This window comes from Centroberyx gerrardi, chromosome 2, assembly GCF_048128805.1.
Source record: "Centroberyx gerrardi isolate f3 chromosome 2, fCenGer3.hap1.cur.20231027, whole genome shotgun sequence".
NCBI classification, from domain to species: domain Eukaryota; kingdom Metazoa; phylum Chordata; class Actinopteri; order Beryciformes; family Berycidae; genus Centroberyx; species Centroberyx gerrardi.
Window position 1 is genome coordinate 25,275,842 of NC_135998.1, and position 284,880 is coordinate 25,560,721.

Below are 284,880 nucleotides of genomic sequence, written 5' to 3' on the forward strand. Positions count from 1 at the left end.
TCAGTAGACATGTTTTAAGATTTGCAACCCGGTTGGCTCTCTCATCTCCCTGGTATTTTGCATACTCCTCAGCATGTCTAGTTGTGTAATGACGTTTCAAATTGTATTCCTTGTGCACCGCAACTTTCTCTGTGCAAATAAGACACGTCGGGGTGCCCCTGTGCTCAACAAAGAAATATTGCATCTCCCACTTTTCCTGGAATTGTCTGTGCTCATCACCAACCTTTCTCTTCACTGCAGGCTTTGAAAAAGACATGTTTGGGGCTGTGGAATATATTTTAATTCCACTTGGTGTCACTGTTGTGTTTAGCCGACGCACGGAGAACGTCTCGATGCACAGAGAACGTCATTTCCGCTTCTTTTTCCTGTGACAGCAGCACGGCGGTCGGCGGATAATAGCCCGGTAGCAGTCTCCTTTGTTTTTGCGCTCGATGTTCATGTCTTTCATGATGACATGAACACCATGGCATTTGTAGATGGTAGAAAGTACCGGGATAGCGAGCGCAAAAAGGCGACTGCTCCCGGAGTGTTATCCGCCGTGCTGTTGTTACAGGAAAAAGAAGCGGAAATGACACCGTGCTGTTGTTGTTGTTGTAAACGTAGTCATAGAAACAAAAAAAACAAATGACATCATACAGAAATATATGTAGTGTTCATCGTGTGAGGCAATGCAAATAGCGTGATGCAAATAAAAAATAATGACCCACAAATAACGGTGCGACCCTAGTATAATTGGTCCGGGTTACCGGGGACTGTTATCGCCGACGGACAGGTGTCGCTATGTGACTGCAGACTACATTAGGCTACATTGAGTTCCTTACTTTTCTTTTATCCCGCCGCGTACGCATCACTTTGATTTATTTTGTCAGAGAGAGACATATATACGTATAATGTCCCGCTGGGCAGCAACTTAAAAAACTTTTTTTTGGAAGTGTTGTGAACGCAGCGCGCTGGGACGAATGTCCGCGTGTGCCCAATAGAAACGAGGCAGCCAGCCAGGCACGGAAGAAAACTCTCCATGGCAACGCTGCTGTAACTTTCACTCATTGAGAAATGTTTCTGTGCTTGCATCAAGCCCAGTCGATGTCCCACCCCCGAGATTGATTGGTAGGTTCGTTCAGCTCCGCACACAATACTGTAAAGTGCCATCCATATAAAACTCGCGGGCCGCACTAACATTAAACTTTCATATTAAGGTGGGGGCCACAAAATATCGTCTCGCGGGCCGCAATTGGCCCGCGGGCCACGAGTTTGAGACCCATGCTCTAGGGCATGGGTGTCAAACTCTGGCCCGCGGGCCAAATTTGGCCCGCAGTGTAATTATATTTGGCCCGCGAGGCAATACCAAATGACTACTAGAGCTGGCCCGCCGGTATTACACAGCGCATTCACTGCTAATACTACAAATCCCATAATGCTCTGCTGTTGTTTTAGCGCGCCAATCAGGACAGTACCCAGAAACACCCTCTCCTCTGTGACATTAGTCATAGCGACCTCACGCTACAACTGTCACCGTGCTACCCCTTCCGAAAAATGGCGAAAAGAAAGGCAGAAAACAGGAGCTTTCTGGACAGGTGGGAGGCAGAATATCTGTTTACATATGTAAAAGACAGACCTGTTTGTCTTGTCTGTGGAGTCAACGTGGCTATAACTAAGGAGTACAACATTAGACGACACTATGAAAGCTACTCCAAGGCATGGGCTTGAATGGTTGATTGATTTATTATTGTTATTTTATTTTTAAAATTATTAGCCTGTGGAAAAAGTTTATTTTGATATTTAAATCAGATGGCTGCAAATGGAAAAGGGGCATACGATTTTTATTTACATTTTATTTAATAAATTAATGCCATTGATGTGTTTTTTTTATTTGAAATTCGATTTTGCATGTCTGCACTATTAAGTTATATATTGTATGGTAATAAGTGTTGCTTGTTCCATATTCAATGTTAAAGCAAAACTTGTTTGGGTCCATATTAAAAGGTTCATTTGTTCAATGTTGGCCCGCGACTTTGTTCAAGTTTTAAATTTTGGCCCACTGTGTATTTGAGTTTGACACCCCTGCTCTAGGGGGAGGTAGATCTGTGTATCATCCGCATAACAGTGAAAAGAAATGTTGTGTTTTTGAATAATGTGGCCTAGCGGAAGCAAATAGATGGAGAAGAGGATTGGACCAAGTATGGAACCTTGGGGGACACCACAGGACATGGGGGCAGAGGAAGAAGATGAGTCGCTAATAGAGACACTGAAAGATCTGTTAGATAAATATGAAGAAAACCAATTTAAGGCAGAACCGGAGACCCCCACCCAATGGTTTAACCTGTGAATGAGAATGGAATGATCTACTGTATCAAAGGCTGCAGTTAGATCTAGGAGCAAGAGGAGCAGTTACCTGAGTCAGCAGCTATAAGGAGGTCATTAGTTATTCTTAGTAATGCAGATTCAGTACTGTGAAGAGCTCTGAAACCAGATTGGACATCTGCGACTAGATAGCTGTCTACTAGCTAGCCGGCTAGCTATCTAGCTAGCTCACTACCTATGTTGTTGAGAGTCTCACCCCAGCAAGTTTCTGATTAATTATTACTATATGCCTACATAATCATGTTGTCGTTTTATTTTCACCAGTATTGAACAGTGACAGGCTGACTGGCAAAATCATTATCAGGGCAGCCTGTCACAGGTCTATGAAGAAAAACAACGTGATCTCACACAAATATGTGAAATGAACACGATCTCTAAAACAGCGATTTACGTGCTGTGGACACATATTATGGGAAAATAACATTTCTCCACCACAAAATGAATTACGTTCCCCTGCAACGAATTGAAATACGTTCCTCCACCACGAATTTAAAAACTTTTCTCCGCCATGAATTGACGTCCCAAAGGTTGGTTAACGGTTAAATTTAGGCAAGTAAAACAAGTTTGGTTAAGGTTATGGTAAAGTTTAGGCAAGTAAACCAACTTGGTTAAGGTTTGGATTAAGGTTATGGTTAGGCAACTAAAACAACTTGGTTAAGGTTAGAGAAATGGTTTGGTCATGGTTAAATAAGAAAAACGTTCATTAAAAATTAAAATGTGACTTACGGTTGAAATGTACTTTGAAAATGCTGGGAATCGAACGCCGGTCGCCAGCGTCGATGGCAAACGTATACGCCCATCCACCACCCCAAGCACAACACCCTTACTGGCCACTGTGCTATTTTAATGTCACACTACTTCCTGTTTATAGTCGTGTCTCCTTCACGTAACCGTTTCGTGCTGGGAAAATGTATAGTTAACACTTTATGTTCCACCAACACGTAATTTGCTGTTAACATGCCATTTTCTGTGAGATCAGTCTGAAGAAAAACGAGAAGCCACACAGTTTGAGAGTACGGATTGCTAGTCTGTTCACATTCAATTTCAGTTCCAATTCCAGTTCAGGGATCTTATTAACCAGATAAATATAATATGATATTTATCAAGCCTCTCAGAATAGGAGTAGGCTAATCAGGGATCATGACCAGGTCCCCCTGTGACAGGCTACTGCCCTGATTCGTCAGTCAGCCTGTCTCTGTTTGATACTGGTGAAAATAAAACAACAATGTGATTATGTAGGCATATAGCAATCATTAATCAGAAACTTGCTGGTGTGAGACTCTCTTAACAAGGTAGGTTAGGTAGTGAGCTAGCTAGATAGCTAGCCGTCTAGCTAGTAGACTACCCTCATAGTCGCAGATGTATGAAGAAGCGTATAGCTTAAACCCTTTATCCAGTTTGGTCGTGGGAGTCTTGGAGGTCAACCAGCATATACGATGTACATTGGAAATGCTCATCTTTGGCAGCTCCTGAAGGCACCATGAATAAAACAACGTCATATTCACACGTAGCTGGTACAACAACAAGCTTTTAAAGCGAAACTGAACCGGAAACTAAATCCGTTTTAACAGAATGCGGAAGCAAGTTGGGCATAACCCCTATTCCGTTGCTACTGTAGCTCAGTTGCTGTATTACTGTGGGAATGGATACCATGTTTGCATGCTGATTTTACTTGAATCTGTCTTTGTAGCAGTGGCGAACCTCGGGCCTTCAAGGTATTCTCTGAAGGCCCTAGAATCCTAAAATGCTAAAATGGAAAAAGAAAAACATTGTGTCCAATAAATCTGTTTTGTGATATGTTGTTATTCATTATATTATGTGAATCATCTTATATTTGTGTGAGTGTCTGTGCGTGGCGAGAAATGTTGTTTTTTGGCAATGTGTGTTGGAAAAATTCAACCAATCAGAATTTTTCTCTGGTGTTGCTGGGTGGAATTTCTACATCGGCTTCTCCCTTCAGAACCCTAACCCTAACCCTATTAATTTGAATGAGAGCTTAATGTGGGATAGACATTTTGATCAACCAATCAAATTTGGATTTGTAGCCTCTGGGTGTATTCTTTCAGATTTTCCCACGGCCTCGGGGTATTCTCAAATGCCGCAATCATCTTTCTGCAGGTGAACCTTTAGTGAAAAGAGAGATAAAAAGGACGTCCAATACCCGAAAATCTGGATCTTATCCAACCTTCAAAAGGGTTTGTTAGGCATTTTAGCAACTGAGAACGATAAGGAAAAGGAAATCCTTTTGGATTTGAAAGCAAAGAATCAACTTTATGAACATTGAACAATTTATCCAAAAGGACAGGAGGATGGATAAATATATTTTTTTACTGCTGGTTTTATGACATTGTTGCATCAAACATTTAACTGATGTGTATGCTTATGGACAGACGTGCTCAAATTGGTTAAATTTTGTTATGGCTTTGTAATGGCGTTCATGTTTGGTAGTTGTACTTTGGATTGTGAGCAAATGGTATACAATGGTAAAGGCAAAGGTGTGATAGTGTGGCAGATTTTACATGCAACTGTGGTAGAGCTTGGTTTTTAAAGAAATAATTCGGGCTCGGGTCAGACTCTGCTGTGTTTTTTCATGTGTGGAAAAAAGCACAATGTTTTATGCTCCTCGCTTTCTCCTGAATTTGGGTCGGCCTAAATTCGGGTTGGGCCTGAATGTCATGGGCTCGGGCTTTATTTCCAGGCCCTCTAAACTGTGCAAACCTCAAAACTGTGGTGATAGCCTATGTGGTTGTAACCATCGTCTATGGTAGGTTTTTTGTTCGTGATTTTGAAAAGATTATTTTGTGGGAGGTACCGAGTGAAGGCCCAGGTCCAGAACCCATGGTTCGCCATTGCTTTGTAGTCATTCTTTAGCTGAATCGCACACAGAAGTCCCTGTCTATGTGACTCTCACTATACAGGCAGTCCAGTTAACATATTACGGCTAATCAATTAACTGTTGCATTGAAGAATTGAGGTCTAAGTTATAACTAGCAAACCACTAGCGGATTTTAGAGCCCTACTCCCATGATTCTGTGAGCTGTTATTGATTGTATGAGGGTCAGCTAACCTCTTGTGGAAACGTAATGTGTCACTGTGCTTATTTTGAAGTGCATTATTGACTACCTGTCCATCTTTACAGTGCTCTAGTAGAAAGATATCCAACACAGAGCACTGGCACAGGCAGGGAGCAGATGGTGTCATTTTTTATTAATGACTAACATCAACATTTTGCTGTGTACACATCAAAACAAAATGCCCATAACACAGCAGTGGGTGGATGCATACAGTTCAGCCACTAATCACAGATGAATATACATGCATCACCGTACATGCAACACACACTGTTTTTTTTAAGTCAGTCTCTACACACTAAACTTTACTGGACTTAGGAGTGTAATACACTGACTTTGAAATACACGCTGAATAATACTGGTTAAGTCCCTTTATCCTCTTAAGTGTTTACAGAATCCTCCAGTAGCTTTGCAACTTCAAAGCACAAATTTGTACTTCCTTTATAGTTTGTCTGCTGAAGATGGCAAAATACTGAATCTGTACAGCCTGTGCCTCCTTGGATGAGTGAAAAGTTTTGTTTTTTTTGCCATCTACAGTGTTCAGTACCAATCAATCAATTAACTCCGTGTGAACCTTAACCCAAGAGTAGGATCTCGGCTTTTGTGTTTGTGTGTGTGCATGGAAATTACTAAAAAAAAATAAATAAATAAATAAATTTGTAGAGGTACAAGCAAGAATTTTGTGGGCTCTTTGAGTTTCTCATTATCCGCTCACTGTCTATCCCATCTACTGATACAAAACAATTCATGCACAATTGGATTCAATCACTTTGTTCTTGGATTTGGTCTGGTCATCCTGCGTTCTCTTTCAGCAGCCACTTGGCAAACTCCAACACATATGAGGGAACAGTTGTTCATTGGCCACTAGCACGGCCGGATTAACCATATGGGCAACTGGGCGAGTGCCCAGGGGCACCAAGACTCCCGTGGCACCAAGCAACCGATTTTTTTTTTTTTTTTTTTTTTCATAATTCAAAAAATAAAATAAATTTAATTGCAATAATACAGTAGGCCTGCATAAGTTTGGGACAACAGTGACCAAAAAATCACTCACGTTAACTTCTTGTCCCACAATGTGTCTCGCTGTTTTGTCCTCTCTTCCGCACCCACGGGCCGCATTGATCCTCCCGATCCAAGCCCCGATCGCCTTGGTACCCATCAGTGCCGAAAACGGCGTTCGCCGGGCACCCGGTGATGCGTCGGCGTCGGGACCCCCGCCGAAATCTCGGCCGGATCAGCTATCGGCACTGGCCGGCACCGTGCCCCCGGGAAACTCCGGAAAGCGCCAAAACCACCATGCTCTGTGTGTCTCTCTCTCTCCGCCGACAGAACAGACGGCTGTCAGGTGGACAGAGCTCGCGCATATGCATGGAAATAAACGACTTACCGCGGTCCCTCTGTCCCAAATGCATCAAGCCAGCCAGTACCAAAAGTAAAAGTATAAACTTTCTTATGATTTAGACGAATAATATACCTGTTGAGATTAGTAATGATATTTCATTAAGGTCAACAAAAGATAAAACAATAGTTCTGCACTGTATTAAGTTATGATTTCTAATAACATAATTTCACATTAAACATAAGTTATAAACTGAAAATGTAGTGGAGTAGTAGTAAGCAAAAAGTATGTATAAAAAACAATCACGTAAAGTACAGATACTAGAAATAATACTTGAGTACAGTAAGAAAGTATTTCTACTCAAGGACCAATACACCCCTGTGGATAGGTATGGTTTGTGTGCTGCGGGGTGGGGGTGGGTGGGCACTTGAGTCGCTGGTGCCCAGGGGCACCATGAAGTCTTAATGCGGGCATGGCCACTAGTGAGAAGACTGTCCATTATTAAACTTGGTCACTGGGGAACGTGGGGATAGGCTTTGAAAGGGTTTGTTAGTGATAGGATCGATAAATAGAAAAATCCCCTGAGGCGGATGCTAAGCTCTGACTCTGAGAACTAACATACTGCTATGCCGCCCTATGTGATAATAAGTCAAAACGAATCGAGACAGTCACAGATTAGTGTTTATTTTGAATTGATAGAGAGGGGAGCACTAGAATAATTTTGTTTGGTTCTTTTTTCCTCCCAGAGAGCTGTTCATGAATTTCATGGCAGATTACTGTCTGTCTAACTTAATGTTACTGATGTGTCTTCAGCTATTCAGTGTAGCAATAGAAGTTATTTTTGTGCCAACAACTATATCTACTATTGTTAGTAATATGTCATACAACTCTATATTGTACAGCAAAACAAAAATCCCATCTCAATATCAGTTGCATTTTTCAGATTTAATTGATAATATTGATAAGAAAAGAACACATTTCATACTGGCTTATGGCATTAATTACATTGTGATTAAAATTTACCCACAGACTAGACTTCCGATTTTGTGACCTTTATCTCAATTAGGCAATTGCAGACATAAGTGCACACACTTTATTACAATACTATTTTAAAAAGTATTGAGCTACATGATTTGCTAAAAAAAAAAAAAAAAAAAAGTTGTTGATTAATCATCTGTTTAAAAATCTCTAGCCATTTGGTCTCAATAAACATTGCACCCATCATTACTTGCCAATTCCACGATCTTCCCGGGAGAGCGCTGATTTTCATGCTGCTCTCGTGTGGTTTCACTCCTACAATGTTCTCCCTCAAAAATCTGTTCATTTACTATATTTGTTAAAATAGTAACACACAACGTCTAGGCCCTATAGTATCACTTTCCAAATGATCAACAAAATAAGTAGACTTTATGGGAATGTGACGTGGTGGTAAGGAAGTGGGAAGCTAACAATGCCACCTTGGGAATTTCACGCAAGGAGATAACACATTAAGCACTGGACTGAATACTAGGGATGCACATTTTCAAAAAAAAATCTTGATCAATTTGCACTGTTAGTTAACGATCAAATATCGATGTTTGTTAGTCGTCCCCCCCCCCCCCCAAAAAAAAAACAAAACACAGACACACGCACCACTACACACACTTGGAACCCAAGCATTATTCAGACAAACAACGTAAATCACACTGACAAGCATATTGAAGCTGAATGAAGAATATTACTATAGTATTAGCCTATGTAGGCGATGCAGTTATGGCTCGTAAAATCATGCCGCATTTTCATCTGGCATTCTCATATTCCAATATTAATCCGACTAAAATAACGTTTCCAAACTCCAAAGGAAATAAAAAAAACTATCGTTGACCAAATCGTCTGGGGTTAACTGTTTTAGGCCTGTTGCCTAAACATTTTAATTTATACAGATCAGCATGTCCAAACGCTCCAGAGTTACACACCACATACTGTCTGTTCACCGTCTGCCCAGCGGCAGAGAAGACGCGCTCTGACGGGACAGAGGTCCCGGGGTACAGAGATACCGCTGCGTTAGTGATGTCAGCCTGGGAATCCTACTTGATTGGCTTTCCACCAGTCCAGTGGATTTGTATCAAGTGGTGGAGGCATTTCTTGCAAGTAGCTCTCCACTTTGGTCCAATCAGTCTCGAAAAGCAGGAGACCAATTCTACGGCTGGTGAAATAATATGTGCGGCATGGTACATTTATAAAAAGTGACCAGTGGAGAGTGGATATATGCATGCTTTAACAGACAGTGGCTACAATAAACTATAGTATATCATGTTGATGATGTCACTGGGGTCCATACACAAAATATAAAGTGAGCTTGGGCCATTTACAAAGGTCAAGTTTGGCAGCTTAGAGGGAATCACACAGAGACTCTCCTCAAGGAGCATCTGAAGCAAACAGTGGAGTTACTGGTTGCGGGGAACAGAGGCACCTAGGCAGACTTTTCAAGGACATAAATAGATAAAGTATCTTGTGTCCACTTTAAGTAAGTAAAGACTTATTTATACCTAGCACTTTTTAAAACACACTGTTACAAAGTGCTTCACATAGAAAAGTGGCAGAGGATACAAAAACAGTAAAAGCAAGATCAAAACAAACATTTAAACAAAATGGGCAAACAAAGATAAAAACTTTGGAGAGGCTAGCCTATAAAAATGCAAAGCAAACACAACGAACAAACATAAACAAAATGAACATAAAAACATAATATAAAACATAAAAAGGCTAACCTGTAGAGATGCATTTTCAGGTGCTGCTTAAATCAATCAACAGATTCGGCAGAAAAAATAAATAAATAAAAGCACAAGATTTTAAACATGTAGAAATACTGTTTTAAACCAATTACTTTGTATTTCATTGTCAAATTCAATTAGTGAGCACCCATAATGTTTGATGTCCACTTTAGTCTCTGTTCTGTATGTATTCAGCGTTGTATGCAGCGTTTATAGTTAAAAATGTCACATATTATGGCATTTTTCATTTTTATTATGACATCAAACAACAGGCCACACCGCCTACCTCTACCTGTGTGTGACGGCTACCTCGCTGAACTGCTGCGGCTCGCACGCCTGTGGTGTCCAAACAGACAGCACTGCTGCTGCGGCGCTGCCTTCCAGCCTTTGATAATGTTTGCCTTTGATAATGGCCATAGAATGTTTCATTTCAACTCATTATAAATGTCATTTATATTTATTTTAGACAGAAAAAGGTTAAGAAGCGTGTGCTCAGTTGTAAATAATAAATAATAATAATAAAAATAAATAAATAAAAAATATACAGCAGTCCCTCTTCACTTGGCCTGGCTCAGTTTAAAAGCCATTTCCGGGGGGGGGGGGGGTTCGGGTTTCTGTTCTACAGGTTTCCAGGGGTAGGCTTATCGAAAACTATCTAATGTACATCAGGAGCGGGACCTTAATTTACATTATAGGCGCCAAACCAACTGTATAAGCAGATGTTCTGGGTTCAGTCTCTGCTGAATCAGAAGTGCTGTGCGTTTGCCACTATATCTTGCTTCAAGTTCGAGATTTTTTTCCCCTTACAAATGGGTAAGTCTCCTCTGTTTTTTGTTTAATTGAAAAATATTTAGTAAAACTGCATGTTGATCATGATCTTTATTTTATATGTAATGTTACTTTACTTTAAATAGTTTTGATTAGCCTACCTGTCTTGCAAATGGCACTGGCGTTGTCAGCCCTTGGTCTTTTGGTTGTGGCTTGTGACTTCGTCGTTTGCTTTTGCTTTTGTCACTTCCGCTTCTCTTCTCGTGCCAATCAGAGTGATCTCTCTCACCGACGGGCTCCGCTGCCGATTCAACACGCTCAACCGGCCGAAAAGCCGCCGACGGGGGTCCGACTAGTGCCGACGGTGCGGGACACACCGCAAAAACTAGGGACACAGACGTTTACCGACGGCCCGACATTGGCCAACGGCCGACCGTCGGGCTGGTGTGTCAGGGCCTGTAGACAGAAGGAAAGCCATAGCGCTTTATCTTTTGCTCCGAATGCTCCGGAGAAGAAACCGCCGAAGAATGTGGGTTCACCCAATAAACCAGAGAAGGAGGCAACTTGGAGCTTTTCACCATCTTGCTGGTGAACTGAGTCTTGATAAGGACAAACACCTGAAGTATTTCAGAATGAGCGCTGAGCAAATGGATCATCTTCTTTCCTTGGTTGGAGCCGACCTGACCAGGCAGACAACAAATTACCGGGCTGCCATCGAACCTATAACTATTTCACTATTATTGGACATGCATTAACAAAGATCAGAAGAAACTAACGTAATAACTGTTTTTATTGGAAAACAAAACAAAATAAACCGAACAGTTATTTATATCCATTTAGAAAATAAAAATAAACAAATAAATGAAATAACATAGGCTATATAATTTTTTTTTTTAAATAACAAAGTTACAGTGATACGTCTTTTAGTAAACATTACTAGCCTACAAACACCCAAACATGAATTATTAATACTAAATATAGCCTATAAATAAAATGTGAAAATATAAATAACTATTTACAACATGGCAACGAAAATATCAGTTGAGGGGTGGGATTGGATGGGAGTTTATTCAAACTCATGATACATTGGTATCGAGGGGTCTTGCAGATCTTCCAAAAACTGTCTTTGGGATCCCTGTTTTTGGTTGGCTCTTGGGGGAGGTGCTGGAGGTTGAGTGGTCTGGCCTTGCTGGTAGAAGGGTGTGGAGTGGTATGTGTGAAATGCTGTAGGGGTATGTGGCAGCTGTGGGCTTGGTGTTGGGACAACCGGTGGGGCTGGTGTGGAAAACTGTCCCTGGTCTTGACCTTCTAACCCTGCCAGATAGGTCAAGATGTGAATTTGGGCCTGGGCCTGGGTTTCACGGGACAGCCTGTTCAATCTGGGCACTAAACTGAGGGCGAAATAATACATTTCCTCACCTGGTGTGGGGACATGTGGTGGAGCAGTAGTTGTGGGTTGTGTTATAATGTCCAATATCTGTTGCTCTGCTGTTGTGGGAGAAATGGATGCCCTTCTCCTCTCCCGTGTTGGTCTCTGGTGCTGTGCAGATGACTCTGTTATCAGAGCTTGCACTCGGGGGTGGGGGTGGGGGTGGTAGACCTTTGTGATGTTAATGACGGGGTGGGAGTAGTAGCCCTCTGTAGAGAAGGGAGTGGAGTTGCAGGTCTTGAGATCTGTCCTGATGTTCCTGCCTCCACATCCTCTTCCATGGCGCTCAAATCCAGTGCCTCCTCCAAACTCTCCTGAGGCTGCAGTGTGCTTCTTGAGCTAAAATAATTAATAGTAGATGTCAGTATAATAACCAGGTACCAAGTCTATTAAAAACATGAATCCCTATAGGTAGAACACACATTTTGACTAACTTTACATATAATTCAATAACAGTAATGGTTTGGTTTCAGAACTATGCTTATTCAATATTTCTAGCTTATAAATGAAGCAATAAAGCATACTAACCTTCTGGGTTGCACATGAGGTAGCAGGAAAGACATAACTTTGTCATATTTCCATTCCTTGATGGTGCCACCAGCAGAGCCACTTGGCAGGTTTTTTTGTTTTTTGTTTTTAACAAATGCGTCCCGGAGCACCTTCCACCTCCGCTTGCATTCATCAACTGTGGGGGAAAAAAAATTAAATGTATTATAATAACATAATGAAAATTACACTTTTTTGGTCTTTCTTACACAGGTTCCTAGGAACAGGGGAAAGCTTCACAAGCCTGGATGGTGGTTGTGATATATATATATGATAGATGGTATGTTGTGATAAAACTGTTGCTACATCAGAAAGAACAGCAGTAAAGAAATAACCGACACAGGTCCATCTTTTAAAAACGTAAGCCCATGTTAGAGTGCTGGATTCGGTGTTTTGCGCATGTCAGAAACCTTTATTCTGATTACATACTGTGGAGCATGTTAGTGCTCATGTAAACACTTGCATGACAATCTTCCTTCCGAAAGATTTTATTCAGAATGAAAAAAAAATGTGGCTCTGTCGGCTCTTCTCCACTTCTCATTAAAAAAATCGCCTTTTAACTTTTGGTTCGTGAGTTGTTGTCTCCTCTTGCGTAGGTGTACTTACATCAGCCGCTTTCTTTACACCCGCAATGTAACGCCACATTGTTGTTTAAATAACGTTAGTCCGTCAGATTTCTTTCTTCTTCTTCTGATGCAATTTGCGGCAGACTAGACGCAGCTTTGAATTTGAATTTCACGTCCAATCAAATTGGCGGTCAGTGGAGATGCAGGAGGAGACGTAGCTAACCGGCCACCGTGGCTGGTAGGTTGATCAAAGTCCAACCCTGATTATAGCCTACGTGGGGTTTCTGCTATGACTACCGTATTTCCACAATTACTCCACTAATTTAGCCGTGCAAGTTACTGAATTTTCTACAACACAGTCCTACAAATATTTAACAATAGAAGCCTTGTGTTAACAAATGAAGGGATTCTGTCCACAGAAACGCTAGAGGGCTTTTAATTTGAAACAGAAACAGAATGTGTTGAGTAAAAAAAAATATTTATATTTTTTCATGTCTGTGACATATTCTACAGATATAGACATTGAAACTGTATTGAAAGGTGTAATGTTGCTGGTATGATGTCAATATGACTATCAACAGATCATTTTCACTGTCTATTTTTGCTGAGAACCGCGCGCGTCACGCTGAAAAAATAGGCGACACGTCAAATCTCTAGATGAGCCGCAGCAGAGCTGCAGCCGCGGCGCGCCTGCAGCTGCTCACGCAGCTGCTCACGCGGGCTGTGTGGCTACTCTAACCTGTTGACATGGGCGACAAAATGAAAAGCAACAGGTTCCGCGACGCACACGCATTGCTCAGGTAGGCAGTGTGGCCCGGGCGATATGGGTGCTCATTTATTGAATTTGACAATAAAATACAAAGTAATTGGTGCACAATTGAACAATGGAAGGTGTTGGGGAATTGGAAGGCATTGTCTTTCTCCAAAACCTCCACCAAGCCTTCGATTGTGCGGGCTCCAACTAATTTCCCTGGGCTGTTGTTTGCCCTCAGGGACATTACTGGGAGCCTGTCATTGTGGCCAAATAGATCCCCCAGGAACACCATCACCAGGGATTGGCCCACAACCCCTGGTGCAGCTTGAAGCACATCGGTCAGAAGGAACAGCCGCTGAATCCTTGCCTTTTGTTTTGGGTCGGCTGTCCAGTTTGAGAGAGGAGGAGGGGTAATCCCAACACTGGCACTGTTTACTGGAGCCAGGCCAAGGAAGCCCTTCCGCCTTGTGACACTGTGTTCTGAGAGGTTGGAGGTTCACAGGCTGACTGAGTAGTTGTGGTCAGTGGTCGACATTGGATGTCCCCAAAAAAACTCCAACGCCAGCTCAGCCTGGAAAATCTTCCAGGATGCCTCATACCCACCAACATGTACATTAGTTTTGTACAAGGTGCGGAGTGTGGTTGTCAGGTGGGTCACAACTTCCTGCACCACTGTCAAGGTTCCCCTGTCTGCTCTCATTATCCTTAAAAGGGATGAGCATGGGATAGTTTTTCAGTAGGTGGCACAGGTTGTCCGTGTCAAACATGTCAGCAGCATCAATTATCATTGGGATTGCTTCTGTCTCTCTGTTGAACAGAGCAACCTGCTCCAACCGTAGCTTGAGAGGGGGCACACTTTTTTCCAGCAAGTCCTCCATGTGGCACATGTAATTGTGTGCCCTTTGCATCTGCACTTTGATGACCTCAGGGTGCTGGAGACCACAGGTTGCAATGACCCTGCTGACGGGGTGCTTATACATTTTGTCCATCACCCCGATGGACAAAATGTACAAGCACCCCATCAGCAGGGTCATTGCAGTGCTGAGTCCACATAGCACTGGACAAAGGTCAAGTATGGGGAGGTGAAGAGAGACCTCAAGTTGTGGGTAACGTCCATCGGGCGGTGGTCCAAGTTTGATTGAAAATTGACTGCCTCAATCATAGACAGCACTGGGTAGAAGTTTCCCCTCTGTCCAGCCACTTTCTCCATGCCCACACGTGACCATAGGATGTGGCAACTTGGGTCCTTGCACCTCACAGTAAGGGCAGCATGAATGGAGACCCTTGTAACTCCCTCCATGTCCACCAGGCTTTCCAGGTTCAGTGGGTCCTCTTCTCGCTGACCAAACAGAGCCAGTGTAAACAGGACCCTCAGGTTAGTGTCCACACAAGCTTCGGAGAAAGCGCTGTCCAAGATATCCAAAAATAACACCTGGTCCATGCTAAGGAGATGAAACTTTGCCAGGGAGGAGAGGGAGTTCTTTTGAAATGTTGGCCGCGCTTTGTCCGTCGCAGGCAAGTCATGCAGCTTAGCCATGAAAATGCTGGCTGCTTCATTGAAGATGTCACAGGCCTTTTCCTTGGCAACATGAAGAGCCAGATGAAGTGAGTGAGTCATTTCCTTTTTGCTGGATGGAATGAGGGTCACATTCAAATGGAATAGTCCATTGACATACCCCAAGGTCCATCCATACAGGTGACTCAGTTCAGAGTGGATACTTTTGTTCCAGTTACAGAGATCAAGATGTTTCTTCATGAACTGAGAGTGGGACTTCAACTGTGGTGGGTATAATTTTGGCAAAGAGATAGGGTAGGTGACCCACGATCCTCTTCCAGGAGTCCAGCTCAATTACAGCTCCATCAATATCAAAGTTGAAGTCACCTTCAACTTAAATAAGACATTTCCTTACCTTAAATGGTGCACAATCCAAGAACGAACAAAATCCAACAGGAACGAGGCTTCCAAACAAAGAAAAAATTCATCAAGAATCGTTTTCAGAAGAAATCAAGCATGTCTGAGGCGTTTTACAGTCAGTTATTACAGCAATTTGTAAATGGCGGACCCAACGGCGCTTGTCACGTACGTTACAGCGTCATCGCTACGAGGTCTGCAATTGGTCAGTTTTCAATTCAAACTCCGTGACATATAAACCACATAAATAAAATAACTTCAAAATTTCCTTTCAAATTCTACATTAATGAGTGTAATGTTAGTACAAAAACGGAATTAATCAATCAAAATAAATAAATCATGTATGTTGTTATATTGGAATTCAGGTAAATCATGTTTAGAAATGTAATCTGTCCCAGTTACATTTGCACTAACATTCTAACATGTCAACAAAGTACATAATACGTTGTATTAACAACGTTGCACAGAAGTCGTGAAATGACCTACAATACACATGAAATTAATAATGTTGCAACAACGTTGCAACAACGTCCTATTGTAAAGTGCAGGATATGCCATGTTGACGTTGCAAAACAACGTAAAACTTCCACTGTATTCTGACATATCAACAGTGTTGCAGATATTGTAAAGGATAGGTTCGCTGGTTTATTTTTTCAACAAAGTTGCACAGATTTTGTACAACCACCTGGAATACCCGGTAAATTGTAACGTTTTAGCAACATTGTAGCAACGTTATTATATAAAGTCCAGGAAACGTCATGCAGACAAACGCCGAACAGACGTTGTAAAACTACCTTAAAGTACCTGTTGCGTTGTTACATTTCAACGACGTTGCAGCAACGTAGCTGATAGTAACGTTGTAAGTGTAATGTTGCAGTAACATCGTTCCAATGTCATAAATTAAACGTCACAATCACGACGTTGCAGGGACATACTGTGTTTGTAGGGTAAGGTTTGCAGGACAGAAGAGGTAGATGTCTGTAAATTGACGGCGATGAGTGTGGCTCTGTGTGAGATCCAATATGACATTATCAGTGTATGAGACTGAATGTGGCATTTAGCCCATCGGCGAGAGGCCATCTCTTAGTCAAAGACGCCCTCTAGAGGCCATCTCACGAAGCGTTTCCTGACTGACTGACTGAATTTGCAGTGTGATGGCCTCGGCTGCACCGTGGGAAAAATATACTTCTAGCTGCAAATTTTAATTCTGCTGTCCTCTACTAATAGCTTGAAAAAAGTAAAACTAGTTCAATCAGGAGAGACTAGGTTGAATACTAAAATAAAAACTTTATTCAGAAGCCAAACATGTTGGAAACTTTGGTGTTGGCTCCGTTCTTTGTAACTAGTGGAGGTTCACAGAATACCTCAAGTGAATCTCTGTTTCAACACATTAATATCAGCTTCCCCCTAGAACTGCTCTTTGTATGATTTAAGCAGCTACAGACAAGACTGTGAGATTTGATCATCATCATTGATATTTTCTGACCCTTTCTATTTTTTATACAAAGGGCCATTTTCACAATCACTGTATTCAATTGCATACAATAAATAACATAATGGAAACTACAACTACCTTCAAATTCTTTGAGAAACTTACCAGGCTAAAATTGCTCTACCATATCCTTACTTCTTTTTCTTTAATGAGTGCTTTTCATTTTGACAAACTAACCCTTGTTCAGTGTGATACTTCAGTAATCCAGTGTGTGTATATTTATCCTTTTTCATCATTGTTCTCTTTTTATCCAGTACCCGGTCTACTAAATTTTGGATGTGCACATGGTTTTCTGTGTTCTACACAAAAACCTGGAAATAATGACATGACCTAGGGGATATTAGCTTGTTAGTTAGTATAATATAGTAACAAATGAATATGATTATATCTCATGCATACCGGGCACAACAATTTCCTTGTCATACATTACCAGTTAACTCTTACACAGGATGGTAAATGTAAAACAAATATTAATCAATAGTATTAATTTATATAGTATAACAAAATAAATAAGTAATAATGATAATATTTATTTCTACAAAACAAATACAACAATAGCGTTTTATCACTACATCTTCATATGTACTGATAACTCTTCACCTAATAATATTACAGATAACCATAACAGGGAAGGTGCTGGCCAAGAAAACAACAGGCTCCAACAGAGTGTCTTCAGGCAGTTTACTACCATACACAGTATTCTTGCTGGTTGATGCAACAAACATGATTGACCTAACTATCTGGGGTAAGGCAACTGTAGATATTGATAATTGGTTCATGTTTTGTGAGTTATCAGTGTGTGAATTTGGAGGAACAAAATCATTGAGCACCACAAGAGACACAACAGTGTCACAAGTTGCTGCACCTGGATCTTGCATCAGTGCAGCAGAAGAGATACCCCAAATAATCTGTGGAGAAGGTGTTGCAAAGGTCAACAAACAATTTCTGTGCATCGCAGAGTGCTAGTAAAGTCAACTGTGCACCACTAAGCTACAAGTGCACAAAATGTCATCAACGGCGCAAGTGCAAAACACTGACCACTGTGACCTCTGTACAAATTAGTTTGCTGTGATAATGCTACAGAGACCTCACACAAGTTAAACAACACTTTACTGAGAGGTGTGCTTACAAGTGAATATGAGCATATGTCAGCAGACGAGTTAGAAGAAGCACTGCTGATGGTGAACAACATTAAACCGGAGTTGTATCGCAGACAGGTGACATCCGTCACTCAAGTCATTGACACTCAAAGTGAACACAATCCAAGACATCTACACAGCATGAACAAGTAGAACACCTTGGTACATCAACAGAGTGTGTCACCACTCTTCCAAGATGGGGAAACAACAACACTTCTCAGGGATGGACTGGACTACCGGGAGAATTCCCAGTGGGCTGCTCTGTGGGCTGGTCAGTCGGCGACTTGGCCCACAAACTGGCCAACTGGAGAGAGCGAGAGTGTACATTTGGGTGTAATTGTTTGAGTAAGTGTGTGTGCCGCAGAAAAGGGCAAGGAACAAGACAAACTTGTCAGGAGAGATGGCCTACCACGACAGAATAGCAGATGCAGAGAAAGCTTATGAGGTCGCTGTCCGCAATCTAATTATGGACACAGTTATTGAGACCATCCACAGAAGATTTCTCACTCATGGCACTCTGTATGCAGATCTAGCTCTTCTTGATCCTAGAAACTTCTCCCAGGTCATATATACTGCTCTTTCGCAGTCAGCCTTACAAGGACTCAGCGTTTACTGAAGTTTGACAACAGGGGTTAGTTTGAACAACAGTTGAAAATGTATATGAGCTGAAAAGTCTAGCTGTGCAATGGAGCAGATTGAAAATGTCATGACTGGATGAGTATAAGTCCAGAACAGTGGAGGAAGGCTCTGGACATGAAGAGGAAGAGGTTGAAATTGTCAATAGAAGCTGCTCTTCCTGCAAAGATTGTCCACTGTGCTGCTACCAAGTTCTCAGGAGGTTCAACCTGCTTACAGATGCATACCATGTTCTTGGCCTGGCATACAAATTTTTACTCAGTGTTTCAACGCTGAAATTAATCAAAAACAGATTCAGGAGCAAGCTTTCACAGGACCACCTGGAGGCTTTTATGCTGATGGACTCTGAGAAAGACATCCTGATGTTCTTAGAAACAGACACTGTGATTGATAGAGTTGCAGAGAAGAGTGACCTGCTGAGAAAGCCCCTCCTATAATAAGGTACACTATATTTTGGTGGTACTTATTTTTTCATTCTTGGTTTACTGTCTTAGTACTTCCTACAATTATAGTGTGTGACTTAGAACAGCCAGACAGACATTTATGTCTGTGAGTATACTGTCTATTCAACCATCTCTACCTTATTCTAGAATTAACATAATGTGATTTGTCTAAGTTTCAGTTATGAATCATCAAGTGTGGTTGCCTTCAGGTTTGTTTTCCTTCATCTCTTGTTTGAGTCTTCATTGAAGAAGTGAGCCAGTTAATACACAGCCAGGCGGCCTTTTATGTCTGTGACTACATTGTCTATTCAACCATCTCTACTTATTTCAAACATCTCTACAGCGACTTACGTCCGGAGGCTGGAGATTCAGAAATCACCAACAAGGATGGTTGTCCGGCCAATTGGTGGGCTGGTCTGGCCAATTTTGGATCCCAGTCCATCCCTGACACCCCCCTATCAGCTTCAGAAAACAGAGCTGACAGTCACATTTCTGGCCAGCAATCCTCAATTCAACTAAAAAGACCACTCATAAAGCACCCAAACCTGCCTTTTAAATGTAAAGCTAAAGCAAAAATAACATAAGCACTTTCATAAAACTCAAGGGTGGACAAAAACCAAGATATTGCTGAGAACATCATGGGTAATGCTTTCCCTGAAGACTGGCAAGATATGTTTTTTTCAACGGGTCACACTGGTGCAACATTTTAACAAGTAGCCTACTTCATCCCCCCAGGATTTGGTCAACCGGTACTGTGTGTGCATTATCCCATTATAAAAACCTCTTCTTTTAGACTCTTGCACAAGCTGCTATGATTAGTGTGTGTGTGTTGTGAGCATCACAATCCTCTATCTCCCTGTCTCTCTCACTCACTTGCTCTTGCTAGCTGATCATGGTGTACAGTGAAGGCGCTTTCAAAATACAGTATTCTATCGAGTATGGACAACAAAATAGTTCCTCATTGTAACATCACCTGTGTTTCCCTGGTCGCTGATCCTTAATTTTTTTTTTTTTCATCATATCCGCTGATTTGAAACTCTGATGTGACATTTCTTCACATTTTTACAATATTTTTGGCTACAGGATCACAGGGCTGTTAATTTATAATACTATACACCGTAAGAAAAAATACATATACAATGAATGTGTAAGGGCTGTTCACCTGACAGTTGAGGGAATATGTTAACACTGTAACTACTACAGTTACTGCTACTTATTAGCTTAATATTACTTATTGCACTAGATTTATGACTGTTTTCCTGTTTATTTTCTTAAATTACTTTTATACAAACAAGTTAACATGTTTCACACTTTAAGAGGCAAATACTCTTAATGATGCTGCCTGAAAAATAATGTAAGATATTGTACAAGTCCTCATGACTGGCACTTAAACAACAAACAACAGTTGATATAGAGCAGAGATGTAAAAAAAAAACAAAAAAAAAAAAACCCCATTGTTTAAATATCTTCTTTTTCTACTAAAATTGCACTGAAGAGTTTGACGTTTGAAGTTGTTGATGTTTTACACTTGAAAAAATTGCAAATACACCTGCATCACCTGTTGTAGTTGCATTTTAGCCAATGGTGTGTTAAGATATTGCCTCTAGTTTGCTTTGTGCACTATTTTACCAAATTCATGTCTAGTGACCTTCCTTTGGGTTAGGCCAATTACTATAATAATAATTAGCTCTAACCCTAACCCTAACCTTCTGTTGGAAGGAACTCAACCTGATTTCAGGTAGCTATCTGCAGCTCTACTCACACACAATTCTTACAAAACACCAGGTGAGGCATGGATTATACAAAAAATAATGTCGTTTTTAATTTCAAATACAAAAATTGAATCTCATTAAAATTTAATTACTTAAAAAACAAAAACATCACTCCTGTTTGGCCAGCCACCAGCTACTGCATCTGCCCTGAGAACCTCGGAGTGCCTGAGCATGCTCCCACACTCTGCCACAGCTCCAGCAGAGTCACCAGGTAAGAGTAAAGAGAGAGAGAGAACAGACAGCACTGCAAGCCAGCATGCAAGGCCAAACCACTACAAATGGGAAGCATGCAATCACTGCATCCTTTATCACTACAAACCAAACAATGTGGACAATTACGAATCTCCCCTTCTCCACCAGCACCCAATGGCAACAGCTGCGACGGAGGCGGAAACACCACCCGGCAACATACCCAGGGCCAGGACACGCTAGCCCAGCTGCGAGTCGGTAGCCAGCTAAAGACGAAAACACTGACCAGAGGATTAATACCAAAACAGCGCCAAGAACAGCATTGCTAAACACAGCGGTAGCACTATGACACACTTGCCAACAATGGCCGGTTACTCAACAGTGAATAACAAAAAGGTAAGACATCTCTACAAAATTCAGAAACCCTACAGGAACAGTAGAACAGTCGCTTATAGGCCCATACACTCCTATTCATCTGCAAGTCTTGACTGAAAAGAAAAAGAGAACATTAGAATTAACATGCTTAAAATCATGTAACCAATAAATAAATATTGCCGCAAAAGGCCAATAAAGGGTTTCAAACCTTTACTGACTGGTAAAAATATGGAAAAGATTTTTAGTTATTTTGAGGCACACTTGTGGCTTTATTTGGTAAAATAATCACAGAAAGTCATTTTGATTTGCCATGTACCTGCATGCAATATACTCTGCTTGATGCACTAAATGCTTGGCCCCCGGAATTTTTTATTTTTTTTTCTAAGATGCCTGCCGTCAGACTCATCCTGAAGGTAATGGAGCATGTGTTTGAGAACATCATTGGGGAAACCCTCAAATATGCACCCCACAGAGGGACTCCGGTGAGTGTAAAGGATTCGTGAAAGAGCTTCTGTGATGTTCTCATGTCTTCCTTTGAGCCCAAAATATCTGATTTTTAAATAAATATTTTTATGATTATGCAGGTGGATAACCAGAATCCAATAGTGCCGCCTAGTTGTCCAGGGGACTCGCCTTGACAGAGCATTCACACAACCGCTGCCAACACACACACACACACACACACACACACACACATATCCTACCCCATCCCACGCCACTACCACCACCACCACACAAACACACGCACAAACCCAACCCAACACACACACACTCCGGCACACAGACACATCCCACCCCATCCTGCCGCCACACAAAAACACACACCCGCACACACTCACTCACACATCCCACCCCATCCTCACATAACATTGAAGAAATCCTAAAAGAAATGATTTGTTGAGCTGAGTTGTTTTGACAAACACACATTTGTTATATTTGTTAAATGTGGAAAACCTTTTCACCCAGTTGTTAAATATAGTAAATTAATTGAACATTTGTTGAACCTGCAATAAGCGTTATCAGGCCATATAACCAATCCTGAAACTAATGTGTGCTATGCACGATTCTATGGTAAGCTTTCTGCCAGGGTGCTCCTAAATTGAAAAAAATAGGAGCAACAGCAAAATCTAGGAGCACAAACTAGTGATGAATGTCTGTGTCCCCGTCTGTCTGCTGTTCAAACTCTAGGAGCCAGGTTACTTTTAATGGAGTCTGCAGTCTGCGCAAAATCACGGTTTCATGGTTATTATGTGCTTCAATGAGCATTTTATAATTACAAGATTTATTTAATTTTTCACAACATTTCTTCTGGTTTTGCAAAAAAAAAATAAAAAGCGTACTCTATATTAAATTAATTACTCTAATTTAAATACAGTGGCTAAAAAGTATGTAGCCTAGTATGTAGCCCATTTGAAAGTGAAATAATATTACAGTAACTGCCTTTTGAAGACAAAAAAAACAAAAACAGATTAGACTCAAGCCTTTGAAAATGGCGTTTTCATGTCATTTGCATTTCTGTCCACGCTACCGTTTCCAGGCCGTTTTCTAAAAGTTTCCCGTCCACACTGATATGCAAAAAAGTTAGGGAAACAGTGAAATCTACCCTGGGCATGGGCAAGCCTCTGACCCATGACATTTATGTCTTTACCACTGTTACGGAAGTGTTGTCATGGCTGCAACAGCAGAGTGCCTTAAGCGTCAACAAGATGTCCTAATTTGACTTGAGTGAGATCACATGACAATCCCACGTCAGCGTTTTGGAAAAGCTGACGTTTTGGAAAAGCTCTGTCCACACTACAACACGAAACCGGCATTTTCAAATGTATCCACTTTGGAGAGCGTTTTCAGAAAGCGCAGTTTTTGGTGGTCGAAAAAAACGCTGTCCTAGTGTGGATGGAAGGCCAAAATGGAGAAATAAAGATGCGTTTTCAAATTTACCTGGATTAGTGTGGACAAGGCCTTAGTGCAATAGGTTAGTCTTCTACACCTAGCCTGATACAGATGCAAACAGGAATTAAATAATGGCACCAAACGAGCTGATTCAGCCCCGCGAATGGAAGACACTGCTGAGAAGAAACGCTGGAATATTTCTACTAATACTAATTCTAATACTACTACAGCCATTTTGGTGAGTTTTTATAAAATGTAAAGTAATGTATGTTATATAATGATGGGCGCTACAATACTCCCATTTCTGCTTTACTGACATTGGCTTACGTTGCACTGAAAGTCCAACTCTTAACGTTGGTCGTTGAGTGACAGTTTTATATTTAATCCCCTACCAGATTTACGTTTCTGTAAGAAACTTGCCGCCAAATTAAACGCGTTTCAATTTAATTTTATTACCTTGTCTTGATCATGCAAGGATGGATGGTGATCTGGAAGATGTCTTTGCAAGTTAGATGTGTTTGAGCCATTGGCAGCCGCGTTTCATCGGCAGCTTTGCAAATTGGATATCAGTCTTCTTCAACAAACCAAGTGTTAAACACTGGTGGATAAAAAGCTAGGATGTTGTCTCCTCTCTGTTAGCTAATGTAGCCTCCACACAAACAGAAACAGTGATTTGCTCTCGTAAGGTTTGACAGGCGCAGTCTTGTGCGAACGTGAGGCTTCATTCAAGAGCACAGAATCTCAGACGGAGATATCGCAGCTTCTAAAATGCTTAGATGCGACTAATAGTGACATCGGTTAAACATCTCGCACCGGTGCCCCTAAATTCAACCCCTCATTCGCATTTTTTAAAAAAGTAGGAGCAAATGCATTTGCTTGCATTTATTTATCTAAATGGATAACCCTGAATATTCCTTACACACACACACACACACACATTTAGAATATTGTGTCAATAATAAGTGTTGCATTTCTGTGTAGTTGTAGTTAAACTTCATTTAACTAAGATGTCAAGACGTGTCTTAGCATTGGTTTTACAGAGGGAACCAATAATACCAGGGCACCCACTGCTGCCTGTAGTATGTCTTGTGCAAACTTACAAACTTCATTTTCAGAAAATGGTTAACGATTTAAATGCTCGTCTAACCTAATACATTTTTCAAGTTTCAAGTTTTCTTAGAAGATGATGATTTTATTTACCCACTTACTGAAGTCCAAGTAGGATGTGAATGTTTTGAAACCAAATCATCTAACCCTCTTATCATTTCCACTGTATTTTTCTTGACAATATAAGGAATATAAGAATTGCAAATAGACAGACTTGGAGTTTCCGTCTAAGTTATTTTTTTTCATACAAGCACTGTTCTATCTTCTACAGTATTTAGAGTTCTGGTTGGGAATGTAAAGCACATTTGGCTGTCACTTACAGTGTGTCAGCTGTCTTCTGTCTCTCTTTTCAACTCAATTTTTCAAACCCTTATCATCACACACCTTGTCATGCCAGGACTAATGAAGCAGAGCTCTAGTTGAGGCGCACACACTTACTCAAACAATTACACCCAAATGTACACACTCACTCTCTCTCTCTCTCTCTCTCTCTCTCTCTCTCTCTCTCTCTCTCTCATACACCATATATGCTGGAGCATATGGTGGACACAGCAGCAGGAGGAGCAGAGCCCATTTTTAAGGTTGTTTGACAGTCAGTGTGAGGGGATCCATCATTGTTTGTCTTCCACTGAGATACTGAGATGATGGATGGATGTAATGGATTGATTTAAGCCTCAGCTCCTCACTGACTGACTGAATAACTGAGTAAGTGAGTGCTAGAGCAAATAACGAGCTTGCGGGAATGCATTTATACTTTGCAGGTCCTCCAGAGTAAAGTTCATCCATCACCCCAGCTGAGTGTCATGTTCGTCTCTCTCTAAAGGTTATCAGATACCCTTTATTTTCATAATAAATTAATAAGGAAAGGGACCTTTTTAATTTCTTGAAATTTATTTGATATCGTGGTCCTGCAAATACCTGGACCACTTCTATCTTTGGCTTATGAGAGTTTACATGTAATTTCACGAAACCTATTAGAACGGAGCTGCCCAGAAGGGATGTACCCGCATCTGAATACGTTATTCGGGAAAGCACAAATAATGCGATGGAAACAGATATTTCTTCTACCCGAAGTTGCTCGTTATAATTCGGGAAAAAAAAAAAGCCATGATTGACATGTCTGTGCGTCAGCCATTATGTTTCTTCAAATCGATTCATATCATTGTGGATGGCCACAAGATAAAAATGCCCATTCTGTTTGCAACATAGGACTTTGATTTCACTAACTAGTCGTTTCATTTACTACACATTAGAGGTCTGCAACCCGACCCGAACCCGACGGGACCCGAGACTGTATGTCGGGTATTGGCCGGGTCGGGCTTGGTTTTTAAATAAATAATTTGAGGTCGGGTCGGGTCGGGCTCGGATGTTTTTTTTTTCATGCGTGGAAAAAAGCACGATGTTATGCTCCTCGCTTTCTCCTGAAGCTGTCTGGGCACACACAGCCCCCCTCCCTCTGCTGAGCGCTTCTCTCCCCCCCCCCCCCCCCCCCCCCCCTCTCTCTCTCTCTCTCTCTCTCTCTCTCTCTGTCTCTGGTGCTGTCTCTGGTGCTACAGTAGGCCTAGGGGGAAAAAAAACACCTAATAAATAAAACAGGCAAAAAAAAGTTCATGTATTACTGTTATGTAATTACTGTTGTAAAGTAGTAATTCACGTTTCCCTAGCGAACTGCAGTAACGTTAACACATCAAGAAACGCGAACGCAGCATCATTGGAATTTAAGATTATTCCCTTCAACTGAAGGATATTTTTCTATATATCTTTACTGTAAATAGTTTCTATTTCTAATGCAAAACAGAATCTTTCGATTTATAAAACATTTTTTTCAGTTTCTGATTGTTCAATGTCCCCCAGTTAAAGGGGGGTGGTGGTGGGGTTCAGAAAGTTCATAAAACTTAGTTTAGTTAAAAATAAAAATAAAATAAAAAAGAGAGAGAGAGAGATGAAAAGTACAGTATGAGGATGTGGAAATATATTTCATAATTAATTATATGCCAATATTAAATCAATTTGATGCTCTGAAGTCACAAAAATTGCATTGCCAATGAATATTAGGTTAGAAAATACAACATTTGCCTGATTTAACGTGACTTCCGGCATAAACCACGCCCACTTCCGGTCTTCTATCCGAATACAGATACAGAGACAGATAATTTTGTTGGTTGAACAGATACAGATACAGATAATGACGTCTCTGTACACCTCTACTTCCCAGTCTATTAGTTGAAGCAAGGAACAATTGGGTATGACAACACGTCCGGCACCAACATTACCTGATTACTGGCTTTGTTCACGTTTACTTCAATAGATTAAAGATTTTTTCACTCTCCATTTGATTGACTCAGCACAAACAGCCATACATACTGTATGTTTCAAATACATTTTGAAGCTGCTGTTGATTTGCATTGTTTGACAGAATAATGTAAATTTCATGTAGGTCGTAAGCTTTTACCATTGCAACTCAAAAATAACCTTGGTTTCAAAGACAGAGATCTGGCGATTAATAATATATAATTTTCACATTAGTCAATTTATGCAACTAGCTGGACACTACCCAAAACAAAGTTCTTTCTACATGCTTTGTCATTTACCCTCTAGACCTATCATAATGAAACATGTATGAAGCTGTCCCTTACTGTACTACCCCAACACCCCACACCCCCCGTTTGACCAAAGAGTTTTAGCAACTTCCATCAGAGAACACCTTGATTAATTGAACAGTTAATCCCAGTGGATGGTGCTGTAGTGAAGTCTACCTTTTCTGCAGGCTTGAGGCTCTTCTGCTTCCACAAGCCTGGAAGATCCATAAATTCAGCATGATACCTTTTTTTGCTAATTAAATATAAGTTCCCAATGTCAGATTTTTGTGGTGTAAGGTAATTTTCTTCTGCAAGTGTGATTAATCAGGGATTCATTTATGGTAGAAGGGTTGGATCATTGTAGTCATCACAAAAACAACAATTGTCAGTAACAGGTACAGTTTTACCCTAAGAACTAGGTATTTACCAGATAAATACTAGGTAATGCACAGTAAGAATAAATAGTTAGCAAATAATTCCAAGTAGTTCAGTTATTTGTTTTTACCCAAAATGCTGCTACAGATCTGATGAATAAAAGTGTCATGCTTTTCTGCCTAGTTCATTGCATCACGAGCGGATGAAGAGTGGAACCCCCCTCAATGACGTCAACAAAGTCTCAAATATCTAATGTGGCATTCAACAGCCACCACGGGGTGCAGTGATGGCTCTCAGCTCTTATAATGTCACCATCTGCTGGTGCTTTTTCCCAGCGCAGCCAAGGGCATTCACGGGCCAAAATCAGGTCAGGCAGGCAGGCAGGCAGTCAGTCAGTCAGGTAACGCTTAGTGAGATGATGCACTTTGTCAGATGGCCTCTCGAGGGTGTTTTTGACTGTGAGATGCAGTGCTTCCCATACAGAGGCACAAAATCAAAAGTTGGTCAGTGTGTAGAAATGGATCTAAATCGATCTCTAATGCACCTGATATGCGCATCATGTCATGTCTGTAATTTGGAGATGTACAGACACCAGAGCAGCAGCACTGAACTCAATCCACAGAGTCTCCCGGTGTGAAAACAAAAGTGAAACGTGACGTCATCTTGTGGTATTTAAGTAACATTAGTGGAATTAGGTAATTTAACCGTGTCACAGTGCTTCAGTGCATAGAATTGAACACACGCGCCATGGGTCTGTACAGGATCTGTGCTTGTTTTCACTGCACAGCTACTTCGCCTTACACTCACGAGGTGTAGTGCAGGTAGTAGCTACACTGCAGAGCTGGACCTGTCGGTCTGTCATCCTAAAGAATCTTGTCGAAATTAGTTTTCATCACTTGACCAAAGACCCCTTCATTCGCCGTAATTGGATTCACCTTAAGAAGAGATATTGGTCAGCATGTTACTAATGTTATTAAGTTTAATAGAAGCCTAATTTTTGCTGTCACGTTAACAGGCTAGGCTAACTTGCTAGTGTTCCCTATCGCCACATAAGATCAGTTAAGCACCACAATCCTTTTTCTTATAAAATAGGTATTTGTATATTTATATTTTTTTTATTATTATTGGTTTCCAGTGAGTTGAGGTAGCCTTCCAGCTGCCTGCAGCTTTATTTCTTCAGAATTGCATAAATTACCTGTAATGCAAATCATTTCAGTCCATCACAAGTGGTCTGATTCATCCAATCCCTGCAGCACTGAGTTATCAAAATTAGAAGTAATGGGGAAATCTGCTAAGATTTTACATTTCGTTTGTTTAGAACAGGAACATGATCAGTTAAAGTTGGATTGATATCTCAGACTATGGCCTTTTTTTGTTTTTCACCCCAACCATGTACTCATTCAGCCTCAGAATAATTTAGAGCCAAGTGTAGTCAAGGCAAAATTATCAGATCCAAAGTCTTGGGAGGCCTGTAGTTCATTAACTGTTAATCCAATATGGATGAAAATACCCTAAATCCCTAAACCTAAATCTGACAATCTGCATTTAAAACTCATATCTATTGTGCCATTCCACATTGTAAGTTATAACAGTATGGAGACAAAACATTAAACTGTCGCTATCTCAAAGCCTGGGGAGCACACTGTATGATGCTGAACACATGTTGGAAAGAAAATTGTGCCCTTTAAAAAGCTTAGTATTCTCTTTTTTACCTTGTACTTGCAGTGAAGAGACAGACATGATCAAGAAGAATAAATGATAAATGACACGGCTTTAAGACTAGCACTTCCTCCTTTCATGATTCCAGGGGGATGAGAAGAACATAATGCTTTTCACAAGCTTTCCAGAGTAAAAAACACTCAATGCTGTTTATGAACAAGCCCTTGCTATTACATATTATGTGTCACTTTACCTTCTACAAGAGTTGTATTAGACTGTACAGAAATACTCTAAATGGGCAAAAGTATGCGGACACCCCTTCTCATGAGTGGATTTGGCTATTTCAGCCACACCCACTGTTGACATGTATATAAAATCAAGCACAGAGCCGTGCAATCTGCATAGATCGTTGGCAGTAGAATGGACCGTACTGAAGAGCGCAGTGACTATCAACGTAGCACCTTTCGAACAAGTCTGTTTGGCTGTTAAGTGCAGTTACTGTGAAGTGGAAAAGTCTAGGAGCAACAACAACTCAGGCGGCGAAGTGGTGGACCACACAAGCTCACAGAACGGGAAAGCCCAGTGCTGAAGTGCGTAGCACATTCAAAACATCTGTCCTCAGTTGCAACAGTCACTACTGACTTCCAAACTGCCTCTGGATATGAGGTGCAGAAGTGGACAAAAGGGATTCAAAACCTTGCGCGAGAGGGAATTAAGTTTTGTACTATGGATTGTAGAATGAAAACCTACTTTGCACAGCACTGGTCCAATGGTCGCGCAGAGCCAAACGAAATATCAAGCCCTGCGCAGAGCCAGTTCAAATAAGCACATGAGAGGCAACATACAGATGCTTGCGCAGTGCCTGTTCAGTTGTTAGTGCAGGGCCCGTCCAAATAAGTGCGTGAGAGATTTTATGCAACTGCTCATGCAGGACCTGTCAAATTGTTCACAAAAAAACGTGCGGAAAAGATTATACAAAAACTAATGAATATATTCATTCCAAACTGTTTTCATAGATCATAGCTCATTAAGTGAATCCAATACATCCTGCTCCTCCATAAAGTTGAAAAGATTAACAAAGTGGCACGGTATGCTTGATTACGTTCTGCCCATAATCTTTCAATTCTTTGATTATACAGTGACCTGCCAGTAATAACACTACGCCTGTTTAATCCTCACCTATCAAGCATGAAACGGGCAACACCTTTGTTTTCCAATCCATGATCACATCTGACCCTTGAAGGTAATCCAAAGTTCTGAACACCAAGAGTGAACAGTGATAGAACTCTAGAGGCTCTGTTGTTGTTCAGTCCAAGTAAGACATATGATGGTCCGACTGAAGCCATCAACACAGGCATGGAACACCATTCTCCACCTCACAAGCTTGTGGTTTCCATCTATGTGCCTGAGAGAAATTGAGATGAATGTTGTTATGTGTAGGACAGGGATAATCGGTTTCAAATACAGGGGTTGAACAAAATAATGGAAACACCTTACAATATAATACAATATAATAGTCCTGCAGTTACACACTTGATTCTACTAATCAATCAGCAGAGTCTTTGCTAAGGACTTTGATTGGTAGAATCAGATGTGCTACTGCTTGGTTGGAACCAAAGTCTGCACCCACATTAGCCCTTTCTGGATAAGGTGGCCATCCCTCTGCTCCACACCTGTGTGATAAAGCTTTTACACCAACAATCCAGAATTGAGAAAATAGAGACTTGTCACCACTTATGTCATTCCATAGGTGTGGTTGCTCAGCTTTTTCATGCTTTGTGGCATATGAAATTCCATATGGTGCCAGCGCAAGAGAGTGTGGCAAACTGAAGATCAACATTTGCTTGCCAAGCTAACAGATCTAGTGAATATTGGTGTGCTATAGCTCTGATATTCAACTCCAAAAGTAGTGCTCCACTTCTGCAGGAGGATTTTGCTTGTTACAAATAAACTTCAACATTGAAAGAAAAATTTGATGGAAATTACATAAAACAGTTACAGGGTCCATTGCACAAAATTCACCTGGGGTCATAGCATTGACCCCTGGCACATCAGAATTTTGCAGTTTCAGGAGTGACAAAAGCTCTGCCCAGCTGTAATCAGCACAACTTGAAGTGACAAACCAAGTAGGGAGACCAAAATGCAAAAGCATGTACATCACCTCAGAATGCTGGCGGTACCAATATTCCTTAGTTTCTATATACTCTGAAGATTGACTTGTAGAGAGATGTGATTCTGCTCAAGAGGTTGCTTGCCGACATACTATTGAAATGGGCACCACTTCTTAAAGTATGTGTGATGCTTGAGGATAAAGCACCCTGTTCATTCTCCCACAGTAGGTGGATAAGGTACTCAGAGTTTCTGTGGAACCTGGAATCAGCAGAAAGCAGCCACAAACTTCTATACTCAGAGGGTGATATCTTGGTCTCTCTGTCAGCAAGCCTCCCACCTCTACCTTGGAGGAAAAGATCAGGAAAACACCAAGCCTCAAAGGTTTTTTCCCCAGATGTTCAATGGCTTTTCTTCCACTCTATGTATCTGGTAAAGATCAATGTTGTCTCCCACAGGGTCCTTTCCACCTTTCCATGCACGAGGTGTGCAGTGTAGTGCTCATAGATGTTTGGAGCATCTTTGAAAGACACCTTCCAAGTATACTCTTTAGTATATAGGTAGAATCTGAATCTTTTCCACAAGGTAGTACAACTGGGTCTACCTTGTCACGAAAAGCGATTCCTTTCGGTTGTCTTTCTTTGACCTTTCTTAGGCAATAGTTTGATCAGGATCCTTTCGAACATGTTCAAGTCCTCAAACTCACTGGACATTACATTGGTCTCCACATGGCTGTTTACTTTATTGTGGAGATCATCACTACCTGTGTCTGACTATATGATGATGACCCTCCATTCCCAAGGACTGATGACTCATGAAGGTGATAAGCCTCTTCCCAAAGGAGGTTTTTGTGTGTTGCCACTTACCCCCAGATAAGTCACAGAAATTTTCATGGATCTGCTCTCACTATCAACATCAACTATCAACATCAACATAACATAAAGAATCTTTTTCATTCAACCTGGCCTACAAAGCCATGCTGATGTTGTGGTCCAGCTGTGCTGCACTGTGGTTAAACTTGTAGAATCCTCTCATCAAAGAGATTTCTGTTCATTTGAATGGGTGATTGGATTCTTCCCCATTATCATCAGTCTTGGACACTCATAGGCCAAAGAAACAGAAACATGGCATGAGGCTTTCTCAGTAATTGTTGACAGCCCTGAGGCTTTTTCATCTAATCAGTTATTGTTGACAGCTCTGAGGAACTGGCCAGGGACAATTTTTCTGTTTGTAGCAATTCTTGTAAAGAATGTTTGCTCCCTGAGGCATCTAATCAGTTAGTGACATCCCTGGGCTTCTTTATTTTTACCTTTTCAATGATTCATTTGTTCAACCATAAGGATGGGAATACCCAACTCTTCCTGCACAAGTTGAAACAATTATTTTCTAACCGAATTTAATTCCATTGTAGGCCAATACGGTTGTAGCTAGCAAGCTGGTTTAATTCTCCCTTTGTAAACCAGCCCGCTTGCAAGATACCCCAGGTTAGCAATAGCAACTAGCAGTAGCGCCGCTAGCAACAAGCCAAAGCAAGCATTGTATTCGTCAAACTCGTTGAAGTATAATGTTGGCAATATTCCAGCTTACCTTGCATTCTTTGTACTGTGACGGGTAGTGGTCACGGAGATGGGTGAATAAATTAGTGGTGTTGCTTCCTTTGGCTGCCACTTTCTTTTGGCACTTCCTGCAGACCGGGAAATCATCCTCCCTTACATTCCAGACATGGCTCCGGTGATGACGCTCTCAGTGGTGCTATGGTAAAAGTTTGTGAGTGTGTTTGCTCATGCCGCATTTCTTGAGGCTGTGTAGAAAGTAGAGCCGCTGCTGTGCTTTCTTTAGCACTGCCTCAGTGTTGATGGTCCAGGTGAGGTCATTTGAAATCCGGATCCCGAGGAACCTGAAGCAATCGACGATTTCAACTGTTGCCGTCAATGCTGATGTGGGTGTCAGACTCGCTGTGTCTCCGGAAATCAATGATGAGCTCCTTGTTTTTTTATTGTATGTTAGTCTTAGCTTTCTGTTGAGACCACAAGAGACATGTAAGATTGAGGGAAGAAAAAAGAAAAATCACTGAATATTGTCCAATTGATGTAAAAACTGCTTCTTTCTTTTAGTTCATTCTTTTTAGTATAGCTTACACATACTGTAAATGGTTTATTATTATTTTATTGCTGTTGCTATTATTACTATTATTAGTACTATTTAATATATTTTATATATTCCTGTGTTTAAATGTATTTCTCTATTTGTTATTCTTTGAACTGCATTTGTATTAAAATGTGCTATAGGCCTACAATTAAACTTGACTTGACATAGATACTTGAAAGCTGCTTTCAGTAACAGTGTATTGGCACAGAACTGGTCTCCACTTACTGAATTGTCACCAGTTGAAACCATTCGATGCCACTGACATTACTGGCATTCTTGATCAATAAATTGGCACAGCATTCCACACCTACATGCCTGGTTTATGAATGGTATATGACTACCTTATGTGTTCTTATACCTTTTAAGGACCAGGACCAATTTCACAATTACTTTCGTGCACATGGGGTCATGTGGGGACCCACCAAAAGAATGGAAAATTATCTATTTTGGGTCCCAATGCATAGTTTAAAGCTGCCTTTTGACACAGCAGTTAAATGAGCAATCATGCAAGCAAGCCCATACTATATAGGAATTGTACATTTCAGCTATAATCTTTTATGGTGAATCATTCATGAAAATGTTAACTGCTTCGGCAGGGTGTCAGTGAGTGCATGTATGGGGGGGGGGGGGGGGGGATGCGAGTCAGAATGCATTAAAAGCAGCAGCACAGTCATTGTTTGTGCATGGACTTAATTATGATAATTTGCTTTGATCTGCAATTATCTGTGTCTGCTTGAGGACTCAAGCTGTGGATTAATCCATTTGAAATTTGCTGTGAATGTCATTTGTCATCTTTCTACTTTTTCTTTATTTCTGTTAAAGGCAAAGTGACAGGGTGAAATCATAAATACAATATGTCACCAGCATTGTTCAGCTACTAATTTGGTTTTGTGGGTCCATTGCTTGAGGACTTTTTGATGAAGCTATCATATGTGTAGACAGCCTTTTGTTTTGCATGTTTCCAGTCTGCTGAGAAGATGTGGCATCATTGTCTCTGTAAAACCAGCTGTATGCTAAAATACTTTTGAGTGATCCAGAAGACTGCATGAATTAAACATGCAGGTGTGAGGCTGGAAGCATGTGGATGAGACCAACAATGCCCATGTGCTGAAATTTCAGTTGATCACATTGACAAGATTAAATGAAACGGTTAGTTCAGGGATAATAAAAGAACTCCAAAAATAAACACAGTAACTTACTCCAGGCACTTCTATTCACTTTAATTCTTTCCTTATTTCCTTTCCTTCCTTCTTTAAAAACTGCAGATATTCTCCTCCAAATTTGTCTATGATATTTTGCCTTCTCGTTAACTGAAGGCAAAGATTACAATAACAGATCTTAGTTGCGGCAGCTCATTGACAATGTGTTCATTTCAATCAATAGAAAACACCCATCTTTTAATAGATACTAAGAGTATATACTGTAGCTGCATCACAGTTATTAGCACCTTCGTAGCATGTCATATGCAAACAAGCACAGATCCTGTACAGACCCATGGTGCGTGTGTTCAATTCTATGCACTGAAGCAATGCAACACAGTTAAATGACCTAATTCCACTAACGTTAGCTTAAATACCACAAGATGACGCCACCTACCGTTAAAGTTTTTAGGGCAGCGAAGACGAGTTACTGTCTGCAAATCCCCGTTACTGACTGTGGAATGTTAAGTTTCACTTCTGTTTTCACACCGGGAGACTGTGGATTGAGTTCAATGCTGCTGCTCTGGCGTCTGTACATCTCCAAATTACAGACATGACATGATGCGCACATCAGGTGCATTAGAGATCGATTTAGATCAATTTCTATACACTGACCAACTTTGGATTTTGTGCCTCTGTATGGGAAACACTGCATCTCACAGTCAAAAACGCCCTCGAGAGGCCATCTGACGAAGTGCATCATCTCACTAAGAGTTACCTGACTGACTGACTGACTGCCTGACCTGAATTCGCCTTATGATGCCCTCGGCTGAGCAGTGGGAAAAAAAGCAGAGTCTTACTATGTTTAGTGGTGATAATAATCACACTATTTCATAGCATCAAACGATCTGGTATTACTGTCATTGATAATTTGTGTTGTGTTTGAGTAGTGTATCCTGTGCTCATTGTGGAACCACTATCCTCTGATGATAGACACTCAATCTCTGCATTACCAAAGACTTCTTTCTCACACTTACCACCCACTGCCAATGAAGTCCAACACCAACCATAGCTTCATCTCCCACTCTGGGGTCCTGATGAAGACCTGTGTTCAGAACCCAACACCCTGACATTTGTTGCCCTGAGGATGGTGCATCCTTGGGGCCTTAACCCCTGGGGTCTTCAGCAAGATAGGCTTCTCATTTGTTTGCAACGACACCTGTGTTTTCCCCTGTATGGTTATTTTTTCCCTCTCTCTATCCTTTGCCCTTGTTTGAAGAAAGAGAGGTTGACTGATTAGGGAGGACAGATGACTGTTCAAGTTTGGGTTGGAGCCAATCCCAACCTCCTCTGTTTTCCCCACTGAAGGTTGATGGTGGAGGGAGGGTAAAGGGTGTCACTCCTTCTCCCAGAGGTATAATTCACTCTGACAGACAAGCAAAACACCTGAGCTTTCCAACATTGATTTAAGACCTCACAATGTGCTTGCCTTAATATTCCCTCTTATTAGTCTCTTATTAGAGATTTATATTTTTTAATGTGTACTTTTTTTAACTGCTAATGTCAATATAATTACAGTTAACAGCACAGGTTACACATTAACATACATGGCAAATTGACTTCTCAGGCTGTCTTTCAGTTGGTCTGCTGATGTCTCTTTTTTCCACTTGAACACAAATCATCGAAGAAGCAGTACATAGAATTATTGAGCCAGCAGGGTTACTCATGCTCTTTGCAAAGGGTTAGGGTCCTGGACTTTCTTCATCAATAATAACATGTTCAGGGATGTCTGACAGAAGAGAGCAACACACCATCCACCTTCAAGATGATGATGAGTGTTTTATTTATTACAACCACTTTTTTTTATTGAAACTATTTTGCAATGTCGCTAAGTATGTTCATTCAACTTCTAATAACAGTAAAACTAATGAAATCTACAAATAATATACCACTTAAATATTGCTCTCATATTCTCTGATATCATTTATCATTGGTTAGGGTTAGGGTTAGAAAAGAACCCTAAAAGATTAAATGCAGTTGTGTCCCAAATCTACTGTCAACCCTGTTACTCTAATGAAACTCCCCTATAAAATAAAGAAGTCATATGATTTTCAGTAAATGACATAATTTTCATGGAAAATAACAGTGAGAAGGCAAGTAAGTTTCCCAACTCTATTTTGTTTGTTTCTGAATGTTTTAAAATGTTTAACTGATGGTAACAATAGTTACGCATGGAAATTCTAGTTCTGTGATTACAAGCTGAGCCCTGTAATGGGTTTCTATTTACTTAGCTACCCATTTAATTGCATAAGCACATTGAAATTTGCATGTACGTGCTCAGCCAATCAGGATGAGCCTACAAAACCCTATGGCTCCTCGCCCTATATAAGGCGAGCGTACCTCTACTCCGCATTAGTGATGAAAGGTTCGGCTCTTTTATGAGAGTCGGTTTTTTATGAGTGACTCGGTGAAAAGATTTGATCAGCTGACTCGTTCATTCAATTGATTCATTAATTGAAAACCCGCCTATGCAAATTTCTCCAAGCCGCTCTCATTCACACAGCTCTCGTTTGCGACTCCCGAGTCTCAATTCTTGAATGGCTGTGTGTGGCGCTGTGGAGCCGTGAACGAATGACTCATTTGGCAGAGAGTCATCACTCTCTCCCAGTTACGATTAACGTTTCACACCAATTGGCCAAAGGGGGTGTGGCAGTGGCCATGACTTCTCATAAAAAGGCATATAGCTTCCAAACTGATTCATGTAACACCATCAAACTTTGTGGCCTGTCAGCAGACATAAGAAGAGGCAAACCCTCCATTATTGGCCCAACCAAACAACATGGGGAACAAAAAAATGGTGATTTCTAGAAATTTGATATCAAAATTAACAGACCGTCTCTTTCCAGTAAACAGCATGTTTCTGTTGATGACTCATCCTGATCTTGGGGGCAGATACAAAAAATTCATCCAAAGAAATTTTGATAACCGTTTCCCCCCCATCCCCTGATATTTTTTTCTAGCATGTCCTAAAATAACAGTAAAATTCTTTCAATAATGGCATTTTTTTAACGACTTTACTGAAGTAAAAAAGCATTTTATTAAATAACTTATTTTACATTTTGATATAGTACAATACTGTAAGTCGAGTGACGGTAACAGGGTTGTTGATATGTTATGGTTTGTGCGTCAAAAATGTGGTCAAAATCCACAGGATTTAGGTGCTTGAGTTGGACCAATATGTTTCTCTGCAAGTCAAATGTGTCTAGTTTATACAGTCTAGTTTATGGGACTGATCAGCTGCTATTCAAAAGAACAGCAAAGGACTACTTTAAGCATAATATAGTGCGTGTTACTGTTTTTATATTCACCATCAACACTATTTGACTATTACATTTCAAAAGAGTGTTCACCTTACCTGCTCAACATAATAGTCCAATATACTTCTCACACAATGCATTGTGTTCTGGTTTGAAATGAGGGGAAATTGAGAGTTGTGTGGTTAAGAAGGAAAAGGATAATTGGTCTCAGAGGATGTGATATATGATATGAACTTTGTTCTGAGTTATCTTTCAGCTTTTTCTACCACGCACATTGCCAGTGGCTCAGTTGGCAACTAGCCCAGCTTATATTTCAGTGAGTGTGCTTTTTTGCAACAATGCATGAATATTATTGTGTTTATTTTTGAGGTTTTGCCCAGTACAATTTTACCACACTCCACTCACATTCCCAAATACACACCATGCTTTAAGAAAAATAAGCTTTTTGACAGAACAGGTTTTTGGTCTCGATAATCTTGCTATGGACTTTTTCATCATAGTTTTGCTCTTGCAAATCATTCTGACCCTGGCTTACCCCATATCTGTCACATGAAAGCGTTTGAATACATAGTGCTCTTCCTTCCTGTCGTTTGCAGAAGTGAAACACAACAAGAGGGCATATTTTCTCCTCATAATGAAGCTTTCGGAAGTATCGTATTCATATCTCCCCATCTTTCTGAGTACCTCCCCTTCTTCCAGAGTAGAGATCCAAAACAAAAGCTCCCCAGAGAGGTGACCGAATGCCAAATAGAGGTCCTACACACATTATGCATATCATTGATCTTTAGTGTGTGTGTGTGTGTGGGTGTGGGTGTGGGTGTGGGTGTGGGTGTGTGAATCTCTGGACTCATTTTTGTTCATGCAATATGTGTTAAGAACATTTTAAATAGTGATTCCCATTTTGCATTATGATATCCCAAACATTATAGATTATGAGATCCCAGACCAGGAACCAGACCGGACCTGGGAATTTGGAATAATATTTCAATAGCTTGGGTTTCTTGGGTGCAGGGAGCACAGTAAATACACACTTTATACACGTTTTTAATCTCAGCTCTATTTTACTTTAGTGCCACAAGCAAGGAAACACATACACCATGCAGCAATTCCTTAAAAATAAATTACTCACCTGGGCCTCGGTATTATCTGTCAGTCACTGCATTTATTATTGACCTGTATCATTAACCTCACATCTTTGGGCATGTACCGCAGCATTGTTTAATTTGCACTCATATAATATGATGAGACATATAATATCATTATGAAAACAGAGAAAATATAAAATAGGCTGTAATTTGGCCCATAATATGAGTTCATTCCTATTCTGGATTTACCCTCTTGCTTTTTCCCCATAGCACATAGCAGACTTGACAGAAAAAATTAGATCAGAATCCTTGCTGTATTGCAAGACCCTCGATTGGCTGTTGCTCTAAACCCTAGAGCAACATTTCACCAATCACCAAAGACAGTTTGTCTTCATCTAGGCGTGAATGTCAGAAGCTTTAGGGCAAGATCACTGGAGTGGCTTTGGGGGATTCTAGTTAGTCAATTTTGACATTTGATTTCCATAAAACACAAGAAGTGGTATACGTCTGTAGACTGACTGAGTGGGAATGTTTCCAATTCGATTCTGCTCTTGGTACCATTATTGTACAGAAGGGACCTGGTAGGCTTTTCTCTGACCTTGGCAGCATGACTATTCAACTGTGTGCAAAGGCCCTCACTATAATGGATGTGTATAATGTATGTGTATTTTATCTATTGTAGTTAAGACAAAAACAAATGACATATTTCTCTCGCTCTAATATCAATTATCCTGAATTAAATTAATTAAAGTGATTTGAAGGCCACCAGTTAGTGCTATGGCCCTCAGCATTCCATATAATAACTACCTTGTGTAATTAAATTCATTATATTACATATTACATTACAGAGAGTGGTGCGTAATGATACAAATGTGTAGGTATTAATTCAGATTATGGATGTGTAATATCTTCAGTAAGACATATTACTGTAAGTGCTACTGCTTTGTATAATTATCATTAGTGCATGATAGGAAGTAATGACAAAAGAACAATATTGCAATATTGCTGTATTATTGCTGTAGCTAGTGGTGTAAACATTAGATAATTACCCAGTTATTATTTGATCATTTGGAAACACTGTTCTGTAGCTGAACCTGCACTCTGACCTCCCTATGGAGGAGGGCAATTAAAAAGAGAATTTCTCTATGTGGATCAATAGTATCAGATTATTATTAACATTGTTGTCATCATCATTACCACATATCAATTATGAGAGTAATATTAAGGGAGCAGGATTGCTGTCTGCTAGAGTATATAGTGATTATGTTGTTACATTATTGTCCGATTCCTACCATCAAGGTACTAGATAACAATACTTGATACCCCCAATATTACATTATTTCCAGGTTGTAATTTGTTTATTTGTTTAATTGTTTATTACAGTGATATTGCCCTTAATTAGTGTGTTGTACTATTAAGTGCTAGCACGGTGAAGGTCACAAGGTTACAGCGTGATTTAGGCTTTTGGTGTAAACTCTAAGCCCTAAGTGGCATAAATGATGGAGTGGATAGGTCAGTGCATATATTGCTTCAGTGGACATATGGGGGTTGTGGTTCAAGCCAAGCCAAGGGCAAGTGCTCCTTCCAAAATGCCCACTTGTGGACAGTAACCAGTGATTTCATGTGTACATATTCTGTGCATTTTTTTTTTTATGTTGTATGTGATGACAGTCCAGAGTTGATCATTTCAGAGAACCGAGGGTATACTGACAATTAACTGTAAGAATAAGTGGTCTAACTCACACACTCACACATACCAATACATGAATTCAGCCATGCCCTGCAGTCCGCACCCTGCCAAAGGTGGTCGATAAGGAGGGGAGAGAAAGACCTTCAGACTGATTGTATCCCTTGGTGTCCTTGTGTGTAGAGAATCCCAAGTATCGACAATAGAAAGTGCTGCCTGAGAGCATGTCCCAGGGGTCTGATTACCACCATGGACCCGGGCCCTGTCACTGGGATGGCTCTGTAAGGCTTAAGCCCACTGCTGAAGAGCAATAGCTCTTTGTCTTGTACCTATGTCCTGACTCACCCATTAACCCGCACACACAGGCACATGCACACATAAGGCACTTTTTTGCTACGAATGCACGTGCATCTGCACAATCACACATATACATTCAGATGAACACACACGTACACAACAAGGGAGGTTGGAGAGGGTAGGGGGATACAACAAGAGAGAACCTGTACAGAAAGTCAGTCAAAGTTTTGGGGAAAAATTCAAAATGTCTTGGTGATGCTGACTTACAGCCATCATGGAGAGATTCAGAAGGAGCTGTACTGGCGACAAGACAAGACAAGACAGACAAGACAGAAGCCCTGCAGGTGAGACAAAGATGTACGTGTGACAGGTTTCTAAAAAGGAAGTGCAGTGCTGTCTCACTCAGCATTTCACCCATTACAGTGTGTGTTTCCCTGCTTCACTGACCTGAGGTCACGTATTTGTGATAGGTGTGTGTAGCAGTTCAGCTGAGAGCCATTAGTGGCAGATAAGGAGGGGGAGAGCATTTCAGACCCTTCTCTATCTCCCCCCACCAATTTGCTTTACTCTGCTCCCTCCTCCACATATACGATTCACTGCTCTCTGGCAGTTCTTCACAAGTAATTTATACTGTGGTGCGTTTACCCCACTTGCACGCACACAAACACTGATGCAAAAAGACAATTGCGCACACTTGTGTGCACACATAACATACTATAGTCAGTGCCATGAAGTATAAATAATGAAGTGGAGAGTCACTGGCTCTCCAACATACCAGAGCCATGGACAGACATGGACACATGGACAGATTTTATTGTCAGCCATGCTCAGTTAGCTCTATAATCCTGATCCATGGTGATTGTAATTGTGGCAGCCCTCCCACTCTGTTGCTTTCTTCCTGCTGTTTGTGTTTCCATTATAGGTGACTGACAGGCAGAGTCGGGAGGGTCATCGGTGTCGATGCAGGGCACCTGGGCTGTGAGGATCCCAAGTTATTTTAGATGGCTTCTATCTCCCTCGCTCTCTCTCTCCACTCCAGACTGGATGCTTTGAGCTCATGCTCCCCTTTTGTTCTTTTTTCCCACCATAGGACACCCTCACATCATACTTTATACTCATCCCTGCAATGCATTCACTACTGACTTTACAGACTTTTTTCTTTTAGGGTAATATTGTTATTTAGTTTACAATAAATTATTTGTGGTATTACTTTGAAACTTGTGGTCTCCCTTTTCGTCAAGTCTATTGCGCCTGGGCTGTGACAGTAATGGACATAAAATTGGAATTATATGCCATCTGAATCTATACATTTCAGGACTGATCCAGATGTATGCATTATTGCCATTTTCAATTGAATTGATGGGGACATTGCAAAACATTTATATGGTGATATACCAGGAGGGCAGCAAAATGTTTTCCTATTCAATTATATATCCAATGTGAGATGTTTGTTTACAAGCAAGTTGTCACAAGCAGTGATAACTTGCTGATTCTGTTGGCCATTTTATTATTGATGATGTTTCTGTACCTAGGGTTCTAGATTGAAGTATACAAACTGTACAATCTCTGTGGATAAATCCATTGGTTTTTGTCTGGGAGTTATCTGTTCACAGCCATCATGCTGTAATCAAGTTATGGAGCAAGGGATGGGGGGAAAGGGAGTGATGAAGAAGGAGATAGGTCACAAAACGTAATAATCTTCCCTCAAAGAGAATAAACTGCATCTTATTTACAGAACCTTGGTCTTTGATTCAGCCCTGTCTCAATGCAATATGATGTGGTGTGATACAATTCAATATAGTGCAAACACCCACTGTGAGTCCATGGCATCTCATAGAATGGGTCGCAAGTTAGTTGCACTACCTCTTTATTTCATTACTGCTCAGTAATATTATTGCCACACTTCAGTCAAGTTTTCCATCTTTCTTATGAAGCCCAATGTGGGTCCATACTTGTGATTCATAGGTATTTGGTGCGTCGTACTTGCTCTCTATCTATTCTTGACAAAACAATGGACAGAGGAGCATGAAAGGGAGGTGCACATTTTAGATGGAGGGAAACACACAAGGAGTAAATGATATTAGGTGCTAAAATTAAAAAAAAAGATAGAAGATTCCGATAGAGCCTGCATCGATTTAGCTGCAATTCCCTCCCAACTTTTGCCTGATATAAAGTTGTTTGAATCAATGCAGTCGTATCTTAGACGTTAACCTGGCTGCATTCATTTGCATCAGTGAATTTTTACATCCCTACTTTCCAGGCTTTCATCCCTCCTGAGTCTGATCACCTTATGGCAGAAATTTTCAGAGTTTAAATTGAGACCCAAATGTGGATCATGAGGAGATATGAAAGAATCCCCAAAGGAGAAATTGGTGTCAAGATGTGTCTAAGGGAACATCCACCCTAAAACTAACATGTTATTCCTATATTCTTGAACACTTCAAGTCTAGATTTGCCAACATAAACAAGTAGTGGCAGGTTTTCTCCTAAACCTTCTCCCTGTATGGTCAGATATGGAACAGAAATGATCAGAACAACCCTCACTAACTGAACTGAGTGCACCTTTGGCAAAACAAAATAACATGAAGGCAGACCAGTGGGCACCCACAAAATCATTTCAGTCATTTCAACAAGCCTATTCAACCACTACATAAGTTACCTACCTGAGACCAGACCCCATAAATTGATATCTTATACATCTTATATTATTGGATACTGGTCATTATCATCAGTTAATCTAGGATGCCTCCTTCTCTCTTGCAGCGCTGTGCTATGTCAGTGGCACCTAGTGGCAAACACACTTCCTTTCCTCCTGGCAGTGTGCCCTGACTCTACCATACAGGGGACTGTGGTCATTGTAGTCATAATTACCTCATATTTTGACTTTAATGTGTTGAATAATTGTCCTTTACACACTTTAACTTTCAGCAAATCAAAACAATTGAAAACCAAACTTATAATTCAATATGTATAGAAAGAAAATTCCTCCAATGTGAGGCAAGGTGAATACACCACCTTCACACAGTCTCACTGAGGAGCTCCAACTAGCCTGTTTCTTGTAAATGTAATTACAGTTTATTTACCATCTGCCTTGTGTTTTCCTGTAAGCATTGCCTTACAATTTAATGTGAGCTGTTCATATCCTCCTAGTCTATGCAGTGGTTTTATAACTGTAATGTGATAACTAATATGTACATAAATGTTCCTTTTCTAAAATTTGCAATGGTCTTTCTTTCTTGTTTATATGTGATTGTTGTAAGTGATGTATTTGTATTATTGGTATTTGTGATCATGTGATACGGGTCATGTGACATCTGCCAGGTAATCAATGTCCTTCCAAACATAGCCCTCATACACAAAAACATATTTGACCCATGTACTGCCTACCCCACCCAATGACACAAAAATCATTTTCAGAAGTCTGAGGATTGGCTCTGGTGCTTGCTGAGGCCAGACATCACTTTTGAGGCAGCACGAGGTTCAGACACTGGGACACATGACTGAAGACTCCCCTATCTAAAGATGAAGAGGAGGACTAACGACCATCCATATATAAGACCAGGGGGCAACTGCCTGGCTTAAGTAGTTTGCATTCACTAAGGACCTAATTCAGACCTTGACCTGCTGTGCAGTATTGCAAGATGTGCACCTGAGGTGATGAAATCAAGGTGTGTCCATTTTCTCATTACACTCTGACTGTGACTTAACCTTAAACACCCAAACCCTGCAATATGTCTAGAGTTCCCATCGGTTTCATGTTGTACAACAGGAAATCTGCATACTAATAAATGCCAAAGACATCAAATAGGATATTAATTGTTCAGTCACAAGCAATGACGAGTATCACTACAATCAACTAAATGTAAAAATGTAACAAGTACAGATGCTGTCCAGTCCCATGGTGCCTAGCGAGGTGTGCAGCATCAACTGTTGCTGCAGTTGAAGTTACTGCAGTCCTGGAATAATCAGCGTAACCACATCATTCACCAGTGTATTGTCAAGAAGAATAGATCCGCTCTACTATATTGCTACTCTCCGTAGGTTAGCGTTCTTTCAGTATCAAAAATGTTTTGTTAGCATTGCCCAAACTTAATTAATTCTACACCTGTTGTGCAAAACTGCTTTGCTAGCTCAAACTAGTTGTAACTAAAATATTCGCCAGCAAAAAATATGTATTTTTAACACATAGATTACCCACTGCAGTTGCAAAGCTTACACACATTAGTGAGAGTATAACACCGGGCGAGCAAGCGTCACTTAATATGGAGTGAGAGAGCGCAGATCGGTGTTACCTCGGAACAAACTGTTTAGGGACAACTGGCACTGACTAGCAGTGAGGAGGTACTGTAACCCATAGAATGCATCATTTCAATGGGTGATTGGACTGTTAAACTTGTTAGTCAAAGATTGAACATTCAACATTGCCAACTGAAATCTGGAAGAATCATCTTGTTAAATACAAAGGTGGACTGTGTGGGTTTGACAAAAATTCCAGTAAGGTTGTTTGAAAATTCATAACTATGTTAAACGTTAACAATAATTGAACTTTTACTTACTATTCTCTTAATTAGAAACTACCCAATAAACCAAAGAAAACAAAACAATATATACAATTATTTTCTCAAGTACCACAAATCAATTTGATAGTGCATTGGTATATAGGGGCTGAGTGTCTGATGACTGATTGACCTGTCCTGTGGGGGAAAAAAAAAAGTCAATCATAACAGTTTCAGCCCACTAAATCCTTCAGACAATGCATGGAATGCGCTTTTACGCATGGACTGTCTCCTCTCTGGCCTTATTCCTCCGTCCCACACTCATACACATACACAGCTTCATCTCACACACAAGCTACATTTTTAAGGGCTCAACAAAGGGTGCGCAGAGGGTGCCGAAAAAGTTTTTAAATGGGCTGAATTTAACAGATGCCCATTGCATCTGCCATAGCATTTACACAGGGCCTCAATCACTGAGCTGTGCCGTCTTTTGAACAATGATTTGAGGAGCCAGATCCCCTGTGTCACTCCATGTAACATGTGCCCTATCCATCCTCACAATTGGGTCAGCCAGACCGGGCATCTGGGGATGTTGTGGGGCTATCTCCCCACTGTAGGTGATGAGTTTGCATCAAGCTGCAGCTGCGTTCTCTGGGCATGTTGACTAGTGGTAGAAAATAGGAGGCAGTAGGTGTCTGACCCCAAAATTTTGATATTCAATGTTTCAATGTAGGTAAACTAGGGAAAGAGGGGTCAAGCAATTTGAGAAATCACAACACCTATAATTATTTTGTCCTTAAAAGACATGCTTGGGCAGCTAACGTTTGAAAGCTGCTAGAATTATTGCACAATCAATGTCATCTTCTTTGGCCAAATTGAATGGTTCTTGCATGGCGAACACTGTTTGCAATGGCATAAAGTCAACTGAATTTAAATTTTTGCCTCACCCTTTTCCTTGTGTGGCGTACTTGGTTTGTACCCCAAGCTATCCCGGCATGCACTGCACAGTGAATGGCTCAGTTCTCATGGAAAATGAATGGAGGCAGAATTGGTCGCTTGCTTTTGGCAGGGCTTCACCGTCAGGCCTCTGCCTCCTGCTCCTGGGCAGTTCTTAATGTACACATGTGATCACTGGAACACAGCAGACACACATTTATGGGAACATCAATAAACAACATTTAATGAACATTCCAGTGGTAGGCCTATATGATGTTGACGTGGCTATAAAAAAAAATTTCTGAAAAGTGTCAATGCAGTCCCCGATGCAATCAAAGTAATTTTGGCAAAAATGTATAATAGCGATAGAGATTTTGTATTATTTTATTATGTTTTTATTCAATTTATGTCCCTTAGATATTTTTCCAGATCAGATCCTAGTGCACTGTTGTCTCTAAAACTGAATCAAAGGCGCACAGTAATAGCCCGGTTGTCCATCATAATGATAGGAAGGACAAAGAAGCCAAAACTTTGAATAACCCTGTCTGAGCAAAGTCATGCCCAAAATCCAAAAGTGTGAATAGGAACAGCTCCAACATGTGTTCATATTTAATTGCATATGTGTAAAAGAAGACTTGTTTAAACACAGCCCAGTATGCAGAGTGCAGAGTCCTGCTGTTTGTTAGATTGCTGATAACGGGTGTTACATTAGCACTTTGCTGGGCATTAAAGGGAGAAATTTTGAAGTCTTGATAATGAATGATGTTTTAATATTGTCATAATTATAACAAAAACAGAGCAAGAGGGCTTGTGATCTTAGTACTTTTACAGTATATATATACATATCCTAAAATCCCTTCTCTATAGTACGGATATTTCAGGGGACAAGCTAGTATTACAGTCTCTTCTCTTAGCTTTCCACTCTCAGCTTACTACACAACAAAAACAATATTGCTATACACTGAAACCTCCCAGACTATTCCCCTGCCTTTCAGTGTAATTTTCTGTCTGTTATTTTGTTCAACCACTTTTGCCCTAAGGCTAGCAGAGCACAACAGAGAGAAGCAAGGACATGTTGGTTAAATGTTTCTATCACGTCTTCAGCATAATCGCTTTGTGTTTACAAGGACAGAGCGGTCACAGATAACCTGCTGTGCTCTGTGTGTGCGTTTGCTGCCTCATCGAAAAAAGGTCTGGTCTCTCTCTCCTTTACTCACTCTTTAAAGGGCCTTTAGCATAGAGAGAAATGTGAGAGCTGTGTTAAAGGTACAGAATATTTAAGCTGGCTTTGGTAATACCTGTTCAAAAAATGTGACTATAACATCTCTTGATCTGCGAGACAGTATCTTCATCGGAAATAAACAAATACGTCCCTCCCTTTCTACAGCCTTTTAGTTGTAGTTTTTATTTCTATTCCATCACACAGTCTGGTCGGGCATCGAATCGCTTCTGTTGTTTACAGATAATTTATTGATTAAGCCTTTTTTGCCTTGCATTGCAGTAATGGAAAACGCCATGCCAGCTGAATGATGGGATGAGTGCTTTTTAATGGAGTCTTAAATGGTGTAATAGATACACGCATAAATTGTGGTCATAAATATACCAAAAGGACACAAAGATCAGTAATTATAGGTCATATAGTATTGTGTAATTAAACAGGAGGAAAAGTGATGTTAGTTGCAGACTTGGGTCAAGTAGTAGTTGCAAATCCAGATGGATGGGGTTTACTCAGGGGCATCAGGACAATACAGGCAATGTGAGGTAAGAGAGGGGGAGAAGAGAGAGGAAGATATTTATTTTTTTGGGTTTTTTTTTAATCATAACAGGTAAAGAAACTTTGTCATAAGCCAATAACAAAAACATATCTGAGCTCTGCAGAGGCCAGACACTCCAACAGATCAAATCAAACATCGCAAAGTGACTTTGAGGCCATATGTTCCTCTTCAGAGATGTTTCCTTTGAGTTCCTCCAACACTCGCACAAATTTGGAAAAATATGGGAGAACATATTCATGATGTATGCCCAATATTGAGCCAAATTAAAAATGGAACATGAGTAGGGGCCATTCAGCAAGATTCAAATAATGACATACAAAATATCCTTGGGGTAATCACACACTACATGAGAGCAAACTGCTATGTTTATGTCTCGGCTTTTCCATTATTGATTTCAGTGATTGATATGTGAATGGTGAGCACCATACAATTGAATTAGATGGACAAAACATATCAATACATTGATTAAGTTATTGTCTCTTGTAATGTAATTGCACCTTTTGGGTATTCACATCCTGTTAGTCACCTAAACAACAAAGAACAGTGATGAATTGAAGAGTCAATCACATTATTTAGGTCTTGGCCCATAGATGGCTTTTGTTCATTAAGGATTAAGGACATCGTAAATGCTTTGGTGGGAACATTGCCCTATGCACCTTAAAGGCCCTTTGGGTGGGTATAATTTTTACAAGGATCAATTGCTAATCTGTCAGTATATTTCTAAACTAAAGCTACAATTAATTCAATCAAAAGGATAGTTCTTTAATTTGGCACTATATGACTTCTATAGTTTGTGAATTTATTTGGAAATTGGACAAATTTTAGTCAAATTTTTTAGTCAATTTCAAGCAGTCCACCTGTTCATAACCATGCCTAGATATCACTTTCAGTGTTTAAACACTTTTGGGTAAAGCACACAATTTAAACAATGATTATACCTTATACTGTATATATAACATATTTTCTTATTTTTATTTCTTATTACTTTGTGACATATAATCCATCATCAGCCACCCATCAGACAAGATCACATCACTCCAATTTTAGCATCTTTACAGTGGCTACTTGTTAGTTTCAGAATTGGTTTTAAGATTTAATGATCACATTTAAGGCATGGATGGGTCGGGCACCAAGCTATATCACAGATCTTTTAACCCCGTGAGCTGGATAGGAGCCTGGGATCCTCAGGCAGGTCCCTATTGGCTGTTCCAAAATGTAGATAAAAAAAGGGTGATCTTTGCCATCAGGGTTCTTAGACTGGAATGACCTGAGGAGCTCAGGCAGCTAAATATTTATCATCTTTTCAATCACTTTGACTTGACTTGCTTTGGTTTGGGTTTTTGACCTCCCTTTTATGACTCTTGTTTTGCTTTTATATCTCTCACCTTGTTTTTATCACTTTTGCTGTTAATTTTGTTTTTTCTTATCCTTTGCAAAGCACTTTAACTATGTATTACAAAGCGCTATTGAGGCAGCCGGGTGTGGTTTAGCATGGTCTGCAAGGGGAGAGTAGGAGCGGTTCACTGATCGACAGGCACACCTGTAGAGAGTTAAGCTTAATCATTCACTTGTTTATGCTCGTCTCTACAGTGAAGCTGGGACCACGCCACCAGCCACAGAAAGACTCGATGAGCCACAGAGACGCACCAGGCTGCCAGACGGCAGAGCAAGGCCAACGGGCCGGGAAATCCTAATCCTTTTGAGTTAATATTTGGACTAAGCTGTACGAACAGTTGTTTGAGATATCCACTGTTGACGGGTTGTTTCTGTGTGTGGGTGTGAGAATAAACCTGTTGGCAACAGTTACCATGGTCCGTCCGTCCTAGCCAGAGTCTGAACTCTGAAGGAAAATACAATTATTCAATGGGCAGACAAACATTTTGCCATCAAAGATTGACATTTTAACTTTCACACTGAAGTCATGTTGCCCCTCCAAAATTCAGATATCGTCACGATAGATGGATAGTGTTGCCAACTCTTTTCCAAGGAAAGTAGCTATAATTGGCTGCTGTCATACGCTAATTTGCATAATCAATATATTGCGCTGTATATCAGCCGTGGCATCAGCCGTGCCAAGGTTTTGCCAAATGCTTTGGGATTCAACACATTGACATTGTTCCCCATTGTAAGAAAAAGTCGCTTGATTTGTCACTTTTGAGAAATAAAGTCACAACTTTATTGCCGAGTTGGGGGTTTCAGCTTGGACCAACTTGGCTATCCATCCACTGTTGCCGGATGGATGGATGGATGGATGGATGGATCTCAAAGAGTATGTCTTGTAAAGTGGGGGCTTTAATGCTATTTACTATATAGAACATATTTTGTGTCCATCTTGCCCATCTGTACTCTAACAACATTGTCTGACAGCATATTGGTGGATATGAGATTAGATTTTGGCATACTGCCTTCATGAAGGCATACAAATATTTTGTGTCATTGTGTATATTTGTGTGTGTGTGTGCGTGCATGCATGTGCATATGTGAATGCACGAATGTTTGTGTGTGCAATGTGTGCATGTGTGTGATTTGTGGTGTGGGGTGGTGTTGGTGGGAGACAAATAGATGGAGGGAAAAGGGATGTGGTGTTCATTCCTGGACGTTCAGACTGGACAATGAATTTTGCTTATGAGAGGGAAAATCCATTCTTCAACCTAACAGCACTTGGTGCAGCATCCCTTTTAGAAACCAGGGAAACAACTCCACTTTCAGCCTGAGAGAGTTCAGCCAAATTACTTTTTGTCATCCTGATGTTGTTCACCTGAAAAGTGACTTTCTTGGAGGGAAAAGCTGCGTTGAGAGAACGGAGATTGCCCTACAGACTCAATTCTGTAGCAATTAGAATGACGTGGTTTTTTTGGTCATCTCGGGGAGTTTCTTCTCAAGTAACCAGAATACTTTAAAGTATCAAGAAACTAGAATAAAATTGAAATGCAGAAAAAATAGCATTTCCCAGATTTCCCCAATACCTTGAAAGACAATCAGCATCGGTCTTTGTATCAGCAGTTATGAAACTATAGCTAAAGTTTAGATGTCCCAGCTCCACCCCACCCTCCACCACTGTCAAAGTGTGAAAAATCAGACATTTGACCTGGTAACGGTTGACGGCTTCACTTGACCAAATGTTTCTGTTGCTTGTCATGCCGTATGAGACTTAAAAAAAAGCTCCAACAATCAATCAGTCAGATGAGTGAGTTTCAGTCAACACAACAGCCACCGCAACCCGAGTCCCTCCCGTGGGCATGCAATTCATTTTGACCAATGATTCTCATCAAGTGCACCTCATCAAGTGCATGGTGAATCCATGACTGAACTCATTTCTTTTTAATTCAGAAAACACTAATCTAATTTTGTTCAAGCAATTGTGGTTGGTTTAAAAAAAAAAAAAAAGAGTCTCATCTCATTTTCAGAAGAATGCAAAGCAAAACATGGGTGCATATGGACAAATGTACTCACTGAGGTGCAGGAATCTTATATAACCCACATGCACTCTGAACACCTCTCCACTTGCAGGGCATGGGCTTATTTTCTTTTTAATCTCCTCAGATGAAGAATTTCTACAGTTTGTGGACTGTGCAGTTTGTACAGACAGTTTGTTTTTGCATTCACTTTATTTGAGAGATTGCAATACATACTGTCTTTATTTCTTCCCATACTTTTTCTCTAGAGGAAAGAAAAAATATTTTAGGGCAGACAGAGATACGTTGGTTTTTTATGCAGCCTATCAAATCTAATTATAATCTGTTTGTTAGTGAAATGTCAGCTTTTGTTATGCTACCATCAATTATTAATACATGAGTTGAATTGTTTCTCCTAAGTACTGCTTCTTTTTTGAATTACTGTATTCACACACATCCAGGGTAGGCTACATCCTATTGAAAATCTCCCAAGATCGGCATGCACAGACTCAGTACACATATGAGCCAGGATGGCAGATATTAATTTATTTTCTTACCCCACTACTCTTATTCCTGTTCAGGGTCATGGGGGGCTGGAGCCAATCCCACTGTACTTTGGGCGAAAGGTAAGGATACACCTCAACACCTAAGGATACAAGTCCATCACCAAGCTAACACAGATAGATGGACATTCACATTCATACTTATGGGTGATTTTGTGGCAGCCGTGGTGATATTGTGGTGGTGCGCCACAGCGAGCCTATGTATGGGAAAGTCGGCCCCGCTTGGTGCTCAGGCAAAAATAGAGAAGCACAAAGAACTGTTATTGCACAGCTTTATACTGGTTTTGTCCTCTCTCCTCTATGACCCAGTATCCGCAATGGTCCTCATGCTGAGAAAGATGAACCCTTGCTGGGAAGGCCATGTCAAGATTGTGGTTTGCAGCCTGTCTCCTGTTCCAGCTCTGTGCTCTCCCCCCAAGGTGTATACCACACGGCCTTCTGAGCAGCAACAATAGTTCCACACTCTACTCTGAAGGCTTTGAACCACTGCTTTTCAGCTGCATTTTAATGCTATTTGCAACTTAATGTGATGTCAGTTCAGAAATCTGTGGTTAAATGCAAATGTAAATAATTACAAGTTAATGTAAATGTTAAATGTAAATGTTTAATGAGATGGAAGATGCTAATTTGTTTTTCATGCTGATAAGTATGTTGCATCATGTTCACTTACACTGACATGTTCTGTATATGTAGGATATTTTTCTGCATCAAGACTCAGCAAGCTTGCAAACCTTGTATGATTATTTGACGCTGCAGAGCATGCTTGTTTCCTTACTCCCGTCAAATAAGAAGAGCATACCAATGTTTTCAAAAGCAATGCTGAAACCTTATTACTGCACATAGTACACTTACATCCATATAATGGGAGAATTCATGTTTCTGACTGAATTTGGAAATCTTCCTGTATTCAAGATTACTAACACATTTTCACAGACAGTTTACTTGCACAGCTACCATAATTAAGACCAAAATGCTGTGCACTACTGCATTAAATAGAGACAGGAACAGTCTGGATACAGTCTGGATGCAAATAAATTGCTTCATGAGTAAATTAACTGGAAAGGATTTAGCAGTTACCAAAACCTGCTACAGAAAACTATGATTGTTTGGACCTGCCTAGTTTGAACTTGAAAAGTTCAACTGCCACTGGATGGAGGGAGCACTCTTTAAAAGACATTGAGCACTCTTTCATCTTCTCTCCATGGAAAACTAATTATTTTACCTCAGACCCCCATCCTATCCAGTTGCCAATGAGCCGTCATTGACTAACCAAACAGGCCACAGTGCAGGATGTTCCATTATAAGCCTTTTATATGTTGGACATTAGTGACACTTCTCTGAATCATACAAGGAAGGACTATCCTATTCCATGTGCCAAATCCTTTGGTCCCATGCGCTGGTCAAAGGACAAAACTGTCATGCTGATATAATAAACTCTCACCTGTATGTTCCCCAGACATTATTCCCATGACTGAGCCCTTGACTTATTCCCATGAGCAATTTAGGGCCAAAATTCTACGCCTAATTATCACAGCGGTGTGCATGCATCGAGAACTGCTGAAGAGCATTTCATGACTCAATGTCATTCAACAACCTATGCTTCTTGTTTCACATACACACTCTCTCACTCACACACACACACACACACACACACACACACACACACTTTTCTGCAGTCAAAGGTTAGAGTTTACAATGTACTAACATGTTGAATAAAGGTGCCATGTTCCAAACTCTGACCTTTTCAAAATAATAACGTAGGCACAATTACTCAACAAAAGAGGAGTATACTTTCAGTGTCCTGTCATTGTTCATGGTCTGTCAGGTGACTCAAGAGCATCAAGGCCATGCCAAATATTTAACACACAGTTATGGCTCCCTTTAGCAATAATATCAAGTACTTAACCTCACCTAGCAGGCTGACCCAGGGAAATGAACCGCTGAATCTCTGGTCAATGGGCCAATTGTGTCAGAGAAGGTCAAATTGCAGTGATTTACATAGAAAACCAATATAGATAGATACAATCTGAATGGTATCCAGGCTTTTACTGCTTGTGCTGATAAGCAAAGTCAAAGGGTGAATATGATTCTGGGGAAGTGGATATCTTAAATTGAGGTACATTACATTAGTATTAGTGCATTATTTCAATACATTTTAATAACAGCTGATAACGGAGGCTGACATTGGTGTTTAATATAACCATGTTCTCATAGACATATATTCCCATTAACTGAATACAGTAGTTTGTGCATTCTCTCCTTTCTCTCTTGTGCAATCACATCAATATTAACCCAAGAAATTTAAAGTAAATGTTCTGAACATTATGGTCTGTATAGACAAAAGGGTATAATGTAAGTTACATTACAGCACACAAAAATACTCTGTTTATTTGACAAAAGGGCAGGTTTGTTTGGAAAACAAGGTTCAGGAGCCAGTTGCTGACAGGCTGGACCAGACTGCTGGCACGCCTGATTTATTGGCATAGATAGTGAATACGTTTTACCAGCTGGATCTCAACAACATCGCAGTAAGAACTGGTGGCATCTATTTTACACTCTTGCTCAAAATCCAATAGGGTTCGAGGCAGGTAAAAATACTAATTTAAATATATTTTCTCTCAATTATAATTTACAGCTCAGATGATCAAATGATTATCTGGTTAACACACACACACACACACACACACACACACACACACACACACACACACGCACCTTTGTAATTTCTCAACAAGTCCGCAGGGGTTTGGACAAGATGAGCATCTCTCTCTCTCTCTCTCTCTCTCTCTCTCTCTCTCTCTCTCTCTCTCTCTCTCTCTCTCTCTCTCTCTCTCTCTCTCTCTCTCTCTCCTCCCTAAAGCCGAAAGCTGTTGGCTTGCGCCGTCTAATTATTTCACTCTCGCACAGCGTGCCGGCTGCCGAAAGCCCCGCACCGCACTTCCCATCTCTTCTCTCCGCACTGCGATTCGAGACGTGGCGGCTCTCTTACCGTGGCTGAGGCGGACACAAACAGCCGTCCAGAGTGCACAGAAACGTGTTGGGGGGAGCCTCGAGCGGACGACAAATGTTTGAGACTCGTGGCTGGTACCCCCAGATCCGACGGGGAGGGAGACAAGCAGAGCAGTGATGGGACAGTTTTCGGGAGGATGCTACTTGAGTTGTGGCATCCTCCTGTTTCTCGGTCTGCAGGTCCCGGCCACGCTGGCAAGAGGTAAGCGCAGCACAGATACATTACTACTCGACTGAGTTCTTTATTCCATAAGCACGGAGTACTATTTTCCCTATGATAGCTGCCAGTCCTTTTTGTCTTAAACACAAGAAGGAGGACGCGGCTTGAACTTAATGCATGTTGTGTGTATGTGTATGGTTTGGATTGTTAAAACTGATGGCTGATCAAAACGACGGCAACACTTTTTGGTGCGCGTGTGTGTGGTGGGGACACCAATTGTGGGACATTTTTCTATTTGCATATTGATCATCACAAGTTTTACGGTGTTGGCATGGTTCACAGAAAGGCGCAATATGGTGATTTTATCATATGAGTTTATAACAACTGAGTTTCGGTTTCTCTCTCTAATGCACCGTAATTAAGCTGATCAGAAATGTGTTTGGAACCCAGTGTTGCACACAGACCCATCTGAACCAAACTTAAATCTGGTCAGCAACAGGCATAGGCGTCTGAGATTGTCGGCGTTAACCACACCACTTTGACACTTGGCAGGTCATTTCCTTAACCTTATGAATTATTTAATTTAATTTAATTTTATCCTACTGAGGAAATATCCGTAAAATTGGACATTGGACAGATGCTTGTTGGTTCTCACTTGTGTATTGTCTCACACAGCGCACATTGAACTCCGACTTCTGTTGACGAGCTTGGTGAGAGACAGTGTTGATGACAATATGCTTTAGGGCTGAGTTCTCTTTTGCAAGTGCTTATTGAGTTCGGCTGCTTTGGAAATTGTGATTGCTTTCTATTTGCAAGAAATTTGATGCTAATGGTTACAGTAGTACAGTAGTAGCTGACCATTCCTATGTATCCCAGTGGGAAATAGGCCTACATGTCAAAAAATGAGAATACTGTAACCTGTACCCTTGACTACCCATTCGCTATAGGTCTGCTTGACTACAACTTGTGGTGTAAGTCTAGGAGAGTTCTGAGATGTTATGGCATCTTCTGAAAATGTCTTCACTTGGTTATTAAATGGACCATCATAAATTCCATTCTTTTATTCCTGTTGAATCTGTCCTGACCCATTGACATCCATTTAGCTCATGAGACAGTGTTACAAAGATGCATTTGCAAGTCAATTAGCAAATTAGCCCCAAGGTTTTCATTTTTGCATCTCAAGTTTTGAAATTAGCTTCAACTTGGAAATTTGCATTACATAAATATTAGATTAAGCTTAGCTTCAGGGCAACTTTGCATGCAGGGATCAGGAGGGATTTTTTTTGTCATCCTTTCAAAGTTATTCTAAAAGGCATGGAATCTATCCTTTCAAATTCAGCAGTAGCCTACACTTTATTTGCATGACCAGCATTTCCTCAAATTTTTTCGCCATGTAAAATGTGTTGCATGATATCTGATAACAATTGTTGATATGGCTAGTTGTTGTAATGCCTTGGGTGATTATGATTTGCCCAATGCCTTTTCCGTGTTCTACACAGCTATTTAATGATAAATGCAATGGATATACAGCCTAAAGGTGTAGAGAACGAGAGTGACCTAAATGCTTGTCAGAAAAGACAACACAGCAGCAGTTCTGACAGGTTTGATGTTTTCTTTTTCGACTCAACATATGATGGAGAGAAAGAGAGAGAGAATAAGCGAAATAATGATAATGAGGAGAGAGAGAGAGAGAGAGAGAGAGAGAGAGAGAGAGAGAGAGAGAGAGAGAGAGAGAGAGAGAGAGAGAGAGATAGATAAAGGGCAATGGAGTCATCGAAGCCATGTTTTATTTATTCCAAATATGGCTACCCGACTATTTCTCAAGCCCCAGCTTTGATGTAACTGACATTTCACATGAGACAAATTCATGAGCACAGTTAGGCTGGTATCCACTGTTGTTTCTGTTTCATAGGCGATCGCATGGTGGTCATATTGCCCAGTTTCACTATTGCATTATTCAAAGGGAACCCATTTCTCGAGCCAACTATCCCCCCCTCCACTCCCATGCCTTCTTCTCCACTTTCAGAGGGAACTGAGCTAATAGACCATCAAGGGTAGGATGTGTTGTCTATATTGAAATAAAAAGTACATCTGCCTTGAAATATGAGGAAGTGATTGGGAATAAGTTTAATGTAGTGATTTTGCCAATTAGGTAAATATCCATTATGAAGTTGAGTGTAATAAAATGTGAAGTGAGTCTGGGTTTGACAAAGGTAATAATCAAATATCTATTGTTTATTTCTTAATGAGGTGTTGTGGCTTATGGAACAGGATTTGATCAATACATGGGTTATTGTATGTGATATTCTCTGGAGAATTAAGATTGATGGGAACAGAATCATTCTGTAGGTTACGATAACAACAGTACTTTCATTATAATTCTGTTGATGTGACTTCATATTTCTGTATTATCCCATTGTGAATGTGCAAAGATTTATGGATTCATTTCTGTCCTCTTGGCCATCACATGTTCTCTTTGTTCATTTCCACAATATATTTTTAACATTTTAGCTCATTATAAGCATCCATCAGGTATTTATTACAGGTATTATGCTCTTTGGAGTGTGTATTTATACATGTTTGTGTGTGTACAGAATGTAAATGTATGTTCTGTATGCCCAAATGCATGTTTTACATGGTGATGGTGATGGTGGTATGTGTGTGTGTGTGTGTGTGTGTGTGTGTGTGTGGGTGGGTGGGTGAGGAGGGGGGTGGAAGGGGTACTGGGGGGGCGGCATATGTTGTCACTTCAGTAACCTCCTGCAGATTTGCTCCTCAGCCTTGTCTCTGCAGCCTTGGAGCTTTCCGTTCGATAAGAGCTTGCATTGCTGTCAAGCGTTTTCTAACAGCATTGAAAGGGAAGCCTTGGAGATAACTGCCCATCCACAATTCACCATTCACTGCCTCACTGGCTGACTCAAGGGCATTGCCACAAAGGCAAGATTCACGCCATTAATGATCACTTCAATGCCAAACGTTCACAATTCCTCTCTCTCTCTCTCTCTCTCTCTCTCTCTCTCTCTCTCCCACTCTGTACCTATGGGAAAACACTTATGTTTCCTCCAAAGTACTTTTATTTCATAAATATCCCCTCCCCTCTTGTGTTTTCCACTCCTCCCTTGCAATTCCTTTCAGTGTAATTTAGTTTCAGTGGATTGTTGCTGTGACAAATGTTTTGGTTCTGGTGTCATTTCTCAACTCACCTGACTGAAGGAGAAAGGAGAGAGAGCAGAGCTTAGAGAGAGAGCGAGAGAGAGAGAGAGAGAGAGAGAGAGAGGTTACAGTGCAGAACGCTGTAGTATCTCATGTTATCAGTCACTGCCACAGCAGTGTTCGTCAGTAACAGCAAGCACCTGTCACCTCTGTCTCTGATGAATGAATTTCAAGAGTAATCAAAAGCAAATACATATTTAATGACATTGGGTAAAAGTTGAGAAAGGGTGTGGTGTGTATCTGTATGTGTTTGGTGTGGGTGCGCACGTGCATGTAGGAGTAAGCATGTGCATGCACCTGTCTTGGTGTTAGGTGAGAAAAGATCATATAGAGATCAAAGCTACACTTTGACAACATGGAAAACTTTTTTTTATATTTCCCACAAGGGACCTATAATTTTGTAAACAGCAACATCACAGTTAAGCAATAACCTTCACTACAGTATATCACTATATTGATGTGAAACACATAATTGGCAACAAGTAATGGCGAATGAAAGGATTCCATAGTGGACATTAGATTCATTTCCTTGTTAGTGTGCTTCAGAACCAATATATCCAAGATATTGAGGACTAGTAATTGAAGATATGAGCCAATATTGACTTCATGATAAATATGCTGTCAGGGCTACATATTCATCAACCATTTTAGCTTTGACATTGACCTACTGTAATGGCATGACACGAGTAGCATGTGATGGTAAATGCTTGACTGATTGATGCGTAGTGCAAAATTGAGAGTGCACACACACACACACACACACACACACACATGCATGCAGTTTGTTTGATTGCAGGCCCTTTCCAAGTTGTTGGCATTCAAGAAAAGCTGCAATCCCATTAAATCTATTGGCTTTAATTTTAAAGTTTGCTTCGGTCTCATGAACACAGTGCCGGTGAAGGGTTGGTCGGGGGTAGAGGGGTTGTGTGGGTGGTCCATCCATATTCCTTATATCCAGTCCTCATTTTCTCAATTCCAGTGAGGCGCACTCTTCCTCTGGTGTGTAAGTGTGGAGGAAGAAATTCTGACGACACCCAAAGCTATAGAAAAGGACTATGTCTATCCATATTTCACGCTGCCTGTCTGTCCTCAATTGCCAGTCGGTGCTTTTGTGAGTATCAGTGGTGCAGGGTGGGATTTAAGGGCCCCTTTTGGCATATGAAGCCTACATAATGCCCCTCTGTGGTCAGGTGCATATGTTGTAAAACCAACAAAGCACTGTCATACGTAAAGTAAAATGGGAAGTGAATTTCCAAGGGCCTTTGAAGATGCCTTCTGCATTTTTCAGCTGTATCAGAAATGCTCAGCCTTGCAGAAAATGGGGGAGGATAGTGCACTTCAAAAACAATTGTCTTCAGTGAGGAATGCTTAGCTGAAAAACATTAAATCCAAAGTAGTACTCAAAGAAGAAAAGATGGAACATCCCACAATTGGGAAAAAAATTATGACTTACTTACTTTGTATTACGGTGAAGTTAAGGCACACACTACGCAAAACACGTTTTGGTTAATCCAGCCTTCATCTGAGCCTATGAAAGCAAGTCTTCAAGGTCAGAACTTATATTCACATTGACAAAAGTAACAAGCAAGTGCAGCTGTTTCTATTTGTATCTATACGTGTCTATCTGTATCTGCTCAATAATTATGATGATATGTATCTAACAAATCTATCTATGGAAGTAGCCATAGTCTCAACCGGAATTGACTATTAAACAAATAATGACTCTATGACTCTATTCTACATTATCTTCTACCTAGCTGCCTCTGATTGGAGCCAGTCGTACAGCCGTGATCCAGGGTTCTCAGTTTGAACACGAGCAAATCTCATTGGCAACGTTTACATGCATGGAGTAACTTGGCTATTGGCCATAGTCCTGTTGAACCTGATGATATCCTGTGATTGAGTATCCCTGTTGCTGTGATTAACAGAATATTCCCCTCCACCTGTTGTGTCCTGCTCATACAATGGCTGGCCTGCAAAAAAGTATGAAACTGTGGAGCTGCCAGCTTTCCACTCTTTGACTGAGCAATAGTAGGTTTCTACAACATGGGAAAAAATAATGACTCAATAGTAATAGCAGCAGGAATAAGTAATAATAATAATAGTAAGTACTGTTTGACATCAAAATGTACCCATAACGCTGTGCGAATTTGCGCAGAAGGCAAAAACCTAAAGTGAAAGGTATAAGATGATTACATGCTACAGTTTACATGTTTAATATCAGATTATACTATATCTTACAATGTTTAATTTGCCTAACATAGAGTCATTATATACTTGATTAATACCTAGAGTCGAAATGTTGGAAGATGAATAAATATATGGGAGCACTGGCAGTAGTGTGCGGCGTTCTCTTTCTTAAACACACTTACAGTAAAGCACCTGCTAAAAGGTTTATGGGATGTGCGCATGGTCGTCTTCTCCTTTTTGTATCTTTATCAGGTTTTGTCATAATCAGAGTGGCTATTCTAACTGAATTATGAAGCTTACATGTGTCGACCTGAAACCAGGTTACTTGGAATTGGAATTCTCTGTGCATGTAAACAGAACCGGTGTTAAATGTAACTCAGCATTCAATGGTATAGGCAACTGACAGGCGGTAAAGACAACTGACCTTTCATTCTCCCCCTTTGCTGTATGGAGCACACTTATTCCCATGCGTCTCGCTCTCTCGCTCCCATGTCAGAGACTCCACACATCAACTGTGGCATTTTTCTAACAAACCATATAAATTATGTTCATGTCATACTGACATAGAGTAACTGAGTTAACACACTGGGAATACTTTTTAAATACTACTTTTCAAAGATGTAAGTACATTATGTGTTAGTTTTTCATAGTCAAGTATTATACTTTCATCAAGTATTAACACAATATTATGATTTTCTTACATAAGCTTTCCATTGGGTTAACACACAGATGAATACAGCTGAATAAAGACAGTGAATAAACCTGTGTATTAACCCAGTTGTTAACGATTCACCTAATAGTCCAATAATGTATCATTTATTCTGCGTCAAAACATATTTATAGTAATGTGCCTAGCATATTGCCTGGAATACATTATTTCACCGTGCTGTAGGCATTGTGCCTGCAGTTTTTCCTTGGAGAGGCTTTTGCTTTTGTAAGAACATTTTAGTGGTTGGGTGTAGAACAGCAAGCTCCCTGCTGAGCAGAAAGACTGAACTCCACGGGACAAGAGACACACCTGTGTCTGCAGTAGCTGTTTAAAATAACACTGTGACTCACTGCACCTATTCTCTCTCTTTACCTCCTTACCCCTGTCTACTTTCTCTGTCTACTTTCTCTTCATCTTTCTTTCTTTTTTGTCTGGGACGGAAACGCATGATTTGTCTAAGGGCACAGCCGTAAAAGAACATAATAACCAATGACCACAAGCTTAAATAAACTGGTGTGAGTCATTACAAATTGTCCACCTTCCTCTGGGCATTCTCTGAGTAGGGTAACCAGTGCTCTTTGCTTGCTGGTTGGTCACATTAGTTACATTTGGATTTGAGTGTGAACTTCTGTAATTCTATTTGCTTCACTGATTTACATTTAAATGAAAACAAATTACTATGCATTTTGAAGTGAAATGTGAGTGAACATAGCAATGCAAAATCTGCTGTTTTATTCATATTCTTCTGGGGGGTATGTTGAATTTCTTTCTTCTCGCGTATAGGCAACTGGATAATGGGCTGAACAGCTGAATCTAAATGTTTATCCGCACAGAAGGTTGTGTGTCTTCTTCTGCTCTTTGTGCACCATTGCTACTGCAAGGTTATGCATGTGTAACTTTGATGAGGTTCCCCTTCAGCCAAGGACTCCCGTTTGTCATTAAGACAGATAACATCTATCCTGTGCATCGATGTGGCTACATTCATCTAAGACTACTTTTGTTTCACATCACAGACAGCAGAATCAATAAAAAGCTGTGCCTATCTCTGCTTCATTTCATCTTAGGTGTTTTAGACCGGCTCACCCTCAGAGCAGAGGACGAAAAAGCCTCCAGCCACAGAGGCAGGACTCCTATACTGTATATGCATATTATTTAGGCAAAGAGTAAAAATTGATGCCTTTGGGGCCTTTAGGTTTAGATTTCATCCTTACATCTCTCTGTGAGTAGAATAAGTCTTTAACGTCCCTGTAGGGCAATTTGCCTCGCAGCCAGTAGTCCAGCAAACAAACAAACAAAAAAACAAAAACAAAACACATTCATATACACATACAGCAGTAAACACACAACAAATGAACATATACAGCAACAACATCACCTAATGAAGGTTGAATTAGTGTGGATTCCATGAGCTAACATATGGCCTCTTGTACAAATTTATTTAAAAACTCAACAACTGCCGGGACAAAAGATTTCCAGCACCTATTGGTGCCACACTTGGGGAAACTGAACCTGCGGCCAGATGAAACTCACCATAAAGAGGGTGGTGCTATAACAAAAAAAAAACAATTAACACTTTCAAATGTTCTGTTCTGTCACTTGACCTTGTGATCCAGTTACTTGAATGGTGTGCCCTCATATTTAATAAACATGCTCTGAGTGATGTGATTACCAGCAGTATCAATTTGTCATAAATGACTGTTGGAATAGCACCACTTTACAGGCAAAGGTTATGCTGTAAATGGGTGCAAAACACTGCGTATTATGAGGGAAAGGGATCTAGTTCTGCTGCATGATTCTTGCCAGTGTCAGTTTGTATTGGCCTCCAAACAGAGCTTGTACACATGTACTGACAAGACCCATATTCAAAGCAGTGAATTGCAAAAGCACCTCAAATTGAAATGTCAGGTTGAAACGAACATGCCTTGAATTGGAATGTGGAAATGCAAAACACCGGCTTTCATGCAGTAGCATCTCATGTGTGGACATTTGTGTATGCATTCTGTTGCTTGACTGACTGCGCTGAATACCTTGATACCAGATTTGGTTACAGTGAAAAGGAATGCATTTTCCACATAAAATGATTAGGCTTCGCTTCTTTGGTGCAGCATAATGATGAGACTGCAACAACAGTCTTATTCCTCCACTCCTAATCAGTTATCTTGAGATCTCCTAATGTCCAGGTATCCTTGCCTTCTCCTTTGTGTGTGTGTGTTGGATAGCTGTAATCCAAAACAAGGCCCTGATAATACGAGAGGATAAAACCCAATTACCCAGTAGGCAGTCCTGAGTCATCTCCCATTTGTTCGAGCCATTTTCTCCTCTGTCTCCTCTCTTTATCTCCACCTGTGTGGTTTATTCAAAGACCACCCCAGCTGATTGTAATCTTTAGGTGAAAAAAAAATGAAACAAAAAAATGAAACTGAAGTAATAGAGTGAGCTAATCGATGCCAAGCAGCTTGGGCAGGGGACACCGGGGGGTTCTCTCTTCTCTTCAGTGTAATCTTCCAATGTGATCGTGAAGTTTGTGTGCGTCAGGCTACTGGGGGGACTAATTAAGGAATGGCAGGGCAGCGGCCTGAACTGCTGGCTCTCCTAACAGCATACAAGTTAGAGTGGACCTGATCCATAGCCAGTCGATAGCTTAGGCTTCCCTGGTCTAAGCCAGTGAATACAAACAAACTTAAAAAGGCAAAGGAAAAAATTACCCCTGAATGGTAGAAATTAGTGTTTTTTGTGTTTTTGTCGTCACATTAACACGTTATTGATAATACATTTTAGATACCACAATGCCTATGGAGGCAGAAGAAAAGCGTTCTGTATCCAACTCATTTCAGCCCACCACAGTTTAGTGTGATGTAGACCACAGCAAGGCTCTCCACCTTTGCAAAAGAAGAGGGGATTTGTCATCCGTTTGAGCTTACAGTACACTGTCTGTACAGTGCAGTACACTGCGAGTGCATGTTTGCTTATGACTGTGTTTGTGTGTACATCTGTCTTAGGTTTTTGTGTGTCTGCTTTATGTCCTTGTTGTCAGGTGATTACAGGGTTTATTATAGCCCTTACATTACTGAGGGAACCGATTGTTGACATTTGGCCCTCTCTCTGCTGACCTGCGTATCCCAAGGTGTATAATAACCTAACAGCAGGCTTGTTTTTAAAGGCCAGTGGAGAATTCTCTCTAGACAGGAGATAAAACACTGATGCTACGACCTATCTCAAAGGGATTCTGTTCACTGTTTTGCTTTAACATTGGCCCTGGGATGCCCTTTTCAATATGAGTAGGGTCAGGTAGTCCCCCGTGAAATGGGAGTGTTGTTATTTTCATCAACCACCATCAGCTTGATTGTCCAGGTTCTCAAGACATGCAAGAACAGTGAGGTCTTTAGGTTCAGTGAGGCTGGTTTGAATATGTTCCTTCAGTGGGTGTGCTATACTATACTGTGCTATACATGTATGTAGGCTCAAAGTCGCGATATTAAAATACTGTATAACATTCTTCCAGATGACTGCAGGAGAATAACTTCAGCATTTGTTCCCTCTTCTCGCCCAATCCAGAATTTATGTCTTGATCTGAGTCCACCATAAATGCAAATTAATCCTGCTGCTGATGTACGATTGCTTTTCCATGACTCAGAACGAGGAATGAGGCATGAGAAGGCCTAAGGCCAAACCGCTTCTCCACACTCTCCTTAATTTTACATTAGGCTAATAGGCAACCATCTCTGCTTGCCTTCCTTCTCTGCCACACAAGGGTGAAAACAACAAGGAGGTGTCCCTTTAATAAAAAGGCATTGGTATGGAAGACAATTATTTAAAAAAATTATTCTGCCATATGGAGAGAGGATCCCATATTTTTTTGTTTATGATGTTTGATGGTCAAGAGATATTTCCCCCCTTTATATCAAAGCATTGGTTTGACATCTTTGCCTTGCTTCACATAATTTGCACCTGTCTCTTTTTACCATGAGAAATAGTAGGCCGCATTTTTGCAAGTCCATCGTTCTTGCTCCTCTGTCATTTCATTACAGCAGCCCATTAGCTCCTTCTGGGAAATATAGCCTACATTACTATGCTGTTTTGATAACTGGCAGGAAAAGCTGTCTACCTTGCTCTTACCTACACATTGTGTAACAAGCAGCTCCTTTGTGAGATCCTGCACAAATCTGAGACAGAGATTTAGGAGGGAGTGAGAGAAAGGCGCTTTGCACAAGGCTGCCTTGTCCTCAGCTTTGAGGCAGAGCTGGATAAAAATATGAATAGGTGCACAGGTTTTCTCTGGTTTGTCTCTTATGTTAAAACAAATGAATTAATATTGAAACAAAACGTTAAACTAGGATTACATTGAATGGAACAGAATATGAATTTGCATCTATATGTGGATTAAATTTTGGTAAATTTGTAGTAGGCTTTTAGTCTGTTTCTGTAGAACTGCCATGTTACATGTTCATTGCAAGTGTGGTATTTAGTATTGGCTACATGTGTGTGTTTCTGAGTGAGTGTGTGTGTGTGTGTGTGTGTGTGTGTGTGTGTGTGTGTAGGTGCGTGTGTGTGTGTGTGTGTATGTGTGTTCGGGGGAGAGAGAGACAGAGAGAGATTTGGTGAAGCTCTGAAGTGACTCTATTGAGGCCAAAAAATCTCTTGTGGTCTAATTATGGTTATAGGTGCTATTGATTTCTCTACCTCTTCTGGTTTTTGTTTTTTTTCATCCTTTATCATCAGCCATTCATCTTAATTCATCTCTCCTCATTTTATTCATCTCTTCATTCAAACTTTATCTATTCATTTATCTATTTTTTTGTGTTTCTCTCACATTATTATATTTTAGAAGCTGTAGCTTTTTGATCCCTGCTCACTGCATGTCTTCATACTCTGCATCCGCTTGCCTAAATCCCACATTGTAGACAATGGACCAATGTTTACTAGCATCAAGCAAACAGAAGACTTGCCAAATATTGGTGTTTATCAGGCATCAGTGCACCAAATGTTAATTTTCTGGATCAGCAAGCTCTCATAGTGCATACACATAGTGGACATGTGCGTATTCAGTTGTCAATTGAACACCAGACAGTATTTATTCACTATCGCACTAGATATCCTTTCACTCTTCAACTTCGTATTTATTTCTGTCCTCTATTTGCTCTCTTCCTGTCTCACTCATTCATACATTCACTCATTCTGACGTGAAGTTATGTTTAATGTGTTGTCCGATCCAAAGTGCTGAAGGTTTTACTATGCAATAGTGCATCAGAGATGTCAACGAAGACCTGCGTCTGTGCCAAGCTGACTCCATTATGCACACTAATTACATGATTAAAGTGGTGATGGCCTGAGCAGGGTGCCTGGGTTGTAAAGTAGCAGGAGGCCTGATACACATGCTTTACGGTTCACTGCCTCCTCTCTGCTTCAAATCTCAGTTGCTCCAGACAAAGCATCCAAGACATATTCTATATACCCCATATAGGGTCATTTAATTGTGTGTGTGTGTGTGCGTGCGTGCGTGTGTGTGCACCCTCTCTCTGGGTTTCATATTTCACTGTATGCTGCTCATATTCAGATAGCCGTATTCATAAATGCCTGTTGAGATAGCCTGGAATAGCTGTCAGATGTGATGCACGCAAGGTCATCACCAAGAACTGCTGCAAGTCTGAAAATAGTAACACTAAGGGTTATTCAACCTATAGAGCCTCTGAATCCTTTTGTTAGGTTGAGCCCTAATAAGATTGGAGCACTTGGATACAGGCACAGGATCTATAACAGCCACAGGCTCAGCTCAGTCAATCCTCACTACTGTGACTTGGTGATTCAAATCTAAGTCAATTTATCGAGTGCAACCAACTGTCCCTATAATGTAATTTTGATAGAATATGTCGTACTGTGGCTGCATGCTGTTTACCCAACAGTTCTCACACATTTTGAAACAGCTGCTGCATCTATTAATCTTTTACAATGTGGTTCTATTACTCTATTTGGCTGTGGTGTGTTCGAAAGCGAGCCTGGATTACCGACTGGGCAAACTGGGTAAATGCCCTGGGACCCCAGACTACCAGGGGCCCCGGAGGCCCCAGGTTCATGTGTTCACGTGTTCATAATTTATCACTAGTTTTGTTTGGTATGTGCACAAATTTAACCGAAAAGGCAGAGTAACAAACATAGGGGGCCTCACAAGGGTCTTTACAAGTTAGTTTTGCCCTTGTAGTTCAGTTTGCTGTTGTTTAGTGTTTCTCTTTATCTACTGTGCCTTGTCTGTGTATGTGATGTTGTAGTGTGACACCCTTTGGTGCCACACTACCCTCAGCATGTTGTATTTGGAGATCACAGCCGTGTATGCATCTCAATGAAATACTTAAAGCTTATGCATGTCGCTATGCATAGAATGTGTTTTGCCCAGGGGCCCCTAGGGGACGTAATCCAGGCATGTTCAGAAGCCTCCTGTCTACTACACCATAGGATATTTATATATTAAGTATATATTTAAATGAAAATATATACTCGCATAAGGATACCAAAAGGTGGCATGGGTCCTGTTATATTTCTTTTTATCTGGAGAGCACCTCTTAGAATCATGGATTTAGTTGGCAGGCATGAAAATCTGAAGAAAAAAAAAAAAAAAAAAGCCCAACACCTAAAATGCCAAGGAAGTGATTAAATTAATAAAAGCTTAAGGCACAGTTAGTTCTTAATTCAAATGTAGCTAAAAATGTAGCCCCACTACAAATAGCCAAATCATTAGATTGGAAACATTTTTCATTCTGAGCTCTTGACACACGGGCTGTCATTGTCAAAAATAATTGTCCTTTGTAAAAACAAATTTCCAGAACATTAAATTGGAAACAGTAGAGTAAAATAGATATATATTTTATAGTAAAAAAAAAAAAAATTCTGCAACCCTTTGAGAATCAAACTCCAGCAATACTAAAACGAGGCCCCAGTGGCCGTCACTCTGAATAAATGATGAACTGAGGCCACTGAATAACAAGACCACACATTCTGTCTGTTACACCGGTGAGGGAAATCTGACAAGGGGCTGAACATCTTGCAGTCTAAGGAGACAATCAGTCTGAAAGCGTGAAAAATGTCAGGTGCACCATTTTAGCTAGCTCCTTGCCACTTTTGCTGACCTGGGGATTTCTGGGCCTGCACTCTCATTGTTTGCCTCCTACCTGTTGGACTGCACTAATCAGGTATTGTGGAGGAGAACTCTTTCTTCACTGCACACCCTCTCCACTGCGGTCCTAGGCCTTAGTCATCACATCCCACAGCCTCTCCTACCATCGCTAGGCGGATAACATTTAACTGCACTTTTCTTTTTGCCCTTTGAGACTTTCATTGAGTCATACCTCTCTAAATTGCTCTCATCAAATTTGCCCACCGTGTTCTCTCTCCTTAGCTCTTATTTATATTTCTTTTGCAAGGTCTTCTCTCATGCAATCACTCTAGGGTCCCATCAACATTGTCATGTGGCCCTGACCCTTGCACTCCTTACTACAGATTGCTTATAATATTAGTGACTTTAAGGAGGCCTTTAAGCTTATTCTAATGATGCACTCATGGAAAGTTGTTCTGGGTAAGAGCATCAGCTAAAATGCCTAAAATGTAAATGGAAAAAAATAATCTAAACAAAGAAGTGAAAAAGGAAGGATTTGGACTTGTCTATGCAGGTGATCTTGACTTTGCCTTGTTGTCATAATTTTCATCTTTAGCTACCACTGCAGTGTGAAGCTTTTGATAGGCTATGTAGGCTAGCTGTGAAATTTTAAATTGTGGTGAACCATGGTGGTTCCGATATAGCGTATAGACAATAAAATTATGACCCAACGTTCATCAAGTCTCCTCCTCAAAATCGTCCTTCGGCACTTCAGCTACCGTATTGATGGCTATAGACATGAATGTATTGATTTCGAGTTACCATAATGATGGTAATAGGTACGAACAGTGAGAGCATGATGGATCAGGTTGCAAGTTAGCTAACTGCAATGATTATATTTTCACGTTTAAGTGGAGGAAATACAAATGAGCATACAAAAAGAATGGAAGAGTTGGTCTAATGTGCAACCTTGGATTGCACCTGTTCCATGATGACGATTCTATGTCCTGCCGCGAAATCGCACCACATAAAGTACAAGCAGTTATCTGGGAAAGACATCCATTTATTAGGTAGTTAACCTGGTTTGCAGTGTTTGTATATTGTTCTCTTGAATTAATTAATGCTCTTCAACTTCAAAAGAATCCAGTGAGTATGTGAAAATGTAAGGAGGGATTTATATTTGCCCATTTCCAATCCCGGGAGTGTAAGATTTCTTTCTGTATTCCCAGTAATCCCATTAAAAATGTTGTGTAGGAGCACAATAGCCATAAGCACCCATTTTCCTCTCCGTGCCACGTACACATGGCTGCCCAGAGCAGCTTGAAGCCTTGTGCACAACAAATGTTTTGCACATTGTACATGTATATCCAATAGACATACTGTATACAGTAGTGGTGTATATACCTATTTGTATATTCATGAGCTAGGGGAATGTGACCATCGTCGTTTTTTAATGTGCAGGTGGAAATTCTATTAACATCCGCTTAACTCTGAGGCAGTGGCTGTCTTGGCAGAGAGTGCATTATGGTGTGTTGGAAACTGACTGCTTTCACAAGCTGGCAGAAATATTCACACTTCCAATGAACAACATGTTTATTGATTGTCAGACTATGAACCTCATATTGACAAATACCTCACAGTAAATTGGCCAGTCCGCTGTTTCCCAATCCAGTCCTAAAGAACACCCTGTCCTGCAAGTCTTTGTTCCAGCTCTCCTCTCCAATTAAGGGCTTAATGCTGATTGGGTGAGCAGTAGAAACAGATCTGCTTGAATAGGGCTAGCATAAAAGTGTGTAGCCCTTAATTGGATCAGGTGCGCAAGAGTAGAGCTGAAACAAAAATTTGCAGCACAGGAGGTACTTGAGGACTGAGTTGGGAAACACTGGGGTAGTCTGATGTTGACAGGATGCTGTTGGAGTTCTGGCGACTGGCATAACTCCAACATACTTTTAAGATATAAACTCCATTCAAACATTAAATTGTCAGCTACTTGTGGATACTGCTATGTGCACATGAATTATGAGAGCAATATTCTGGATGGTGGCGCTGTAACCACAGCCACCATGGCTTTTTTGAGTATAAATATGGATGGATATTGTACATACATATAGCCTACTAAATGTTCTTCCTACATTTGCAAATTGTTGATAACAATTCCTTACTTTATTTAGACAGCTCATAAGTTACACATGAATAATCAGATTTTATTGGACAACCAAATAAGGTAAGTAGGGCCACTATAGAAAGCAAATATGAATTGCAATATATGCAATATATAAATATGAATGCAGTGCATGTAGCACAATGGCAAGCTATTTGCTGATAGATATGGACATTTCATATGGGCAAAGGTAAGGGGAACAAATGGGAACACATGGTAGGTGACTAAAGAAAAACAACAACAGCAAATGTATTGCTGTAAAACATACTCTATTCTTTGCAGAGCCAAATTTCATTTATGTTTTCTGCATTGCCTCTAGCCTAACAAGGAAAATTCAACATCACCACTGAGGCTGAAGGGGCTTTTAAATAATAATAAATAATGTAGGACTACAGCCTTGTTTGTGTTTGTTTGTGGCCTATATGGCTTGTTCCATTTTATGTAATGGAAAGGCAGGCTAATCTCATATCATATGAAAGAAACATTGCTGACATCATCATGCTTATAATACAATGCAGATATACAGATTAATAGTCTAATTTTTATTATTTATGTATTTCCGATCATCACATTAATTTCAGTGATCTGTTTCAGGCTGCACACATTTTGACTTTATTTAATTAATGATTATTTAATTGTAGCTCATCTATTCTAGATCCTTGACCAAGCTAATGATACATAGGGCTGCAACAATTACTGCATTAGCACTATTCTATAGTATTTGAAGGTTTACTGCGAGGTAACTACTATTACCACCATAACAGATGTTTTTTTCTGGTTTATTTTTTTCCCCCTTTTTGCAGATAAACATTATCACAACCGATCACAATGTTGTGTACATTTTGACTTTTAGTGGGGATCCATATTTTAAATATTTTTGTAAACTGACATTTACTCTAATTAAAATGATGTTTGTTAGGTGTAATATGTTAAAGCTACTACCAGTAATATTTGAAACTTGATGACTTTGGCGACCCTTTAGTGTCCCTTAGTGGCAGTATTTTAGGTCACTGTCGCAAGACAACTCGCCACTTGTCTAGTATGCTGTTAAAGGCCAAACCAGCAAACCAGGATCAAACCAGGAGTTTGTCCATTTAACAGGCCAGAAATAATGGAAGTGACATGTTGATATATTCATCCAGGACGGACAGACTTCGGTAACCTTTCATTTTACAGGTCCCTAACAACGCATGAACTATTCCTAATTAGACATTAACAAAAAAATGTATTACACAGTAACGTGGCTGCGTTATTTGATCTTAAATGATGTTATTGTCTAACTGGACTAACTTACCATTTAGTTATTGCACTGTTAATTACTAACAATGTATGAAAATGTGAAAATATGTAAAATTAATTATACAACAACATATTTGCATTCACATGTATTTACATAGTACCGGACCTGTAATATGAAGCGGGTCTATTTTCTACAGTTCAATAGTAATTCATATGTATTTACATGGTACCGGACCTGTAATGTGAAGGGGGTGTAAGTGGATGATAATTCATACAATGTGACCATGTTTATTTTTTTTATTGGCATTTAAATGGTACATTTAAATGGGACAGCAGCTTGGATATTGCCTTGATATGATTGTCAAATAAATCTTATCCAAGATCTTATCCAAAATCTTTTGACAGAATCCCTTTGGGTACCTGCACAGCCATTCAAATTATGAGAAAACTATCTGCAATGAGGAAAAGAAAGCTGTCATCTGTCTTTTGGTTTCTAAAATGCAGGATTAAATTGTATTTAGCTGTGTTGTAGCACAGGATTTTATTGCCATGTAAAGTTGTGTATCATCTGCATAAGAGTGAAGAGAATGCTGTAATTACTTCACAGAGAGGGGGCATGTAGAGTTAGAATAAGAGAGGACATAGAACTAAACCCTGAGAAATGTTACTATCTTGGACAACAAATCCGTCAACAACTGGTAAAATTGTGTTGAGGATGCCAGCAGGTTTTTCTTGATGGTCCAGGAGGATGCCATGACAAACAGCATCAAAGTCTGCACTTAAGTCAAGGAGAACAAGGACTGATAAGGAGCCGGTCTGTGGCTAATAGCAGGTCATTTGTTACTTTGATTAGTTGTCTCAGTCCTGTACTGAGGTTTGAAGCCAGATTGGCGAAAGTCATTGTTTGAATTGAGAAAGTGAGCGAGCTGCTGGGCTATAGGTTTTCTCTTATTTTTGAGAGGAAGGTGGGAAGATTGGAAATTGGGCTATAATATTTCAGATCTTCAGGGTTGAGGCCAAGCATTTTTAAAAGTGCCTTGACAATGGTAACTTTGAAGTCAGGAACAATGCCAGAGGAGAGTAGAGCTGGGCCTAAAGAAGTTGTTCTTTCAGTCATTTTTTGGGGATGGAGTCTAGAAGGCAGGTACACCATTTAGTTACCATAACCAGCTTGGAGTAAAAGGAGAGACTATGAAGATGCAGAGACTACAGAGTCAAGATGCGTCAGAATGTTATCACCTGCAGATGGTGCAACACTGGATATCTGAAATATATTTGCTATTTCATCATTAAAATTTCTCATGAAATCATCACAGCTGAGGGGAGGGGTACTGAAGGAAATAGCAGAATGTGATTTGGTGAGATTTGGAGTGGTAAAGGAATCTAGGCAACATAAAATATAAAAATTTGTGAAATGAGCACAAAGTCAAACGCAGATTTATGTGGACAAGAATTATGTGAAAATGACATTCCTCCACCACAAATTGGATTCTGTGACAACAGTATGAATTGGACATGGCATTTTCACCTTTTTACAGTCTGTGGTCTAGACGTGTAAAACCTACTGAGTCATGGGGGAATTTGTCAGATTCATTAAAGTGTTTAACAAATCCCTGTCTCAAGATTCTGCAAAATCTGTCGCCAAATATGTAAGAAAAATCAGAAAATTCTTGAAGAAAAGAGGTGTGGGCCAGGCATTCTGTGTATGCATTCTGAAATAATTAGGGCAAAGTAGAATTAGTCAGAGATTGCCTGTTGCTTGTCATAGGGGGAGCTCCAACGCTTTAAGTGTGCTGAAGATTTCATTGCCTCTGCATGCAAGATACCCTGAGAGGATGACTGCTGTAGATGACATGTACACAATCCAAAAATCTTGTCCTTGGAAATTTCAGATTGTCTTTGTCTAACATAACCTGTCCTAATAAGAATAACTATGTGACTGTATTTCTTGTTGCCGTGGGCAAGTTAGGCTAGCGGCGACATGCTACAGATGGCCCTCTCCCCTGGTAGGCAGTGTATGTTGGCAGGCTGATCCAGTCTGACATTTTGAGTGATAGAGTCAACAATTACCAGGGGCGTCAGATGTCAGTATGGTGGAATCAGAATGATGGCCTATGTAGGCTCTGTTGGTTATTTAAATGATAACCGATCCGAGAACCGATGATAATAGATAGAGCAAATCCTTACTACAACAATAATTCAGTGTAGCCTAAGTAACACTAAAAACACCACTGGGTATTACGATTTTTAATTAAAAATTTCCCAACATTGTAAATGCAATGGTTTTATCCTTCATGGCCTTTGCTGAATATTTTGGCTTTAAAAGCCTGCATTTTTAGAATTCTAAAAAATCAACTTTGATAGTAAATACTGGCTATTTATTTTATTTACAAAATACTGAATGTCTCCCTCTTGTCCTCTAGGGCGCTTTTCAACACTTACATGGCCAACACATTTTATCCATTATTCAAGTGAGCACCATCCAGGCCTTTGTCTCCCGACATTTTGTGAAATAAGCACAATGTCCTAAAAAGCGAATTCGTGCTCTGTGCATGAAAAGTGAGAGTGTGTTTTCCCACCACAAAAGGATTACGTGAAGGAGACATGACTAGAAACAGGCAGTAGTTTGACATTCAAATGGTGGAAAATAAGGGTGTTGTGGTCAAGGTGGTGGATGGGTGTTTACATTTGCCTTCAACTCCAACAACCCCGGTTCAATTCCCAACTCATGCAAAGAAGTTTTCTACCAAGTGAAGTTTTAATTTGTAGTGAAGTCATATTTATTTAACCCCTAACCCTAACCCTAACCATGACCAAACCTTACCCTAACCTTAGCCAAACTGTTTTAGCTGCCTAATCTTAACCGTAACAGTAACCTTAACCAATGTTGTTTTACTTACCTAAACTTAACCGTCAGCTAAACTTTTCACATGACAAACAAGAGAAAATTCTTGTTATTGTCACAGAATCCAATTCATGGTGGTAATTTGTATTTCAGAGTTTGTGTTCATTTCACAAAATTTTATGAGACTGTGTTGGATATTCAGTGTAGAAATTGTCATTCTAGCTAACAGTAGCCCAATAGGATAAAATAGTAGTTTGTGTGTGTGTGTGTGTGTGTGTGTGTGTGTGTGTGTGTGTGTGTGTGTGTGTATGTGTGTGTGTATGCGTGTGTGTGTGTGTGTGTGTGTGTGTGTGTGTGTGTGTGTGTAAATGTGTTTGTTGAGGTGGGGATGGTCAATGATGGTGGCAGGTATGGCCTGGCAGCGTAGAGGCTGGGGAGCATGTTGTACTGCCACACAACTTTAGGGGCTCGCTGAAAAAAAAACGCAAAAAAAAAAAAACATTCTTGGGGAAACCCTGGTGAGTTGGGTTAGAAAGAAAGAAAGAAAGTTGTTAGTCAGCCTCAACGTACATTATGTTTACAGCCCCAGCCTCCCACCACCCTATGTTACATGCATTTGTCTGTCACACTGTACTGTAATTATGTATTTTGTATTTATTGTTCCTTATTTTCACATACCGGTAGTATCTTTTCCAATGCAAGCAAATAGTTTCCACTGTTGTAAAATGATTAATGTGATGAATCTTTGTTAGTGCAGTTGAATCACCTGGGTAAACTCATACTGCAATTATGAGAAAGATGCCTGGCTTATACCCATATTAAACAGGTTACTGTGGCATGAAAATATCTTACTGCTTTCACTTTTGGGTTTCACCGTTTTGGTTTTCACCGATATTCAACTGTGTGCCATAGAGGGCCGAGTGTATGCAGGTTTTCATTCCAACCAACGACTAATCCAGGTGATTTCACTGATTGTCAAAACCTGCATATACTCGGCCCCCTATGGCACATGGTTGAATAACCCAGCCCTCGATCATTATTTATTTTCCCTGCATTAGAAGTAACCTACTGTTGTTCAGTCAGAGGCAGGAGGTAGCTGTTGACCGCAGCTTTTCATACTTGTTTGCGGGTGGATTGTTCCATCTGTGGGTGGGACTCAACAGGTGGACAGGAATATTCTGGTATTCATAGCAACAGGGAGATTCAATCGCAGGGTATCAAAGATTCACATAAACAGCTTAACCTGAATAAGACCTTAACCGGAGGCCAATAGCCAGGTTACTCTGTTCACAGTGTAGCCATCAAATGCTTCCTTTCCATGGTGCTGAGGTTCTTAGAACCATCAGAATTCTAGTGTTGATTAGGCCTTTGTGCTTTCTGCTGCTTGTAACTTCTGCATATGCCAGACAGTCTTGTCTACCTCACCCTCAAGCATCAGTACCGCTGGATTATTTTGGTGGTCATCATTCCATTGGTTGCTCCATTAATTGGTTAGTTGTCCCATCATGTAAGCCTACATTGCCAGGCTAATTCACAAAAAGAAATATCTTCCTTTACCTTTCTATTTTAAGGTTGAAGGTAGGCTGATATTTGTTGTGGACACTTCTATGCGCAGACAGCTATTGCAGCATGCAGAGTTTAATGGGCTAGCGAGCTAACTTTGGGCTTTTCGGTCTCACAGCAGTGGCTCACTTTCTAGTGAGGTACATGACCATGGTAACTTAAACTGCACAGCTAACCTGCTCCAGAGCAGGTTATGTTCAGGCTATGGGATCCAAATGTATCCAAATCTATCTGCAAAAATGAGATCAGCACTCCTAGAGGACCCCGTGTGGACTTTATTAAAATAACCTTTATTGCAACAGAAGTGCTAAAAAGAACTGTACAGGGGGAAACTATTTAATTAACACATAGTAAGAAGGGCTTTAACCATGGTGAATTATTATATCAGAGATAGAATATTTATAATAAGTGTTTGTAATGTTTCCAGGCCATTTTCCCACTCTGGCTATAGCCTAAATAGGGCCTGTATTAAAAAGCAGATATGTTTCATTAGCTGACTGTAGTTAACAATACTAAATGAAATTTACTGTTGCATATTAAGTGCGCTGAAATTATTTCATAATGATTCCCGAGATTGATTGATGCAATAGATTGCACCCATATTCCCATATTCCCCATCCATGGGGAACATAAGGCCGACTTTTTGTGTTGCTCATATTTATTCATTATAATAGTTTGTTATGCTTGAGAGAACAAAAGTCTTAGTAATTCATTTCTTTCCCATATTAACCACTTTTACAGTCTACTTCACGTGTTGAAATTGTCAGCAGCATATGTTTACTTAATCCCACAATTATTCATAGTCTGTAGCTTTTATTGTTTGATTGTTTTCTACTATTTTATTGCTTCTTTTTATATTGTAGTTGTGTGCTTATATTCTATTTCATTTTCCCTGCTGAATCATGTTATTTTTGCCGCTGCAACGACCTAATTTCCCCACCGGGATCAATAGTTTCATTTTTTCTCATTAAATATGCTGCTCTTAATCTGGCCATCTTGCATGTGATTGGCTATTTGTTGCAAACCTGTGCTCATAGCTGGATTGGAAAATCCTGGGTTAACAGAGCCAGTTGATAACCACCTTCATGAAACCAGTTATCCAGGATCACCCATGTTAGGTTTTGTGAAGCCAGCTCTCACAAAGATACCCTGACCATGTTGAACTTGCTTTGTGAGACAGGCCCCCGCTTTTTATGCAATATGTAAAGCGGGCAAAAGGTGTTGCACCATTGTAGTATTGTAACAGTTGGCAGAAGATATTCAAATGCACATTTGTGTTATGAGTTTGAGAGAGAATGAGGGAGGAAGAGAGAGAAGAAAAGAAGGAGAGAGAGTGCACACACTGCAAACGGCAGACTAACGGTACGTCAAACACATTTATTTATTAAGCAATTTTAAAATTCAAATTAATGGATCACTCCAAATGCGCTCCTGCACAGTGAGACCCCTCGTCTGTGCCTGGTCTGAAGGTCTGCATGAATAATGAACTATTCAAATGTATGAATACATTTGTAAAGACATATTTAATCTATCCTTAAATATTACTAAACCCAAATACATTGCTCTTTAGAACCTAAGATAAGTCAATGACTTCCACTTCTCTTCCACTTCAGTCGCACTCCTCTTCGGATGGTCATGTCATGTACTATAACCATTCTATTCTAAGAGTTTTAGTTGAAGCTAGATGATTTCACATATCTCTTATGGATGATACACTTCAAAGAAATAAAAGTACTACAATAGACTTTTAGACTTTAACAGTGTGGAGTCAAAAACTGAGTCAAAAAATTATTCATTTTGGTTGAGCTTGAAATGTAACTGTTGCATGTTTCATAAGTTAAATCTCTTGTGTTTGATATGTAAATAGACATTTTTGTTGGAGTTTGTATTGTGTATTTGCAATTTTATTGAAAACATATTTCATGCTGAGCAGCACCTTGGGGAAATTCACCTCAATTTTACAAATTTACATTTGTTATTTATATGGCCTATGCAGCACACAAAGCAGTATTTGTGAAAATGATTACCTATTCCCTGAATGTAAAAAACAGTGGACCAATGCAATCTCTCATATCCTGCTGATCATCCCAGAGCTGCTCAGTTCACAACAAATGGGACTTTGTGTGAATTTTACATTAAAATTAACTCTGTATTGTGTTAGTGCTTTCCAATCTAAACTAGGAAATATACTTTACAGTATGTATCTTTTCCCAATTCATTCTCTGTGGAGTTGTTTGTTGATGTGACAAAGCAGATTATGAGGCAGGGCAAATTGCTTTTGGTACCACTTTATTGGATAGGCCAATGTTGATACTCAACTATCAGGTGACAAAAAATAGATGCTCAACAAAATGCCACTTGTCTATTTGCTGCATCTCTACCCCATTTTTTAAACCTAACCCAGACACTGAATATCTATTGACTGCTCTTCACACTATTGCGAGGATCACCTGAACTCAGTAGACTTTTTAATGACACATTACAGTCACTTGATAGTAAGTTGAGTATCAGCACTGGACTATCCAATTAAAGTGGGACCAACTCCTCTCATTTTTGTGTTCAGGAGAGAGCAGTGCATGTTCACTAATCCATTAGAAACCTGTATAAGGATAAAAGCATTACATGAATGTTGAGTGTTTTCAATGGTGAAGTGAATTCAGTGGTGTTCACCTCAATGCTTCTTTTTGTCGGATCCAGTCCTCTTGGATCACTTTTCATTTTCCAGACATATCAGAAATGCATCCCTAAAAGCTTTGATGCCCCCTCTCCAGTTTCCTCTCCCTCCCTCTCCTCCACAGGTAGCAGAGCATTAACCTTTAGCCAGTGCCTCTGAAATGAGGGCTGGGTACCCATACATCCCCGAACCCCCAGCCTCTCCGGTTCTTGCCCCTGCGAACCTTGCTCATGTGCTCGGAAAGGAGGGCTCAGTAAAGGAGGTAGCCTTTGATCTGGAAGGCCCTCTACCCAGTAGCTCTTGATGGCTGTTCAGGAGTGTATGAAGGATTTACGGGCACGCTACAGAAAGTGGGACCTGGCTGCAGTCTTGATACACAGTGAGCAGGGAATTCAACTGATGAGGAGTTTCTGTGCTGACCCATGGCACTCAAAATCAAAGTGGCTCAGATATGAATACAATGTCCAGAATGCAGGTCGGCTGAATTAGTATACTTTCAGCTGAAACATTTTGAACTTAAAACATTTATAGTACACTGCATAATCTGTCTGTTTTACGGAGCCATGGGGACATGGGGGAGGAAAAATAAATAGATACTTTTGCATTCTCTCGCAAAACTTTTGCGTTCTCCCAAGAAACAAAAAAAACAAAATGTGTGGACAAAAAAAAATGAGGATTGTTAATACATTTTTTGCAGTTTTCTCCCTGCAACACAACACACCCACAAAACCAGTACAATGGGCTACAGGGCGTTGATAGGCAGGTGTGAAAGTCTCTCTATCTCCTTCTCCTCCTTCTTTTTCCATTGAAGTGAGTCCATGTGAAGTATTTTCACACATATGATTATGTTTAGAACAACAGTGTGATGAGGCGCACAGAGCTCCTGGACATGAAATGTAGGACAGCCCGTCTGTGGATGAACTGAAAGATTCATTGCACAACACAACATTTAGCAAATGATATTCATACTGGTTATATACAGTGTTATATAAAATAATACGAAATAACCAGTTGATGAAGTTTGAGGTTTCTACCCGACGGCGATAATATACTGTAGCAAGCACTGCCAGCTACAAAATGTTGTTCATACTCCCAAGAGAGAAGATATTCACGCCGCCACTGCAGCGTGAATATCTTAGTGGTTTCATAGCACTGTATTTTACAGGCCACAGGAGAGATGCTATTTAATGAAAAGTATCATGACTCAGATTTGGGATGAGTGTCCCATTGCTGGGTAATTGCCTCTGAAATCCTGATGAACCACCATAGAAATAAACGCTGCTATAAAGTCTCATTTGGAATGAAACTGAAGGAAAGTGGGATCTTAACTATGCCATGTGTGGACAACAGCCCAATAATACTGTATCAGAGATGAAAAGAGAATGATGAAATTATGGCTGTAGCCCATCCGCCATCTGCTCTCTCTTATTTCATGTTGGGCTTATGTTACTCTCTGACACACATTAGAAAGCTGATGGGTATTGAGTGTGAGAGCTCAGTCTAACCTTTGAGGAAAGGCTAAGAATAAACACTTCAATAAACAGTTTTTGATGGCTGGTAGCTGTTGCTGCCTGGACATTCAGACAGTGCACCAGCATGGAAAGGTCACTTGTCCCAAACATATGGGTAATTGGGCCTAAAATACCACATGGCATGTTTTCCTCTCACAAGGTGTACTGGATCCTGCCAACCTTTAAAGACATCCTATTACATCTTGTACCATATAGAAAGCCAATTACGTTGTCCAGTGTCAATCCAATTGTTTATGTATGCCTGTTTTCATGCCCGTCTCCCTACTAGTATTTTTTTTATAAACTATAGCAGATGTTTGCAGAGTGCTGTCTATCTTTAGACAAAATACAAATCTTCCAATTACTCACTGTGATAAGGCCTATACTTACATTTCATTTATGTCAGTCTTTTTTTTCTTGGCTGTTGTGTTTCTTAATAAATTTATCAGCATAGGACTTAATGAATAGACTTTGCGGAGTAAGTAGCGATAATCCTCGTTAACTATGCAGATTGTTATGAACAACTGTTCCTCTGCTGTAATTATCCACAGACATCTACAATATGAATTCCAGTAGCTTTTTATAAGTTGTAGGACAGGCATGCATAATGAGAGAGGGTGGAGTGAACTGTCATCAGGTAGAGAAGAAATTAAAGTCGCTATTCTTAGGGCTTTCTTAATGAATACTTTGACACATGGTGTAGTGTTACTGTATGTGTTCGCCATTCTACTAATTCTCAAAAACTTAATATTGATTTCAGCCGTGTTGCCTCAATGTCAGGACATTGGTGGGAGGTTGCTGTGTTTGTGTGGTGAATGAATGTTTCCTTTTGTCACTGGTGAGAGCAAGGCCATCAATATGTGAGTCATATCAGTCTCTAATGTAAGAACAGATGTGGCCTTGACAGTGAGGATAGTGAGGGAGGATTCTGCCCCTCCCTCTCCTTTGTGTGTTCCTTCATTCTCTGTTATTACAACAAATGTGCTCGGGCTGACAGTGTCTCGATGAGCTGAGCTACCATATAAACTGAAGGCGCCTTGATTACACCAAAATACATTTTCAAGTTAATCACAGGTTTTAAAACGTAGATACACCGCCGTGCAGCACTGCTATCAGTGAACAGATTACTATTGATTGTTTATATGTTGTTTGACCTCCAGCATCGCACTGCCATATAAAGAAATAAAGGAGGCGATAAGATGTAATGTTGAGTTGAATTGAATTTTTAGTGTGCGAGACGGTGCACTGCATACATTAATTCTCTATGGATATTAAATTATAAAAGTCTTTAAAGGCGCCATAATAAGCAGAAATGAAACAAAACTGCATGACCTTTGAGAGCGTGTTTTTAAAAAGATGTTACTACTGTATCATCACTGTGATTTTACTACTGTATCATCACTGCATCCTTTATTACCCATCATATCTCACCCACTAAATCCCCAAAGCACAGTTTAAGAGCTTTCTTAACTTTTCTTAGATTAATTAAGTATGTCTTCAGATCCTCCTTTGCAGTAGGTTTCACTCCTTATTCTAGTTTCAGGCCTTCTGATGTTATTTACTTGTGTGGAGGTGGGAAATTGCTGTTCAGTCAGAAATGCCAACACCATGGGGAGTTGTCAAGCTCTGATCTGCGTTAGGGGCATTCATCGATCCGACCATGCGCTTGAATCTCCCCCTGGACCGACCACACGCACTCCCGCCTCTCACTGCTAGCTGATGGGTGTGGGAGGCCAGGAGGTGCCCTCTCCTCAACTCTCCGTTCTGGTTTTCCAGCTCCTTGTTTTTGTTGTCTTTCTGTTTCAAGGATGAGTAAGGGCTCTGTCCTGAAGGCATTTCACTCGCGGCCTCCTGCGCCCCTCTGCCTCTCTACTCGCTCTCTCTGCCTGCTTTTCCGGAGCTGTTCCTTTTTTTAAAACTCAGGTGTCAAGAGTTCTCTGCTCTCTGCTCTCTGGATGGTTTGCGCTTTGTTTTAATTTGAGTGGTGCTGTTTTCATCCAGCCTTTTGAGGTACCACAAAGAGCAAAGAGCAGCTTTGTAGATTTCTCTACCATACACCTACACCACAGAGCAACTAATTCTCGTTGTTTGAAGTCCCGTTTATTGGTTACATTCTCTACAGGAACTTGTGGAGAAAGAGAGAGGGGATGAAGTGTGGCAGGTTAAGTTTTCAAATGTCTTTGTCAGCAGCCCAGTGGAAATTAAAAACTGGGGGATTCAAGCAGTTGCTGAATGGAACACTGCAATTTTGGCCACTGTATCAGAATAGTGAATTCTCATTCATATTTATATCCATTAATATGCTGGCTATATCAGTAGTCTCATGGCATTTAAAATGTACTGAATGAAAAAGAGTTCAATTATGTTTCTCATCATAAAGTTGGATAGGATAAGGCCTGCATAGCTTACTCTCTGTGAACCCAAGCAATAGATAGAGTAAGGCCAAAGCACAGTCAGTAGCTGTACCATAGACTGTCAAAAGATCATAAACTTACCTCTCCCACTGGTGTCACAGGTACTTTCACAACGGTTGGACTCATAACTGTGAGTTTTTCTTTTACATCTACAAACTATCTCACCTGTGACTTTGACATGGTAGAAACATGGCAGAATGTTGCTGTATTTTCTGTAATACATTATTTGCAGTCATGTTCGGACTTATTAAACATTAGTACATAACATCAAATTAAGACAAATGAATTCCCCATTATGGCACAACACTGCATGATTGTATCCTATGCAAACCCTTGAATAGGTTCATGGGTCAGAGCAACGCACACAGAGGGCACAATGATGTGATCTGTTGTGACAGAGAACATCAGCCTCAGTTTGATCATCATCGTTACTCATTGCCTCGCTGCTATGACAAAATCAAGTACCTGTCGGCTTTGTATGACTTGTCAGCTTGCCCTCTGCTGCCCGGGCTGCACTGTGTGGGGCTACAGTGACCCGCAGTCACCCTTTAACTAAGACTCACTGACTCAAGCTGCTGGGTCAGGGTGAGCCAATTTCACTCTTGGCTCCATTCCTCAATGTCACCCTCTACTCTGCCCGCTGCAGATGGTGATGATAGCCTCTATGTTCCATAACATCTCAGATGGATTAAGTGGCTATTAATAGAAAGGAAGTTGCAATGGCATAGCCACTGTTTTCTTCTTTTATTTTTTATGCCTGAAATGGAAGAAATTAAACAGCTCATTAGAAATAACTCATTTAGAAATAACTCCAAACAGATTGCTTTAATAGAGACAATTACTCAGAATAACAATTAGCTGGTGATTAGATGTCAAACACAAAATGCTGTTTTTCCAAAAGAATGCTTGACACATTTACAGCATAATTATTTTTTAAGTCACTATCTCTGGGAGCACTGAGTTCCACAACCGGGGTAATTATTTTAAACTCATTAAATGCAAAGCAGTGTGATGGGTTTACAATCTTGTCCCCCAGATATTCCCACTAAATTACTCAAACAGTTTATGGGGGCCATAATCTCCAGCTTGTTCTGTATTATCTGTATGTCTTTTCACAGGTATGCAGATGATGCTCAGCTGTTATCTATCAGTTAAACAAAGCAACAGGTGGGGAGTCGAGTCAGACTCGAGTCACAGTTTTATTTGCTTGAGACTTAGCTTGATGCATGAAAAGAATACTTGACACTTGACTTGGGTTCTGGTGACTTGTGAATTGCGCTGAAAAGTCCTAGATATTCAGTTTTCTTTAAGATACTAAATTGATACTGGACTCTTGATTTTTTCTGACTTGACTTGGTGTTCTACATTTAGACTTGAGACTTGACGGAGCACTGGAGCAACCGATAACAGATAACCACCAGTTTTTTTGGTTATATCATGCCCAGGAAGCTACACAACCCAAGGTACCACTAAAGTTCAATATCCCTTTAAAATGCCAGTGGGTGCGGAGCTTTTGTTCCAAAATGGAGTGCAGGCTGGGAAGTGAGTTTGAAAGCCTGAAATCTCTGCACCCGGTGAAGTAATCGTTGAGTCATTGGTACCGATCAACAACCATATCAGCTCCCCGCAAATATATTATGGTCATTTTGTGCTATAGGGCTGTAAATATCCAACTTATTGCCCTTTGAAAACATCTCGCCTTGCCCTATTCACTTGTCTCAATTGACAAGGCATGGCATGACTACAGAATGTGCAGAGCTCTGCTGCCAGGTTATTGATGAAGACCAAACACAGCATCCTCTATAAAAGTTTCATAAAGGCAATTTAAATCTGTAGCCGCAAATAGTTTGATCAGGTTTGATTAATCTTTATCAAACTAAAGACAAATGATGTCTGTACTCTCAAGAAAATGTCTGTAAAGACATCAATTAATTGATGGGGGTCAGTAATACAGTTATTATATTCTTTCTGAGGCTTTCAACATAAGTGGGACTTTCACCTATGACCTGTCACTTGTCCCTTTGTATTATTTCCCCACTCTGGAACACCAAAGTGGAAGTTGTTGGTGTGGTTAAGCTCAGGTCTTTGGAGCACAAGATTTTGAATTCAAGTCCCTGAAGTACTGTGATCATTTTGAAGTTTCATGAAAAGTAAATCAACACTGAATCACATAACAGGTGTTTGACATGGTCTGTCACCACTGATGTGTGGCCAGAAGTACAACATGCTTTAAAGTTTCCACCCACAGAGAGCAGTGCAGCAGCAATTTTCTACCCCATGTGATTTAGTATTGACATATTTGTTAATGGATAGCACTCTTAAGTTGTACATGGTTAAGTGGTTAGCACTGTCAATCATAGGCTACAGTATCACAATACTTCTCCCTTTACGGCCCTGCTCCACTACAGCTATCGGGCGCCGTCAGCCATCGAAGGAATGATTCCTTTACCAGCACTGAAAGATGCTCCACTGCTCGTGTTGTGTCCGCGTTGCGTTGTGTCCGCGTTGCGTCCGCGTTGCGTTGCGTCCGATGGCTGCGTCCAAGCAAAAAAATCGCCGGGGTTTAATTCTCGATGGCTGACGCACGCGTTCTCCCTCATTGAAATAAAGTTGAATTGATTGTTTTCTGGTGAATCCATTCAAAAGTCAACGCGCTCTGTGGAGCAGGGAGAACGTCACGTTGGTGCAACGCTGATGGCAACGCGACGCAACGCTGGTAGTGGAGCTCTAACGTAACGTTAGTTAGTTTCTCCTGAGGAAAGCTGTAACAGGAGTTTGGCTCAGTAGGTAAAGCATCAGCCTCTTATGTGGATGGTGAGTTCAAATGCAGGCCTGTCTTCAAAGTACTTCCAAAGTCATAACCTGTCAAGAACAAGGGTAGGTCCACTTCTCCAGTACATGTAAGATTTACCCCTTTTGAGGCAGAGTGCAGTCAGAGAGCCTTCTAGTCATTCAAAGACCTTCGCCTTTTGGGTGAGCTCAGAAGTCCTGAAGATGGAGGTCTGAAACATCTAAATATGTATTTTGATGCCATTTTTGTCCTTGTGACTCCTTCTTTGACCCCAACAAAAAAATATGATACAAGTGGATTGTGTGTGTGTGTGTGTGTGTGTGTGTGTGTGTGTGTGTGTACGTACATGTGACACACCTCCACATGACATGAAAAAGTCCCATGCGGATGACATTGATTCATTTACCAATTAAATATTACTTCTTTTTTCTCCACTCGATCCTTTGCCATCTTTTACACAGAGGAAGGAACATACACAGGAACAATATATAATTTGCAAGTGAATGTGAAGGAGAATTGCCTAAAAACCTGAAAGCTTGAAAAGTGGCATTCTCCAGGCAGCATATTACAAAAAATAATTACAGCCATGTAAAATACACAATTTGAATGTATCTATAAATAAGTTTAGACATAGTAAAAAACGGAGACATAGTTCAGCATAGTTGACAACAATGCATCCCGTAACACCCATCTATTACACAAGTATAAAGAATCAGACATAGTCATAAGACACACACACACACACACACACACACACACACACCAAGAATACTCATTCATAATACATGCAAGTATACACAAACACTATCATTAACAGACTAACAGTAGACACTCATGTGATATGGCTTAGAGTTTTCATAAGACAAGAAAGATAAAGAAGAATATACACACAAATAATGACAAAAAAACAAAAAAACAAGCCATATTCATAATAGGCCTTTGGAGTTGTATGACAAGGAAAATATTGGTTGGACCCAGCTTATATAGGCAGCCCATATGGAAAATATTGGTTAGTTAGGAGAAGTGATTTCAGGGCTCTTTTGAACTGCTGTGAAGACAAATTCAAAAAATGTAATGGCAGAGAATTCCATATTTTGGACCCTCGGTAGAATATACTAAACTGAGATTGGGAAGTACGGGAATGGGGGGGTCTAAGGAGACAAGAGCTACGTGTGGAATAATTATGGAATTGATAATTGTATGCAAATATGTCATGAAAAAAAGGGGGAAGGGTTCTTTTTAAGGAAAGCTGTGTGCACCCTCCACCAAAATCAATGCGTATTTTGATGCTCAGATATATTTCTGTCACACTCAATAACCCTTAATATCATTCTAATGCCCCATCTCCTTCCCTCTTTTATCTCAATGTCCTTCAGTCACCCAGCCCCTTCTTCCCACTTAGTTCTGCTGCTTTTCTCTATACAGAAATCAGATTCTCTGAAGCACATACCTATCCACTCTTCTTCCATCTCTGCCGCGCTTCCCCCCCTACCTTCCTTCCTCCTCCATATCTCTTTCAAGGTTTCCTTCCTATGCCTATCTCGACCTCTTATCTTATGTTTCTTCAATCCAGTCCTAGCCTTCGAGGTTTCCTCCACTCTCCTTCTTCTCTTCTCCCCTCCCCTCCCTCCCCTCTGTCCCTATCAGTGAGGGTCTATGTTTGGTGTTGCATGCTCACGGCATTATATTCCCCGTCTCATGAATGTAGCTGAGGTGGCCATGGTGGGGAGGCAGTGCTGGAGCCATAATGTAATGGGTTTTCATGTTCTTAGAACTTACAGGCCAGAGCTGTAGTTGCCTGTCGCAGCATTTGTTTTTTAACCACACCACCTCTACCACGTTCAATCAACTCTTCTTTTCCAGGGACTACAAAAAATGCCCATGAACAGCCTTTCTTTGTGTCCCTTACAGGGTGTAACAGAGCCCTTGAAATAAGAAAGCTTTTAAACCTTTTATTTTGTCTTTCTCACTTTAACTTTTACCCCCTCTCTTCTTTCTTACTTCAACACATCTCCCTCTCTTTTTGTCCGTTTACCATGTACTTTTTCCATGTTCCCTTTGTGTGTCTCTCTCATTGAAAATAATACTTTTTCCTCTCTCTGTCCTCTTCTGTCTTTCTTTCCTCTCTTATCCTGTCTTGGGCCCTCTCCTTGGTTTGGGAGTTCATGAGCTCATCATTGTATTCATGTATCATCTGGAGCATCAAATCACACATGATTAATTGACTGTGCAATAGGTTGCACAAGTATATCAATATGAACAGCCACACCGATTAGTCAGAAACAAATGGTCACATAGAGCCATGTTGATCATTGTAACCACATACACTTCCATAACAACATTTTTTCAGATTGTATTTCTGAAGCCAAACCTTGCATAGAGACATATGCAAGACATTTATGGTAATGAAACATGCAGTGTGTCTACAAGCAGATGTTTTAGAAAAACTGCAGTTGTACTAGGACCTGTTGTAGCAGTTTGTGGCTTGCTGGAGTAAATACATTATTTTGGTGAAGAAGGTGGTGATGGTACAGTATAGTGCTTTGAATACACAGAGATTTTCCAACCCAATCATGGATCATAGTCAAGGGAACGAGCTGTGCACACAGCAGCCTGGCCACTGCTGAATTTATCATCTAGCCTACCATGTCAAGAAAAAGGACAATGAATTAGTGCAAGTGAGGAAAAGACAGAGGCTGTGAGACCTTACAATGAAGGAGGGGCATGACTCAAAAAGTATAGGTGTCCTACATAAAAACATTAAATATACCATAATTGGTTTTGATATTTTTATACTAGCACAAAACTGTTGCTATTAGCAAGAATAGCCTCATCTATTTGAATTTGGTCCAGTTCATGAGTTTTAGGTCCCTGTTCACAGTTCCATGCAAAATTTAAAGATTTTTTGCAGACTGGTAATCAAAACAATCGGAAGGGGAAGCAATGAAATATACCAACAGAAAACAATTGACACAAGTGCTATAGAACACAGCCAGAGGAAATCCTACACAGGCTATATTCAAATACTATAAGGTCACAAGCTGTCCATAAGCAGCAGGTGTTCAGCCCATGTCTGAGGAGATGAACCTGCTTTTCATGTTTTTGTCCTTTTTGAATCTTTGCTTCTTTTTCCTAATCTCATTCTAGAGGACTGGACTTGGTGTTCTTCCAACTGATTATAACAAATACTTTAAATACTTCTTGATTTGATTTTAATAGTTATTTTAAAGTGTCGTTTAGTTGCACTGTGTGTGTGTGTGTGTGTGTGTGTGTGTGTGTGTGTGTGTGTGTGTGTGTGAGAAAGAGAGACTGACTTGGTTGGTGTGTTTGTGCATGTGTGTTCAAATTAAGGGAGAAAGAGAATGCGTGAGAGATAATTTGTGTGTTTAGTTACTAAGGAAAATCTTCAGTGTTGCAAGTAGGAACTTGTGAGTTTGGTTTAAAGAAAACTTGAAGGGACAGGGAAGGGATTTAGAAATAAATAGCTTTTAAATGTATTTATGTATATTGAGAACAGAATATTTAGTTGTTAACTCTGACTGCTCCAGGTGGCAAATTTAACAAATCGCCAGATCTTTTATCCGTACAGCCTACATTATAAGCCTGCTTATGAAGAAAGATTTGGTTTTAGAGGAAGCTGGAGACTACCTGTAAGCAGTGATGGATTAAGTGTGCACTGTAATGTTTAAAAAACTCTTTTTAAAGTCTATGTTTGCTGACAGAGCCCACAAAACAACCCACAATAACAGCCAATTTCAAAAGCTGAACAGTATTTCCAGATTTTCATCTCAGTGACGTGTGTGGCCGCTGTTCTCGGCCATCCTGCCACATCATCTTAGATTCTGTTACTGTTTACACACACAGTGGCCTGTGTCCTGTCTGATTTTGATGCAATACCAGCCTAGTTTAAGGCAATGCTCTACCAGAAAGTGACTATGTACACTGGTTACAACACTCTTTGTGGATTAGGGTTTCCATGCTAGGATTATAATAAACAACTTGACAAGATTTCTTTAGTTGGATCCAATTTATGGTAGATCTCAACCTTTACCTTCTTACAATGATGTAGAATAAGGCTATCCTGCTTTTTATTCGTTTGTTTGTTTGTTTTTAGCACTATCATTCCAGTTGCATTTTTTTCCAGTGTGGATATTCTTTGAGCCAAAGGAGATAACAGTGTCTGTGATATGTGAGGCACTGGCAGAGATGAAGGGAGCGACACTTTGTTATTTTGAGATTCACTATGGAAACAGTCATTTCCATGTGACCGACAGGGGACCCAGTCAACTTTTTAAAAGAGGCCTCATGACTTATTCACATTCTGATTAAGTTTGTCTGTCATTTATCCATGCAGCAGGAGAGAAGACAGGAAAGCATGAGGTTCACTCGCTGACAAAATAAAATAAAGAAAACCATTTTGCACTCATTTCTTTTTCGCTTTCTTTCACACTCTTTCTGCTTTTTGTTTTGCCTCTTTTGGTTTGCCTGTCGGAATTTATGTTGCGCTCTGCCATTTTATATCCCCATTATGTCAACTTAAACTTGCAAAATTTAAACCGATAAGGGGGCTTGAACATTTTTTTTTTAAAGATATACAAGAGTTTGAATCTCTATATTCATAGTATTCTGTTACATCACCACACAGCCATCTTGGTAGGAAAATAACAGGTGATTGTAATAAATGAACAGGTGATTACAATCAAATCACAAATACAGCCAATGAGCTGTGTGTATTGTAAAGCGCCATATTGGTAGGAAATGCATGTGATATCATACGAATAATATGAATACTTCTGCCTTTTTCTTATCATCACTGTGGACAATGACTTCATGTGAAAAATATAGTTATACATTTTTCAGCTGGTAAAAATGTATTGAAAATGTATACAGAATTTGCATGGAAAAATGTATGCATAGTACCAACTGCTATACATAGATAACCTGGCAGCCTTTCTTCCCAAACAAGAAGAAATATACATGTCCTATGCTCCACCGAAGCTGTTCCATATCTGACAGCAATTCACATGCACTAACAATATGTCATGTTTTTGTATGTAATAAATGTAGTATTTTTCCATTCTCACTTTCCACTGAATATTTTGTCAATAAAATGCACCATTCTAAATGTGGCATGCAATCCATCCACAGACAAAAACATGCAAAGACCAATGAACAGTAAGACAATACAATACAAATACTTAAAATACTGCATGGTAATTACACATGAAATGTCATCCTCAGGTAATTATAGCAAATTAAATGCACCTGTAAAATGTTTACTGTAGCTATAAAATTTTAGATACATTTAACAAGCAAAAGTGGTGTACAAAATTGACCACCAAACATATCTTATTCTTTCAAATGTGTACAGATAATGTAAATAGTACAGACATGTCATACCTCATTTGAAAAGCATCCACAGTGGTCAGACATCGACCGACAGTATATTGCACACAATATTGTTTTTTACCTTTGAACTTAATTAGTGCAAGATGTAAGGCAAAAAGCAAAGCAAAACAAAACACAGTAAAAATCTATGAGCTGTGGACCCTACACCTAAAGTGATAGTCCGTAAGATTTTTTATATTTTTTTTATTTTGGGGACATCATTGGTGATAAGTGGCCATTGCTGCAGTGGTTCGCTATAATAATTTGCTTTTTAAAGCTGTTCTTACCAACCAACAACCTAGATGTTATGTAACCATAAACATAGGTTTTTATAATCACAGCCATAAACAATTATAAACAGGAAAAAAATAGCCATTGTACCATTGAACTTATTGTATAGTATGCTAGTATGAACTGCATAAATACTGCGGGGGACTACACAGTGAGTTAAAAACTGAGAGACACTGAACAGTCAATTATAAACATTTTCATGAACTGCACAACCTGCCCAACCCCCCGCCTCTCACTGGGGGACAATGAACACTGGAAAAAAAATCTTAGAGATGAAAAATCATACTTTTTTAGTATTTATATTATGCTATTACATCAGCCCATTTTTAGAAACTCTTTTTCATTTTACCTCAACTTTTTGTTTCATTTGCATATACTGGTATAAATAAAAATGAAGAAAAATTGAAAGCTTCCATGGAAGGAATAGCATATTTTGGCTGCTGTTCCCATACTAAACTCTCTTCAAGTTGTATTTTGTGTGGAGCGATAGGAGAAAAACAAACAAACCCTGCCCCCTTCTCTTCTGAGTTCAGTGAGAAAAGACAGTCAAGTTGTTTTCAGTTGAATGTGTTTTCTGTGTGATTATAGGCATATTATTAAAACATGCAAATTATATTGAAAACATTTGGAAGGAACAAATATTTGTGTCAAACGCATTATTCATGTTTTGCTGAATATGGTTTTCAAAGGATGCAATCTTGTCTATATTGATTTAAGATAAGGCAATCGGACAAGTGCAATAAGGCAAGTGCTCACCATCCTGTCACTGGCTAATTTCCAGATATCAAAAATGAGTGGTCCCCTAGCAACCAGCTAGTATCACCCTGGCAACCATTAATAATAACCTTGCAACTACCTAGTAACGCCCTAGCAACTACTGCTACTACTACTGCTACTGTTACTGCTGATACTGTGTCTTATCCAGTACTGTATAGACAGCCCACACATTTCCTCCAGGAAATATAGCTTTGTAGTTATTCTTTTTCTTTTTTTTTTCTTTTTCTCAAGTGCTCTTTAAAGCAATATTCCACTTAGTTTTAATATAGGGGTTATTTAGCGCTTGTCATGAAAGCCATAATATAAACTACTCACCAAGATTGGATGCAGGACGAGTTTCAAATTCATATCTATCATATGGATTGGGTTTTAAAAAATATTTTTTATTTATTTTTCCAAAATTTAGTCTGGGGAATGAAAAAGTGAGAATAAAATCACACATCATTTGTTCATTATCTGATTTTGGATTGGATATGGACTGAATGGAAGATCACTATTGGTTGCTAGAGTGTTACTAGGTGATTGCTAGCTTATTATGGTTGATAGGATTTTACTAGGTTGTTAGGTGATTAAAAGCGGTTGCTAGGGTGTTACTAGGTGGCTGCTAAGGTGTTACTAGGTGGTTGCTAGCTGAATGGAAGATACACAGATTTTTATTACACAACCATCACCTTTAAATTAAAAGGAAAACAGATTTAATATCGCAGCATTTCACTTGAGACAGTATGAGCTCACGTCTCTAGCAGCTGCAGCTGTGAGTCAGACACGCCCATGGCTTCAAACAGAGCAGGTTGACCCAATAATTCAGAAACTCTTGACTTCTTCTGAATCACCACCGCAAATGATGCCAGAAAAGCAGCATTTGAATATGGTTACCTGCGGGTATTCCCTTTGTTATTTTGTTGCTTTTCTGCTGGATTGACTAGATTGGGCTATATACAGTTTATCCAAGTTGGGGAAAATGGCAAATCTTAAAATGGGATGAAAATTCAATAACCCTGTTGTGCAACTATTAGTTCTGCTCCAAAAAATTGCTCAGAGTTCATTTAAGTGATTAATTACGACAACAAGTGAGCGCTCAGCCTTGGAAAACACTGGCGCGCACTAATTATTTTGCATTCACTCAACAAAAACTCAGTCGGTCAAAGCTGTTTTTCTTTTACAATACACTCTTAATGATACACTAAAATCATGGTCTCTCTGTGGCTCCATAGCAAGCATGCACAGAGTAACCTTCATGTTTTAAGTCTGATGAAATGCTGATCATAGCAGACACACTTTATGATGAGGAAATACTGCCTTCCTTTCATATTTCAGTAATCTTGTCCGTATTAGCCCACGGTGTTCCCAATAAAACCCAGACCATGGATTTTGCTGACAGCACTTTTCTGCAAACGCTTGAGGAAATGCCAACAGGATCATCCCACTCTTAAGTCCTCTGATCTTCAACCTGTTGAATTTGATTTTGTCCCATCATGTCTCAATTTTTCCATCATGCTTGCAAGCATTCTTCTGCTGCATTCTTTAGTTTCTTTTTCTACCTGTTGCCTTGCTGTGCATGAGGATCTTCTAGAATATTTACTGTCAGACCTATCTGAGGACACATGGATGAATGGTTGTATCTTACTCCTGTTTGTAACCTGAACTGAAAAGTGACTCAGTACTTTACCACCACTTTTATCTAGTGGACAAATATTAAAATGAGCCACAAAACTCTACTAACTTCTGTTATATGCTGTCACCCATATCTTGGATGTGAAGTTAATTATGCTGTTTTGTAGTTACATAACAAGTTAGCCCTTCTTGCCCTTAACCTTAGAGGATCAACCATATATATCACTTTATATAGACTTTTTTTTTTTTACATTGTTTGCATGACTACGTCTTAATGCTGCCTTATTATCCCCATGCCTGTGGGAGTGTCATGGCCTTTCATCATCATGGCCACCCACTCCCTACCAGCTACCAGTATTCTTATACTTATCAACACAAAACCTAGTTTTAAATAAATTAAATCGCCCACATTGGTCACACCTCTGAGCCGGTGCAGACCTTATCCCAATACAAATTGTTGCATTGCAGCATCTCAGTTTATCTAAGTTTATTAAATTATTTTCTTCAGTTAGGCTTCAATTCAGAGTTGAGTCAGGTCTGAGCAGTGCAGATTTAAAGCTACATTATATAACCTTTTGATGATAAAATATTGCCTTATTTCCAGCTCCTGTGGTTGGGCACCACCAGTGAAAATTTTCTCAGTGCACAGGGAGTGATGCATTTTACATATACAAACAAGGAGGAGAATGCCATGATCTGTGGCCTGTTTGGATGGTAGTAGGTGCAGTGTAGCATGGCAGGAGCAGCTCTCCAGCTTTGGCTTTACCGCCTCCACCTTCAGCCATCCAGAAAAAAAAGAATTTGATCTTTGGAAAGTCTCCAAACAAAAAAGAAGAGTGACACGCAGCGCAATGAAACAAGAATAGATACTGGCACTGCCTTTACTCAATGGAACGACCTCAAGGAGGTAACCCTAACCCTAAGGCTGGCTTTACACGGTGAAACTTTCACGCATCTAGTTGCAGGTTGCAAATTGCATGAAACATAATTTCCATGCAACTTGACTGTTACACGAAGCAATTAAAAAATAATCAGTCTCATGCAACACAATTTAATAGTTTATTTCACTAAAATTAGCTAGCTAGATTGGTAATTTTTCATCTGTCGTATTGTTTTCTCACTAGATTATATCAAGTGGGAAGTGTCATTGTAACTACATTTGCATTTTTGTATCATATTTCGTATCGTTTTCTTGCTGGATAATATCAATTCGGACGTGTTGTATCGCTTTTTCTTTTGGCACTGGCTGGCTACTTTGTTTCATAATGGCTGTCCCGGAGAATAGGAAGAGAGCTATCGGTGCATTAATGCTTATTGATATGCTGGAGGAAAAAACACGACCTAAAAAGGCTAAACGTCTGTGGGTGAAGGACTGGCTACTCAAAAGAGAGACCAATGGATCATTTCACACTCTATTCAAGGAGCTCGATCCAATGAGCCTCCGGTCAGTGCGTTCTCCCTTTTGATTCAAGGAAAATAAATAAATAAATAGCTCTTTGTTGCCACCTTGTGACATCAGTATGAAATTGTAGCTTGATATGTGATTGTATTTTATATAACAGCTCTGATTCTCATCAAAACTTTAGAAAAACTTTAGCATTACCAACCTTGCATGAAGTCTATGAGGATAATCTCCTTCTGAAGCGTCCAAGAGACCATACTCTGTTTTATTATTTTGTTCATTTTGGTGATAAGCCGTTGTCGAGTTGAAATCAATCAGTTGAAATCGGTTGAAATGATACCGCATCAACGGTAGTTTGCCTAGCTCACGTTTGTTTGTTGACATGGCTCAGCTGTTTGACATCATCATCTGACACATTATCAGCGTTTTGATTGGCTGTTGCGTGAAACTAGTTTCACAAAGTTGAGAGTTTTGCAACTGTTGCAGCTGAGTTTCAGACAAGTTTCAAGTGCGTTGCAGAGGGCTTTACACCATGCAACTCAATTGCAACTAAAGTTGCGTGAAAGTTTCACCGTGTAAAGCCAGCCTAACCCTCCATACATTTTCAGTGCCAGCCACTCTAGTTTCTAGTTATAGGGGGTGATCAGACTGATCCTAATTGTTATAGGCCTATTTCTATCTTGCCCTGTATATCTAAGATTTAAACTCATAAATAGGCAACTAACATCATATCTTGACACTTACAGTATTATCTCTGGTATGCAATCTGGTTTCCGGTCTGGGCATGGCTGTGTCACTGCAACTCTTAAGGTCCTCAATGACATTATTACCACTCTTGATTCCAAACAACACTGTGCAGCAATTTTTATTGATCTAGCAAAAGCTTTTGACACAGTAGACCACTCGATTGTCAGAGACAGACTTGGTAACATTGGTGTCAACTACCATTCCTTAGCCTGGTTCTCCTGCTATTTGTCTGGTAGAACCCAGTGCGTTAAATCAGAACACCACCTGTCGCAGCCCTTGCCTGTCACTAAAGGTGTACCTCAAGGCTCCATCCTTGGCCCCACTCTGTTCTCCTTATACATAAATAACATTGTCAGTGTAGTAGGAAATTCAAAGACTCATTTGTATGCAGATGATACAGTTTTATATTCAGTTGGACCTTCCCCTGATGCTTCAATAGTATACAGGTGGCTTTCTCTAGTCTTAACCTTGTTTTAAACACATCTAAAACAAAAGTTATGTGGTTTGGTAGGAAGTCTGTTATCCCGCCTGGAAGCATCACAACAACTAATGGCTCAGTTCTGGACACAGTCACCTCTTATAAATACAGTCCAATAATAAATAAAGTCCAAATGATCCATTCTCCCCTTGTTTGACTATGGCGATGTCATTTACAGGCATGCAAGCAAGAGTGTCCTTGAACGCCTTAGTGTTTTGTACCACTCAGCAATTAGGTTTGCCACAAATGCCCCCTATACAACACATCATTGTGACTTACTTACACTTCTGTTAATTGGCCATCGTTACACATTCGACGAGAGATTTGTTGGCTTACACTCGTTTACAAAACCCTCCTTGGTCTGACTCCTCCTTATTTGATACACTTGTTAAAATTGTCATTCACTCCCTATAACACCAGAGCTGCCCACCATATCTCGCTAGAAGTTCCCCGTGTAAATACTTCTTTTGGCCAGTCCACCTTCCAACTTGCTGCTCCCAGCAGTTGGAATGAGCTGCAAAAGACTTTGAAACTGGACAAATTGATCTCCCTCACTACTTTTAAGGACTCTATTGCAGAGTTGTTCACACACACCTGCAACTGTCACCCAGCCTTTTAACTGACAAAGAAATTTGTCTGTTCTGCTTCATGACTTGCATGACTTGTAATTTTATTTGGTTGTTTGTTTGGTGTGTGTTGATTATTTCCCCGTTCCCATACTGTGTTGGGTTTCTCTGCCTCTGCGATGTATGTAACATTTGTGTCTGATAGTCTTATCTGGATTGTTCTTTGTTTAGTTTCTTTTGCATGTTTTTTTTTTTTTTTGTCCCCTTTTCCCTTTACCCTTCGAGAGGTCCTTTTGTCCTCTTGCTAGGCCGTCATTGTAAATAAGAATTTGTTCTTAATTGACCTGCCTGGTTAAATAAAGGTTAAATAAAATAAAAAAAATAGTAAGATAGGTATTTTGACTTTTTGTGGCCACATTATTATTAAATGATCATAAATGTTACACAAAGTTATCTGGCGTTTCTCTGACTGTAGATTGGTCACTTTAAAGCGTCGAGGAAGGTTCATGGGAATTGGAGTCATAAACCACTGAACAGTTACCACTCGCGGCCACAGGTGCCACTAACATGCAAAGTTAGAGACTGTAGCTTTGATATTAAAAAAAAGGATGTGTCTGTACTCAGCAGTTCTTTAAGGCTGCACAATATCTGCTCTCAAGAAGCGATTGAATACATTTACTGCTGTAGGGTTCTTATTGCCATTGATTTTTTCACTTTGACTAAGAAGCACCAGCTGCCACTAGATGGTTGGATGATTACAGCTACAGTAGGTAACTTGCATAACATTTTCCACTTAAGTTCTTTTGTTTTAGTTTGGTGGCACCAATATTTGAATCCAGAGACTGCTTTACACTCAATAAATAATATGTTGTTTATTAAAATATATTGCCTGTTGAAATTAATATTATTAGGCCTAGAATGGGTCTGCATCAGTTGGATGTGCCACAGTAGGTAATGAAGTAGGCTATATACTGTAAGGCAACTCCGTCCATGTCCTCTTAACAGATTTTGTTTTGGTATTAGTACAGAAGAGTCTAAATCTATCTCATGAAGTGAATACTCATTTGGTTTTAAGCAAAAATGTATTTGAGACTCATGACAGGTATGAAAAATGTATTTCACATTAAACCAAACCAGTTGACACTAGCTAATAGTAGGCCAAATCTCTGCAATAGTGTGATTAATGGAGAAGCAAGGTAGACAATAGGCCAATTTTAAGTTTGAGTAATTAGCCTATCTGTTTCGTAAATCAACAATATGCGCATACACTGAATCACACATTGATTCAAAAATACTTCAGTGCCATACAAAACAACATGCTACTGGACATAAATGCCTACAGTTGAGAGCTGTTTCAGTTTAAGGAAATCTTCCACCATAAATCCAAAAGAAAAGTATCCACATAATGTCTGGCTGATTATACCACTTGTTAAAGTGTTTTCGAGCCTCAAGTCTTAGCCACAATAGATTATTTACCTACCACAGTGTTTTACTGTGTGTATATTACGTTGGGCCACATTGTGTATAGACTATTGTACGAACCACAACAAAGTGAAACAGTTTTAATTAAATAGTTTCTTCTTTGGGTTGTGTAGGCTAATACATCAGGTTACTGCACTTTTAACTAGCAAATAATAGCTTGACACCAGATGCAAATTTGTACCACCTACAGTAATCGTCATAATAATAATAATTATATAATAATTGCCTAAGCTTATCCAAAGGAGTGGTAGCCAGGAGCAGATCATTGAAAATAGAATCTGATGGTAGGAAATAATTATAACTAGCAATTAGGATGTTAGTCTGCATATCAGTGTGTGTGTGTGTGTGTGTGTGTGTGTGTGTGTGTGTGTGTGTGTGTGTGTGTGTGCGGCTTTGTGACTTCACCCCTGTAGACACAGTTCTGTGTTAGAGACACTGCAAAGAAAAACACCTATCTGGCACTTTTCCTGAGCTAAAGTGCAATGAGGAGTTATCGCAGTTTCAGTCACATCTTAACTTTAAGAGAGGTGTTAGATATCAAAGATTTTTAGGGGGAAGCAGCAAAAAAGAAAAAGTCACTACTGTAAGAGAGGAAATTAGAACTCAGGTGTTTGAGGTTTTATTTAAAGTTTCTTGGTAATTGGAGTGTCAGTACTGAAGGAATACACATGAAACACACATCTGAGTCTGTTTCTCTCACATCCTTCAGCGAGGAAGGAGGGAGGCAGGGCTTCAAACGGTAATTACATTTCAGTATCAAAGAGCAGGCAGCAGTTAGAGCTCAAGGCCCAAAAATACAGTCCAGCCAATTCCTCATTACTTCAGAAGACAGGGGTGTAAGGTTTTGTGTGTGTGTGTGTGTGTGTGTGTGTGTGTGTGTGTGTGCGTGCATGCGCATGCACATGTGGCTCGGGAAGCTATGTATTTGTGTTTGCATATTGTTTGTTGACTTGTCTTCAGCGACAGCCTTTATAGGCTTGAGAGAACAAAGGCAATGTTTCCAATTACAGTGGATTTCATTTGGTTGATGCATTGTCATGGCTGCAGAGTTGGACAGGTGTTGTTAGTTATAGAATTTGTGTGTTAGATCCCAGTCAATCTTCACTTGGAGACGGCGGTGGTGGAGAGCGGGGTGGCGGTGGAGATTGTTACATTGGACAGGGTTTTACTGGCCTGTGGGACAACTATAGCGCTCTCTGTTTTTTATTCATCACACAGTAGAAAAACCATCAGCGCCGTGTCCTCGGGGAGTGTTTTGTTCAGGGCTGCTAAGGCCTTCACTGTATGTCTGGCCTGCCTGTTTGAATAGTAAAGCAGTGAGGGGGAAACCGATGCGGCAGGAATAGTGTCTTGCCCCAACAGCTTTGTGCACCGCTGCTTCAGAGGAGCAAGGTGATGGATTTCAAATTGAAATTGGCTTTCAGGGCTTGGGATGGTGATGAAGACGATGATGAGGATGATGATGATGATGATGATGATGATCAAAGATGATGATGACCCTGATGATAATGATGATGTTGGTTTTGATGGTGATGATGGGGCTGATGATGAAGGGCATAGGGTCTCATTCAGACATGAATCCCTGCGTATAGCTGCTCTTAATGAAAGCCTTATCACTTCAGAGGTAAGACAAAGACTTTAAAACTAGATCATAATTGTGTCCTTCTATATTTGACCACTCGTGTATAGAGGCCCAATAACCTTCATTGGCAGGAGCGCAGTTAGAGTGGTGTCAGGGGTAATCAAGCGTTCTATTTTCCTACCCTCATCAGTTACTGAAAGTGGGTCACCATCTCCCTGACTGGACTGAGCAGACACACACACACGCGCGCGCGCACGCACGCACACACACACACACACACACACACTTTAGCCTATACAATTAACATAATCACCGCACTAGGTCAGACCTGCAATAACTGGTTCTTGTCATGGAAAGTAAAGTTTATGACACCTCCACCCCCCACCCCATTAATGTAAGAGTCATCGTACCCTCATCATGAAGAATGTAGTTCTCAAAGAGAGGCCAAATGAGTCAGCTACTAATAGCTGTTATTCTGTTATATACTATTTAGGTTTTTCTAGCATATTTTCAAATTATTATCATTATCAAATTATGAAAATGGAAGGGCTTATCTAACCTGTTGTGCTTTTATCATAACAAATCAAGTGCAATAGAACAATTTTTGTACATGAGTAGTGCTGTTATGTATTTTGGATATCTAGGTTTGATGAGGTCCAATTTAGCATTGAATATTCAATACAGTAGACCAGAGTACTTTGCTTTCAGTGAGGTGTATTGAGAAGACTCAGAAGAGCAATATAAGAGAATAAAGTCAAATTTTTTGAGAGTACACCTAAAGAGGACACGACTAAAGTCTTTTCTAGACGTCATTTGAGTTTTAGCTCTCTTCTCTCTTCCATCTGTTTTCCCCGCTCTGTTCTGTTCCCTTGCATTCTTTTTTTGTCCTCAACAAAGCTGAAACGGCTTCCCGCATTCCTTGAGGCTTCGTATCCCTGTCTTGTGAAAGGGAACGTGTTCAATAATTAGATAAATAAAAGCCGCCTTAATGTTTTATGAATGGTGTACCCGTTTCGTCTTAGCAGCGATGCATATGCATTCTCACTGGAAAGGCCTTGTTGAAATGTGACGACGGTGGCATACTTATCAGGTGAACTGATTAGTCGTTATGACAACACAGAGAGCATGATTTGAAGCCTTATAGGGTAATGTGCAGTCAACATGTGCATGTTTGGACTTTAGTTTTTTTGTACATCATTGACATCATCAGTACATCCTGTATTCTTCATCAACTTACACTCAGTGTCAGTCTGTATTTGGTTGCCTTTGTATTTAATTTTTTTCTATATTATACTATTCCCTCCCTCCTTTTCCAGCCCTATAATTTTATTTCCACCACTCTCTCACATGCATTCCACGTTTCCCCCACACTGCTATACCCTTACAGTCTGAGTCAGCCTAGGATCTCCAATACTTAGGACTGCATTGCTTGCCAATCCCTATCTATCAGCCCTGCATTGTGACCTTGGAAGGGGAGAATTGCTAGTCAATCAATGCTATTAATTAATCAAGTCTCCTACTGAGGTGCTACAGCACAGTTGCAGGAGATAGGTAGTGGGCAGACACACATACTGCATATGTGGACAGCTGAGCCTGAGGTCTCGGACTCCGAGCTGGAGACAGGGCCCCAGTACATCAGCCAGCCAGTCATTAATGTCTTTGCCTGCCCGTCGTTGCACTCTCCTCTCGCTCCTGTTGGTCTGCCACTTCTTTCTGATGAGGAAATATTGAGTGGAGCATGGTAAACCCCAAGGTGGTGTTTCAGCAGCCTGCTGATGTGCTTGGATTGTGAAAACGAGAGAGGAGGAGGAGGTGGTGTTGTGGTAAAGGTGGGAGAGGGGGCAGGGAGTTCTCAGGCAGGTGGAATTGTTTTCTATCTGCTGGACTGGAAAACATTTCAGAGAAAATGTGTGGGAGGTTATGTAGAGGAATGTCAAACCACTGCGCTGAACAGTAAAGCTTCATAATGCACCACTGAAATGACTTTGGTGAACTGTGCATTAGCAGTGGAATTTATACATGTTTTATCACAATCATTATGTGTAAAGTGAAAATATACCGCACCCATCTGGATACTGAGCCAGTGAAAGTCCAGTGCCTTCAATAGTGCAGTAATAATTGCATTGTAGTTGAGAGGTAGGTTTAATGTTTTCTGTAAGTTTCTCAATATTAATCTATATTGTGTTTTGTATTCTCAACATCCCTCTGACTATAACATTTGACAGTAGGTATGGAGAATCTCACAGAGACACAAAGGCATTCCCTGTGACTGTGGCTGCTGATTCCCTTGTCTCAACTACAGGATTTTTGCTTTGAAGCAATCATGACGTATTATGTGCATTTCATATTGAACATTATGCTCAATCGTCCATGTCAATATGTAGCCCCACACAAGCCAATTTCATTCACGATCCAGATGAGATGACTAAACCATATGCATTTCACAACTTGATTTGATCTCTACCACCTACTTAATGGTGGTCAAATAGTTGCATCATATATTGTATGTTAAACAAAATTGCTGGACTCAATTCCATTATAGAAATACTGTATATGACTTATTGATAGTTGAAAATGATTTGTTCAATGTAGCATTAAAGGAAGAATCAGTAATATGGACTCTTTAGTAACATTTAACGGCAGCCATAGGACAGAAAGTATGAAAACTGGCGTTTACACAACAGACATCACCTAGCCAAGTAGTGTTACATTTCAGAAATGTCAAGTGAAGAGGTAACATATCCCATTGCAAACTGTTAAAAATGTTACACAGAGTTACAGAACTATATGAATTCAAGTAAAAGGGGGAATCAACAGCTAGTGATGCCATGCTATCGGCTAACCCAGAGGTCTAGCAGTGCAAACTGTAGCTAACGCTAACCAACTTTACCCAATACCGTTTAGCCGCTTACTGGCAACAGGTTGTTTGTTAGCATGTTGCTTGACAGATATTTACTTATGCACAGTGAAGCTGTGGCGAGCTAACGTGTTTCCCTTACACATTGTAGGCTACTGTGGTGGCCGCCATAGCAAAATCATGACCCGCCATGCCAAAATAGTTTCTATAGTGTTTTCTATCGTGTTTCACAGTCATTCAGTAGTGGTGCCACTGCTAATTCTTGTATTATATTGTAATGTATTTCTGCTGAGATGCAACTTCATGATTGAAGTGACAAATAGCGACGTGTGGTCACAGGTATGAAAAAACTATAGGGGAAACACTGGAGCTAACATTTGCTGTGTAGCTTGTGTCGCTAATGTTAGCTACATCATAGGTTGCTTACCTGTCCAACAAATGTAAGGCCACCTCCGCATCTGTCTTGAACTTGAACTTGATATAGGCTATAAGCTACCCCCCACCTTTCAAATGCTGCAGCAATGTTCACTCGGGTTTTGGAGTGGCCTTTGTCATTGCAGGCTTTGACAGGCTTTTTCAGGCTTCGTTGCAGTACGTTCTTCCATGGTTGCGCAAATGAAACTGAAAGAAGTTCGGGCCGGACTGCTTGTTTAGAAAGCTTGAAATCTCAGCAGCCACTGAGGTAACAGTGACTGGCACTGATCAACAACACTTGCGAACCCCCGCTGATATATTATGGTTACTTTGTGCGAGCCAGTAAAATATTACTGACTGTTCCTTTAACGAATAGGCTAACCTTGCACGCACGCACACACACACACACACAAACTCTGTCTCTCTCCCTCTCTGCAACACACACACACACCACACGCACATATGCGCATAGGATGCTGTAATATGCATGGAACTGTAAGAAAGCCATGAATAAGGCAGAACGCTGGCTCGCTTAAAGAAGTATCACATGGCAGCTGAGTATATCTGTGGGCAGTGAAATCTTGAACATTACTCTGCAATGGATGGCCCTGAAATGCCTAGGACAGCCGAACGCACACACACACACACACACACACACACACCCAGAATGAGATGTTTAAACGCTCAAACTCTGAAACAAAGCATAACATCATCAATAGGTATTATGGCCATGTTTACCAGGGCAACATTTATCAGAGGAAAAGCACTGAACTGTAACTGTAATAGACACCGCATGAAAAATGTAATGAAAAAAAACAAAAACAATAGCCAGCTTGTGTAATGCACCATTTGCTGACTGAAAATATATATTAAATTCTCTCACATCCTGCACACAGACATGGGAAATTGGGTTAATAGGGGAAAGTTTCTCATTCCATGTTTTCACATCAGTGGCTACTTGTAGACTGTTTTCAGGTGTGTTGCTCTGCTCACCACAATTTCGAGACACTGCTAGGAAGATGTTTGTCTAGTGGAAGTGGGACTTTGACAGCACAGCTACTGAAACTAAAGTGACTTGTTTGCTCATGTTGTCTCTTTATATTCTCCTTTCTTTCTTTGTCACTTTCACTTTCCCTCTGTTGATCTCTTTTCTCCCCCGTCTCTTTTGTGTGTCTTGTAGATTTATGTTCTGTTTGTCTCTTTTCAAATTATTTTGGGGTTGGGTAATGCAACATGTCTGTCTGTGTAATTAGGTTTCAACATGCAAGGACTGAGGTGACTTTAATCTGCACAAAGGAGAGCAACAAAGTCTTAAAATTGGGTCACAAAGATTACATTTTCCATTGGTAAAGGACGTCTTTTTCTGAAATTTTGCTTTGAATTTGCTTTGATTTTAGTGGAAATGAATCACAAACTAAGGAAATGGGATCTTAAAGCTTGAAACTAACTATTAGCCTGTTATGTAAAATAAAAGGACCCGCTCTAATATAAATCACAACAATAATTTTCATGGCGCTGAGTACAGGGCTGTCAATACGAGAATCTTTGACTAGAAATTTTAAGTATGTTCATGTGTGTGTGTGTGTGTTTCTCTGTGTTTGTGTGAAGGCTATCAGAGCTGTTTTGTGCTTACTTCTTGAAGGCTGTTCGAATTGAGTCACAGGGACACAGGTGTCAAAGCGGCTGAGACAGTGATTTAGGTGAAGGCGTCTTGAAAAGCAGAAACACAGAGAGGTCAGGAGTAGTTCCCCGGGGCAATTTATAGGCTTCTGTTATGGTTGGGAAATGAGGATAGAGAAGTAAATTGCCAGCCAGTGGGCCTGAGGATAAGAAAGAGGCTCAGTCTCTGTTTATGCTTAGAAGAAAGCACATAACCCATAAAGCCTGCTCCTCTGGTTGGGTAAACAGAGGCTGAGATGCTGGGTAGATTGAGACGGGTTGGACAAAGATGATCACTGAGCAGGCCAGCTGAATGCCCTGCTTTCTCATATATAGAGTATGCTGGTGGCTTTGATATTCATGAGGTGGTTTAGAGAAGGCCTGGGAGTTAGATGGAATCTGTGGTATATGGCAGAGATGTGATGCAAGGTTGGCAGATGGCCTGACACTGACATTTTGATAGCTGCAAAAGATGAAGAAGAGAGAAAGGGCAAAGATACGGAAACAATAGTGTTGAATTTATAGTGTTACATGCACACAACACACACGCACACACTCTGACTCACACGTGACAAGAACTCGCACTGGTCAGTGTAGTGGCCATCCTATAGACAATCTCAGGTGAACTGGGCTGGAAAACTCAGGCTTCCCACACCAAGCTGTCAGGTAACATCCTCATTGGATCCTACCTACTGAGTATGCTCATATTTGTGTGTGCAAGGGTTATGTTTATAGGATGGAATGAGTCAGAGATATAGAAAAATAGAACAACAGAAGAAAAAAAAACAGGACCTGAGAAAAAGAAAGAGAGTGAGTAAAAGAAAAAGAGACTCCCAAGGTTCCCGCCCGACAGAGGTTTTCACATAATATGACCAAACATGGACTCAAAGTCAGAGAGAAACTTTGATCAGAAATATTCTCACCAGTCCATTTGTAGCTCAAAGTCTTCTCTCTCTGTGTGTGTGTGTGTGTGTGTGTGTGTGTGTGTGTGTGCGTGCATTCCTCTGTAATGTGATGTGCAGGACATAAGCAGGTCACACAGACACATGCCTCATTCCACTTGCAGCAGACCCAAAGGATTAATTTAACGAGCTGTCGGACGCTTGTCCTATGCGGCCCTCGTTAAGACCACCATGCAGAATCTCCATTTGACTGCTGCCTGCCGTGACTAATTGACTTATTTTGCAGGCCTAAGCAGTACTGAAAGCTCTCATATTTCATATTTATCTCTTTTTGGAGTAACGTCAGAAAACTTCAGCGTGAGCAGAGTGATGCATCCTCCTTTGAATACCAGAGAGCCGAAGGGACGGATACTTCATAAACCCCTCCGATCACATAGCAAACAAACCACATTTTGTCTTCATTTACCTCTATCTTAATGTTTAACAACTCTCACCAGTTTAATAGTTTGAGGCAGATCATATGTGGTATTCAGCCACCCGTCATAATCCATCCAGACTTTTGTCTCTGTATCTTCTTCTAAGTGCATTGTCTTAATATTAAAGGACAATTCCCGCATGATTTGAGTTTTGAATGTCTTTAATCTGTAATGTTAATTTGGACTGTTTTCACATGCATGCACCGCGATTGAAGATATTTTTAGATCAGTTTTGCTATACCTCTGGGTCTCATTCACTCTCATTCAATTCCAAATGTCATAGAAATCTTCCAAGACTCGTAATTCATCTATTCATCTGTCACTGTGAATGAGAAGCCAACAATTGCGTTTTGCAAAGTTGCACCGAAATGCAAATATCAGTCTATAAACTATTACATTTTGAAAGAAGTTCAGTTCATCGTTTAATATTAATGCGCACATTCGCGAACACCTTGAGAGTGTAGACAAGACCTTCTGCTTGTAAACAAAGCAAGCCAAAGCTAAAGTTTCCGGGTCAGTACGTTTCCGATTTCCGCTTTTTTCTGTCCAAAGTAAATCTTTCAACCAATAGGTAACGTTCTCTTTGGTTACATTTGGACCCGTCTTCTGTCAATCACAACCAAGCAAGATGCCTCTGCTAACACTAACAACTGCATCAATCTGGTTTTACCCTGTACTCAACTAATACCCAAACAAATTGTTTTTTGTTTGTTGTTTTTTGACTGTCAACTTCTCACCAATATCAGCATCTTCATTCCCTTCTTTCCTCACTCCCTCCTCATAACTGCCTGGCAGGGTTTATACACTCAGGCTGGGAGTGTCAAACCACACAAAGCTCCCCAAGGCATACAGTCAGGCTTTTAAAAGCTTATCTTATTGACTTAAGTGCAATTTCATTTTGTCTGCACTGGAGAAGGCTAGTATTAACAAAGGAGTGAAGTGCTGCACTCTCACATCTAACTTCATTTGGACATGAAACTTTACCAACTTATCTTTGTTAGCTGGGGAAGGTAGTCATTCACCACCCCCACCCACACACCATCTCTCTCTCTCTCTCTCTCTCTCTCCCTCTCTCTCTCTCTCTCTCTCTCTCTCTCAAGACGCCCTAGGCTGATTGTTGTACCTCACACTGATGCACTGCTCTGTAGGGTGGACAGGGATGGGCCAATACATTTGTGTTAGCTGGTGGCGAGTGGCAAGAATGGATCTAAGACTGTCTTTTATTAGATCAGCATTGTGTCTGAGAACATAAAATCTGACAAGTAAATGGAAAAACATGGATCATATCTAGAGGAAAATCAATAATAGCGACTAGGATGTAGCGGCCAGTGTTGTGTGCATGCAGTGGGTTTTGTGTCTTGTTTCTGCTGGCGGATTATCACCACACATTTCTTATTGCTTTAATAGAGCCATGATGCAAGATTTATAAAATACACTACACTACACTCACACACACACACACACACACACACACACACACCTTCTCTCTACTGTAGCATATATTTGACTGTTAGGGAAGGAGTGATGGATTGACAGGCTAATTGGATGTAAGCCATACTGTGCTCCCTGTGGAAGAGATAGAGCTGATGCAGATGCAAGGCAACCAAGTAGAATAGTGTGAGTAGAGGGCAAAAGGGCTGGCCACACACCCACACACACGGTGAACTGGCCTGTGGAGGAGAGGAAGAGGAAGAGGATGAAGAAAAGGAGTGGGATGGATAGGTGATGAAGGGGTCCGAGGTGGATTACGGGGGTTGGAGAATGGAGGAAATGTAGATGAAGACAGGAGAGACAGATGAGACGAGATAGGCGAAAGAGTGATAGCTCTAGAGAGGGAGCAAGGGGAGAGGGGGAACAGATTGAGATGAGTGGAGATTGATATGGTGGGGGGAGGCAAGTGATAATGGAAGAATGAAAAGAGAGAGGGAGGGGAGGGGAGAATATGTGGTCCATAGCATGAAGTAGCTCCGTTCCTCATGGTCATTCACTCCAATGTCAAGCTATACACAATTGTGGAGATCCTGGAGTTTTCTTTCGCTGCCTGAAAGACTTGAAAGAAGGTGTTTTGCCAAACGCACTATGGATCAAACAAAGTGGATCAAAACAAAAAGGCAGAGCATATAGCGAATCCTACCATGATCCCATTTTCCTGCACCTGTAATCCAAGGCTCTAGTCAGCCCAATAGTGAACCTTGCTGTGATGTAAATTAAAGCCACCCCTCATCCATCCCTTTCATTCCTCTCAGCCCACTTTCATACATCACTTTGGTTTACGTGTCCAGTTTGGAAGCAGGGTTTTCTGTATGGTAAAGGTCCTAGCTCTGTCTGTTTGGACTGCTAATCCCACAGGACCAGGTCTACTGTCATGGTCTACTCAATATATATGGACAATGACACAAACACAACATGATTAGCCATTCATGCCCGAGGTTAACCAATAGACCTGTTATTGGCCTAGTGTTTCTTATTAAATTGTACTGAATTGAATCAATGGTGGTTTTTGTGGCTACATTGCCAGTGTCCATATCTGCTTAGATAAGGACTTTGTTTAAATTCTAGGCTACAGAAGTCCTGAAAGGCAAAAAATAAAAAAAATGCTGCCAATTTTATCTCATGTGGATGAGTTTTTTCATTTGGACAACCTTCTAAGTTGTTTGGACGAGATAAAGTGGCAGCACAATTTTTTTCTTACATTGCCTTTCATGGCTTCTGCCTGTAAGTCATTAGAATGACTTCACACTGGCATGAAGTCGGCTTTCCATAGCCTAAAACAGATGCACAAAACAACCCAAATCCTTTTCATTTACTGATAAAAATCTAAGACTAGCATAATCAAAAGGGTTCTTTATATATTTGCCTCATTATACCAACTCTAACGCAAATCTAACTCATGAAGGATATCTGAGGCCTGCTTATTAATGCATATATACTGGAAACGGGTGCTCACACCAGCACAAAATGCACTAGCCATATCCAAGCTACTATAATGGGTCTCAAGAATAGTCTCAAGACTAAAAATAAAGTACCCCGGGTATTAATTGCATCCACATGTCCCCTTAGTAAGAGCAGGCACAATTAAAAGAACTATTGGAAAAACCCACTGCGCACAGGAGATCATATCACAGGCTGATGGAAAGCATGGGAGTGCAGATACAAAGGGCACTGAAAGCTTGACCAAATTCTAAAATGTTGCAGTAATAAAGGGGGTCTTTATATACCACCCTACCACCCCGATGAAGGCTGGTTGAAGCCGCAATGCATAGGTGGAAGCAGTTTATACCATGTTTTAGCCCTTTTAATAAAGGCTTTTTAACTATTGGTGAGTGCCTTGGAATTCCTTTTTCTGTGAGTACTTTGTTACCTCTGTTTCCACCACTATATGTATGTTTTAACACCATTGAAGTGCACCTTGTACTCATTTGCTCAAGCTACATAAAGAACCCTTTTGATCATGTCAGTATGAGATTTTGGTCAAACCTTAAGTTTCCATCAGTATATGAAACAGATTTGGGCCGTTTCATGCACCTGTTTTAGGCTATGGAAAGCTGACTCCATCCCAGTGCGAAGTCATTCGAACAACTTTCAGGTGGAAGCTCTGAAGGGCAATGTAAGAAAAAAATTGCGCAGACAATTTCTAAGTTTATCTCATCTGAATGACGTAATAAGTTAGTAACTCCTCCAAATGACTTAAGCCATCAGAATGACTTAGTAACTCATTCAGACAATTTAGTAACTTGTTCAAATTAGTTACTAAGCCGTCCGAACAAGTTACTAAATCATCTGAACAAGATGAACTTAGAAATTGGCCTCAAAAATAAATCAATAAATCACCTTGCCTTTCAGGGCTTCTGTACTGGCCAGACTATGGATTCAGGAGGACTTCTCTTTGCTTTATTTTCTTCCACACTAAGAACTCCTGAATGTTTGAGAAGTTACTGTCATTGTCCTCACAGCCACATAGAGCAGTAGCGTATAGAAAGTTGTCTTTCAAGTCCCTCTTTGACAATGGGATAGCCACGGCTCTGGCTTGTACCTGTTTGAATAAGTTTCACTATGTGACTCATTTCACTGTCTGCCCTTGTCATGATCTCATACTGGCTCAGTTGTATAGGCCCCCCTTCACTTGCACTCCTCTTTGCTGCAAGTGTTTTTCTCCTTCTGTTTGTGAGTGAAGCTGTCAACCCAATGGGAGCCACTCTCTCTGTCACTCTCTGCTCTCTCCCTCTCTCTTTCAGCCCTCTTTTCCTCTCCTCTGTCTCTGTCTGTGAGCCCGTGGAGTGTGACTGGTAGCTGCTGTGATTGCGGTGTGGGTCCCCTTGGACAGGGGCGGACGGTGCCTTTGCTGCAGGGGGGGAGCTCATTAAGGCTCTTCACTCATGAGGGAACAGTGGTGTATCCCATTTGTGTGTGTGTGTGTGTTGGTGCGAGAGCATGCGAGCATGTGATAGATGAGCCGCATGCACAGACAGTTAAAGGCAAGAAAACATTAATGCAGACAGATTATATGCAGGTGGCATACTAGTCATTTTCATTCATGTTGGCATCCTGCATGAGAGGAAGAGGATGTGTCAGTTTGAAGACTTGGTCCGTGTGAGTGAGAAATGTAGAGAGAGAGGGAGAGATGAGAGAGAGAGACGAGAGAGAGAGAAAGAGAGAGAGAGAGAGAGACTAGCAAAGGCTGGTAAAGGATTGTACTCCCCAGCATGTTGACAGTGAGCCTGACAGTTCATTAATCCAACCAAATCCCTCCAAAGTTACTCAAGTGTGGATTCTATTTTCAAATTTCCTATTAGTTCCTCTTTGTGGATTAAGCACTGCAGTTCACGAATGAGTGCCCAGCTCCAGCCCTGGCCCAGCACATATAATTGGCTTGTAATGGATTTGGGGTCGTCTTTGCATCAGTGATATGGATAGATCTGAAGGGAAAAGGCTGCTTTCCAGTCTCTTTTCTCGTCCAGCACATGTTGTGGCCTCTGGTTTTGTATAATTCCTCTCCTCACTACGCATTGTCATTTTTATTCCTGCATGTAGCTGCGGCATCCATAGCTCCAGGACTGTGGCAGGGGAACGTGACACGGCTGGAGATGAAACATGTCAGGTGTCAGGCAGCCTTAGGGCCCCTGTCACCACAGCCCCGTCAAGACCCCTGATTCACATTCTGAAACCGTCCTCCTATCTCTAACTCTGTGCTTCTCTTTTACCCCCCCCCCCCCATCTCTGTCTCTCTCTCTCTCTCTCTTTGTTTCATTCTCCATATCCCTTTTTTGATAATCTGACTCGTTCCATCCTTCAAATACAATCCTCCAAATATACCAAGACAAAATACACAAACACAAAACACAGTACTACATGAATAGGCCCTTTCTTTTTCATGCACCTTTACATTTCTCTACACACTCTGTCCTTCCTAGGAATTTACTGTGCAGCAACAAATATGCATGCTTTTGCACTGATTTTTCTCTTCATGAGATTATATTACAAGGGAAAATATAATAATACTTAAAAAATAATTACCTTAAATGCGTTGGGTATTTTAACTGAATACGTTGTGCAAGAAGGCAGTTATATTCCTAGTTTACTCTATAATTTACATCTTACCAGTTCATTATTCTGAAACCTTACTGTATGGAGACGTAAATGATTGATTATTTAGTGGTATATTGTAAGTTATTCAGATATTTACAGATCAGTATTGGCATATTTGTCTATAAGGAAACAGCAAGGTGATATTAAGTATTGAATAATTTAGGTTAAATAAATGTACCAATAATTGACATGTAAGTAGATGTGTAACTAGCAATAATTAATGTAGGATAATGATACTGAAATGTACAATATTTATAATGCATGTACGGCAAAATTACGTTCTTATGAAAATGTAATTTATAGGATTCCGTACGGATTTTGGAACTCTGATAACAATTTTTGGATTGAAGTTGCCAATAGACGATATTTTTTTTTACCAAAATGCAATATCATTTAAATTGTCCATTTTCATGCCAAAAAATAATGATAATAAACACATTGATGCATACTTGTGTGGAATACCATCAAAATGTTGCAGCAGAATGAATACAGATTAAGGCTGCCCCTTAGACAATCAGTGTCGTATCGATCAATTGTACAATAAATATGTAATCAAACAAACTGCATCATATCCATCATATCAGAGGTGGATGACATGATTGGCCAATGTTGGACATGTTGGATATCAGTTTAACCCTAGTTCTTACTAATAAAACGGTTTGTACATCTTGTAATGCACTATAATACACTGTGATGCAACCAGGGGTCATTGGGTGTTTTAGGTCTTTTAACATCCGACCTTATTGCCCAAAGTGACCCAGCTGGGGGTGATCCGTCCCCAGCTTGCGTCCATGTAGCATGTGTAGCACAAGGCTGGCTTCTCTTGATCCACGGCCGTCTGGAGGCCCTCTCTGCAGCCTCTGTGTGGTTTTGATGGCCCTCCTCTTGTGCACATCCTGCCTCCAGACCCTCTGCAGCCTCCATGGGCACAAACTGCACACCAGCCCTGCTGCAGCACTCGTCTGCCATCTTTTTCTTTTTGGCCTCCTGCATCCGATCCTCCAGAGAACAGTCAGGCCAAGCATGACCACTTGTCTTCACTTTTCAGACAGCAGTACATGTTTGGTATTAGAATGGTCATTGTGATAGTCATAGCTATGGGAATTAGCGCTGTCTCCCTAGGTCAACCGTCAGCTGCTAGTCTTGCGCAGAGGAATCCAACTGACATTCTTGACTTAGGCTATGGCTTCACCCTACCTTTGAAAGCAATGGCTGGCCTTGATGCTAATGCAGATGCTGTTGATGGCACTGGTTTTTGTGGGCAGTCCACTCACTTTTAGTATTTTTATTCTATAATTTAGACAGTATAGGAAGGTATACGAGGATACAGAGAAGAGGAGACACAGGACAGAAAGCTCTGGCAGGATTCGATCGTAGCCAATGAGGGCACATATGTGGTTCCAGCAGCAGGAGACAAAGCCATCTCTGGGCTCTGGAATTGATCTTTGGCTCAGCCTTGACTTAACGAGCTGTTGGAGCCCTAACAGGCAGCATGCTACATCTAATGACTTCCTTGGCCTATTCAGCGGTAATCTGCTACAGCTATGACCCAGCTTCTTTAACCCCTATCACTCATTAGCCACTAAACATAGTTGGATGGATTATTTTCGCAGGACCTTTCCTTCACATGACCCCACCGTTACGGGTAGATGTAAATATTTTGACCAATTCCAGTTTCCTACTGTAGCTCAAACACAAGGGATGTTTCTTTGAAAGTTTAAATGGTACTTGTCATGTTTTGGTAACAAGACATGTGAAAGGCTGCGAAAACCATATGTTTGGCCCCTGTAATTTTATAATTGAATTTTATCATTAGTGAAATGTTCTGTTGGGTTGGTCTATTTACTGACTAGAACAGATGAACACAGTGGCACACACACACACACACACACACACACACACACACACACCTTATTCTATATCAAACTCACACACATGCACACCAGTCTAATGGCGGCGCAATTCAACTAACAAGACTGGAGTCTGCCACCTCGTTTACATCTGTGAGCCTGATGGTCCATAGCCAATTATCACCTCATAATGAGCTGGTCAGTTAAGGATGCTCGCTTACATTCATTTAGGATTCACTGCCACAGTAGGTACATGCCTTCTGTGCTCAGAGGGACTCACTATAGTCTCTGTGGCAGATTTGGTGTGTGTGTGTGTGTGTGTGTGTGTGTGTGTGTGTGTGTGTGTGTGTGTGTGTGTGGGAGAGAGAGAGAGTGTGTGTGTGAGAGTCACTCAGAGGTGAAGCTGCTACTAAACTTGTTGTTTGTTGTTATTTTATGTTTGTGTGTGCACATGCAATCCATTTATGGCACAATTCAGTCTTAAGCACCATCCGACAATGCTTAATTCATTTTTTAATGTATACTTTTTATGCATGCCAGCCTTTAAAGGTGCAATGTGTAGCATTTTTAAACATCAATATATCATTATGCCCAATTAATTGTGATACCTTGGTATAATTACCGTAAACAAATGAGAGAATGTTCGAGACGATTGGTGGCCTGTATCACGCCAGTAGTGTTGTTAGTGCTAGTGTTTCTCAACATTAAGACCACATTTCCCATAAACCCTGTTGCTTCCCGTCATAAAGAGGATGTTACTACTTGTCCCCCTTCCCTCTCCCTGGTGTTGGTCAATGTGCATTTGTTTTTTCTTTTCCTTTACTGAAAATGATAAACATGTTGGTGACATGAAGTTCTGAAGTTTCTCCATAGACCTTTCACTTGTTCCACCATCTGTCATTGCAAGAAACTCTGAAAGCTTTTGCTCCATTTACACTGGAATGCCCTGTTCCTATTTGTGCAATAAAGCAATATCCTTTTGTGCTGTAAAGCAATCCGGCAGATTATGTGAAATCTGAGCTGGTAACACACCATGTAAAATGCAGTGTAGAGGCCTGTAAGAGGCTGCCTATCTTCTTGGCAATGGTCTTGTTTATTTACGGTCATTATGCTTATGTCTCAAAATTTAAGTCGCTGTAGGTAGGTTTTAGGTAGGTTTTATAAGATCGTTTGTGTGAATTCCCATATTGGATGAACATGAATGAACAGGGTTAATAGGTCTCAGCAATGTAAATAGTGCCATAGCTCTGCTGTTTGCTTTCAAAGTGATTTTTGCATCTGACCAATTGAGACTAACTCTGGAGCAGCAGAGCTTTGTTCTCTGTTGTCAGTCAGCTGTTGCTCATTGCCACTGGTTCGGTGGGTAGTGGAGGGAGGAAATAAGGGGGATAAGTGCGGTCGTCTTCCAGTTTTTCTTCAAGCTTACCTTCTGTGGCTTTAATGTGGTAATGATTTATTGATGTTAGAACGCTACACGTAGCACCTTTAAGATATGCATGGGGAAAAGCATCCTTCAGCGAGATGCACACTTGTGATAGAGATCTATGCAAATTAAAAGTATGTCTAACAAAATACAGATAAGCAAATTCCAACTAAAGTCAGTGAAGAATTTGGCAGCAACCCTAGAACAAGTCTACCGCACCGGTTTTATGGAAGAAATGATCTTCTGCCCTACGCATCGAGTTTGGATTTTGTTTGTGTATTAGTTAGATAAAAGAATAGATTGAAAGGTAGTGGGGATACTGGATAAAGCGCCCAAGAGTTGTGATCTGGGAAGAATTCATTTATTATTCATTCATTATTCTGCATTTTTGTGTGGATATAATCTATCATAATCTATGGCATATAAATGGAAAATAGATGTTGCAATGTTGCAGTTGGATTACACCGATCACATTCACAAGCAGTCTGGCATTATGGCTGAATTTGGAGATTCACTCTGCAACATCAAACCAATGGTGTACAACTTCTTATCTTGATATAATAAATGCGGTAAGTAGGACTACAGGACTAAGATGTGAACAAGACCAGACAGTACAAAGACAAAAAAAACAAAAAAAGAAGTAAACTCCTTACCAGATTATTTTAGCTCTGCCTGCTCCTATCTTCGAGCGTCTTTGTGGGGATGTAGTTTCTTTTAGTTATGGTTACACATACAAAAAACATATAAAAAACAGTATTTATGGTCATAGTAATTTTAGTAGATATAAATGCATATTGACAAATGTTTGTCTCATTACCATGGAAGAGGCGTGTAACTTAGTACAGACTGAATCAAGCTGATATCCTGCAGGTCTTTCTCTACAATATCTATGGACAGCTCTATGTACTTGTGTTTCTTGTGGTTGTTTATTTTTGTAAGTATGTATTTATGTGTTTATTTATTTATTTATTGAGTGTCAGAGGGTGGCCTGGATTTACCCGGCAATGAGCCGTCTCTATTTGCTGTTGTTAGCCTCCCCAGTGCCAGTCTGTCACGGTCCAGCGGTCCAGCGTGTGTATATTTATTTGTCTGTGAGTGTATGCGTATGTGTGAGTTTGTGCTTATGAGGCTAGTGTTACCAGCGCCAACCCAGGCAGCACTGTGCGTTTTGTTTATCCTGGCTCATCTCTACTTTCTCTTATTGACCCATCACTGAGCCCGTGCGGACTGGCCCTCACTCCCTGACACTACACAGATAATGGCTTTTCTGGAAACTCCGAGCATTCAGCATCTCCACTGGGCTGTAATTATACAACTAATGTGCCAATTTCGACCACATCCCTCAAAGGCATTCATTTTTACTGTTTCAGCTGAATTGTGTTATGGCCAGAAAAGGGAGAAAGGTATTGAGGAAATAATGCTGTTTGTAGACGCTTTCGCATTTTTTCTCTGTAATCTTAACCTTGGTGGAGTAGAATAGAACAAAACATGGAAGACATTACAGTGATGTCTCCTCTGTTGTAAACCAGTCACATGGTCAGTCCTTGTGACCATGGAGACGGAATAATAACACACCTTGGAGATCCTTGTCCTTGATATTTCAAATTTTTCAAACATTAATGAAATTCAGTCTTTGACTGAATAATAATCATTACTCTTCCCATCAGAGTAGCTCAAGTGATGCAATGTTTCTATGCCTTTGGTCTACCTTTGAAGAAGGAAGGGCCTTACGGCTGTTTAAGGCAGGTCCAAAAAATATAATCTTACACCTATAGTACAACTACTTTTGCCATTTTCCAATGACTTTCTATAATACTGAAATTGGTACAAATTTACTCCTCTATAGTCCCCACAGAGCGAGCCTTTAATGATAAGTACTGTAGCTCTCTGTCTCCCTGTGACTCCCTAATTATTGCACACACTGTGATTTTGGATGACATCAATTTAGATTCCATTACATTTTCCAGCTTGCCAGCCCCAGATTGGGGCAACAGTGGTGGCGCTAATGCAGTCCTTCCAACCTGCTGCGCTGGTGTAAATGAAGAGGGAGCATCGTGATGAATGATCCATTTGTTAGCAGCTACATTAAACCTGCATTAGCTTACACTGGCCACCCTGCCAAACATCACACACACACACACACACATACACACATCATTTATTTATGCTGGCATTTATTATTTTTCATTCAGACTTTTTCATCATTAATCACTTCTAAAATGCGTGGGGTTGTCACCTCTCACTCTGTGGCTCTGTTTTCTTTCTTCCATTTATCGTCCCCAACCTTGCTCTATTTCATTCCATATCTGTGTTTTCCTACTTTTAAACCTTTATTTCCTCTTACTCCTCTTTTCTTCATTTGTGCCCACTTCTGCCATTTTCCCTTTTATCACCTGCCTTCTCTCTTTCTCTCATCTTTTTCCCTGTTGAAGAAGAGAGTGGACTTAAAAGAGTAAATGAGTGTAGCTCTATTCCTCTGTGCAGGTTTTTGCAGTGGTTATTACCATATGATTATTAGTGATGGACAATTGGCCTCCAAGATGTTTCATTATGAAGGAGCTCGCTGGGATCTCATTAGCACTCTCGGTCTGAGGGCTGCTGCTCAAGCCTCCTCTGCTCAGGGGAATTACATTTCAATCACTAGGGCTTGAGTTAACAAGGTAGCATTAAAGGAATGTAAAGGTGCAACAACCAAAAAAAGATGAATTAGTAACCTCCAAGTGTTTCAAAGGTGCTCTATCCATATAAATAAATAATAAGGACTGTGTTGGATCCAAAGGCGACAGCATTAACATACCTGCACAATCGCTGTTTGGGAAGGATTGCAACCCCTGATATTGTAGGCCTTTGTTTTTCTTTTTGTCTGACAGGTGCATCCATCAAAAAATGTAATTTCATTTCTTTCCAGCTGTTGATAAAGTTGCTGACTTGTGCCAGTCCTCCAGGTGGGATCAATAGCTGTTTATTCTAATAACAGCAGAGAGCACAATACACACGTCGCCTTGCTGGAGGTGACTCTCTCCAAGGAGAGCTGCAGCAATTCGCACAGAGGGCCTTTTAGTAGCTGTTTTCATGCTGTACTGTGGAAACTCTTACATTAACAACATAAAATTGTCAACTTGAGGCCATGTAAACTCTTAGGAAACACACACAAGAGGCTATATGGGCAGAGAGCAGAGTTTTGTTGGATAGATTGACTCACTAATTGAATGCACTAATTGTTTGCACTTTAGCCCTATAGAATTACATAACTTATAGGTCGCAGCCCTAACAATCAATTATAGCATTACACGCCATACACCCTGCCTGAGGAAGTTAGATTAGCTAATTGACTATCATCTTTTTAATCACTTTGAAAATGTACTTGCATTGTTTGTGTTTATATTTTAAATGTCTCCCAATATTTATATCCTTTGTTATATATTCTGTTTTTCCTTGTTGATGCCTTTTTTGTTTTAGAGTGCTATATAGATAAAGTGTATCATTATATACAGTATATATATATCCATATAAAGATATATAGATATAACTAAAGCTGGAAATTGCACTAATGAATCAGGGTATTATTTTAAAAAAAATAACATTTTAAACACACTATAGAAGGTTGCAAACATGCAACAGTCTATGCAGTATATAGATCACATATTCTACTTTTGATCAGCTTATGAAGGCAGATCTCTGAGGATGCCAGTATGCTTTACAACAAAGAGAGAGTGTGGCTCCACAGTAAATGAACAGGATGAAGATGTGAGACAGGCTATTGAAGCTTGCTCGCAAGCGTCATTTGTTTTTCCCGGGTGGAGAGATTATCTGGATGAGTGATGGAGGTGGCCTTGATCGGCCCTCTGCCTGCATACAGCCGTATATCAGATGTCACGCTGCCGCAGAACCATCAACCCTTCACCGGCCCGGGACGCGCATATTTACCCTGGTAAATGGTACCCTTTCTCAGTAAACACTCCTGTTTTTCACTGAACGTCAGCATGCAGGAACGGATGACGCATCGCTTGCCGTACATTCCCTGTAATTGCTCACTGGATGATATCTGGGAGCCATTCCATGGCCTAAAAACGACAAGGAGTAGTTCCTTGGGAGAGATGGTTAGAAGGCGAGGATGGGGGTGAAAAGTTGCTGCTTTTGCCTTTTTCTTCCCTTTTTGATTATGGCTCGCCCTCATTAAGCTGCCAGCATTTGAATTGTAGAAATCTATCAAGTCAATTGGAATTAGCTGCAGGTCTTATTTAGAAAAAAGGAGGAAAGGCTTGTCATGATAGAGAGAGTGAATCAGTTCACTGAGCAGAGAATGGACCTAGAAAGCTGATTGCAAGGATGGAGGGGAGAGGGAAATATGTTCACCCATTAATTAATCTAATAGTCTTCATGGGACAAAGAGCGCATATCTCTGCTGCCTGTATAATGAGGACCTGGAATAAAGTCATTCGGTACATCCCATTTGAAATTGTGCGAGCACGGGGCAGAGAAGACGAGAACAAGCAGAATATAAAGCTAAGAAATCCAAATGGCTTCCTCTCTTGATGATACTGTTTATTACTCTGGAATGTTGATTGGATAGTTTCCATGCTGAATCCCTGAAAATATGCTGTTTTGGCAGCAGAAATGAAAACATAATTGATCTTTCAGAAAAAAAACATGTGGTCTCACAGTATTAGAATGTGTTCTACTGAGTTCAGATCATTAATCAGTCATGAGTACTTCACATTGGCAAACATCAAATTCATTTTCAGCCTTTTTGATTGGTTGAAATTGCAGTGAGAGAATGATACCAGGATTTGATTGGAGAGTAGGATTGATATCACAGCTCAGTGGTGCAAAACGGTTTGGGAAACAGGCTAGATATTATTGAATTTTAATTCAATGGATCTGCGATGCGTATGATGCAGGAGGAATAGGGTAGAAGGCCTTCTGGGCATCATAATGTGCTCTTCCTGTTCTGTGAGAGATTTCGTGTTATATTATCAGTTTTATCTCAGGTATTTTATTGGGGTATTCACATATGTGCGTTCACGAGTACACTCATACAGACAGACACATGCACACACACACACACACAGCTCTGTTGTTTTCCCTCTCTGGGGACCATTTCTAGGAATCTCCTATGGAATTGAATAGAAATGTATACAAATGGCTGCAAACGGCCTTAAATTTGAACATTATACTAGACTCAGCTTGTTTTACATATATATATATACTTGTTCTTTATAGCTAATCATTCAAATGGATATTACATATTTTTCTAGGCTGTTGCACTGAGAGGGATAATTGTTTGACCCACACTTAATTCTGTGTTTTGCATAAGTGGACTCATTTAAATATTACTTTGATGGTTAGAATTGCAGCACAGACACTGAAAAGTATCCGACTAATTAAGCTATTAAATATGTTGACTTTTACTGTTTAGAGTTAACCTTTTTTTTAAATCCAAGTTGCTGACTGAACAAATTAATTGTCTTTAGAACTTAAAGTGCACAGTTCCTAATTCTCTTTACGAGACAGTACATCCCTGTGAATGTTAATCGCACAACAACAGAACTGCAGCTTATAATGTTGATGAGCCCGGTCTCACGAAATACGTTTTCCAACCGCAAAAGGATTATATGAAGGAGGAACAGGAAATAGTCTGACATAGAAACAGAGTGGTGGAAAGTATGGGTGTTGTGGTTGCGGTGGTGGATGGGTGTGTATACTCAACTCTGACAACCCGGATTCAATTCCCAACTCATGCCAAGACGTTTTTCTACTGTGAGTGAAGCTTTAATTTTTTTTGAAAGTTTTTCTTATTTAACAATGACCAAAACCGTCCCCTAACCTTTTAACCAAAGTTTTCATTGCCTGACCTTAATCTTAACCTTAACCCCCACCTTAACCAAAGTTGGGTTGATACATTGAAAGTTAAACTGTAGCTACAATAATTGCTTTGCTTCCATACGCTCTTCAACAATATAGAATGCTCCATATTTGCTTGGGATGTTTATAGTCTGGGAACATCCACTCAATCTTTATACCTCCATCAGATGTGATTTATAAAGTTAAAACAGTAGCAAAAGGCAAATAGTTTTGAAAGAAGTTTAGTGTTTTGGAACATTTTTATTCAATGGAGACTAAACAAACAGGAATCACGGGGAAACTAAAGAGAAAAAAAAAGTGTTCAGCCTAGACATGCTCGGTTTAATTTTCCCCCTCAACCCTCATATGACTCTGGCAACAGTATACCAGTTATTCAATCACATTTTCAAGGCTCAGTGAGTTGAAATTATCCTAGCTTTTGATTAGTGTTGCCTTTTGTGGATTGCTTTTTAACGATGAGAAAATTGAATTCCTGAGTACGTCATATTCCATAGAGTATAATTCAGTTAAGCTCTCCCCACAAAAAGCCAAATAGGCCCACATGCACCCCCCCCACCCCCACCCCACCCCCACCCCCAAACCATCACCACCGAAACCTTTGTCAGTCACAAATATTGATCTCCGAAAAATAGCTGATATACGATCCAAACAGATGGAAGTGATATTCATTCACAACAAGGAGGGCTTTGCTATTCCTTTTCTGACTTCAATAACTGTCTAAATTATATGTAAGCATGCTTGAAATCTATGCTCAGAGGAAGCACTGAAATATCATAGTCTAACAATATAAAAATTGATGTGAAGTATATTGAAAATAGGTACTTTAATAATGCTGTTTTCATTGTTCTGTGTTACTAAATCATGTTGGATGTAGTCCTTTATTGATCTGTTGGGCTGTTAAATTTTGTTTATTAATGTAGAGTTTGAAGACAGTTAAGACATGCTGTTACCCAAGAGGAACAATGATGGACTTCTATGTTAAGTACATAGTGAGAAATTCATGCTGATCTGTGCTGTGTTATTAAAAGTTAGAGCTTGTATTTAGAACTAATGCTTGAGCACTGGCAGTTTTAAGTAATTCCCACACCCACACGCCCCCTCCACACACACACACCCCCACACACACATACACACATCTCATCCCACTGGTTCGTCTAAGCCTGTGTCACAGTCAGGAGCATTTGAAAGAAACTTAAAAATAATTGGTTGCTACCACATGCTCAGTTTCAACCCCAGCAAATGTGAACTCAGAGATTTATCTATTTTCTAACTAATAGCTGTGTGATAGTCTACACTTCGGTTTTCCATGTGGGCTTGGTTATATGGCCTGGGTTCTATTTTGGAAATAGTGTTGAAATCCTAGGCAATAGGAAGCTTACTGTTTCTGCCTCGGCTATACTTCTTCTCTGCCTGGTTGTTGCCTAAATGCTGCTGTATTCATAGTATTCTGTTACATCTTGGTAGGAAATTATCAGCTGACTGTGATAAATTAACAGGTGATTATAATCAAATGACAGCCACAGCCAATAACCTGTGTATATAGTAAAGCACCATATTGGTAGGAAATGCATGTGACATCATGGGAACACTATGAATACTGTTTGCTCTCGGTGACTAGAGCTTAGATATGTTGTTGTTTACAGCCTCGTCATCACAACCCTAAACGCACAATGCATTCCCTTCTGAAAATGTTCCAACATCGGCCCTGACAAAACCCCCTATTTCAGTTTGAAAGTGGGGGGAGGAAATAGTCGGAGACATTTATTGCGACTCTGCCTGCGCCTCCATCCGTTTAGAGGCAGCTCCGTACGGACACATGGTGCAGAGGCTCTCAGACGGTGCTCAAGGGGACTTGGGCCCCGAGGCTTTTCCAGGAGAGGGATGATAAACCTAGGGTGGCAAGTTTAAAGTCAGGCCATCAGTCTGGATGAAGCTCCAGTAGCACTTATGTGGACAGGGGTTTGAGATGAAATAGAAAAAAAAAAAAAAAATTGCATTATTGTGGCACTGTAGTGAGGGCGGTCAGGAGGAGCACTGCACATCCAAGCATTAGGCTTCAGCATAGCAGGATTTCTTGTCAACAGGAGTGCATCACCAGACCCTATTTAGGAAATCTTCAACCCCCATTACCTTTTGTGCCTCCTCTGGTTCTCAGAGTGCACAGGCAAACCATTTTTCTAAGCTATACAATAAACACCATAATGCTAGAATGGCATTACTTGACTATATGAATTCATGTTAGATAGGCTTTTTGGGACCTTGAAATCCCTGAAGACCAATTTCAAAGAATGTATTCAACATACTTTCGCAAAACCTGCTACTGCCATATTCCCTCTTAGATTTCAGGTAGGACAATATTTTCCAAGGTGTCTTGAAGGTTTTGATGATTTTATGTTTACATTTTGACATTAGTTATTTACCTACCCTAGAAAAGAAGTACAGACTTTCCAGGGAGCTGGCAAATGTTGTATACCTTTGTCAGTTTTCAATTCTCATTGTTAGTTGGTTGTAAGAAGCTCAAGTCTTAAATATGTGATAGCCGGAATACTCTAAGTTTGTAAAGTTCCCTGAATATTGACGTACGGTGCATGTATCTAATGGTTAGGAGCTACTATATGTATATTCCAATTATGAATTCAAGATTGTTTTCACAGATGGCGGCACAACACTATAAGCTAAAGCTTTCTTTTCATATCAATGTGTCAAAGACGCAGAATGCAATATCTCAGGTTTTAGATACAGGTTGAATCTGTGTTGGGTTACCTTTGAATTTTGAATTCACTCCACGGATTTTGTTAAGCAAAAATCCTTACTTAATTGAAGATGTCACACAAGTATTCAGAGCAATAAACGGCTTGCAATTCTGTAACATCCCCTCCAGTCTCACATTTTCTATCATCAGGTCCTATTCTTCAAAAATGCTTTTGCATTTACTCCGGAATTTATTTGCCTCAAATAATTCCTCATTTGGCATTTTAATTGAACAAAACTGGCTCTCAAAAATGTCTTTGAGAGTGGGTATACAATGCAGTATATATGTATATCACCGGAATCAAGGGTGTATGTGGGTTTGCTTGCTTACTTGCCACAAATCTTCTTTGTCTATTCAGTTTCCCATTAGTGATTGCTACTAATCACCAAATTACTTTTATGAATTTTGTGCCCCCAAAAGACCTAAATAATACAATTTCAGATTAACTAGGAAAACTGTGATATTGCTCAGATCTTTGCAGATCCTGAGAAATGTATTTTTTTGCTGTGATACAGCTTCCAAAATATAAGATCAAAAGAAAAACAAAATAAATTAAAGAGAAGGCTCATGTTCTTGGGCTGTTGCTTTTGTTCTATTAGAGAAAATAAAAAATCTAACCTTTCATTCAGCAAAGTATCAGATGTATCAGTGATGACTGGAAATGATTGTCCTTAATTACCTTGGCAGGGAAACAGCTATGGTCTTCATAAGATTTTACCCCACAGCCATTCGAGGTAACACCATGTGTCGCCAGTCAAGCAGTGAGGAAGGAGCATTGTTTGTTGTTTATCTATGTATGCTCTTCTTTTATTCATTTGTGGCTTTGTTGCATCATTTCCTCTGTCACATATATTCAAGACCTGTCTGAGGGCTTGCGGATGCCAAACACAGCCTTCCAGGCAGGTGTGTGTTAATCCTTCGGTAAACCAGGCAGTAACTAGACTATTTGCTGTATCGGCAGACTTACCAGCAGTGATCTCACACACAGTCCTGGAAAAACGGAGAAAGCCACATAATATCCTGGCCTAGCCATGGGAGTCTCCAAGGGGGGATCAACAGAGAAAGAGGGGAAAGAGGAGGGGCACGGTAAGAAGAGAGTTAGAAAGAAGAGGAACTTTGAGTGTGGCACAGTGAAGCGGTGGGAAAGGAGGAGTGTGGAAGAAAGGGTGTGAGTGAGTGAGAGGTAATGAATAGCAAATCAGCTCCTTTATAAAACTCCTGCCTTCAGTGTTCAATCAGAGTAGCCCAGATTGGCAATTTTCCTCAGGCACAATAGAGCAGGCCCTGGAGGACCCTGGCCTCAGTTCAGAGAGAGAGAGAGAGAGAGAGAAAGAGAGAGAGAGAGACCCTGCCAGTACCTAACCTTACCGGCCCAGCGGTCTGTCAAGTTTGGCAGAAACAGTACATACAACATGAGGTACGCAGCAGTGACTTGCTCTTTGACTCCTCTTTGTTTCCCCTATATTACCTCTTTTTTTCTGATGTAATGAGAAAGCCTGTCAAAGAGCAGTGGCTGGTCTCCTGACTAATCTCATTTGCATAGGGGAACTCCCTTTTTCCTGCCATGATAGGAAGCGGCCTCGGGGGCGGGCAGGATGGGGAGGAAGAGGGAGGCAGGAGAGCAAGGATGACTGACAGTTGGTTCACATTGTGTACCCGCTTGGGTCAATGGCACACTGTTATTTGCATTATTAACCGCACAGATGACCTTCCTCTGCATGTGCACACTCTTTCCTATTCCCATACATCTGCTGTCTTTACCTTTCTGCCTGAACAGTGTCTACATTAGTTCATGCACAATATCCAGATGTCTGGCAAGATGATGATGATGATGATGATGATGATGATGATGATGACGATGATAATGGTGGGTAGTGGTGATGGTGGTGGTGGAAGTGGCAGTGATGTGTGTGAGTTTAATTTGTTTCCCCCCAGAAATAAATATATTTAGGCTACCCTGCACCGTAATGTTATCCGGTAAAATCTCTAGATTGATCGATCCATTGAGACAGCTGCTGTCTTTTTTCTGATATTGTATGACATGTCAGCTGAAATTGAAATAGAAAATTGCCCATTAAAAGTGAACTGAGCGTGAGAGAAAAACAGTCATACATAACTAATTTAGCCCAGCCTAATAAGACACTTGATCACAGCCGCTTGAGCATTTATGCTATTAATTTTGCCGGGCACAATTTCCACCCCTTCAGACTGTGGTGGTTACATAAAAGAAGGGAAACAAAAAGGCCCTAATTGCCTCTATAAATTGAGATGAAGTGCTGCACAGCGGGCCAAACAGTTGAATGGCTTTGTTCACTCACCACAACCAGAAATCAAAAACAAACAATCAGACACACACACACACACACACACACACACACACACACACACACACACACACACACACGCACACACACCAGACTGCAGCTTACATCCAAATACATAATCTTACCTACATACAGCCATTTTCACACATACATCTGGGCGCGCCACACACTTTGTGTGACAAGCGTTAGGGGCGACTCTCAGGAGACGTAATTACTCTGGACAGTACTGGGGCTGAATCCAGATGGACTTGGCAGGGCCGTGCGGAAACCTGCTGCCAGTGTACACAACTCATACCTACCTCACAATACTCCTGCTGGGCCACCCAGCCCCAAAAACAGCAACACTTCCCCTTGCATTAGGTCTCGTCGAGCTAGCCAGCAATCTGGAGAGATGGCTCAGAGCACAATAGCTGACGCTGTCATGGGCCTAGCATGGGAAGAAAGAGAATTAGTAGAAAATAGGTCAAGATGAAATAGGGGAAGGGAGGAATGCAACAGAGGCAATCAAGGATAATAATTGTTATTGCAGTTGTTATGGATGTCGGTTTACAATTTATTCCCTCCACTATATTAGATTTTGGTGCTGATGTAAAATTGAAACAGTGTGTATTTATTCTTACTCTCACTCTACATAATGTGGGATAAAAAATGTACCTCTGCTTTTAGCTCCTCTCGAGATTTTCTCTTGGAATCCTATCAAAGTAATGCTGGTTGTGAGTGTCTTCATTATCATGAATGGCTTTTATTTCATGTTGCATACTGTATAAGACGAGGCTTTTATTCCATAACTGAGCACTCAAAGACAGAAGAAGCATTTCTGAGATTGATGTCTGGTATGTTTTTTCATGTTTGGTTCCTTGGAGATGCCTAATTTTTCTACTCTGATGCATTGTAGGTAAGAGAAGCTTTTTCCCTCTAAAAGAGAGAGAGAGAGGAGAGAGAGAGAGCAAGAGTGAGTGAGGGATAGACAGTTTATTAAGGTTCACTGTGTTTGTTTGGCTTTATTAGTGCACTAATCTGGGTGGCTCAGTTTTCTAATGTACTTGTTCTAGGATTACCATATACTACCATATGATTCCTATTGCACTTCAACTTGTGCGTCCACATTTCTCCTAATAAATACGCACCACGTTATCACACTAAACATCTTGATTATTATTTCATTTAAATTCAGGTAGGGCCAACACAGTATTCAGATATGTTCTTTATATGTTCAGGCAAAAATACAGGAATACAGTACCTTAATATAGAAATATACAGTATAATATAAAATACTCACATGAACAAAGGAACAAATTCAAATCAGGTCAATCCAATTAAACTTTTTTGTCATTGCTTCTTACATAACACAGTGAAATTAGAAACCTTGGGGTCATGGCACATTCCAAAGAGAAGGGACCTAAATCAAGGATTTGGACTGACGGCAGCATGGACAATACAAAACAAACCGGTGGAAATACAGACAATAAAAGACAAAACAAGCAGTGCAATGCAGTAAAAGTGGTATAAATGATTGATGCGAGGTGTTTGAAGTATTCCAGCATCAGCAGAATCAGTGTACAGGTATTAATCAGAAGGGATTATGAGGTGCATGGGATTACAGGATGTACGTATAAAATGATAGCGTAAAATTCAAGTATTACAGTATTAACAGAGTCACAGTTAATAAATTGACTGATACATAGTAAGGTTTAAAGTGACTGGTGCATCGGATAGAAATGATGTTATATGCAGTAAAGGGGTAATGTTCAGTAATTTTCTGTAAAGTTCACTGGGATGTCAGAGTCCTTCTCGGGGGGGGGGGGGGGGGGGGGCAGTGGGGGTGGGGGGCAGCTGGGGTCCAGTACCTGTACCAAGCTGCAATGCAACAAGAGGGTATGCTATCTATTGTACACTAACTTGAGGATTTTGGAGGACAGCTTGACTTCTTTCACACTTTCCAGGTACTGATTGAGAATTGATACATAGATAGTTGCTTTTCTTGTGTTTTGAGTTTTGTCCAGTTCAGCCATCTTTCTGTAAAGAGTTCTTTCCATAAGGTGTGTGAAGAAAACTGTCGTAAAATCAGTAGAGCAAGAGTCCTAAAGTGTGTATAGTCAACACTATTGCACTGTGTCATACCTATCAACCTAACACCGACCTGCCATTTTTGTAAAAACCTACATAGCAAGAGACCTAATTGGAGATGGAGAAATTGTCTCTCTTTTTTTTTAAGAAGTTTAAATGTTAAAGAAGAATGTTAACATGCAACAAAGTACTTTTAAGGTCACTTTTCGCAGCCTTTTTAGCCTCCAATGTATAAATTAATTAAATGCAACGAGTGCAACAATGGCTTTGTCTCTCTCTCTTGTCTGTCTCCCATCGTAGCTCACAACTATTTCTAGGTAATCTCACGTAGCCGCACCTCCGTCTCAAACAAACGGAGGTCTGGAGGAATTCAGGCAGAGCAGTTGGTTAGAAAAGGGCGGAGACACTGGGTGCTGGCGCTGGTGCTCACCTGTGTATTGTCCTACTGGGAACTAGTCCCAAAGACAGGAACTTTCCGCACTCGTTATTTTCTAGTCATCCTCTGAACTTTGACCATCATTATGCAGTGTCAGTCCCTTTGGCCTTTAGAATGGCTGCCTGTTCCACCATTACTGACGTGAGAGGACAGACTACTAAAACTACACATTTCTCTGTCCCATGTAAGGCATCACAGGCTGTCAGCCAGGTTTGATAAATCAAACATTACTGTAGCCTGTTGGTAAACACGCCATTACATCCCCGTTTTAGAGCAGAGTCTTCAAGCTACGAAGCTGTCAAGGCTTGATATCGAGAGGATCCTTCTGACAAAACAGAAGCAAGTCAAAGTTTTCATCCATTTTTATTGTTAGTTTAGCTACACTTACAAAGGAAACTTGTTTCTACCCGGACAGAAAAACAAGAGGTTCAGCGCCAATCGAACTGCTGCCTCTGGCTCCGCAAGTTCTCATAATCAACATTTTCTGACAGAAGTTCTCCGACCTCCGTCAGCTTGAGGCAGAGGTCAATCTTCTAAAAAGCGCACAAACCATTATCATGGGAAAAAAAACATGTGCTTGCAGCTATCTTCAATTCTGCACCCAGTTTACCAACACCCACCATGCAAATCATGTCTGACCCTGTGCCATGATATCATATAGCTAGGGCGCAGTATCAGGTATTTTGAACTAGACGGTTTTCAAGTGACCGATATTTTTAATGACTTTGAATGTCTAGCATATGAAGAGCTAAACTGTATAATTTGAGTAATAAGTCACATGGATATTCAGAGCATGAAATGCCTCCAAGATAGATTGGACTATACCAGAGGAATCCTCTGCATGGTGGTGTGTATCCTTGTGAAAATTGTGTATATTTTTCTCTCAAATCTAAACTCAGTTGAAACTATAGCACACCTTTATTGTTTTCATATGTCTTATGTTGTACTTCTCACTGCACCCCCTGTCATTCACCCCCACCAGGAGCACCACTCCGCCTTGGTTTCATTCTTCACAACAACTTCACTTTTCTCCCTGGCCCTGAGACCTTGTTCACTGGTTTTTGTTGATCATGTGCAGTGCATCCTCATTTATGTATTGACCGCATGTTGTGGCCACATGCAGTTGTCCTCTTTCCGCTATCAGTGGGCCCCATATGGCCCCCTGGAGGACGGACACACAGATGGACACAGTGGGGATCCGCAGCCAGCCTGGCTGACACACCAGCCTCCTCTCCCATCAAGCCCCTCACAGGATGGAAGCACATCACAGAATTGCATCATGAGGATTTTTCGATTTATCCACTACCGATGAAGTGATTTAAATGCTAATTTGCCGCGGCCTCATATTTGTTCGGGATGTGTGTTTTTCATAGAGTAATGAACATCCGGGGTTGATAGAGTCACTTCCCATTCACCCCCAGAAGAGGACACAAGTAATGTTTTTAGAGTGGCACATCAATAATTGAAGATGGAACCTAATGATGGGCAACCCGTAATATTATGTTCTCTGACCTCCAGTGGTAAACACTAAACTTGCCCTATGCCTCTTATTTGTTGAGTTACTTTGCATTATTCAAAATGTATTAATTTTACAACAAGGATTTTTTTTTCCCTCCAATGAGGTTTGTGTAGTGAATTATTAAGCTCTCAGGGTTTGTTTTTTTTTATATAACACTGAGGAACTGAAAAATTAAAAAGATAAAGGATTAGGGAAGTAGAAAATATATGAAACTCCCAACTCTTGTGTGGTGATAAAAACCAATGGATCCGGTTCCATCTCTAGCAGCCCGTTTGAAGATCAAAGCTGTGACTTTATCTCCAAACTAAGTTGAAAACATCAGGAAAGAGGGCAAGGAAAGGCGAGGCTCTTTCCACACTGTCCCTGCTTTGACATGGGGACAGATTGATGGCAGAAATATGTATTTTCCAGCCCTACTGTAGCTATGAGTTGAATTCAGCTGAATATTTGCAGTGTTGAAATTAAACATAAAATGTTGGCGTCCCCTGTAGAATAAGTGCCTTAAAAGAATGATCTACCATTCTGCTAACACAGAGATTATGAGCAGAGTTCATCACATTTATTTGATATTTATTGTTATGGATTATAGCAAAATGGTAAATCACAGCAGTGGATTTCATTTGGTGGTGTCTTCTAATGGACTGCCAACCAAGTCAATGGGTTTGTGGGGTAAATGTCCTCCACTGCTCTCTGCTGCAGCGAGTTTGTTTTTAAGTGTCATTCAACATAGAAGTATATTACTGTGTACAAAACCATAGTGGGAAAGCTATGCATAAACTTTCTAGGCACAGATGCAGCAGTGAATATTAACTGATTATGGAAGGGGGAAATGACACTGTAATTTCCTTTTTTATGGGCGTCTGAAATGACAGGGTGGAATCAAGAGCATAGCAGAAGTACAGTCATCAAGATCTCAACTGAAATTGTCAACTGTTAGATGAAAGGGAGACAGGTTAATTAATGTAATCACACTGGTAATAGAGTTTGAGAGTTGATTTTGCATCTGTCTCACTTAATTGCTCTACAAATTGCTCTGCAAAAAAAATGAAACAGTCACCTTGGAGTTGGGCATTTAGAAGTTTACTTACAGTATGTGAGCAATAGCTGCAACATGAAGGTTGTAACATTATGTCTTCATTATGTCTGCTGGGTTTAAACGTCACGAAGAAGAGGAAGTCAGTAGATATCAATCAGTCCTGCAGAATAACTGGGAGTTTAGCACATTGATGCAGAAAGAAACTGCTGGCATTGGGACTTGTTCTTCCTCCAAATGGTTAAGTTATATGCTAGATGTTGTTATACTATGACCATTCTTCAAGGATAAAAACAGACATCTCAACATTCTGAAACAAAATGGTTGATAATGACTTAAAACTGATTTTATGGAAATCTTTGAATCGCCTAAGCTGTAAGGGTACAAGCTGTAAGTGGAGAAGTAATGCGTCCAGCAATACTAGATTAGAAATTAATGATTAGAAAAAATGCTCATCTTGCCAATGAATTCAGTGCTCACTCCACTAACATAGCCAGCGACTCCATTAATATGTTGCCTCCTATTTCATTAGAGAATGGAGAAGAGGTTTTTTTATATATATATATATATTTATGAGGAGACCAATGGGAATCTATTGGAAATTTATATCATTATAGACATGGCGCAGCAGTTCAGGCACAACATGCAGACACTGGGGCTGTCAGCTGATGCAAGACACACATCATTCGCATTCAAACACACACACAAGTCAATAAGACCGCCTATCGATGCTTACCTGTTCCTCACTTGTTGCTCCTGTGAACTCATGCTGCTGTTGCTTGGTGTTGGTGAAGCTGCTCTCCACCACCCACACATCCACCTGCACTGGTTCAATTCATTTTATCTTATCATGCCTGGTGACAGTTACATCAACAGTACCATATCATCAGGAGAGTATATTGTTCTGTACGCACCCATGTTGGGTTTATTGTTTGCACCTGCCCTAAAATCTTTAGCGTGCTTGCTTGGATTTATGCAAGGAGCACCCTGAATAAGTGTAAATATATAACCATTTGTTGCAATAAAGGGTTTAAACTTAATAACAAGAGTGTCTCCTGCAATGGCTGAAATTGATTTTTCATATTGTGTGTGCATTCTGCTTTTCTTCCAACCTATGTCTGTATCATGATTAAACACCCTCTTTGGTGCTTCATTAGGAGTGCAATTTATTGCACGTTTTAAGTGAAAAAGCACTCTTGAGATTAATTTCCTGAAGTGTTGTGAAACCTTAATCATTTATTTATTTTCCATGCCTGAGGCTTAGAATATTCATTAGTGTTTTGATGTATAGGTGTATTAATTTACCTCCATTTTCATTGTTGGGAGGCCAGACGTTTATGAATATTTTGTGTGCAATTAACACTCCGTGCAGTGTTGATGGAAGATTTCACTACATTACAGGGGATGGATAATGTTTTAATTATCTCTTAATTTATCCTAACAATGCAGAGATAAACAGAATCTCTTCTAAGCTGACGGCTTACCCGTTCCATCATTCAGGGAACCTTTCCCACAATGGGTGAACTAGTGACTGCTCTATTTGTCCCTCTTCCAGTCTACAACACCCTGGGCCCGTATTGGGGGGGTGGCCGACCCTCACATTCACCATCCACTTCCACAGCCCCCTTGATCTCTGCTCTTGTGGGTATGCAGAAACTGCAGCTCTGTAACTAAAAAGTGATTATGTCTGGTTGGGACCACTGTCCCTGTGTCTCTGCCTGGTGAATCCTGCAACAAAACCAGCGCTTGGCATCGGAGCTGAGCTCTTCCCCAGTGGGGAGGAGAGAGGGACCAGACCTCTGGCTGTCAGGATAATTGGCAAAGGCACCTGGATCATACAACGGGAAAGAGACTGACATTCATTACCTTTAATAGTGTTTCCTCCATCTCTCTCTCTCTCGCTCTCTCTCTCTCTCTCGCTCTCTCTCTCACACACATGTACACACCTCTCTCATTTTGTTTCTCTCTCTGCCGCTCTCTCCCCCTCATCAGCCCTCCCACCATCACACTTCTCTGTGGGTCATCATCCAATGTCTCCCTGGCGTTGTTATCCTTGGCACCTGAGAGATAAAGTCACTCCTGATGACTGATGACCATTGGTCCATGCAGAGATGAGCCGCAATTTGTAATGATACAGATATGCTGTGTGCCTTTTATATGGTCCTCAAGGCTGTGTCTGTAGAGCCGTGTCAGGCCACAGGCTGGATCAGCAATAGCATTATGAACTACATCATAAATGTCCTTGTAAATAAAGCAAATGTTCTTTCAACCAGCACCCACACCATAGACCTTGGAACAGCCAAGTCCTTAAGATGAATAAATGGTGGTTTTATTAACCCTCGGCTCGGACGGAGCAGAGGAATCCCTGCCTGAGGCTTGAGGGCCTTTTTAAAGAGCTGTTTATGATTCTGCAGCGACTGGTGAAGATAATGACCAGCTGTGGGCACCGCTCACCGAGGATCTCAGGGACCTCATTGGCACACTAAAAGATCTCATTATGACACATTCCAGATGTCACCTCTGACACTTGTGAGGCTTGCCTGTTGCTGGACCTGCCAGTCCAGGCCTCCCAGGTTACACCGGCCCTGACAGTCTGGTAGTCCATGGTCAGGCTACAGTCGGGGCCTTCTGGGCCGCTGGGCCGGACGGTGAGCTAGACAGCCAGGCTGACTGCGTGAACAGTGAGCAGTGAACTGCTGCTTGATTCATGGTAGCTCTCATTTACTTTTCTCGCCGTATCATTCTGCAGCTCTGCTTTTAGCGTTTTGTTCCCTCAGGTTGTGTGGGAAGCATTGATGAAGTGCGATGTGAAATTCTCTCATAAATAGAATTTAAAATGAAACACAAAAAAGCTGGAGAGAGTTTAAGAAGAAACAAAATGCTGGCTTGTTTTTATAGGAAGTGCCTCTTTGCTTTTGAGAGGATGGGAATCCATTAATGAAAAGCCATTCAGTGCTTTGGATCCAGAAAACACTGTTTGATTCCATTATTGTGTTTTTGAATTGTGACTGGTGATTTCTACCAATTCCACCTTTAGAGTATTTGTCATCTGTGGTACAACAGATTTATTGTATGTTTTATAATTCTACACACAGCAAAAATCAGCCGGAATAAGTATACTGCATTGTATGCCTTATATTTTGAATTTAGGTTGAGAAGACATAGTAGAGTAAGTAGAAAAAGGTTTCTTTTGCAGTTGCCTAACCACTCATGTAAAATAGGATATAATGTTTGGTTTAGTTAGTGTCACTTTTCTTTGATATTAATGAAAACATGTGCAAGCCACAATAGGTATACATTTTTTCCTCAGATATTTTTAAGTAAATGATCATATACTATTCTGCTAAGTTAAATGCCTCTGGCACATTGTTGAACTAATTATATAATCACACTGAAAATGATTGAAGGTTTGCAGGTTGTAACCTTGCAATCTGCAAAGATTATACTTTTAGCAGAGATACAGTCTGATTCGATAGAGCAATTTCCTTTGACATTTACACGCAATCAAACTGTTACCCATCTTCTTGACAAACTGCAATGACACATATAGCACCATCAAGCATTTACTTTGTGGAGAAACTAGAAATTGTGCATAAATTTGCATAAATGTTTCCTTAAAATCCTTTTGTTTTGTACTTTCCCTCCAGTGAATGATGGCCTATATTCCTCTACTGATTGCAATCTGGACAATCTGCTACAGTGAGAATGTTAATAGGTAGGCTTTAATTCACTGTCCTAATTCAGTTAGGGCTTGATTTGTAAATGCTTGATGTGGTCAAACACTAATAAGCACATTGAATGACACTGTTATTCAAATGTCAATATGGTAGAAATAGCAGTATATTAACTTTAACCACTTTTCTATCAAACACTACTCTGGTGAGCGGCAGACGTCGGCTCTTCTGCTACCAGAGTCAGATAGGAGTGGTTTCATAATTGATTTCTGATTAACATACCATAGGAGACTTTAGCTCAATATTTAATTCTTATCCTTTGTGCTGTGTTTCAAGCACCTCTTTCATAAGACCAATAAAATACATTATATTCTTTATGTTGTATTGATCTGGATCTAACATAATTGATCATTGGGGAGGCACTTAAGACTCCATTTTCTTTCTACTTCTGCAGTCAATTCAACTGCATCTTCCTTATTTTTATTTGTTGCACACAAGGTTTACCCTCCAGAGAGAGCAGTCGGCATCAATTTCCATGATCTAGAAACAGTGATGGAAGAATCTGTGCTCAAATGATTGACTACATGAAACTGTTGAAAAATCTAATGCAGTGAAAATCAAAAGATGAAAGAATGTATATGGTATAAGGCTAGATGAAGGAAGATGGGCATGGTCCTTCCCTCTCCTAATGTACCTCGGAGTTGAAAAAAAGTAGAAATCAGTGTGTGTGTGTGTGTGTGTGTGTGTGTGGTGACGGCGGTTTCCCAATGTTTATTGTTTCATTCGTTTTAGTAATCTATTAAATTATGTTGGTGCTGTACAATGCTCACACAATGCTGTTTTTGTCTGCCATGCACATAATTTAATACAAAGCTCTGTGTCTTTGTCTCTAGCATACATTGCTCCGTTGCAGATCAGATATAGCATAGTCATGTTTTCTGCATCTGTGCTGAGTGTGTGTGTGTGCGTGTGTGTGTGTGTGTTAAAATATATGGGTATATTACTCTCCCAGCTCAGCTGTGAACTGGTAAGACCTTTTACACTACTGCATCTCTAAGGACTTCTGTCTGCATACAGAGAAACATTCTGAAATCAGCACACTAAATTCCACCAATTAGCCCCACAAACAGCCATAGCTGGTTTGGAGGGTTAGTACTGCTGCTACTCAATGGCTACGTCTTCCTTATCGTGAGAAATGTTCATGTGCACAAATACTGATTTGCTGTAAATTCCTGTAATGTGAACCCTCCCCATCCCCCAAACACACACACAAAAGGAAGTTAGTATGAAAAGGCCTTAAAGGATAATTATTTTTGACCTGGGTCTGATTTTCATAGTTGACAATTGATTGTTGATCGCTGTAGGGCTTGACGTATCGCCAGTTTGCTGGTGCTGGTCTCCAATACACACTCATAGGCTAGTTAAAATAACATATCTAATACTGAAATATACGCAAGTTTCAGCCAATGAACAATCAGAAATCTGATGTAGGCAAGTCCTTGTGAGTGTGAGTGTTGTTGTGTTGAACGGACGTGTTTTAATTGCTTCTTGGGTTCGACTGTTGGAGATTTAATTGGCCCTCTGAGTGTGTATATTGGAGAACAGTGCTGTTTGCGAGGTACATAAAGCTCTACAATGAAGTGATGAAATTTTGAACACAATCAATTGTCATGATGGCAAAAACTAGGAAAATAAGGCCCAGGCCAAAAATAAGTGGAATTGTCCTTTAATGGGCAGAGTTCTGGCATTGTTGATCCTTGCATGGAAAAATGCAAAGTTGCCTGTGACAGGAGAGCAGCAGGCCAGTGACACAGGCTCAAAGGAGAATCATGATGTAGGGAAGCTGATGGACTTGAATTGTTTTTCTTCTAGAGGTTTGTAATTACAGCACAGAGAGAGCCAGGGAATAATTACGTGAGCGCCATCGGTGACTGACAGAGGGGAAGGTGGAGAAAATGAAGATCAGAGATATCGTCCTCTCCCACAGGAGAGGAGTGGAACATTGCTGTATTTTTCCTGTGTTGGAAATGAAAAGGGAAACAGTCTTTTTCTTTTTCCTCTATCTCTTTGCTTTTCTAATATTTACCTGTTCCTTTGTCGATTTCACCTGCTTTTTCACTACGACTCTTTGACTCCCCTATCACTCTCTCCTGCCTGGTCTGTCTGCCTCCTCCCTCCTTCTCCCTCGCTGACAGTGTTCCAGGCTTAGCGGGGACGGACTCCGGGGCGATTACAATTTGAAATGACAAAATGAAGATCATCACCATGTCACAAGATCAAGTGAAATGAAATGGCCCATGAAAAAAGCCTACGTATGCTAGTGTGCAGCTGTGTGTGTGTGTGTATGCCTGTGTGTGTGTGTGTGCTTGTTGTGTTCGTTCTGGCGTACACATAACAGCATATGACATCTGCCCACCTCAGTGTGTCCTGTATGAGAGATTCAGAGTGAATCGCCCCCAGGTGGAGTCATTGGTAATGTAGTATAACGGAAGGAGGGTCGCCCTGGTCTGCTCATTTTCCCTTTGCCATTACATCCAGGATTCACCCACAGTCCTGATGGCAGTCTCCATTTCTCTTTCGCTGATGTCAGCACTTTTGGACAGTAAAATATACCTACGTCCTACACATACTGCTCCCCGGTAATCATGACCCCTAAGTGGTATTTTACATTCTGGTTTGACTCTCCTTACATCACAGGCTTCTGAGGTGAACAGAGAATTGAAACTGGTAATGCAAACCCCACACCCCAGTGGCTTCAACCTGGTTCTCTGGGCTGCCGAATTAAGTTCTCTCTCTCTCTCTCTCTCTCTCTCTCTCTCTCTCTCTCTCTCTCTCTCTCTTCTATCTCTCTCTCTCTCTCTCTCTCTTTCTCTGTGTGCTGTCCTGAAACAGATGGTCTTGTAAACTTTAACATGAGTGTTGGAAAGCAGAAGCCGCCTGCTGGGAGGGCACCAAATGCAATTCTGTAATTATTTAAAGCCCATTTTGTATTGCACAGCTTAACAATGTTGTTTAATGCTCCATGAATTATATTTCAAAAAGTCTTTTCCTTAACTTGTTAGTACGTGATATTAAATGTGCCATCAAACTGAATGCTGCTGAGGTCAAGTTTCTGCTTGCACACCCAATGCCCCGCTCTGATCATGTTGAATTGTAGCATTTCCTCAAATGGTTTTCTGTGAGCAGGGCAGCCAGCGTTGACAGTGCAACACATCCTTTGCCTCAGCTTTAATTACACTATAGTCAGACAAGCCATACAGACAGCCACCCCTTCCAGTCGCCATGCTGATCAATAAGTGGACAGCCTCCAGAGCCATTGCTGCCGTGTAAGGAATACGATCAGGAAGAGAGGAAGGAACTGAGAGGAGAAAAGAAAAGTAGTAAAGTAAGAGAAAACGGGGCTGATGCTTTGTTGCACTGCACAGAAATCCACAAGCAAGTCCCTCTGAACCGCTAGAGGAATCACAGCTTTTATTTTGATTAATAGCACATGCATGTCGTTTCCCCACCTCTCCTCGTCTTCCTGCCTTTCATCAGTTCAAGAAACGAGACCCTTCTCTTTGTCTCATCCCCTGTAAAGCAAGGGAGGATGCCGCTTCTTGCATGCTCATTTTAAGGAGGAATATGTCTTTTACATAGTGGTCACTGCAAATTGTCAAATTTCTCCTTTGTTTTGCCTGTGTGTGCATTAGTACGCACAGCACCTCTCTCTGTAAATGTATACGCTGTGTGTCCAGTTGGAATACGCAGACAGAAAGGATGAGTAGAACCACACTCCCCATGAAAATCATAGCATTTTTTATACAGCCTTTTCCAAAAATGTATTCTGATATTCAGATATAAACAGAGCCACTCTGGGGATGGTGCTGAAATGAACATGGTGGCAGAGTGCACCATTAGCGAGTGCTCAGAGGGAAGAGAGAGAGTCGGGGGATTGGAGTGGGGGAGAGGGAGAGAGGGGAAAGGGAGATGAAGTGAGGGAGACAGGGGGACGAAGGAGTGCTTGGCTGGGTAGAGAGGAAGATTTGTGGGGATAGAGAGCAATATGGAAGAAGATGATTGAGAAAGATGGATAGGAAAAGATGAGAGACAGAAAAAAGGGGGTGATTTAGAGAGAGAGCAGGAGAGTGAGAAAGAAATAGAGCCGAGGAGCGGTGAAAGGGAGAGAGAGCTAAGGAGCCGGGCGACAGGAATAGTATAGAAGAGGTGTCACCGTCAAGGGTGTCTCAATGAGACGCCATAAAACACTCTCTTATTCTGCCTACTGTCACAGCACTGAGGCAGGGGCCCACAAATAGAGGTGTGACATGCACACACACACACACACACAGACACACGCGCATGGACACACACACAAACACACACAGGTACATTAACTCCTCACTTGGGTTAGGTTGTGTTTATTTACCAACATCTCTATTATGGGTTTATATTCCAGTAACACTGGTTTCTCTCTGTTCCAATTTGTTGCTTTCTATCCTCATACACTTATAACCTCATGTTGATTTCTGTGTCAAGCCTTTTTCCATGTGTGTCTAACGCAGCACTCCGCCACTACGCTCATTTCCCGTTTCTTATCGAATAATTTGCCTGTCTGACCTTTTTATTCATCCGCTCCCATTCCCGTGTGAAGCTGCTAATGGCCTCCTGCCAGGTCATTCGTTTACACTAGATTTACCCATCCTGGCAGAGGGGAAATCTCCATCAGAGGCTTGGTCGGGTATCGATGGTCAGCCAAGATGATCCGGTAGTGAGATGACGGATTCGCTCTTAACCACGCAGATCGACTTGCGGACTGATCTGAGCCGCCGCGATCATATCAGACACGTTTGATATTCATGACTCGACATCGGTAGGGATCCTGAACAAGTCCTGAGGTGTGTGGGGATCACAGATTCATTCCAAGAGTGGAGAAAGGCAATAGCCAATGAGAGACGAGTTTACAATGCAAGTGGAATCCGGTTGTCCGTCTTTGATTGGTGTCAAGTTGGAGTTCAGAGGTCCTGATGTCAGTGACGTATCAGGACTCTAGCAGGATAATCTCAGTTACACCATTATGTGTGATACCCCATCCTTGTTTAATCATCTAAGCATATTTATGACTGAAAGACAAACATTCTGGTGTGATGCGTGTGATGCAATGCGTTTTGAAAATCAGTTAGGGTTTTAAACGCCTTCTAGTGTGTCCCCAGCATAAACCAAATAGAAAAGATGTCTGAAACAATGGAACATTGGAGCCGGACAAGGAGGCTGGCTAGGGGGACTAGGAGTTAAAACTGGATTAGGTCTCGATGTCCCACAGATGTCACACAGTTATATGCCACAGAGCAGCTGAGCTGTGCAACAGGACAGCGAAGCCCTCCTCAGGCACACGTACACACCGTGGTCAGGTTGTTTTAATGAAGATGTGGCGGAGCAGTGTGAGGCGGCAGACCAGCAGAGCCAGGGAAAGGTCAATGAGCCAGCTGAAGTGACACACTCAACTCAATACTCCTAATTGCTGTGTTTGAGGAAAGAATGGCGACGTAGGCATCTGACAGTCTCGCTCGGTTGCTTTAGTGAAGGGGCCCCGATAATGACAGCTGTGTGTGTGTGTGGGTGTGTGTACTGCTGGGCCTGGGCTCTTCACAGTGTATTTTGAAAATAAGCTTATGGGGCTTATGGAGTCTAAAGACTGCCACAGGTTTCAAAGATTTCACGTTTCTTAAAATTGTTTCGGGAGTCCTCAGGCTCCGACTCTCTTAAAAGTCAGCAGTGTTTATTTGCTGATATTACGATTCCAGGAAGAACATACCATCTAGCAGCTGTTAAATTGATTTCCATTAGAAAGGAATGGCCAACAGCAAAACAAAAGCAATTTTCTTAACCATTTGTCCACAGCTTTGACTATTATTCTGCTCCTGCAACAAGGACATGGTGTTCCTGGTCATGTTAGGTAGTTTAACACCTTGTATATGAGTCACAGTCGCCTTTATGTTGAAGCTCTGTATCCTTTCGGTGGCTTTATTAGGACATCGATGTATAGAGAACGCGCTGTTTAGGGGAATGCAGGTTGCTGACACCTGTAAGCTTAAAGCAGTAGCTAACTTTTCACTTTTGAAACTAATCAATCAATCAAACTACACTTTCAAACTCATATATATGGTTTCAAATCCCCTCAGGCCTGTCACATGCATCTATCCATACTAGCATATCGTTTACTTTCATATTTTAAGGGTTTGCACTTCAAGAGGATCAGGGAAGAATTTGTCTATATCTTGTCCATTTTCAACCACCGCACAATTTAGTCACTCAACTGGCATGGCAGCAGGCACAAGGTAGAATTTGTGAGTGGATTGCCGGCGACCTAAAGCCGATTTGTCTGATTGATGTTTGGACCGGGCCCGGTGGACTGACCTCTGGGGCAAACTGTAAATTAGATTTTTTTTTTTTTCAGCAGTGTGTTGGCTGTGTCACCTCCGTCTGTCTTCCCTTCCTCTGCCTCCACCAACCACGCGTTTAGTAAATGAATCAGTTGGAACGGATATGAACTCACATGGTGTGGTGTCTCATCGTCGGAAGCTCTAGGCAGAAGAAAAGAGGGGAGACGAGAGAGGAGGGCTGCTTGAGCTGGGAGTGATAGATGGCACGGCAAAGGAAATGGTTTGGAAGAGAATGCTGCGTCAAGCAGTCAACTGGCCAGGCATCGATTTAATCTTGTGCACTCTCCTGATTTGACCGTGTCACTGTGAGATTGAAACGCCTAAGTGGTTGCGGGGGTGTGTTCACTCACCTGAGCAAACTACATTGATAAGCCCACAATGAAGCCAAGATTGTGCTGAAACACTGGAAGAAATGGAATGGGTAGAACATCACAAGACACAAGGTAAGACAGCTGTTTCAGGGCCGCTAACAAGCAGCTGAATCCACTAGAGGGGCCGGTCTATCGATTTGTATCGGGGCTGGAAAAGTCACGAGCCTCATGCAACTGGATCCTTTGTATCCAATGGATTTTGACTCCGATATCTATGGAGATCCCTCTGGCTCAAAGACCATCGATTGAGCTAAGGAGATTTTCGTCTGATGAATATTCTAATTGCTGTCATATGAACCAGAGGTGGTTAACTGTGTGAAGAATTTGTGTTTGATTAGGTTTGATAGATTCTAATAAAGCATGAGGATTAAGCTGTGGTCTGATGTTTATGTATAGCAGAGGGAAATTGCTATCGATCCTGGGGGCATCCTGGTTGCCGTGTTACATGTCGTCCCCTGTGTCTCATCTTTCCCCGCTCCTCTCCACTGTACGCTACTACAGAAGAAATGCCATGGAGTAATCTTTAATTAAAGGAGATTTTGGCCATGAATTAAATTTTATTTAAATTCGAATTTTTTGACATTTAGCCCTCTCACATTGCATTGTGGGATCAGTCGATGTCCGGGATTAACCATAATCCTGGGTATTTGGTGAATACATTCATTAATGGAGAAACATGTACAGACAACCAGGCACACTTTTGCTGACTAACACACTTTGTGATACACACACACACACACACACACACACGCACACACACACACACACACACGCACACACACACATATTTTAACTCTACCTTATTCACTATACCCACACACTGGGAGTTGAATAAAGCAGGTTACAGCCACTCTCCATCTCGCCTGCCTACACTCACATGCGCATGCACACACACACACACACACACACACACACACACACACACTTGACAAGCTGCATAAACAGGAACCACACAGGTCAAAATAGTTCACCATGGACTTCTCTCTCATGTTTTTAAGATTAAGTGGCGGCCTCACCTTGACCTCCTGTAACTTTGCTGTTATTTTGTATGCCACCATTGTACTCTGGGTTCCCATTAGATAGATTGTCTGGGACAATCAAAACAATATTAATTTACTGCTTTCTTGTGATTATAGCAGACTTCCCATTTCCCATAGATAGCCACTGCCACATGTAATCATGCTCATTTATAGATCTGCTGAGCTCCCACCCAAACCATTTCTCATCAAGTCCAAATTCCCGACTGCTCAATAGTCTTACACTATAGCACCAAACTCTGTGTCTGCACAGTGCTCATTGTGGTTCATTGGCATTAGGTAAAGCAGCCAATTTGATCCACAATTATGCAGCGGTTTGGATAGAAAAACCAGTCAAGGAATAATAGCTTGCGGTGCTGTATAACTTGTTTCTCTGCTAAATCCTCTGGTAAAAGTAAGCAGAAAGGTAGCATCTGATTCTTTTAGTAGTCAGAGTAAAGCCCCTCTAGTAAGGTGCAAGTTGGGAGTTCATACACCTCACAGACATAACAGCACAATGGATGTGTGTTCTGTGTGTGTGTGTGTGTGTGTGTGTGTGTGTGTGTGTGTGTGTGTGTGTGTGTGTCTGTGTCTGTGTCTGTGTCTGTGTCTGTGTCTGTGTGGTACTAGCGTAAACTAAATGCCTACCATATCATGTATGTTTGTCAAACACAAATGCAGAAAGAGCTAATGAGAATGTGTCTTGTTATGTTTCATATCTAACTAGGCAATAATAGCACAGGGGAGCCACTCAGTAACTGCTATATATATGAAGTGTGAAAGAGAAAGAGAGCGATAGAGGAGAGAAGAGAGAGAGAGAGAGAGAGAGAGAATGAGAGAGAGAGAGAGAGAGAGAGAGATGGTGGTTGTGGCTGAGGGATTCAAGCTGCAGTCAATCAAGGCCATGTAATTGAGGCTTTATTGCCTCTGATGGTGGGGTCTAGCAGCAGGTTTATAGTGGTCCTAACCTCTTAATTAAAGTCCAATAGGATCCGTAATGAGGGGAGAGAAGGGCTTCTGTCAGGGGCTGTGTGGTAGCCATTACTCACGTAATACCTAGATGGGCAGCTGATGACGCAACCTCCTCCCTGGGCCTGCTGTAGTCTCTCTGCTAGCTTTACTCAGCATTCCGCTCCTTGACTTCACACATCCTTATGCTGAGACAAGCATACTTTTACAACACATAGGCCCTCCTCAATGGAGCAGCATGCAGTACCTGAGACACTGAGCAATGAATGTGCCTCTTTATTTTTGTTTGTCATGGGTATTTGTGCGGTGCGCACAAATAATCAGGTTATATAAGGTGGAATCTGGGACGCTGTGTGCAGAGGAGGTGCCACAAGGTGCCGAGCATGGCCCCGCTCGCTGGCTCACTCGCTCATTTGCTTGGTTATTTGAAGTGAAGCATCACTTGTGTGACAACAGCAAAGAGGTTTTGTTGACATACTTGTGCTGTGTCCATCTAAGCTTGACAAATGAGTGTATCCAGCCTTGAAAGATCGCAATTCTTGTTGTTTTATTACTTTTTTTCTCTTTCTTTAAAGATTCATTAGGCATCCTTGGCGCAGTACACAGGCACTCTTAAGTTATTAAGAAGTAAAATGGGTAATTGTTCATTAGTAATGTACTGCACAGTGAAGTGGAGAATTTGATCCGCTGCGCTTGGCAGAAATGAGATATATCCTTCAGTTTCTTGTGGGACTGGATGAACACGACAGATACTTTTTTACGGTTAAATATTTTCTCATCCCATAAAAAAATCAGTGCATGACACGGCCAGCAGACTTCGTAAGTCTGATTTCAATATAGCCCCTATCTCAACCTTGTTCTCTTCTTTATTATTCATGTTACCTTGATCACATTCCCGTTTACTGCAGTGCTTTTTGGCTGGATCACACACTCGCCATCCACTTAGATTGCATTACTAGGGCAGTTAAAAGTAACGTTTGAAGGCCTCCACTGGGACCTGAAATGGAGGACAGGCGCCTATGCCTCGCTTTGAACCATACTGTGTGTCCACAACTGGCCCGACTCACGACATACATCCAGAGCGCGGGTGAGAGAATAGAGTGGTGGTGAGAGTATAGGTGCAGGATAAAGTTACTCACTTTCTTGCATTTTTCAGGGGGCCATTAGAGACCGTTCCTTTCTGATATATGCGGGGATGCTCGGAGACATGGAAAAGCACTGCACACGTGTATGACAGTCATGAATTCTAAATGTCAAGGGACCATTGACTGCTCTCCTGATGGCTTGTTTTGGTTGACCTCCCTTTTGTGATGGTAGCTCCAACCTTTTAGAGCTTCAACAACCACCGTGACGTTCCAGAGTTTATTTCTTTTGCCACATTCAATGATAATGTTATGAGTAAGTCATTACAAGGCACCGGAGACTATGTGGACCATCTCTCTCCATCATGTCGACTTAAATCTCCGGGGGGGGGGGGGGGAAGGAAAGTGAAGCTGATGCAGCCGGATGAATCGGACTGATAAAGACAGAAGTTAACACCAGTATCGCCTTCCTGCATAGTAGAAAGAGCCCTTTGAAATAATAGATATGGCTTTGAACATGTTTAAGACTTTCATGATGCCTTAAAGCTGAAACCTCTGAAGCCTCTTAATCTCCACTGTAAGGCTGAAAGTTGGGGCTGTGGAATATAATGTAGCGTAATCAGAGGGGGTCACAGGTGGAACGATGATCTATTCTCATATCACACAAACTCCTTTTGAATTACGTTTTGACTCCAGCTCTTATGGAAAACATCATATTCTGTAGAGCCTATACGACAGGACATGGCTATTCAGCGCTAGACAATATGGACATTTCTATTAAACTAATGGTGAGCTATGCAAAATGAAATAGATGACATACAGTCAAGAAGAAAAAAAGATAAGCTCCAAGAATGACATCCACCTTGTGCATAATGACAGATGAGTAATGATATTAATAAATTTGCTCGAAGGCCTGCTTTTATTCATTTGCAGGATATTAACTTTTTTATTGAGTCTCATTCTATTTCCCTGCCACACATTTAATAAAATGACAAAACAACATCGTTTCAAATAAATTTTACTCGTTCAGTGTTCTAAACCTTTCACGTCGTCTATGGCCGCAATAGTAATTTATTCATACCATAAATTTGTTTAATAATGGAATCCCTCTCCCATTTGCGGTCTCTGGTAAAACTATCTCAGGGAGAAAGAGACTAAAAAAAAAGAGTGAGAGAGAGAGAGAGAGAGAGAGGATTGTTTTCTAGGGTTTTACTTATTCATTGAGCCCCTGTGCAGAGTACACTTGCATTAGAGTGAGCTGTCAGGTTGGCAGTGTGATTGCAGCACAGATTGTATACTGCACACAATGCCTTTAATTATGTCGCTGTCAGAAAAGACATAATGGATCAAAGGCTATATGGAAAAGAGTGAGTAAGTAATTATATTCTTTTGTCTGCTATCACTGTCAGTCAATAGAGGCTTGATTTCCAGACAACACCAGAGCAAATGCAGAAAATGAACATTGATAGATTAGGTAATAATGGTGTTAGATATGAAACGCTTATAATGGCACTCCATATCTGCATATTATTACTCCAAAGCGAGTTGATTGGTCACGTGATAAAGCTGAACCAAACCAAGTGAATAAAATCCAGTCATCTCATACAATCATGTTAAGTATAGAAATACACCATATGAAAGGCTTGGATAAGCTCCATCAGTTATATGATTAAACTTTACGTCAAAAGAATGATATGAGGAGGAAAGTGGAAATTTGTCTTAGTGAGTGTTTGTTAATGAGTGAACTCGGCAGACATGTTGTCTCCCAGGGTTTCTGTTGTCATCAAATCATTGCCAGCTGTAGAAACCGTCCTCTGGAGGCCGCCTCTGCCCAGCTGTTACCCTCAAAAAAACACTATGTATCGATGTGGTGGGATATATTCATAGAATAATTATGTGTCAGTGTAATTTTAATGTCAGTAATAGTCTGCCATCAGGACCGTTTCTAGCTTGTTGGGGGTTAGGGTTATTTCAAGCACTCATGAATACACATCAAATCTGCATCGACACAAATTCCATATGCATATAAATCAGACCGAATGCTGCATTTTTCACATAAAAAACTTATTTTATTTTCAGGAACTTATTGCATTGTTAAGACATCAAAATCAAAACAAACATGCAAATTGTAAATACTGAACAAATAAAATGTTTTTTTTCAAAAACAGAATGCTTTGAATAAATTATAAACTTATGAACAAGAATAAACATTAAATTAAGTACTATAAAATTACACTAGCATCGGGATAAAAGTGCAAATGACAAATAACAAATCAATAATATATAGCCTATATTATGCAAAATAATTTCACAAATCAGACAAGAGGTACTTGCATCTGGTGTTTGTGGGTCTGCTGAGGAAGACGATGATGGACCTGGTGTCCCCTCACCAGCAGAGAGGTCTGGCTGTGCTGAGGCTGGCCCTCCAAAGTATTTCAGAAGTGCTCCTGCAGACACATAAAGTTTCTAGGTGAATTTTATCATAATTATTACTCATATTGTAATACTGTTGTTCACACTGGAATCTGATATTGGCCACATTTAAAAAATAATGTGAACAGCCAAACAAAAAAATCGGATCTGAGCAATAAATCCGAATTGAGCACTAAGACTTGCAGTGTGAACGTAGCCTTAGTGCTCAATTCGGATTTATTGCTCCACATGCACAAAAGAACAATAACAAAGACGTCACACGCAGCACGCTGTCGTACGGAAGTAAACATGGAGGCCACTGAAGTCAGCGTTTACGGTTTCATTTATAAGTTGATGTTCTTCTGTGGCAACGTTCGGCTATTTGTTTCGATATGCTTTCAAACACAGACCGGTTACGATACGACCTCTCAAGTTTTGCTTGTACAGAATTACAGAAATACTTATGAGGTCTAACACCTCACTGTCCCTCCACTGACTACCTCCATCGCAGCTGTCTTCCATGTTTGTATTCACCGAGTGACTCCTGCCAGCGCAGAATTGTGACGAATGTCGATCTAGAGTGACGTAAAAGTCGCATGAATTCCGATATGACTGTTCAGACTGAGGTCGCGTTGCAAAAAATCAGACCTGTATCTGATTTAGGACCACATATGAAAGTGGCCCAAATCAGAATTGAAAAGATCAGATTCCATGTGATTTGTGCTGTTCACACTGTTATGAAAAAAACAGATCTGAGTCACATATGAGCAAAAAAATCAGATTTGGGCCACTTTTGCCTGCAGTCTGAACGTAGCCTTAGGATGCCATATCGGTGAGATACTGGAATAGTAATCTGTCCGAAGGCCATCAACAACGTAGTACGTCAATACGTGAGAATCTGATGCTGACTTTGAAATTGGTTTGCTTGTAAGGCAAAGAGCTCTCGAAAGAATAGCTGCTTTTTGATCTATCTAGCATACAATAAGTTCATTTTATTTTCGCCATTATGTGCTTATAATGTATGTGTTTTTGAACAACACATGAGGACGCTTGGTTACCAAAAGTGGCCATTTATATTCGAGGACAAAAATACAGTGGCGCAACGGGGCCCCCTAGCGGTCGTGGGGGCCCTACGCAGCTGCGTAGTCCGCGTATAGCAAGAAACGGCTCTGTCTGCCATTATTAGGTCTATTTGGCTGCAGAGCTGCCAGACTACTGCTCTTAGAGATCAATGGTTGAGACAAAGAATTTACACAACTCTCAAGTACTCCGACGATCAGTTCTGCTATGTGACATTCATGTAATGTAAACTACTACGCATCAAGCACTTCCATGCTTTTTTTGACTACTAACTACCAGCATAAGTTTACACTAGAGCAGAAATTGTGTTGGGGGGTGGAAACAAAGGTTTTCAATGGGAAATGGCACCGGATTAGCCTGATATTCAGACTTAACGGCCATTTCGTTTCCACTCCATTATTCAGTCTGACATTGCTTCCATGTTAGCCGTTTTCTGTGTGGGGGGGTGTTGATTTTCCCCTAACCAATCACTAGTGACTGACGTATCCAGCCGCTCTGACGTTATTTTCAGTTACACTGATTCTGGGCGTATTTACTAACTTTACCAAGAATGTCGGTCGTTTTTGACAATAATATCGTAATAATAATATAAGACAATATGTTGGTTAAGGAATGATTTCAACAAATATTATTCTGCCGAAACGCCAATGAAAAACCGTTGCACGAACGGTTCAAACTTTAGTCCCGCCCACAAAGGCGATGATTGGCCCGATGATTTTTCCGATCGAGAAATCGCCGTTGAATAGAGCCAGACCCTGAATCTCTCGACGAAATCTGAAGAGTGGGCGGGTCGCGATTCGGGAGTCTGGAACCAGGCTAGCTCCGGATTCTTTAGGTCCAAAATAAAGTAGGAAGAGAATCCAGAGCAATCAAGTGCTGCTGCTGGCCTGATAAGTTCGCTAAAGGGCCTGATTCATGTTGGAATTGGGAGAGACTGTCAGCCATTAAATCATCACCGTGTTTGCAGAAGACAAAGTGGATAATTGACTTATTCCTTACAGATTGTAGCTATGAGGAACTTAACTATTCTATCAGTTAACATGGCAGATAACCTGAGTCATAGCTAACATTAGCTAACTTAACATGAAACAAAAAGGTTCATGTTAGCCAGCTACGTTACCGATAGAATGGTAAAAGCATAATTAACATAGCTAAGTTAATCTGTGAGAAAAATAAATAAATGATCTCCTTACTTGTGACAAAGTGTATTCCTCAAACAAGGTGATGATTTTATGACTGCCACTCTTTCCCAATCCCAACATGAATCAGCGCCTTTGGCAAGCTTATCAGGCCAGCAGCAGCACTTCATTGCTCCAGGTCATCTTCAAGCACTTATTTATTTTTTTATTTTTTTGCCTGCTCCGATTTTCCTGATGGAAACCGCAAGAATCCCGCAAGAACATGTTCCCCCTTGAAAACCTCCAATTTGACCCCCAAACACAACATTTTAAGTTAGCAATAAAAAAAAAAACCTGGAAGTACCTGATGTGTAGTCGTTTACATCACCTGAATATTACGTATAATAAATAATCTATTATTTTATACAGCATGCAGTGTCGAAGAGGACACCTGAGTATTCAGTAAATTAATCTCTCCTCTATGGAGTCCAAATCCCAATTGAAATGTTCAGTCTAGTCTGAGGAAAGAGGATACAGTTGACAGCAATGTGGCAGCACCTGAAATTTAGAAGAACCAAAATGTGTTGTTCATATTCAGCCCGGGTGTGGAAAGTAAACATCTAGAAATATCACTATAGAAGGTGGGTTTATGGAAGATAGAAAATAGAATACTTGTAAACTCATTAGCAATATGATTTGTCATTGATGAAGAGCAAAAGAACAGGGAGTTATAGAGTAAGCATACAAAACAGTGGTGCTGACTGAACAAGTGATTACTGGCTGTAATCAATGAGTCCATATCTAAGTCTGGGTTGTCCTTCATTGAGGACGAGTCACGAGTCACGAAAAGTCGAGTCACAAGTCTGAGTGGAGTGTGAGGGATTATCTCTCCTCTGTACTGCTGTACATGAGTCTACGTGACTAAACCTCATGGAGTATCAGTCAGTAACATTACACCCACACATGTCCAGAAAGCTCTGAAAGCTAAAAGCTGAAATTATCATAGTTTTAGTTTCCACTCCTCATTTCTTTGGTGCGGAAAAAAGTCTCGGAATTCACCAGTGAATTCTTTGAAATGCTGCATGTGAAAGACATATGCAAATGTATGTCACATTTATTTGGGTGCGTTTTTTTTCTTTCTTCCAAATGTTAATGTGAATCTATGAGGAAAAGCTTTAGGAGAAGTGGCTGATGGGATGGAGATGGGAGACTTTTTTGTCAGTTTGACATCCAGGTAACCCACTTTTGCTTCAGCGTGTTTACTCTTTGATTATCGAGAGAGCTGAGGGAAGCACTATCTCCCGCCTGCCAAAACCAGGCTGGCAAGCTGTCACAACACCGATGAAGACACATATACCACCTGGGTGTTTCTAGATGACACACATACACACAAACTCACGCATGCAACCTGTACACACACATGCACAGATGTGTGCACATGCACAAGTACACACATACTGACTTCACAGCAAAGTTGGTTTTTTTTAATCAAAACACATTCCTGTGGTGCTTTTGGCAAAGTACTACATATCTGAAAGAATTAGTGAGCCCTAACCAACAAGAGACAGCTACACCACAATCTTAATTGCTCCTGAACTTTCTATGAAATTATTCCCATCAGTAATGTTTGTATCTGGTAATTTAACAAGACTGATATAGATAAGTAAACATATATAAGTAAACTAGTGGGATTCTGCTGTTATTATTGTTAGTAGTAGTAGTAATAGTAGTAGTAGTAGTAGTAGTAGTAGTAATAGTAGTAGTAGTAGTAGTAGTGTTGTTGTTGCTGTTTTTATTATTATTACATACCAACCAGTTTTGATGTGGAGAGTATTTACCAATCCATTGATGTAATGGAGAAGGTACTTCACACACAAGTTAATGAATTGTCTCCCTCTCTGCTTTGCAACTGTCTAAGTAAATGCAGATTATTCAAAAGTGAGTGGGCTGCCCTCACACTTTTTTTTTTAAATAAGTTTCCTTGGATAAAGCCAAATACACCTTCACTACACTGCACCTATGTTTAGGCCTACACTTTGCCCACAACACAATGTTCAACCTCATTATCAATCTCAGCAGCAATAACCTAATGAGACCATTAACCCTCCTGGCTTGGAACAATCCACTCAGCTGTTCAGGAACCGACTTGTACCAACAATCATCGCCTAAAGCATAAAAAAATGCAGAAACTGTACTTTATCATGAAAAAATACACTTATCTACAAAGGTGATTCTCAAACTTTTTCACATCAAGGACCCCTAATTTAGTCCACATTAGGGCCACGGACCCCCAGTTGATGAGATTTTGCTTCTCTGACCCAAATCTGAGAATATTTTTATTGTTAGATGTGATTTTGTCCAGAATTCCATGACTATCTGTACTGTAGGTAGAGAGATAACAGTGAAACTATGATCAAAATAATCTTTCCTCTACATTCTCTAATTGTGTTAACATCTTGTAAATGAAATAACGGTGAAGTTTAACAATTCATCAATTTGCTGGGGACCCCCTGGAGCCCCCTTAGAGACCCCTGGTGGTCCCGGTCTCCTACATTGAGAACCTCTGATCTACAGTATAGAAAGAATTGCAGCAGGTTCTGGTCATTGTGTATGATTACCAAATTCTCCTAACAAAGCTATTCCATCGTATGATAAAATAAGGCACATATCTTAGTGACAGAATTAATTTCCTTACTTTGGATACCAACTGGTGTCCTGTCTTCTCAGCCAGAGACACTTGCTCTTTTCAACTTCGCCTGAAATAACCTTTATACCCAAACCAATTAGCTTTAGCCAACACAATAATAAGTCTAAACTTGTTTTCCTTCACAAACAAAGCCAATTGTGTACATAGTGATTTCTCTCCTAATGGATAAAGTATTCGTCTCTGTGTCTCAATTGCTGCTGCCAAGCACTTCAACAGCTGGTTTTGCCACCAACTTTATAGACATTGGGAAAACTAACTGTGTATGCTGACAGGATATAAGCCTTACTGTGTCTGAACACAGGAGACATGTGGGGTCTTCTCCTAGACTGAGGTTTTTGATGCCTCTATATTTCATTCTAGCTTGAAAAACTACTTGGGCACATTTGCCCAGTGATGTATTTGGTCCACTGCCAATTGCCTTGTTTCGACATGTGTTGCCTTGTTTCATACGTATTTGCTTTTGCCAAGACTGATGCCTCCATGACCTTGTTGTATAGTCCCATGTTTAAGTGCTTCCTGAACTGCTTCTGTAAGCTCTGTTTCCGGCCAGTAGCTAGAGTAGGCTCTACACGTCAAAGTGTTGTGTCTTGAAGCTCTGTTAGTGTCAACTCCAGTCTTGTTTTTGCTGACTGATTGATTGATTGACTGAATGTATTGTGGGTAAAAATGAATCAAACATGTTAAAAGACTTAGCATGTTGCATTGGCCCCAGAGGATCGCACATGAAAGTGTTACACTGAACTCTTATTTCCAATGTGGTCCTCGATGGAAGACAAACAACACATAGCATACTAACTATACAACACATTAAAAAACACAGGCTTATGCAAATTGTTAGTTGGAAATAACTCCAGAACCCCATCCCCTTACATTACTACACTCCTGAGGCAGTGTGAGACTCTAAGTCATTTCCTAACCTACAAGGTAATCATTCACTCTAAATTCTTCCTCCCTTCATTATGGATATCTCATACACTGTCTATGGCAACATCTGGCGGGTCATTAGCCCCCAATGTATACTCTGCAACTTTAATTAGCCTGCTAACTTTAACTTAAATAGGCTAATTTATGGTTCAATGTCAAAATCTCACTGTAGCTACGGCGCAGGTGCAGTGTTGCCATAGCCCGCAGAGGCTGAGAAACACATTTTTACAGACAGGCTTTTATATAATTTGTATTTACCTATTTTATTCTTGTACTGAATCTCCCTGTTTTATTGCTCTTTAACCCGTTGTTGATTTGCAGTGTTGGAGAGTGGTTTCACTACATGTAAAAGTAGTTTTTGTGAAACTAGCAGTTTATTAGTTTTTGTCATTTTGAGGAGCAGTGATCAATTGCAGCTACCAGTCATTTTTGGCTATAAAAGAAAAGAGGTGAATTTAATTTTTCTTTATTTTTATTATTGTTGATTTTTTTTCATCACTGCCTTTTTTCACTGATTGTTTTAGGTTGTTTGGTTTGGGTTTCGGTCCAGACTGCAGTCTGGTATATGGGAGTGAAAATGGTGATGGACATTACATACAAAATAAAGTTAATATTCCTTGTACTTTGTCCTGTGACAAACCCAGATAGGGTTAATTGGTTTGTGCTCACATCCAGACTCTAGTTTGTGACAGGCAGCTCTGTCAGTTTCCCAATTATAAGCACAGTTAACACTCTTTGCACTTTCAAATGAAATACAATTTATATGAACATCCTAATCAGTGTTATTTTTGCATGAATGTGATAATCTAATCTACATCTGCAATGTTGTATGATCCATACAACATTGCAGATGTAGATTATATTATTTTTACAAAGTAGTTTGAAGTGCTTTTTCTGTCTAACTTTTGTTAACAAACTATATTTCCCTTGAGTGGAGCTTTGCTGTAGGTCAGCTTCTTCCACTGTGAAGTAACTGGTAGCTCATAAAACTCAACATAGCTTCCTCAGCACTGTTAATTTGTGTCTAACATGTTTATAGTTGATCTTATTGGCCTTTATTTGTTATTGTTTAATTGCCCTTAAAGCACTTTCTAGCTGTGTTTGATCCATTAATGATTACCTTCACTTCCTGCTTTGTGATGTAATTAGCATACTGTATACCTTACCATATAGTTTTTCAACCTCTGCTCTATCACAGTAAAAAAAATCTTTCGGAAGGCAATCAGGAGGCACATGGGCTGAAACTGATGTAAATCTAAAGGTGTAAGACTTACTTAGTTTGTAGTCTAAGTGCTGAAACGTACCTGGCTGTTGTCATTCTGTGGGCATGTAACCATTTGTCTTTATTGGAGTGGCCAATCTGCATTGTCATCTGCCCTCATGTCCTCATGACTGTGATGCATGATTAATGGAACTGCCATGCCCATCAATGCTAAAGCTGCATAAGCTTGATCCGATACACACACACACACACACACACACACACACACTGTAAGTATACTCTCCATCTCTCCATTTCAGTGTTCGGTCTATGTCTTCATGCTGGTCATCTGAAGACAACTGAGTCAATCAGAGCAGAGACTGAACACTTGTCTGCTCTTGTTTTGACTGGAGAACATCTAGCATGTGTATAAGAAAAACTCTCTTTGACCAGACTATCTCTCCTGGTTTTGAGTGCTTCAGCTTTGACATACACATTATCGGTGTGTGTGTGTGTGTGTGTGTGTGTGTATGTGTGTGTGTGTGTGTGTGCGCGCATGACTGTTCTGTCCTTAGATGACAGATGAGAGGGCTGCATCAATATTTGAACAAAGCGCACTGGCATCTCTTTCTGTTGAGGCCATGCTGTTTTTAAGAGTTTGAGAGGGAGAGCAGAAATGTATTGCCTGTGTGACTCCAGTTCCAGAGAAATCACAAGTTGGAGAGTAGATTTAGAACTCCAGCCATCTCTGCAGTCTGACTGAAGCCACAATGAGACTCGCCGAGGGACACAGAAGAAGAAGAAGAGGGGAACGAGCGATATTGAACATGTATCTGGCAAAAACCAACATACAATTCGGTGTAAAATCCGGCTGTTGCCTCGTTAACTTAGCCGTGCTCTGATCCCACGTAGGCTGTGATGCTGGGACAACATGGCATCCGAGTTCTACTCCAAACAAAGATCTTTAGCTGAACAGTGGAGTCAAACATATCCATATACTGTACATCCAACTGGTGTGCATAACGCATGCTTGCTGAGCTGTACGTTACCTGTCAGCTTATCACATGGCGAAGCACGCCTCCCGCAGCATGCGACCTGCGTTGATGGGTTTGAAGGCTGAATCGTGAGCAGTGTCTGCAAAACATCGAAAACAATCAGGCTCTTCACATGTTGCTTCCTCTCTCACTCTCTCTCATTTTTTCTTTGTGCTGGAGTATCAAGAAATCTCATCTTTGCCTGACTATCGCTCCCCTGTGGCTTACCCTGGCATACCTGTCACTCAGGAGGATTTGCAGTGTGTGTGTGTGTGTGTGTGTCTCGGTCTGTGTGTATGTGAATGCATATATGAGTAGCGGCTTTGCGAAGGTGCTGATGATTTAGTGGAGCCACGTTGGCTAGAGCTCCAAAAAGAAGTGCACTTTCTTACGGCCTTGTGGATTTACAGGTTTCTAAGCATTTTTCCGAACATACAGTGCATTTCCCCGACTCTGTCCTCATGCCTTGCACTCAGTTGATCTGAACAGATGCTCCCCCACTGCTTCTCACTATCTTCAACACCCACCTATCATCTGCTTCACCAATCTCCCTCCACCCCCATCTCCTCTGCTATCTTCACCTCTGATCTAGAAACTAGACCATCCATCTGCTGCATGGATCCGCACCAAGTTTATCTATAATAATTCCTATAAAAGCACCTCACAGTAAGCCTATGTAATTGATGCAGTGTTGACTATGTCCAAGCTGTATTTATTCACATATTTACACAGACACATAGCCTGTAAGTCACTGTTTGCACAAAGATAAAGCCGCATATAACAGCAAATCAAATCAGCATCATGAACTCCTGTCTAGCGACTATGTGCTTTACATCTCAAACCTGTTACGGAAATGTCAACACGGTTGTGTGTTAGTAATTAACAAATAATTATGCCACTGCCTCTTAATTAGCAAACAAAGAATTAATTAGTAGGTTTGTTTGTTAATTCATGACTAAGCAGCTGCTTCCTGTGTATTAATACAGAATGCTGCAATCCTATTCTGTCTAGTGAGTTGAAGCAATTGAAAGAGTTTATCATTCTGTCCTTCTCTCCCAGTTTTTGTTGTTTCTCGGGCTAAGTAAAAGACCGCTGTTGATGCAAGATATGTGCTAGTGAAAGTCAGTGGGCATTTTAACAGGATGAATCTACTCAAAGGGCAGATCAGTCCCTCATATGAAACAATAATCCTGAAAATGAGATGTACTGTAAAATGTTTTGATTAGGCTTCAAGACGCTGATTATTGGATGGCACGCTAAGGCAATGGTCCATTTTATTAAAACCATTTATTTTTCCCCTCTCTCTCTCTCTCTCTCTCTCTCTCTCTCTCTCTCTCTCTCTTCTGTTTTCTCTTTCTCTCCCTTTTTCTCTGTACTGGCCATGCGTGTCATTCACATACAAGCTGAAATAAGACTCGTTTTTGAATGCCTCTCACCTGTTGTGGGCATTGAAATCAGAGATCACACATGTGCCGGTATGTATTTCCTCTCCCTGCTACAAGTGTGCTGGAGTCACAGTCTTCTTCCTCTCTTTGAAACAGCCTGTGTTACCACCCAAAGGCTTTCCCAAATTAGCTCAGTCAGTTAGGGCCTCCCTCTCACTTCTTTTAGATTTTCACTACAAGCTGTGAATACATTGGACTGACATAAAATACCACCCTAACCCATTGCTTTAAATTTTGCATGTGGAGATGATATTTGCTGATCTTTGTGGGTCTGGTTCCAGGTTGCACCGCAGCTGATGCAGTATTAGCAGATTGTGTCTTTCCAGGATGAACCTGTGTGTGTGTGTGTGTGTGTGTGTGTGTGTGTGTGTGTGAGACAGAAAGAGAAAGAGAGAGTGTGTCTGATAGAGCCATCACTCAGCCCTGTGGCAGTGACATCTTGTTTTTCTCTCAGACTGGGCTAGATGTATCTGCGGCCCTTATGTGTTATTGCTGGGGTGAAGCATTGGTTGTAGATCACTGTGAAAACGGTGAAGCGCGGGGCACAGCGGTCTCCCCCGACAGCAGCAGAGCGCACTGAGTGGAGATATTGGCCCTCCCAGCCCTCTGGCGGTCCCGGGACCGTGCAGATCAACCAGTGACAGCCCTGGCTTGGCCTCAAGATGTAAATGAGTCGTATTAATGGGTGTCACTGCGGAGTGGACTGGGGAGAGTTAGGGTGAGAGACACGACACCCGCAGCAATTCAATATACCTTATCAACAGCATCACATTCTCCAACCGCTTTGTCCGAGCCATATCTCAGAACTAATAGTGTGGGTTATCTTTCTGCCATCTATATATGTACCTGCTACAAAGTCCAGTGCTGGAGGCACATCCTATTTTCCTGACTCATCGTACGTAGTGATGTATATTCAACAATTTCAAGATATAAAAAGAATGTTATTCTGTGCCCAGAGATAGTCAGTTGGTCAGTTGCCACCACTGGTCTAGGGTTGAATCCCAGCAGAGTTTTCTTTCCCGTGTCTCACCTATTCCATCTCTCTCAATACTTTCCCACTTAAATAAGAGATATAATCCCACACACTGTCTACACTTGCATAATACTTTATTGCAACGTTTCAGTCATAGGACCAAAAAGGTCATCTCCCTCAATGCTTTCCCACTTTCTAAATAAGAAATCCAATATTCAGTCATGGGACCTTCATCAGGCAAATGTGCCTGATGAAGGTGCTATGACTCCTATGAAAAGTCGCAATAAAGTATTATGCAAGTGTAGACAGTGTGCTGGAGTATACTTCGTTCTCAGTATCTACCTTTTTGGTTTTTGTCCTAGGCATCTGTCACTCAAGGACTTTTAGGTGTGCCAAAAGTCTTTTTTCTTTCTATGGAATGCTTTACTAAACCTTGATGTTGTTGGGATGTTTGGGATATTTACTGAGGAGGCATTACAATGGCATGTTATTCCTCTATGACTAAGCATGGGTATAATAAGAGATCTATTAACAAATGAGCCGTTACTTGAAGGGCTGTTGCTTTGTTTGACAGCTGTGTGTTTGTGTATTCATGTTTCCGTCTATCAGCTTGTGGATGTGAGCTCACGTCTGTGTTTTGCATCTACCCAAACACAAACACGCCATGTCAATGCTCCATGCGCAAAACAAATTGGAGCACTCTATACAAGAAAAGCTTGCCCGGGGCTAGTCATTTTGAAATTAAAAGCATGTCTCTTTGTTCAGCCTCGGTTCCAGGAATGAGGGAGAGAATGAGAGTGTGTCGCGGGGAGGGAAGAGGAACAGTGAGCAAGAGCTGTGATTTTCACAGCCAGAGCATCACACACAGAGTCTTTTATCTATTCCCCTCAATCAGGAGACATCCGGCAGGAGAGGTAGCAGGATTAGATCGGCTTGAGAGAGAGAGAGAGAGAGAGAGAGAGAGAGAGAGACTGAAAGACAGTGAGTTCTGTAATCCTGATGGGGTTTTCAAAGGTACACCCATCACTGTAGAGAAACATACAGTGGGAAGTCGAGATTGGGAGGGCTGGGTGGGGGGACGGTTTGCCTCACTAAACCCTTCACACTAACATGAAAGAGGTTCCAGCAAGCCGGGGGATTAGTCGGAGTGTAATTACACCTGCTGGGCCTCAGAAGTAGCAGGAACGTGTGCCGATTGGAACACACCTCAGACGGACAGGGAGAGAGGGGAATAATGCCTGTTCATGTGTTGCCAATGTTTTGACGGTTAATTCTGCAGCTGATCATTAACCGTCTTTAGTGAGCACAAACATCTGAGAGATCAAAGAGGCCTATATTGGACTACATCTGCCCTATCAACACTAGGCTATGTGTCTTTTGTTCAGTTTCAATGAGAATGTATCTACAAAGCCTTAGTGTCATTTATTCCACGAATATATGACAAATGGGGGGATTATGTCTGCAGACTCTACCTTCTCTGTTTTTGACCTGTTTTGTTTTGTTGCATGTTATGATCAAGTGGTTGGCAGACTTGTCTTTTGCATTGCAACATCATACTGTGTTTTCAAAGAGTAATTCTATGCATAGCTATAGATTGCAACATGTTAAATTGGCAATGTGTCCCAGTTCCTTTGCCAGAGCTCAGCTAGTCATCCCCTGCAAACCCCCACAAAATATGGACTACTCACCATCCAACAAAACTGTCTGTACATTTTACTACTGTTACTATTTGTTGCCATACAGTTGAGAGTTTAGTTGATCTGCACACATGATAAAAACACTGGGAAGCAAGGGAGAAGAACAGAAAAACAAATTGTGCAGTTGAGACGCCCAACAGTCCCTCCCTATCCCAGACGATTAAAACACTTCACCCAAGAATGATGGGCTTTCAAGAATGATATTTTTGCAGTTTTGCACTATTTACAATGTAGCCTGGCCTCCTGCACAGTACCATGTATCATAATGTCTGTACATCCCTGTGTTCTTAAAATATTTCACACTTGTCAGTCTCAGGAATGTAGGCTCTCCAATTCTATGCTATTCGATTCGATTCGATTCGATTCGATTCGATTCGATTTGATTCGATTCTATCATTCACCATATCTTCTATTCTCCTCATTTAAAATATACTGTCCATCAAGGATATGACCTATGCTATTCTACATTTCTCTTCCATTTTGAACAGTATTTGATGTGTTTTATTGTATGCATTCCTGGTTTAACCCTGTGCATTTCCCTGTGCCTCAGGCTCCCGGGGTGAAGCCCTGCAGCATGGCCAGTCTGGGACCCTGCCCCACTTTCTGGAGGAGCCTGACGATGCTTACATTGTCAAGAGCAACCCCATCAAGCTCCGCTGTCAAGCACGGCCCGCCCTGCAGATCTTCTTTAAGTGCAACGGTGAATGGGTCCACCAGAGCCAGCACTCGTCTCAGGAGCACACCGACCTGGGGACAGGTACGACACACACTGAGAGAACTGTTCTGACACAGACTCAGATACAGCAATGCACACACACACACACACACACATTAAATTAAATGTCTTTTCTTGTCAAAACTGCTCCCAGTCTCAGTTTAAGGTATGAAGATGGTGCTCATATCCTTGGTGGCATTAAATGAAGGTTTAAGGGTGAACTCTGCATAGGGGCTTTTTGACTGTGCCTAAGGCTATGTCCAACCCCTCAAATATATTTGCCTCACTGCTTTGGCGCATATGTCACACTTGATCTAAACTAATATGACAACAGTTACACCATGAAAGGCACACAATTGTTCAATTTCAGGATTTGACTTTGAACTCCAAACAGTGCCGATGATCGCCTTTTACTGATGCAACTTGCTGAAATACAGTTCTGTTTTTATTTCACTTCAAAATGAATTGATACAAACCTCAAAGAAATTGTCTCTTTTTTTGATTTCCCTTGTCTGTTGTATATTGCAGCATCACACATTGGGCATTAAATTCTCATTATTTTATCCATATTTTCACAGTGAATTGAAAAGCAGTAGTAGACTATAGTAGGCTAGTGGTAGACTATAAGAACAAAATGTTATACTGAGTAAGAACTATTCTGCTGCTGAAATCATCTTTGTCATTAAACTGGACTATGTGGGACGAGTGTGCCAAGAGTTTCAAGTAATTATTAGTTTTTGTTTCAATCTGGTGTGGAGAACAGTGGAGTTTAGCACATCAGGACAATTCAGATGGTAGTCTGATTGTTCAAACTTTCTGGCATTTATTGTATTGTCCTGTTTGGCAGGACCACCTGTCTAGTATATAGGCAGGCAAAAACAAACCATAAAAAGTATTTGCAAATACTACTGGCCCAGGTCTGCATTAAACATCAGATGACTATCATCTAATTGGATTGTGACTTGTAGAGAGAAGCCAGGATGAAGGCAGGAAATGTATATAGGCCTGTCTTGTTTGCTATTTGTTAGTGTGACAGTGTTGATGCTTCACTTTACACACAGCACCGATCATTATCTCCCCCAGAGTTACCATTGGACCCTGGCCTCTAAATCTTTACTGCCTCTAGTCAGAATTCATAGCTCTGTTCCCATCTGGCTCCTTATCACCATTCATATCTCTTTCCACTGGGACAGACTGAGGGAAGATGAGGGAGGGGAGGGAGAGGCGTAGAGGGAGAGAGAAAAAAGCAGAAAGAGAGAGGGACTTAAAAATCCACCTGCACTAGTAGCTCATAAAGTAGAACCCTCTGTCAGGGCCTGGTCTAATAGGCAGAACTGTGTCAGGATGGGGGCCCCTAAGCACAAGCTGCTGGAAGACATGGTAAGATGGGGTACATGTAGAATCAGGGTATTTTATTAATCTTTTTTGTGGCCTTGTTGTGTGCCGGGAAGTACAACCCCATAAAGTGACTCCTGGTGTTCTAGCCACTCTTGAAGTGAAGAAGAGGAAGGATAAGGAGTGTTCAATAATTGAAAAACGCTTTATTAGCAGAAGGCCCAAAAGGAAAATTAAAAACGTCAACATGTTACGACCAGCATGGTCTTCATCAGGGCATCAGGAGGTGAACAAAGGTCAGGCCTTACCTATATCTCCGTTGTGACCAATAGGAAAATACAGGTTGGATCACATGATCAATGTCATCATTTAGACCTTGAAAACTGAGAGCATCAAAAGAATGGATCCAAAAATACTCCCTTTGATAAAGTTTTTGTCGCCTACAGTAGGAGTTTTTCTGTATTTGAGGCCTTCGATTCTCAACAAGCAAAGATCACTGTTGTGCGCCTCAGCAAAGTGTTTCGCTGTTGGGTAATCTTGGTTGTGGGTTCTGATTGTATATTTATGCTCAGCAGTCCTATAAGTCCTATATTAAAGATGTTGTCGCACACAAGATAGGTAGATAATGAAGGTAGTGTTACAACTAATAAATTATTGAAGTATGTATGTTTTTTTTAGTTTTAAAGTCTGTGAAAGTTGTTGTCTGTAGTGCAATGGTTACAGTTCATATATTTAGGGCTCTGTTTTCATGACGGCGGGGCTTTGCTTCGCATAATTGCATTTTTGCTGTTGCTAGGCAACCGTAAAATCAGCTACTGTCAATCACTTAGCTAGCGTAGCTAATGACATTAGCTAATATTGTTAGCTAACTAAAGACGAAAAATAAAAAGGTACAATCCATTTCAATCATGGCACTGATTTGTCACCAAGCCTTTGTCTCCATGATATTCTCTGTTCATGAAAACATATAACTCAGGGTGGGCAGAAACAGCCACTACCAGCTACTCCATTTTCTTTGTTTACAACAGGCGTAACGGCAGAATCAAGACCCGCCTCTATTTTCATCCGATTGGACAGCAGACAAAAGAATCACAGTCACGTAGGATGATTTTCTGCTCAGAGCACATCAAAGTAGGATCATTTTCAACTTGAAGCGCACCAGGCGAGTCCTCAAAAAAAGCAAGTCGCCCCAAATGAAAAAAATGCGAGGCGCCTGGAGTGCAAAAGCAGTGTGCCAAACGCTTCAAACTCATTGTAACCAATAAGAAGGCGCTGCCATCAGCTGAAAGCGCGTCCTGTCTAATCAAAGCCTTAGTAGGCTATTCTTTCAAAGCATGCCTTTTGCTCTCACAGTATAATAATTTCCCTGTTGCTATTTCTGTTGTACTGTCACAAGTACTCACCATTGCTAACTCGGTACAGAACCTTGTATATGTTATAATATGACAAACATAGGAGGTATAGCAAATTGGAGATTAATGGAACGGTTAGTGCCCCAGTCCACGAGACGGTAAACTACAAAATGAAACATGGAGCAATGGTGGCATGGCCTATGAATATCTCTTAGGGAAACTGTTAGAGCTATACTGTACTGGAAGATGCCTCAGGAAAATAAGTGCAGAACAAAATGTTCCCCATTATTGTAAATCAATGTCAATATCCCTTGATCTCTAACACTACAGTAGATCTGGCCATCTCCTATTTTTAACAGCCCACACTGTGGATGAAACTGCTCGTTCACCTCCCTGAGAAAGCAACAAGCAGCTTCAAATGGTGAAAGCATCACATTCTCGCCATGTCAATTATGCATAGCACACTGGAGATCAGGTACTGTATTTTCACCATGGGGGTCAGCAGCTTGATATCAACGTTGTGTCATGGCCCAGAAAGATGAGATGTTGTTTCTTTTCTCCGGCACCAGTATATTACTATATCTTCTCTGTGAGATACACACATTTGCACACACTTGGCATACACTGTCATAGATAATAGATTGGCTTTCAAGACCCTCTGCCAGTCTAAGTTCAAAGAGTAAACAGTATTCCGTAGATTTAGGCCGGATGCCGTTGTCATGTATCAGACTTTAAAGGTAGCTAGTCGTCCTGGAGATAGCAATATATCAGCACACTGAGTGCAAAACACTGCGACTGATACAAAAACAATAGACTCCATCACACTAACTTATGTGGGGTAAAACAACAACCTACTTTCTCTTTAAAAGACACTTTGGTCTTGGCACACGTTACTTTCCCATGACAGTCCTGTTGGGAATTGAACCCTTTTCCCAGTCTTTCTTTTTCTTTCATTTTATTCTCCCTCACTCACTCATTCACTTTCTCTCTGCCAGCTCTCTCTCTCTCTCTTTCTCATGCATTCCCTCTCTTTAACATGCTTTCTCTCTTTATTTCGCCTCTGCACTTTCACTTGAACAAAAAGATCGAAGCTGAAATGCAACTATCTGTATTATAATATACTGCAACCTGGTTGCCAGGTTGGTGTGAAACCCCTAGAAGGGTGCTCTGCATGATGATGTGTGGCTTTGCTGCGTGGACGTGCTTTGGCATTCACAGGTCTGGGATAGAGAGGATTTCTCTGAACCTGACCAGGGATTTAGCGAGCGTTACAGAGCAGTATCTGCTACTAACTCTGTTCGTGTTACTGCTTAGGCTTAATACACAGGCAGAGGTGGGCTAACGTCCTACATGTTGAGGAAAACAGCATCTCATTTCAGCTGAGAAACCTCGAGCCGTCCGTCCAGGTCCTACTGTAGGAGGCAATGAAACAGCTGTATCTCAACAGTGGCTATTAAAGTCTGACTCAGGTGGTGGAATGGCCGCTGGGTTCAGTAGAGAGTAGGGGGGCTGTAACCATTAAAGCAGTAAGCTGTGAATTAAATGCAGACAGGCTCAACAACAGCTGCCCTTACACTGTTTGACCAGAGGGTATGAGGCAGAGGACAGAGACCAGAGGGTATGAGGCAGAGGACAGAGACCATGTCTTTCCAGAGGCAGCTAACTCAGCGAGGGAGATATACTGTAGCTTTGTGTTCTGTTGTTTTTCTCAGATCTAGGCTTAGCTCAGTTGTGCCTTCTAGGGGATAAAACGGCAGACAAGGAGAGGAATTGAGAAACCCAGGGAAGAGAATATCCATTACAGTGTCTGTGAATAGCTTCAACTGCTGTTGCCATAAGCATGATGAAAAAAAAATGTCGCACAATATACTGTCTATTCCAACTGAATGAATCATGTTGTGTGTCTCAATCTGTAAGATGTGTAGCACAGTAAAAGGGTATTTTTCGACACCGTGTAATGGCTAAATATTTCATACCTGCATCAGATCTTCTCTCTGAGCAGATCTCAACTGCTCAACTATTCATGACAGCTGAACAAGTGCGAATTGTATTTGTCTTTTGACTTCTTTGTGTTCTAAATGCTTTTAGCCAAGTTTAGTTAGGTATACAAATTGCTAAAGACAATGACTGCGTTTACATGGACTTGAGTATCCCGGTTATGAGGCTTATCCCGGTTTTGATCATATTCGGGATATGGCGTTTACATGGAACACAGAGAAATCTGGTTATTCATATCCCCGTATACATGATAGATACTAGTATCCCGGTTACTGATTTCTGCATGCTATTTGCGCGGGCGCCTGTGATGTTTACAACACAAACGTGCAATTTTGAAATCATTAATCTGATATTCCTCTGTAACTGTTAAACTTAAATTAATTTGACTGTTTTATTTTGATGTTTGGCCATGTAGTAATGCTTCTTTAGTATTTTCCACTGTGACCTGACTTGCTCCACTGTACGTGTTGGGAAACCGGCGTCCTGTAGTCTGTATACTACAGACTTGAATAGGTCAGCATTTCGATGCTTTCTCCCATCTAAACTGCCAAGTATATTTAATTCTTTCATCACCGAAAGACAAAACTCCGTTTCCTCATCGCTCCAGAAGTGAGACGCTCTCGTTGCCGCCATTGTTTGTGTTTTTCTGCTACGTCACTTGGCTGAAGCCGCGCCTGCGCAGGTAGTCGGCAGCGGTCAGAAACCGGGATAAGATGTATACATGCAACAGTATCCTGGTTTCTTTCGGAGTACTCCAGCTAGCATAATCGGGTTTCTCAAAACCGGGATAAGGGCTTATCCAGGTTTCTGAAATCGGGATATGATGTTTACATGCGCAAACACAAAAACGGGATACTTCAAAAACCCGATCATAACTGGGATACTCAAGTCCATGTAAACGCAGTCAATGAGAGTTCCCTCCAAATCTGTCCCCCAGGGCAAAGTCGAAACTAATCATTTTCAATATGATAATTTTGAGTGATCATCAGGGTCCCAACTCTTTACAGTGTTGGTGGGAAACATGATTTACGAATTTCCCATGATTTGATGTATTATCAATATCTGGTTATTGAGAAGGCTTTGGTACATGGATAATATCATAGTCTAGTTCTTCAAACCATTGAAATACCGTTTGTGACTTGCTGACAGGGGTATTGACATTCTGGAGGACACCATCAGGGAAGAAATCACTAAAGAAATGCATCATGGGATGAAGGTGCACATTGAATCATGACGTTGGTGGCAATGAGAATTTCCTAGCCATCGTAGGGATGAATCAGTCCATATGAAGAAAAATCAGTTGTTCTCAAAATATTTTTAACCCCCTATGAAAGACCTCAAATAGAACTGGGTAAAAAAAAAACACAAATCATATATGAATTGAATTGAATTGAATTGAATTATTAGCAAATTACATTATTTGGTAATATAACAAGAACATTGAATTGAAAGCTGGCACATTTTAGTGTAGCAGTTTAACCTTTATTTGCATGACTTGTTCTTTCAAAATGTTACTGCACTGCACAGCAAAGTAAAATGTGAGCACTTAGACGCTGGCTCTTTTGGCCTGGCTATCTTGTATTTTCACAGCATGCACTGTACATGTGACTTTACACTCCAATCACTTTGCTGAGATAGCAACAAACAGTGTCAAATGTTGAAATAATTGCTTTTTCTTGACGTGGTTTATGCATAGCCTGCTGGAATTGAGATACTGTGTTCTCACCATGGAGTTCAGAAGCTCAAAAGCAGCTTTCTGCCATGGCCCAGGGACAAGAGATGTTATTCATTTTCTCATACATCAGAATATTACTGTATCTTTTTCATCTATTTGATACACACATTTTCACACACTTGACATAAACACCCACAGTTCATAAATAATAGAGTCTCCAGGCATTGTGTCAGTCTAAGTTCAGAGTAAACAGTATAATTTCTTGTTTTCTGAAGATTTAGGCCAGATACGGTTGTCATGTATCGTTGCTATGTAGCTAGTAGAATCCCCAGTGAATGCTCATTTATTATCATTATGTGGTTATTATGGCTAATGTCATTGTTTTGCTCTTCAAATCATTAAGCGGGCAATGGTGCTTGTTAAGTGCATTGTCAACCTGAAAAAATTGTATCTATCAATAAAGAAATGCATCATGAGAACAGTAACAGAGGACACTCTGAATGGTGCACATCACCACAATTTCTCTTATTTTGTTGTTATCATTGCTTTTAGAGAGTATTTGTTTTTTGTCTTTTGTTTTTTTTATTTTTATTTTGGTTTTATCTGAGTAAAGTGGTTTAAAGGAATGTTTGCTGTAATGTATGAGCTACAATTTGAGAATTTACTGTATTATTGACAACTGACAGAGTTTCACAGTACATAATGACACACAATATTTTATTTTATTTTATTTTATTTCAATGACAGAGAGAACCAGCCTTATAATTCTATGCTCACAAAATGGCCTCATAAGTTCAAGATCCACCAGCTGTTTGGGGGAGATATTGTCAGCTGGGGCATCTTGCAGTTTGGAGTAATCCTGGGATGATGATGTCTAACCCTGAGCTGAAATCGACAAACAAATAATAAACAACAAACAAACAAAATCCTGGCATAGCTGCCAGAGGCGTTCCAGATGTTCCATGACAAAGTGTAGGTCCATGCTGACTGCATCGTCCAACGACTGATTCATCTGTAGACAAACTGCAGGGGGGCAAAGACTGGGTCTGAGATGTTTTCAAAGTAGGACAGTACAGTACTTATGACCTGAAGTCACTGAGGCAAGTAGCTTTATCTTTCTTGGAAAAAGAAACACTAATGGATAAATGGAAGTAGGTCGGTCCTTTGCTCATGTATAGCCAGCCGTTAAAGATGCTGGTGAACACCGAAGCTTCCTGGTCAGCTCGGTGTCTGAAGGATCCAGGTGAGACTCCATGAGGACTAGCAGTGTTCCTGGTGTTCTGCAGATGCAGTTAATACTTTGTGATGAGGAGTGATGGCAGCGGGCCAGGCGCTGAGCACTGAAGTTTGAGGATTCCTGGTGGAGGAGGGTTGCAGGGGTGTTGGCTGTTACACTGGGGGGGTTGGGGGGATCCTGTCACTCAACCAGAGAAGTATTGAGAATGCTGGCAAATGTAGGGGAGCGGTGTGTTTGAGGAGGTCTTTTCCTGTAGCTTGTGAGAGCGTTGAACACCTGCCATGCTGAGCCTGAGTCATTATTGGCAAACTGACTCAACAGTCTGGTTCTGTACTGAGACTTGGCAACCCTGATGGCCTTGTTGAGCTGGATTTTAGCCAGGCAGTATTCTTCTCTATTCATTAAGTCTCTATATGTTAGTCAGTGTATTGTATGTTAGGAATTTTGAATGGAATTGAATGCATAACATCGTATCAATTTGGAATTATTTATTACAATAATATAATTTCAGCACATTTTAGAATTCATTCTCAGTACTCGTTGCAGTGTATCTCCATGGGTCTTCATCACCCTTTTGAGAAACAGTGTTCTATATGTGTAGATCTGTAGTGTGTTTATTCTTAGTGCACATGCTACGTGATGAGAGTGTTTTACCCATGCCCTGTGGATGTTATGATGTTGTGTCACTGGGTAAAACACAGTTCCTCACTTTACTAGCATCAAGATCTGCCTTTAATGTGTGTGGCTTTTGCGTTTGCCATAAAATAGGAGACTGATGAAGGCTGACAGTAATGGACAGAAGATCCCACCTAAACACAAATGGAGGAGCTCTCTGTGGAGAACATATCCAAGTTTGTCCTCAACCGTCCGTCCTTATGTAATTTGTGTGGCTGTGAAGGCTTGTACAACCCTGTAGCCTACTGTAAGTCATTGCCTGAGAAAGTATCAAGAGATCAAGAGGGAAATGCATGGTGGGAGATAATGAAAGGATAATAAGTCATATATTATTACCCAGAAAATTTAACATCCAAGAACTACATTTTTTTTTTTATTTCAGTGATATTTCTTTGATGATTTTTAATGGTTCTGATGCATCTTCTTCAAATTCATTAAGTGGTATCAAAATAACCTTTCAATGCAGTATTTGAGAGTTTTGTTAAGAACAAGGTGCATGGGGCTTTCTGAACAACATCATTAGAGAGCGGTACAGTGTATCTTCAAATGCAATACAGCACTGTTCATTCCCTTATCCCTTTGCAATTGCTAAGCCTTTTGATAAACCATGAGCAGACAAGGCTCAGATGGATTTCCAATATAATCGTCACTAACCAGATTCTAACCTCCCTCCAGCTAGTACTGATAAACTCCTCAGGATGATTTTAGGAAGCTGTATCAAGTCTTCACAGACACTAAATCGGAGGCCCCTGTTATTTAGAGGGGAATAGGCTTTCCTTAAAGCTCTCAATGGGACCCATTCCAAAGACAAAATAAAAGAGGGAAGGTTACTATATCTGATAAATACAGGTAAGCAAAGTAAAACAGAGATTACAACCTGCTGTATGTTCTGACCTACTGCAGATGGTAAGTTTACTTTTTAATACACCCTCAGGCAATATTATTGTTTCCCTGGAAATACTGTAAGAGGGAGAGAGAGATGGAAAGGAGCGATAGAGTTGAAGAAATTGGTGAAGGACGGAGTGAAAGAAGAGGAGGGGAGAGGAAGGTGGAACAGAGGGGATATCTGTGCCTATACAGACTCCAACTGAAAGGATGATACCCCGATGGAGAGAGATAAGAGGAAGAGGGGAGAAGGAAGAGAAAGGACAGTGGTAATGGAGAGGGCATGAGCTCAGAGAGAAAGGGAGAGTGAAAGAGAGGCTGAAAAAGGATACAATGTGGGTTGTCTGGAGAAGCAGAGGAGAGCGGTTCCTGCACATTCTTTGATGAAGAGATAGTGATTGAGTGAAAGCGAGTGAAGGCAGGGTGGACAGAGGAGGCTGGGATACCCACTCCTGTTGATGCTCTGTCAGAGGCTGGCTCCAGCGTTGTGTATGACAATCACAGCCGGCTTGCTGGGAGACATCATCTACTGTCAGGAGAAAGAAATAAAGGTGGAGACTGGTGAGGATGTGTGAGGGAGGGAGGTGCTACTATGGAGATATTATAGAGTAGAAAGCATGTCAGTGTCAAAAATAATTAGCTAAAGAAATCAAAACCAAACAAATGAAGTGGTCCACAGAGTGAAAGCTACTTGTGTATGCAGAACAAGCCCCTAATAAGCAGACACGTGTGTGTTTTACATAAACATAAACAAGCCAATTGGGGGAGTGACGCAAATGAGGACTCACAGCATTTTAATGGTTGAATTATCATGCTTTTTTATGCACAGAGTAATAATGTGTCCCTTTGGTTCCAGGATTAAGTATGACACACACACAGCTGGGACCAGACTGAAGATGTTGCTGGGAGCATGTTCCGCTTGTCTAGCAGGGTTCGTCTGTGTCTGGCCCTTAGCCAACCCTCACAGCCCCCACATGCTGAGCTGTATGCCGCAATGTCACATCACACAAACATTTCCCCAAAGCTCGGTTCACATCAGACAGACGCTCTCCTAAAGCTATATCCATCCACCTCAACCCACAGCCCACGCAGTGTCACCCCATATGTACACAGCTGCCTCATGAGGATCCCTCAAACAAATAGCATTCTGATAATCCCCCTGGCCATGACGTTAAGTATGACAGAGACATCCTGGGCCTGGTTGAGCTGAGCTGAGCCCAAGCTCTACCGAGCCGCTTGGATCAGGAGCCACTTGTAGCTGGCTCAGGCTGGCTCCCTTAGGGCCTCTTCATAGACTCAGCCAAGGCGAAACAATGGGCCAAAGCCTGGAGAAATCACACCACAGGCTCCATGCCAGAGTGAGAGACAGAGAGAGAGAGAGAGAGAGAGAGAAGGAGGGAGAGAGAGGTAGGGTGATAAAGGAGAACTTTGGAAGTGAGCATGAGCATGAGTGTATCTTTAACTCCTTCGTGGAGGCAGCGTTAGAGACATATTGAAGAAAGAGGTGGGATGTAGAAGGAGAATGGAGGGGCAAGTTGAAGATGGTCCTCCTTGAGGTCTGGTTTCAAGGCTTCATGGCACTCTGTCAACAGCCACTGGCATGAGCCAGAGGGGAAGGCAGAGGGAGAGCAGCAGAGAGACAGGCAAAAAGAGAAGGAAGTAAACAGGCAGTTTGGGAGAGGCACAGAGAAGGAGCTGGGTGAATGTTTGCGTTCCTGAATGTAGATTTCCGGAGAAGTGACCACATTTCATTATCATGATGACCAAACAGAACAGTTATTGGGAAATTTCTCTAACACAGTGCCATTCAGTGTCATTTCAGGCTACTTGAAGAAGGGACTAAGCTCTTTGATCTCTGCCTAATGTGAGGGAATCTGGGAGAGAGTGTGTCTTCCTGATTACTCCCCTTTCTCTATCTTGCCTTCAGCAGAATCGCCCTGGCTTTCACTCAAAAAGATATTAGCCACACATTCGTGTGGGAGGATTATTTGTTGCCAGTAGTCATGGGTTTCTTTGTTTGAGACCTTTTCTTCTTAATGCACACACACACACACACACACACATTTTTTTGCTAATTTGTTTGGTTTTGCCATAGAAATGTTCTTTCAAGCTCTTAATGCATTTTACTGTCCCATAGCAACATGGAGTGGGCTCATACTGAAAGCATCACTTTTTGTCTTTTGTGTTGTTGTTGTTTAGTGGTCAGAAATGTTCTCAGAGCAACTTCACTGTGTGCCACATAAAGAACTTTAGAGTGAGTCTGCAGAGCCTCGGCTCACTCCATCCTCTGTGAGTCTGTTTGTCTGCTTTCAACATAAAAGCACTGCATCCGGAACAGTAGATTTGTGTTTAGTCCCCATATAATTTTCTTCTCTTAATCACTAATAAAGACGAGGAGGTCTGATGGTGAATAAAATTGTGATTCATGAGATTGCATGCCTAAGCCATTCCCCCAGTCTTCTTAGGGCATTTAGGCTGTCATCACACAATCCAACAGCAAAATCGCTTGTCAAGGAGCACTTAGTCTAGAGATTACATGATAAGCATCAAAATGAAGCTGTTAGATTAGCAGCCTTGCATTGCACACCCTAGAGATGTCTTCAACTAAAGCCGCACCTGATAGTATAGGGGGTTACACACATGCACATAATCCACACCTGAGAGCTTCCCACAGCCACAGTCTTACTTTTGCCCACCAAGCAGTTCTACTGGTGCAGTTACATCCAAACAGTAGTGGCAGTGGCAGTATTTAGGCCACAAGCCCACTTTTCTACATGCTGGATAATATACTACATAATACTGTGAGTCAGTAAGTGCAAAGGATTGGAGTGTCTTTAGAGAACATCACTATTTCTGTTTTACATTACTTCATTAGGCTCTTCTTGATAACCTTTCAATTTGCATTATTGGTTTTCAGTTAATCCCTGCCCATGTCTAGGCTGCCGTCTGCAATGTAATGCATGATGGCTAAAGCCTGCGGAGGGAAAATTCCACTGCAAGTATGTGGCTGCATAATTAAACACTAAGCCACAAGAGGCCAAGCTTTACAGGGATTGTAGAACAGCTATTGCAACGGATGTTGTTAGGCACGACTTCTTAGCTGCTCTAAAATCACTCTAAAGTACGACCTCTCCTGGCTTATTGCTTTTAAAATATAACTCACCATTGTAGTAACAAAATAATGCAAAGGTCCCATAAATCTTATATAATAATCAATAATAATTCCATATTCATATTAGTAATAATTAAATGTTATTGTCCGCCAAACAATAGTTGTAGTATGGTATGTGATTTTTACTTGGTGCATTAATATTTAAAATGAATTATGCAGTCACAGGTGTGCATTGATCAGGTATTTTACAACAGCTTTGAACATAACTCAACCAATCAGAAGTGAGGACCAGTACTATCAGTTTTATAATATATTGTTTTCTCAGCATTGGGTCCGTTTGGAAGCAGCAGTGAATTTAGCTTTCTAGTGTGCTAGAAAACAGACATCACAGAAGTTGGTTTTAAAAGCTTTGAAAGCTGAGATAGACAGAGCTACCCTATTATACATTAATGGTCCAATACTGTCTGTCATTTTTTGTGCATAGTCTGGCATAATTGAAATAGAAGGCTTTTAAGTTCCCATCCGTTGTCCTGACAATACGAGTCCAACGCCTTGCTCATTGTGGGCTGAATCATAGACAATGTAAAGATATTAAAGAGTGATCTGTGTGACATTAAGTCAAAGTTCTGCTAGAAAAAGAGATTTTGATTGGTGTTCAAATGCAGTATTTAATGATATTGTTTTGCTTCTATTTTCTACCTGAAATTACAGCTCCTTCAAATGTTTCCCAAGAAAAAATCAACAAGCGGTTTATGTTTGCTTCCACTGGAAAACATTTAGTATCACTTCAATTCAGAATCTTTTATAAGTGTATTTACCAATACTGAATGAGAATATGTAGGATCAAATAACTACTACAGATGTCATTCTGCATCATTGGCCGTCTATTTGCCAAGCTAAAAAAGGGTTGTTTTGCCAAAAGGACAATAATGTGCATAGATATTGATTTTTGGAATTAGGTGGTCAGGCCTCCAAATTTGAACTGATTACAGAAGGGCACAAATTACGAAGTAATAAAAAAAACAAAGCAGCCAAAGTGTATTTGGACTGACTCTCATTCTCTTCTCAATCTCTTCCTGGGGGACGGTGGATCTGTTTGCCGCTGATAATCTTATCAGCTTCGAATTTCACTCATCGCCCTGTCCCTACAAATCTTCATCTGCGTGATTGATCATCTCCATGCTATAATGAAAGCTAATCTGAGCGCTCATCTCCTGCTGTGTGTGTGTGTGTGTGTGTGTGTGTGTCTGCAGGGCTGAAGATTCGTGAGGTGATGATCAACGTGTCACGTCAGCAGGTGGAGGACTTCCACGGCCCGGAGGATTACTGGTGTCTGTGTGTGGCCTGGAGCCACCTGGGGACCTCCAAGAGCCGCAAGGCAACTGTCCGAATCGCCTGTGAGCAAGTGCATGTCACTTTGATACCAGATTGACCTCATTGTTGCTGACACAGTTATTGATATACAGTATATGCCGACAAGTTCATCCAGTTTGTATGCATGTATGTGTGTTCCTTCAGACTGATGTGTTTGTGCACAGTAGTTGTTCCTCTTTAATCCAGACTCTCTGTTCTCCTCCCTAGACCTGAGGAAGAACTTTGAGCAGGACCCCCAGGGCATCGAGGTGCCTCTGAAGGGCATGATTGTGCTGCACTGTCGTCCCCCAGAGGGAGTGCCTGTGGCTGAGGTAAGGGCTCCTTCCACTTCAGACTCATACATTTCCTCATGTGTTGCCTGGAGAGGAGAGCAAGAGCAGTCTCGTGACTGTTTTGCTTGTGAACCCCCGTTTTTTTCACGGTACGAAGTTGGGATACTCTCCAGCTACGGGATTCAAAGACGCACCTACGCCTTTCTCTTCGGTTTAGTAAGCCAGAGCTGCAATTGATGAGCGGCACGATGCGATTCCCTTTAGTTTCTCGCTCGCTCAGGCTCCTTCTGTTCAACTCCGAGCGGGGATAGTGATATACTGGGAGCAATATCTATCCATGTGCATCACTGTGTTCTCCGGTAAAAGGATGTGCAGTTATGACTTATTTAGATGTCATGGATTCATTTCACTCTCACTATCTCTCCCTCTATCTCTCATGGATTCATTTCACTCTCACTATCACTCTCTCTCTCTCTCTTTCTCCCTCCTCTGTGTCTGTGTGTGTGTGTGTGTGTGAGAAAGAGAGAGCCTGTCATCCTCATTTAATTTTTACTGTGAATCTAAATTCAGGCTCTTATGGTCAATCCTATTGAGTGGTGTGTGTGTGTGTTGCTGTGCTGTGATGTTGTGTGTCTTCAAGTCGTACCTCAGTAGATACGTCAATATCAAGGTGCGTGTGCCCGAGCATCTGAAGCTTTGCATTTACTTTAGATCCATTAAAGATAACAGGTGGCTGTGCACACACATGCTGTAACACACATAAAAGTGTGTATGTGTGTGTGTGTGCGCATGTACGTGTGTGCACGCATGCATATGTGTAATGAATGATTCAGCTCGCACAAATGGAGCATCGCTGTACCACGGGTTCCTCCATGCATTGTGGTCATCAAATAGGCAACTCCTCATGCATTCATTAATGCGACTCCAGCTAACAAAGAGAATGGTGACAGTAAATAATGTAGGGACAAATCCAGCTCCCACATCCAGAGGTGGGAATGTGGCCGTACCTTTCCCTTTGCATGGATTTAGGCATGGCTGAGAGCCTAAAGCCTTTTACCGGCACTGTGAAATTCGTCTCCGAGGGAAACTGAGGCTCAACAACAGTTTGAGTTTGAGCAAATGAGGTCATGATGCAATGTGATCTGCTGAACTCTATTTGTATTCTGAGCCACATTTATTTTGGTCATGCTGTTTATTTGAATCTTGTTTCATATTTATGCAATTTGCATAGTATCATGGTGCAAATTAATACATTTGATACCGAGGAAATACAAATAGTACATAGTCCTATTTGAGTCGACGATAAATGCTCAGTAGACTAGATTTATATATGCATATGAAATGAGCACCAACTTTGCACGCTGTTTTAAGACATAAAAACTGTACAGCCAACTTCATGTTATAAAATCCCCTCATGTCGCTGCTCTGCTCCTGTTCTCAAAGGAAATACTAACAGAGGGAAAGGGAAGAACTTTATCCGCACACTTCCTTCTATTATGCCACCCGGGAGTTTACTGGGCTGCTGTGTAGGATGTCAATGAAAATCACACAATGCCGTTCTATCTGTCCCAGTAGTGATAGAGGCAATAATCGGTGCAAGTCAGACCACAGATTATCTATCATGGTGAAACAGCTGAAGTCTGCTCCAGCTTATTGGCGACTAGAGCCAAGATGGTTAAATCTATTGAATTGGCTCCACCTTTTATGGCAGAAAGAGAAAGAGGCTTAGAATACACATTGATTCGCCATAATGTTAAAGCCAACATGACACCACTGACTCGTATTGTGGCGGAGAGAGATGCAGTGAAAAAGGCACTGAAGATCTATTTTTTCCCACATAGCTCTTTAGTTTGTCTTAAATAGAAGAGATTTTAGTCTTTACCAGTGGAGACCCGTGCTGAAAACCAAACTGGAGGAGTAAGATAAAGGCCAGTGAATAATAAAAGTAGCTCTGAGAAAACAGTTAGAATTAAAAGACCTATATAGCTGTCAGGAAGAAGATCACACTGATTATTTGATGTGAAAGGCAAACTTTAGAGGTGGGAAGAAAAAAGGCCTCTCAATAACTTTAGAAGAAAAAAAAAACAATCATTAGACCCACATTAACTGCCCCAGTATTCTTTACCGAGCATAATTAATCATTAAGTCTCTCATGCAAAGTCATTTGAAGTGCTTAAAATGTAATTATTCACTGATAAACATAACATTTCCAGAGACGGAGCGGAGATAAAGCAAGGACACGGCGAGGGTTTAGCCACCCCCACCTCCAGAATATGTCGCTGTCAGATCTGGAGAGCTCATTTGTTTAATGTGATTTCTCGAAAGTCATTGTTGCATCGAGGAAAAGGCCATACGTGATTGAGGCGAGGCGGAGAGGGGGTACGCACGAGGGAAGGGAAAGGGGGAGGGGGCTTGTTAATGAAACTCAACGGTAATTGAATTGGATGGAACAAAACTTACTGCAATGCTTTGTAATTGTCTTCATGTCGCCTTCACTTCCCTTTCAAATTAATGTAAATGTAGGCCATTGCATTTATTTTCAGAATGATGGAGCTATCAGTTATTATGCCTGATGCTGGGAGTAATTGGAATGACTTGATTCGGACATGCTTTGTTGTAGGTCAAGGACGGCTACCTCTCTGCAGCTGAACATGGGCGCTCCAGACTGACATATAAGTGTTGGCTCTCTCATCTCAACATCTTCAAACAGCTTGAAACCAACCAGAAATACCAAACTCTAGTATATAGTTCATGTGCCCCCTGCTGACCATTTGATGCTGCTCCCAATTTATGAGTTTATTTCTCATCCTGTCCCTCCCCTGGCTACAAATGCAGTCAGTTATTAAAAGAGACTGCCCAGTGTCATCCTATGTTAACCGTCAAAGTTAACCGATTTCATATAATTGATCAATTTTCAATTTTCAAAACAAAGCCAGCATTCATGTACACACTGTCAAAAGTCTGGCACTGATGGGACCACTGGATCAGGTGATGAGGTCCCAGCAAGGCAGAACCAGCAAGCGTAATGTATGGCAATAGTGACTGACCACCAAGGTAGTGAAACAGCTCAGGCAGGGCTTTATTTAACCAGCGCCAGCGAATGACCAGAGCTCATGATTACAAGGAGAAAAGGGCCGTATTATGTGGTTACTGTAGAGAACTGGAGGAAATGGAGGGAGAGACCAAGAGATAGGAAGTTACTCTCAGAAAAGAGGAAGCCAGGGGACAGACAGGGTTATTCAGGAAGAAATGCCCCTGACACCCATTATAGAGATAGGAATAGATTGTACAAAAGAAGAACATCAGTGCCAGAACCTAAAACCAAGCCAGAACTAGTTGAAGGGGATCTTAGAAGTAAGATGCAGGCAACAGGAAAGACCAAGGGACGAGACAGGAGGAGAGAGACACACACACACACACACACACACAAAAAAACTACACCAACATGGTGACCTGGACCTCATGCTACACACAACCCCACCACCAGCGGACTGCCGTTGGGCCTGGTCTATATAGGGCTAGGTGTGGTGTAGTTCAACACTGGTTGCTGCTATCTAAGTGGAACAAATTTGCCAATTAAGCAAATCCGTTTCCCTTCCTCCCCAGGCACTGGCTTATCAGGCTCATTTGAGTCTGTCCTGTCCCTGCCTTCTCATCAGCATGTGCATCTCTCTATCGCTTCCCCCTGAAGGGGAGACTCTAGGACTGCCGTGGAATGCAAATCACACACTGGGTTTATACACTTCCTGCAGCTAATACTGGAAAAGAGTGGAAAAAGGGGGCAGAGTTGGAGAGATTAATCAAAGCAAAAACACGGGACAGAAAAAACAACCAAAGGACAAGAAGATTAGTTTAATTTACTTTAGTTTAATGTATTCACTTTGCACAAAAGATAAAAACAGAGTGTAGTTAAAGGATGTGGTAAACTGTACAGGTGAGATAAAAAAATAAAAAAAACCTAAGATACAGGCCTAAAAATAAAACCTCACCACAAAAGAGAATTCTCATACTGTACTACGTCTATGATCATAGAGAGTCTAGAGACAAAGACTGGGGATTTTTTTTTTTACCTCATTTATCTAGGGTAGGGTTCCTTTTTGAACAGCATGATTCTAATTCATAGAATCACCCACCTTCACACACATCCAATTGAAAATATATGGAAGGGCCACGTAAAAAACAAGCTTTCCACTTGTAAAAAAGAAAATGTTTGCATCAATTCTTTGGGGTCTGGGCTGCAGAAGCCCGACATCCTTGACTATGAAAGTACACACAAACAAACACATTCACACTCACACATACATACAAGCACATACAGACACACACATACACACTTGGGACATTTGGCATGACAGGCTGAAATGTAGTAGTCTATTATTTATCATACACTGTAAAATGCTCTTTTGTCTTTAGAAATAAAGACAAAACACACATACACACAGCATAGAATATACAAGCATAACATAAATATAAGACAAACCAAACTACATGATGCATAAAGATAGAAGACACAGCAGTGCAGAGCCAATATTGGAAAAAAAAAATGTAGAGGGATGAAAGTCATGGAAACATGGGAAATGGAGGGGAATCTGAGTGTGGGTGGGTGCAATGTCCTCTTGCCTTTAAATTGGATGCATTAGACCAGGTAGATATCACTGAGGCATGGGCTTCATTTATCCTAGCTGAGGATTTTCAAGAGGCAGGATGTCTGAGGAGTATTGGATCCAAGTGATATTACAATTAATCTGTGTGGTTCCAACCATGCTTTCAGGGAAGAGCCTTTTTAGCTGAAGTATCTGCTGCCCGTACAAGGCTTCTCATATACTGGCTTAAAGGTTGAAGTTTTGTTTCCAGAACAGGGTAAAAACAGCACCCCGATCTATAACAACTGAGGCCCAGGTTCCCTAATCACTACACCTTGTTTCATATTTCTGCAATTTGCATAGTACCATGGCGCAAATTAATCCATTTGATCTTGAACCCTGCTGCCCCACTTAGAGCTCTGAGCTAAAAAGTCTGGTACTATGGTTAAAAACTGGGTGATGAGAGTCTTGAAAATGGTTTTGAAAATGGATCCCAGGTTTTCGATTTCCCTAGACAGAAATTCTGCAGGCTGCGTCGATATCTTTGAAAAATGATGGAGGGGCAAGAGAGAGGGATGCCAACAGAAAATTACATTACATGAGGATCTTTGTTTTTTTTGGTAGAAATTCTCCTCTGGATACAAGGACATACTGGTGGCCATTTGGTTAAATCCATGTTACAGTAATATGCTGTGGTATATCATCATAGCTTGCTTTTATGATGCTCGTACAGTTAGGATGTATCTCAAACCCCAAAATATGTAAGGCCACTCCCTTCAAGCCACGCTGATGCTGAAGAGGGAAGCACTGCCAAGTTCACTGGATGATTGAGGAGCAGTAAAATTCATTTGGCTCAATTGATTTCAGATAGTGTCAGATAGTGAACAAATATAGTCAAAATGTCAAGGCATGGACTTTGAGATATGTTGGCTAGAACAGCGTCAGCATACTGTACACTATAGCTGGCGCCACTGATGGAGATTGGTGATATGTCAGCCTCTGTCCTATGGCTTGAGCCAAGGTTTAGAGTGAGAAACAGTGTGTGTGTGTGTGTGTGTGGGGGGGAGACAGCCTTGTCACATGCCACTTTAGAGGAGGAATTAGAGGAGGGTTAAGTTATTCCATCTGGATTCTGGCAGGGTAACCCTTCATTTTACAGGTCCCTAACAATGTATGAACTATTTCTAATTAGACGTTAACAAAAAAAAATATTACACAGTAACATGGCTAATAATTATACAACAACATATTTGCGTTCATATGTATTTACATAGTACCGGACCTGTAAAGTGAAGCGTGTCTATTTTCTACAATTCAATAGTACCGGACCTGTAAAGTGAAGCGGGTGTAATTGGACAATAAATTATACAATGTGATCATGTTTATTTTCTTTATTGGCATTTAAATAGTGCATTTAAACAGGACAGCAACTTACATTTCATACAGACTAGACCGGGGGATCAATTTTACAAATATTGAGCCGTTCTCTAGCTTTAGCCTATCCCGATGAGTGAAAGATTATGCGTGCTACGAACTTTAGCATCCGCCTGGGAGCTAACATGGCTAACTGTTCTGCAGTGCTGGCTGTGTCAGTGAGCTACCGATTGGCTATAGTAGTTTCCAGTCGTGTGCCTGCGTTCGTTGTGCCTAAATTAATCCTCCACTCTCCGTTAAAACACATCTGTTAGTTAGCTAACATTAAAACAATTTACCAAAAAACGCGCTCAACCCTCAGTTATTTATGTGGGTGCTGAATCCTCAAAAAATATGTAACGAAATGCTCCAGGACAGCACTCCAATTAATTAATTTATATTTATTGCCGCACAGCCGTTTCGGGCAAGACGCCCTTCTTCAGTGCGCTTTTTAGGCAAACAAACTGAAATGGTCACTCGCAGGTGACTCTTATTAGTAATCAGGCTGACGCAGCAGCTTCCAAAAAAATCACAAATTAGTTATATCATTTTTAGATGTACTAACAACAACACTCAGAGGACATAAGGGTGATGGTAAGGTGTGATCTAACAGAAAAATATCACAAAAAACCTCACAACCTTTTTTGTGAGGTTTTTTGTGATATTTTTCTGTTATGTTAAAACATGTAGGTATGCCTAATCTAGATAATGTTTAGGCTATGCATGGATGAAGAAAATTAATTAATTAGGGTATTTTGCAATGTATAGGACTACATAAATATTTGCTTATTGTTGGAATAGCCTAGAGGTTGTTTCATGTCCTCTGAGTGTTGTTGTTAGTACATCTAAAAATGATATAACTAATTTGTGATTTTGTTGGAAGCTGCTGCATCAGCCTGATTACTAATAAGAGTCACCTGCAAGTGACCGATTCAGTTTGCCTAAAAAGCGCACTGAAGAAGGGCGTCTTGCCTGAAACGTCTGTGCGGCAATAAATATAAATTAATTAATTGGAGTGCTGTCCTGGAGTATTTAGTTAGCTAACATTAGCCATGCCCATGTTAGCTTCGGGTGCTTGTGCCGGGGATATCTCTGCATGCATGTCGCTGTAAAAAGAAACACATCTGTCCCCATTCAAAAACGTCTGCACTGTGCGCTCATCATCATCGACCCCCTCGCCAAACAGAGACCATTCGAAGTAAATAAAACATCCATTTGATTCCCACAACTCTGCCTGCCTGACTGCCTGACTAACTGCCTGACTGACTGACTGACTACCTGCCTGCCTGACTGTCTGACTGTCTGACTGACTAACTGCCTGACTGACTGACTGACTGACTGACTGACTGACTGACTGTCTGACTGACTGACTGACTGACTGACTGACTGCCTGACTGCCTGACTGCCTGACTGACTAACTGCCTGACTGACTGACTGCCTGACTGTCTGACTGCCTGACTGACTGTCTGACTGACTAACTGACTGACTGACTGACTGACTGACTGACTGACTGCCTGCCTGACTGACTGACTGTCTGACTGACTAACTGCCTGACTGACTGACTGACTGACTGACTGACTGACTGACTGACTGTCTGACTGACTGACTGACTGACTGACTGACTGACCAACTGCCTGCCTGCCTGACTGCCTGACTGTCTGACTGACTAACTGCCTGACTGACTAACTGACTGACTGTCTGACTGACTAACTGACTGACTGACTGACTGTCTGACTGCCCTGAATTTGCCTTGTGATGCCCTCTGCTGTGATGTGGGAAAAATGTTGAAAGTGAATGGACAGCCTGCTCACCTCTTTAAAAAATACAAACTGCATTTTAATTTTCATCACATGAGACATTTAAAGTCTTGTGGCATTTCACAGGCAATGTTAATAAGTAATTTCTCATTTTAAGGGAAAGTTCCACCACAAACTACATACTGAAATTAAGCAAAGACACAGGTCCCCTAATAACACTAATTCCATGCACATCACAATAATTTTGTGCATAAACCTGGCTTTGTGGTACATTGTAAAAGGAAAAAATGTTGCTTCTTTGCTTTGCTTTAACAAATGATTAATAAAAAACAATGTTGCAGATTGGAGAGTAGTTGTATATGTATCCAATTCATTATTTTTGCTTGCTAGATTGTGATAGCAATTAGATTTGTCATTGAAAAAGTGTTTTAATACGATGTAGCCTGTCATGTAATTTTTACTTCAGGCAGTGCATTTAGTTTAACTCGGTATTTTTCTGAGGTGACAAATTAGCCGCTAAACGTTCAGATATATTTAATTTACACAACATAATGGTCAAATCTTGGTTCCTGTCAAGTTCAATCTCAGAACACCTTGGTAAAACCTGAATACTTAAGGAGCACACAGAGGTTGGGGGTTAATTTTCAATTCAACAAATTCCCCACATAATATGAGTCCACCATCGCAGTTTAGTGGTGTCCGACTTCTTTGTTTTTTTAGGAAATAACTGGCAGTGAATTCCTGGGTGAAATTATATCTTACGAATTAATGCGCTGAGTAGGGATAACACAATTTGTGTTTGAATTCATATGAGAAAACATATAGCATGCACACTGTCTGCAGCATTAATACCACTGAGCTTGGCTATAAATTCTTGTTATTTAGTATTTAGTGACCTTTCAGTTAAAGGGACCTTTTATCAAGCCATAACAGCGTAGGCAATTAAATGGAAATGTCTGGATCTTCCTTTAAATGAAAATCATTTTAATATAGAAAACTAAATAACCCTTCTATTAGTTCAAAAAAAGTCAGCGTCTGATTCATTGTCAATGCAGCTACTACAGGCTGCCCCCCCCCCCCCCCCAACTTGTCCACACAGTCCCCTACTTCCCAGACACCAGACAGCCCAGTTGGCACTCCTAGTTGGCAGGCCACTACTGTACAAACTTCAGGCCGGTCTCCATTAACCAATTTGTTATTTTAGCATGACCCATTCCACCAGCATGCCCTATACTAATGGCAGATCAATCTCTTGGCTATTGATTTCTTAGGTTTGGGATACAGTTGCTCATGTTCACAAAGGGTCAGGGTTAATTGAGCTTTCTACAACCAGGAATTGCATATGGAAATATTGTTTTTAAAATAAAACATGGACAACGCAATATAGCAGGAAAAAAATAAATGACAAAAACAATTGTGTGTGATGGAGAGAAAGAAAGAAAGACAGAGTGGGGGTAGTTGCAAGTGATGAAGCCCAATGCTATAAGGGTATAATGTGAAAGCATAGGAAAAATCCTTTAAGGGGTATGAAATAAGAATTATAACTGGAATGATTTCACAGCAAGATATGGGTAGATTTTATGTGATTAAAATAAATTATGCACTTTTCTCCAGTGTAGAGGGTTGAAACTGACTGCTTCCTTAGTTGAGTAGATTGGTGTTGGCAGCAGTGGAAAAGATAATAGAGCATAGAAGGCTACATGGGGGTTGATTGGACATTGAAGGTGCAAAAACAGAGTGAAAGGGAGGAAATAAAGAGAAGGAGCGATAGAAAGACCAGTGCAGCCCACCAGTGTGATTTCGCTCAAAAGCTGTGGAGCCAAACGGTGAAAAAAAAAAAAAAAAAATGAAATTAAAGGCCCATGATGAAAGACTTCTTGGACCATCAAAAGGAGAAAAAAGCCACTTGTGACAACATGACTCCTGATTTATTGATTTCCCAGCTCAATTTTTTCTTTCAGGGTGCTTTGAAAGAGCAAAGCAATCTCTGAGTGTGTTGGCCGTTGTAATATTCCCTTGGCAAATGGATACTCCCCACACACACACATGCATACGTACACACACACATGCACAAACACCACAATACAGCCCCATGCACAAACACATAGAGCTCCCAATGGGCTGGAGTTTTTAATCCTCAAACACACAGCCATAAATCAAGCCCCACTCCCTGATGCCCTAGCCAGTCTCTCTCAATGAAAAGCTCAAGCCAACGGCACATTAATAGCAATTTACAGGGCCAGTCAAGCGAGCAGAGGAGCATCAACACAGTGTCCCTTAGTTTGTAATTCATTATTATTTTTCACTCACTACATGGCCACCGAATTGGTAATGATAGAAGATGTGACCTACCTACTGCATCACTCCCTCTGATTGGACATTAGTCTCGTGAATTACCTTTCCCACAAACTGAACTGCAAGCTCTTATGTGAGGAAATGCAGTAAGATCACAGAGAAATGCTTAATAAAAAAAGATAGGGTTGAGCACTTTATGTTTCATTTAGGGCTATTTTCAATGAAGGTCACCGGGGTTACGTTTTTTCACGTCTTAAAAATACTTGATCCGACATTTTAGAGCGAGAAGAGACTTAATGATTTACAGCACTGTGTCTTCAGATCATTCAGATGCATCCAATTAAGGCATAAATCCATTTCAGACCCTGACATGTTTTAGTTGAGTTTTGCATATTCTCTTCTGGTTTCAGGTAGAGTGGCTGAAGAACGAGGAGCCTGTGAACTCTGACGGTATCATCGATACAAGAGCCGATCACAACCTAATCATCTCAGAGGCCCGCCTCTCCGACTCGGGGAACTACACTTGCTTGGCGAGCAACATCGTGGCCAAGAGACGCAGTGCCACAGCTACTGTGGTGGTCTATGGTAAGATATCCCATGGAACCCATTGCCTCAGGTTAGCTTCTTCTTCTTTTACTGCATTTTCTGTATTGGCATTACTGTGAAATATTGCCAGTAACTCAGAATAAAGGCACATCTTAGTGTTTTTTCTCCCTGCATTCTTCTTCCTCAGCCATACTTCTAAAGAAATTTTCTGGTAATGTCAGCCAAACCTGAAATATTGTTTTGGCTGCTTTGTTTTGTGGTTCGCAACACAAAATATCAAAACTATCTACCTCAACCAGATTCCCCTAAGCCATGAACATAAAAAGCACTGCTTCTAAACCAGAGTATGTGTGTGCCTGTTTTCACAGTATGGTGTGATGGGCAGGTAATGGGTGAGTTATCCCTCATGTGTAAAAACAGGTAGACACAGGCGCAGTATTTACAAGAACTCAATTAATGATGGAACGGCTTTGACGCGGGCTGTCACAGCTCCCCAGCTTTTATCTGCGAGCGCTAAGCACCTAGTGTGGAATGCTTTGTATAGCTGCAGGCCAGTAGACTCTGTTACCAGCATTTTTATAGCCCTGTTGGGAGCTCAGCAGAGACAAAGCAGAATACGTGAAATTATAATGTCATACTAACACCACCTCCATTCACACAGGAGGAACACCACACTAATTGCAGTGTTTCTGTGCTCATTTTCCTCGACCTGTAGGTCTGGTTTAGTTTTTTCACAGAGAGCATTTAAGCTGTTCTTGGAATTCCTCCGATTTCTTTCTGAGACCGTGTAGTTGAAGCCCATCAATCATCAACGTCTGCCGTGCTAATGAAGTCTCTGACAGGCTTCGTACTCCCGATAGCTTCAGACAGATAAAAGAATAGTATGTCTTCCTTTTCCATGACAATAAATGAGTTGATCAGTCAATCATTCAGCGTTATTTCAGGCAGCAGATCAGAGGAAGGAGGGGAAGTGGATGGAAGGGAACGGGACATTGATCATCTCTTTAGTGACACCTCTTTGGTTTTTTCCTGATAAGGCTTTTATTGTCAGCTCTGATTAAACCCCATGTGTTTCAGTCACTCTGGTGCTTTTTGTCTGACAGAAAATATATTGTTAAATGCAAAACGTAGGCCGGCGTTCATACTTTCCTCCGTAGTGTGCTGCTATGTTACTTGTAGTCTCCCTTCGTCCTTGCCACAGTGAACGGAGGCTGGTCATCGTGGACAGACTGGTCCCCCTGTAACGTGCGCTGTGGCCGGGGCGTGCAAAAGCGCTCTCGCACGTGCACGAACCCGGCTCCTCTCAACGGGGGGGCCTTCTGCGAGGGCATGTCAGTGCAGAAGAGCACCTGCAACACACTCTGTCCAGGTAAGCACAGACACAGCATATCGCGGTGTTCATAAATCCTTTCCAAGTGAACCCATAGGGACTCATTTTTTTGTCTTAGCACAGCACCGAAACATCTAATCATGCAGTCACCCAGCAATTTATGAGTATGAGTTATGAATAACTAGGTTTGTTTGATTGATTAATGCCGACAGAATCTGTGGGTGATCATTTGGTTGTGTCGATTTTCAGTGCATTTCTGCTAGGATTCTCCTCTCCTCCCCTGCTGCGGTTAGGGTAATGTCCCTGCAAACAGTCTTCATAAATGCATTGCCTGACCCCATTTCTGATGCTGACAGTGGTTTATATCTGAAACCTAATACAGCGGACCTCTGAGAGACAGCTGGTGGAGGGAAAACATATAGGAAATGAAGAGTAATTTCCTATAGGTTTTCCCTCCGCTAGAGTAAGAAAAAAAGCAAAAAACCTGAGAGAAACAAAACAGCAGAAGCTTAAATTGCGAGAGAAAGAGCAAAGGAACAGTGCCAGTTATCAAAACTGCCATGTAATCTGCTCCGTCCAACTGTGTTTCTAGACGAGGCTAAATTCATGATTTCAACCACAGCACCGATTCGGAGGGAAATGCTCATCAGGTTCAGGGAAAAAAGTTATCAGGCGAGGGCAGCGCACTCCTCCAAAAATGATCTCCTCTTTGCCGACACATACACACTCTCGCTGTCCCCTTGAAATCAAAAGGATTCTTTCTCTGCGTCTGGAGTTTGAACACAAACACGGCATTTGCATTTAGATTAGCAGGAAGAGGGGAAACTTTTAGAAGCAATGGAGTCGTTAAGGTGGAAAGGAGACTTGATGGAACATGACACGAGCAGAGTGGCTTTGTGTTCCAAGTAGGAAAGATGGTACAGCACTCAAATTTGGCACACTGGGAAGAGTGGCCTCTCTTTGAGTGAGGGTAGTTGTAAAGCCTCTGTAAGTGTTTTCTCAGAGAGCTCCATAAAGCCATGGAGTGAACTAATTTAGGCCTGATGTTTGGATCTTTTGTAAGCAAGGTGTGTATCTTTGTCATGTCAGAAGTTCACAAAGCTTGGTTCTCTAGCCTTTTTTACCCTTGTGCCTGTACTTCTGCCAGTGTGATGTGTGATCCCTGTGTGTGTGTGTGTGTGTGTGTGTGTGTGTGTGTGTGTGTGTGTGTGTGTGAGAGAGAGAGAGAGAGAGAGAGGCGAATCAACTCACACAATGGCCTTCCACTGCGCATTATGGACATCCAATCTGTGTGTGTACACGTGCGTTCTTGTACACTCACACGTGTGTATCTGTGTCTGATCTCTCAGTGGACGGCGGCTGGGGAGAGTGGAGTGAGTGGACAGTGTGTAGCGCAGAGTGTGAGCGACAGCGCAGCCGGGACTGCACAGCTCCAGAGCCCAAACACGGGGGGCGACTGTGTGACGGGGCGGCGTTGGCCACGGACAACTGCACCGGAGGCCTCTGCACACAGAGTGAGTGACATCACCACCTCTCTCTGCTAGCAGCGAGGCTGCACAGCATCATCAGTCAGTTCCATTGTGTTCAGGGACTGTACAATTATAGATTTACTCTTCATAATTCTTGGCAGTGCGGGCTAGATCATCATCATTATAATCATCCGTATTATCATCACCCTCATTCATTTTCATTACTCATCATATTACCTGATCATACCATTCCTAAATATTGATACCATCAGTGTAAAGAAATATTATCTTCGCGTCCAACACAACTTGTATCAGTTTCATCATGCTGCAAGTAGTAAGTGCCAAGAATGCATTTTAATAATCTTCACACACACACACACATATATACTGTACACAGGCATGGATGGATACACAATTAGCCACTAGCTGCAATATTCAAAGAAGTTCTAGTGAAACCATCCACCTCTAATGTTTCTGTCTTTGCAGACCGAAAGCTGCTACATGACGCCAAGCCACAGGGTGAGTTCCTCCTCAGGTTCCTCTGCCTGCTAGTAGCTAGTTTATTATTATAAACATCACTATCACTGTCCATACCTGGGCCTGGGACAATGCTGATCGGCTGAAAGGTGTCCATTAATTTTGCTTAAATTAGTGGTAACAGGGCAGAGGATAGAGATGCTCAGACAGACATTTTCCAGGCAGCATCCACCATCTATGAACAGTAAACTGAAAAATACAAGTACTGTTCTGTTTCTTAAAATTGATCATTAGCTCTTGAGCAGAGGATTGTAACTGGTGTTGAGGTGTTTTCTTCGCCCTTGGCGTTCTCCGTTTACTACTTTTCTACATAGACGACTAGAATGGCGCTCAGAGAGATGTTTCACCTGCGCTGTTTGCATGTCATGCTTCAGCTGCAGTGGGGGCAGTGACAGACAGACAGACAGACAGACAGACAGACAGACAGACAGGCAGTGCAGTGCAGGTGTAATAAATAGGATCTTGTCACTTTCTCCCGGTTAAGTGCTGTTAAAGGATAAGGCTGGTGTTTTTTAATGCATTGCTTACTGTCAACAAATCCTATGAAAATAACAAAATCAGCAATGATTTTGTTTTGCCAACAAATCTCGTCCATGTAGCCGGTGCCCAATGCAGCCATGTCCCAGCAGCCATAGACCTCCATTGTATTAAAAAAACAATTAAAAACACGTCACAGAGCCATGCCGTTGCTCTGGGCAGCAAATTTCATCATCACGATGCACCGGACCGGCCGACTTTTTCCTCAAACAACTTAATAAGCCTTGCCTAAGCTTAATAATTTGTTCCCATTTGAATTTGATTTGCTAATAACTACAACAGCCTGACTTTTCGTGGTAACAGTTAGCGATTTTTAAAATTGAAACTATGTCTTTGTGAGCTGTATTTCAAGGTTTTTAGCTTACAATTGGAGCCAATGACTTCCAGGTTGACGGCTAAAAACGGTACGTGGGAAGTCAGAAAGTAACGGGAGTAGAACAAACGCATTGTTGATTTTGTTATTTTCATAGGATTTGTTGACGGTAAGCAATGCACTAAAAAACACCAGCCTTATCCTTTAATGGACATTAGGGGAAATACATACAAATTTCAATTTACTCCACTATTATTAATCTTCTGCCAATGTAATATTTGCACTAATACCATTATTGTAAGATTTCTGTCCACATCCAGTATAGCATTTCAACCAAACAACCCATACTCTACCACTGCTTGCCCATTGTTTCAATTTATGCATTGAAGGGTCCTGGACCATTCATGTGTTTATAAATGCTAGTTAATCAGTAATGTGCTGTAAAAATCAATTTGATGCCAATTAAACCAAAACCATATGTTCTGCTTACTTGTCCTTTAACACAATTATGTATTTTTGTTTGTCAGGAAAAGGGGAAAAAAAGAATGTGTCCTGCCTGCCAAAACTTCCCAAGCCCTCAATTAACCTGCTACTGTAGCTGTTAATGCTGCTTTGCATATTTTGTCAAATTCTCCTCATTTGAGCTTCAGGCTACTTAGCAGGCTTTCTCAGCAAGTCCTGTTGCAGAGCAGATCTCATTATCTTTCAAGAACAAGCTAGCAGCCCTTTATTTCCTGCTCATTCTTTCTCTTTGTGGAGTTGGACGCTGCAGTACTGGTGGGACCAGATAGAGCATAATCATTGCCGATGAGCTAATTTAATGAATTGGTTTTGTCACATTATCCCAGTGGAACGCAGAGTGCTTCCCAACACCAGAGCCAAGCAGCGTTTGAAATGACAGTCAGGTGCTGGGTTGATTATAATCGTCTTCCTTCCGAGGTTCCTCATTAGTAGCTTTAACACTCCAGGATGGAACGACGAAGCGCTGCATCGGGAGGCAGGGTAGACGAGGAACAGAAAACAATAAAGCCACTAAAGTAGTTTGAAACCAAGGAAGACTTGTCTCCTTAAAAAAAAAACTTTCTCAACTTTAGCTCAGCAGATATTCCTCAGCAATATAGGTTTACGGTTTATTTTAGGAGAAAGTCTTTCTCAGCCTCCTAATTAAAGAGCTGTAGCGGTAGAAGGCTAACGCGAAAATGCACAGAAAAATATGCAAACTTTACCCTCTCTCTCTCCCTCTCTCTCTCTCTCTCTCTCTCTCTCTGTCGGTCTGTCTCGCTCACTCTCGCTCTCCTCTCTCAAGGTGTGGAGACCAGCAGTGATGTGGCGCTGTATTCGGGCCTGGCTGCGGGCGTGGTGACGGTGGTGGTGCTGATCGTAGCTGTCACTCTGTACCGAAAGAACCAGAGTGAGTACGGCGTCGACGTCATCGACTCCTCCGCCCTCACCGGGGGCTTCCAGTCCTTCAGCTTCAAGACCTCTCGCCAAGGTGAGCCAGGGACCCACACACACACACACACACCCACACGGATATACATTTTTTTGCCATGGCAGTGTTCATTATGCACCTCTAACATAAGGACATAAGACATGGGCATGTGACTAACGGTTATGAAGACAAAGTTGTGTCTGTAATTATGATTTTTCACTCAAAATGCCGCCCTGATAATGCTAATCTCACACTGTGCGCGTAATTTTCTTACCATCTATTCAAATTGGAAATAAAAGAGGAGGGGGAAAAAAGAGGTTGGTAAAGTCACTTTGTGATTCTTCTTGTCTTTGAAATCACAGGAGGCAGATCAGGCATGCTCTACTTTCAAATGTTAAGGAGAGGCCTCAAGGAAACTGATCTCATTAGGTGATGACTTGGCTGCTCAATAAATGAAGACTTTTGCTCCAAAATCAGATAGCCGCCATTTGAAAAATACATCACAACCACCCAAAATAAAAGTAAAACTCATGTAGAAATAGGGTGAAGGAAGTAAATTTTACTCAGGGATTCTGGAGCACACAGAATAATTTATTACACGACTAACAAAGCACGACTAATGCTTTGACGCAGGCAGCGTCTTCATCAGAGTCAAATCTGGTATGGCGATGACCCAGAGACTTATATAATCTCCCCATGCAATTATCATATAAACAGGGGCAGGGGAGGAGGTCATATAATCAGCCAATAGTGTTACACAATAAGACCACAGGCATTTACAAGCATGTCACAAGATACAATCAGAGCATCAAATCAAGCAAAAGGAGCAGAGATAAAAAGTTATATAAAACAAGAAAGTGTAAGACTATCACTGAGGCCAAATGGATTGCGATTGCGTATAGTGGCCTTATGTTCAGCAATACCTAATTTCAGTGAACGCCTAGTTTGACGTACATATACCGTGCCACAAGCACATGTGAGTATATAAATGACCTGGGCACTGGTGCAATTGATAAAAGAGTTTTTTTTATATTTTTTGCCCGTTCAAGGGTGAGCGAATTCTTTTGCATCTGAAGAACTGGAGCAATATGGGAACAATGTTCACATCTATAAAAGCCATCAGGGGGAGTAGACAACCAAGTAGAAAGGCTAGGCCTAAGTGTCAAGCTGTGCGCTGCTCTATGTTTTATGGAGCGAGCCCTCCTAAAAGAGGACAGTGGCGGTTTGGCTACAATATCTTTCAGATTGTAACATGTGCCAGTGTTTTCAGATAATATTCTTCACTCTACCCACTGAGGGTGAATATTCAGTGGCAAAACAAAGACGGGATAAAGGGGTGCCGTTGCTTTTTTTGCAGGAGACTGGATCTGTCTGTATGACACGCTGCCAGATAGGCTTTCAGTCGCTTTAGACTCGAAGTCAGCGTCTGAACTACAGTTTCTCCTAAGAGGTAAAAATTGCCCTGTAGGAATATTACGGATAAGACGTTTCGAGTGATTACTGTCTGCTTTTAACAATGTGTTTCTGCTTAATGGCTTGTGATAAATAGTAGTGGTTAATTTGTTGTCCTGCTTGTATTTAGTCAAATCCAGAAAGGTTATTTTATCATGAGAGTGTTCCATAGTAAAAGAAAGGTAATCAGTTGTGGATCCAATATATTTTACAAAGTCATTAAGTTCACTCTATGTACCACGTCAAACCAGAGGAATATCATCTATGTATCTCTTCCAAAGAATGATTTTGGGGGGAAAAAATGGGTTATTGGACGCATTATGAATGAGTATGCGTTTTTCCCAATACCTTATCACTAAGCAGGCATGCACAAAACAACTTCCCTACTAATCCCCGTCTCTGAAGAAAATAGGAGCCAGCATCCTGAAAGTAGTTGGTTGTTAAGATCAGTTCAGTGAGAGTCATGAGAAACTCTTTGGGAGGGTGATAATAGTGTGACAGTGCCTGTAAGCCTCCTTTGTGTGGAATAGAGTTGTATAAACTTTGTACATCAAGAGTTACCAGGATCTAAAAATGCTTAGTGTAAATAAATTCCTTTTCAATCTCGGTAATCCAACCCTTTTTGAAAGACTGGTCCATGTAAGCGTTAACATTCTCCTTAAATTCCTTCACTGGGTCAGAACTGAGTATAACAACCTTTATCCATCAACTGAGATCTGATCTGAGATCTATGCTTTTTTATGATAAAAGTAAAACTCTTTGATGGGAAAAAAAATGTAAGTTGGTAGTGCTTAATTTAAATGAATTAAATTTTCTTAAACGTGCCTCATCCATGTATGGATCCTTGTAATAAAATAGAGTTAGGAGTAAAAAATAACCTATTTTTATAAGTCCATAAATATCAAAAAATAATAAAATTACAAATTAGGGGTTATTATTGCACTCATATTAATTGAATTGGTTTGACGAGTGAAAATACATCTCTCTCTCTCTCTCTCTCTCTCTCTCTCTCTCTCTCTCTCTCTCTCTCTCTCTTCTTGCCATGTGTGACTGAACTGTCCTTGGATGCAGTGGCCGCTTTGCCCGATTGATGTGTATTTAATTTCTTCATTTTTCATTTCGGTTTTGACTCCAGAAAGTCAAAAGTGCACCAAGGTTGTGTGCAGTTTTACCCACTGATACAGTGAGATGACATGGACATGATAATACAAATGAACTGCCTTTCTCCCCCCAACATGAGTGTGAAGAGTGAAGAAGGGAGACCAGACACAGGTCTAATTTTTCAGTTTGGCTCTGTAGGCGGACACAGAAATATAATACAGACACACACACACACATACACACACACACACACACACACAGACACACAAAAACACCAAAATACAGTACCACCCATCATCTGTATGGATGCTCAGCAGAGTAGGGCTTGGTATTGGCATAACCTTCAGGATACAGTTTGATTCTGATACTATGGGTTGCGGTTCATTTCCATTCTATACTGTAGATGTATTCATGTATTAATGTTATACACATTGTATAACTCAAATTTTAGTTAATGCAAGCAATTTTATATTTATGACTTATATTGAATGAATGAATTATTATAATGGTTTAGGGGCAGAATTTAATGTATTTAATTTTGAAATTTGTTCTTCCTTCAGGAAATTGTTGTTAGGCAAGGCTCTGTGCTGTGGTGCACTTAACCGCCAATAAGATGTCATATGCAATCAATAAACACATCTGTGTGCACTAAAGCATTAACCTTTCATTATAATAATATCAACAGACAGGACTACACATGTAACAAGCACATTTATTTTTTGTTCTGAATAAACCCCTCAAACTCTAAACACAATGTTACATACGAACAAGTGCAGTTTTGTGCGACTGTGCATGAACGTTCCATGTAATTCTCTGGAGCTGAACTTGTGCTATATTAATCTAAATATAATCTAAGTATTGTGCAGCTAGAGTGCTGTTCCACTGTACATCACCAAAGTTTAAAAAAATTAACAGACATCCTTGACTAATATCACCACTTTATGCAAAATGTTGGCTTTGGTCTGTGAACAAATGCCTTGTTGATGCTCTTCAGATTAGTGTCTGTGGCTGTTGTCAATAGTTTTGAATATCCAAAACAAGACTTGGTGTCTCGGCAGGAAGGTGTGTGACTTTGTGGCATTACAAGGTGTTTTGGTTCTTACAAATGCCAAAGAGCTGTTCTGGCCCCATTTGAAGTTACCACCATGATCTCATAGCCTCTCTAACTGGCTTGGTGATCGCGATGGTACTTGATGAGAGTGAACTGCAACGTATACCCTAGTATTATTGCTGTAACACAATGTAGGCTATTGATATGTGGATTTAGAAAATTGATTCAGAATCAAGAACAATAAAAATGCAATTTACTGGTGTATTGATTTTTTAACCCAGCCCTAGCATCTGTTGTCTTCTGTCACCAAAAGCAAGAAAATCAGAGCTTAGGAGCGTGGTGTGTTGCCCCACAGATGGAGATATATTTTCACGAGGCTGACATTATGGGTCACCACAGCAACAGTTCTCAGCAGGGCATGATAAAGTGCATTTTGATAACCCAGCAGGAGGCACAGAAAGCTTTAATCTTGCTCTCTGTTCCCCTTGATACGAGGGCTAAAGCAGACACACTTATATAGATTCATAGTTGCCCTCCCTTCCCTATAGTCACTGCCTGCTATAGACTGTCAGTTACAAAATGATCATTTCAGCACTTTTCTTCTTTCACAATCACATCCTTGGCAGTGTGTCACTGTGAAAACAGCTTGCCTAATTCCAGACAACACAAATTAGTAATATATATTTATTTCCTCATTAAGAGGAGTCAGGCTAGTTGTTGTTTGCTTGACTGTCTTCCCTTGTCAGTTCACGCTTGTTGAAACAGCTGCCAATGAGTCTTTCATTAGAAAATAATTCCACCTCACAATAAACATATTTACATTATCTTATCTTATCTTATCTTATCTTATCTTATCTTATCTTATCTGTTGGTTTCATTCTAGACACATTCATCCATATTTTGTCATGTGCTGGGAATTGGGTTGAAATATACAAAAAGAGCTAACTGCCTCCACAATCTTTGATGCCCTTGTTAATATCTATAGGCTCCCATCTTCTCTGTTTCCCCATCTGCTTTAGGTAATAATCCACAACTTTTCCATATAAATAAATGCCTGTTTTGCTACTCTCCTCTGCAGATTGATACCATTAGTGATTCAACCTATGCCCAGTTCATGAAAGCGTTTACATTTGCTGTTCTAAACACCTGGTGTTGGGCAGGACTTTACCAGGAAAAATCCTCTGCTGCACAGAACGTGATGCATTTTACATTTACGAAAGCAGAACCAGCGGTTTGTTTGGAATAAATAGAAGAAAAGCTGGGTAGTTACTGTGAGCAGCGATAGCCAGACAAAAAAAGACTGGTATCTACAGAAACTCAAACTTCATCAACAGAAAAATCCAAGGACAAAGGAGATTAATAGCTCAGAGGAAGGCAAGCGCGCTAAAAATGGTTGAGCGACCACTGCATGGTGAAACGATGCCCCATAAAAACACCCACGCATCAGTTTGACTGAGCGGCACCTCAGAGGAGTGGCACCCTGAGATCATACCACAATACTAATTACTTACACACAAAATGCCAAACAATAGCGTTACTTTTACCATCAATTGTTTGTATGGCTTCCATGCTTTCCACCCTATTTCGGTAACTCAGATATCATAGAAAATGTTCACGTTCCCATTTTATTTTATATCTCATCCCAATTATTATATCTTTTCATCAGAATTAGGGTTACCCAATATCTGATATTGGCCTTTCAATAAAAATCGGATACTGCCTGTCTACTGCTGATATTATGGAGGTGAGGATATGAGGTTTTGTAAAACCCGCAGTGGAACCTGCTTCACTCTGCCTTGGGGAGCTGCTGACCCACCTAAAAGAATTTCATTGGTTTGGCTTTCAGTGGCTTTTCTGAGTGTTATTGTCACATGATCTAGGCAAAATGTTTTTTCAGAGAATAACATTCTGGGGGAATGATAAAATCTTTGTAATTTGGAGGATTTTTTTTGTCATGAAAAAGGTAAAAAAATAAACATACACAATATATTGGCAAGTGAGTATCAGGGATGCTCCTGAATCTGAATATCATGTTCGGCAAAGCACAAATAATGCATTTTAAACAAATATTTGTTCTTTACGATTTTTTTGGGGATGTTTTAATATTATGCCAGTAGTAGTGGAGAAAATTAAACCTATATCAACTTGACTGGCTTTTCACATTGAACTCCTAAGAGAAGGGGGCAGGGTTTGGTTGTGTTTCTCAGCCAGCCTGTCACATTGTTCATATGCTTTATGTTTGCCCTGGCAACAGTGTAATTATTTTGATTATTAATTTAGCATTAGAGAGGCCAGTTGTTCTCTTTGTCTTGCCTTGGTGGGTCTGCTCCTCTGCTCTGCTGATAGGCAAGCAGCACCAGCGGTTTGTTTGGAATAAATGAGTTGGTTTGACTGGGAGTGGATGAAGACCCTGTCCTGTGAGTCTGTTCAGTACAGCTTTGAGAAATATGAGTAGGGGCACTGTAGCCAAAGATATATTAGAAGCTTATGCAGATTTAGCAAAAAGTAGAGGTAAAATGAAATGAGTTTTTTGAAAGAAGTTAACACTAAAGAAGTATTTCTATTTCATTTGCACTTTTCATCTTTAAGATTTTTTTTTTCCAGTCCATAAATGTTCAGTGTTCCCCAGTGAGAGGTGGGGGGTTGGGCAGGTTGTGCAGTTCACATAGTTGACGGTTCAGTGTCTCCCAGTTTCATAGAGTAGTTCAAAGTGGGAATGAGGAAATATATTTTGATTTATAAAGACATTTTCTCAGTTTGTAATTGACTGTTTAGTCTCCCCAGTATTCATGCAGTTCATATTAGCATACATTAAGTTCAGGGTGGAGATTTGTTTTCCTGTTAATAATTCTTTATGCTATGGTTGTTTATAGCTCTGTTAATGAAAGCCTATGTTTATGGTTACAGGTTGTTGTTTGTTAATACAGTTTTAAAAAGTTTATCCTCCATTAGGTCATTGTAAAACCATGAAATCAATTCTTTAATACTGCATCTCAATAATGCAAGCAAAGGCAATGACAACAATGGGGGAGGGGGGGAATGGGGGATTAGTGGGGATTTGTTTCTGTCTAAACCACACCCACTTCAGACGTAAGCTCCGCCCACTCCCTGATTTACAATACAAATGCAAATAATTTGGTTACTTGTAATTTGGTTACTTGTAGCTGGAGAAAGTCAAAAGTGCAGGAAATCACTAACTGAAGTAGAAGATGAGGCAGGTTGAGGGAAAGTAAAAAAAAAAAAAAAGGTTAAAATTATATATAACAGTGGAAGTGTATCTAGAAAATAAATCTCCACCCTGAACTTAGTGTATGCTAGTATCTGGTGGAGTTTTCCTTTAAGTTCCACTTGAGCATATTTTACTGAAAAGAATGGCTTCCTTGACATTCTTACTGAAAACACAATTAAGCCTTATAATGAGTTTTCAATCAATCTTTATAATACTACTCATTTATCGTATGAGTGGCATATGAGTACCCACATAAACAAGTAGCCTAAGCATAACATTTTGCAGCAAATGATTAAGTTAACTTGCTCTTGCAGACGATAGTCTACATCATTAAATATCTGGCATATAATCAAAAAAAATCAAAAGTATTCAAGGATCACGTTTATTATTAGTGTCACCAAACCGTTTATTACTTGTCATATTGAATTCACAGTGTGCATAGCATCCAAAGCAGTAAATGTTGATAGTGAACTAACAATGTGGGTCCAGGACCTCAGAAGTCCTGAGAGAGCAGTCTGCAGCAGTATCACATGGCTGCAGCCTTGCAGACAGGAAGGGTGTGGCTGCAGACTTCACTCTCTGGTTCCAACCATCCTGGTCCCCCTTGATGGTTGGTATGTCCACTGGGCATGTGGGCCTGCAAGTAGGTCTGGAGAGATTCTTGTTGTAAAAGGTGGGACAACGAGACCTTGCTGAGCCAAAGCCACCATTGATTGGCTCTTGATTGATAGGATTCTCACACAAGCCATCGGACAAATGCATGAGATAAAGGTTGATGTTGCAGACACATATTCTCTACCATTTGGTAAAAAAGTTGTACTGACCTCTTTATTCCTGCTGCAGTGTTAAATGCAGGCAAAAATGCATGTAAACAGAATCAAATCAGCAAAATATTTACTGGCTTATAAAATAAAACTGCAATAATTTTGAGGTGTAAATGCACATAAGAAACTATTTAATAGCTTTACCTACTCTAATAATATAACCCAGTTCCTTATTAAATATATGTTAAATGGTTGATTCAGTAACTGAACTAATAACTCATATACTAGCAAGTGAACTGCAGAACGAACTGAATGAATCGTACAGTTGTGCTTGCACCATGAAGTATGTTGTGATTGGGTGTCATGTAAAGAAGAAAACGAATGAAAGAACAAGGAAGTTTGTGAGTTTGTTGTGACTGTGGTTGATTTTGGAGAGTAGCCAGCCAGCATTGCCAAGCACTTAGAGAGCATTCAGGACAAAGTTATAAGCCTATAGGCTTATAACTTTGTCCTGAATGCTCAGCTTGTGTTTACAAGTGTGTTGACTATCTTAAAACTGTATGGAGCGCAGTCCAACCAAAGACAATGAAACAATTTGAAATTTCAATTCAGGTTCATTGATGAACGGATTCAACTCATTCACTTTAAATCATTGTTCAAATGATTGATTCACCAAATGTTTGACCTCCCTATGACAAGGGACTAAGGAAAGATGCAGATGTAGCTCTTTTTCTTTTGGACTGGTAGGTTTTGCTTTTGTTTATTAGCTGCAGTCTACATTATTATGTTGGGCCAGTGCCTACACTGAGTTGCAGCTTGTGAGAACTATTGCTAGCTAACGTTAGCTTGCCCAAACTTGGTAATGTTCTGATAGCTACTTTATTCCCCTTAGCAAAATGATCTAATGTAGTTGATGTAATGTAGTTGATCTAATGTTATTAACAACGTTGCTTTTGATGACACTAGCGTGGGCTTGCTCTATCCTCTCTAGAGTTAGTCAACTTTTGAAAGACCATTAGCAATTTTTTGGAAATCAAACATTTCACAGTTAATGCGAATAACAGCAAAACTTAACTTGTTTTTTTTAAGTTTAGTGATAGCTCAGTTAGCAGGATAAAATGTAGTAATGTAACTAAACAGTTATCACACTGGTTTATAAAACATGTTTGATATATTTATATAGTGTAGGCTAGATATTACCGTCTCTGTAGACATGGTCGCTCTTAGGCAAAATTCTGTCATTCTGTTGTAGTCGCTTGACAAGTCTCAGTAGAAAAGCCCATGCTTGTTTGTTTGGGGTGTGGGAGCTGCTGTCAGTCAGTGACGTCAAAGAGCTGGTGACAGTGTTGCTAAGTGATCGCTGGGAAATACAGTGCAAACACCAAAGCAATGACAGAAATATAGAAAAATAAGAATCTCACAGATTATCACTTTAACTATTTACAAAGGTTTTGTGCACAATTTCTAATTTTGCTTTCTTGGGCTTCAATAGGTTGCTTTCTATCTTATGTATATTATTTTCTTTGAATCTGTCTGGCAGTCTCATAGAAAAACATGAAATCTAATAAAGGCTTGAGAATAGAGATGAATTAGTAAAACTTCACTTCCCATTGTAGTTTGGCATGCAAGTCTGTAGTTTAGGCATGTAACAACATAATGTGACAAAATACTGTATACTGTGATGCTAAAAAGTTGAAATATGCATGGTGAAGGTGATGCTTATCATCATATTATTACACCCCAACTGTTGTGTGCCATTTTCCACTTTTAATTAGGACTTTGTGGCACTTCTGTTGTTATGGTGAGGTGTTAATGGCATTCCTGTTGCCATGCTGAGAATATTATAGCAGCTATCATAGGTGGATAAAAATTGCCATTGTCATGCCATGCCCTTCAGGTCATCCACTGTTCTAGATAGTCTAGCTGAAAGTGACACTGACCAGAAATATCATTGCTGTTTAAGATGTCTAATTGTTGACAGTAATTTGCTCATCTCTTTCTGTGTTTTTCAGGAAACCCTCTGCTCATTAACTCCTCCTTGCAGCCTGACCTGACAGTGTCGCGGACCTACACCAGCCCCATGTGTTTTCAGGACTCCATTGATAAGGAGCTGATGGCTGAGCGTTCGCTCCTTGACCCCTTGCCTGACCTCAAGGTCAAAGGTCAGAAAACAGAGCTGCAATAAAAGTCCATATCCAATTTGATGTGACATTTGTATGTGTCTGTCTGCACATTAGTGATGCGCGGGTCAGCTCTGGAGCGACCTGAACCAGCCCGCGGCTTTTATTAACCTGCCGAAGCCCGGCCCGCTGTTGACTAATGGCCAACCCGCTATCAAAAAGGCTATACAATAGGCTAGGCTACCGGATTGGTTATTTGCTTATTTTCTTTTCTTTAGGCCTATATTGTTGAAACACAGAATAGACTATAGGTCAGTTGTGTGTGTTTTACAGAATAACCAGATCAGATGCTCTTTCTATAGACTACGGAATAATGAGAAAAAATGTGAAATAAGAATTGTCAAAGCTTGGAGTAATTAGAATCACTGGAACTGTTTTACTTTGTTGCTCTAACCGCGGTGGGCAGCCTGACGCTGCGCTGTGCGCTCCGCTCTGCGCATAATGGAATGGAAATTAATAAGTCCAATGTCTGAACAGCGAGCAACTGGGTTGCCAGACACAGCTGGTCTGCAGGTAAATTATCCAAAACAAAACACCTTATAGCCTTATTAGCTTACTAGGATTTTGCAGCAGATTTATATATACTGAAAATTAAAAATATATACAGTATATATTTTTCTCACCTGCGGGTGCCATGGGTAAAACCGCGGGGCCCAAGAACTTTGAATCAAACCGCGCATCACTACTTTACATATATTACTTTTGGAGTTGTGAGTTTACAGTAATGGCATTTTCCTATCAGCATTCCTCTTGGTGTCACGTTATGGTCTGAGTAAGCCATTTGTTTATCTACAACCAGGTCAAAGTTCCTTCATGGTATCTCTAGGGGTGGCAGAGAGGGCCGAGTACCATGTCATGTCCCACCCTCAGACCTTCCCGAGGGGCATGGCTCCAGACTACAGTGGGGTCGCAGTCGAGGCCACCCTGGGCCGACGGGAAAAGAGCCTCTTCATCACCCAAGCCCCACTGACCCCCAGCAGGCCTCCTCACAAAACAACGGGGGTGTTTGGCCACGCAGGAGGCAGGCTGGTGGTGCCCAACACAGGTGAGCCTACTGTGGGGCCGTTTTCACTCAGTGTATTCCCCCGTATAAAGCAACTGAAATTCCTAGAAACTAAAACTGACATAATTAACATTAGCATTTTAAAGCAGATACAATATGAAGAGAATTTAATGAGTGTGTGTAAGGGAAAGTGTGTGTGTGTGTAAGAGAGAGAGAGAGTGTTTGTGTGAGAGTGTTTTTGACAAAGAGACTGTTGGCAGCATTGATTCATAAGGCCTTCGGGACTTGCTTCCCTCACCTCTTTCTGGGGCCATCACCTCTCTGGCTGTCACCTCCAGTAAGGAGACCTAACAGCAGAGCAGGTGTGTGTGCGTGTGTGTGTGTGTGTGTTTGTGTGTGTGTGTGTGTGTACGTGCATGTTTTTATGCCTGCTTGGCTGTATGTGCTGATCAGCCGCTGCGCTCTTCTCTGTAGGCATCAGTCTGTTGGTGCCACATGGGGGGATCGCTGAAGACACTACCTGGGAAATGTACATGATCATCAACCAGGTGGACAGCAGGTGAGGGACTCTCGCTGAGACGGTGCAGTCTGCTTCTTTGGCTGCTCTCCTTTACTCCTTCAACCCGTCGCACTGCATCTCTCATCTCTCCTTTACCTCATCATCTCTCCCCCTCTTTGCCCAACACACAGCACAAACATGCAAGTGTACACAAAGATACACACGGATTCTGTCGTACAGATGCACACACACACACACACACACATACAGAAAGATGCAAATACACTCTACCCAGCATGGGGCTCTTGCTCATCTTGCAGACACGACGGGGAGGACATGATGTGTCACAAATAGGCTGGCAGTTGCAGACTGGATTGCAGCATGGCCCTGAGCAACTGGCTCAGCACAGACAGATACACCCCTCCATTCTGGGCGCCTGTTTTGTGTCTGTAGACTTAACTATGACACCATCTCTCTTTATCATGACTGGTTAAAGTGGTGAATATTGTGAATGCCACGAGGACAGGCAATATCGATTTGGTATTCAGTCAGATGGAACGTGATATGCGACAAAGAAAGTTTAGATGACTATTGCCTGCCAGTGAGAGCCCATTTCTGTAACTTTGCTGTCAGGAATTTCACAAAGCTATTACTCAAGGAGCAAATGGCACGATAGATAAGAACCGTTCAAAAAGGAATTTAATACTCTTGACTTCTCCCCAACAGAGCCTCAAAAGTTATCGCACAACTAGAATTCCGTTTTTTGGGCCTATTCTTGATTTACAGCAGACAGAAATGAAACGGCGTCAAACATTTCAACATGTCTGTGTGGAACCCCTGCCAGCAAGTTATCACCCTGGTTAACCCACCTATGCCCCTCAATGAAATTTGATTCAAAAGTGACATTTAGTGTCATCTGAAATTCAACTGTCATGTCACCTCGCCCCCCTTTCTCCCATTAAGTGCCCAGGGGCTTGTGGGTGTAGATATAGATCAAAGGTCACACATAGGTTATGCCTCAGAGCTCAGCTAGTGGACTGGTTGCACATTCCTCTAAAGACTCCCCAATTCCAACCAAGCCCCTACCCTCTAGCTTCCTGCTTTTCTCTGATAAGCCTGATGCTGTTTACTTCTTTGGCTGTCGTCTGAGGAGCTGCAGGGGCCGTGCACCGCTGAGCTGTCAGTCAAAGCCTATCTCCTGACAGCCGCGCAGACCCAGGGAGAAATTGGATCCTTTCTTCCCATTCAAACTCAGGCCATCTACATAAGACGCCGCTTTCCTCGGCAAAGAATGGGAATCGATCAGCTCCGCCTGGCTTGGTTTCAGGTGTTCACGAGAGTTTCCGTCCTTCCTCTGGGCTTCACTAGGTTGTTTTGTGCCTGTGATCTCCTCCGGCTCAGCAGGGGGCCATGGGCGAGCCAGGGCATGAATCATGGTGTGTGACCAAAAAAAAAAAAAAGCACCTGATACAATGTGACACATCAAGTTAGAGTGAATGAGTTGACTGAAATGTTTCAGCGAGTACTGTTATCCTGCACCTTTTGAGCATACTTTGCGGTGAGGGAATTGTAGTTTACCAGGGGATAACCATGTAGCGTAATTGATATTTTCCCTTTGGCCTCTTAGGATAACACCGAGGCTGTAACTCAGTAGCTGTCAGTCTTCTCGTGTGCAACACCTCAGACTATACTTTCTTTTGAAAATACTGCTGTGACAGAGTGTGAATGAGAGATAGTCAGAAATGAATAGTCAAAATGTGTATGATTGAATGTGTTACACTGGCTGCCATGTAAGTTAGGCAGTGTTGAGGGTACTGACAAATTATCTTTGTAAGCACATATGAGACATGTCACACTCCTTTATTATAGCAGTAATCATTCTCACTTAATTAATAAGCCCAATCTACCATCTATACTTTACCATCATCCTGGTATAGTGTGAGTGATATCCCTTTGTTCTCCAAACCACAATCAGAGTATACTAAATAAGCATCTTTAATCTTTGCTCACAGGCAATCTGGCTAATTACCAGAGTCTCAGCAGCAGGTAACCTTGGTTTCCTCTGATGCCTGGGGCTGATTAGCACAAAAGTGCAGCTGCAGGGCCTCAGTGCTGTCTGGTTGTGTTGCTTTATTTTTAGACAGAGGATCATAACCTCTGTTAATTTTTTAGTGTTGATTGGTTCCTGCATAACAAAGAACAAAGTTTCACACAACAATAGACATCAGAAACTGTTGAATTAACAGGAGCCAAACAACTTAAACCGCACATTGTGTCGGAGTGCTACCACCTCAGGATGCGCACACACACACACACACACACGCACACACACACACGCACAATGATTGGTCAAAGGCACATGCCAACCGTGCTGATAATTCCTATAAAACATGGCCAGCCATGCTTTATTGGTTCCTATGCCAACTCTTGTGGTTACTAAGGAGCTAGTTAGTCTTCTTTCCTGTTTCTCTTGTTTTGTTTTTTGTTTTTTGTTTCTCTCATACCTCATACCTCAGTCTCATACCTATTGCATCGCCATCATACCTATAATCACAGTAAGATCCACTGGGGAATCATTTTTATATTGAAATAGCACAACGTTGCACAAAGGTAAATGTACTCAAACTGTATGTATGGAGTCAAGTGGTATAGAAGTTTATTTAGGCATATGTCAACAGGCAAAATGTAATACTGTATCAAAGTCATACTTCCCATACCTAATTTATTCTTAGATTGGCCAATTTATCAACACAGAGTCATTTCTGTGTGTGCACATTTGTGGATGTGTGTGTGCTCATGCATTTGTGATGCATCTGTGTCTACATGTCCGGGTTTGTTTCCATTAATGTTGCTGAGAAATATCCATGCTGGTCCAGTGACAGCAGGACCAATATCGTGTCCTCTGTGTGTGAGGTGTCCAGCCCGGCCAGCTGCATGACTGATGGTGGTCCCATCGATTGCTCCCGGTCTTCAGGGCTTCCAGCCAAGATTGGGCCCCTGGCCAAGAGCAGCTTGGCCCAGCTAATCTGTCACTGGGGCGGCCAAAGCAGGCTTCATAAGCCCCATCGACCCACGCAGCTTACACGCTGTGTGCTAAAGCCTGTCCTCCCCAGCCCCACTGTCCATTAGTCTTAGTTCTTTAATCTTCCTCTATCTATGTGTCTGTGTCAACTGGGCAGGGATTGATTCATGGTGAGTGTCCATGGGTTAGACTTTACTTTGTTCATAGGCAAGCTCCACAATATCTGAATGTGTTTCCTCCATAGTGTTTAAACACATGCCCAGTCACTCCATGGTAGTGACATTCTTATTTTCAATGTTGTATAATTGCAATTATCACATTACAAACAAACTTTTTATCCTAAATGTTAGAAATATGATGAGATATGATGTTTTGTCTCTTAGTGCTGATGTCTTTATATGTACTTTATCCTTCTGTGTGCAGTACTGTGTCAGAGGATGGGCAAGAAATCCTTTTGAGCCCAGAGGTCACGTACGGCCCACCAGGCCTTGACCTGTCCTGCCCCATAGCCATGACCATAGCCCATTGTGCCGAGGCTGCTGCTGGTAACTGGACCATCCGGCTAAAGAGACAGACGCAGGACAACAAGTGGGAGGTGAGCTTAATTTAATTAATCAATATTTTATTGGTCTAAATGTTCTGCCATAACACTCATTATGTTGACATGTCCAAACACATAACACCACCTTCACCAACACAAAGAATTTCATCACAATCTGAAAAAAAAAAACGACTTTTGATGAAAATGTTCATCCTGCAGCGTATCCATGCAGGCACATTCGTAAGGGTCGGAGGCTTTCATGCATCTGGCATCAAAGTCATGCTTTCAGACTCTACCTCACGCTGTTATGCATCCAAAAGAAATGGCACACCAAATGCAAATTACAGTTATTAGCTATAAAAGCATCAGTACACTTCAATGATAATGGCATTTTATAAACATTACTCTATCATGTATCTGTGAAGTCTGTTTGCAGACCCTACTGCAGCTGTTCAGAAAATTACTACTGCAATCATTTGTGTTGCCAGGAGAAAAAACAAAAGCATGCATGGACATATATAGTATATGGCTATTTCTCTTTGTGTATTTTTTTCACTTGTCCATAAGGCAAAACTATATCTGAATTGTAATATTGTCATACATTGGCAAAATAGTTACAACTGTGTAGTACTGTGATAGGGTTATATCACTTCTGGATCTATGAACTTCATACATGGTGTGATTTTAATACCCTAGATATGGACATGAATGAATATGTATCATCTGACATTCACATAGAATTTTATCTTACTTCTTTATGATAGTAATTATCACTTGTCACATTCAGGTTGTGAATAAGGAGCAAATTGACAATACGTTGAATGAGGAATAACAGAATAGGGTTTTATGTCTCAGCGAATCCCACAAATTGTAATTCACCAAATATATTCACCACTGGATTTTATCATTATTATTATCTTCAGCATTATGAGAAAGTCAAAACATAATTTTGTTTTTTGGCAAAAAAATGTTTTATATTTATGTCATGTCACCTTGCCCATATATCTCCTTGTCATCATACTGCTACAAGATCTTGCCAAAAATAGGTTTAACAGAAAATACAATCCCCATTCACAGCTCAGCTGGCATAAGCAGCAGATAACTTGACTTTAACTGTTTTGAAAATGCTGCATGAGAAGATACAGCAGGCAGATTTTCAAGAAAATTGTGACATTTTGACTCCAGTGTGACTCCTCAATGTGGGGTCAACAACAAATAAAAAATTGGCAACTGTACCTTTTAAAAGGCGTTGAAAGTAGTATAATCACAAAGTAGTATAATGCTTTGGCTATGATGGCTGCTGTGAGATTTTTTCTCACAGCTAGCTCTTTCAATAAAATAACACCTCTGTAAAGTCCTTCAACCCTGCCCTGTAGAGCTACTTCACACTCTCAGAGAGACTTGTTCAGACATCTGACATCAATCCAAACTCCCTCTATCCATTTTCTTGTGCCTTCCCACAAGAGCAGACATATCTGAGATGCTCTTTTAATGTTTAACTAACCTCATCAAAAGGCTTCAGGGACCTCATCGAGGCACGGTGACCCCAGAGCCGCGGCGTTTTTGTGACTGCAGAGAGCCCGTGACTCTCTCCCAGCCTGGCCCTTTCACTCCGTGTGACATTTACACAGGATGCAATTTGCTAGCCGAGACGTGTTGCACAAAAGGGAGCTATCAAAAGACCCATCGCTGATGTGTGCTATATGCCATCAGAAAGGGGGAGAACGGGAGAAATAGTCCGCAAAGGAGGGGAGAGACAGAGGGAGAGAGACAGACCGGGGCAGGGAGAGAGAAAGAGATGTCCCTCAAGAAAAAGCAACGTCGTGACCCGTCTCTGTCACTGTGAAATAATGAGCCCTTTATCTCACGCAAAATGCCTCCTCAAATCCCGATCTCTGGAATTAGTGACATTACAGGAGATGGAAGTCCTCCCTCTATCCCTCTGTTCCTCTGTTCTTCTGTTCCTCTGTTTCGCTCTCTCTCTTTCTCTCTCTCTCTCTCTCTCTCAGTTCAGTTCCTTTCCCATTAAAGCTAGTGTTTTGTACTGCTACAGTTTGACTCCATCATTTCTCCCCAGCTGCCTGGCGGGGATGAGCTATGTAATAGAGATCCTTCATGTCTGCTACAGCGCTAATGGGGCAGGTTTAGGGAGCTGTGGGCCACTAAATTACCCAGCATGGCTTTATAGGCCTTAGCTAGGCCATATACAGAGAGGACCTTTGGGTCACAGTTGTGTTTCAAAAGGTGATTTAGGGAGAATTGAGCACAAGATGAGGGGCAATTGGCCATTGGATACAACTGCCCCCCCTTCCTGCTAATCCTTTTTGTCAGCGTTACTGTATCCCCATCTGTTTAGCAAGATGTGCCATTATTCTAATTTGGGCCTCATTCAAACCTGCCCAGTTCCTGATCCTATCTCAGTCTCTGTGTAAAGGGAGAGTTTTCTGAGCAGTATACAGTGTAGTCTGTGTCCTGTTTTTTTTACTTTAAATGCTAGATCCAGTAATTGTTCAGTTTTGTTTTCCTTCAGAGTAATTGGTGAACCACATGACCATTTTGAATTTGGTGATTAATGGGATCGGTTGTCTTTGGGTCTGCTTTCCTGGATTCATCACAGTGATACAACATCACAACGTCACAATGATATTTCAGTCTTAAGCATAGATATATCCTCACCAATCACATTGCTGTAGGCACATGTGAACACAGGCTGAATGGTGTTTAGCTCTCAAATTGCCAAGTCTAATAAACATGACAGGCTTGACGCCTGTAAGGTGGAACTGCCTTTTTCTCCAAAATTCCAGCAGTAATTGAAATGGTCACATGATTTACGAGAAAAATACAAATATGAACGATCCATGGGTTGAAATGTATTCACCAAAACACAGTGTAACTAAATCTGTATTCCCCCCTTCAAAGGAAGTGATGTCCGTGGACGAGGAGAGCACGTCCTGCTACTGTCTGCTGGAGGCCCAGAGCTGCCACCTGCTGCTGGAGCGGCCGGGTCGCTACGCCCTGGTGGGGCAGCCGCTGAGGCAGGAGGCTGCCAAGCGGCTGAGGCTGGCCGTGTTTGGTAGTCCAGACACCAGCAACCCTCTGGGCTTCACCCTCAGGGTCTACTGTGTGGACGACACACCCCATGCATTTCAGGTATGCAGGAGAAGGGAGGACATGGGAGGGAAAGGGCGATGAATCGAGGACGCTTCTATTTAATGAGATGGCGATACTTGATGACTTTGAATCTGTGTCTGCAGCTCTGTATTTGCTGCTACAGTGGCATGTGTTAACCGTTGACCTAGACTATCATTATATTAGGTTGAATGGCTTTGTTTTCTTGAGCGAGTCAAAATTTGAACCACCTTTATTTCTCTCAACCTGACTGCTGAATGTTTTCATTTGTGATATCACAGCATATACTCCTCTCAATTTAATTCAGATTCAAATAGTAGTATTTTTATATATCGTCACCTTGTTTCTCCAAAATGTCAAGAAAAACAGCCTTGTTACATGTATGTCATGTATATCATGTATGTAGTATGTATATCATATACATAATAATGCATGCTAAATAGTCCAATGTTGTTGTATGGTAATACATTTCTGCTTCAAAGGGCGTGTGAATGAAAGATGTCAATATTCTGAATATTCAGTAACACTCTGGCTTATAATATTATAACATTGGCAGCTGCACTTGGACTGTTCAGAGTTCAGAGAGGAGGATTAGAAATAATACCAGGGGTGATACCTATGACAAACAGCATACACTATATGAAAAACAGTATCACACATCTAATGAAAGCTGACATGAGAGACTGAATCAGTATTCATGAATACACTATGCAGCTATAATAAGGCTCTTTTTCTTTTGTTATGAATGTGTCACAGTCCAGAGTTTATGTGAAGTGTTACCTTGTAGTGTGCCTTCATCTTCTGCATACCAGCATGGAGCGCAAAACATAGAACAGCTTCTTGACTTCTTGAATAGTATTCTACAAAGCTGACACTCGGGACGCCATGTGTGTCAAAGTGTGTGTGTGTGTGTGTGTGTGTGTGTGTGTGTAGGGCACTAACGAACAGTTGTTTGACTGCCTTTGTGCCCTTCTAAGGTGAATATGTTTGAAATTGTTATTTCTAAGAAAATATTGCAGGGGTTTTCGCCCGTGTGGCTGCTGTTTTTGGCTGGAAATCTTTCCGTCTGATATTTGTGCTCCACTGAAGCTCTGCCAGCTCAGTCACATCACCACTGGGAGATGTTTGATGACGAGGAGACAAAGGGGGACTTTTAATTACAAAGACAAGAGATGCTGCAAGGTTGCCTCCTTGCCCTTCCTTTGAGTCATTTAATTTGTTCTGTGTTAATTAAATGTGTTCTTGTATTGCGTTCCAAGTATTTGAGCACACATTACAATGGCAGACGCTCTCAAGTGCACCGCAGGTTCACTGTTCTGCCGTTGAGTTAAGAAGAGTTTGTCCTTCTCCTTACAGCGTTGGCTCACTCAAAAAACACCAACACATTTCCTTTTTGTTCAAGTGTTCTGCAGCCTAAAACAAATACTTTTGCGAGAGTAATATGTCGAGGTAGCGGAGCTGATAGCGGCCCCATGGAGCCGCTGTTGCTCCACAGCATGTGAGACCTCGGCCCGCTAGACCAGCTTCTCCATAGGCATCATTCAAGAGGTAGAATTGCATGTGAATGGGGAGAAATTGGATTTGGGTGCCAACAGCCAATTCACTCCATCTCTCCGTCAGTCAGGCATGGTTATTTGTTCATTTGTCCTCTTTTTTGGTGGCTTTTGTTTGTGCTTCACACGACAATTGATTTCCCTTGTGAGCTTGAACCAGGAATCGATCAGAGAAAGCCTGTATGCTTTGCATTTCCCCCCCCTCTCTCTCTCTCTCTCTCTCTGCTTTGTGACTGAGAGAGTAATACACACACACCAGCACTCACACACACCCTCACTCCATACCTTGTATACAAACTCACACACACACACACACACACAGACATACATTATTGTTCTCTATACCACAAGACAAGTACAAAATTGTCCCCCAAAAAAAGTTATTTTTGGGTAATGAGTTTTGATTTCTCTCTCTCTCTCTCTCTTTGTGTGCTTGACTGATACAACAATTTGGGCTTTTGTGCTTTTTGATTGGTCTGCTGGGGTTGTGCCAGGGTTTGTTTTGTTTCACTTTGGATGTTCATTTGCTTATTTGTGCATTTTTGCTTTTAGTGGTTGCAATGACATGTTTTTATTTACTCTGATGAAAAATACTTTTTGGGCAAATGTTTCTCTTCTTTCTTCTTTGCTATTTTGGCAAAAGGACGTATGGCTCATGTAGTTTAATTCATAATCTGGTCCTTTCCTGCTTAATTCAGTCAATTTATTTTTTGATTGCTTGTTGTGAATTCTCAATGAACACAAACTTTCCAGTGAACGTGAAAAGCTACACGATGCCTAACTGCTTGAGTACCAGCTCGGTCCACTAGAGTCTATCAGCCGTGTGTAATATCTGCTTCTTCTCTCTACTTCCCTGTCCCCTCCTCCCTGTCCTTCCTTCCTCTCCCTTTATCAGGAGGTGGCAGTGGGGGAGCGCAGCAGGGGAGGGCGGCTCTTGGAGGAGCCTAAAATGTTGCTGTTCAGGGGAAACACTTTTAGCCTCCAGGTGTCCATCCAGGACGTCCCACAGTTACTCTGGAGCATCAAGCCTTTCACCACCTGCCAGGTAGGCTATTTGCATGTGTGTGTGTGTGTGTGCAGTGCATGTGCATGTATGTGTAAAGGAATGCTATCTGTCTGTTCTGATTTGGACCAAGCTATCTGTGTTTTTTGTCGTTCACATGATCACGTGTGAAGAGAATCCATGCGCCTGTTGGCCATGACTCTTGTCATCTTCCTCTGTTCCTCCATCAGAGCACTTTCCTCCACCAATTTCCCTTTTTTCTTACATGGTCACATCAAAGCCAAAGGACAGCAGCAAGGGCACAGCTGGAGCACACCAAGCTATCTCCTCCACACACCCGCCCCTAAAAAATTAATTATGACTGCCAGACACACACACACACACACACACATCTTAGTTATCTTACTAGGGGTCTGCATGGTGCATGTTCAGCTCTGCTCTGTGATGTTTATCCCGCCAGTGACATCCTATTAGTAGAATTAGCCTTCCATGCCAGGTCCAGAATACCAACAAGGTTGTCTTGGAGAGGGAAAAGCCACTATCTGAGGGTCATACAGGGAAGATGACTGGAGGCCTCCATTCAGACACTACTCTTGCCTAAAGGAGGCTCTTACAAGTAGCCATCCTCCAGTCTGATGGATCTGAAGAGCGGATGACTCATCCATAACAGTGTTTTTGACCTGTTCTCTCGGCGCCACTGTCTGGGTCACACGGTAGTTAGTAATGGAAGTGAAAATTGGCCTTTTAGATCCCATTCACTCTCAAGTTCTCTTACCTTCGGTCATTCAGTTCCAGAGAGTTAACGGGATACAGTCTCATCCCAAGGGCCCCGATGCCTGCCGATGTTCTTTCTGACTGCTACACCACTTGATTAGATAACATCATTGATTGGCTTAAGAGGCCACTCATTTGGTCTTAATTAATCATGTACACGGCAAAGTGGGTGGAAAAGAAGGATTTAAATAAATGGCTTCAGTAGGCATTTAATGAGTTTGTTCTCTTCCCCACCTAATTCTCTCATTATTCCCCCCTCTCTGCTCTCTGTCTCTGCTCCCTATGCAGGAATTCTCCTTTTCTCAGGTGTGGGCCAGTAACCAGCATCCCCTGCAGTGTGCCTTCTCTTTGGAGCGATACAGCCACTCCTCATCTCCACTCTCCTGCAAGATCAGCATACGGCAGGTCAAAGGCCAGGAGCAGATCCTCCAGGTCTATACATCTGTAGTGGAGGTGAGCAAGAGTGTAAGAAAGAGAAAGTGTGCATGTGTGTGTGTGTGGGCAGGCACACAGCTTTATGTCATGCTTTTAAAGGATAATACCAGTGTCATTTTATTTTTTTCCTGTTGGCATCAATGCCTATGAAGAGTCTAAACCGATGTATTTGCCACAGTCAGAAGCGACTGCTGTCTGTTCTGCTGCAGGTTTGCCCGACCTCACAGAAGTGATAGGCTGCTATTGTTGTTCGAAAAATCCATTAAAAACACTATTGTAATTTTTCCTAACATGACTTCATAACGCCACAGTCGTTGCAGCTGCAGTCCTGTCAAAAGTGGTTCCATTCTGCCAGTACTGAATGTGAGGAGATCATCTTCCCACTCTGCTTTAAGTTTCCTTTTGCCTCTTTACTGCCACCAGAAGTTAAGTAACAGTGGGCCCTAATGGAAAAACTGAAAATAGTCCCCATTAAACGCAGTAATTAGCTGTGTGCTAAAGTCATGTTAAGAAAAAATTTCAATAGTCGTGTAATTTAAAATGATGGATTACGTTCATCAATGCAGCAGTATGTCTCTGCTGCATTGAGCTGTTTTTAATGGATTTTTGAAAACAATGGGAGCCTATCACTTCTGGGAGGTCGGGCAAACCTGCAGCAGAGCAGACAGCAGCAGCTTCTGACTGTGGCAAATACATCGGTGGGTTTAGACTCTTCATTGGCGTTAATGGCGATAGGGAAAAAATAAAATTACACTGGTATTATACTGGTAATAGGTTCTCATTAGACTGAATAACTGTGATTATTATTAATAATAATAACTTTGATTTAAGGACTTGCTTAATGAGCCTCTCAGGGGCCTTTTGATATATAGATTGCATATTGTCTCCATGTTTCAAACTGAAGACACTTTCAGGTCATGCTGCTTCATACTGTTGCAGATGCTGTTATCCTCATTTTTACTACTGAGATATTATAATATACGAATGAGATTTTTGACTACCGTATAATGATCACCCTGACACCTCTTTCTGTCTCTTTCCACCAGAATGAAAAGGGAGTGGTTCCCTTTTTCAGTCAGTCGGACTGTACCGTCACCTCTCAGACAGGGTCAAGGGCCTTTAAAATCCCCCTGTCCATCCGTCAGCGGATCTGTGCCACCTTTGACACAGCTAATGCCAAGGGGAAGGACTGGCAGCTCTTGGCTCAGAAGCTCCACATAGACAGGTATGAGCTATAGTGCAGGACTCTGAAACCTATTACCCTATTTCATCATGAACAGGTGAACACTTTCATTTCCACTCTTTAGTCTGTACAGTTCTAATTTACCTATTGCTGAGTCATCTGTGGCTTAAATAACCCTGCAGCCCCCTGAATACCCCTTGAATAAACAATTATCCAACTAAAAATTAGAACAAATACAGAACACATCAATTATTTATCTGAATTAACTGTCATATTTTCTTAATAAAGTGTTATAACAGAATAATGACCAGAAAACAGAAATGGTAGATTTTGAACTGCATGTACTCGGTCTCCCTATATGTAAAAGCTGCTCCCGATTTGAATACTGGTGTATTTTTAATCTGGGATTTAGCCACTGTGCCCGCCCTTATCTTCCATCACCAACCAGCCTTCAGTAACACACCACACTGCTGATTTCATTATAGATCTGGAAACACATGCACAGAGTGAGAGTGAGAGTGAGAGAGAGAGAGAGAGAGAGAGAGTCGTATGTAAAGGCCAACACTGACACATTCAGAATGACTGCAGGAGATGCGGTGTTTTGCAGAAATCTGAAGGAAGGTCTCACACCGCTCCCTGCCCAGCCTCTGGCAGTGAGAGCATGGGTGCATGTCAGCATCCTCATTAACAGCAACTCTGCATGCGCTCCATTCTCCGCCCCCTGCTAAAGTCCCAGAGCTGCTGCCAGGTCATTATTTGCTTAGGATGTTGGGGATTTTAGTTGTTTGATAAGGGGTGATCTCTATTCACGCTGCAGAAGAAAAGTCAATAATCAAGTGCTTACAGCCATCAAGATTCTTAGATCTATGCAGTCAACTCCGTCAAGCACCCGAGGGAGAAAGTATTGAAAGTTAATTCTCTTTCTATCTTGCCAGTTAGTCTATTGGAAAAGCATGAGAAGGGAAAAGTTAACTAAGAAATTGCGACAGAAACTGTGTGATGAAGAAATGCCATGTGCAACAAATCATTTTCCAGAGACTGAGTCTGAAAACAAACATCTGCGGTTGAGGAATAGGGAAGAGCGTTTTCTACCCAGGCGAACCCACCAGGAGCATGTAATGAGAATGTCTCTACCTTGTTAAGCGGATTTTCGCAATTATTTCTCTGGATATGTGGGAGCATCATCGCGCCTAATAGGGAAAGTGGGAAAGAGAGGGAAAGGGAGAAGAAGGGAACAAAGAGAGAAAGTGACAGGGTCCCATCATAATGAAACAGTGCACTCTGTTGGATATGGGTTATAACGACAGCTGAGGCATGATACATTGTAGAAGTCAAATCTTATTCAGAGCTTGTTTCCCTGCAAACCATGTGTTCATAGGATACTAACAATATAAGTGACACTTTGGATTATTGCTCATCTTTTCTCACAAATAGAATGTAATTAGACAGTAATTAGACAGTAACAAAATTATACTCCACTGGTACCATTCTTATCCATTGGCTAAACCAATTTACATGAGATTGCTGAATTTAGTAATGCATTGAGGAAAATAGATCTTTTCCAACAGAAAAACATTGCTCAGTCCCACTTCTTGCAGTAATAGTATTTTCTGTATAGCAAGCCATAACTTACTGCAATATTTTACTGTCTCTTTACATCTTCATTCTGAAAATGAGGGAGCTCTAATGTAAAGAATTACCATATTTCTAACGGGGCAAAAATATATATTTCTACATGAGAAAGGGCAACAACCAACATGAAGCTAAAGGCAATAAATCCATGCTGAGTTTGCTCAAAATTTCTTTGCGTTCAAAATAATAGTGTGAGTTCTTGCCTTCCTAACATAATCAGTGCAAAACAATTACTTAATTATTGCTGAACTATTATACTATACTATACTATACTATACTATATTCTCATTTTTACTTCCCATCCCATTCTACTCTAAAAGTATATTCCATTTTCCCTGGCCTGTAGGAACCTGTGCTACTTTGCATGTCAGGAGAGCCCATCGGCAGTGATCCTGAGTCTGTGGGAAGCCCAGCACCAGGACTCAGGAGACCTGGACTCTCTGGCCAGTGCCCTAGAGGAAATCAGCAAGGTCCAGTCCTCCAGGACCACCACCCTGGGTTGCAGCAATGAGGAGCTGGACACTGAATTCACATAACTTGGGTAGGGAAGGTCCACAGCAGACCACATGGGATCAAATCATGATGAACCTTTATTGCATGAACAGTGATGATCAGGGGTACTAGCTAACCTACGGTAAGGAGGAGGAGACGCAGAGAGGACAGCAGGGAGACTCAGTTTTGGACTGTTACTAAAGGGACACCTCTGCTAAACCAAATGGCACACACAGACAGAAGGGAATCACGGGAGGAACGGCCGAGGGACAGAAGAGGAAAGGAGAGGGGAGCAAAGGGGGAGGGACTAAAAGCTGTAATTGTGTTGTTGTTTGGTCACGTTAAGCAGAGTGGCACCACCAAAGCATCATAGAAAGGGACACTAAGCATCTCACACCCATCTTTGATTGAGAAATGTCAACTCCTGACATTTCTGAAGACCAATTCAACAACCTGTGGACAATATTGAAGGGTTATGGATATCTGTGTGAAGAGGATTCTCCTCAGAGGATGGAATGTGTTTTAGACAGACTGCAAAACATGTTGGTATTGTGACCTTCGCTGGACTGGATGCACCAACACCTGCTCCCAAAACAATCCCCTGGGCTATCAAAATGCTTAGTGTAATGTGACTATGTTGTCATTCATTTTCTATATCTCTCCTAATGCTTCTCTTTTTTTTCCTGTTATTCTGCACAGTGTCTCTAATGTTACTGTTGGACTAGATAAAAAAAGAAAGCAAGGAGTAGTTATATTTGGACAGTAATATTGTGAGGACAGCTTGTCCATACCAGTCGGGTCAGAGACACTGACAATGATTCCCCACACTGATTAGCATTAAAAAGAATCTGATGACGCCCGGGTGATAACAAATTGAAAGACCTGATTGAAGAGGAAGGATGTATGAGAGATGATTTTCTAACAGCTATTACAGTGCTAAATTGCCACATGGATAACAATCAACATCAAGAAACACACTCAAACACACACACACACACACACACACACACACACTCTCTCACACACACACACACTCTCTCACACACACACACACACACACCTACACACACACACACACTGTGGCACCCCAATGACCAACATTGCGCCACTGGGCTGAAGCAACACCTTCAGCACCATAGGCAACACACATTGTCCAGGCATAGGCTACAGGGGAGGATAATTTATGGCAAGTAATATGCCTTCAGTAGGCATTTAAGATCTGTGCTGCACACACAGATCTACTTCTAATGACCTACTTCTAGCTCTTTAAACAGAAGCAGAATCATAGAAGCATCATAGCATGTCGGGACTCTCAACAGTACTACATTCATACTCACTGAGCGGTAAGCGGCTTCATGCCAGGCGGTGGGAACATTCCGTACATTGCATATTGTTGGCGGTGGTATACAGGTGTGGATTTTCTGGACACTGTTGGACTGTTGGAAGTTAACTGGATTTTTGAATCAGATTTCTTTGCAGAAGGACATGTGGCTTGACTGGAACTGACTTTTCTGGATCACGGCTTGGAGTACGTACCTGGACACCATTACTTGGAGACACCCACCCCATTCTCACTCCCTCTCCTATGTTTTCTCTTCCCCAGGCAAAGCCAACATCCATTGATCCCCCGCAAGGATATCCTGATCAGGAAGAACCTTAGTTGTAGTTACTCCACCTGCCCTTAAACTTAATAAAGTGACTTTCTGTTGAACTCTGTGTTGGCTATGTCATTTCATCTACTTAATGAATTCACCTCTTGAAAGGCCAAACAACCCACATATGGTGGAGAATTCAGCTACCTCTGAACCTTCAAAAACCTTATTCAGCAAAGAGATGAAACCGAGACCCATAGACTGACCAAGCTGCAGAAATCTATAACAGAGTTGTGCAAGCACACTCAAGTCTTGGATGGGAGGTCAATGTCAATTTAAGAAGTTGATGCTGCATGGTGATGGACTACCTTTAGCTGTTTCAATAGACTGCGCCAAGAGAGAACCTAGAGAGGATTGTCGTAGTATCTTGGCAATATTCCTGATGGGTGAGACATAGAGGACTTGCTGTGACTTAACTGTGGAAGAGGTTTCCAATCATACCTACCTGAAAGCTGGCTTCCTGGCCAACATGGTACAGCCTGCCTGTGAGAGCCCAATGGTCCTAGCCCTATCAATTTGATGGGATTAGTGGTCCATTCAGAAAACTATCAAGTCACTTTTTAGATGTTGGTCTCCACCTAGTCCAAACATTTAGCTGGAGAATAAACCCACAAGGAAGCCATCTGGTTCTCCCATGCAGACTAGGCCAACTACTCCACCACGGCCTGTGTTGTGCGCCCCTCTGATCAAGAAGAATTCTCTCTGGCAAAAAGATTCACCCATCTTGGAGCTACCCGGGCTAGATGAAACAATGCTGCTGTTCTCCTTTGTCAGTACCTCTTAAGTAACCAAGACTCCCAATTTCCCCTTCAAGTTGGACAAGAAGGACACAGAGGCACTGCTGGTTTCTGGGAGTATGGTCACATTTACTCTACAGCGGGTGAGCAAATTTCTGTTCTGTCCTGTATTCATGGAAATACTCTGAAATATCCAGCCACTGAGATGGTCATACATATTCAATCAGGGCCATTTAACTTATGAGTTGGAGTTGTTCAAAATCTGCCTGTAGCAGGCCATGAGTGCCTAATATTCACAAATTGGAAATGATGGAGACCTCTAGTCTATCAACAAGCCTATGCCATTCTGTCTGGATCAAACATCCCTGCACCCACAGACATACCCCCATACGGAGAGAATGCAAACTCCACTGTTAAAGGACAAAGTCACTGTGTCAGAAGGTCAAGTATGGAAGCACTTGCCCTTGAGGAAATTGAATCCCAGAGAGTCCTCCCTTGAATTCCCACAGCCTGAGTTAGACCACTGACAAAGATGGGCACTTTGGGACAACACACCTTCAGGATCTGAAACCGACCCAAGATTAGAGAGATCCCCAACTGACCGCAGGAAAGCTACAGGAGGGTGAGTGAAGTCTCTTCCATATTTTATGTTTAAAAATACATTGTATCAAGTGCTCAAAGAAGGAGAGTAACTATGTGAATAATTGTTGGTCCCCAAGCCCTATATTTCTTAGGTGCTGTACCTCACACACTCACAGATCCTTGAAGCCCATCTTGGGGCAGAGAAGATCTATAAGCAGACCCTGACACACTTCTTTGGCCCAGAGTCAAGCAGGCAATCCAAGATTATTGTCATCACCATCCTGACTGCAAGAGGACAAGTCAAGTCCTAAGGTAACCTATTGTAACGTCTTGATACTATTACTACCTATCATTGAAACTCCGTTTAGCAGTGGTAGAGTGTTTGGGCTCCCTCAACTACAGCGTTCAACAGCTGGGCTAGAGGACAAGCTAGCAGAATTACTCAGCAACCTCTTAATGCCTTTTTTTGAGCCAGTTCAAACCCTGGTACTTGTTTTCTCTGCTAAGTTGGCTGCTCAGGTCAACGTTGAAATTAACATTGGAGGTCAACCCTCCCCTCATCAGATGAACGTGTTCGGGGAGCTACTGCATTAGAACCATGATGTTTTTTCATAGATTCCTGGATGAACCACAACAGTCACCCACAACATTATAACTGAGCCTCCAACTATGCCGCATAACTGAGTCTCAACAGGAACCCATCATAGCAGCTGTAAAGAAAATGTCAGAGTTAGGGAATATAGAAGAAACCCAAGCCTGCTGGAATGCCTAGGTTTTGTAATGATTTGTAAATGAAAATTCACTGTTTGATGCCTACCCATGGCCAGAGTTGGCAAGTTGATAGAGTGATTGGGACCAGCCCATTTCATCAGTACACTACACCTCACCAAAGGGTACTGGCAAGTACCTTTGATCCCTCCATACTTAGGACTAGATCAACCTCTCTATGCCAGATGGATTACTTCAGTACTGGGTGCTTCCATTTGGGATCAACAGCCATTTTCCAGCAACTCATGGACAAGATTTTTCCAGGTAACTGTTAGCATGCTGCCACCTTTCTAGATGATATTGTCACCCTCAGTGCCAACTGGGAGAGCCATCTGACCTAATAAGAGTCTGGTACTGGGAGCCTTCAGGGGACCTGGGGTGATGGCCAATGGTGCCAAATGTTGCCTTGTCTTGGAAACACATTATTTGGGCTGCACTCGCAAAAGAGGGAAGGTGAAACACTAGTAGACAAAGATAGATTTTATTGGTACAGAACCAAAGCCTCAAACAAAGAGGAAAGAGAGAACTTTTTTTCTGTTTTCTGGGATATTACCATCATATTCCCGATTTGCTACTGTTACAGCCCCACTCCATCAGCTGCCTCGGAAATATCCCTCAATAGGTCCCTAACTTCTCTTCTTAAGCAGAGAATGTGTCCTGCATCCTCCACAAGGCCTGTGTGGGGAATTGTTTCTGGTAACCTCAGATTTAACCAAACGTTTTTTTTATTAACAGATACATCTGAGGTTGGAATAGGAGCAATCAGGTCTCAATGAACCTCAAGAGATGGGATAGAGCATCGCATCCAATTTATTAGAGGGAAATAAGAAAACCCTCAAAAGAACTATGCCACAATTGCAAAGGTGTTTGTGAAAGTGGCCATAGAGAAGCTGATATATTACCAGTAGGCAAAATAAAGTTCGAGAAAGAAAGTTTGTCCTGACAACTGACCATGCCCCATTGAGAAATGAATGCCTGAACAAAGATCAAAATGCCAGATGGATGAAACCCAATGGTTTGATTACCAGTTACAGGTCAAGCACTGGACCGGGAGACTGCATTATGTCCAGTCCAAAAATGGATGACTGTCTAGCCACAGCCAGGGAGGACGTCTATGTGGCACCACATTGCTCCACATTGTTCCAATGAGGAAACACCTTCAGCGCCATGGAGAGTGCCCATTTTTGCAGCATATGTCACAAGGGAGGATATTTGATGGCAGGTATTATTTCAGTGATTTGCTCTGCACATGGGAATACTATCAGCGTTGCACAGCATTCCCTAATTCCCACACTGATTTACTTCTAGCTCATTTTAAGCAGAAGGACCCAGGGACGTCTCAAAGTCTGCTTGGACTCAACATGCCAGAACAACATTCAGCCCCCCGGTATGCAGGTTCATGCCGGACAGTGAGAATGTTTTGATCGATACCACATGGTTCTACTGTGGATTTTATGGACACTGTTGGAGTGAAGTTTACTTTGGACATGATTTTGTTTCTGGAATTTTGGATTTTTAGGCAGAGGGTGCAGAGACTTGACTAGAACTAACTTTTTTGGATCAAGGCTTGGATAACATGGAGTTATGCAGCCAAATCTCACCCCATCTCCTCTTTTTTTCTGTTCCCCATCCCCCTGAAGCCCCACAAATATACCTTGACCCTCACCCTGGCCTTGTATATTTAATAAAAGTCACATTTTGTTGAATTCCAAAAACGTTCTCATTTAATATACTTTGCTGAATTAACCTCTCACAAGGCAAGATACGCCCCCCAGCCCCACCGCAACCCCTGCCACCACACATACACACCCACACACATACACACCCACACACCTACACATACACACACACACACACACATTTTTATCTTCTTGTAAAAAAAAAAAAAAAAAACGTCAAAAAAGGAAATGGATAGGCTTTATGTTTGTAGTCATGTGTGTTGTGCACCACTGAAATCACAAAAGTTGTACGCAAAAATGGTTTTCTAACTCTTTATTAGCCCAAAAATTCTGCCTCTCCACCTGGGAAGTGTTGTGGTGTCATCAGAGAATATGACCAGAATGTTCAATGTAACAGTGCAACCTTTTTACTATACACCATATCAAAGAAACTAGTATGTTATATGCAAGCACAACTGTTCATTCCCATGCACAGTGCCCACCTAAGACCTACTATACACTGCAGAGGTGCTTCCCCAGAATACTGAAGCATTTAAACCCATTATCTATGATGCCAGGAACTTAAGATGACAATGAGCTGACAAAAAATTATTTGACCATCTGTCAAGTAAGGATGCTGTGTGTGTGTGTGTGTGTGTGTGTGTGTGTGTGTGCGTGTGTGTGTGTGTGTGCGTGTGCGTGTGAGTGCGCGCATGTGTGTGTGAGATAAGGTTGTGTGTAACTTTTAAAAGCAGTTTTATGTGTCCTTGGAAAATCCAGCCTAGTGCTAGTATTTCAGCTTATTCAGGTGTTTGATGTGATGTGTTTTTCTCACAGGCTATCTTTAGATCTGCATTGCTTTGGAGAAAATAAAAAAACAGTGCTAACTTAAGTAAATTATATCAATTTGTCAAATGTGGTGAGTTTCATTCAATACTTTATCACTTTATTTTTGGGTTACTGTTTCTACTTATCTGCTTTTCTTTGTAATAAAAAATATGCTTTTGAAATCTTATACTTAATTCTCATATCACTCATTATTTATCATAGTATACTACTAAAAATGTTGAACATGAAAGATTTTATTCTTGAAATGATTATATATACACGGTGAAAAGCATTTATGTTTAGTTCTATACCCTCAAACATCTCAATACATTCTCTGTACTCAACTTTTGATTTCCAGTGCTATGAATGTTTATGTTAAGCAGGTGAATAGTGTGACCGACATGCTGCTTATCACTGTTGATGTATCCTTAGGCCAAGTTCTTTTCTTTTTCTTCAAAAGGTTTTGCAATTTTGCAATTGTATATACTGTATCATGTGTTGAAATAAATATGCAGTGAAAGCTTAGAATTCACTGTTTATCTTTGGTTTAAACATTTAAACTACTTTGATTTTGTATTGTCCTTGTGGTCTTTTTCTAAGTAGCACCCCTTTACCTGATGAGGGTAAAAAAGGTTTGGTTCTCACTGGTGCTGGCCAACTGTTGTGGAAACTGGCTTAGAGCTGCTCTTGCTCCAACATTTGATTTGTGGATTATCACAGGAAGGCTCACAGTTTCATAAATCTGATGTTTGCAATACCCATTATAAAAACAAAGAATGAAAATGCTTTACATTCACTTGCGCAGTTATTGAATATGTGATGCAGTTTATCAACAGGAGAAAAACAAAAATTGGTGCTCTTTCCGTTCTTAAAGCTGGAAGTCTGTGAGGCTGTGCTATGTGTGCACTCCAGTTGTGGGTTGAACCTGGCAGATCAAATCACAGCAAATTTATTCATTAAGTTCTTTTAACAAACAAATTGACCAGAGGGTGCTTCACAGAGGAAAAACAAGAACACATGAACTCAATATAAAAACAGGAAGAAGAATCACAATTCAATTGCGGGTGCACATCTGTGGGAGTTTGGGTGTAGAAGTCAGTGTGATTGCAGGTTTATCCTGTGAGGCCACAGTCTGTCTAGAGACTAGAGAGAAGAAAGCAATCAGTGTTTCAGTGGAACAACAAACATGGTCCACAGTGACACCTTGCAGGTATTGCACAAATAGCATTAACCATGCTAGGCTTAGGAGTTTGATTCCCACAGGGGCCACCCATGCACTCATGGTAACTTAAAGTTGGATAAAAGTGTCCTCCAACTGCCATGCTATCTAAATGGGGTATTTCCAGGGTTTATAGGTCTTCTAATATAGGCCAGTTCCATGGCAAATCTACCAGTCAAGCACAGGTCCACAGCTCCAGGAAAGCACCATGTCAGGTAGATAAAGTGCACCAGGGGACTCTTTTATAAAAATGTACTTGGATTTAATCTTACATGTGCTCTTAAGATACTTTTCAAGTTGTGCTTACACCTGATATATAAAATATCTGAGGCTGAATAAAGCTGTGTATGCTTGTTTAAAGTAGTATACTTGTGTCTTAGGCACCTGTAACATTTAAATTGCAAATGAAATTCTCTTTGAACCCATGTGAACATGCTTTTCAATCAGTTCGCCTTCTGAATGTGGCCCAGCAGTCATTGTGCAGCCATGGTTGACAACTAATTGCATATTGTAGCAGACTAAGTATAGCATATTGTATTCTGTCTTTAATGTAAAACACCGTGCTACCAATAACAACCAATAAGTTGTGATGACTCAATCATAAACTGATTAATTTAAGAATCAAACGCATTTTAAAGAATGATATTAACACTGTTATAATTTTAGGCCACTTCAAATTAATAAAAATTCGAATGCAGCACACACAGTCCACAGTGGGGGTTTGCGTGCAGCTCTCATGCCTGCAATACCTTGGCATAATCATTAGGTAAAGTATATCAAATGCAGGGGCACCGCTAGGAAGATAACAAGATGAAACATTACGGTATCTTGCCTGTCTGAAGGGCCCCCTCTTGCTTGGGTCCCCCTGAAAATAGTCCGCCTTCCCCCCCTCCACAAGCAGCACCCCTGGTCAAATGTAAACCTGACATAGAGTTACCATCGTTTCCACAAGTAGTTGAGGTTTTTAAATAACTACTTTGTTGTGATTTTTTGCATTGGCAACCAGGTGAGATTAAATCTTAGTATAAATGAGGCCCCAGCATTGAATCTTTGCAATACAAGAATTGGTCAATAGGTCCCAAGATTTGCAGACACCAAACAAGAGGCTGGAGATGGAGATGGAGAGAAACCAAGATAATTGGAGTTGTGAGTTTGGCCAGATCATAAAATATATAAGTAAATATATATAAATAGATCCCGAATCTGGACTTAAATAAATATATATTGTCATATATATTGTCTGATTCTTCTGTCATTGATAAAACATTTACAGAAAAGACTAAATTAATTTTAACACTACCAGTGGTATACAGTTTTGGCAAGTGGTTAACAATGAATAGCCAACTAGTTTTAACTAAGGCTTTTGGAAATAATGTGGACAGACACAAAAAGATGGCAGTCTTAATGCTTGACATCACTACCCATCCCACAGAGCGAGGTAAACAAACAACTCTCAGATGAGGAGGCAGAGCCAAATGTTCCACTTTGGTGGGTGCGCATGCTAGGCCTACTACAAGAGATTTCAGTTAGCAATCTTGTTGTACTAACACATACATATTCATGACTTATGGGTATCCAAAGGGGTGGTCATGGCAAGCAGACAAATAGCTTGGAATATCAATCAAAGGCATGGAAAATTCATATTCGCTGATGGCTTTGCATAGCAAGAACTTATTAAATGGTATTGTAGCCCTCCTGGGCTACAAATGTTTTCCCAGTTCTTGTTATGGATGTCCACTCTCTTCATTAAACATGGACGTTCTTTAGTTAACATTTATTTTTGGCACTGGGTTCATTTTGCACAGGGAAATGGGTTGGGAGAACTGGCAGCTTTTATGCTCTTTGTGCACGCTTGCATCTACATATATGAATCAACATAATAATCCACCAGCATTGTAAATGACTAGTTGGTGTTCACTGTACATGATAAAACATCTGTTTTCCTGCATATACATTACTGAAAAGAAGCTGATGTAACTCTACTGCTGCAAGAAATTGAACCTCATGTGTGTAGGAAATCGAACAGCAGATGGCACTGTGTGCTCTCTATTTTACCCTCTGTCTCCTTATTGTTATCTGGTCTAGGCATGCATGTGTTCACATTCTATAGCTGTCTGTGTGTGTGCGTGCGTGCGTGCGTGCGTGCGTGCGTGCATGTGCATGTGCATGTGTGCGTGTCTGTGTGTGCGTGCGTGCGTGCGTGTGAGTGTGTGTGTGTGTGTGTGTGTGTGTGTGTTGGGCAGTATTAGTTGGTTGGACAATAAGGCACATGACAATATATTCCCCGTAGATTTTACCAGGAACTCCCATACCATTTGTCTTTTGCTTTAGTGAAATGCCTGTAAGTTGTTTCCATGACATTGGAGGCAGTCTCACAGACTTGCATGTGTGCCCCTTTAAAGAGTGAGTAGGGTCCAGTCAGACCTGGCACTCTGCAGCCAGCTACACCCTGTCTGACTATGCCAAATGCAGCTCAGCACTTACCCAGGAGACAGAGCCTACCTTATAGAGCTGGAGCTAAAAGATTCCACATTCCTATTAAAAGCAAAGCATGCATAATTTTGCCATTGCAGAGGTTGCTTGATTGATGTGCATCATATTATACTTTTCCCACATGATAATATGACAAGCTATGCACAGGGGTACAGCACCAATATATTAGTTCACTTCTATTCTGCTTGCACCAGCTTTATGACCTTGTAGAATTAGCTAAGCACTGTGGCCCAGCCATGCAAACCATATCCCAGCCGGATGTCATCTGTCCCAGGCAGGCAAGCGGGCAGCAGGCTGCAGGCTAGACCAGCAGGCCTCTCTCTTCCCCTCCAGACGCTACACACACATCCCTGGCTCAGCCAGAGCCTTCTCACCCCTTCTAACATGCCCCACCCCACCAGCCTCTGGACAACTGCTCTGACTCAAACGGATTAAAGATGACTCTCTTCTCTCACTTTCTTTTTTTTTCATTCTCTCTTGACTTCTCTTTTCTTTCCATGCCGGATGAAAGGCCTCCCAGACACCCACTCCATACGCATACCATTCAGGCCAGGACACACAGGAAGTCTATGTGCTGCACAGAGAGAGGAGGGGGGAGTGGGGAGGGAAGTGGCGGAGAAAGGGAGGGAGGGAGAGCAGTGAGTACAGAGGGAGAAAGGGGGAATGCTGCGAGGGGGGAGGACAAGAGAAGGGCTAAATGCAAGTCATGTGAAGCTCATGAGAACTAACCTACAAAAGTTGGAATCTTGTTTTCTTTTCATCGACTCTTCACTGTTTCTCTTTATTTGTTTCCTTTCTCTCTTAATCGTAGATGATATCTGCGTATTTCCTTCCTGTTGCCATGGGAATTTGTGGCCCTCATCTTTGTTCTCAAGACAAATGTTGCTATCTTCCGAATACAGCTCAATACCTTGAATTGGATCAGATGGGAATAGAAAGCGCATGCTCTGTGTATCTCTGAATATTCTGGAACAGAGGCTTAGTTGTATAGCTGTCCAAACACTAATTGAGGCAGTAAATCCTATTTGCACACTACTGACTGTATGTGTATTCTGAAAACTACATGTTAGCTTCGGTGACCTCTTTCCTTCAGCAACTTTGGGGCACTGTTTTGGACTTTGGATGCAGCAAAGTCAAGCTGTAAACAGAATTCCTTACAGTTGTTAGGAAGATTTAGTTTTTGCGAGAGGAGCCATGCCATTTAGTTATGAGATTAGCTTCAGCCCGGATTTGCTATGGAAGTGTGAATAATTGCATCACGTGGAACAGAGTGCTCAGTGCATTTGCTACATTTTTTTCAGGGTATGTTGCCTCGGTGCGTGCGTGTGTGTGTGTGTGTGTGTGTGTGTGGGCGTGTGCATGGTGAGGGGGTTGTGACTGTGCAGCCCCAACTCATAGGGACCGGCGTCGAGTCGCATGCTTTGAATTACTGTACATTTGTGGCTGGTAGACAGTCTGCTGCCAACTGTCCCACACTGGATCAGACAGCTAACATCAGCACTATGGGTTATGCCACGAGTCCTCCTTTAGTTCCCCTCTCTTGCTCTCTCACTCTCCTCTTACTGTCTTTTTCCAACCCTTCTTTCTGTTGGTTTTCTTTTACCCCATCTCTCATTCTATCTCTATTTCTCACACACACACACACACACACACACACAAACTATTGCTCACTGTCTCTATTTTTAATCATCTCCTCCACACTCGTCCTCACTCAAACGTATCTCTTTTGATTGTTTATTCATGTCCCTTACTCTCTTAGAGGCATAAATAGTTCTCACACAGTATACACAGCAGCACACAGACACAAACACCCACACACATTCCTGTATGCTGCATGCACAAACACATAGATTTTTCAGTCTATGCACACAGCTAATCCGAGTGGTGCTGCCGCCTCCCTTTTGTCGATTTGGTAAGGGAAAAAGTGTCAGGTGACTAATCAGGCCACATTACAATGCGGCTTGATCATGGCCTTAACCGCCTCGCCCCTCCTGTGGATTCTGCCGAGGTGCCAGGGAAAAGCACTGACATCATTGCCCCACTCCAGGATTCAACAAAGAGCAGCATTCCTCGCTCAGTCAGGACATAATACTCTGCGTTAATATACAGCCCCGACCTCAACCAGACAAAACCGGTCAAGAGAGTCTCCCTCTCTCCCATTTCCTCACCCGTCTCTCTCTCTCTCTCTCTCTCTGTGTGTGTGTGTGTGTGTGTGTGTGTGTGTGTGGGCCAGTATTTGTTGGTTGGACAATAAGACACTTGACAATATTATTGTCAGTAGATCTTACCAGGAACTCCCATATCATTTGTCTTTTGCTTTTGTCAAATGCCTTTTGTAATTTGGCGTGAGCTGAATGTTATTTTTCCACAGATGCTTAGAGATCATTGTTTCAAAGACACATGTATAAAATACAGTTTAATTAAATGCATCCCTTCCCACCTGTATTTTGAAGTAGACTTTAATACTTAAAATACTTATAATATTTGTATTTTATAACAAGATACATTTTGATGTTGTTTCATCCCATTTGTAGACACACACTGTATGAATGTTACTCTATGCTTCATTCCCCTAAAGAGTCTTGACCCTTCATCTCAACATTCACCCTGTGACCTTTGACCCTTGACTGTAAACAGACAAAACAGCTCCTCTGGTTGTTGTCTTTGAGCCGTCTCACAGAAAAGGATGGCAAGAAGCCTCTAATGACGTAAGCCCATTTTACAGACATTAACAATATATTTGGTTGTTTTTCATTACATTAAAAGCAGATTACAGTTTATAGCATAGAAACCACACAGCTATTTTAATTATTTGTTTTTTTCTGGCCCAGAACAAGCTCAAGTTAAACCTGGGATTAACCTAAAGAGTATAGTGGGTTAGGTATAGTGTTTTGTTTTGTGTTTTTTACTTTATTCTGTATAGCAGGTGTTAATCTAAATGCCATGAATACATGCTTTGAATTTACTCCAGTGTGTAGAACTGACTCATGACTTGACTATCTACTAAATGTCACCAACTCTACCCTGTATCTCAAGAGGGACGCAGACATGAATCAGTGCCACAAATGACTAACCTGACCTTCAGATCAAAATGTGGATCCATTTTTACACAATTCCCTCTCTCACTTGCTGCTGTGAATACAGCCCTACTGTCATTGTTATGCATTTTTCTGTTAACTTTATAACAAAATAAATTACAATGCAATAAAAAATCAGGTGACATTTTTTTTGTTGATACAAATGATACAAAGCGAGGGAATCATCTGAAGGCTTATTTCTAACATCTAGCATTTCAGATCCATGTCCCATTCTTTTTTTTCAGCCTTCCTAAACAGCAAGAGAAACAATGCCCAGCAGGCGTCACAAGATAAGTTACTGACGCTCAGGAAGGTTTCCCTTCCCTTTATTTTTGGTGCCTTTTCCTCTGCAGGTCACTTTTGTGAAACAGCCCGCCAACCCACCCCCCTCTCAGACACACACACACACACACACACACACACACTCATAGTCCTTCCCCACAGCATATGCAAATTACTTCTAAGCCACATGGCATCTAGCAAGTCAAATTCCTTTCATGGTAAAATCAATTATTCTAGACAGGTTCAAATAGGAGGATGGCAGAATTGTGGGTGATATTTGTATTTGCATGAAAGTAGAGTAAGAACGGGTCGACCCAATGGCCACAAACACAGGCCCGCTCAGGATAGGCCTGCAAACAACTCTATCATACACTTCCTGTTTTTGAGCACGTAGTCCTTGGCCTCAGAAGGAGGAACACAGGAAGGGATCCAAGTGGAAGACAGAGACACAGATTTCCTAGATAGTGTTAAATTAAAACACATGTGTAACTTTTGCAGGGGGAATGGGATGCATCTGTTGTGCAAGTGGAGTGTTGAACTGAACATGTCAGTTTTAATTAGCGGGTCCGTAGCGTTGTCATCTTCTGCTCAGAATGTTTTCAAGGCCCTTGAAAACAACTTCATTTCTTTGATGTCTGTGTTGCTTTTTCACTGGTTCCTTTCAGTTCTACGCTGTGTTTAATCGAACACATAAACACCCCCCACCCCTCCCTCCCTCTCTCTCTCTCTGTCCCTCTCTCTCTCTTTCTCTCTCTCCCTCTCTTGCTCGCTGTCTCAAACACTCTCTCTCTCTCTTTGGAATTTAAAGAAGCCTAATTGCCTCAGTTGCATTCAGCGGTTGAGTGTGAGTAAACAACATGTCCATGTGAAGACTGAGCTCACTCTTAAAGCTCCCTTGGCGCTTCAGTGTTTTTTTTGGATGTTCTGTTGGACAGCAGAGGTCATCTGGGAGGGCGAGATATGGCCAAAGAGAATAACTGCAGCCATATCATACAGTTTTCATCAACATTATTTCCACTGAAGCATTTTGCTGTTACAACTTTCAACAAAATTCTAATCATGTACCCTCAGCTGAAACAGATATAGATCAGTCCATCAGCCAAATGTACAGCGATGTTGCTATCCTGCCTCCGGCCACTAGATTATTTCACCAGTCATCATTGTATTTCGTAACAAAATATTTTCTGTAGACTTTTTTATGAGAAGTGGGACATCTTCTCCATGAGACAGCATTTACTATAAATGTCTCTTAAAAATTTGTCATCGAAATTGCTCAATTCTTCTTTCACCACACCACTGTCTGACAGGCAGGCCTGGTGTGTTTTTATACTAGCTGGATAGTGTTTTTTTGTTGTTTTGTTTTGTTTTGATTACCCTGGTATGGTCTAGCGCAGGGCTTCCGAAACTTTTTCATGTTAAGGATGACCAAATAGATACATTAGACCACACACACAACTTTGATAAGATTTGGTCCTCAGGAACCCCATTTGATAGGATGTTTCTTGTTAGATATGGCATAGTAGAAATAGTAGAACTATGATATGATTTAATAATAGTAGAATTATATAACTGTCTATACTGTGGGTGGGGTTATAACAAAGTGATACCTGGGATGAAAACAGTCATCTTTTCTCTCATCGTACTACTGTCTAGTAAGTAAAATAACAGTACAATTTAACTATTCCTCATTTTGCCTAGGACCCCCAGTCAACCCCTAAGGATCCCTGGTGGTCCCCGAACCCCACTTAGGGAACCACTGGCCTAGAGTGTGTATTAATGACAAAGGTCAACTTTTGGGCACCTGAGAGACCATTGTCTCATTACCATGCTTTCACGGTTGAGTTTATATGTAGTGTTCATGCTTGAACTTGTTGCACATTGGTTAGTTATTATTAGTTAGTTACACAATATATAGTTAACTGGACCCAAGTAAGTTACCCATTGGGTGAGTGGATGTAAAAGCTTATTTGACAAGACCCTTTTGCAGATCGATTAGCCCACTCCTTTGATACAAATCAATACTGCTTATTTAGCTTATCACACTAGAGAAAGTGTATTAACCAACAAATAACTGGGAAGCAGTAAAAGGATGTATTGTTTTATTTCGACTGGAAGACTGCTTAATGCCTAAAAGTTACACATTGCTGCTTAATTATTATTCTGGACGCAGCGCTGTGATTGGCTCCCGAGTTGGTTGACGTCCCAAGCAACTCTCAGGCAAAAAAAAAAAAAAAAAAAAAAATCCCCATTGGTGCTCATACGGCAGCGTCTCTGCTCTCACGAAAAGCGTTTTAAAAATCTGACCAGTGCCTAGAGTAAACCCATGAAAAGACCTGGATGACGGATAAAGTTAAAGTTGGATTCCTGGAGCTATTCTACTTTTCTCTGTAGTAGCTGTTTTAGGGACTTTAGATTGGCGGTGTGAAGCCGAAGCCCAGGTCCGGATTGCTTCTGATCTCGAAGTTCCCAAGATGAACTTCGATCCGGTGGTCGGGAAACTTCATGTAAGTTACGGCAACGGCCTGCTGTTTAATTACTTGATCGAAATGACATTCCTCTGTTCGATATAGGAGCCTTTTTATCCCCTTACTGAAATGCCAATGATGGGTAGAACTTCGTACATCTTCATATTTAGTATTGCTCTCGGTGCATGTATACAGCGGTGCAGTAAAACGTAACACTATGTAATGTTTAGTGATATAAAATAACATGTTAATTTACTTAATTACTAGTTCGGCAGTGGTTGTATTGACTTATAACACATTGTACTAAATGTAGCCCGGACAAAACTTTACTTTTTCGGGCGCTGTGCTGTGGCTCGAGCTCAAATCACGGCCAGGCCTGTGAGCTAGCGGTGGAAGATTATAACGTTACAGTCGGGTTCACGAGACACAGCTGTTGTGATATTGTCGCTGCTTTCACTGCTGTTGTTGTTTCTGAAGAGTGGTTTTAAGAGAGGCTCTCTTGGCGTATTTAAACTGAAACTTGACTACTGTACACGGGTGTAATGTAAAGCACAGTACATGTGTTGTACTGTTCCCTCATTCCCCCCAACATAACAGTCGCCATCTGTGCGGGACATCCTGCTGTCATGTTGTTCAGAGGTTCAGCATACTATGATTCTTGGTCTTATCACAGTGGGTATAGTAGGCCTATGTATGAACAATAATAATTAGTATACAATACAATTCTGCTATGTAGTGCAGTTTACTCATACAGGCTTTTATATAGAGGCAAAATGGATGTGGCAAGCAGAGGTTTTGCAAAATGTAGTCATTTTGAGCCAAGAAAGTTCAGAATTCACCATCCCAGTTATTGAATCAAAGCTCCAATCACTCCCATCAGTTTGGCCAGTATACAGTTTATTCCACTCAGACTTTCACAGAGACTTCCATTCAGCGCTCTGCTGTTGGTTTTTCCAACTATGCAGCACCAAAGCCTGACACTATAAATACTGTATGCTCAGTGTAAGGCCTTAAAATGTCACCATTTATGAAAGGCCCTTTGGATTAATATGAAATTCATGGGAAAGTCACTGATATGGGTATTGGATTTTTATATGGGACACTTGTGGTGTAACGGTACGCACATCTCACATTTCAATTCTATTTATAGTACAGGGTTTACAATACCACAGTGTCTCACTATTAGAGAAGTAGAAGAAGAAGAAGTTGACAGTGAATCAAAGTTCATCATGATAGAGCATGTCTAGCCTTGGCTTCTTCTTCTTCTTCTGGGATTCAATTGATAAAGGGAACAATGTTACTTTGGCATGAAGCTGCTATATTGTCATGTGTTTCATCACAGAGCTGTACTCACAGTTACATGGACATAAATACAGCCTTTAAGGTGACTGTAAGATCTCCTGATGGGCCTGGAGCTTTAGTTTGTTTCCAGCACTGTCAGATCTGTGTTTCAAGTCATGCAGTGTTCCATTACTGAACTCAGATTTACTTTTCTGGGTGGCAATGTCAATGTTTATCTCTACTGTAAACCACAGAACATTCTGGAGGCCTCCGCACCAGACCCTGTTGCTATGGGACTACGAGCAAACTTCCCCCCCAACCCCCAAATGCACTGAAATTGCCTAAGTGTACGTGCCGGCCCTTCAGTAAACTTCCTGTCTAGTGTACACAGATTTACTGATATTAGTGGCATCAATCTGGTTTGGAGAATTGTCGTGCTCGTGCTCATTTACACTAGATGTTATCTGTCGTTGCTTACTGTAGCGCTGGGTGTGGGTTCACACAGGAAATATCCCCCCCCTGTCTCTGTGGACGACAGACAAGGACAAGGACAGGACTGACAGTGCAGCTGGAGACCTAGTAATGGTCCAGAGTGCTCCCTGCTGTAGTTTACTGCTACATGCTGATCATGTGAAAGTTATGACCGTGTCACTGTGTTAGAGAAGTTACATGGACAGTGAATGATGCAACACAGTGCAACCTCCTGCTGATCATTATCAGACGCCAGGTTGGGTGCATTCTCATGTCTGTTTATACTTTCTTTAAACAAGGCTTCTCGTCAGGTATTCATTCTAGAGGTCAAGAGTAGGTCTAGGTCATGTGAATGAAATATCACATCAAGGTTTGTGTTTTTGTATTTGTTGAGAAATCTAATACTATGAAACCTTGTTGTGAAATAAGGTAGCTGTTGTTGTGACACACCTTCCTATTATTAGAGACCTGTTTTATGCTCTGAGGGAGTGCCACCTGGTCTATGTGCTGCCGACTCAAGTATTCACACCAACAATGGCAAGTCTGTGTTCCCGCATCAATAATCCCGGATTGATTCACTAAACATTATGTGTGGCTACTACAAATCAAATCACCACTCTATGAACAGAAATGCACTAAAGTTCATATTACACACAGTGTAACGAGGAATTTCTTTGCATATCACTGAGGCATAGACAAATACACTCATATGTGTACAAAAGTCATCAGACAGGCAAAGCACATGGGCAGCCAGGAGTGGACAGATACTAGTGTAGTTCACTGTCTTATTCGAGGACATTTCAATAGGGATTCAAAGTTATCCACAGGAGGGTTTTTAAACCACCTGTTCTACTTTGATTATACCCATTTTACAGTGTTTTAAAAGGCAAGATTTCACGATGGCCATTGAAGGGCAGCTTTGCTATGCCAAAAACCGATTTTAAGTACATTAAGCATACAAATTAAAGTTAAGATAACTACTTTGTTATTGATTTGGAAATATGTAGAGGCATATTTTATGAGTGAGGACGACTGATGTGAAAGCTGCATTCAAAAGTATATGTCTCGCTATCAGTTCATCTATCTATCTATCTGTCTGTCTGTCTGTCTATCTATTCATACTGTATCTATACAAGATAAGAAGAAAATCACCTTTAAACTAGAGTATTTCTCATTATACCAATGTTTTTTTTTCAAGTTTCACAGTATTAACAACAAGTTTCAGATTCACAGCTGTCAAAGGAACACTCACAAAAACCTGGCAGGGTATTAGTCATTTACAGGCACCATGGTTACATGACATAATATGAAACCAGAGATGATATTTGCCGAAGATATTACACCACATCACGGCTATATCCTCTGAATTTCCCCTCTCCTGGATTGAAGAACAGATTATAATAAAAGTGTTGAGTCTTACAACAAACTCAACCTTTGTCCGGAGAATGGACTACTGTTTACAGAGACATAAATTCCAGCTATTGATGGTCACTTAGTCCTTGTTGACCTGTTACACCAGTGACATATTCTACATTTTTGCTGTGATGTGTTTATGGAGAAGCCTATAAACCGCCAGTACTTAAAAGGCTTTTTTTTTTTTTTTTCTTCACACACAGAGACAAACTTTAATGGAGCTAATGTGATTGTCTGTAGAGCAAGGTGATGGATTCCTGCACATACTTTAAACTATTAGTCATCCTTTCTCACTCTTTTCATTCTCTCCCTCCTGGAGTTTTCTTGTGAGTTTGAGTTGTTATTCAGCTCCTCTCTTGTTCTGGAAAATTAGATTGAGCCTACTCAGAATCTGAAAAGGCTAAGTTAATAGCACTTCTCCGCACAAACCTCTAAATTCAATTTGACAACTGACGTTCAAATTTAATGTCCTTGCCGTCGGTTGCTTCTTTCCCGATAGCCAAACAAGCATATGTGAATCACTTGTCTTAACGATGATGTTGGGTACACCTATGACATCAGCAGCCAATCCTTAGAAGCCACAGAGACGTCCTCAACGCCACAACATGAACGGGACGGAAAATGTGTCTCATGCAGCACCTGCTTAGAGCTCTTTAACAAACCTGTCAACCTTTCAGCAGCCCCCTCTCTCCGTCATCAAAACAACACGTCCAGTTTAATGTGGTCTGTCAGTGTCAGGCTGTCAGTCATTTCACCACAAGTGTGCGGCTGAGATTCGAGAACAGGAAATTCACTATAACTCACGTCATCGCAGATTGCTTTTTTTTTTTTTTTTGCGAGTACGAAGGTGAATGCCACCTAACCTGCTTGTGGAACACACGCTGTCATGGTCCTAATCAGTGAAGCATACCTCCTGAGGAAGCTCCATGTGTGTGTGTCGTGGAGCTGTAGCTTCCCCGAGTTATAAATATCCAGCCCAGCGGATATGTTGTGGGTCTAATCGGGTCCCGGGCCTGGTCTGAGACAGGCTGTGGGGAGAACAGTGCGGAGCTGAACCCTGCATGAAGCCTCTGCATTGTCTCGGGCTTCCTGTGCTCCCTGAGAGGAGGGGGCAGCCGCTTTTCACACGCTCCCACTCATACACTCTGTGTGCGCCTGTGTGCTCTAGTGTGTGTGAGTGTGCGTGCACGTGTGTGTGTGTGTGTGGGGGGGGGGGGTGTTCACGTGTGTGTGCACATGCATGTGTTCGTGTGTATGTGTGTGTTTCTTGTGCGCTTTATGCGGCTCGACAATATGGTGTTCATGATGTCTGCGTGCTTGTTGTTGCTTTAAATGGATATGAGAGTCAGCCTCGTGTTTATCAGCTTTATAGTGACGAATGTCCCTGTGCTTGGTTGAACATTAGACATATTTACAGTATTTTGGCAAGTGACTTTGTTGTCTTGACATAAGCTGGGCTGTAGTTCTCTTCATTCTCTAACACAAAATGTCAGCGTAATTTATCACTCAAAGAAATTAGTGCATGCCGTCCAAGATTCATTTCTAAAGCAGAGCCCAGAGAGCGCTCACTGTCCTGTCAAGGTCAACTTCGAGGGATTCGCAATTAATGTACCCAGTAGGGCCGCGGCGATCATGAAATTTTGCAATGACGATTGATTATTCTTTCACAAATAATTACCATTAACAGTTTAGTCGTCCTTTTCCCCACGGAGAGTGAGCAATGAGCTGAGAGCATGAAATAACAAATAAATAGGTTACAACATTAAAAATAAACATTACTCTGACCAGTGAAGCTGTATGTGGCTTTGAACGAGTTCAATGCTGCTCACTGTGCTACACTGCATTGATAACATCGGACGAAGGGAACAGAACGTTGGGAAACTTCAAAGGGTTTGCGTGCGCACACTACAAGGCCAGGCTTTGAAGCCCCTTCAGCCAAGCAACGACACCAATAGACCTCACAGCATTACAGCTGATGTCTGCATCATAATAATCTAATGTACAAAGGAAATAAAACGTGCTGTAAAAATTGATAAAGATGAAGATAAAAACTATCTTTGGAATAAAACAACACAATCAAATCAGTGTTGGTGTTTTTATTTGTAAAGTATGACAGTACATATGGGGGTAAAATGTAGGTGTATTTGATTATAACATATGACAGGCGCATCAAAAGCGCTCGTGTAAGCAAAAGAACTCAGCAGTTAAATGATAAGCAGCAACGAAGTGTAAGGTATTTAAAAAACATGACAGATTTCTTCAATCAATGAAGAATTGAGGTGAATTTACTGCATGGGATTCTTGGAATGCGCTTTTATACATGCAATCATCTCACATATCCTCTCATACCTTGCAGTATTATATAGTATAAAATAATAGGAAATAACCAGTATGGATGAGATTTCCTTTGTCTAATATGGATACATACTGTATATAATGAGCTCAGTCCATTAAATTGGGAAGCAGTTTTTTTCATCTCTTGACTCCTCTCCTTATTCGTCCAACACACAGTCAACACAGTTTTCTTACCAATAGCTGTCGATATCCATGTTTTCACCACTATATATTCTATGAAAATACAAAAGTGCAGTGGATGCTTTCGTTTCATTTGCAGACATATGCCACATTTCGTGTCCAGGAACTCTGTGTACTATTTTTTTTAAGAGTATGTAAGTAATCATATGTGTGAAATTAGTTTCCATGGAGTTTTGATGGCGCTCAGAGTCTCTCCCTGCACAGAGATTTAGGCTATTTAACAGGCAGTAATGCCTTAGTGGCAGACAGGACATAAATGTTGACCAATTTGCAAACATATTTACTTTTATTTGAAAGTTAATATGGAGGAGGAAAATGTCTTAAGGTGAAAACAAAACAGTGATCGTGGTCATACAAAATGACTCCAGTTGGCTCCTATAATCACAATCTCAATTAGTCAATTATTGCAGCAGCCTTAATACCCAGTAGGTTTAGTAAGATTATCCAAAGATGCATGTGTGTAACACAGCTGTTGAGAACACTATATAGATAGACCACCACATCACAAACTATAGCTAGTAAAGTTGCATTAAGGACAAAAGTGTTATTGGCTTGGTGGTAACATTGGTGGTAAGAGTCTTGCTTTCACAGGTAATAATAATGATAACACCTGACCAGACTGTTGCTGGACATGTTTCCTCTCTATTTGGTATCTAGCTGGTCACCATGTATTCAAATGTAACTTTATTCATTGACTACTCCCAGGTCAAGGAGCCATCTAAAAATACCACATACCACCAAAAAAGCAGGAATTAAAAATTAGGCAAGAAAATGTAGTTAGGGTTACGGAATGAGTAAAAGAAGTTGAATACCATGAAATAAGATCTCTATCATCCATGTCATTCTCTTTGCAAGTCCAGTCCAGTAAAAAAGCAGAGAATCAACTGTAATCTGTGTATCACGCCAACTTTGAGCTTCTCAGTTGACAGTGAAATGAGATGCTGACTTTGTGGGTTCATGCAATGTTTGTCTGAACTCTGGCATCGAAATGCGCTTCATAGTAATGCTTCCCACAAAATCAGTGGTAAGGTAGAGGGAGGACATAGTTCACTGATATTGGATTTGAAATAAAAGTTCCATATTCAAGTTATTTATGCAATGTTGCAAATCAAAAGCTGTGGCAAAACAAAGTGCGCATCCTGTCTCACTCTATCATGTGATAGAATACTTTAATGTTATCAGGCTACGAATAGCTGAATTCCTCAATATAACATGGAAATAATGCAATAATGGTCAGGGATCAATGTCAGTAATTGGTTGTTGGCTCAGACCGTCCAACTGCTGACCATATATAATCTGATGAACTGATCGCTACGTTGTTGTAAGAAGTCTATTGAAGAGCATTTAGAGCACGACACAGTTTAGGTAACAGCTGAATTAATTGCATCAACTACAAAATTACTTGTATAAATGAGGCCTTTTGAATTGGTTTTCCATAGTTTTGAATGTGCTGCCGTGGGTATAAATAGTACATATTGTATATGGAAGTATATTTAGAGTTATGTGTGTATTATCAGTGACCTAAAATGAGGGGTTGCTTGGAACTTTTTTCTTATTATCTAGGATCCTCAGCACTCAACTCATGCATAGCGATATTTTCCCTCACTGTAATCTAAACTTCTCAAGGACCCTTTTCCTCTCTCACCAAACTATCCCAGAGGATGGGTGTACTCTATCCTCAGTATCACAAATGCCCCACAGAGATAATGGATGAAAGAATAGGAGTGGCTAATGAGAAAAGCATGATATGGAAGGTCAGGTCCCACTCCGGAACCAGGAGTGTAATGAGGTACAGCGTGCCACTCCTTATCAGATGTCTATGATTGAAATCATCTGTCCTATATGAAATAAACCATCTCCCTCGGCTTGTGTGTGCGTCTGCGTGTCATGTGGATGTGCGTGCATGTGCATCCACTTGTGCGTGTGTGTGTGTGTGTGTGTGTGCAAGTGCATATCTTTTTGTTTCTATCCGTTTTATAATGGAGCTCACTGTAATTCCTTCAGGGACTCGGAGTGATCACACCCCTCTAAATGGCCCATTGATAACCTAGGTCAACTGAAAGGATGTCCTGTCGTTCAGTCACAAATACATTCTCAGTGTACATGGCATGTGCACGGTTTGTGCCAAGGCAGTTTGGAAGAACCCAGGGTCTTGAGAGGAAGCGGAGGGGAGCTACTGTTGTCAGATAAACAGAGGGGCCCTCACTGTTACATTGTCCTTACATTAGTTTAACTCGCGTCCACACAAGCACAGTACTAACCTATCATACACATCGACTGAAAGCATCACAATAGGACACTGTGGAACCAAATAATCTGCAGCCAGGCCTACTCATTGTGAGGAGGATAGAGAAGACTGTGAAGTGGACTGTACCACTGCAGCCGGGGTTGGAGAGTTGCCAGGGATTGTGGGTTTGGAGGGCTTTCTACACTGAGGTTACGGTCACTCCGGTCTTCCTCCTGACTAGGTCTTAGAGGTAAAACGAAGCCACATTGTGGTTGCCCATAGTGTTTATGTATACAGTACACTCATGTGTATATAGCGCAGACGTGTGTGTGTGGACAAATGTTGACCGTGTTGCCCATTTTCCTCATGTGCAAGGCTGTATTTATGAGATACCACACAGTCGGATCCCCTTACTGAATTGTGTTTGGTAGAAAATAAAACCTGGGCAGAAATTTGCACATTAGCACATGGAAAAGAGAGTATACTTTAATATGATTCTGCATTGTGAAGGATGTCCTTTTCTGCAGTCGTACAAAAACTCTCTAAAATATACTCACTGTCAATGGCAAATTCCATTGTTAGTGTTTTTTTCCCCCTATAAAATGGCCTTGACTCTTCTGTGGGGCAACTCCTCTGCTGAGCATAACAGGTTTGCCTGTGAAGGTGGCTGCACCTGGGAGTTTTATGAATCACACGGCCTGGAATGAGCTGAGACCGGAAATGATGCCATGTCTTTACTCTGTCTCTGCATCTTCACTGTCAGTAAAACACCTGTTAATTTATTAGCTGCCCACTGCTTCATTATGATTGCCTGTTTTACTCTGTCTCACATTCATTACGATTTCACATACTACTTTCACTTCTGCATTGTAGAATTGCCATGACTGTAGAAGAATCTGCCTCTAGTCTAGCATACTCTTCCCAGTTGTCTTTTTTCCTCTTTTTCCTTTCCACTGCTTCCTACTGCACGCATGCTTGTATGCAGGATTTTTCTCTCTTGCCTTTTCACACGGCCTTCTCCTCAGTCTCTCCCAATTCCATTTCTCTCCACATCCCCCACCCCACAGTCATACACACATAGTGTATTCAAGTCTTAGACTCACCCTGTGTCATGCAAGCTGTTAGTCCCCCTCTCATTTTATCTCCCTCCCCTTTCCTTCTCTCTTCTGCCACCCCCCTCCTCAGAATGTTTGGATAGATCTAAATGGTGTGATTGTGAGCGCTCTGCCGGCCGTCTGCCCCTCCACGTCTGCCTCTCAGCGTCTTCGGAAAGTCTGACGTGAGCAGAGGGAGAGGAAGAAGGGAAAGGGAGAGAGAGAGGGGAAACTTCTTTGGAACAACAAGGCATGGCTGCCGTCCAGAGAGCCAAGTCTAGCGTCAGGAGTCAGTCTCCGCTCCTGTCTGTCCCTCTTTCTCTACCTCTGTCTGTCTGCTGTCAGTCTTTCTTTCTCTCACTCTCTAGCCTCCCCCATTCCCCTTACAAAATCCCATGCCGTTCCCTGCTGTCTCACTTTCTCACACGCTACCCTCCTCTTTCTCTCTTTCTCTTTCTCCCTCTCAATGCAGCCCTCTCTGCCCTAACCTGTTCCTTTCTCTCCCAGCTCCCTGTGAAGAGAGGGGGCCGGGGCACAGGAGAGACAAAACCTCCAAAACTAGGCCTCTCCTTTACACAGGAGGTGTCGCGTTGCGTTTGAGGCGCTTCGTGGCGGTGTCGCATGTCATGCCATTCAAAGAGCCGGGGTTTAAGAATGTGGGTCATTTGAAGTAGAGGCACTAAAGTGTGTTGTTTGCCAATGAATGGGGCCTTCTCACATTGACACGGTGAAAAGCGTGTGAATAAACACCAGCGCCTGGGGGCCACACTAAAGTGTTCGGCTGTATTCTTCTCAGTCCCCCACCTATACAAGCCTGTTATTATCTAGCACATGAATGGATTACTGGAATCACATTTGATATGGGCACTGCACTGGTATTAGCTGAGATACCTTATCAAGCCCATTCTGGTGTACCCACAGTTGAGGTAATGGATTGTCTGCATTTAAACCATTCCTACAAGAAAACCAGATCATGAAATAATTGAGTTAGGTCTTGCTGTCGTACATGTAGTTAGTGTATACGCCTGCACCATGCACACAGGCTTGTTTTGCCTCTAGTTCTGACCGGCTGGATGGCTCTCTTAATTGCCTTCCCACGGCAGATGTTCAGATCAGATGGTTCAAATTAGGGCCTAGATTGCTCACACAAGGTTTCTTATGAGAATACATACTCTCCTCTCTACTCTCCTTCATCCGATCTGTGTGAGTGGGTGAGTCTGTATACAGTGGATACATGCAAATAATGAAAATCTTTTCTCTCTTTTTTCCCCCCTTTACTACCCTATTCTCCACCCTCTTTGCCCCACCCCTTTCCTTTCTCTCTCTCTCTGTCTCATCTTTCTCCCTCTTTCTATCCCTGACCTCAATGATACAGGTGTTGCTGGCGTTGCTATCTGTTGGGCTGGTTGTTGGTGCAGCAGAGCTTAGTCCAGCGTCTCAGTGGTCCAGCGATGACTACAGAAACCAGACCCTCCCCCGACACAGGACCTGTGTGGAGAACGAGCAGTACTTCAACCAGGGACTCTGCTGCCTCAATTGCCAGGCTGGTAAGCAGAATCACAACGGGTAGAACAGGACCATAACAGTCCAGATGCAGACATAGGTATGACCAGTCGAACAGGCCCGCTGGAACCAAACCTAGAACCATTCAGTTTATGTAACCTGACCTGAAACTCCTTCTGACCAATACATGGTACTGTGTCCTGCATCCTGTAACCCAGAGCCAAGCCTTTAACATCAATTATGACTAGAGCAGCGAACCTAGAACCAACATTTTGAATTACATTTTCCATAGGAATCAAGGATTGAAGTGGGATTTATAAACGAGGAGAATGACTCGTTTGTGTTGTTTAGGCTGTATTAATACATGTAGATGATATTAATGACACTGGTCTTATACAGTAGAACCAAGACAAACATCTGCAATGGGAGAAACCCAGGGCAAACCCATACCCTAAATGATGTCCCAGCCCTGTTTCTCAAATATTTTCTGCCTGGCCTGGAAAAAAAGCATGATCGCCAGTAACAGAGGGCAAACTGCTCCTATGAAGCAGATCAGAGTTAAGGAGAAAGTGAAAACTCGGATATAAATCTGCTATATTATGGCAGTTAAATGTACCCAAGCTCCAGAAATTAACAGCTTAAGAAATGTATGTAGCTTAAAACTAAATTGGTCAGGATGCAATTACTCCATGCTGCTGCTAGCTGTTTTAATTATATTATTTGCCATTCTGAAATTATAGGAAACAGGCCTTTTCTCTTAAGATCAACTTTTTTGTTGGTAACTGCAGATTCTTCCATTCACCTTCCTCACTAGGTAATTTACAACCTCATTATCTGATACTGTATTTCATAAATACATTTGCAGTTGTTACCCCATTACGGTATTATAAGCATTTAAAGCAAAACTATCCAAAACAATAAGCTTATTTTATCATGTTATATTGTGTCCATTTGTCTGATAAGGGCTCTAGGCTTAACATCAAATGCAGTCTTGGTCCACATCACTCTGGACCTGTCAGTCCCCATCAAGAATGCTTATAAATCAACTTGCTTTCCTATCCTTCCTAACATTCCTAACATTTGCAGCTGGAGTACAAGATGGCAGGTTTACAGTTATCAATAGAATAGGGCTGTACAATAGAATCAATGGGAGAAAGATTAAACAGAGCATCGATGTGTGCTTGTGTCTTGTGACAGTTGGGTTGAAGCAGACTCTCTGTCTTAGGTTTCGATGCTTTTCCCCCCTTTGTGGACTCTGTTTTGTTGCATTAATTTGTATGTTATTATGTGGTTAGTTGTTGCCACCTATTCAAAAGCCCCTCTAGCCACTTAGTGGTGTGAACTGTCAGCTTTTTTTTTTTTTGCTTTTTTGTCTACATCAGCCTTGTGGGAATTACAAATACTTTTCAGTCTGGATGGATACTGAATGTCACTTCTACCCGCACTCAACTTGTGATAAAACAAACTACTGAAAACAATTTAGCTTAACAGTTTACCTAAAGAAGTCTTTACCCTCCATTGTGTTTTTTTCATTTTCTACACTGTCTATGGTGTTTTTCTGTTTGTGCATCAGATGAATCCTGAAAACACATGAGAATCAAGTGCTCTCATTCATGGCATGCGTGAACTGAGTGTGAAAGTGCAAAGCATGACATACGACCAATATAGGAGGACAAATCACTTTGTAGTTTAGTACATCAGTTCCTATGCTTAGTTATGGTTTATGCACAATATAGGCCTGCTTAACATGCACAATAGGGGATAAACTTAGTATTTGGCTTGTTGTTTGACTGTTTTCTGGTTTTATTGTCAGGTACCTTTGTGCAGAAGGCCTGTGAAAGAGACCTGGAGCTAGGGAGCTGTGTGTCCTGTGACGACGGCCAGACGTACACGGAGCACTCCAACGGGATGAACCGCTGCCTGCCATGCACACACTGCCGCACAGGTAATGACATTCTCCACTTCTTGACTTGTTTTTTTTCTTGCTATTAAAACCTTATGACTCTGTATGTGGGGAAGAAGTAAAAAGTCATTTTTTCCTTCACCTTTTCAAATTCACATCACTTTAGACACTTCTATAACTCAGTTTGCCACAGATATTGTTCAGGAAAGTTAATATCTTTTTGTCTGCTTCCCTGCCTTTCAAATCCACTCGTGAAAATCTGATCTTATGATGTTTCATGGAGTAGCAGGGTGTGTCTTTGTTGTTTTGTTTCATGCGCTGAATGTGAGTGTGTTACCTGTCTCGGGAGATTTGCTTGTGTGTCTGTCTTACCTGGCTGCGCTGGGTGTGGCTGTGTTTCATTGTCTCCCACACTGGGCGTCTTTGTGCGCTATGAAAGGCTTGAGCTCCAGAAAAGAGACTAATGTTACATAGGATATGTTTTGTGCTTTTTCATGGAGGCTTTAAGAAAGAGCTTCGTGTCTTTTGCTCCAGTTTTAACGTATTTATGACCATGTAATAATTAATGGGAACGTGAAAGCAACTGCGAATTAAATGTTAAAAGGCCCTTCTCATACACTTTTAAATTAACAACGTTTCAATTTGTAACACTTAGAACCTCATATTGACAAACATACTATACTGACGAGGATACTGTTGAGAATGAATCATTCATGGTGTCACGAGGAGCTATGCTGTCTTTATGATGAACCCATTTTCTCAAGTTGTCACTCTGCCACAGTGCCTTATGTTGAATGTTGTCAAATAACCTGAAGATGATCTCGGTTTTCATTCAGTACATGCTGTTATTCATTTAGGCTTTGATTCAGAGTTGGTTAACTTAAGTCATCTGCATAAATTATTCAGATTAGACAGGAGATACACAGGGAAAGCTATTCTTACTCAGACTCACCTGCCCCCTGGGTTAGGGTTAGTTTAAGGGAATGGGATTACCAGTGCATCTTGCATGCACCCACCCCACCCCCAACCACACACACACACACACACACACACACACACATACACACCATTCTCCACAAAGCACACCTAATTTACCCAAATAAAATAGCTTAGATTTTACAGTATTTTCCACAAGCTGTCGAACTGACAGCTAAGTATCGACTCGTTCCCAGCCTGCTACTTCTGAATGGTTATTTTTGTTTTTAATGAAGACCACTTGCCTGACCCTATTTAATCCTATTTATCCTTGCTCATCTCCTCTGCATGTGTTACACTCCATCCAGTCGGAACAGAGCGTAATTATGTAACAAAAGCAAAAGTGATGCTTTGTCACTATACTGCTGAGGTATTTTTCAATGCTAAAATGGCATAATTGTTTACTTCCTTCAACACAGCAAGCAGGAAGCAGCGTCTGCGGCACGGCATTGGCAACAATGTGTAAAATGGCTCAGCAGCTGGAAAACAAAATTGACTTCTTAGCTCATTCAGACACACATAACAAAGAATTGTGACAAAAATACAGTAAATGAAGGTATTGAATGATTTCATAAGAGTGTGTACAGCTCAACATTGTCACCGTTTTGTTTATTAAGACAACTCTAATTCTAATTTGCTCCTTCTTGCAAACTATTATGTTCTTAAGCCTTTTTTATGCAGTTAACAGTGTATTGAAATCAGTAGGCCTAGTCATAATAAGAAATCTAAGAAAATTCAAACCATAAACACATATGTTTTGATAACAGAAACTTAATGTGACATGTTTTAGCAGATAATCAATTATTTATTGATATATTCATCTATGCATGTGTCCTGAAATGAGATGCTAGTGTCCTGCACAGCTCAGAATTCAACAATGACACCAGAAATGGCACCAGAATATATCTGCACTGCCTTCATTTAGTAAAATATCCCCCAAAGGAATTTCTTTTGCATTGGAAAATTTCAATTTCATTTAAATTGTAGCCATCCCCATTGTCTCTGGTCAGTTGGTCTAGTTGGTCTAAGTTTTACTGGCAAAAGTTGTTACCCTGATAAACTCATTGGTGACACAGATTTTTAAATCTAGACATTGACCAGCATCTTGTCAATAATGTGGTAAAAAAAAAACATTTTAGTATAACATTAATTACTGTCAAAATGTAATGGGTACCTCTGCACTCATAGAAATCTGTGGCTGTTTGTCAAAATATATCCACCTTTTAAGAGGAAAGATCCAAAAACCCTTTTTTTCAGTACACAACCAGTTACATCATTCCCTGCCTTTTACCCCAAGTATTGCTAGCTGATGGGTTAAAAATACAACATAGGAAAATCTGTGTGATTGATTCGCTTCACTGGCTGCTCTGGTAAAGAAGGAGCTCTTCAACTTCTATGCACTAAAATATACGCCAGAAGCTTGCTTAAACGATTATATAAACAGCAATGCCTTTTTTTCATGTGAAGGCTTACGATTGCATTCTCCATGGGTGGAGGGGGTGACATGGAGGAAGAAAGAAAGACACAGATGAAATTTACACACTTAGACACTTCAATATTCTTGATTTTGACTGTTGAATCGTGTTTCCCCAGCCATAAAAAGGCCAATACCATGTGTAAATGACCCCCAGCTTTTACCTGGTCCAATATGTTTAAATCAGTAGAATGATATCCAGAACCTGGTCTATCTGACTCCAATCAGATGATCATTACATTCCTAATAGTTACGATACAGACAAACAAAAATAATGGACTGTGGAGAGAGAGTGAGAGAAAATGGGGAGAACGGAGGAATGTGCAGAGAGTAAAACTCAACACTTCCAGTGGAATCTTTGGTGTCCCACAGCTCCCAGTCCATCTACTGGCTGGCAGCAGTAAAGATTTGCAGATTTTGCAGTTTTCTCCCCACATCATACCCTATTTATGCCAGAACAACGGCCTACAGCACACTGGTACACACTACTCAGATGTGAATGTCTCTCTGTCTCCTCCACCACTATTCAACACTTGAATGGCTGGCGCATTTTTTCCATTGATCAAATGAGCGCCATCAAATCTCCATCAGAACTATTTTCACACATCTGATTACTGACATGACTTCAGAACAGAGAGAGTCCTGGGTGAAAAAAAAAAAAAAGTAATAAGAGTCTTGTGAGGGATGAATAATTGTGGACCTAAGTAATACAATGACAGTTGACTTTGTGGATATGTTGAGTCCAGGGAAGAAGCAACAGTGTCCAGCATGTGGACAGTGAAGATAGAGAGGGAGAGAGCTTGTCTTTCTGTGTCTCCAGTGGGCATCAACACCTGCTGGTCTGCTCTGCTCACTACATTCCTCCCCGTTTAAGAGAATGAGGGCAAAAAATTTCAATAAAAATGAAATATCTCAAAAACGATATGACGGATTGCTTCGAAAAGTAATAGCAACTTGCTTCGCAGTGAGGTGAAGTTTTGATGTATGTCTATGTAGCATCAAATCTGTAGAAGGTGAAAGTTACAACACTGCTGCCAGTTTTTCTGTAGTTGGCAAGCATGGACATTGGATTTTGATGAGGTTTTGTTGATCGGAGGGAGTGGGAGTATACATTTACTAATATTTTTGGATGGACCATCTGTCAACACTGAGATCTGAAAGAAGTTGCAGTACCATTGCTTACTCTTATGCCATGCAATGATAATTACAAGTTGGCAGAAGCTAGTGATTTGATTTGTTTAGGCCCACATTCTAAGGAAGTAAAAGGCTGACTGTCGAGGTCGTCCTCTGGTTTGTAATTAGATGGAGACCGATCCACACTGCCCCCCATAAAGAATATATTTAAGGGTGAATCTGTCGTAAATGGAAAAACATTTGCTTTTGTGTTTTGTTTTTTTCCTGTCCTGTTCACAGATTATATTTGTAACAACATTACTTTTTTATTTTTTTTTATTTCCAAAGTGACAGTGACAGATTTTATGCACAGAGACACCTTAGCTTGGCACAGCTGGCAATTTGCTTCACTGAGCTCAAAGTATCATTTTTGCTCCCGCCAGAAAAGTATTTTATTTTACCAAAGCACGTCATTTAACTATCAATATTGGGACAACTTCATTTGCCAATCTCAGTACGAGTACCTGGGAGGGAGCTGGATCAGTGCAGAATCCAACAGCACAAGTACTATCAGTGCACCTCTGAACTAGTCTGAAATATAATACCATGTAATAGGATATTAACCACAGCCAACACCCCATTCAACTACAGAGGCACATTTTCATTGTTAACAAAGATAGGCTAGTCCAAAAGTAGGCTGCAGAATGGTGGTCTATAGAAATTATTCAAAAGTCTTACATCCAATGTTAATTTATCTTAGCCTACAGGCTATGCACCAGTAGTGACTAGTAATTCTAGTTGATTTAAGTTATAGCCTATATAACATCTTTGGTGATAACAGATTGGTGGTGATCTGTGGTGATCAATATTTGTTTATATTTGCTTTCTGGTCCTACCAAACGCCTGAGTCAGTTATGTGCTAGTGTGCCTCATCTGAGACCCACTGTGTCACTAGTAGTAGTAGTAGTAGATGTGTAATTCTCCTCAGTAGTAGCAACATAATGGCCAGTTTCAACATTAAGGGCATTTATCAATAGACTGGATCTGATGTAAGTGTGGGTGAGCATCTATGTAGAAACCTACTGTAGCTTGGTTGTTAGGGGAAAGTGTGTGTGTGTGTGTGTGTGTGTGTGTGTGTGTGTGTGGGTGGTGTTATGTCATGGGGGTTATCAACTGGACTCCTCCCATCATAGATGTTTTGTTGAATTAGGCCCTCGACTCCTCCAGCAGACTCAACAGTTATTTTTGTCGTCCCATAACCACCCTCTTCTACACTCGGTCAATAATGATCAGATATACACTCACAGAGCACTTTATTAGGAACACCTGTACACCTGCTTATTCATGCAATTATCCAATCAGCCAATCATGTGGCAGCAGTGCAATGCATAAGATCATGCAGATACAGGTCAGCAGCTTCAGTTCATGTTCACATCAAACATCAGAATGGGGAAAAAATGTGATCTCAGTGACTTTGACCGCGGCATGGCTGTTGGTGCCAGACGGGCTGGTTTGAGTATTTCTGAAACTGCTCATCTCCTGGGATTTTCACACACAACAGTCTCTAGAGTTTACACAGAATGGTGCGAAAAACAAAAAACATCCAGTGAGCGGCAGTTCTGCGGACGGAAACGCCTTGTTGTTGAGAGGTCAGAGGGGAATGGCCAGACTAGTTGGAGCTGACAGAAAGGCTTCAGTAACTCAGATAACCACTCTTTAAAACTGTGGTGAGCAGAAAAGCATCTCAGAATGCAACACGTCCAACCTCGAGGTGGATGTCACTTTGGTAGCCAGTTGACACTGAGCTGAAAGCTGATACCTACCCAGTATTAGTATGGTGTTCCTAATAAAGTGCCCAGTGAGTGTATACTCACTACTCTGTACCAACACTACCTCACTTAGTTCACAATATTACATCCACTAATTTCTATCCTCTCGCTATTAGTCTCTAATGACCCTTCTGGCTTGAAACAGACCACTTAGCAGAAATCTGACTTCACCAACTATTATAAGCTAAAGGGACGGTTGATCAGTACGCTTAATTATGACAAACAACTATACCAAGACCTGAGAATGGTATATATGACTATCAACTTCTGCTAAGCTATCCCATCACATGTAATGTAATTCCTCTCTTAGTCATGAGTTAGACTTCCATGCTTTGGACCCCAACTGGTGACCTTTCTTTGAAGTCAGAGCCACTGGCTGCTCTTTGTGATTGAATCAGAAGCTGCCTTTGTGGCCTGCCCCTCCATGACCACAAATATCTAACTCCCTAAGTTAGGTATTTAAAATAGTAGACACGCTACATATATATAGTGGACACACCGCATATATTTAGTTATATATAGATACATACTGTAGATCCAAGACGTCATTTGCTGAAACATTGGTGTATTTTATGATTGAAGAGGATTAACGTGTGTGTATTTTATTTGATAACTCGCTCTTAAATTGGTTATTTGATAACCATTTTCAGAGTGAGTTGATTCTTCTGTTGCAGACTGCAGGCGCAGCAGATTTATGTACATGACCCTCATTGATGTGATAGACACACATTTCACATTAGTACTTAAAAATAAGGCCAGTCAAATAAAATTATATGATTCCTTTGTATTAACCACTATAATTGTGTCATTCTCGCTCCCTCTCTACCCACAGATGAGATTGTAACAGTGTCCTGCACCAGTACTACAGACACCAAGTGCCAGTGCAGACCAGGCACTTTCTGTGTGCCGGATCAGGCCTGCGAGGTCTGCAAGCGCTGTGCCAAGTGAGTGCCATTTACTGTGCAAAGTCTTTGCAATTATGAGAGTTTATTCCAGTGGTTCTTAATCCTGGTCGATTGCAGTCTATTACATTCACTTTGCATCCCAGGTCCTGAGATTGAGAACCACTGGTTTATTCTGTTTTAGTATTCAATTGCATTTGTTTTATTTTTCTTGTTGTGTTTTAGCATCACCATTCATACCATTTTGAATATAGTTTCATCATGTGACTATAACTTTCTACGAAGTCAGGGCCTTTCTAGCTTAATCACTGCTTAACTGTGCCTTTGCTGTTCATATCTCAGGTGTAAAGCAGGGGAGGAGGAGGTGAAGAAGTGCACCCCCTTTTCCAACACGGTGTGTAAGAAACGGGACCTGTCCCCCACCCCAAATTCCCCAGCCGTCCCGACACCAGCCTCTAGTTCTCCGAAGGCCATAGGTAACTTTGTGATCCATTCCATTTCATCTGTTTTACGCAGTAATGCTTGTCATTGAAAGTTGTTGTGACTTAATTTTATTTCTTGAATGATTTGTGTTAATTTTTTCTTTCTCTTTTACAGTTATTCCTATTGTCATCATACTGGTCATCTTGATCTTGATTATCGGATTGAGTGTGTGGTGGTTTATAATCAAGCAGCATTCATGTGAAAGACCATGTGAGTTGACACCATGTACATTTGCGGTGTATTTGATCAACAAATCAACAAATGTTCTGTAACAAATTTCCTAATGCTATTCATCTACTGTTGCACAGGTTCAAAGCGCGACTGTGATTCCAGTGAAATCGTGAAGATTCCTATTGTGAGTTATTGGTTTTTTTCACTTGTGCCTTTTGAAGACTTTAGTTATAATTGCCTTCGCCATGTATACTTTGAATTCTTCTTTTGAAGTAACGTATGACCCGTGCTGTACAATATGTCACACTTTTTCATCTTCCTCCCATCTTCTCATCAGGATGAGAGCGGACCCACACCGGAGGAGAGACAGAACAATCAGAATGCCGGTCTGGAGGGGGAAGAGTCCCGCCCGGAGTCGCGTCCCCTGCTGCAGGAGACCCAGCCTGGGATGAGCAAGGCTTCCCCTCCCCTAGAGGATGAGGACCGGGGACTGGGGGACAGTTTGCCCAACACCACCAGCTCGTCCCAAACTAGCCTGTCAGCCCTGCCCACGGCAGCGTCGTCTGGCAGCTCGCCACACCAGAGCCCTGCCGCCCAGAGACTGCTGCCTACAGCCGTGGTGAGAGGAACTGGCGGGAGGGAAGAGGAGTGTCCAAGCGGGAGGGAGGGAGATAAAAACCACCTGAAAGAGAGTCCGGAAAAAAGAGAGATAGTGAGACATGTATGTGTGTGTTTGCACGTATACACATGCTCTTTCTGTGTTATTGTGATGTTTCATTCTGAATTTAGCGAATCACCTGTCTCACCTCCCCTTAAGATTTTTTAACATTGTTTTTGTGATTTCTCTCATGTTACAGGATGATCCGCTGCAGCGCCGATTAGTCCCACTACTAGGTAAGATTCTTGGAAAGCGAGGGGGGAAATTTTCATACGAGAGACATTTTGACTCATTTCCTCTTTGCACATTTTAATGGAGCCATTTTGCATGTGCTGCTCGCGCTGCCCTAAAAGACAGCTGCGGATGCAAAACGGCATGGTTTAATGCAGTTCATGTCAGTCCACAGTGAAACAAACAGTATCTCCACAAGATCTCTCTCTCCATATTATCTGGTTGATAGATTGATCTCATGACAATCAGGCCATCTCAAATCCTTCAGGGGATACGCTGATTTTCTTCATGCTTGTGCTAAATTGAAGAGGATATGGCTTAGTAGATTTGTTTAAACCTCAACTTAAAATGTTTTTATTCATCCCTCTAAAGAAAATTTGGTGTATTTGTGTAATGTACTGATTTTTCTTATATTTTAATTGTGTTGTGTCTGTATCCATGTGTTAATTACTTTATGAGTTAATCTTCAAGCACTTAAACTTAGCTGCATTTGGTATTAACAATCTATTGTAGTTCCATTGTAAGGGATACAAATGGAGAAAATGACAAGAAAAACATCTAGTCAAAACATCCAGAGTTTCTGTGTATAAGCAGCAAAACTGTTAATAATCTAAAATATCTGACTCTGTTTACGTTTTTCAAGGATCAGAAAAATCCCTGAGGAAGAGCTTCGATTTGTTTGACGAGTACCTGGACGTACGGATCCATAACAAGTTCTTCAGAATGATTGGAGTCAGTGACAACCACATTCGAATTGCAGAGAGCGCCCCCTCTACTGACAAGGTGTATGAACTGCTGAAGAACTGGATGCAGAGGGAGGGGCTGAAGGCTGACATCAACAATCTGCTGGAGGCTTTGCTAAGCATGGACCAGCGGCGCTCGGCAGAGAGCATCGCCTCTGCAGCCCTCCAGAAAGGCTACTACAAGCACGCAGACACCCCCTGAAAGCCCGAGCGTTGGGGAGTGCAAATGAAGTGAAAAAGAAAGTACTTATTACAAGGACGACTAAAGCACATAGGCACTGTTGGTTGACATTGTCTCTCAAGAACAGGCTTACCTCTTATTGGCTGATTAGCCATGCATTCGAAAGCCAGTAGTTTTGAAAAGAAAATGACACAAAAAGGGGAAGGATGAGTCATATTGATCATTGCTCTAAAGATGTTGACTACTCGCAATATAGTGAGGTGTAATAATGGAAAAAAAAACAAAAGCTTTTGTGGTCAAAGTTAACAACATTGCCACCAAAGACGGCCATGAAAGTATTTTTCAAAAATCTAAATTAATGAGTAGAATAACATGAAGGTGTCAACTTCCACAGGCAGACATGGCTGTATTCTTTAGGCTTTAATAAAGCGATATACGGCCATATAAGCTTAGAAATCTCTTGGCTTGTGTGTCGCTCGCCTGGTCCCAAGCCCAGATCTTTGAGCGAAGGGCATATGCCAGCCAAAACACTACCTTGAGACAAGGATATACACTGGTTTGTAGGAGTGGCATTAGCTATGTCACTGATACTGTGCCTACTTGATGCACTGACCTCTGGCACATGTAGGATTTAGAGCTACAGTTATGCTATACTTGTTATGTAGATTTAGGCTCCTCTGAAACTACATGGAATAGGCCATAAGCAGCATCCTGTCGGACAAGGATAGGAGAGTATGGACCATTTTAATGACTGATGAAGGGTTAAGGTGCAGGCTTACTAATGATGAATATTACCTCCTTGCCACCATTCATACATCTGAATTTATTTAGATCTTTCTCACAATATCATGATTTTCACAGAACTTTATCCATAGTGATACAAGAGTGTCATAGATTGTGTACAACAAGCCACATTGCAGAGAAACTGAATGCTTTCAGTCGTTTTCCTCGTCCGGTCTTTTATATGTTCAGTGTTAATAACTCACACAAAACATTGTAGAAGGAATTTCACAAGCTGTTTCTTTTGGAACAGCTGCTAATGGGTTAGTAAAGTGTTTCCATAACGTTTCCTTGCAACGCAGAGAGGTTCAAAGGTCATTTTATTTATTGACATATTTATTTTAATGAATGATAATTATCTGTCATTATTTATATCATTGCCAATACAACCCTGGAAAACAAAGCAGCGCAGATTGTTTTTTTGTGTTGTGATTGCATTTAGCTGCAGGGCAAAATGACTGAGATCAGATTGAAAGGTGCGGTTGAAACTTGTAGTGTTTTGTTAAACCGTGTTCCTGCTTGCTGCACGATGTCCAGCGCAGCACTTCAGTCCACACTGTCGATGTGTAACATGTTACGTGCGCCATTTCCTCACAGCCGAGTATCAGGAGCGTCCACTGTGACCACGAACACCGCAGTGTTGCAGCTCCTGCGATGCTGAACTGTGTCGGCTCATGTTGGAGTTGTGGTGACACCTATCTTAGAAAAAGAGAACTGGCCTGTTGAGTCCGACTGTTGCAGTTAACCGACTGACTTAATAGTCCCTTGATACATGTCAGCAGTGACGTGGAAAGCAGGTACGGATTGTTTTCTCTTGGTTAGGCTCAGACAAGATGAAGGAAACCTTTTCTGGATAAAGAAAGTTCGGTTTTATTTCCACGATACTGTCCTTTGTACATACATTTCCAGAGAGCATACATGCCTTACAAATTATATATATGTATATGCAGCTCTATTAACAAACCAGGATAAATATAGTGAGGTATGAAGATATTGCGTACAACAGACCACAGTGGTTGGTGATGTTGTGATTGTAGACATATTAAACTAGATTTTGCCCATGTTTTCTGCAGTGAAGTGACTACACTTTTATGTATAGAGGAAAGAATTCTATTTTATAGCCAAAGAGCGAGGCTACAGTGCTGGCACTGCCATCTATTGATAGACAATGAAAAAACAGCCTGCATCAATTTCTAGGGACCCTGTTTTCTCCCCTCACTTATATTTTCCCTCAACTTTTTAACACATTGTTTTCTGACCTAATAGTCTATTTACTTTTGATATTGCTCATGGCCTTTTCTGCATGAAGTGATAGAAGCATACAGCAATGAATTGCCCTCTATGCATATGTTTTGTTTACTCTATGGCAGTTGATGTGAGTGTATGCGTCTTTTTTTTTTTTTATCATTTCTGTGTTTTTACCTTTTACATATTTCAATGCAAGTCCCAAGCTGTTCAAGTTTTTTTGTTTTGTTTTGTTTTATCCAATAGCTTTATGACTGTTCATGTAAAAATGTCCTGTTCAACTTTATTTAAGCCATTTCCCCCTTAGTTATTGTTTGCTTGTCATGGATTTCAGATGCAAATGATGCAAATACAGCGAAGCCATGTATTTGTTTATGTCAGTTTCAAATAAATGTTTTTTACTGATATTGCATCTTTGAATTATATACAAAACTGATGTTTTGCATATTTGTTTATACTAGAGCATAAATCACTTCTAAAACACCAGAGACATGCAGGTCAACCATTTATATGACATCATTTGATTTAAACCGTTTCCAAGCCAGAGAGCCAGTGTCATCGTTAAATATCCTCTGACAAGTGGAACTACTAGTGGAATGCAACAGTCTAAGTCCTCAGACTTCACAATCTTGGAGTCAAGAGAATAATTTATGGCCAGAGAGCTATGGGGCATTATAAATGTAATATTTACTTTTCTACAGACAAGAACCACATGAATCCAAATGAATAACTTAAGCAATTAAAGGAATGTTACACTTTAAAAGTCCTGTTTAACGTGGGTTGATGTTAATGATTATGAAAGGGGATGTAGTGGTGCATAAACTCAGTTTAGCAAAAGTCATGGCTCATTAATAGTCAAGTAAGATGGGTGTTAATGATTAGCAACAGGGATAGAGTTTTCAAAGAAATCGGTGCTATATTGAAATCTGCTGGTTTTATTTCTAATCTTGGTTGTTTGCCTTGTAACCAACAACTGGAGTTTACAGTTCACCCACCATTTTATTTACCACCATATCACTAATGAGTCACTTGTCCTGTATGGAGTCCTCCGTCATTCCACTGGATGCTAAAGGGGAATGTGGTTCCATGAAATACTCGTCTCCCACATGCTAAACTCTGCAGAGGACGAGAGCGCTTGAGTTCAACAATGACATCATCTCTGCAAACAAGCCGTAAGAGAAATGAGAAGAACACAACAGGTAATCACAGACAAGAGAGTGCCTGTGTGTCATCTCTTGTATGGAAAATTATTACACTCCATCATTGATTTTTATAATACACTGATGGATCAGATCATGTTTTTGAAAAAAAAAGGTAATATGTCTTTGAACACTACAAATATAGTAATAAAGAGGTGAGGTGGTGGTCAACTTTTTGACCTTGAATACTGTGGCATTAGTTGAAATAAATAACATTTAACCAGATATTTATACTATACACTATATGACATTGAGGCAGTTTTAATTGAAATTGGCACTAAAGGAAATATCTCATTGTACGAAACGACTTTCAACAATGGGAAGTAAACCATATTCTTTCTGTTGAAATATTAAATTACAAAGTATCAGCAAGTATAAGCATGTAGCAACAAAAGAGCAAAAAGGCAGCCCAGAACATCCTGGTCTTCAGCCCATCTATCCGTTTGCCACATCTGAAAAAAACAAACCCGAATGTAAACACCCCACACGTCTGGTATTGTCCCAGACAGAACACATTTGCATCAATTAAGCGATGTAATTATTCCTACTGACTAGAAACAGATGGTTGATTTTGATGAGGAATTCACTCAGTTGTGTAATCCTTGAACCAATATAACTGACATGGTTCAAAGAGCTGCATATTTAGAGGGTTTAAATGAATGCCAACACAACACTGTTAATGTGTTTGGATAGAATTACAACAGAACCTCCGGGTTGTCAAGTGTGTTGCATTCCTTCTATACTACTATAATGTCTTGGGTGCAGTCACACTTGTGTTTCTTCCTATAAGAATATGCTTTCTTGTCTTTCTTTACAGTACTAGTAGTAATGCTAGTTCTATTTGAGCTTGGCGTTGCAATGTTGCTTTTTTTCAGGAGCCAAGTGATTTGCAATAGGAAATTTATTCAGTGCCAGCCATGGTGCACCTGCTGTTATGTCAGGGGTCGGTAACACTGTGTACAAGGGTGCTCTTGGTCTTATTAGGCCATTATGAATTACATTATGCATAAAATATGATATACATTCACTTACAATATTGATATTAATACACTAACAGAGATGTAGTTGAAGTGACTGTACAAGTAACACAGTTGCCCTGAATTTTACTTAACCTTTATTTAACCAGGAAAAGCCTCATTGAGATTAAAAATCTAACACGTTACAGACAGACAACATGTAACAATTACAGACAATAAAAGTTACAAATCACAAGAGTGAATATAAGAAGTCACACTCTGAGGCAACAATAACAACTAAAAATAGGCAAGTCAACACTGAGTCCAGGAGCACACAGGGGGAAATAGACTAGCTAATTAAAACATCGACAACCTGATGTGCCTGCCTCCAGTTCCTTCAACACAGCTTTAAAAGCACCCAGTGAAACCAGCTCCCAGAGCTTTAAATCATTTTGTAGCAAATTCCAAGCCGAGGGAGCAGCAGACGTAAAAGCCCTTTTCCCCAGTTCAGTGCGGGCTTTGGGGACCGATAGCAAGAACAAGTCCTGGGAACGTAGACAGTAACTTCCAGCACTTTTCTGGAGGATATGTGCATAATATAAGTGCATAAGTAAGATGGAAGCAAACTAAGAATTGCCTTATAGATAAAGACATACCAGTGATTAAGTCTACAGGTGGACAATGCAGGCCAACCTAACCGATCGTACAGGGAGCAATGGTGAGTAAGAGCTTTAGAATTCGTAATGAGCCGCATATGAACCAGTATGTGTCTTGGCCAATGAGCGCAATGGGACAGTGTCTTGCTGCACCCCCTTCTGCACATCCCTCTATTACACATAATACAGAAACTTGAGCAAAGATGTTTTCTATGTTCCCTGTTTGCTTACCCATTAATTAATTCGTTTGTGATTTCTGTCTCTGTTTGTTGTGATCTCATGATGATATGCATGTTTTAACATATGACATATAACTTATAGACTCAACTCAGAGGAAGACATGGCTGCAAAAATAAAATAAAAAATTAAATTAAGTGCATTTCAGTTACTGCCCTACAGGTGGCGCTATTGCCTCCCTAGCTTTATCTAAAACGGCACTATAAATATATATAAAAACACCTCATTCTGCCTGCATCAGTGTTTTGTATCGGTGCCTCCTCCATTAACAGTATGAAACAGTCTCATCCCTGACAGAGCGTATTTAGTGTCTGCTTTTCAGGTTCTGTGCTGGGCAGGGAGGATGAGATCTGAGGCCTTGTAGATTTCACCAGCCTGAAGTCAGAGAAATATGCTTTAAAACTACACAGCATGGCCAGTGCTTTGAAAACAGACTGTAGTCTTTGAAATTTTTTTTTTAATATAAAATCGTCTGAAAGGGTGATCTAGGCTTCTCTTCATGTTAAGCAATGCTAAACAGATTCTGTCTGGATCTTTCATTCTTTCTCTGTAGTTAATTTTGTAACTTTTGTATCTGTCAGCATGGCTTTGATAGTGCCTAATGGTTTGAAGTAAAAATGACTGACCTTATTTAAGTAAGACGGTGGATATAACAGAAGATTTTCATGAGAAGCCTCATTAATGTTTTGTTTTTTTCTTCACTGTAATCTATTTATTCACTGTTATCATTACTCCTTTTCTTGCTATCTAGTCTACTTTCTCTCTTGTGGACATAGACACTGCTAAGAGGATTAAATATGTGTCTCCTTAGGATAAAAATTATTTCGAACTTTTTTCAGTATCCCATTAAAATAATAAAAATGCTCATTTTCATCATGAGGAAAGTTGTCTTGGTGGTCTCTGATAGATATGTGCTCTTTCTCCTGCTGTTTCACCCGATCTAGGTCATTTACTCTATGTGATGTCACTGTGTCTGGAGATGTTGAACTGTTAAGTCCATCCTTCCTCGACGCTGTATCTCGAAATGCAGCCATACGTTCCCCCGAAGAAATCGGCATCGATCCCACTCCTGCTCTCGATCCAAATCTCTCCATACAGTGTGCCCACCCAGCCTCAGTGCGATGTACTAAACCTCTGCACTGTGGCAAGACTGAGGCAGTCACATCTGCTGCAACTGTAGGCTGTGGAGGAAAACCTTCATCAGTACATTCGTTTAGGATATGAGTAAGAGCCATGAAACCAGGCTCATTTCACTTTACCGTGAAACATCAGTTTGATCAAAATGCATGTTTTTATTCAGCCCCCCCTATTATGTAATACGCAATTTTAAAGCTATAATTTCTGAAAAATAAAAAGAATATCTCCCACCACGTGTGTGTTTTTCCATGTTAGGTCAGATATGTGAACTAGATTTTGGTTCAATGTTTTTGTTTTCTGCTTTTAGTTTTTCTGCTTAACTTTCAAATTTTTCTTCTTCTTTCAAATGTAATCTATCTCTTGTGGGGAAATTCATGTCCATACTTTTCAGTTTCATCTCTATATTCCCTCTCTAAGGTTGGGGAAACATACTTTTGATATATATCCCTTTCATCGGTGCATTTTGTGTAACACATTTCTGCGTATTAGCCCATAATTTCCACTGTTGAAACTATCTAACTTCCTTTCCTACCTCGTAAAATCTATCTTACTTTGACAAGGATTCCAATGAGGTAGAGAACTGCAGCTTTACTTACTTTTGGAGGACTTTCTGTTGCCTGTTTGTGCACCAAGGCTTCTGAAAGTGGAAATGACTTCACACTTGTAGCTGTATTTTTATTTTCTGCTTCTCTTACTTCAGTTTGTGGCCTTTTTGTTGCAGCTGGGAGCGCATGTGATCTTTCTGTGCTTTCAGGATGCTTGGTTGTGTCTGTTTGGATATCTTCAGGTTCCTTTATCTTCGGGGTTGCAGGTGGGATTTCGCTGACACTCGCAGTTTGTTTATTCTCCGTTTTACATTTTGTAAATACGGGTTCACTAGTAGGTAAAAGTTCAGTGCCTGTACAATCAGATGCTGTACTTGGTGGCCCAACTCCATTCTCTGTATAGTCTGTATCGAAGACTTCTGTACTAGATCTTGTATTATCACGTTTTGTCTCCGTGTTTACTGTAGTTGTCTCTGTTTCATTTATTGCGCTTGAGGTAGGTGAAGATATGACTGATTCTTCTGTTGGCGTATTTTCCTCTTGTTTATTATTATCTAAACACATATTTTCAGGTAATTCTGTGGCTTGACCAGTACAATCTATACCCACAGCTGTGGTGGTGGTGGGAAATTGCTTGTCTAAAATATCTGTCTCTATTGTCTCTGTAGGTTCTGTGTAGGGCATAATTTCGCCTAGAATAACTTCTATCTCCTCTGTCTCTGGGCTTGGTGTAGTTGAGTAAAATTCATCCAAGCTATCACCTGGTATATTCAAGTTTTCCTCAGCATATGCAGATGTTGTTTTAGCTATGACCTCTGCTGGTATTACTTCAATTTCCTCACTTGTGTCCATTCTGAGGAGTTCTATCGGAAATGAACTTTCATCCAAGTACTCGTCCAAGGGCGTGATGGCATCAGCTTCTGGTTTTGTTTGTGTCTCCATCTCTGTGTCTTGATAGGACAGTGTGGGTGAAATTTCATCCCCCACCTCAGTTAGCATTTGTTCTGTATCGTCATTGTCAACTGTAGTGATCGAGATTTCTGTCGTCACACTCTGAGATTCATGTGCCCAGTCTGTTTCAAGTGTTAAAGAACTTGCTGGTGGTTCAGTCTGTGGTTCTCTTTTTTTATGCTCATCTTTATTCTCTGTGAAGTCTGTTAGCAGGGTATCTGTTAATGATGTAAACTTGTCATTTTCAGCAGTATGTGGCCATTCTGCTTCATTTGCTCTCCCTGGGTGTCGAACTAATGCTGGACTCATAGTCATCCTTACATTGTAATCTCCTTTATTAACATTGTGGTCAGCCCACACCTTATTTAGGGATTCTTTCTTCTCCACATTAAATCCATCATCAACCACAGCGGGTGCAGCTTTAAAAGAATATTTCTTCTGAACACTCTTGTGCAATGAGGACTCTTCATCCAAGTTTTCATTTTTCTCTGTGTTGCTGGCTCCATTCCTCTGCCTCTCCAACACTGGCACATCTTCTGATATATGTGTTATCTCTCCATTCATCACAAGCTGAACATCTGGTGCTCTCACTGAAGAGTTGTCAGAGTGCAGAGTTTCAACTTGGAAAACGTCACCCTTTCTGACTGTCTTCTGATATGAAGACTGGGGCTCATCGTACTCTTTTGGTTTCAATTGTTTTTCTGGAATCTGTGCTTTTATTGTGTTGTTCATATTTGGAGCCGATCTTATTTCACCATTCTTTAGACAGCAGGAGAAAATAATCACAGGTGCAGAGGTACAGTATCTCTCTGTCAGCATTTTCTGCAGGTGAACAATTGTGGTGTGCACCCAGCCGTTGGATTTCTGCATCATGGCGCCCTGGAAGGTCTGGCTGGAGGCATTTGTATGGTGATACGCTATCCATGCAGTGCCAGACTCAGGGTGATCTCTGATGGTATCCATGGTGATGCGACTGGCTTCTGCAGCGCCCTTAGTTGGGGCGACTCCACTGACAACATGCATCACTGATAGAGTTACATCCGAGTTCTGCCTAAATGGTGCAACGCTTTTTCTTTCTCCACGAAGAAGAGAAACTACAACCTGAAGTGAAAGGAGAGGGAGATGATAGCAGTTTTAGTCTGATGAAAATGTTTAAGATAAGGAAGTGAAGTGAGAAATTGCAAAAAAAAAAAAAAAAAAAAAGCATTATTTTCATTTTACACCAGCCTAAATGGCTCTCACCAGCCATCAGTTGCCTTTGTAATCTCTCTCATTCACACTGTCCCTGGCTACTGTCAGACAGACTATGGGGCACCTCATTAACTATTCACACTGTTGACCAAGCAGAGTATTCATTATTATCTGGGTATATTTGATGACAGCATCACCAGGAACAGTTTTATATTTTGGGTAACTGCATTAACAGGCCTTTTGTTAAACAATACCATGAGATTGGGAAATGTGATTCTATTTGCATTTAGGGTCTCAAGTTTCTATTCTGCCTTAAAGCTCAAGTGGATATGGAGTTTTTAAGTGTCCTGCACCCTCTGCATGCAATACTTTGTAGAAAACCTTGAAATGTCAGGAACTAGTTTCTCCTAGGACAGTGATTCTCAACCTTTTTCATATCACAGACCCCTAATTTAGTTCACATTAGAGCCACATACCCCCATTTGATGAGATTTTGTCTCTCGGACCCAAATATGAGAATATTGTTATTGTTAGATATTATTTTGTCCAGAATTTCATGACTATCTGTATTGTAGGTAGAGAGATCACAGTGCAACTATAACCAAAGTAGTCATTCTTCTACATTCTCTAATTGTGTTAACTTCTTGTAAATGAAATAATGGTGAAGTTTAACACTTCATCAATTTGCTGGGGACCTCCTGGAGCCCCCTCAAGGACCCACTGTCCTAGGATGCAAAGCTGTAGTTTGAGGCTGCACTTAAGTTGGAACTGCTCTGCTCTCTGGAACTGGCTTTTTATTAATTATTGCATAAATACATTAACATTTAAAACAGGTAAAATATGCTACATGTCTGATATTATCATTATCACCACTGTGAAATTAGTTGGAATGACTCCAGAACAAAAAACATTTTAAAAACATGATGGTTGCCTTTATCGCAATGATCAGCTTCAAGTGTTTATGTGGTCTCTTTTGGAATAACATAAGCTTGACTCCCCTGGAAAGTCTGACAATCCCATCTGGTATGCTGATAATTTATGCACCGCAGCAGGGAGGCAGCAGAGCGGGAAAATGTAATAATAAATCTGCTGATATCAGCTCATATGGGCTGTAGCATACAGTGGCGATATGGTTATCACAATTCAATATGTCAATTAACAGATAGGTGACGGATCTGACTTTCTGAATGATGGGCATTTCCAAAAAGAAATAAAATACAGGCAAATATACAATTTAAGTATAGAGGCAGAATATAGGATTAACATCAAAGAAGTCTGGCCTAACAAGGGTTTCTGCCCTAACTAGATTACCCACAACAATTGTCACAGTGTTGAATTCAAAGGCAACTAACATGATTAATAAGTAATAAACTAGCTACATATTCTGACATATTCTTATATAAGTCAGAAACCAATATTGACTGAAATAAGCATACCGATGCTGGAATATGATTCCTATGGATTAATCCTGTCAAATCCTGTTGAGAAAACTTGTGCCTATGGTCATCATGGATTGTGTATGCCCAGTAAAGGGGGGAGGTCCTCTGCTTGTGCTGGACAGCAACAAACACACACTTTCTCTGGAAGCACATGCAGTGGTATTGTGTGTGGGTCAGCGTTGTCTCCAGTCCTCTGGGAGTCTGTCCGTTGAGGAGCAGTTTTCTACACGAAGCCCAGCTGAAGTAATCCATAAACCCGTCCCCTGCTCCAAGTGGGCACAGGTCAAAGGTTACCAGGCACACCGGTAGCAACCACGACCTCATAGTGCTGTGGGTGAGCACTCACAGGCAGCGACCTGCACTCCCCGAACAGTAAAGCTCTTATCTTCACCGAGTGTCCCTTCTGTCACTTTGAATATGCAAACCATTATTCCTAAAAAAGGCACCGCTCTATCTAGGAATGTATTGTAACTGCAGAGGGGCAACTTTGTATTGCTCTAACACTGAAACAGTATTAATCAATAACTAAGGGAACTGTAATCTGTTTACATAGTTTCTCTACTTCAATTTTCCTTTAAAAAAAAGGGAAGATATTACTTAGTCATGTTCACTATGAAAATTTCAGTACCTTTCCTATCATACCACTGCCTTAGTACATTTGAGAGTAATGGACTAGACATGTTGGCAGGCAATTCAACAGTACAATTCATCATTAATCATATTAAGCTGACATAGGCATACATATCTGAAAAGAAGAATACCTATGAACCTATTGCCCTTACTCTGAGGAAAAGCATAATACTGCAGCTGTGTATCTCACCTTATGATTTAAATAGTTATATTCAAGGGAAATTGCACTGGATCAACCTTAGGTTCATGTAATTGTAGAATGACCTCTATCAGGATGCATGCTTGCTTCCCCTCTCATGCAAGCTCGTCTCCTGCCACCACTTGAGGTCTGCAACAAGCTTGTTGCTACACACTGATCTTTGAAATGGTTTTATCTTGTGACTAGAGCGTTCCTGACTGAAATTAAGCATCACGTTAGTTCAGGCAGGACACGGAAGTCACGCATTGCTAGTCATCTATCAGCTGATCGCCACGCACAACCAATCACAGTCCATTCTCATAACAAGGCGGTCTATTTAAATGACGTCCTCCTACACTGATTCTTGCTACACTAATTGCTGCACCCGCTCTGCTGCTCGGTAAAGCTTAATTACCTCCACCTCCCCAGCCTGCACCTGCTGTAGTCTATCCAGTTGAGGCTATGGTGGCTCTAATAGTGATAACAACTGCTCTGGCTCTGCTCTGCGTCACCCATGGGGGGGATTTGCATGGCACCCCTGCTATACCTTCAGCATGTTTGCTGGGTGAGCAGGGAGCAGCTAGTGCAGAGAACCGCCAAACATAACTGTATTACCATTTGTTGCTATAAATGGTTTTATCTTGTGACTAGAGTGTTCCTGACTGAAATTAACTTATGTCAGTGGGTCCTATTTCTCCTACAAACCAGGTGTGGCTATAGTGTATTTTGCCCTGTGCTAGCTGTGCTCAAATTTGCATACTATCAGATTATGTTAAGATATACAGCGCTCAGGCCAGGAAGATAGCCACAGTGCCGTAACAGTCCCATCACTCTGTGGATGTTCATTGTCATTTCACCGTCTTCGTCATCAGCAGGTAAGTCTCTCTGGTGATAGAAAACTGCATTTGTTGGGAGAGTATGATGTTCTTTAGGAGGCTCAATTAAATTTGAAAGACAACCAGAAAGATTAATTATGAAAAATGGTATGGCAGTGACTCAACAGGGCCATTAACCACGCAGATGATATGAGTTCTTTATTTCTGTTCACTGATAGACTCATCAAACACTGGGGGTTATGCGCATGTCTGCAACTCAGTGTTACATTCAATATTTGCATTTCATTGGCACTTATAATTCCACTTAAAATGGAAAGGCTATGTGACTACTTGACATTAACAATGGCAATATTCTGTTCCAAAGACTTCTCTACTGCCAGATGAGTCATGATAAAATTTGAATCCAGGTTGAGATGGTGTGCGACATCACTCTATTATTTTTTACATTACAGCCTGCTGATAGCCAACTGTACTATCTGAACTTCTACCAGTCACTGTCACACTCAAGCATAAAACAAAATGGGAAATACCAATACCACTAGCCAGATGAGCAACCACAGCAAAAGGAACATCCGAATGTTTGTCACTACGGAGGCACTGGAGATCGATGCGTTCATCACATCCCTTCCTGATGGTGGCGACGTTTTGTCCGCGGTGCGCGAACACTTTCCTGGGAGTAAGAAGTTCAGCTTCAGGAAAGACATAAACTGCATGCGTGTGCTGGCCTCCCAGAGTCACAAGTTTCCCTGGGAGGAGCATCAGTTTCTGTCCATCTTTGTGGAGGATGAAGACGATGAAAACATTTGCTCGAAACAAATCGCACAGAGCATGGCTTTGACTGCTCCTGTTACCGTGCTGCTCTATGATGTCTAGAATAAGGACTTCATTTATCAATTATTCCATAAAGACAGTCATTTTCAGTGGAAGGTCATTTCTATCGGCCTGTCTCAAAGGAAATACTTTTAAGGCAAGGAATTTTTGGCAGTTTCAGTGAGTGTAAAATCAAGCCAACTACAGAAAAATGATAGTAAAATATTGTATTATGACATTATGACAGGTAAATCTAGATTGGTAACTTGTTATATACCTTGTAACAGCAACTTTATCTCGTAAAACAACTCCAGTGGAATAACTTGCACCAATTAGTCTCATCCACCGGTGTCATATTGCTTTACAAAGCCAATCAACACATGACTAACCCAACAATGTGTAATGGTTGGTCTATAAAATTTTATGAATTGGAGACTATACAGTAAAATCTAACTATATTTACTCATCTAAGGACACTGTAAGTGTAAAAAAAAACTATCATGGTCCCTACAATAAAAATGCTCCTTGGCTTCATGGTCTTCCTGTCTCTGCATTGTTATTAGAATGTGAAATGAGATTACATATCCCTATTTTCTAACCCATGGATTGAGTGTGGCATCATTCTTCTTGCATGACTAGCCTTGTGGGCCTGCTCTATGATCATCTGCTTTAGTCCAGATCTCAGGATTATCGCTTAACTGTGGAGGCTTTATTCACACTGGAGGTCTGTGTTAAATCTGATGACATGGTAAAGGCTCTCTGTAAACCACATGGTTGATTTGTATCTCTCCAGTAATAAAACAAAAAAAAAAACATTCTTCATAACACCTTATTTTGTAGCTCAGTCAACTAGTTCAATACCTATACTTGACATAATTGCTTAATTTGTGGTAAAATTAATGCACAAATAATTCACTCAACCAAACAGGTTGTAGATCTACTTGAAATTAAATGAAATGATATAAAGCATATGTGCGATAGCTCATGATGCTTCATTAGCCCACTTCCAATTTTGCTGGTGTTACTACACTTAATTCATAAATCAATGATCAAGTTGATTTAATTTCTAGGAATGCTTATACATTATATGTAATGTTTAGAAATGGCTTATCTGGATATTATCCCAGTATACACTTAAATCTAATTTCTACCAAATATCACTTTTCTTTCTTTTTTTAAACTTTATTATTAAAAACTCCTAAATATTTTGATACCATCTAATATAATGTTTCATTTTTAAAAGAAAAAAGTAACACAACCAGTGATGAAAACCGATATCCTTTCCACATCATTCACTTTCCGCGGTATGCAGGGTCAGTGAATGAGTTGTATAGAGCAAATGGTAATACTCTAAAACTAGGCTAAACTTGTCTTTGAATATAGTGTGATATGGTATCTGACAGCTTATATAACATTCAGTTGGAATTTATAAGAGACTGGGCGAACAATAAAACCTAAGTTTAATGTAGTTTTATGGTTTGATTACGAAGATGTATCAAGTCCAGTACATTTAATTAATGCCTACTTAGTTATTCAATAATTTAATCAGGACTATTAAATTGTTATTCGATAATTTTATCATGACTATTAAGTTCGACTCAAATATTAAAGTTGTCTCAACTGTGCTATATTCATTCAAAAAACAGAATACTGTATGCATGCTACTACATGATACAGTAAACTGGTGGATATTAATTATACCTTCATTTGTCTATCAGCTTGACTTGAAATGCTCGACAAAGCTAGATTATCTAACTGAAACAATGTTGACTAAGCCAAAAAGCGTCTAGGGACTAACCTTGATACGCTTTTGTGGTTGTAATTATTCCTTTGTAAATAAATATGACTAATACGCTACACAGTCGAGGATAAGGGGCTTAATTTGCAGGAAAAATTATTTGCATGGCATAGTCACAATCCACTGACAGTAGAAGCCCCACCCCCGACCGTCCCTCCCTTAACCACCAGGATCACTCATGGAACCACAAGTTAGAAACATATCAGAAATAATCCCTGACGACTCAAAAAGCACACATTCTCTCCAACAAGTTAGGAAACTCTAGAAAGGAATGGCTCTAAAATAGAAAGCTGGAGAACAAGTACTTACAGTGTTACTGAAGGTTTCTGACAACCTTCAGGTATAAACAGAGAGAAGCGGCAGAGCTTTCATGGTGGGAAGAACATTCGCTTGGTGAGTAGAGATCTTGGACATTGTGATTTTGAAAAGTGAGTGTCAAGCTCAAAAGACAAAAATGGCAAAAGCTTTTTACTAGGGTATATTGAGCTCAGAATAGTTTACATCTGTTTTCACACTCTTACATACAAACAAACACACACACACACACACACACACACACAGTTATACTACCAAGCTAGTGCCATGCAATGTTACAAATTAGCCCCTCCCTCCCATACACACAGATATGAGATCCTCTGTGCTTTTCTATGTAACCTACCTGCTGTGCCTGTGCTTGGGCCTGCTGTGTGTGCTGTTTGTGAGCTACTGGAACTCACACTGGCGCGGCGGCTTTGCCTGGGACGGCTCCGCACTGCAGTCCCACTGGCATCCTGTCCTCATGGTGTCTGGTGGTGCTGTATGGGCATGGTGAGTTAGTATACTATAGAAATAACAGTATAATTTTATTTGCACAGTATTGTATATAATGCTTTTATTAGCCTAAGTTACAAAGTGCTGTGATATTTTTAAACAATATGTCAAACAATTATTGAGGCGATTCCATAATGGGATCTCCACTTTCAATTGTAATATTCCTATCACCATTTTGACAGAGCCTGCTAGATCTTAAAGGATCAAAGCACCTCAGAAAGACATGATCATTGCCGAATGATGCAACACATTGAGTACACACATGGATATATTGTGGCATAATTTGTAAATATTAATAATGAATGGGTGCTTACACACTATATCTTATATAGATTTAATTTTTGTCTCAGTTTCTGAGAAAAAAACATTCTTGCAAAACCAAGAGTGCTTTGGTTTCTGATTTTCTGTTTTCATTTAAAAAGTATTGAGATCTCATATTATGTTTTATTACCTTTAATTTTCAAAGTGGAAAAAAAATATTTGAAATTAGATTACTATAAAAAGTCACCAAAACAACTGCCAATCTGACATTTAAAAAAAGAAAAAGAAAAAAGAATTGCTTCAGGACACCATATAAAACTGAATCATGCCTCTAAGCACCACAGCTGGGGGAAAAAAACACACAATTACACACAATAAAATCATGGCCTCAATATTTGAAAAAATACTTGTGGAAACACTTTACAATGGCTTTATTTCAGTGCATTACTGTGTGTATTGTAACATTGTATTGTACTGCAAGTATACAATCATACTGTGTTCTTCATGAAAAACTCCCCACAACATACAGTAGTATACATACAAGGATGTAACAGCACAATGTAACTACAAAGTGTGCAAACATAATGTATTAAAATCTCTTTACAAAAGAGTTCCAGCAGCTGATCTAATTGTTGCTGAACGATGTGCCAACATTTCCTCTTGGTGTCTTTGCTGAAATTCTGTTTTGCTGTCTCACAAAGCACAGAGGTATTTTATCTAAAAGTAAATATAACTGTTTACTTGTATTGCTGGGAATTGAGTTCATTCTACAATAGAGCTCATTGTATTTTGCTCTGGATAAGGGTATCAGCTAGATCAGTGGTTCTCAACCTGGAGGTCGGGATCCCCCAGGGGGTCACAAGATAATTCGTTTGCAAGTTACAAGATGATTTATGGGAAATCTATTTTTTCAGATTTTTCTCTAATTTTTGCTTTTTTATGGAATACTGAATAGTTTTCAGCCTCTAGGCCTCTGATAATTAATCAAATGAAACGACCTGAAAAGGGAAAATCATTCTTTGGTTTAACTGTTCACCACTCTGCATATGCAGCCTGTGACAGGGGGTTGTGAGGAGGTGTTGCCTCCTTTTAAGTGGTTACAAGCAAAAAAGGTTGAGAACCATTGAACTAGATGACACCAGAGTTTCATTCTGAAATTATAAGCAATAGATCCAAATTTCAAAGAGGAAGCAAAATATACTGCTATAATATACTGTATGTTATGAACTCAGTTCTACTACATGCATCATTTATTTCCAAACTATGTTCCAGGCCCTTTCATTTATCAATATACACAATGCTGCAACCCTTTGTTCCTAATCATCTTCGCTTCTCTCTGTCTGCAGCGGTGATTGTGTACCGTGTGCCATTTACCTGGAAGCAGAGGAAGCACACCTGGAAGCTGGTGCATGCTGGACTGATGCTCCTGGTTCTCCTGCTGTCCATCCTGGGACTGTGTGCTGTGTTTGACTTGCACACAGGCTTCCACCTTCCTGACTATGGAGAGCCATTTCATTCAAAACCCCACCCAAACTGCACACCACCTATCCAGTTACCAGACACCCACCACCCAAACTGCACACCACCTATCCAGTTACCAGACACCCACCACCTATGGTGGGTGTCTGGTAACTACTATGAATAGAGCCCAGAGCCCTGCTGGTTTCATTCTAGCCATCTAATCAGGGACTATTTTATACCTGGGACACCAGGTGAATTCAATTAACTAGCTGGTAGAATAGAAAACCAGCAGTAACCCAATATCATATTCCTGTAAAATAGAATAATAGAGACTATTAAAGAATATTCAATATTCATGGGTCATTGATAAGAACCTACACCAGCAAAAGATAAATTGTATGCCAGTTTGTGACCATGGGCTTGTTTGTGATTTATTGAAAAAGGACAAAAAAAGGCTTATTTGTAACTCTAGGCATGGATGCTCTTCTCACTTGTTCATTATGGAGATTTATTGTATCAAGGTTCTTAAAACCAACAAGTGACTGTAGGCAATTGTTAAACATGTGTCTGTCTTTCTGTAATCTAGGAGCATAATTGACAGCAGATTCTTCTAAGTCCTTGACATAATTCTTGATGCATGTATTTGTATTCATGAATAAACAAGTGCACTGACGCTTTGTATGTGCTCAGGCAGGATGCATATTTGGTGTATGTCTAAACTTTTTCTGTTTTTTAGCAACTCTTTTTTTTTAGCACCTGTGGCATTAATGATTGATATCATGTGATTATTTGCATGCTTGTTTTGAAGAAAGAATCTTATTAGAAGCACAGATAATGGCAGCATTTTGTTGTGTACAGTCTTTGGCATTGACAGAACATATAGGCTAGCCTCTAGGCATGGCAACAAAACATCTAGCTTATCTTTATCACTGTCATCACTATGCATCTTCTAGTATCTGATAACAGTATCTTCATGTGTGATTTAGGATTAATCCAAAATAACTACTCACATGTGATCGTTGTTGTGTCTTGGGTAGTAAAATCTATTTTAATTTCCCAAAAGTAACCGTACTGACCACACATTTTAAACCTATATTACAGCACTCATACGGCACATTTTATTTACTTAAGAGGAATGCAAAAAGTACCCTCCACAACATCATAAAGTTTCACTATACAGAGGATTGAAACTAAAATACATATTAAGTAAAATGCATCCATAGCATTAACTCTTAAGGGGCGTCCTGGTGGCTCAGTGGTACATAACAACACATACCATGTAACCATGACGTCGAATCGCATGTCATCCTGCTCTCTCTCCCACTCTTTCCTGTGTCACTGCTTAATGTTTTAACTAACCTCGCAAGAAAAACGTCCTATTTTCAAATTCATTATTTTGTTATTGCGTTCAACATTAGCCTTTACGGCTGACGCCTCTGTGCTGCTTGTAGAGAAAACGTCAGGCCAAGAGCCTGAATTTTTATTTTACTCCAGGGTTTTTCAGGGATGAGAGGAGAAACAAGTACAGATCCTATACAGGCCCAGCGCGCATGTGTTGAATTCCACTAGCTGCGGCCACACTGATCCGTCGGAAAACGGATAGATTTCTGTCCATTGTTTTGGAACGTCAACATGGTGGGAGAGGCAGAAATACAGTAGCCTAGCTTTCCTCAGCTACTTAATAGAAAAAAGAAGAAACAGACTATACAGTATAAATTAAATAAGAAACTGACGTGGAAAACCTCCAGTCATCCCAACGTTATACCTTTGCTACCTACTATATCTTTGTTTTGGTTGTGCCGTTGTGTCTGTGATCACCACTATTTTTTCCAAAACAAACGTAGGAATGCCTCTGATTGGCCAACAGGCGAATCCGTCCGTCAAAATGGATGGAAATCTGGTGGAGACAGACCCGCTGTCCAGACAACAGACAGCTCTTATTGAAAATGAATTGAAATGAATGGATCGGACAGACACAACGGATCAGTGTCACCGTGGCTAATGTAACTTAAAGGATGGTGTTTTTTAATGCATTGCTTACCGTCAACAAATCCTATGAAAACAACAAAATCAACAATGCGTTTGCTCTACTCCCGTTACTTTCTGACTTCCCACGTACCGTTTTTAACCGTCAACCTGGAAGTCATTGGCTCCAATTGTAAGCTAACAATCACAAAGACATAGTTTCAATTTTAAAAATCGCTAACTGTTACCACGAAAAGTCAGGCTGTTGTAGTTATTACCAAATCAAATTCAAATGGGAAAAAATTCTTCATTACGCCGGGGACTATTTTCGGTGCTACGGAATGCTTTCCTGAGATCACAAACGTGTTTACAGCCGGCTTATTAAGTTGTTTGAGGAAAAAGTCGGCTGGCCCGGTGTATCGTGATGATGAAATATGCTGCCCAGAGCAATGGCATGGCTCTGTGACGTGTTTTTAATCGTTTTTTTAATACAATGGAGGTCTATGGTTGCTGGGATAAGGCTTCATTGGGCACCGGCTACATAGACGAGACTTGTGTATGGAAAAGCACTGTATCCGGACATGTCTGGCGACGTGCCAGGAGATATTCGGGCCGCCACACATCCGTAATTCCCCGAGAAAGCACAACTTTTGTGTACCGGAGATTTCTGTCACTGTACACGCCTCGTTAAATGTCAGCTCACTCCCGTATACTGTCGCAAATTACCAGATATCACTGTACGCTCACCGGGAATCTCTGTGCACCTGCACACATGGTCCAAATCCGGAAAAGTCAGTTTTCCACCTTAACACACGTCCAAAAAAGGCTGATTATCTCCGCCCACATCAATGTATATTTGCCAGAAAAGTCCATGTAAGGCAGGGCTTTCCTATGCCCCCACCACTCCGTCGAAGCTTCGAATATTCGCGGGTAATTCTCACTGAAGCTTCGAAGCCCCAAAAATGGTATTCGGGACAGCCCTACCGCAGAGGAGCTGAACCAAAGTGACATGGTATAATTTATTACTATTTGAGTGTGACTGCAATATTTTATTAACAGTAAGGTTAAGGAGGAAGTACACCCTCGACCACTTTTGTTTGTTTGCTGCCTAAAGGTTAAAAACATGCAAGGCTGATCTTGGAGGCGTTTTCGTGTCATTTGCGTTTCTGTTCACACTTGCATTTCCAGGCCGTTTTCTAAAAGTTTCCTATCCATACTGATATGAAAAAAAGATAGGAAAATGGTGAAATCTACCCTATTGGGCATGTGCAAGCCTCTGACCCATGACCTTTATGTTGTTACCATTGTTTCGGAAGTGTTGTCAGGGCTATTGCAGCGTAGAGTGCCTTAAGCGCCAACAAGATGTCCAAATCACGACAAAAGACGGATAAAAGCAAGCCAGACGTCTTTGTCTGGACAGACGACGAAGTTGAGCTGCTTTTCAAAGTAACCAACGATGACAAAACCACCAAAGCCATGGAGAATATAGACTGTTTGACTACCGCCTGAGTGAGATCATGTCATGACATTCCCATGTCAGCGTTTTGGAAAAGCTCCGTTTTCCCCATCCCAGGCATGCAAACTTGTCACCTTTTGCCGAAATTCGCCGTTTTTACTCAAAGCGACTTCCATAGAAAGACTATGGAGCGCGAACATCTGATGCTGTGAATGCGCGTTTGGATGCGTATGCATCGACTGTCAACAAAAGGCAGTGAGAACTAGGCTAGCCATATTGACGTTAGCTAGCCAGGCTAACTAGCAAGCTAGGCGGACGTTAGCATAGAGCTAGCTACCTAAGCCAGCTACCTAGTCCGGCTAAATAGCTATGGCTGGATTAGCCCCGAGGGGCTAATCCAGCCATAGCTATTTACTACTAGCAAGTTATGAAAATATACTTTTTAAGACAAGACGATAGTCGCATAAACTATTCGATTTTTTATAATTTAATGACTATTCAAAAATTTGAAAATCATGACCCATCCCTAATTATAACTTGATAGCTAGATAACCTATAGGTTATCAAATACTCACTCAGAGTGACAGACAGCTAAGGTAATGTTTTTCCTATGGTTTACTTTCAGAATGAGTGATTTAGGAGCAAATGATGCGTTGTTGGTGAAGCAGGTGGATACAGGCATTAAGTGCAGCTGGAGCTGGTCATGGCTGAAATTGGAGGTCAAAATTGAGGTTAAAGGACAAGAGCATACATTCCCTTCATCGGATGTTTTCAGGAAAATAAATAAAAAAGGTCATGCAAGGTGCATTCTCTGCCACAAAGAAATAAACTATGCAAACAAGGGCAGCCATGCTTTGCTGGCACATTGCAAAACCGACATGCACAGGAAGAAAGTCTATGATATCACAACAACACACAGTGTAGCCAGCAGCCTTATACCCAGATACCCATCCTCTCCATGCTCGTCATCTACTACCATGATGGTCCCTGGAGGTTGTGAAAGTGAACGCCGCCAGCTTGGAGAGGGTGCTCTGTGAGTTCTTCGACCAAAATAAAATACCATGGAAACATCTGGTAAGCATGATGGATTCTTGTTCTGTCATGAGGGGTAGCAAGACCGGCCTCGAGATAAGGATCAAACAGCACTGTCCAACCCTGCTCGACATCGATGGAGACTCGTGTCACCACATACACAACACAGCGAAGAAGTTTGCAGAGCCCTTTGACCACTATCTTGAGCAGCTGTTCAACGATCTGCAGACCATCAGTGGTGTCCAGATCAGGTAAGAAGTCCAGGGAGAAGACGGCTGTCGAGCTCTTCAAAAGGGAGGATGTCAGGTACGGGGAGGTGGACGCACACTCTGTAAGAACAACCGGTCAGCAGGAACCACTGACAAATGCCAACGGCAGCAGAGTCTGCTAGAAAAGCGACGGCAGCAGAGCAAGTATGGCTGCCAACCATCTGGCAGTGTTCAGGAGAGCAAAAGGCAGACAGCTGAAGAGGAGAAGAGGGCAAGGCTGGGGCATACGGCAAAACAGCGAAAGCGGGCCCTTGAGACACTGGTCCAGACCAAGAAGAAAAAATAAGGATAGACCCCTCCCCAGCAAACAAGCCTGCACTGGCCCTGTACGGGCCCACTTAGGGCTGGCCTAAGGGACCCCAGTGGGCTGCCCGCGCAGGGCCCCTGAGAATTTGCTCATTGGCAAAACGTTGGCCCCTCAGTGCTGGCCCTCACTTAAGTGTGGGCTGCCCACTGTTGGCCCTCAAGAAGCCCAAATGTTGTGCGGGCTGCTCTCACTGGGCCCACACAGGGCCCACACTGATTTTGCAGTTCATTTGACTGCCCCTACTCCTCAAATAACCCCCAAATTTGACAATATTGTTTAGCTATAGTTTATTTATATAGGCCTATTGTTAATCTATACCAATAAATATTGCTTCACACTAAATACACCATTTCACACTGACTACTATAACTGAAGTTCCTTTGGGAAAAATAGTTATATTCTATACGTCTAAAATGGATGCTGTCACTGCATAACTCTAACTTCTGCATTGTCAATAATGTACAATAGTCAAAGGGATTCAAATCAATGGATTTATTACCATGTTAATGCAAATGCAAAACAAATGAATAAAATAAGAAACAGCTTAATCAATAATATATGAACTTATGAATGTTAAGAAAACAATGAATCAATCAAATAAATAAAGATGTATTTATGTAAATATGTATGTATGTAAATGTGTATGTATGCATGCAATAAGGTTTTCCATGCAAAACACACAAGCTCATAAAAAATTATATTTATCTTATTAATATTTCCATTTTGTGAGACTTTGTTTTCCTCCACCAAATAGATAAAACCAAAACAATTAAACCACTAATAAATTGGATGGCACAGGCAAACACAAACTACCCGTCCAACTCCATTGGCAAAGCTCACTCTTCCCCTGAGGCTTGTCTGGAAGTCAGAAGTCTGTGGTAGCGCTCCTTTCGTCCACCTGCCCCGTCTCTGGAGTTCCGCAGCCACACCTTTATCTCCTCCTCAACTTCAGAATCCTGAGGACTTGGCTGAAGGGAACATTTTCTTACAGCCTCTGAAACATAAAAGCAAATATATGAAACAATACTGTGTGTGGTAAGCAATTTCTTAATATGCTAGCCCTTTCGATGATTGTATTGTAACCCTATATGCATAAGTGCATAAGTTTTAGACCCTACCGCCTGTTTGTTTGCCAATATCTTTGCAATATATTTTTGCCGGACCACTGACTGGGGCCAGCCAATAATAGTATTTGTCCTGACTGACTGACTCCCTATTGTTGAAACGTGCATGCGTGACTTTCCCCATACATGGCTCTTCTGTGGCACACCACCACAATATTGCCACGGCTGCCACAAAATCAAATGTTGCAAAATGTATAGAAAAACTCTTTGAACAGATCATCAACATCTGGGACTCCTCCCAATACATCAAGTTGGCTTTAGAAAACACCAATCAACCACCGATGACATTCAAATTTCAATAAAAAAAAACAAAAAACATTCTGGCTGTCTTTTTTGATATAGAAAAAGCATTTGACAAACTATGGCATAACAGACTTTTATTCCACCTGTCTATTTCCTCTAATCTTCTTGGCTTTCGCTGAAACTCGATTGGGATAGGTTGCCTTAACTGCTGCAATCTCGCAGAGATAGCCCTCACTGCCTGAGAGCCCAATCTACAAGAGAAATCCCCCTTCATCCAAAAATGTATCAATTTTCGAGTCACTCCAAGGCAAACAAGGTGCATGTAGTCCAGAATGAACATTGTAACCATGCCTATGTTAAGCCGTGCAAGGGGAGACTGGCCCTTGTGGTGATCCTCATCCACAACTGCAAAGCAGAGCTCTTGTACAAGGGCAACCCATCAACATCAATTTGGAGGCCAATAGTGTTGCTTACATTGTTGATGAGAGTTGTTGAAATTGTCTGCAGGTGAGTGAGAATGCCAAAATGTAAATATTCACCTCCTTTGATGTTTTTAACATTGGCTGCTATTTTTGCTGTTTGTAGCAGGGTGCGAGCTTGCTTTGGTAAATTTGGATAGAACTCCTGTAGTGCACAAAGATCTGAGAGGGTGTTCTGTGGCACATCATTCCTCAGAGCCCACTCACACAGCACCTTTGCCAATTTTGCACATTCAGTGTCGTCATCTTCAACTGTATCACTCTCATCACTACTGTCACCACCACTATCATCACTAACATGGCCACAGTCATCAAATGAACTTAGGCAGTCCATGAAAACATCATCTTCCTCATCATTGTAATTCAAGGGCAGATTGGATTCAGGATTAACTTCTCCCAAAATTTCACTTTCATTAATCTCCTCAACTGAAGATGATGAATCAAAAAAATTCAGAATTCTTAATGTGCGCCGGCGCTTAGTCCAATAACTCCTGGATGACATGTCCCCGTCACCTGTGATCAGTGATATAGGACTTTATCTTAGACAGCCATTCCCTTCCTGAGTCAAATATGTTGTGGACATACATCTTCTGTTAAAAGCATACTGAGTAGGATTCTGCTGGTTGTGGCTTGTCAACACAACTTTCAAAGTTGACCCCTCCTCCCTGCGGTTGCTAGAACGATAAAAAAAACAGTAAAAAAGAACAGCGAGGTGAAATGCCAAGCAGACAAGGCTCGTTCCAAAACAAGAGTGAATCTGGGGTTGGCTTTCACCTGTTGCAGAGTATTGAAGGAGAGGATGGGGATGAAAAGAAACACAGAGTTGGCCTGTTTTCTGTTGGACAGGTAGGTGCCAGTTAGCTTAGATATCAGCTTTTCTACTACAAAGAAATAAGAAATGATTGAGTAGGCTCATTTTTGGATGAGTTTATGCTATTACAAGGGGGGATATCCTGCTTAGTATGCCTTTAAACATCAAATGTTAGAGAAAACATTTAGATGACTTACTGTAGACAGTAAGGTAACTGTTGATAACAGCAGGTATCTGTAAAAGAAAAAAAAAAGAAAAAAACACTTTAGTAATTAACATATTAGATCAATCAAAAAAATCACTGATTTATCATTATGTAATAATGTGAAGATGTGAAAGAGACTTTTAAAATATTTTATGAACCCATCCCAGTATTCATTAGAATGGATATTAACTTAAGCTAAGCCCTGTAAACAGGACTCTGAGCAAACTTTGGGTGTTGATACATAAAGGGACTGATCTGTGACATTGGCCATGTTCCTTTTTAGCAGAATCTGATTGTTACAAATAATAGGGAGAATAAGTTGGGTTTTCGATGCTAAAGCGTCAACCTTTAATAAAACATTGGCATACAAAAATTTAAGGTCTAACCTGTCTCCCGTTGTGTCTGTCTCTCTCCTGTTGTCTCGCTCTCTCCCGTTTGTCTCACTCTCCCCCGTTGTCTCACTCTCTCTATCCTGTTGTCTCACTCTCTCCCGTTGTCTTTCTCTCTCTCAATCCTGTTGTCTCTCTCCATCTCCTGTTGTGACTGACAGGCTCAGATTGTTATTATAAGTGTCTGACAACATTATGGAAAGGACCCTACAGAGAAATTAAACGTTTTTCTTTACCTTTCGCTTGATCCGGTCTGTGTGTAACCAAGTCTCGCGAGAGTTGAGTTGTTGCAGGAAGTCAACTGTGGAAACGTGAGTGAGAGTTGGAGAGAGGAGTGCCGGGAGGAGTTGTCAGACACTAATAACAATCTGAGCCTGTCAGTGGCAAAAACAAGCACTTTTAGTGGACGTACATTGACGGTGCGCATTTGCCCGGTCGGATTACATTGCAGCTCGTTTCGCGGCTGCCGGCTGAAGCGATCTCACTCAATACTGGACCAATTTCAAAAATTGTCCCCTTTAGTCACTTAGACACAAAAAGATGGGAAAATAGGGTCCAGGTTGAAAAATACCGAAGTTATCCTTTAAGCTAGTGTGACCGAGAAGAGAAGCCAGGTACATTAATTGACAACGCCACCTTGGGAATTTCACCCAAAGAGTTCTTAACCAGAATTGAGTTATACCCTTTCCAAAAAAGGAGCAGAGGCGTAGTTTTCCAAGTATAAAAAGTTACAAGTTTATTTGGAATTTACAACAGATCCAAGTTAAAACCTTGAATATGGGAACCTTAACGCTCTATAAATTGATAAAAACGTACAGGTTGCGACAACATAAAGGCCTCTAACAGCCAGGAGGAGTGGTTGATTGTACATAGAGAGGCTAAAGTACTAAGGCTATCCCAGAGGAGTCAAGGCCTCTTGGGATTCTTAGGCTGTGGTGATTGTTCTAGGCCGTGTCTTCACTCCAGCCTACAAACAGTCATAGTTATATAGTAGCAATTGGAAATACACGCAGAGTAGTTCAGCATAGACCTTCTAAGGTAGCCGAAATGCAAAATCACTCACATAAGGTGCCAGAAACCATGCTCCAACAATTTCCAGGGAGACCAAGAGAGTGAGGGATGAGGGCAGCACAACCAAACATTCTAAAATGCCAAGTACTTATTGAGGGGCACCTACTTCTATGTAATGAGCAGCACCTGTGCTCTGTAATGGGTGTTAACCACTCTAGGGGAGGGCACCTTTAAGGTGACCCGCCCCCGAGCGAAACCTGGCTACAGAGTGGGCCAGCCCTCTAAGTCAGCCTGGCTACACTACCTTACCTTCTGAGAATATCAGGCTAGTCAGTGGGACTGGCCGCCCTGTTTTTCCGGGAGCACCTCCAACTCCAGCTAGACGGTTCGCTTGAGCTAGCAAAAGGAATTACCGTCTCACCGTCAAAATGGGGGAGGGAGTTCATGTTTTTTTTTTTCGGTTGTGCTTTCCAAATCTAGTTCGCTGCAGCTCATTTCTCCAGTTACCTAGTTACCTACCTACTTAGGAGCCTTTTGCTAACACCAAGTGTATATTGCTATATATATATATATATATATTTGCTAGCGGCGTACAAACTTTTTGTGTTATATTTTTTGTCTTGGCTTTTTCTTTCTCAGAAGACGACGGTAGCGTCATTTCCTTAAGTTTGCCACATGGAGTTGTTTTCCCTTTGCCAGCTACTAAAAAGCTAATCTTGGAACATTTGAAAAAATTCAGTTTGGGCTTGAACCGTTTAAATCGTTGCATAAATTTATTGTTGGTGGATTACTAATCAATGAGGTTTCTCAGATTGTGTTAGTCTAAGGAGGAGAGACCTGAGTCTGAGTGCAGTTGTTGAGCCCAGCATGAACAACTTCACAGAAATTGGGAATTGTCTCAAATGGTCTCAACTTCAAACATAACATGTTGGATATTATTCCACCAGTTGCTTAGTACTGGACATAACCACAGTATATGCAGAATAGAAGCTCCAACAACAGTCCTCTGGTATTAGATTCCACTTATGTAACTTGTAGTGTGCAGTGCCACCTATGTAATATTTTCAGTTGGATAAATATATTTCCCATTTCTTTATACATAGTATTCAAATTGGTCAAGCATGATTTCCACCCTGCAAGGGATATATCCAGAGCTGGTTCACTTGTCCATTGAGCCTTAGTCTTACTTGGGGTTCAGGTGATTGTTCTTGCAGCAGGTGATAAATTCTTGGAGCCACTCCTTTGCGGGATAATGACTTAGTTACTGTTATAGCTCCTCAATTGGGCTGCCCATGGGACAGGTAAGGGGGCTTCCAAGCCACTTAGACAAAGCACTTTGCATCTCACTTTTGATTTTTAACCCCAGAAAAAGAATTGTCGATTTAGCGCTGACATCAGCAGTTCAACATATGCACTTCTGTGTGGAGGTAATGCAGAGAATTGTCTTCCATCTCCAACATGTTAACATCTCCAAAAACATGTTTTAGCGCTCACAGCAGCTGCAAACACTACTGTTGTCGTTTGTTGTCATAAAAGATGACCCTTTCTAGTTCAAGTTAATTTCAAGTCTATTTATTACGTAATAACACAACATTGAGCGTGAGTGTGCAATAGCTGCCGGGACAAACAGCCAAGTGGACAGCAATATGGACGATGACAATGAGGCAGAGGGAAACATGATGCGGAGGAGAGATGGGAACGTCTACAGGAACTAGAGCAGCACCCACATCCACCGGCAGGTAGAAACACAGCATGGGTCTGAAAGAGAGGAGAGACAAGCAGTCAGACACACACTCGGAGAGACAGTGAGCCACAAACACACAGACAGCAGAGAGAGAGCGAGTGTAGAGAGGCAGCACTACACTGGTTTCTCTGTTAATGCTGTCTAAGCTAAGGTAGGAGAAGAGAGTGCAGTTTAATTCTCCATTTGAGTATACAGTAGTTTAGTTGACATGGTACTGTGGGTTGCTTGTTGCAACAAGTCTTATATGTTCAGAGGGAACAGGGAGACTGGAGGACTCCCTGTTCTCCCAATGTGTTAGAGAAGACTTAGAGGAAAATAATCACAACTATCCCTTAATGTGGTTTAAGCTTGAAGCCCAGTTGATCAAGTCTCCACTTGGGACCCAGGCTCTTAAAAAATACTATAATGTGGCTCCTGAGCAGCAGTTTAAGAAACGCTGCCCTAAACTATAGCCATTACATCCTACAGTCAGAGATGGACTGGGATCATAAATTGGCCCTGAACCTTTGTCCAGACCAGCCCACCAATCGGCCGGACACCAAATCCTTGCTGGTGATTTACGAATCTCCGGCCTCTCTTTATTGCTCTATTGTAAGTCGTTAAGTAGAGATGGTTGAATAGACAATGTACTCACAGACATAAAAGGCTGCATCTGTTATTGTCTCGTTGTGGGCCATCTGTCCTGACAAGATGGCCTTGCCCTTTTCTTTGGCAGTGTGACCTCCACTACAAGTTCTGTCTGCTGGTCCTGCTCCTGTATTTTCACATTTGTCCACTCTTGCCATGTTTTTCAGATGTTCCTGTGTAGCCACAACCATTCTATGGGCAGATAGAATGTCCATCCCTTCTGTTTGCAGGTACTTAGACAATGGTGATGTGTGCTCAAATATCCTGAGGTATATTTGGGTGAGCCACTTTCTATCGGTGCCATCCTTGCACCAGAGAGTTTTCAACTGGATTAGTTGCCTTTTGTTGAGGGTGGTCCTTGAAAAACAACTTGAAGTTGTCAGGCGTGGGATGAGTGAAGTAATCAATATCAACAGGGGGGGCTCTCCTCCTGTTGCTAACGCACCCTGGCTCTGTCTGTGCAGATGAAGGATGAGAGATTAAGAATTTGTGAGGGTCAAACACAACAAATGTACAAAGTTAGGTTTTAGCCCTAACTACACTTGTATTTGCTAGCTAACATTGGCTCCCACTCCATGTGTCTGAAAGCTAGCATCGTTGTAAAATAAAGCATGAAACTTTGAAGTTTAGATCTTTGGCGAGCTACATAACTACAAGACATAAAATCTAAGTGATGTATTATACCATCGGGCGATTATTTTGACTTAGTACAGCTTCTACAAGTGTCCCAGCTTGTCCCTGTCAAAGCTATGGGAGTGAAGTGAACAGTCTCCTGGTAATTACAGTGTCTCCAGCTAGAATGCTGAATCAGCAGCTTTGTTAATAATGTTACTCTGGACTGAGCTTGCTACATTGTTGTTAACCCCTCCCTCTCTCTCTCTCTCTCTCTCTCTCTCTCTCTCTCTCAATAAATTCAGCTGATGATACGAAGGATCTATCGTTACTGTCATGAATCAACAGACAGACTTGTCTGTGAATGTGAACATAGCCACTGAACCTGCATGCCTGTCTCTTTTTAACATGAATCACTTCCAGAATAGCATTCATTCTCTCTTGTTTCCATTTAGCTGCGGGATCGCTGGAGAAAAATGAGACTTCACATTGGGTGACGACTCGCTCTCCACATCTAGTGATACAGATGTTGGACTGTCTCTTCCACGGGAACAGGACCTCCCCCATGGATGTCTTCTTCCAGCATGTCCATGACCTGCAAGCTAAATTCATGTTGCACGCGCGTGCACACACACACACAGCATGCGCCCCTCCTCTCCCTTCCTACGGCATATGGCAACGTATTGATGTCACAGTGGGAAAAACGAGATCTTTTACTCGTTATAACAAGATATTTTCACGTTATAATGACATCTTTTCTCGTTCTTACGACATACCAACTTATCTCATTATAACGAGAAACGTTTCACGTTATAACGAGATACTAAGAAACTTTCAAATGTTGTTATAAGGAGAAAAAGATCTATAGCCTAATGAGAAAACAGCCTATGGACACCGGAGAAATTGAGAATAGTGTTTACACGATTTAATCAAGTTGACTCACTCAACTCATCCTGACTCAGACACAATCAAGTTGATATCTCGTTATAACAAGAAAACTTGTTGAAAACGTTCTCGTTATAATGAGATAAGTTGGTATGTCGTAATAACGAGAAAAGATGTCATTGTAACGTGAAAATATCTTGTTATAATAAGTAAAAGATCTCATTATAACGAGAAACATTTCAAGTTGGCAAGTTGAGCAATGAGATTTTGACACTTTTGAGGTCAAATTTTATAGGCGAGCCTCTTTATCATTTATTACAACATCTGATTCTGGTGCCATGTTGAAAAGACCTTCTGAATATACAGAAAACCCAAAGAATTATGGAAAAACTGTTGGCTCTAGCCCTACTGCTTCAACCTACCATGCTCTCATCTGCACCAAGGAGGTCGGACCTGGCTTTGTTAATGAGGTCCAACACAGGCTGGACGCAGGAAGGCACTAAGGCGGAGGAGAAGTGCCGAGACAGCTTCTTCACGTGTGGATCCTGCTTTCTGACGTCGTCTTGTGCTGACTCAGGTGTATCCGGGCTCACCGAGAGCGGCTCGTTGTCACCGCTCACCCTGGTCGCGCGCAGGACGCTGTTCTCCAGGCAGGAGAACGACGATGAGGACGAGGCCATCCAGCCAGAGGGGCTCCTCTTTGTCATGTGGTGGAAGATGGTGTTGATGATCTGGTAGCCGTAAGGTTCCAGTTCTGACACTTCGATCACTTTTTCCACCACAAATCTGCCAGGAGGAATCTGCATCTGCTGGGAGGAGTCGGGCTGCTCGACCGCTGCAGATACCTGTCGGTCTGTCCGCAGGACTGAGGAAAAATTACTGATGGAATTCATCACCACTGAATCAGATGAATCGATGGGTGAGGGAGAGGAAAGAGCTGATTTTTCTCTTCCAGGCCGCTCGTCCACCAAGGCCACATCAGGAGTCTCATGTAGGGACACCATGTAGGCCTCGGCATCCTTTTGGACCATCTCCTGGATCTCTGGGATGAATCTATACAGGAGAAAGCAGAACAGCAAGTGACTCATTTGTTCCAGTTTAAGAAAGGAGATGGTCTTCTCCTCCACTTTCTCTTTACCCCTGGTAACAACAAGCAAATTGTACCGGACCAGAGCTGCATTACAGTTTCAAATGACTCTGTTTATTTTTCTGGGATTGCCTGATCTTGTCTGGAAAAACCAATGGAAAACTTGATGTACAAAGATGGCTGGCTCCTGGTTTGTCTCATAGTATAAAGTGTATGAATGATGATATCCACCCTTAGCTGTGTGGAAATAATTGGAAACAATGCGTAACCCTTTGCATTGTGGGATTGGCCTGGAGGACCAAATGATGTTACTTCAGGAGGTAACCATCTTTATACACCTGGTCCACTGGATTTCCCCAAATATGATTGCAGTGTTTTACATCTTGGCCAGACTGTTGTTTTGTTTTTGCTGAGGCTGGTTACCAGTTACAACTGACTCAACTGACTGACTAAAGGTTTAAAGGAAAGGACATGAAAGTCAAGATTGGTGCACCAGTTAACTTGGTGTTTGCACCATGTCTTGTCTAGTACTAAGACAACACTAAACAGCAGCATTGGTAGTGAAGGTCCATCCGCTGTGAGACACAATGATAATACAGTCATACATCCCTCAGTTCAGGATGTCTCTCCATAAAGACAGTAATTACACACCAACTCTCTCCTCCCCCTCTGTCCCCACAGTGCCCCATGTCACAGCCTACTCACATTTCAGGGAACCGGTCTCCAGTGAAATATATATATATATAGCCATAGCTTAAGAAACGCTTACCACCACCAGCTTGAATTCCCTGTGTATAGTCTTGCTCTCGATGTAGTCCGTCGTATCTAAATACTTCTTGATGGCCACAATGTGTCCCGACTGCCTGTCTTGACACTTATAAACTCGGCCATAGCCGCCTTGTCCGAGCACCTTCAGTTTTAAATAGTTCTCCATCTTCTGTCTCTGGGTCTGGAAAACACACACACACACACACACACACACACACACACAAAGTCAAATCAGAAAGGGTTTGTCAGCCAGGGTTTGTGTCAAACCAGACTTCATGCAGTTAACATACAGAAAGCATTAGCTAGAGACATTTTATTGACTCATAGCAGGCTATTTACTGCTGAGACTCCAATACAACAAGACTACATTTGAAGACTAATGTGTTCTAGAGGTGAATATTATATTACATTCATCAAATAACCCATTTCAGTTTGAGTTGGGTCTAGGAGGGGATTACTCTTCACACTGCATCCTTCTGTGCAGATATTAGCAGATATATTAGTTTAATCTTAACAGTTTAACACATTGGTATCACAATATAATGTACAGTAAATAAAACGGGGCAGTTTTGATCTGCTGACAGATTTCTTGGCAGTAAATCCTATAAAACTCACCTGTGAAGACCACGTAGA

The 284,880-nt window shown here is 41.0% G+C and overlaps 2 protein-coding genes across 3 annotated transcripts; both read left to right on the plus strand.

The window, feature by feature from the left end:
* The first annotated feature begins 55,228 nt into the window (after positions 1 to 55,228).
* LOC139913660 (netrin receptor UNC5D-like) lies at positions 55,229 to 215,220 on the plus strand. The gene is made up of 19 exons (XM_078286707.1): positions 55,229 to 55,313; positions 159,831 to 160,037; positions 173,518 to 173,661; positions 173,846 to 173,949; positions 184,369 to 184,543; positions 185,706 to 185,873; positions 187,184 to 187,348; positions 187,790 to 187,822; positions 189,997 to 190,182; positions 199,732 to 199,881; positions 200,699 to 200,944; positions 201,377 to 201,461; positions 203,442 to 203,447; positions 204,847 to 205,018; positions 207,884 to 208,114; positions 210,542 to 210,691; positions 211,712 to 211,876; positions 212,905 to 213,083; positions 215,020 to 215,220. The coding sequence occupies exons 1-19, from the start codon at positions 55,229 to 55,231 to the stop codon at positions 215,207 to 215,209; spliced, it is 2,841 nt and encodes a 946-aa protein (XP_078142833.1). The 3' UTR covers positions 215,210 to 215,220.
* A 15,508-nt stretch (positions 215,221 to 230,728) lies between these two features.
* Positions 230,729 to 254,545, plus strand: tnfrsfa (tumor necrosis factor receptor superfamily, member a). Of its 2 annotated transcripts, none has more exons than XM_071901755.2 (10): positions 230,729 to 230,965; positions 241,323 to 241,494; positions 243,264 to 243,395; positions 249,577 to 249,688; positions 249,989 to 250,122; positions 250,244 to 250,339; positions 250,438 to 250,484; positions 250,638 to 251,021; positions 251,158 to 251,194; positions 251,833 to 254,545. In XM_071901755.2, the coding sequence occupies exons 1-10, from the start codon at positions 230,933 to 230,935 to the stop codon at positions 252,132 to 252,134; spliced, it is 1,449 nt and encodes a 482-aa protein (XP_071757856.1). In that variant the 5' UTR covers positions 230,729 to 230,932; the 3' UTR covers positions 252,135 to 254,545. The 2 variants fall into 2 exon arrangements, with proteins under 2 accessions (XP_071757856.1, XP_078143715.1); XM_078287589.1 differs by having other exon boundaries at positions 250,638 to 250,919.
* Positions 254,546 to 284,880: the final 30,335 nt, after the last annotated feature.

Coding starts and splice junctions, on each gene's coding strand:
- LOC139913660 (XM_078286707.1), top strand. CDS start 55,229: ATGGGACAGTTTTCGGGAGGATGCTACTTGAGTTGTGGCATCCTCCTG. Junction 173,662..173,845: donor GGCAACTGTCCGAATCGCCT/GTGAGCAAGTGC, acceptor TCTCCTCCCTAG/ACCTGAGGAAGAACTTTGAG. Junction 200,945..201,376: donor GCTGGTGGTGCCCAACACAG/GTGAGCCTACTG, acceptor TCTTCTCTGTAG/GCATCAGTCTGTTGGTGCCA.
- tnfrsfa (XM_071901755.2), top strand. CDS start 230,933: ATGAACTTCGATCCGGTGGTCGGGAAACTTCAT. Junction 230,966..241,322: donor CGGTGGTCGGGAAACTTCAT/GTAAGTTACGGC, acceptor TCAATGATACAG/GTGTTGCTGGCGTTGCTATC. Junction 241,495..243,263: donor CTGCCTCAATTGCCAGGCTG/GTAAGCAGAATC, acceptor TTTTATTGTCAG/GTACCTTTGTGCAGAAGGCC.